The sequence below is a fragment of the Podarcis bocagei genome (genome assembly GCF_964188305.1).
Source record: "Podarcis bocagei genome assembly, chromosome: 2".
Lineage (NCBI taxonomy): Eukaryota > Metazoa > Chordata > Lepidosauria > Squamata > Lacertidae > Podarcis > Podarcis bocagei.
In genome coordinates, this window is record NC_138126.1 from 110216485 (window position 1) to 110504842 (window position 288358).

General features: G+C 42.6%; 5 protein-coding genes and 1 long non-coding RNA gene across 20 annotated transcripts in view; 5 read left to right on the plus strand and 1 right to left on the minus strand.

The window, feature by feature from the left end:
- The first annotated feature begins 904 nt into the window (after positions 1–904).
- Positions 905–136046, plus strand: PITPNC1 (phosphatidylinositol transfer protein cytoplasmic 1). Of its 3 annotated transcripts, none has more exons than XM_081181531.1 (10): positions 905–1036; positions 5855–5963; positions 67222–67370; positions 79164–79252; positions 82680–82687; positions 94343–94414; positions 105642–105737; positions 113664–113819; positions 125802–125865; positions 135125–136046. In XM_081181531.1, exons 2-10 carry the CDS (start codon positions 5916–5918, stop codon positions 135382–135384), a joined length of 942 nt encoding a protein of 313 aa, XP_081037657.1. In that variant the 5' UTR covers positions 905–1036; positions 5855–5915; the 3' UTR covers positions 135385–136046. The 3 variants fall into 3 exon arrangements, with proteins under 3 accessions (XP_081037657.1, XP_081037658.1, XP_081037656.1); XM_081181532.1 differs by lacking the exon at positions 905–1036 and adding an exon at positions 129687–129805 and having other exon boundaries at positions 5082–5963; positions 135125–135265; XM_081181530.1 differs by lacking the exon at positions 905–1036 and having other exon boundaries at positions 5095–5963.
- Positions 136047–148526: 12480 nt separating this feature from the next.
- NOL11 (nucleolar protein 11) lies at positions 148527–167785 on the plus strand. The gene is made up of 18 exons (XM_081181339.1): positions 148527–148730; positions 149946–150059; positions 150664–150720; positions 152253–152398; positions 153178–153235; positions 154459–154600; positions 155625–155822; positions 156596–156672; positions 157679–157802; positions 158247–158344; positions 160144–160221; positions 162393–162577; positions 163155–163280; positions 164511–164738; positions 165183–165261; positions 165948–166040; positions 167297–167404; positions 167635–167785. Exons 1-18 carry the CDS (start codon positions 148593–148595, stop codon positions 167746–167748), a joined length of 2163 nt encoding a protein of 720 aa, XP_081037465.1. The 5' UTR covers positions 148527–148592; the 3' UTR covers positions 167749–167785.
- An 8958-nt stretch (positions 167786–176743) lies between these two features.
- On the plus strand, positions 176744–251488 carry BPTF (bromodomain PHD finger transcription factor). 11 transcript variants are annotated; one of them, XM_081181206.1, is made up of 32 exons: positions 176745–177646; positions 192466–193288; positions 199481–199704; positions 201728–201937; positions 202215–202403; positions 204581–204754; positions 205001–205203; positions 205616–205971; positions 206883–207014; positions 207329–207458; positions 208261–208396; positions 208767–209018; positions 209341–211717; positions 213979–214103; positions 215209–215337; positions 215446–215596; positions 217179–217302; positions 219189–219441; positions 220328–220489; positions 222435–222586; positions 223555–223678; positions 224572–224792; positions 226086–226314; positions 226521–227446; positions 228397–228479; positions 229408–229633; positions 235563–235927; positions 241114–241287; positions 242240–242432; positions 242998–243082; positions 248799–248985; positions 249911–251488. In XM_081181206.1, exons 1-32 carry the CDS (start codon positions 176965–176967, stop codon positions 249915–249917), a joined length of 9804 nt encoding a protein of 3267 aa, XP_081037332.1. In that variant the 5' UTR covers positions 176745–176964; the 3' UTR covers positions 249918–251488. The 11 variants fall into 11 exon arrangements, with proteins under 11 accessions (XP_081037328.1, XP_081037329.1, XP_081037332.1 ...); XM_081181201.1 differs by having other exon boundaries at positions 250568–251488; XM_081181204.1 differs by having other exon boundaries at positions 223555–223663; positions 250568–251488.
- Positions 251405–270635, minus strand: LOC308580155 (UPF0450 protein C17orf58 homolog). Of its 2 annotated transcripts, none has more exons than XM_081181474.1 (6): positions 270476–270635; positions 263566–264174; positions 259472–259552; positions 258323–258514; positions 257294–257480; positions 251405–255200 (listed from the first exon to the last, which is right to left on the minus strand). In XM_081181474.1, the coding sequence occupies exons 1-6, from the start codon at positions 270537–270539 to the stop codon at positions 255143–255145; spliced, it is 1191 nt and encodes a 396-aa protein (XP_081037600.1). In that variant the 5' UTR covers positions 270540–270635; the 3' UTR covers positions 251405–255142. The 2 variants fall into 2 exon arrangements, with proteins under 2 accessions (XP_081037600.1, XP_081037601.1); XM_081181475.1 differs by having other exon boundaries at positions 251405–256312; positions 270476–270634.
- Positions 259639–272085, plus strand: LOC308580281. Its single transcript, XR_014004780.1, has 2 exons — positions 259639–260348; positions 271089–272085. It is a non-coding gene; the product is annotated as an uncharacterized lncRNA (long non-coding RNA).
- Positions 272086–277411: 5326 nt separating this feature from the next.
- KPNA2 (karyopherin subunit alpha 2) overlaps positions 277412–288358 on the plus strand; it is a 14770-nt gene continuing 3823 nt past the window's right edge. Inside the window, exons 1-8 of one of the 2 annotated variants that reach the window (XM_081181424.1) lie at positions 277412–277571; positions 279934–280026; positions 280116–280256; positions 281020–281108; positions 282316–282584; positions 285514–285608; positions 285706–285969; positions 288199–288358. The exon at positions 288199–288358 is cut by the window's right edge and continues 74 nt beyond it. In XM_081181424.1, coding sequence (XP_081037550.1) covers positions 279964–280026; positions 280116–280256; positions 281020–281108; positions 282316–282584; positions 285514–285608; positions 285706–285969; positions 288199–288358 — 1081 coding nt within the window. In that variant the 5' untranslated portion in view covers positions 277412–277571; positions 279934–279963. Of the gene's footprint in view, positions 277572–279049; positions 279069–279933; positions 280027–280115; positions 280257–281019; positions 281109–282315; positions 282585–285513; positions 285609–285705; positions 285970–288198 lie in introns of those variants that run through there. The other variant, XM_081181425.1, reaches the window with a different exon arrangement.

The following is a 288358-nucleotide window of genomic DNA, read 5'->3' on the forward strand; positions in this document are numbered from 1 at the left end:
CGTGTGCATGCACACTTCTTCAGATACGTATCTGAAGAAGTGTGCATGCACACGAAAGCTCATACCAAGAACTAACTTAGTTGGTCTTTAAGGTGCTACTGGAAGGAATTTTTTTTATTTTGACTATGGCAGACCAACACGGCTACCTATCTACTACTGGAGTAAGTTTGTAATGGAATGAAACAATAAGCGAAAGGTCTGCATGTTGTGCTACTAATTATAAAAATGTAAATTGTGTATATATGTGTATTTATGCATTATATGAAAATAAAAATTGAACTAGACAATTCAGTTATAAGATTCGGGTCTTACAGGAAGAGGGCCTTCTCGGTAGTGGCACCCGCCCTATGGAACACCCTCCCACCAGATGTCAAAGGACTTTTAGAAGACACCTGGAGGCAGCCCTGTTTAGGGAAGCTTTTAATATCTGAAGGACTATTGTATTTTAATATTTTGTTGTAAGCCACCCAGAGTGGCTGGGAAAACCCAGCCATATGGGTGGGGTATAAATAAATTATTATTATTATTATTATTATTATTATTATTATTATTAGTGCGAATACATTGTAATAAGTGCAAATCCTTCCTTATGTAAAATCATTTTTCTAATAAGGACCTAAGTTGAGCTTGCTATATCGGGCCACTGGCCCATGTAGCCCAGCTTCCTCTTCTCACAGTGGCCAACCAGATGCTTATGGGAAACCGAAAAGCAGGACCTGAGCGCAACAGCACCCTGCCCACTTGTGATTCCCAGCAACTGGGCATTCAGAGGCATACTGCTTCCAGTAGTGGAGGTAGAACATCTTGTCTCATCACAAAAGAGAGCTGTGATGTCATGGTCTTCTGTCCCTCTGATGTTATACCACCACTGAACTGAGTAAGCCATTTTCATGTGTATTTCAAAAGCACAAACTGGTACTAAGAGACTGAGCCAATGCTATGCTGCATGGAGCATTGTGTGGGTGTTGGAGCTATTGTTTGATTTTGGGAGCAGACCCACCCTTATCGTCCTTCAGCAATGAAGGAACTCATTCAAGTAATTCAATAGGATTTTTCATCAGGAAGGGCTTTGGCAGCGTCCTGTGCAAGACCCAAATTTGGCATACACCCTGCCTCTCGCCTTCCGTTCTGCTCAATTTACTATGTCATAGTTGCAACGCCCTGCTGTACCCCATAGGCTGTACCCCATAGTCCACTGTGGCAGAACCAGTCGCGCTGCCCCGAATCCACCTCTGTTTTCATGGTTCTTGCATCCCACCCTACAGCCTGCAGAGAACCTCTGCAGCTCCACATTCTGATGCAGTTTTATATAGGAACTGAGCAGAGGGGGCAGGTTTCCCCTTGCTTTCAATATGCAAAGTTTGTGAGTGTTAACCAAGCCCTGTTTACTTCATGTAAGACACTATGATAGTAGCTGCAGTGCAAGCTTTTGCTTGCACCACAGGCGCATGTAGAGCAAGAAGCCCATTCAGTAAAAAATGTGAGAATATGGTCAAACATAGTAATTTGAGAGTAGCCTTTATTCTATTTTTTGTGGTTCAGTGGCCAAATCTATAGCTGCATTAAAAGTCAACATAATATAAAATTATAATGTACTGCAGCCATAAAAGAACCTGACTTCTAAATATAGCTATTTCCTCTGGGTAACAGTAGAGCAGAAATTTTTTTGTTAGATGTGTTTAGGCAAGCCACCAGTGGGCCTTCTAGTTGAGTGTGCATTGGAGTGCAGAAGAGCTAAGCAAGAGTTGAAGTGGCTTATATTACCACTAGATGGCAGTGTTTGTCTCTGGACTAAGGCTTACAGATCCTAAGGTTGCATATAGGCAAATCTGAATTTCAAAATTTGTTTGATACTGTATTTGTAAGGAAATTTAACTTTGATAGTTGCAGCTTGTAAATTCAAGTTTTGGGAACTGATTTCAGGCACTGTATTCTTTAGTAGAAAGTACTGCCTTCATCTATTTTTTGGACAGAAAAAAAGACAGCTGGCATTCTAACAAAAGTCTTCATGTACTAAAAGGAGGTTCAATGCCAATTGTGGTGATGTTTCAGTGCAAAAGTGTTAAAGAAATAGAAATAACTTTGGCTGCAATCCTAACCCATTTTCCTGGGAGAAAGCACCACTGAATTCAATAGCACTTGCTTTTGAGTAGACGTGGTTAGGACTGCACTGTTAGTCTCTCGTGCTTATTTTTAGTACTTGATGTGTTTTTATATAAAATGTTTGGGTTGCTGGTTCTTCAAGATCACGGTTACATTTTGGGAAGCGCACACATAATTTACATGACGTAACTTTCAGGGGCAATTTGAGAATATAAGTTATTATGCATGTTAATGAATGAGCTTTAAATGTTGACATTCAAACATAATTAAAATGTATCAGCTTTTTATCTTTTGCGCATTGCTTGCTTCAAAAGTGGAAAAGGATTATGCCTGCTAAAGGAAGATAATAATGGCAATGTGTTTTCATTGAGGCATTTCTAACTGATATGAGAAGCTGTGGCTGCTTTACAGAGTTGAGGGCTGTTAATGAAATGCTGCTCAAAAAGGAAATGGGTGAGGTTGTTATATCCTGTTTTTGTATGTCCTGTGCTGTCCTTTTATATTTATAAAGGACTTGCACATTTCTTTTTAAGAATACAAGCTTAATATTGCAATAGCTGCATCATCATCATCATTATTATTTTCAGTTTGTTGCAAAATGCTGTCATGGATCAGAACAAAAGCCTACTAGTTCAGGATTCCTAACTCAAAGATTGAGGAAGTAGAAAAGAAAAGTGACCAGTTTTTACATAATCCATATTTCATCACTTGCTTTTAGTTTCTTTCAGATGTTATTTCAGCATGGCAGTAAGATTTATTTATCTAGAACACCTTTCCTCTGCTTTTTTCAGAACGACTTACAAAAAAATAATAGTTCGAATAGAAGTCATTTTCTACTCATGCAAGGGCTGTTTTCTCCTACAACATTCTAGCAAGAGATATAACAGTGAAAACAAATGTAGAGGTGTTGTTCTGCTTCTGCCGAAGTTGCACAATTAAAAGCAGAAGAGCTACTGTAGAATCTGTGCTGCTGTTACTGTGCTGCTTCCAAGCCATTGCAGACCAGTGCAGTTGCTGTTTCTGAAATCAGATCAGCATAGAATGCAAATAAGGCATATTAATGGCATTATCGATATGGTCATTTACAAAGAAGAAGTTTGGCTGTTCCCTATCTCATTTGGCTTTCAATCTAACAACAGCTATATAGGGTATGATCCAATAACCCTTCAGCCTTTCATAAGTCACAACCTTACTTGTCCCCAATTTCTCTGGAAGATTCCTCCGGAGTGTGTGTGTATGTGTGTGCAGAGGGAAGGAGTGGAAGTCCTGTTTGTTGTGAGAAGAAGCTCTTTGTGCAATCAGGCTGTCACAACTGGATGTCACCCATAGGAAACTGCCAAAGAAAGGGGATGGAAAATAGAAGCTGGCACAGACAGCTGAAGGCAGAGCTGTAGCTATGGGGAACTAGCTGGGCTGTGTGTGTGTGTGTGTGTGTGTGTGTGTGTGCGCGCGCGCGTGCGTCCAAATGCCCATGGTGGGGTGCCAAATTGGGTCTTTGACCTGGGTGAAATAAAGCCTAGCTTTGCCCCTGGTGAAGGGATATGTGATTATTTCAATTACACATACTTTGGCTTCATTACAATATGGTATTGGGACTATGGGGTTGTTCCAAAGGCTTCTAAGAAAGTATGAATTTGGAAGTGGGATTTGTAGGAAACAAAGGAAGTGGTTGCACTGAGGCATTCTGGGAGGCAGCTCCAAGCAATTAGAGGAGTCAAGGAAGAAAGGGTGCAATTGTTTCAAGGAGCAGGAGACCTTCCATGAGGTTGGTGGAGCTGGACAAGTAAAACAGGAAGAGATCTGTTGGGATGTAAGAGCAGAGATGTTTCAGATGGAGGGCAGGCAATCATGGAGGGTTTTGAAGGTATTTCTTTGGCGTGTATATTGATGCTTTAAAACTCTTCAGGTGCTTTGGGTGATTGTCCTCTTAAGGGATTCTTTTTTTTCCATGAGTCACTTGTTTTTGTTTGAGCGTCTCTAGAGGTTTGTCAGGAATCACAAAGGCCACAAGACACTCCTTTGCTACTATTAAACACTCCAGCAAAATTGGAGCTGTTGTGTGAAATGCATCATGATCCAAGGCTCCGCAGATAGCAGGCAATAAAGTAAAGGGACCCCTGACTATTAGGTCCAGTTGTGGCCGACTCTGGGGTTGTGGCGCTCATCTCGCTTTATTGGCCGAGGGAGCCGGCATACAGCTTCCGGGTCATGTGGCCAGCATGACTAACCTGCTTCTGGCGAACCAGAGCAGCGCACGGAAATGCCGTTTACCTTCCCGCCGGAGTGGCACCTATTTATCTGCTTGCACTTTGACGTGCTTTTGAACAGCTAGGTTGGCAAGAGCAGGGACCAAGCAACGGGAGCTCACCCCATTGCGGGGATTCGAACCGCCGACCTTCTGATCGGCAAGTCCTAGGCTCTGTGATTTAACCCACAGCTCCATCCGCGTCCCATAGCAGGCAATAGAGCACCATAAAATGACTGGTGGAAGTGTGAGTAGAGGTGGGACCACCACCACCATAACCGTTCCTGGTTTATTACAACAGAAATAGTTTTTAAAATGCCATGCATAAAAGATTTTGCAGGTGTTGTTGCCTCCAGTGAAGAAGAGTTTTCTTCTTGCATGTATTTCATGCTTAGTTTTATTTCTAAACACATCCAGCAAAGGTTCCCCCCAGATCTCTAGGAACAGCTTAGTAGCTATCACTGTCTGGAATTGCCTCTAAATTAGTCATATACCATATGTCAGTTTCACCCAACTGCTGCTCCTTGCATTTTTCTAAATGGCCTGAAATCAATCTGCAAGAACCAAAAGGAGAGGGGAGATAAGCGTAGAGAGTGGGGAGAAAGCAATTATCCCTTTGGATTTTATTTGAATTCAGTTGCAGCTTGCTTTCCTTGTGCTGGCTGACACTTCAGCAGAGACATGCTGTTTTGTTTAAAACGTTTGCGTTTTTTTTTCCTATGCCATTTCCCTATTGGCCGGATGGGGCCATCCTTCCTGCTGTGGCTGCTGATGTCAGACACACACTCACACCCTTTCTAAGGCTGCTGCTGCAGAGACTTCTCAGCAAGACCAGATAGGACCCGACCAGTACGTACACACAGCTCTGGTGGGGGAAACCCAGCCCTCAAGAACGATCAAAGGTGGAAGGAAAAGCCAAGACACATCCTGTCTCTCCCTCAGGGTGCAGTAATGCTGAAAGGCATAACATCAGCTTTAGTACAGTGAGGCGGGGAGAGAGAGCCTTGTTTACCAGCCTGGGAAGGAAACGTTATAAACCCTTTGTCTTGGAAATAAGCTTTGCATCTTTGCTGCCGCTGATCTCGTGTGCTGCTGCTGCCGCTGCTGGTGACATTAACATCTGTGGACTATTTCATTTATTTTTACTTCCTCCCCCACCTCGGCTGCTCTAGGAATGTCTTGATGCAACTGGAAAGAAATTGTAGATTTTAATGCATTTCCAGTGGATGTCTCTCCATTCACTATGACAGCATTATTTTATGTTTGAGACTCCTTTGTGTATGTGTGAGTGAAAAATCACATGATCTCAGTTTGAAGCAGGAAAACTGGAAGAGAGAAGAAATTCTGTTTTTTCCCTTTTTTTGCTAGATCAGCTTTCTAGATGGTGGCAGTGGCAATTTCTACATACATTGTCAAGCACACATACTACAGTGTGCAGTAGACCTTGCTGATTTTTTCAAAAAGATATAAAAAAAGATTCCCCCCCCCTTTTTGTTGTTGCTGCAGTTGGGGTGCACTGTGATTACATTTCTCCTAAATTGCTGATTTGCATTTAATGTGAAGGAATATGCTCATGAAGGAGTATCGGATCTGTATGCCTTTGACAGTTGAAGAGGTAAGTGCAGTAGATGGTAATGCTTAGTGCTTTGTTTTAACAATTGTTCCCGAATGTGACTGGAGTGGAGAAGAGTTAATAAATGACCGTGGTGTTTTATTGGGTTCTTTCTACTATTATGAAATGATTTTTCCCTCCACTCTAGTTCATGGAGTCGTATTTCTGTTGCGATGGAAGGAAAGTGCATGCAAGCAAAAAGTAAATATACCAATTTACTGTGTCATCAGAGTTCTGATTGGCTACTAAGCTTTGCTAAGAACACACATGCAAACATAAGCAGGTACACACACTTTGAGCAGGACTGATTTGGAATGGAATCCATGTGGCAAGAATTAATCCAGTGATATTTCTAAAAAATAAAAAATAAAAATGTTTGGTTAAGTCATCCTGTTCTCAAAACGTGCTCCTTGCATACTTCAAATTTAGATGTGTGATGATTTTTCAAAGTTTCTCCTATGTAAAGTAGCATTTGTAAGTGAGCTTCAATTCTTCTAGTGAAACTTTTAATGTAGCCATTCCGTTGTTGATATATTTTACTAAAGCACAGTGTATTTTAGGTACTGAGTGTAGCACACACATATTTAAATAGAAGCACACATATTGAGAGCAAATGGCAGACAAAGGCAAAACAACATTAAGTATGTTGATCATGGTAGTTTTATACTCGGAAGGCAACAAGACTTCAGTACATAAGCTACAGCTTTGATGAATGTTTATATTTATTGGAGTAAAGTTGTGATGTTGTACATGCAGTGAACATCTAAGTTCCCCTTTGTTTTCAGATTCATATTAAAATGTTATGCTTGTTGTTTTAATTGCTATTCAGTCCTTCTCATGGAAGTTTATTTTCCGTTTCATCTTTTGGCAATGCGCAAATACATTCATTTTATTTTTGTTAAAAAAAACATACCTGACAGTACTGTAGTCCACAAGGGGGAGCTTTGAACATATTCTTCCATAGAACTTTGTTCCCATCTTTTGATGCAGAAATTTATACAATAGTGGTAAGAATATCACTAGTAGATTGTTGCAGGTATCTTTTTTTCTGTAAAAAATAAACATAGCACTTGCACTCTATGTGTTTCGGAAGCCTGCTTGGACTATCTGGCATGAAACATTTCGGTTGTTGCACTAGAAGCAGTGAAATGTATCAAAAGTACCACATTTCTGCCTGCCTTGTGTAAAACGACTACAGTAAAGAGAAATACAGTTTTGAGGTTTCCTGTGCAATCTACTTTGTACCTGTATGTATTTGCTGGCTACATAGTATTTAGTACATCTGCAGAGAGTGAACCGGTTGGGAACTAGCAAGCTCATACTGTGTTTGCTGGAGGTACATATAATTGGTTGTTGTGTTGGTTTTTCCTTCAGTAGTTTCTTATCTTTTCCAGCCTTCCCAGCAAAGCCAACATTCTAGTGTTTAAAACAGGTTTGCAAATAATTCCAAATGAATTATTAGTCCATAGAAACCCCCACTGTGTATCTGGGTTAGCCATTTGTGGACATTTACAACCTTAAAGCGACCCCTGCTCACCCCCCCATTCCCATTTTCAAAAGTTTCTATGCCTAGTAGTTTGAAGAGAATAGTTTTGCATGAGTCAGAATTAAAACCCCAGGTGTTGTGTAAATATCTGAAAACCTTTGATGCCTCTTCAAGGGCAGCTTATGTAGACCTTTTAAGTAAGTATTTCTGTAGTGCCATCAAAGTATGTCAAATGCAAAACCATCTTTTAACAAAGATTTGTGGATGTGCATTGGTACAATTTGCTGCTACTTTATACTGTGAATAAAATTGCAATCCGGTGGACACTAACTTGGGAATGAGTCCTATTGAACTTAATGGACATTACTTCTACGTATGTATGTTAGTCTATATTTGTGCATGCACACGAAAGCTCATACCAAGAACAAACTTAGTTGGTTTCTAAGGTGCTACTGGACAATTTTTTTATTTTTTAAATATATTTCACTCTTATGCAGTATCTGTGCTGAGCTCCCTGTCCCAAACAATTAAAATGAATTAGTAATTGTTGGCTATCTGCAACAAGTTATGGACAACTTCGCATATAGGCATTGAAATTATACATACAGATCCAAACAGGATGCCACCCTGAATGAGGAAAAACTTAACTTCAATAACAGTTAATTTTAATTATATTACTTGGAAGTTTGTGATAGTGTTTCTAGAAAATAACCTAGTTTAAAATGATATCTGAATGTAATACAAACAAAGCCTACATTCTAACCACTTAAAACTGACTATCAAACACACTGCGGTGATTCAGATGTGACATCAAACAGTTTGACATTATGCATAGCTGGATTATTGGGTTTCATTACTGCCTCTCCCTCCCTTTGTTCCTTGTTCTTGCACTTCCTGCCTCCTTTCCTGGTTTGAGATAAAACTTAGTTTGAAGTTTTGGTTGGCAAACTATGGTTTGTGCTTTCTCTGCAAAACAGAATTGGAAATTTGGTTTCTAGTTCTGTTTTGCAAGGCAAACCCAGTAAAGTTTTCCAGTTTGGATAAAACTGGCAAGCTGGCTGCCTGAAACCAAGGTATTGGGCAGGGAAGCCCTATGCATGAAGGGCAAACGGAAGCACACAAACCTGGGCCTCACCTTTGGCTTGTGCATATAAAATCAAATCATGGCTTGATGAACCAAGATGCATTTTAAGATAGGCTTATGATAGAGCTCATGTATCTGAGCTTGCTTAGTGTCCTTACGTGTGTGTGTGTGTGTGTGTGTGTGTGTGTGTGTGTAAATATATATATATATATATATATATATATATAACGGGCCAATTGCTTCATCTCTACATTGTGTAGTAGAAAATACATGTTAGTTGCATGAGAAGCAATTTTGGATTATGCCCTGGTATAATAGAAGTTAATTAGTTTCAAAAGCAACCAATTTGTATGCATTTTTTGTTCAGTAAACATTTGATAGAAAACTTGAAAATTGATTTAAATTAGCCTGCCTTGGAGTGTGTTTCTTGAGGCCTCTGAAATATGTTCCTCTTCTGAGACTGTAGCCTAAGTAATCTTGGTAATGTTCTTTTTAACTATTGCCATTTTGTGCAGAAAGCAGTGGTAAATGTACAAGAACATTGTGTGATTAAGATGTTAGCAACTAACTGTTGCTTCCCTTGGCTTCATTGCTATCCTGTTACTTTCCTTTAGTTTTTTAAAAAGGCTATGAGCATATGACCTTTAAACATTCATCATCAAAGGGGACTTTTTCATTGAACAGTTAATATATTTGTTCAAAGTCTCATGTGACTTGAGTGAGTTGAGTAAAATGTCAGAATCCCATCTTCAGTAGTTTTGTGGTAAAAATTTCCGTTATGATTACAGTTTTTTTCCAATGCATGCAGAACTCTGATAAATCATATCTATTATTCAAGTCTTCTGAGTGCCTATGCTCATGTAACCACAATGATGCCATTTGTGTGCAAGAGACAGAGATCAGCAGGCTCAGGATAACCCTGAGATCTGTGGAAGTACAATAAAAAATAAATAACTGGGGGGGGGGAGTTACAAAACCTAATGAAAACTGAGTGTGCTCTGGGGCCATGGAATGCTAGCTGACTGTTGTGGAATAAGAAATGGGGGAAGTGGAATGGAATACGGTGAACAGGAGGCTCCCACACGGCAACATTTTGTTGTAGGTCCCATTGCCTATAGGGCTAGGCAATATATCGTCCAAAACTGGTTTGAAGTCCATATCGAGATACCGGTTTCATAATTTTTGACCTGGCAATATATCGCAAATCGTGGTGTGTGTGTGTGTGTGTGTGTGCTATGCAAAAATCACAATTTGGGGGAAAACCATGAAGCCAGCCAGTGCCTCTACATAGCTCCATCCTTCTTTCAGACATTGTGATATGTTGTGATGTTGAAAACCAGGTATCGCCCAGCCCTATCTTAGCTACTTACACATCAGCAAAAAACTTAATTGGTCTGTTCACAGGCCCACTAAGCCAAACCAAGACACAAATGAGCAAACATGCAGACCCCTGGAAAGAATGACTTTGCTCTTCACTGGTCATTATGCTGCTGTGCTGAACCAAACCAAACCACAGTTTGACTTCATATGTCAGCTAATGCTTGGCTCATGGTTTAGCTGTTTACCAGGCAAATCACGGGCTGTAATCAAGGTGTGCCCTGTGGTTTGTCCTCTTGAGCAGCCCATGTTTGGTCATTTGCACCAGGCCATGATTTGGCTTGGCTTGGTATTACCTGAGAACGAAGGCAGATCTTGCAAAACATTTTTTTGGGGCAATCTTGCCAAGTGGATGACATATCTCATTTAATTAGTTCACTCATCGCTATTTCAGCTGAACGAGATTGCCCACCTAAGGCTGAAGACACTCCAGTTTGTAAGCCTGAGGCCAGTTTCTTTTTCAAAAAATACAACCATAATGAATGTTGCTGCTATCTAGCTAGTAAAAAGAACTAACAATTGTTTACAATATAAACATTCCCTGTGGTATAATTTAGTATTGATTTTATGGCCCTTGCTGAAACATCTGAGTATATATTTGCCCTAAGGAGTTGATCGTTCCTGGTTCTTAAGCAAGAGCATGAAATGTAGGAAAATATATTCTGCTTAGCATATTCGTTATCTTGAAGTACAATAGTATTTATTGTTGTTTTTTAAAAAAAATATTTTATCCCACATTTTCTGTTCAATAACACCTTCAAGATGGTTTAACAGCATCAATCCAAACAGTTCGATTTCAGTAAAACAACACAATAAAACATCCAATATTAAGGAACATAATTCAGTAGTGCAGGAAGATAGCCAATATCATAACAGTGAGCAAAATATTCAGTTATATAAGTTGAGAGTCCAGTAAGTCTTTTCTGTGAACCGTCCTGAGACTTCCAGGTAAAGGGCGGTATATGAATCCAACCAATCAATATAATAATAATAATAATAATAGTAATAATAGTAATAATAGTAATAGTAATAATAATATTAATATTAATAATAATAATAATAATAATAATAATAATAATACAGTGGTACCTCGGTTTTCGAACAGCTTTAGTTCATGAACAACTTGGAACCCAAACACTGTAAAACCGGAAGTAGGTGTTCCGGTTTTCGAACTTTTTCCGGGAAGCCAAACATGCTCTGTTTTGAGTCCTGAGCTTCCGTTTTTACTGTTGCGCAGCTAATTTGCATCCCCCCATTGTAATTCAAGCCTTCTGTTTCCGATTGCAGTTTTCTGAGGTGATATGTGGAGCTTACGGTATAGTTGGTGCTTTTGTTTTTGCTATTTATTTTGCGTTTTTTGTTTTTGAGGCTTTTTCGGTTAATTTGTTTTTGGGACTGTGTTTGATTGATTGATTGATTGATTGTGTGACTGCGGAAATGGATAAAAGCCCCCCTCCCCATCCAAACAATAACTATCATCAGTACAGGTAAGAAATTTTTTAAATTTTAATTTTTATCATCTACAATACCGCTTTATTTGTTTTATAGTACAGTACATTGTTTATTGCTTTCATTTTATGGATCAATGGTGTCGTTAGATAGTAAAATTCATGTTAAATTGCTGTTTTAGGGGTTGTTTTTAAAAGTATGGAACGGTTTAATCCATTTTGCATTACTTTCTATGGGAAAGTGCGCCTTGGTTTTGGAATGCTTTGGTTTTGGAACAGACTTCCGGAATGGATTAAGTTTGAGAACCAAGGTACCATTTTAGTAGTAGTAGTAGTAGTAACAACAACAACATGAAGAAGAAGTTTATAATCAGCTGACAGTCCATTCTCTTAGGATCTTCTATCTGGGCTTTTCAGGTAAAGGAGTTCCCTGGCCACACCTTTCTCAAAGTGTGCTATTAGAATACTAATTGAGAAATAATGTTCTACATACTGTAGTTCTTAAAGGAGAACAGTGGCATCACCAGCAAGATGACCATGTACAACTTGTCCTTAAACTGTTACTCATAGAATCTACTGGTTAGCTACTGTCCGCAGCTATCTCAAATTAGTTCTTGAATTTCCCTCCAGTTAGCTTGCTTCAATGAGCTGGTGGTGGTAATCAGAAAGGGACCAGTTAAATCAAAAATAAGATAAATTGGAAATATATATTTAAATCAAAGCACAGAAATGTTAAAAAGAGATAAACTCGGCAATCCTGGATGAAATGTAACAGGGCATTGTATTATGGAAAAGAATATTACACGGACAAATAAAAATAAAGAAAGACACGGCTACTAATAAAGCATGTATCATTGCATCCTCATGAAACTTTCACCAGTTCAAGCTAGTTAAAAGCTTACTGAATCCCTAAACTTGCATCCACCTTCAAAGGCAACAAGCCACAGGATCTTATTGCCACATACTGCAAAATTTTCCAAGGCTAAAGACTCACAGCACTTCTAACTAAAGTGAAACGTGAAAGTCAAGAAGATCAAATCTGTTCAGAATGCCTTAGGGTTAGTCAAAACCACAATAATAGAAGTTCAGTTAGAAAGTGTGTTGACTATCAGGAAAACTACTCCAGGGCCAAGGTTTCCTTCAGACAATTGAAGTCTTGTCCAAACGGAAATAACAAAAAGGAACATAAACTTTGGCAAAGTAAATGCAAGTCAACGAAAAGTATTTGGGGAACACTTTGCTAAACACATTAAAACCACCACCAGCAAAATATTTAAATTTGTTAGAAGTAAGAAGCCATCTAGCGAGGTGGGGTAGCAAAAGGAGTCAAAGGTGTGCTTAAAAGGTGGGAGGGACTGCAGAGCAGCTGAATTCATTGCATTGTTTTCCACAGTGAAAGATGTAGAGCAGCTGCCTGCCCTTGAACTAACTTTCTTAGGAAGGCAAATAAACAATGAGATGAAGTTATAGGCCTTATTGACAGATTTAAAACAGACAAATCACTGTTTTAAATCACAGATGGCATCCATCCAAGAGTTCTTAAATAGCTCAGATGAACTTGTCCCTAAGATCAGCCTCCATGCGTAAGCACTGGAAATAGACAGGATCCAGGGGAGTTCTGGGAAATTACAGGCTGCTCCAGGAAAACTGGTAGAAAGCACCATTAAAGATAGAGTACCAAGAATATAGACAAACAGGCCTTGCGGAAGCAGGACCAGTATGGCTTATCTAAGTTTAACTAACCTTTGAGAGCTCTTTTAAAATACCAGTAAACATATAGACGGTGATCCAGTCAACACTGTGTGCTTAGATTTTCAAAGAGCTTTTGATTAAGCATACCCCCCAACATTTTGGGAGGGCAAATCGGGGCACCACCCACAACTCCATCACTCACCTGCTTGCCTGCTCCCTGCCACCGCCCCCTTGCTTGCCCGTCTGCTTGTCCCCCTCCTACCTGTGCCAGAGCACAGGAGCTAAAACAGGACATCCCAAATTGGGATAAGAAGCTGGGGTGGCTTCTGTCACTCCAGGATGTCCCGCTTAAAACAGGACACTTGGAGGTTATGCATAAAGTCCCTCACCAAAGACTCTTGAGTAAGTTTAGTAGTCATGGAATAATAGGAGACGTCCTCTTATAGATCAGCAACTGGTTAAGCAACAGAAGCTGAGAATAGGAATAAGCAGATCTCCAAAAGGACCTCTATTTTAATTTGCATTAAAATAGCAAATGATGTTCAATATAAGCAAGTGTAAAGTGATGCATATTGAGGCAATGAAAAGGCACAAATGAAGTCTGAACTGGCAGTGACTGATCAGAAATGAGACTTTGGGATTGTACTGGATAGCTCAATGAAGTTTTCAAGTTGGTACACAGCAGTTGTAAAACAGGTTGGACTAAAATGCGAGCCAGCTTCTTTTTTGGCTGAGAAGTCTCAAACCCCCTCCCCATATGCGGCCTTATGCAAACTCATGGCGCTTCTCTCTTTTCCCACATTACAAGAGTATGAGCCTTCCTTTTCCTTCATGCAAACTCTAATGCATGTCCAGCCTAGTTATTTCTAACACTGATTACTGCAGTTTTCTCTCTGGTCTTTCATTGTCTCACTTTCTTCTGTTCACATGGACTCTGCTGCCATAGTTATTCGCCTCTTCCTCTCTTTCTGGTCATGCTTCCTGTGACTATATATATAGTGCACACATGCATATGTGCAGTATATAGTTAAATGTTTAAAAATACACATACAAGCCGACAAACAAATATAGTCTAAATATAATCAGCAGATATAGTATGAATAACAATATTTATTTCAGTTCAGTAACTCCTAAATGCATACTTAAACCTCCATTCTATAAATCCATAAAATATTTAAATTGAACATCACAAGCATTAAGGAATCAATCATTGTAGCTCCCCTAAGAAGCATTCAAAAGGATCTGAAATCTTACTATTTTCTTGGTGAACTGCCCAGTGTTTGAAACTCCCATTGTTCCAGGCGCATTTTGCAACAGGGAATTTCATTAGTGCAAGCTGTTTTTGTGCTCTGGGCACAGTACTGCGCCTAAGATTTCAGATTAAAACTGCAGAGTGGAAGGAAAGGAGGACCTTTTTCTGCCTCCCCACTTCCAGCTACTCTCCGAAGACTGGAGAAGAGACCCTCTTAAGGATATTGGGGGGCGGCGACAGGTGAAGAACTAGACCATGTGAAAACTGAACACAATACTTTAGCTGCAGTTCATTCAGCTTTGTATTCCTGTTATTTAAAAAATGTGCCTAGACATAGTTGTGCACATAACCTCGGTTTAAGGTGCCATTTAGCTCCTAGCTTTCATATCTCAGTTTCTAACACTGAAACTGCCCCTTGGAAAATAAAGATATTCCCTCCCCTAACATTGGTTCTTTTAATAATATTAGTTATTCCACTATTCCAGGGGCTAGCAACCTTTTTAGGCCTGTGAGCACATTGGGATTTTTGAGTGTTCCGTAGGCAGCATCGTCTCTGGTCACTTGTCTTAAGAGAAAGTGAAGAATATTTTGTAAAGAATGATAAAAGCAGTTTAGGCCTCTCTAATGGATCATTATTCCATGTGTGCTTAATTTAAATATTTGCTGTCATGGTGTAATACCACTGAGAACTGCCAATGATTAGATAGATACATGCATACAATCAGATGTATTATTCTGCATTTGAAAAACAGACCGGCCCAAGAAGATCAGGAGGTCAACTTGTGTTTCACCTTGATGATATTGGGACTCCAGGAGGAAACAAAACTAGCCTCTGGATTCTCACTCTCAGCATGCCTAGATTTTAATTCTGACTTCTCTTGAAAAAAGTATTGTTTCAAAGAATAGCAATTGGCGGATATAAATAAAGCATTAGTTTATTCAATTTGTTCATCTTACCGAACATAAAGGTAAAGGGACCCCTGACCATTAGGTCTAGTCGTGACCGACTCTGGGGTTGAGGCACTCATCTCACTTTACTGGCTGAGAGAGCAGGTGTACAGCTTCCGGGTCATGTGGCCATCATGACTAAGCCGCTACTGGCGAACCAGAGCAGCGCACAGAAACGCCATTTACCTTCCTGCCAGAGTGGTACCTATTTATCTACTTGCACTTTGACGTGCTTTCGAACTGCTAGGTTGGCAGGAGCAGGGACCGAGCAATGGGAGCTCACTCCGTCGCGGGGATTTGAACCGCCGACTTTCTGATCGGCAAGCCCTATGCTCTGTGGTTTAACCCACAGCGCCACCCGTGTCCTTTACAGAACATAGAAAGTTGCTTTACACTTGAGCCCAAACCATTAACCCATCTAGCGCAGAACTGTCTGCAGTGACTGGCAGTCTCTGTCCAGGCTTTCAGTCTACTTATAGATGCCAACAGATGCTCTACCGCTATGGCCTTTCCCCTCATCGCAGTTTTACTCTTTAAAAAAAAAAAAGTGTAAATTTTCCTTTCATGTTCAGTTTCCAGCCAGCTAACTTTCAGAACTGATAAAGAAGCGGATCCAAATCTCTTCTAATTTTGCTGTTGCTTTGTGTGTATTTACCTTCCCGGCCCACAAGTATGCAAAAAGACTTGCTTGAACAAAGAGATCTGATCTCTCTTGAGCACTCGTATCTGCTTACATCACAAGGCCTTCCTGAGTGCATGACTTTAAACTGACCTTGAGGTTTACAAGCTGGTAAGTAACTATACAACAGCTCAAGAACACAAGCCTACCAGTGCTGCTTTTAGGGAGCGGGAGTGGAAGGGGTGGGGGGAGAGGGGAATCCCAAGCATGGGATCCAAAGACATTTCAAAGAACATGTAATTTAACCCTTCGGCAATACATACGATTACTTATTGCTGTTATATAGGCTCTCAAGCCTATATTTGAAAATAGTCAAATGGGCGTAATATATTAAAACAAAACTTTTAAATGTTGAAGGTACAGGAGACACAATGACAAAGTCACAGTAAAAATATATATGTAGAAGTGCAATTATAATAAAACTCATTTCCAGAGAAGCAGCCTTGTCAGTCTGTACTGCAGCAAAAACAGAGGTTTGTAGTACCTTTAAAGACTAGCACATGTATTATTCCAGTCTACTTAATTCGATGCACAAAATGTAAGATATACACGGGTGGTGGCAAAACAATAATTCGGTTAATTTTTTTTAGATGAAACATTCCATCCTCACTTCACACATTAATAGACAGTGCATATTGCACAAGGCATCATTGTAAAAAAAGTGATTTTTCAAAACTTATTTTAATCATGTGCAAATATATGCCAATTTAATAAGTTAAAACTAATTGATCAGTGTATTGTAACTTTATAGGCTAGTGTTTACATATACATACTGGCTCTAGGGTTGCCATATTTCAAAAATGAAAATCCAGATACAAAAGTTGTTGAGCTCCCCCCCCCACCGCTATTTTTTTTAGGAAATTTGCCAAAAAACAACACTTCTGACATGAGTTGCCATACGCCCGGGTTTTACCAATTTTTGGAAATTCCACCTGGATGCTATTTCTGATGGACGAATTCCGGATATGTCTGGGAAATTCCGGACGTATGGCAGCCCTAACTGACTCTGATATTTGAACACAATCCAGTTAAACAATAGATTTAAGGTATGCTTAACTTTGTTGCTGTTTGCCAAGCCTCCTTGTTTATCCTCTTGAAAATGGCCTTTCCAGGGTGTGAGTTGTAGAACCAATCAAACTCATTGGAGATCTTTCACGGTCTGTTCTGTTGCTTTTTATTTCACCACCTCTTCCCCTGCTCACTCTTCCAATACCAGGCTCTGTTTCTCTGTACTGCCTTCGTTCCTCTACTTTTGTCAAATTCAAAGCTTGTAACTTTTATACCTCCCAATTTTGGTGCCTGTTCTCATGATTCAGAAGAAGATTGTTGTTATCCTAGTCATTTCAGCCTGCTGCTTGTAGTGTTCCGAGGCTAATTCTTCAATCTGATGGATGTTTTTGCATTGTTTGGGATGAGATCCTGCCAGCCGCTTTCTGACAAAGTGCTTTGGGTTCTTTTTACAAAAGGTATCAAGGCTATACAAGATTAAATGTATCTTGCTTGAAGCAGCAAATTATTTGGATCCCACGATAAAAAAATTTGGAAGCTTTTTTCAGTTTGCAAACTACTGTAGCGTTCTGCAAACATCATTTTCTTAGCTTCATAAACAGGAAGAATGCTTCCCTTTATGACTGCTCTAAACAATGAAGCTAGACTTGTATGTTAAGAGCAACTGCTCTCGTTCATTTGCTGCTAGGCTATCGTAGCAGTTGTTTTGAACAAAAAAAGAACTTGACTATAATAATGGATTGCCTCTCCCATCGCATCTGTGCCACACTCTACTTAATATTTTTCTGTCCCTCTATTTTCCGCAGACTTGTTCCACATTTCATTGATCTTGGAATAAGGCAAAACATCTTGTAGTGGAAGTGTTATGTCATAAGAACAGGTGTCTATAGGTTGGTTACTTTTAGACTATACTTTACTATTTATAGCGTAACCTCTTCATACAGACACCTCTGTTATTTGTTACCATGGTATTGTATGTCATGCTTGGTGGTAAAGACAAATAAAAATAGATGCAATGGCACCAAAATAACAGCATAACAGGTGGTTACATATTTATGAAGTTGTAATTTTGGGTAGTGAAGAGACTGGTACGTTCTAGGCCCCAGAGTGTTGAAAATCAACCCCTGATAACTCACTGACAGTTGTGGAAAACACTTTGCTGATAAATATGCACTTGTTCTACCTTTGATGACATACATGAAATAGGCACGCATTTAGAACTCCCACAACTCCACTTAGATGTGAAACTTGCTCTTTCGTACTTGTAGTATTCTTCAATTATGGAAAATGTTGTACTCCTATCTAGTTGCACTTTGTGAATAAAGGCAAAATATACTGCATTTTCAAGTACTGTTAAAGCAGAAGATTAACACAATTATGTATCGATCGTTCCTAAACGCTATTTGTAGGATCGCTTTTGCCTTTGCAAAACCTGTTTTAATTCTTAACTACCAAGGTTAGCATTGGTCTCTGATGAAGCTGAAAAATAATGCATAGTATACGTAGATGGCATATAATATTAAAATGAGTGTTAAGTGTGATTATTATTTTTTGTTTGTTTAGTCGTTTAGTCGTGTCCGACTCTTCGTGACCCCATGGACCAGAGCACGCCTGTTGTCTTTGTCCATGGAGTTTTCTTGGCAGGGATACTGGAGTGGCTTGCCGGTTCCTACTCCAGTGATTATTATAGACTTTCTTAATTAGCCAGTTAAAAATGTAATATGTTAGCATGATTCTTAATCCAGAATTTTGTATCTGAGCAAGTTTGGTTATGTTTCTGTACTTGAAAACTGATAGTAGTGTAATAGGAGTTAGAGGCAATGACAGGGGAATAACTTTTAAATGAAGGATTTCAATTTGCTTCTTGTATTTTTTTCACATATAGGAACACCTGCCAAGACTCCTTAGTCTTAACTGAAGACAAGTGCTCAGAACTTTTCAGAACCAAGGGCTGGTAGTGACTAGGATGAACATTGTTCCTTCATGACATGGAAATTATATAGCCATGTTGACAGTGCGCATATTGATAATTTGCACAATAATTAATACAGAATGTGGCTATTAACATCAGACTATCTGGTTTATCAAGAGTTATCAGGACAGAGAGGCATGTTGATGCATGGTGCCAGTTGTTCCCCACTTTGCCCCTTCTTGGCCTGAGTAGAATAAACAAACGAGGAAACTTTTACTTCTATTTACACCAGAACAAGGTATCGTGTTTGTTGCTTCCCAACAAGCAATAATCAGAAAGTCCGCAACAAACCATGGCTTCAGGGTGGCTGAATAACAGCAACACACCACAAAGATTGCAAAAATAATGTGTCAGTACCAGGCTGCTTGATATTTTAAAGATATAAAATAAAACCTTCTTAAGAATTGTCTTACCAAGACAACAAAATTTGTTGGTTTACCAACACCTGGCTGATAGCACAATCCTATGTATATCTCCTGAGAGGTCAGTCCTGTTGAATTTAATAGGTCTTTCTTCCAGGTAAATGAATACAGTATAGGGTTGTAACCTAAGACCAGTTAGGGTGGAATTCAAAATAGTGCTAAGGATATTGTTCCATCAGCACAAGCATTCCTGCTTGCCTAACAGAATGACCTCTCCTCCATGTGCTGCTCTGGGGGGAACTCCTGACCCTCTAGAGTGGATTTGGGGATGGCACATGGGGGAAACCCTGTTGTGCTAGCTAGCAGGATCACCATGCTGGTTTCTGCTAGTACAGGCAGCAACTGTTTTAGGTGTGTCCGATATGTGCGTGACTGCACACGTGTCCATTGCACCAGACCCAGAAGTGACCCAAAATGTCAGAGCTACCAAATGTCATTGGTATTTGAACTGTATTTTTGTTACTGTAGATGTCCAAAATACATAGACTGTAGACCAGAGATGGAGGAACTGTGGTCTTCCAGTTATTGGTAGACTACAATTCCCATCCACTCTGACCATTGGGCATGCTGGCTTGTACTGATGAGAGTGAGAATCAAACATCAGGCTGTTAACAGTCTCTGCTTTTTTGAGGTGTGTGTGCATGTGTTTTGGAGTTATTCCTTCTCTCTTAGTTTATAGGGAAAATAATATATAGGATATCAAATGCATAATAGAAGCTTCTGTTAGGTTTATTATATTCTAGATATTAAAAACATTTTTCCTGAACATCATTATTGGGGAATGGCCCTGAAAGATATGTGCTACAAAACAAAAGACCAAATGGTTTACTTTAAATGTAGTTGTTGGGTAAGAGACATATTTTTTCCTGTTTTATAACAGAGAAAGCTCTCTTCTTTTTTTTGATAATTAGATTTGAGGAACAACAAATCACTTCTACTTTATAATATAACAATTTGTCCATAATGCTTTGTGAAATATTTGAATCCCTTATTTTTAAACCATGAATAAAAAGATTTCTCTTTGCTCCTGACTTAGATATTTTGATAATGAATATAAATTAGTGAATCAGTGTTCTTTGCAATAAAAGTCTCCTAACAACCATAAGCTATTTTAAATAGGCCCCTCTATCCTGTGTATGGCTTGCAACTTTATATAAATTGGTCTGTTCTAAATTTATAGAGGAAAAATGTTCTTTCCTGAGGCATCATTACTGTGTCTATCAAATGTTTCTGTTTGAATATACCTAGTAATTTTGAACTTTTCTCTTAAAGTGAGGGTCCATTTTGAAGTACTAAGTGGGCTGAGACTCAATTGTGAAAGACACAAGCACGTGATCCCCAAATGTCTTGTGTCTTTCTTTAGCTTTCCTTGAACAGAAGTGTTCTATGCACTGTAAAATAGGCAGGCATGTACAAGATATGTGCTTTTCCAAATTTGGGTGAGCACCATTTATAAAATTACTGTGCTTAAAATGAATGTGTGGACCTCTCTTCCATATTTCTCCCTTATATGCCACCTTCCTCTTTATAACTACCGGTACATCAAAGAGGTGCAGAGAACTAATATATGGAAATGAAAATTTTATCCTTCCTGTGTCATGCAGCTCCTGCATAGAACTATTATCTTCTGGAGATATTATGGTGCTATGCCCAGGCCTGGTGAACTTGCAGTATTTTTTCAGATTACTTTACAACTGAGAAAATGACCTCTGCTCCCTCGTGTGACTGGGGACCAGCCATCATGTTTAATCTATGAGGAATTTGAAAGTGCCAAGAAAGATAGGGAAACTCTTGGGGACCCAGTTTCCATGGAGCTTTAATGCCTTGTCTTCAAAATATAGATGGTTGCTATTAGCCCCAAATCTATAGAGACATAACTCAGAGGCAGGCTGCACTGAATTCTGTCCTTATGATTGTATGTGAAGGGAGATAAAATGTTTATGGGAACTGGATGTTACTTTTTCCACTTTCAACAGCTGTATTAGTAATAGAATTAGATATTAAGAACAGTTTGCAAAATGTTCTTCCTCATGAAAGCTACACAACTCTATGTTCAGTTTATTACCTGCAGTGTAGTCTCTGATGTGTGATTCGCATTCCTGCATCTAGACCATTATTGTGGGAGGTGAATTACGGGAATTAATTTTCCATGCTTACTGAATTTAACAATTCCTTTCTGCTTTGTAGATTCATTGTTGCTTCATCTCTTTGTTTATAGTCATAACTTGATTGAAGAACATTGGATCATAAAATGTTCGTTTATACTGCCATAGTCCCGCTGGTGTCAAGCATCTATGCTGGTACTTAATGAATAGCAAGAAAAGAAAATGGTAAAAAATGATGTATTTAAAAAGAAAGATATGAAAAAATTTACTACTGTAAAGCCAATGTTTAGCTTCTTCTCATGAAATAGCTATTTGAAACAAATATACAGAAGGGATGAGCTGGTACATAGCATGCATGTAACATCTGGTGTTGTCACTGGCCGTCTTCCCCACCCTTCCCCCAGACTACATGCCTATTAATTTGTGTCTTAAGCCCATCTTTTGTGGGGACAGCACATGATATTACAGATTACTTTAAAAATCAACTTGTTTCTTCCCGCAAATCAAATAATACAAATGGCTCCTTCCAGAGGTTCAAAACAGAGCACAAACAATAAGACAGCTGCAAATGTTATCTGCATAGACGTGTTACAAAAATTTGAGTTACTTCAGTGGTTGACATCCTGTCAATTCTTACCGCAGAGTAAAGTATATGGAACACAGTGGGACTTACTGCAGAGTAAATATGCCTAGGATCACTCTGCATTTTGTTGCTGCATGTACCACACATATAGCAATACACACATATACCTAAATGATGCGTATTGTGACATTTTTTAGCACAGTTCACCACAGCGGAAATAGTAATGAGAAAATAAACCAGAGCAATTGATTTATACAGTTTATTAAAGACAGTTTATGTATATAGACAGCATTCAGATTGGGCCAAGCAATTACTGGATTAAATCTATAATCGGGGAAGTAGAGAGCATCAATTAGGAAGGAGCAGTGTGTAAACCATATGGGAAGGTTGAGGAAGAGGCTGATGTCAAATAAAGAAAGGTACATGGCAGGGTCTTTTTATTTTATTTTTAATATACCATACCTTTATCCACAAATAGATTTATAGGACATGTGCATTAAAAATTACAACAAGAAATTAAAAACAACACAAACAATTAAACAAAAATAAAAACTATACAGGCAGCTCAAATGCATCTACTTAGAACATCTGGTTAAATAAAAAAGTTTTGACCTGGTACCAAAAATAATACAGTGTTGATGCCAGGCATACCTTCTTCAGGGGATTATTCCAGAGTCAGGACACCCATCACAAATTTGCTCCCCTCTTTAGCATATACATAGTGTACTTTTCTTATAAGTGTATCATGGAAAAGGGAGAATGTAAATAACACTTCTCCTGAAGTGGTATACATTACAAAGGTAAAGGTAAAGGAACCCTGGATGGTTAAGTCCAGTCAAAGGTGACTATGGGGTGTGGCGCTCATCTTGCTTTTCAGACCAAGGGAGCTGCCGTTTGTCTGGGGTCATGTGGCCAGCATGACTAAACTGCTACTGGTGCACAGAGGACCGTGTTGAGTGCCAGAGCAAACAGAAACAACCTCAGCTGTAAAAAGGTCAGCTGGTCATCAGGTGTAGGCTGCTGGCAAGTTGCAGAGGTGAGCTAGGATGAGTGGCTCGTTTCATTTGATACCCTGTGTTGTGTTAGCAAAGTGCTCTTGAATGGGGCTCTAGCAGGAACGGAGGTAGATAACCTGAGGCCCTCCAGACATTGTTGGACTTCACAGCTCCCATCAGCCCCAGACTACATGACCCATGGTCAGGGATGATGGGAGCTGTAATCCAGCAATATCTGTAAAACCACAGGTTCCCTCCTCTCTGAGCTACAGAGTCAGATGAGGCTACATCCCATTTCCCATTGCAGTGGTACCTCGGGTTAAGAACTTAATTCGTTCTGGAGGTCTGTTCTTAACCTGAAACTGTTCTTAACCTGAAGCACCACTTTAGCTAATGGGGCCTGCCGTGCTGCCGGAGCATGATTTCTGTTCTCATCCTGAAGCAAGTTCTTAACCCGAGGTACTATTTCTGGGTTAGCGGAGTCTGTAACCTGAAGTGTCAGTAACCCGAGGTACCACTGTATAAGTTTCCCTTTTGTCCTCCATGTGCACATGCACCTGGAACAACTCATGATTCAAGCACTAGAATATGTGAAGTCAAGTTTAAAACAGGGTTGTCTTCTCATTAATCACTTAGTGCTTTAGCATGATCATACTAATGATGATAATTGCAGGGATGGAGCATGCTGAACTTTTTTATTATTATTACAAAACCTATTCATTCTGTAATGGCTGCTGACAGCACTGCAGTTCATAAGCCTTAGACGCATGTCACAAGCGTTAAGAACTCTTCAGGCCATGAGATTTGCTGCTGGCTGATGCAGTTTAATAATATGCAATTTGTAGTGCTCTAGGGCACAAAGGAATCAGTTTTCAGTGGCAACCATCTGTCTTCCTGTCAAAGATGACAGACGTGGCTCTTTGACTCAGGCATAAAATTATTATGCTTCCACCCCCTCACAAATATATAGCCCCTGCTCTAGGTTACTTTTACTACATGCAATGTGTTGCTGCTACTTATCGTTCGTAGAGAGTCAAAAGCTTAGCCACCTTTTATCATTTTCAGGCCACAGCAGCTTGGCAATTTCCCAAGTAAAAAACAGCGGCTGGTTAAAGTGGCTGGTTGATGTCAACCGCCAATTCACTATTCATCTTTGGCAATCTATGGCCTACTCTACTATAACCATGAATTTGTCCTTATTTATTTCTATAACACTTAGCTGTAGTTTACATGTTTACAACAGTTGAAAAAACAACAAATGCAGCAATATATACATAGATATATAATGCAATCTGAAAGCAACAGTACAGCAATCAAAATAGAACAGGACAGAAAAGCTGTTAGGATTTCCCTAGGAAGGAAGTGGTGTTAACTTTAGGACTTACAGAACAGGTCCTGCTCTGGGTGGAGGTGTTTTTAGAATAATATACAGTTGTTCTCACACATAAGGAAGAGAATGCTCCAATTACAAATTTGGAAAACAGTGCATAATATAGGTCTCGAAAGCACATACTTATGCAGATCTGGAATTTACCAATGATGGACTGCTAAAAAGTTATTTGGACCACAGCCATTTATTTGTTCACCATTGGACAGAACCATCTGCATGTTTCATATCTTAGAATAACCTTTAATACCACCATTTTGTTTCCCACAGACTTATGATGATATTCCCCTCCAGCCTAACATAAGTACTGTATACGTGTTTCTGATTTTCCCTTTCAAAAATCTCCAATTGTAAATTCCAAAATTATTTATAATAGTTTTCCTTTAATGGGTCACAGGCTTTGTGGCGGTGTGACTGCTCCACAAAGCTTAGTCTGAGTTCTTTTAAAAGTACATTTACAGTAAACTTTTGTTTTGCTTTTCTATTCATATGGTTAAAGCTGAATGCCACCGTGATTTCTGCAGCAATTTGTAAATGTAATTGGGAAAGCTGCTGCTACTTACATGCACACAACTGTGCCGGTACTTAATTAAATAATGGATGTTAACACAAACTTTTTCCTCTTGCTTGTAATGAATGACCTATTAGTGCAGCAACAATGCTGTAAAGTATATAGACAATACAGCTATTAAAATACGCAGAACGTTTACTAATATAATTTCACTGGGCTCATTTCTAGAAGAGTAATGTGGTTAAGTGTAATTTTGGAGCTGAATTAGGGGAACCAGCTGCATTTCATGGCATATTGAGCTTGGCCAAGCAAGGAAGATATCTAACGTCCTATAGGATTAGACCTCTTGCATAGACGTAACTCCATTTCCAGCTGAGTTACGGAGTTCCAGCTGAGATCTGGCACCAGCTGCATTTTCCTTAGTTCCAGATGTCAACATATCACATTGAACAGGAGTCCATGAGAGGGTAGCAGGAACTCAATATTTAACACTTTACCATTCTAAAAATCACAATAGTGCTAGCAATTGTGGTAGATACTTACAAATGCAAGCTAGTTACTGCAGACTACTGTCATAAATTAATAATGCATCAATTCTTTTAAAGTCATGCATGAATCAAGTTACTTTCCACTAGCAACTGAGCCTATAGAGAGTGCTGGACGTCAGGACAGAAGGGTGAGATTTAGACAGCTGTACTGCCTCCAATTCTGCTAATTTAGCTTTGTAATATAACAGTTGTGCCTTTTTACCCATTTAATTGTGGTGCCGACTCCTCAACTCTGGATGATGCAGATTATTTAATATAATAAATCTACTATATGTTTTAGAAAGCTGTTTCCCTGGCTGTTGGCTATGCATTTTGGATACCACTTAAGATTTCGTAACCAGATTTTGCATGACAGTTCGTGAGATCAAAGAGTAGTGTTTTGTCTGTGTTTTTATACAATTAGATGCCATTTTGAATCAAGATGGTGGACTTAACCTTTCAAAACTGCACTGATTTCAAGACTGCATTGGGGTTTCGTTTGTTTCTTGGAATTCCCAAACTATGTGATGTATGAGATGGCTAGTAAATAAATAAACATGAGGTTGTAAACATTTTTGAAATTTGAATAACGGAACCATTCTGGTGCTATGACTGCTAATTTGGATCTAAAGGTACCAAGTACAGTGGTACCTCAGGTTGCATACGCTTCAGGTTACATACGCTTCAGGTTACAGACTCCGCTAACCCAGAAATAGTGCTTCAGGTTAAGAACTTTGCTTCAGGATGAGAACAGAAATCGTGCTCTGGCGCCACAGCAGCAGCAGGAGGCCCCATTAGCTAAAGTGGTGCTTCAGGTTAAGAACAGTTTCAGGTTAAGAAAAGACCTCCAGAACGAATTAAGTTATTAACCCAAGGTACCACTGTATGCCCCCTTCATGGATCACTGCCTTGCCGTGGCGAAGGGGCTTGAAGAACTCAGAGAAGCTATGAGCTATGCCATGCAGGGCCACCCAAGATGAACAGATCATAGTGGAGAGTTTTGACCAAACGTGATCCACCTGGAGGAGGAACCGGCAAGCCACTCCAGTATCCCTGCCAAGAAAACTCCATGGACAAATACAACAGGAATATAAAAGTTATGACGCTGGAAGATGAGCCCCTCAGGTCAGAAGGCGTCCAACATGCTACTGGGGAAGAGCAGAGGACAAGTACAAGTAGATTCAGAGCTGATGAAGCGGCTGGGCTAAAGCCGAAAGGACGCTCAGTTGCGGATATGCCTGGAAGCGAAAGGAAAGTCCAATGCTGTAAAGAAAAATATTGCATAGGAACCTGGAATGTAAGAACCATGAACCTGGGTAAGTTGGATGTGGTCAAAAATGAGATGGCAAGAATAAATATTGACATCCTGGGCACCAGTGAACTAAAATGGACGGGAATGGGCGAATTCAGTTCGGATAACCATCATATCTACTACTGTGGGCAAGAAACACGCAAAAGAAATGGAGTGGCCCTCATAGTCAACAAAAGAGTGGCAAAAGCTGTACTGGGATGCAATCTCAAAAATGATAGAATGATCACGATATGAATCCAAGGCAGACCTTTTAACATACAGTGGTGCCTTGCAAGACGAAATTAATTCGTTCCGCGAGTTTTTTCGTCTAGCGAATGTTTCGTCTTGCGAAGCACGAAATCCCATAGGAATGCATTGAAATTCAATTAATGCGTTCCTATGGTCAAAAAAAGTCCAAACAAAGCCAAATTTGGTACAACAAGAGTTTATTAAGTGCTCTTTAAAGTCACACATACTGTAAAGAGCATTTCAAAAATTGAAGGAACAATAAATTAAGTTTCTAAACATGACAGAAAAACATTTAAAAATCAACAAAGTGTACAGTATATTTTCTAGGACTCTGGGGGACAACTCGAAGAAGGTTTCTCTTCCACTCTTTGCTTCTTGCTGAAGAACCCCCTCCTCAACTGTTCCTCCAGCCACCCACCACACAGAAATTCAAACCCAGAATTTTTTTAAAAAAACAGCAGAGTAGCCCAATGGTCACAGAAAATCATAAAAATGCAGAAAAAAACACACAAGCTTCCAGATTCTTGCAAACCCCTCCTCAACTGTTCCCCCAGCCACCCACCACACAGAAATTCAAATCCAGATTTTTTTTAAAAAAAACAGCAGAGTGGCCCAATGGTCACAGAAAATCAGAAAAATGCAGAAAAACACACACACAAGCTTCCAGATTCTTGCAAACCCCTCCCCAACACCAAGTCCTTGAATTCCAAACACCCCAACCCAAAATCCAACCCCCCTCAAAAAAAGTTTTAAAAGTTTAAAAGAAGTTTTGGAAAAGCTTCAAAAATCACCAAAGTCTTCAAAAACCTCAAAAAAGGCTGCCACACCGCGTTCTATGAGTTGCTCCTCGAAGTCAAGTCGCAACTGTATTAATGGTGTTAAGAAAAAGGAAACAAACTTGCAAGACGTTTTCGTTTTTTGTCTTGGGAAGCAAGCCCATAGGGAAATTTGTCTTGTGAAGCAGCTCAAAAAATGGAAAACCCTTTCATCTAGCGAGTTTTCCGTCTTGCGAGGCATTCGTCTTGTGGGGCACCACTGTAACAGTAATCCAAGTTTATGCACCAACTACTGGTGCTGAAGAAACTTAAATTGACCAATTCTATGAAGACTTACAACACCTTATTGAAGTGACACCAAAGAAGGATGTTCTTCTCATTATAGGGGATTGGAATGCTAAAGTAGGGAGTCAAGAGATAAAAGGAACAACTGGCAAGTTTGGCCTTGGAGTTCAAAACGAAGCAGGGCAAAGGCTAATAGAGTTCTGTCAAGAGAACAAGCTGGCCATCACAAACATGCTTTTCCAACAACACAAGAGACGACTCTACACGTGGACATCACCAGATGGGCAGCATCGAAATCAGATTGATTATATTCTCTGCAGCCAAAGATGGAGAAGCTCTATACAGTCAGCGAAAACAAGACCTGGAGCTGACTGTGGCTCAGATCATCAGCTTCTTATAGCAAAATTCAAGCTTAAACTGAAGAAAGTAGGAAAAACCACTGGGCCAGTAAGATACAATCTAAATCAAATCGCTTATGAATACACAGTGGAAGTGAGGAAAAGGTTTAAGGATTTAGATTTGCTGGACAGAGTGCTTGAAGAACTATGGATGGTGGCTCGCAACATTATACAGGAGGCAGCAACAAAAACCATCCCAATGAAAAGGAAATGCAAGAAAGCAAAGTGGCTGTCCAATGAGGCCTTACAAATAGCGGGGGAAAGAAGGCAAGCAAAATGCGAGGGAGATAGAGAAAGATACAGGAAATTGAATGCAGATTTCCAAAAAATAGCAAGGAGAGACAAGAAGGCCTTCTTAAACGAGCGATGCAAAGAAATAGAGGAAAACAACAGAATGGGAAGAACCAGAGATCTGTTCAAGAAAATTGGAGATATGAAAGGAACATTTCGTTCAAAGATTACCATAATAAAGGACAAAAGTGGTAAGGACCTAACAGAAGCAGAAGACATCAAGAAGAGGTGGCAAGAATACACAGAGGAATTATACCAGAAAGATATGGATGTCTCGTACACCCCAGGTAGTGTGGTTGCTGACTTTGAGCCAGACATCCTGGAGAGTGAAGTCAAATGGGCCTTAGAAAGCACTACTAATAACAAGGCCAGTGGAAGTGATGGTATTCCAGCTGAACTATTTAAAATTTTAAAAGATGATGCTGTTAAGGTGCTCCACTCAATATGCCAGCAAGTTTGGAAAACTCAGCAGTGGCCAGAGGATTGGAGAAGATCAGTCTACATCCCAATCCCAAAGAAGGGAAGTGCTAAAGAATGCTCCAACTACCGCACAATTGCACTCATTTCACACGCTAGCAAGGTTATGCTTAAAATTCTACAAGGAAGGCTCAAGCAGTATGTGGACTGAGAACTCCCAGAAGTGCAAGCTGGATTTAGAAGAGGCAGAGGAACCAGAGACCAAATTGCAAACATGCGCTGGATTATGGAGAAAGCTAGAGAGTTCCAGAAAGACATCTACTTCTGCTTCATTGACTATGCAAAAGCCTTTGACTGTGTCAACCACAGCAAACTATGGCAAGTTCTTAAAGAAATGGGAGTGCCTGATCACCTCATCTGTCTCCTGAGAAATCTCTATGTGGGACAAGAAGCTACAGTTAGAACTGGATATGGAACAACTGATTGGTTCAAAATTGGGAAAGGAGTAAAACAAGGCTGTATTTTGTCTCCCTCTTTATTTAACCTATATGCAGAATTCATCATGCGAAAGGCTGGGCTGGATGAATCCCTAGCCAGAATTAAGATTGCTGGAAGAAATATCAACAACCTCAGATATGCAGATGACACAACCTTGATGGCAGAAAGTGAGGAGGAATTAAAGAACCTTTTATTGAGGGTGAAAGAGGAGAGCGCAAAATATGGTCTGAAGCTCAACATCAAAAAAAACGAAGATCATGGGCACTGGTCCCATCACCTCCCGTCAAATAGAAGGGGAAGAAATGGAGGCAGTGAGAGATTTTACTTTCTTGGGCTCCAAGATCACTGCAGATGGTGACAGCAGCCACGAAATTAAGAGACGCCTGCTTCTTGGGAAGAAAACAATGACAAACCTAGACAGCATCTTAAAAAGTAGAGACATCACCTTGCCAACAAAGGTCCGTATAGTAAAAGCTATGGTTTTCCCAGTAGTGATGTATGGAAGTGAGAGCTGGACCATAAAGAAGGCTGATCGCCGAATAATTGCTTTTGAATTATGGTGCTGGAGGAGACTTTTTAGAGTCCCATGGACTGCAAGAAGATCAAACCTATCCATTCTTAAGGAAATCAGCCCTGAGTGCTCACTGGAAGGACAGATCCTGAAGCTGAGGCTCCAATACTTTGGCCACCTCATGAGAAGAGAAGACTCCCTGGAAAAGACCCTGATGTTGGGAAAGATGGAGGGCACAAGGAGAAGGGGACGACAGGGGATGAGATGGTTGGATAGTGTCTTTGAAGCTACAAACATGAGTCTGACCAAACTACGGGAGGCAGTGGAAGACAGAAGTGCCTGGCGTGCTCTGGTCCATGGGGTCACGAAGAGTCGGACATGACTAAACGACTAAACAACAACGACAACACCACCACCACTGTATGCTGTTAGGCTTGCTTAGTTATGCCCATTGATAAATATTGTAATAATAAGTGTTTGATTATACTTTAATGATTAAAAAAATAACCAGCTTGTTCTATTTTATCTGTGTTGAGCCCACTTGAGTCCCCTACTGGGAAAAATATGTAATATGATGATGATGATGATGATGATGAATAGCTGGCTAGATACACCTAACTGCATTGGACAGGAGCGGCTGAATCACCCATTTCAACCCTGAGAAATATTTTTGGTGAATGGCCAAATCCTGCTTGAAGCATTCAACCAGTCCTAGCATGGTAGATAGAATCCAGAAGCACTGAGCTATTCCGCACCTCCTTGTTCTTAAGGGAAGGTGCAACTGCAGCTTACTTGTCCAAGACCCTTTTTGTATCATGTTGTATTGCAAGAGCAGTCTGTTGGTTGGAAGAAGAAAAGAAAGCAGCCGCTTTGCATCTAACAAGATTTCAGCTTGCTTGGCTGGAGAAATATTGCTTAGGAGGCAAATTGCCCAGTGCAGCCAACATACTCCGAAATGAAATGAGCTAAGGGTTAATTTTGAAATGATAATGGAAATGAGTTGAGAAAATTGCCTGCTTCAAGCAAGAGCTCAGAGGAGGTGTGAAAGTTATGAGTTCCATGCACACAGAAAGATCGTATTACTGTCTCCATTATTTTAGACGGTCCAAGACCTAGCCTTCTGAGTCACTGCAAGTGGGTGGATTGCTACATCCATCTTAAATTGTGCTTCAGTCTGCCAGAAAAAACACCAATGGAAGTGATACAAAATTCAAACAATGTGTAGCAGAGCAGGGCGGTGAGAGGGTTGTCACATATTTCATTTGTATTCCTTAAACGGTCTGTTTCCATTTCTGCTGGCCAAAGTCGCCTTCGTAAACCTTTCGTTTCAAAAACCTCCAAATATGCAATCATTTTTGTGTAGTTACTTAAGTGATGTGCTGTGTATATCCCTCTTGATTACAACGCTTCATATTTCAGTGAATGCCTGAAAGGAATCAACATATTTTCCTTTGATTATGATTTGGCTGGTTTTTCCCTCCTAAGAGAGTTACCGGTAATATGCAAGTATAAGTTTAAGAATGCTACAAAGTCTTTCAGGGAGTTAATCAGAAGAGCAGCAAAATTAAGGATAGAGAGCATTGATCTCTTGAAAGGAAAAGGGCAGTGGAGGGGGGAAGAAAAGCTAGGGGCAATTTATATTTAGGCCTTGGTAGACATTTTAGAATAAATACAAGATGTTGTTTGCTATACCATACATCTCAAGAAAAACAGTTATTTCCCCTAATCATCTTAACTTGGCAGACTCAGAATATTAGCCATGAGCAAGAGCACTTGCTTCCACCCACTCCTCTGCATTTGGGACATGTCATAAATTAATTGAAACAGATCTGCCTGTGCTGCGCAAGAGGGAAAAGAAAAACGACTCCTCTGTTATGGCACAAACCCTGGAACTTGAAAGGTTCTGTTCTGCTTCCAGTGGTAAGGCATGGCGTGGCAGTGATGTGTTGAAAATGAACAGCTATATAATAAGAACCTTCTTATATACTGTGCATTTCAGAGCAGGGTGTTTTGGCTTGTCAGCTGTTTTATTAACGATGCACAAGTTGCTTTGTTTCAATTGTCATTTGGCGTGTTCTCACTCATTAATCCTTTTGGATAGTCTGTGCCTTTGGATGGGATAGCCCACACCCTTACTGTAGGTTTTATTCAGTTTAATCTTTGTTCCCTTACTTAGCAGTACGTTTTGTCTCTTTAAAAAACGCTCGTGGTTTAATTGAATGGTTGTGTGAGTGAAACACAGTTTGTGCAACAGACCTTACTCTTCTTCACCATTCTTCTATAATCTCCTTTAAGCCCGCCTCCCCCCCAAAGCAAACCTATTTAGAGTGTTGTAGGCTACCCTGAAGGAACGCGGGTGGCTCTGTGGGTTAAACCACAGACTTGCCGATCAGAAGGTCGGCGGTTCGAATCCCCACGACAGGGTGAGCTCCCGTTGCTCAGTCCCTGCTCCTGCCAACCTAGCAGTTCGAAAGCACATCAAAGTGCAAGTAGATAAATAGGTACCGCTCCAGTGGGAAGGTAAACGGCGTTTCCGTGCGCTGCTCTGGTTTGCTGTACGCCGGCTCCCTCGGCCAATAAAGCGAGATGAGCACTGCAACTCCAGAGTCGGTCACGACTGGACCTAATGGTCAGGGGTCCCTTTACCTTTACCTAGGCTCACCTGAACAGTGGGGGCTGTATGGGGTTGCAGTGCTTGAGGGGACTCACCCAAGATCAGGCAGAGGGATCTTGCTCCAGCTGGTCATTGCTCGAAGAAAAGAAGTTTTAATATTGTACAGCCTAATACTTAGAAGGGCTCTCTGGCTGGATTTCATCACACAAACAGCTCTGTGAACATTCCACAGGCATTTGCAACAAGCAATCTTCTTTTAGGCTCTTTTTGGCTTCAATCCCGTGGTCCCTGGGATGGTGTCCATGGGGCCACAGGATCCATCTGATCTTCCATTCAGGGGGCAGAAAGAAAACAGTCTCTCCTCACAGGAGGAGAGATGTTGGGTGCCTCTTCCATAGCATAGTAGAAGAGTCCATGGCCAGCTCCCAAGGGCAAAAAGGAAGTGTTTTCTGAAGGCGCATCCAGGAACGGTGGGGTGGGAAGGAAACCTGCATCATAGTTTGAGTTGGCATTGTTTCCCTCCAGCTGAAATAAATGAGAGGGAAACTTGTGCCAAAACCCAAAACTCCTACTCCAAAAACCAAGGATTGGAAAAGAGTGAAGCTGGTAGGGCTTGGAATGGCTCTTCTTTCGATTTTGGTTCTCCTGCAGCATCCTACCATTCCAGCTCTCGCACCTTGAGATGCAGAAATTTGGGCGAATCTCTTCAATGATCCTTGGGGTTGCTGTTTATATCGTGTTGTTCGTACAGACTGCAAAGCTTAGGGGATCGAAGGAACTCCCTGCCCTCTGTCAACATCAGCTTGCCAGAGCATATGGATCATGCCGTCTGTTCTGCAGGCCATAACCTCTTTTGCCAGTTCATCTAGCTGTGTACCAGTTTCTTTCCTTTGGGAGTTCTAGGATAAAGGAGACATTGCCCTGTGACACTGCTGATTGGAACAGAGAGGCGAAATATGCCAACTACTGGGAATAATGAATCTGCAATGAAAATTACTTTTTGGTAGTGTTCCACACTGTTCAAATAGCCCAAAACCTGCTTCAGGAAATATTTATCCACAGCCAGTTTCTATGCAGGGCTTGAGCGATCCTTATACTTCGTAGGCGGGTGTATGTTTCATGCTGAAAAGTCCTGCATGCTGCCCAATGCTAGCAAAAATAGCCATGAAAAGCACAGATTTTTAGCAAAGCTGAAAGCTGTCTCTTAATGAAGATTTATTTAGATAGATTAGGCAAATGGTATTTATGCATTTTAAAGAAATATATATTTTGGTATTGCTCCGAGGAGCTTCTGGTGGTATATATGGTTCTCCCCTACCCCCTTCATCCTCGCTGTAACTGTCAGATACGTTAGACTAAGAGATGGCGACTGGCCAAAGGCCTGTCAGAAAGCTTCATGGCTGAGTGGAGATTTGAGCTGAGGTTTCACCTCTTCTAGTACAAAACTCAAAGTACTATAGCACACTGGTGTTCACTGCTTCTAGTCAGTTCTTCTAGCTTTCTAGGTTATGTACTGAACTGTTGCAGAATCTCCCAGAAAATCGACAGGATTTTCATGCCTACCTATTGTAGATGTAAAATTTGAGTCCTTGTTTATTGTGAATTATGTTTCAGAACTACTGAATTAGGGCTATTCGTTCTGCATAGGGCCAAAAATTGCAACTTTTGGCCTTTTATCTGTTTATATATTTTAATTATTGACTTGTTAATCTTAGCGATCCAGTCTTTTTGCCTCCTAGTTCTTGTAAGATAACCTCTGTACAGTGGTACTTCTGGATGCGAAAGGGATCCGTTCCGGAACCCCGTTCGTATCCTGAAGTGAACGCAACCCGTGTCCGTCGCTTCTGCACATGCGCATGACGTCATTTTGAGCACATGCGCAAGTGGCGAAACCCGAGGTATGACTGTATTCGTGCATGATCAGAACAGAGAATCTGTTCTAGAATTAAATCTTACCCCATATGCTGCTTCCACCCAGTTCCATTGAAATGTTGTACTTTTCGCTGCTGCCATCAAGCCACTAGCTTTAGCATTAAGGGAAAGAACAGGTATTCATGGGGTGCAATATGGATCTTTACTTAACAAAATAATATAATACTGGTAATCTCTCTAAAAAATATAAAGAAGTCATAAAGATACTAACATGTTATAGTGAAGCATCAGGCTACAAAAGAAATTGTGGTAAATCAGAACAGTTTACCATTCATGTCACAGGTGAGGCTAAAAAGATTCTGGTACAAATAGCACACATACTTTTGAGAAATGAACAAAAAATGAAATAATTTAGGATATGGATCACAAATGATGTAGATGAAATAAAGATTAACCATCCAAAACTATAGAGAGGTAGAGAAGGAATTAGATTCTCGGTATCCGCTTCATATGTGATGGTATGGGAGAATGAATGTTCCACCTGAATTATTATTTATACCTATAAATATCCCATTAACTGTCCCATCTGGGATGCTGACAGAATGTCAAAGGTTAATACAGTGTTCTATATGGAACAAAAAAACTCCAAGGATAGCAATATTTTATTTGATAACACAGGTCACTGGAGACTTGTGGCATCATTATTAAATGTTTTCAAGTGAAATACTGTAATGTTTCCTCTTTTTTTGTCCAGCAGAGCTAGATATCCAGCATTCGATATTATTTTCTTTCCTTCTCCTCCCCCAACACCATCCCACGTAAACACATGTTTTGACTACCTTCTGCAATGAATTTGATTTTTGTGGCCTAAGCATTTAGTTGGCTGCAGCTATAATATTCCACAAGTCAATCGAAGGTAATAGATTTCCACCCACTGTAGTTCTTGGGTTTATTAAAGCCCTGATATATTTCCAGCAGCCTATGTTATCAAGTAAATTCTCTATGGTCCTGGCAAGACTGGTGGTTATTTGTTTGAATCACTTGCTTTCTTTACTATAGCCCCTTCTCATGATGCTTTAGTTGAGATTCCTGCATTCATAAAATCATAGAATTGTAAAGTTGGATGAGATCCTGAGGGTTATCTAGTCCAAACCTCTGCAATTCAGGTATCTTTTGCCCAACATGGGGCTCGAACACACAACCCTAAGATTAAGAGTTTTATGCTGAACCAACTGAGCTATCCCAGCAATCATGCATTGCAAGTGGTTAGACTAGATGACTTTTGGGGTTCCTTCTAACTCTACGATTCTGTGATACCAACTGAGTATTGGTTTGCTGAATTATCTTTTAGAGTTGAGATTAATGTTTTAATTGTCCTCATTTTCTACAGTCTTCTCAATAAGTTCAAGTATTCTACAGCATTTTCCCGCATAGTAGCGTAAAATAGTTCCAGTAAATAGTGCCAGTAAATATGTGCTCAAAAATTGCTGTCATCTGTGGATCCGCAGGGGTAGAACCAGAGATCAGCCAGCATATTTTTTCTTCAAAAAACAGACTCTTGGTCTGTTTCATTTTATTAGATTAGTTAGCAGCACATATTAAGTGTCCGGGCTATAATCTGATTTTTACCGAACATACAAATATATTTGTTTTCATTGCTTTATTTGTAATCTTAGTCCTCCAGTGGAATTTGAGAGCAGTAAAAGAAATCCTCATTATTTTGTCCCTTGGATTAATCGAAAAGTTAAAAGTCAGGTTGGATTAACTTGAGTTTTCAGCATGTGGATAAATGAAAGATGGGGGCTCAAATCCAAGAATATCTTTTCAGAATGTGTGTAACTTTTTGAAAATTATTATTCTGAGCTCTCAATTTCTTATGTGGAATCTGCTTTATAATTGCAACAAAAGTACTGATTCAAGAAGGTGACAGCCTTGATAGAGATTATATAAGGCCATATGGTATGTGTCATGCTGATTTAAAAATAGGTTGAAGCAAATCAGAGCTTGTGGATGTCCACCTAACTTTCATTAATCATAAAGCTTAGGAAAGTCATCCCTTTCAAATGCTAATGAAAAGCATTTGTGTCTCTGCGTTCTAGAAATATACTCAAAATTGGGCTTCTCAGTGGGAGTTACATCAGAAATTGTATAAACAGAAGCTGTGGATGCAGTGATTTGCCTATTTGAAAAGGATTGCCAGGTCTCAGGTTATTTAGTTTTCAAGGTTATAGCTTGGGTCTCATTTCCCTGTGATTGGAATTTGTCCAAAGCAGGCTTCAGTTGGCTTGCAGCCAGTAAGTATCCAAAAGTGTTCCAAATGTAGGTTTTTAAGTCATATCTAGTTGTTGCTTTGGTAGGGTCACATAAGCTTACTTATATTAGTCATAAAGAAGGTAAACAACTGCCTTACGGACTCTGAAAAAGATGAAGCTAATAAAACCCTTAGGTAGTTAATTACCGAGTTTTGTGGTGGTTCAACTTAATCATCAGTGCTAAAATGAGAGTTGCTGGCAGGAATCTAAGCTACTAAGAACTGGATTCCAGGGGCTGTTGAGACTCTTTAAGTGCGCTGATGTGGGAGAGCTGTCTGCAAATGTTACTTTTCAGGAAAAGAATATGTTGCTGTCTCAAAGTTAGAAAATGGTTTAGCATACTTTCCCAGTTGTGCTTTTCCACAATAGGGGGTCCCCAGTAATTAGCTAATTGGGAACCACTGCCCTAAATCTTTCACCAAACCACCTTCTTCCCTCTCTGTCCAGCAGAGCTCTGTTGCATGGAGGCAGCAGCAGAATAAGGGTAGTGGGCAAGACAATTGGCCCTGATGTTGTTCTGTGTTGACATTGATACTAGCTCAGAATCCAGTGGATCCCAGGCTGGTTCAACTCTTCCTTGCCATCACAACACCTCATTTCAGAGCTTTCTACGCACTCCCACCAGTGGGAGACCAGCTGATCTGAAAGAGCTGGGCAGAGGGACACCTGCCTAATCCAGCCCCACCATAGCCTGGTTTATGGAGAGTTTGGATGATTCTTTTGGTCCTCTGAAATGATGATTCTCTTTTAAATTATTTACAAAATTCTGTATACATTCAGAAAGGTAGAAACTTCCTTCTTTTGACAAAAGAGCTTGAGACCTTATGTGTTTTCTGGAGATGAACTATTTTTCTGATAAAACACAACTCGAAGACAATTGTTCATATTACTTAAGTATCACTTAGAATTCATTAAAAAGCAACATAAAATGAAAACAGTGGTGGGTAGGGGGGCAAAGAGAAAGTTTATATGTAATTAATGTTGCAGGGATTCAACCACAGCATGTCTCCTTTAGAATCTATAATTAGTTTTAAATCAGAGTGGCAGAAAATGTGCTTCTGCCTATTCTTTCTTGGAATTAGTCAATCTCCTATGTTGTTTACATAAGATGAACAAACATTTGGACACATATACTTTGGATGTGGTAGCCTCCATCTTTGCTGGTGTCAGTCTCTTTCCTAGAGACTTCCTCTAAAATCTATGCTAGCAGTTCCACACTTTTTGTTAGATTCCTGCTGAACAGCAGTCTAAAATATGGAACAGTTATTCCCTTGAAAGGTGGCATGTTGCGCACAATGTTTGCAAAATTTAGTGTTGGGGAACAGATGGATTTGAAAATGGACATACCGTTTCTTATGATGCGGCTCTGAGAGTCCTGATTTCCACCTGTTAAAAGTGTCCTTATCCAAAGTTTTAAGGGTTCACAGATTCTGGTGGGCTTTGGTAGGTAGCAATGTCTGAGAATTCCAACAAAAACTGAAATGTGTGCTGAACTGGTTGACGCTCACTGATTCATTCCCATGCCAGGAATGGAAATCAAGCCAGCGAATGCAGTCAGTGTTCACTGTAGTTGTTATTTTCAGTCCACAAATGATAAAAGTAATTGATATCTTTTTTTGCATTTTGTTTCCTTTGCATTTCAATGAGTGGTGTGTAACTACGTGATAATAATGTAATTAATTCTGTCACAGTAGACAGCAAGCTGATGTACTGTAGTTTTTGTCAGAAGGTGTTGTGCAGCAGAATGGAAACAGGGCTGCCTGCGACACACGCAGGTTGGAATGAAAATTTGTAGGCAAATAGGAATTGTGTTTACCCCTTTAAGGGGGAAGGGGTCATCACACGGAGCTTCAAAACTGCTCCAGGTCCCCTACCTGATACCACCCACAGCTCCAGGTCAGAGGCTCCTCCTGAACCCGGTTGTGCTGCAAGATATTTTGCAGGCTTAGTGCAGCAAGTCACTTTCTGAAAACAAACTTTCTGATGAGTCAGAACACATGCAGTATTGCCAGTACTTTTAAAACCGAATTAAACTGACGTTTAATCCAGACAAGATGGAAGTGTTGATGGTAGTTCAAGTTAGAGATGGTGGCACAGTAGAGTGGTTGGGTGGATTGAAAGGGGTTACACTCGCAATGTTTACAGCCTGAGGGTTGCAAACAACTTGTTCTTTTGATTCCAGTGTGGCAGGGCTGTCTTTAAGTGCCTTTTTATCAGCTTAGGCTGGTCAGCCAGCTGCAGCTGCTTCTCTGAGATAGAGTTCAGCTCTCAGCCACTAAAGCGGCAGTCATCTTTGTGAAGCACTGCAATTTGCTCCGTATTGTGCTGCCTCTGAATATGGGTTTGAAGCCTCAGCTAATACAGAAAATTCTAGCTTATTTCCCTCCTAGGCTATATGGTCTAGAGAAGTCATTTACGGAGCCTCTCTTCCCCTGTGTACTCTCCTTCTATAAAGGTGTGGAGGTTCATGAGGGTACATGGACAGACTCTCCTTGTCATGGCATCTGCACTGTGGAAAGCTCTCTCACTGGTGAGCTGTTGGGCTCCCTCACTGCTGGTTTTTCCTTGTTCTTTCAGAAAGCTTTTTTTTTGCAGGCGGACTTTTATGGGGCTGTGTTGTTTTAAATTATCTATTTTCTTTAAAAATCTGATTGTTTACAATGCAGAGTTGTTACAGCTTTATTGTGATTTGTATTTTTTATTTCTGTTTTATTATAATCAGCTTCAGGTGCAATGTGAATGAAAGAAAACATGGATTAGAAACATTTAAATAAGTGATTAGCATTCACATGTAATTAAGTCCATTTATTCTTTTAAAGCTAAGTCTGACTGGATGACAGTAGCATGCATTTTGTATTCTGACAAGAGCAACCACCGGTATGAAATTTGGAGAACAGTAGTGCCTCTTGTTTGCTTGTTGACTTCTTGTTGATTTTCAAGATGCTTTGACAGCAGTAAGACATCACAATGCCATTTTAAGTGAACAGAGGTGTGTTTCCTATTGCCATCACCAGCCCCATTCAGCTTATGATCTTAACAATGGTTAAAGCTTATGTCTCCATGGTTAGCACTAATCAAATTTCAAACCACTTTTTCAAACCACTTTCAAACCTTGATTAAAAGGATAATACAGGACCTTAAAGGTAAAGGTACCCCTGCCCGTACGGGCCAGTCGTGTCCAACTCTAGGGTTGCGCGCTCATCTCGCTCAAGAGGCCGGGAGCCAGCGCTGTCCGGAGACACTTCTGGGTCACGTGGCCAGCATGACTAAGCGGCATCTGGTGAGCCAGCACCAGCGCAGCACACGGAAACGCCGTTTACCTTCCCGCTAGAAAGCGGTACCTATTTATCTACTTGCACTTAGGGGTGCTTTTGAACTGCTAGGTGGGCAGGAGCTGGGACCAAACGACGGGAGCTCACCCCGCCGCGGGGATTCGAACCGCCGACCTTGCGATCAGCAAGTCCTAGGCACTGAGGTTTTACCCACAGCGCCACCCGCGTCCCTAATACAGGACCTTAGCCATGATTAAAATATGGGGGAAAGATTAGTCTCTTATTTGGTCTCCAATAGCAAACCCCAGGGGACTTTCCAAAAATTCTTGGGTTTGGGGACATTTAAGTCTTCTTGAGTTCTGGAACACCCAAGTAACACTGACTTCTCTGCTTAGATTCACTTGGATATGCTGCTTCTAAATTGGTGTCTACAGCAAACTAAGCCCCATGGTCTCACAGCAAACTATTGGATTGTAGGCTGCCTAAACAGACTAACTGGTTGGCACCTGTATCTTCCCCACTCAGATATAGACTTCATACCTAGGGGAAGGGCATAATTCAGTGGTTCCCAACCCCCAACCCCCCATAGACCCCCTTGAAAATTGCTGAGCATCTTGGCTGATTTTTCTGTCTTCTGTAGCAATTGTAATTTCATAGAATTCAAACTCTAATATGGTAAGATACAATCAAAGAAGCAATAAAAATACAATTAAAAACCAATTTGAATATTCAGTGCAATGGATGTGCCATCCATCGCCATCATTATCATCATCTCCCATCCTCAGTCAAAAATCCAGAGAGATGCTGGGGAACACCTGAGTGAACCTCATGGACCCCTGGTGGGTTAACAGGTCACCATTTTCTCCTATGCTGGTTCCGGCCCTTAGCAGGTACTATTCGAAAAAACAACACAAATGATCAGTCATGTACTTATGGTTTGCAGGGGGGCATGTTTCACATGAGGAGAGACTGGGAGCTTTTTTTTTCTGCACCAGGCCATTGCTTCTTTTTCAGCAGACCTCGTAAGTCTGTGAATACTTGTCTTAAATAATCAACACTTTGCCTGTCCTAAAACCATTTTAGGAATATTAATTACAACAGTCAGTCAGCTGTCTTAACTTCTGATTTTCTTAGATAGAAAATGAGCCCAAACAGTTTCCTACTTTATATAGTATTTCCCATTACACAGATAACAGGCATAGTAATTAGGTGAGTTGTGTATTTGGGTGCAAACTGCAAAAGTGGAGTACATTTCTTGATAACTCTGCCTGTTAGTACATGATGAATGCTAGCGTGAGGAGTCTCTACTTATAGAGCAGAAGGGATTATAATATTGATGACCTTGATGATGTAAGAAACAGTAATAGCCTGCATTTTCAGTTGGGTGCAACAACCAAATCCTCGCCCACTAAGCTTGCTTAAGTTTCAATTGAAAGTAACAAATTTTGCATAAAGGTTCAAGATTGTGTAGAAAGTGGAACGGAAAACTACTGGAATTCTTACAGTCCCATTCTGCAATTTTAATATGTTATAAAAATCTTTCCGCTTCTGTTCATTATGACTTATTATGGTTAATGAGTGGAAAAGCCTTGTATGTAAACTAAACTAATTTTCATTTGCGAGCTGCTGTTTCATTTTTCATAAATGTTTTCTGAAGGCATCACAGGGCACAAATTAATAGTGAATCTAATGTTTAACCCCAAATTATAACATAACAAACATCAGATGAAGAGTTCTTATAAATATTGTTCAACTTGTAGGTTGTAGAAGGAAATGGCTAAAAAAAATCTTTGTAGGCCCTACCAGGTCCCAGACCTAGAGAACAGCTGGGCAGTCGGTCATCTGCACCTGGGGAAACAGGACAGCTGCTCAGTTGTGTAAAAAGAAAAATCAGTTTTTCTGAACTCCTGAGAAACTGAAGTTATTGGTCCTTAAAATTATGTGGAGTACAATTTTCCATACAGGAAGGTTTTAGAGATTAAGTTCTGCTACATGGAAATCTTGAGAACCTCTGTTCGTGCCAAGTGTGAATTTGACCTTGAAGAAGCACTGATTACTATTTTTGGTAACATCTGGAAAATTTTTACAATGCATCGTTCTACATATGGGGAAAATTTTTCAGAATAAAAAACAACAACACTTGGATTTTCATGCATTATTTCTTCCAGATTGCTTTCAAAGAGCATTCATGACAAGAAAATAGTAATTTCCCACATCAAACCAAATAAATTGTTCTTATGGAAATTTGTGACAAGAAAACACTAGCTAAATAAGTTGCTATCACGTAATCCAGCATCACTTTTTAAGGTTGTAAAGCGCAGAGAAAAGTAATAACAAAAATAATTGGAAATCACGAGGAGAAATTATAGTCAGTGGCGTAGCGTGGGGGGTGCAGGGGGGGCCGGCCGCACCGGGCGCAACATCTGGGGGTTAGGGTTAGGGGGCACAAGTCCACGGGTTAGGGGGTGTAAATTACTTGCCTTGCCCCGGGTGCTGATAACCCACGCTACGCCACTGATTATAGTAGTGCACCAAGACCAGTACCAAGGGCTTTTTTTCAACTGGAAGTCATCGGCACCTCTGTTGCGTTCCGGCACCTCTGTAGTGTTGAGTTGCCATTCCCCTACCACTTATCTGGAAGTGACAATCAGGTGACTGGGAGAATGTTTGAAAAGATACGAACATGGGTGAGGTGGAACTGTATAAATCTTACCTACAGAAATGGTGCCAAGATATCCCACATCTTACCAGTTTGACGCAACGGGACGTTCCCTTCTTCTCCTCACCACGGAACCCTCCCCATATCTGCTCTGGAGGGCCCTGTTACACAAGTGAAAGTCAGTTCTACAACTGGACTGACAGCAGTGGACATCACTGAGCCCATCATGTATGCTTAGATTATTTAAGTACCTATGCAGTTTTGAAGGAACTTCTTTCGGATAGGTGAGCCTCGAGTCGCATGAGAACATCTAAACAGCTTCATAATCTTATCGGCTGCCAATCTTTCTAAACTTTAGACTTTACCATTATGGAAGGCTCGGAGAGAGAAGCTGGCTTGGTTAAAAGGGATTTATAGGGTACAATGCGTCCTGATGTAAAGGCAGTGGTAGAGAAACAGTTCAGCTCTCTTCAGGCTAGAACTGTAGCATTCTCGACATAGGGTCTAGTTTGACAGGTGTTCTGGGAGTGTTGGTTGTGCTGGAGGTGGGTTGATGGAGGCCCTGATTAGAGGCCCAGGGTGGCATCATTGAGAAACCATTGTATCCAAGGCTTATATAAAATACAAAGTGGGGAGAAGAGCTCTGGTAAAAGGACAGGCAGCATACTTTATTTCAGTTATGAGCAAGAAACACTTGTGTTTCGCGTAAATAAATCCCTTGGTAGCATTAAGTTGCACAACCAGCACTTAATGAAGGAATCTCATTAACTTTGGAAGGTCAAGTCACATGAATGCACCTGTCAGTTTCTCCATTGCTGTATTTTTCAGCAGATCTTAGCACAGCTACGCCCTGTCTCTCCATTTCCTCTTTTACGTTGAAGCGGACAAATTTTAGGAGCAAATTCTTGAGGATTATTAAAGCTACAAGAATCCTAATTGAAATCCACTGGTTCTTTTCATGCAGTGCAAGCTAAAACACACGTGCTAAAGTGATTTCCCCCCAGCTCTTAGCCCTGTGAAATTTCCCCTTTCCCTGGTAACAACTACCTTGCATTTTTGAAGATGTTTGCGATTTCAAAGATAAAAGACACTAACTGCAGCATCATATCAGTTTGGACACATGCCAAGTGTGTGTTTGAGTGAAAGCTGTTTGGATTCCAAGTAATTGTCTTTACTCTTTAAAGTTGCTCTAGAAAGTTGTGTAAACTTGGATGTATGCATGCTGAATTATTTATGTGATAAATTTGTACTTTTTGCATCCATAGATTTTTATATATTTTGTTGGGCGTGATTGTCCTTTTCACTGCACTTCTTGTATGCGTCATTATGAAAACATGAAAAGAGGCACCGTGATAATAGGGGATGCTACTTTGATCTATAGAGCACCACTCAGTGGTGGTTTGGAAATTGTCTGACATACTGGTGACGGTAATGGCTGACCCTGTTTTTGGGCTGCTGATGTTGGAATTTTAACATAAAAACTTCAGAAAGATCAGGAAGGCTGAAGAAAACGGCACATGTTGCATATCTCATTGCAGGCAACAGACAAACCTTATTCGTTTCTCAAGCTATATAATAAAGTTTTAAATTATTGTTCTGTGGGAGCAAATGCTTCACACCATTAAAATCACGAGTACTGTATTCTCAAAGTTCAAAGTTCCAGATTTATAAGATCAACTTAGTGGTGCTCATTAATGGTTCCTCGTCATCCTGGCAAAAAGTGACAAGTGGGGTGCCGCAGGCTTCTGTCCTGGGTCTGTTGTTGTTCAACATCTTTATAAATGACCTGGAAGAAGGAATTAAGGGGATGCTCATCAGATTTACAGATGACACCAAACTGGGAGGGTTGGCTAATGCCGCAGAAGACGGAATCAAAATTCAAAATGACCTTAACAGATTAGAGAACTGGGTGCAAGCTAACAAAATGAATTTCAATAGGGATAAATGTAAGGTTCTGCAATTAGGCAGGAAGAACCAGATGTACAAATATAGGATGGGGGGACACCTGGCTTACTAGCAGTACATGTGAAAAGATACAGGGGTTTTGGTGGACCCCAAGCTTAACATGAGTCAACAGGGTGATGCAGCAGCAAAAAAAGCTAATGCTATTCTAGGTTGCATCAACAGAAGTATAGTGTCCAGATCAAGGGAAGTAACAGTACCGTACCAACAGTACTATTAAGGGAAGTAACAGTACCAACAGTACTATTCTGCCTTGGTGAGACCACATTTTGAATACTGTGTCCAATTCTGGGCAACTCAGTTTAAGAAGGATGTTGACAAGCTGGAACGTGTGTCAAGGAGGGCAGCCAAGATGATCAAGGGTCTGGAAACTAAGCCTTATGAGGAATGCTTGAAGGAGCTGGGTATGTTTAGTCTGGAAAAGAGGAGACTGAGAGGAAACAGGATAGCCATCTTCAGATGTCTTAAGGACTGTCACATGGAGAAGGGAGCAGACTTGTTTTGTCTTGCTTTGGAGGGTAGGACTCAAAGCAATGGCTTCAAGTTACAAGAAAGGAGAGTTCCACTAAACATTTGGGGGAAAACTTTCTGACAGTAAGAGCTGTTTGGCTGTGTAACAGATTCCCATGAGAGGTGATTGACTCTCCTTCCTTGGAGGTTTTGAAGCAGAGGTTGGATGGTCATCTGCCACGGACGCTTTAGCTGAGATCCCTGCATTGCAGGGGGCTGGACTAGATGGCCTTCGGGTCCCTTCCAACTCTGAGATTCTATGATTCTATGAAATTTATTTTCATGAAGTAGGAGGAATGAGGCGCCTCTAACTACCATGCTGTTTCCCTGTATAAAATTGTACAAGCTTGAAAAGCTCATTTTTACAAAGTCTGCCCCTTTATTTTAAACTCATTAGTTATTTAGCCTGCAGAGTTCTTCCCCACAAGGACATGTCCTTTTTGGAGAAATCTTATTAGGCCCCAAGCTTTTGAGCCTATGATGTGGCTCACTGTTTGCTGTGGCAATGCTGTTGTACATCTTGTTGATATATTTTTCACTGAATGATTCATTCTTTTCATTTTGTTTTATGTTGTAATACCATGCAATGTAAACAGCAATTCTAACTGCAGGAACCTAAGAGGGATTTTAAAGGTCAGGCTGTCGTTAAATCTCTCCATTTAGATGTTCTGAGATCAAGATATTACATTTCAGTCATATGTGATAATCTGAGTCTAAATCAGAAAGTTCTCTTCTTCAAGGAGACATTTGTGATTAGATTGATGATTTGTAGCATGCTAATGCTTAATGAAGTTGCTTTAGAGGCAAGATAACATGGGACAGAGAGAAGCAAGTGTTTTGAGCCCTACATATGCTTTGAGCATTATAGATCTCCCAACTGCATTTTAAAAAAACCATTTTAACGGAATTCTATGAGTTGTTCCCAATCCATTCATAGAATGAAGACTTCCATGGATGAGAGGCAGGCAATTGTAGCAATTTCTCTCTTTTTCTTGAAGCCTCTACTCTACCTCCCATGGTGCTTTGGAGGGTTCCACTACACTTTGGAGCAGATTTGGGTATTTGTAGAGGGGAAGGGAATAAGCAAAATTCATCTCCCTCTCCCTTCTGTTCATGGAATCTTTTGCTGACTTAAAGAGCCATCCTTGATCAAAAGGCCAGCCTAGGGCACAACTCGGCATGCTCTTGTTTAATAATTGAACCCCATATTTTACATATTTTGTATTTAGTTCTTCCGTATATTTTTAAAATAATGAGGGTCATTGCTTAGGTCTATACCTCTCTTCTGTCTCAGGCAGATGTCTGTATGGTATTTTGTTGTTGTTAATAATGCTTATTTTCTCTTTAAGTTTTCTACATCTATAATAAAAAGAATTAAATCTGAAAAGGAAGACAACTTCCCACTATCTGCCTGTAGTAGAGTGCAAAATCTGCTTCTGCATTGGGAGCTTGCTCATTTTGCCACAGGGGAAGATGCAAAAGTTCATTTTTCAGCCATTATGGAGAAATTCACCTGGATTTTGAGATATAGTCACTCTACAAGTGAGTCTGTATGCAGACAGCTTCCCTGTTTTCCCTGAAAGCTTTATCACATAGCCTGAGTCACAGCAGTAGTATTTCTCAAGAAAGGTATAAATAAAGGTCTCACATCAGTTCCCTACTCCCATCGACCTTGCTTTCCCGCACATGTTGACAGTGTACCTTCTTTGCAATTGTTTTCAAAATACACTTTATGGTCAGAATATCTTGTGTAGAAATCCTGGGCAGGCAGCTGGTGAGCATGTGTTGCCTCTGGATTTAGTGTGTGTGTTTATACACAAAAGGTAAAGGTAAAGGGACCCCTGACCATTAGGTCCAGTCGTGACCGACTCTGGGGTTGCGGCGCTCATCTCACTTTATTGGCCGAGGGAGCCGGCGTATAGCTTCCGGGGCTTGTGGCCAGCATGACTAAGCCGCTTCTGGTGAACCAGAGCAGCGCCCGGAAACGCCATTTACCTTCCTGCTGGAGCAGTACCTATTTATCTACTTGCACTTTGACGTGCTTTCGAACTGCTAGGTTGGCAGGAGCAGGGACCGAGCAACGGGAGCGCACCCCTTCGCGGGGATTCGAACTGCCGACCTTCTGATCGGCAAGTCCTGGGCTCTGTGGTTTAACCCACAGCACCACCCGCATCCCATTTATACACAAAGAACATGCCTAATACCCAAAAAGTCTCCATATGGAGCTGTTCTGAATAAGAAGGAACATGGCTTGGCTAAAAGGGATTTATAGGTATCGTGCGTCCTGGTGTGTTGCTTAACAAGAAATTTCTTAAGTTTTTAGTAGACGTACAATATCTGAAGGGCCACCTCTTTTCCTAGAGGTTGTTAAGAGTGCCGGCCAGCAGCAGGCATTCTGTGTAACAGGCCAAACCACGAAATTCCTTCTCCACGGAGGTATGCCTCTCACCTTTGTTGCATAGCTTCCTTCATATGCTGAAGATGCACCCATTTATCTTGGCTTTTGACACCTGAGATTTATATATTTTAGGACCCACCCTATGTAAATTGTTTAAACTGATTTTAAAATTGTAGTTTAATATTGTTGCAGCCTTCCCTTGGACCTTATTGTGAAGTGCCAGTAAATACTACTGCTGCTGCTGCTACTACTACTACTAACAATAATAATACATGGAAATATAATTTCTATGAAGTCTTAGTGGATGTTAGGACAGCATAATTATGAGGGTCATTAAAGATTTCCCCCGACCCACCTCCAGTTATTGTAGGAGGATAAAATTGCACATGTGTAATGATACATCTCTCCATAGGTAACATGTTAATTTGTAGCTCTGAACTCCTAGCGGTTTCTCTGTTATGGGTGCTAATGTGGAGTAACTTCTGATAATGGAACCAGTTGAATTCGGAGTGGTTATCAGGTTCCTGTGCTTGAAAGGGTACACACAACGGGAGACGTTCGATGAGATGAAAGGGACTTATGAGGAGGATGCCCCATAGTATGACATAGTCAAGCACTGGCATCATCAGTTCAAGTGTGGTCAGACTTTGGTGGAATAGCTCCCATTCCTGGGCGACCACAGTCTGCCATTGATGAAGACACCAGACACCATCTGGCAAATGTAGGCTGCCATTTTGGAGGATCGCTGCATAACCATTCGCCAATTAGCTGCAGATGTCAAGATCAGTGTGGGCTATATAGAAAAAATCATCCGTGACCATTTGCACATGGGAAAGGTGTCTGCACCGTGGGTTCCCAGCTTCTGCTGCCTTTCCAGAAGCAGGCATGAGTCACATGCTCACGGGCTCTTTTGGCCATGTGTCACAAAAACCATGATGACTTCTTCGCCAGACTAATTACTCAGGACAAAACATGGGCCCATCATTATGACCCAGAGACTAAATCCCAGTCCAAACAATGGAAGCACTCTTGCCTCACCATCTCCAAAGTAGGTACGTGTCCAACTGTCAGTGGGCAAGGTCATGCTCATGGTCTTTTGGGACCAGTGTGGAGTAGTGATGATGGATTTCCTGGCAAAGGGTACCACAATTACCAGGACATACTATGCTTCACTGCTGCAGAAATTGTAGAAGGCCATCAAAATTGAGATGCATGGTATGCTGACCTAAGGTGTCTGCCTCCTGCAGGATAACACACCGGGTGTTCACAGCTCGCATGTTGCTCAGACGGAAGCATGGTCCTGACACTATGAAATCCTCTCTCACCCTCCTTATTCTCCCGACCTCACACCATCTGACTTCCACTTCTTTCCAATCATGAAGTTATTTTTGACGGGCAAGCTTTTTCCAGACGATGAAATGCTGATTTCTGACGTCAAGTCGTGGCTTCTGGCGCAACCTTCCGACATCCACAGACGAGGTTTCCATAGCTGCATAAAGCGATGGGAGAAGTGTTTGGCTCTTGTTGGTAGCTATGTAGAGAAGGACTAATAACTGTTCCCAGTTTTGTTTGCCTCAGTCCACGGCAAGTACGTGAGGGGAAATCTTTAATGAATGCCCCTCGTATGTTTATTGTTGGACTATTCACTTCTTTCAAGGACTGCAATGATTTACACCAGTGTGGTGGATTCGGACATACGTAAATGAGTGAATATGATTTATTCTCATGTTGAGGACAGTGCGTTTCTAGATTAAATATTCATGCAGTTGGACAGTAAACCATTTTATCCTTTCCTCTTAACTGACTCCCCAGCCTCACTGAGCTGTGGATTATTATAAACTAGAAGCCTGCAGAGAATACAGGGACAGATGGATTTTAATCTGCCACTAATTTATATTTGCCACATAGCAGAGCTGATGTTGAGACAATAAAATAACGAGAGCTTTGACTTCTTAAACTCTTAGGTAAAGCTGGCATTGAGTTGTTTGCTAGTTTAAGTATTTTCCACCAAAGACATTAACAACCCAAAATAATGTATTTCAGCCAGAGCTAGTAAATTTGAGAAATAGGAATTTGAGCTATGGGTCAAGAGTTACTTATTTGGATCAGTCTTCATACAGAAAGTAAGAGAACTGTATATTAACTTGTGGGAAATTATAAAGAAAATAAGCCAGCTTAATTATGAAAATCAATCTATTAATTAGTCAGTACATATGTAAATATTCTCCCCAAACAGGAATATTTTCAATTATATTTCTTCATTCACAGTCACCTATTGCACCTTGTACAGGCACCAGAACTCATTAGAATACTAATATCTGCCTTATTATGCCTGATTTGCATAAGAACTGAGATCCCATGTGTTCACGTTTAGTTCAGTGTTTCTATTTATACAAAACAGGATTTTTCCACTTCATCTTTCTGTGTCTGGGCAATTAGGCTGAAAAGGACACTGTCATTCTAGTTGAGGACCAGATTTATGATTGGTTAAAAATAGTTATTAAAAAAGCTAAACCAATAGAAATAAAATGAGACAGATGCACCAAGCTCATCTATCTTAGGTTCTTGTCATAGGATCAATCACTGCCGTACCCATCTCTCATGCAGATCTTATTGCAAGCTTATTTCTCTGACACTGCTCAACTGTCCATACATTCCTTTTGTCCCAGATTTAATTGGACATAAAAGCTGAAGGAATGAACTGTGTGTAGCTTTCATGCCACTTCTGAGGCTAGTGCCCTTTCTTGTAAGAACAACTGTATTCTATCTGAAAGAATCAAATGCAATTAATGAGTGCTTTCAAAAAAGATAATAAGGGATGCAAAAATATATAAACAATCCTGAATTGACCATCTGTAACTCAAATGCAAACAAATCAAAATTATCAAACCTAGACAACATCTAAAAATGCAGAGACATCACCTTGCCAACAAAGGTCCATATAGTTAAAGCTATGGTTTTCCCAGTAGTGATGTATGGAAGTGAGAGCTGGACCATAAAGAAAGCTGATCGCTGAAGAATTGATGCTTTTGAATTATGGTGCTGGAGGAGACTTTTGAGAGTCCCATGGACTGCAAGAAGATCAAACCTATCCATTCTGAAAGAAATCAGCCCTGTGTGCTAACTGGAAGGACAGATCCTGAAGCTGAGGCTCCAATACTTTGGCCACCTCATGAGAAGAGAAGACTCCCTGGAAAAGACCCTGATGTTGGGAAAGATTGAGGGCACAAGGAGAAGGGGACGACAGAGGATGAGATGGTTGGACAGTGTTCTCGAAGCTACCAGCATGAGTTTGACCAAACTGTGGGAGGCAGTGAAAGACAGGAGTGCCTGGCGTGCTCTGGTCCATGGGGTCACAAAGAGTCGGACACGACTAAACAACATCCCCAGACAATACCAGTAGTGACAGTAGTGTCCCAGAATTTGTAAAACTAGTAAAGAAAGTTACATCAATATGTTGCTTTATCTACACCTACATGAGAAATCCTAAGAGGGTACCAGACTTCTTGTTGTACTACAACATTCTTCATTTGAGAAATAGCCACCTTTCAATTGAAAGCTTTGTAGCAACGTGTGATTATTTACTGAAGAGAGATACACAGAGGGCTTATGTTGAAAGACAGCAGTTGGATAAAGCATAACATCCAACTTTGGGATAAATCCTTTTGCATTAAAGGTTTGGGCTAAGTGGAGAAAGATTTTGGCCACTGACATTTCCCCTGTGTCTAGTTTCCCCAAGCAGGATTTTTTAAACAAGGTAATCTGCGTAAGTGCTGCAGTTTTGCCCAAAATAAATGACGGTTGGTGATTGCAAAGTCACTGCAGCATTTTCTCGGCAGTGGCACCCAGATTGTAGAGCAGCTTGCCTAGGGAGGTGTGTGTTTGGGCCTTGACAGCTTGCCTTTCAACAGGCGTCGAAGATGACAATATTTTAGCAAGCCTTCCAATTCTGCCTCTGATGTCTTAACTGCTGCTTCTTTCTCTTCTTTTGTTGCTACATCTCTTATTTTGTGTTGTATGATCTGTAAGTTTGCAGTACACTTTGGTCAAAACTGTATAGAAAGTATTTATATAAATCAAAGATTGTGTCTAAAAGGTATACAAAGTATACATACAGTAGCTAATTGTAAAGTTAATATTTGGCAGCTCTGGCTACATAAAAGCATCTGCTGCCTTTTCCTCTCATCATGCAGTCAGTCCAGCATTAGCATTCCATGCTTCTAGTAAAGGTAAAGGGACCCCTGACCGTTAGGTCCAGTCGTGGCCGACTCTGGGGTTGCAGCGCTCATCTCACCTTATTGGCCGAGGCGAACCAGAGCAGCACACAGAAACGCTGTTTACCTTCCCGCCGGAGCGGTCCCTATTTATCTACTTGCACTTTGACATGCTTTCGAAGTGCTAGGTTGGCAGGAGCAGGGACCGAGCAACGGGAGCTCACCCCGTCGCGGGGATTCGAACCGCCAACCTTCTGATCGGCAAGCCCTAGGCTCTGTGGTTTAGACCACAGCGCCACCCGCTAATTAGTCATCACATCCCAGCATCCCTAGACAACTGCCTCTCCATGTGTGTAGTAGTAATCACATAGGACATGTTTTAAGTTGCTGCTGCGTGTTTGCATTGGGGGCCTGTTTTCAATGACTGGGGAGCATCTGTTCATGTTCATCTTCCAACAGAGCAGCCAAAGCAGTTTCTCTGCCAAAACCAGGCCAACATGCTGACTGAAATGGATCTAGAAAACCAGTTTTCTCCAAGAGCGCTTGGATTGGGTCCACGGCCACCCGCTTAAAAGTCTTGCCCAAGAAGGGAAGATTACCAACAGGACAGTAGTTTCTTAGATTTTCAGAATCCAGGCGGGTTTCTTGAGGTGTGAATTTACCACTGCCTTGTTCAAGCAGGTAGGGACCACCCCTCCCATTAATCACCTCCCTGGCCCAGCCACCTCTCCCATCCCTGCTAGTTTTTATCAGCCAAGAGGGGCAAGGGTCCACAGTGCAAGTGGTTGCCCTGTCAGATCCAAACACCTTGCCCATAAACTCATCCGACACAACAGGACCAGATATCCCTTGAGATTCATTTGCTTGTAACAGCAGAGTCAAGATCAGGCATAGGCAGACTGGGCCCTCCAGATATTTTTTGGCCTACAACTCCAATGATCCCTAGCTAACAAAACAGGAGGTCAGGGATGATGGGAGTTGTAGTTTCAAAACATCTGGAGGGCCGAATTTGCCTAGCCTTGTGGATGCAAGCGATTTTATCCTCAAAATATTTTGCAAACTAGTCACAGCGAGCTACCATTGGTTCTGCAACGCTCTTCAGGCCAGCCTGTAAGAGACTCCACACTATCCAGAAAAGCTCGTGAGGATGCAATGGAGGCAGCCTTCTTTGCTGCCTTCATTGCGGGTAGGTAGGCTCGATGATTAGCCCTAACCAACGTTAACAGTCCCTTTCTTTCATTGCTTTTTTCTGCTCAATGCCAACCCATGGCTTGTATATTAACTTTGCTTTAGAACTCAGATCATGATTTGAGCGTCCAGACATTTAGACAATCAATAGTACAGAGCAGCCTGTGGGATCACCAAACCACAATGTGTAAAGCTGTTTGTCTGCTTTAGTTTTCCATTTGCACTGCAAATCATTACTTAGAACAGTCTGTCTGCTTTGAAAGCAACAAAGGGTCTTGTTGCACCTTAAAGATTAACAGATTTATTGTGCCATAAGCTTTTCACATTTTGTGCATGGAGGCTTATGCCGTCAAAAACTTGTTAGGGCACTTCCAGACTGTCAACTGGTTTTGGGTGGGATTCAATCACATAATGGCAAAATCAGGTTGTGTAATTAAAGTTGATTCGGTGCTCTTGCGCAATAAACTCCTAAGTTCCAAAACTGGACTTTTTGTCATAAGGAAAGTGAGGATTAACAATTGCTTGAGACACAATGAACGCTCACGACATATGGGACATCTTATAACTTCTTTGAAAACTGTGCAAACAAATTCTTAATAAACAGGTCATCTGGAAGGGAGCTGTAGATCTTTCTACCTTTTGCCTTAATTCCTCACATCTTACTACTGTTATTAATGCAGTAATACTTTGCCCAGCTCTGTTGCAATCCTACATCTGCTAACTTCAATCATGTGCCCTCAGCATAAAAATAGTTAAACCAGAGCTAAATTTGAACTATTCAAACAGTTTATTGTAAAAATATGATATTTTGGTTAGGGAATATGACATACAACAATAGTTCGTGTTAGCCCTTGGCTTTTTCTCCCCATTTATGGAGGTTAAATTTGGTTTGACTAACATTATGAGAAAGCTCCTGAATTGTCTTCTGCACAGGGCTGCCAACCTGAATAAAAAATGGGGGGGGGCAGGTAACCCCACACAATCAATTTCCCACATGGTCTAGTCCTCCCCCTGCCTATCCCCTTAATATCCTTAAGAGGGTCTCATCTCCAGTCTTCCCACTCCTGGAAGTAGGAAGACAGAAAAGGTCCTCCTTTCCTTCTACTCTGCAGTTTTAATCTGAAAATCTTAGGTGCAGTACTGCGCCCAAAGCTCAGAAACTGCTCGCGCTGAAGAATTCCCTGTCACAAAATGCGCCTAGAACACTGGGAGTTTCAAACACTGAGAGCGACATAACCTCACCCTGGAACAAAGGACCAAGGGATTCTGATTCCAAAAGGGAAGCCCTCCAATCTGTCTGACACATAATGCACTGCCTGTTGCTGAGTGTGTTTTAGTGATACACAACATAATATTTAATAACAGCACTCTTCTTTTGGAGCCAGGCTATTAGAAGACCACAAGTGCTCCTTGTAAATAGAGCCTTGGTTTGTCTCAGGCGATAATGCAGAAGATGGATAATTCCCACTCTAATATATATGTTTTGGCCTATTGTGTTGATGTCAAATGAAGCCAGACTCTGGATGGACACTCTAAAGCGTTTTTATCTCTTGGCGCTAAGTAAAATAAGCTGTGAGAGGCACATAATGGAGAAAGTGGATTTAGCATCCTTTGGAGCCTTTTAGGGGATATGACTTCTAATTGTGCATTCTCTTTGTGTCACCGGGAAACACAAGGCTAGCAAATGTAACCTTTAAGCAGCAGGGATAGAACAGCTGCATAAATTGTTAAATGTCACATAAAGCATTGTCAAAGCAAAGCACAGCCAGTTCTTTTCTTTAATCTGGATTTATTTATAACATAAAAAACGACGATAAAACAAGATTCTATTCCCAATTACAAGCAGCAGGGAGAGGTAGAATCACTGGGTAATTCATCCAAGTGCATCAGAATTCAGCTGCCTCTCCCACCCCTACCCGGCCACCATTACCCGTGTAGGAAGGAGAGACCTAGTTCACAGCTAATAGCAGAGGAAAATCCAGAGGGTGAGCACACTTTAATGCATATCTGTCAGGACATGTAAGTGTTAGAGAACTGTGGAAAGGACTGGGGAGTCCCACCACACATAAACCAGCAACTTGGCACATCAGAAGTTCTCTGGCATCTGGTCTGGCGATTTAGGACAAGTTGTGGCAAGAAGAGATGTGATAGCAGTGGCAGTAGCGGCAGGATTAACATGTTGAAGGGATATAGGTTATGGATTACAAACCTGCCCCATCCACCTTTAATGTCCCTTGATTCTCATTCCTGGATACTGCTGTGAGGGAGAAGATGCTTGGAGAAGGGGTCATGGTGTATGGGCCCAGTATTGGTTGCAAGTACAGCTTAGTGGTCTGCCAGTTCCATAGTATCTAAGATAGTCTAATGAGGCTTGGTGGCAGCTAGGCATGGCTTCAAACAGTTTTCTCTGGTGGTGTCCTGTGGTTCACCAGAATATGAAGAAAAGCACTCAAGTCAGCATGTGGATCAACCTTTTAAGTAAGTAGGAAATGTATGGAGTGCAAAGGAGAAAGTTGGCAGATTGTTAATTTCCCATCCCCAACTTAAATGGTCTTTGCCTTATGCATAGACCTGTATAACTGAAGGAACGTCACCACCTCCATGGCACTGAGGGCCAGTTCCGAGGGCCATCTGGCAGTTCCCTCACTGCGAGAAGTGAAGCTACAGGGAACCAGGAAGAGGCCTTCTCTGTAGTGGCACCTTCCCATCAGATGTCAAACAGATAAACGACTGCACAGCTTTCTGAAGACTTCAGAACTCAGCCCTGTATCGGGATGTTTTAATGTTTGATGTTTTGCTGTGTTTTTATTATATTGGAAGCCACCCAGAGAGGTTGGGGCAAACCAGTCAGATGGGTGGGGTATAAGTATTACTATTACTATTACTATTAGTAGCAGCAGTAGTAGTAGTATTAACACCATATATTTATCAAGGTGGGTTGTCTTCTGTGTGTGTATTCCCACACTTTTTATGCCATTGGCTAGCAGCTCTTGTCCTTCCTTCAAATATGACTGGTCAGCAGGGAAGGAGTGCAGTTGACTCACAGCTTAAAATTAAAATGTTTAAATTACGCGATGTCAGCTTTACATGGTTGGCAACCAGCTGGTTGGAATCACACAACTGATTGCGCAGAAGGCTGAGAGCGTAAAAGCTCTTTTGGTGCAGGGTTTTCCCAACACAGAAAGAGCTTTTGAGCTCTCAGAGTTGCTTATCAAGCTCTGTTGAGATCTTGCAGGAACTCGGCACTCCCCCTGGGACTCTCAGGGTAGTATATGAACAAATACGTTTTTACATATTTGAATATAGGAGGAGGTTATATGTAAATCAATGATTATCTAATTGTCCCTTTCTGTCGAAATTGCTTCCCTCCCTCCTACAGCCTCTTGTGTACATTCACTACACCCAGGAGATGGACTAGATTGCTCTCCAAGCTTAAAACCTATTCCGAAATCTATGCCTACCAATTGCTGTATAACATTTTTCCTTTACAGAGTGCCTATGAAGCATTTTCTAGTCATAAAGGCTAGAATAGGCATAAAACCAGAGTTTCTCTAGGAATGCTGTTGCTATGCTCAAACAGCTTATGCAAATAGACTCCCTGTAACCTCTGGAAAACAGCTCATGAGAGCTGGGGAGGGCCTCCTGGAATGATATATGGAGTTTTTGGGGGGACCATAGTAGGACGGGAAAATCAGCAGGTATTGGGTGGAGACACCTTCTACCAGCAAGAACTTTTAAAGCCTTGTGTGGTAGATTTAACAGAGAATGAGCCCTGCTCATGTAACATATCTCAATGAGTAGACAGCAAGGGTGTGGGATTGTGACTGGCGACCTCCCTCTCCTACCATCCACACGTTCTTCCAAAGTTCTGCGCAAGCTCTGGATTCTTGATTGGAGACACTGCAAGATGCTGTACCTAATTGTGCCCCAATTACGGGTACAGTGCCTAGGGCTATGCAGATTATAAACAGGGTTCAGAAAAAGTTATACTCCCTCTGAAAGAGTGGGTACGTTGCTTGGGGGGTACTCCTGTATCCTTTGCTATATCTTGAAGCTCTAGTGGCCTCGGTGACACAGAGTGCTTTCTATCGGCTTCGGCTGGTGGCCCAGTTGCGCCTCTTTTTGGATAGGGATAACCCAGCTTCTGTTGTCTGTGCTCTGATAACCTGTAGCTAGGATTACTGGAAGGCATTATATATAGGGCTGCCTCTTTAGATGGTTTAGAAACTTCAGCTGGTGCTGAATTTGGCAGCTGATGAGACTTGCCACCTCACGACACTCACAGAAACATTGAAATCAATTCATATGATTCTACTTTTTTGTCTAATTAGCATTCCACTCAAAATGAGACCTTGAATTGACTTTGAGCTACTCTGTGTTTCTCATGCTCACGAATAACCACTTTGTTGTTTGCTCAGATGGTAACTGAACTCCAATCAACGGGTTTTTTAAAATAATTGAAATTGATTACCCGAAGCACGATTTAGAACAATAGGCTTTGCAAAAATTGCCTTGTTGAAAGCTAGAGCAAAGTAAAACATTACTTTTATCTCTTAGACTATATCTGTAAAAAAAAAAGCTTTGTTCTTTTTCAAAGCAGATGGCTCTTCTTTCTTTAACAGAAAAGAAAAAGATTACACACAGTTCACAGTATAGGTCCACAAATACAGTTGCCCCTGGCAACCATAAATTTAATTCTTGTAACCAGCAAAGAAAACTTTCAGTATATTTCACTATAGGAGTAAAAGGTAAAGGGAACCCCTGACCCTTAGGTCCAGTCGTGGCCAACTCTGGGGTTGCGGTGCTCATCTCGCTTTACTGGACAAGGGAGCCGGCGTACAGCCCTCCCTCCAGATGTCAAAGAGAACAACAACTACCAGACTTTTAGAAGACATCTGAAACAGGCAGCCCTGTTTAGGGAAGCTTTTAATGTTTGATATACCACAGTATTTTAATATTTTTTTGGAAGCCGCCCAGAGTGGCTGGGGAAGCCCAGCCAGATGGGCGGGGTATAAATAATAAATTATTATTATTATTATTATTATTATTATTATTATTGATATGACTAAGCCACTTCTGGCGAACCAGAGCAGCGCACGGAAACACTATTTACCTTCCCGCCAGAGCGGTACCTGTTTATCTACTTGCACTTTGACATGCTTTCGAACTGCTAAGTTGGCAGGAGCAGGGACCAAGCAACGGGAGCTCACCCCTTCGCAGGGATTTGAACCGCCGACCTTCTGGTCGGCAAGTCCTAGGCTCTGTGGTTTAACCCACAGCACCACCCGCGTCCCTCACTATAGGAGTAATATGGTTTTAAAAGTTGGCAGTACCAGTGGGAGGTAGAGGTTGCCTCTTACCAGCTGGCACCTGGCTTTCAGTCATGGGTTGGTGGGAGAATACTGCTGTTGTTTGCATCCATCTGTCTCAAGAGACAAGGCAGTGTGCCTCTCGAGGTGAAGTGGAACCACTGCGTTAGCAGCACCAAAGTGAGCTCCACAGGGTGCAAGCCTGGAGGTCCTGAGCTTCCCAGATAACAAGACACACACCCACACCCACACCCTGGCCTTGTTTATGTGGTCCACAGGGATAGCAGAGCAATACGTTTGGCACTAGCTTGGTTGCAGAAGTTGCCGGGAGGAAGGGCATACAAAGCGCCATCCAACTGTCTTAGGGACTCCACTTTGGATTTGTATAGGGTTTACCCCTTAGCCTTTTCTTCTCCCAAAAATGTCCCTCAAGGCAGTTGAGGTACAGTGGTACCTCGGGTTACATACGCTTCAGGTTACATACGCTTCAGGTTACAGACTCCACTAACCCAGAAATAGTACCTCGGGTTAAGAATTTTGCTTCAGGATGAGGACAGAAATCGTGCTCCAGTGGTGTGGCGGCAGCAGGAGGCCCCATTAGCTAAAGTGGTGCTTCAGGTTAAGAACAGTTTCAGGTTAAGAATGGACCTCCGGAATGAATTAAGCACTTAACCCGAGGTACCACTGTATAGGATAAGAGTTATCCTTCTCCTAGATGGGCTGCCTTCCCAGGGTTGAGGAACCCCATCTTCCCCTGACTTCCCTCTACAGCAGGCTTCCTCAACCTCGGCTCTCCAGATGACTACAATTCCCATCATCCCTGACCACTTGTCCTGCTAGCTAGGGATCATGGAAGTTGTAGGCCAAAAACATCTGGAGAGCCGAGGTTGAGGAAGCCTGCTCTACAGCATGTGCAGAAGCCTCCTTCTTGACCATTCGACCTGCTGTTGGTCTCATCTGCTCAATCCACTGGAACTTGTCTTCTTATGCAGGTGTACGTCGTCTCTGTGTCCCCAAAGGACTCCGGAGTTCAGATTTTCTTTTTATATTTTGCTTTGAGGGGTTATGTTTTTTGTTTTGTTTTTGGAAGTCGGTGAATAATGAACTTTGCAAATTTGTGAGTGTTTGTTGTTGTTGTTTAGTCGTTTAGTCGTGTCCGACTCTTTGTGACCCCATGGACCAGAGCACGCCAGGCACTCCTGTCTTCCACTGCCTCCCGCAGTTTGGTCAGACTCATGCTGCTAGCTTCGAGAACACTGTCCAACCATCCATCTCGTTCTCTGTTGTCCCTTTCTTCTTGTGCCCTCCATCTTTCCCAACATCAGGGTCTTTTCCAGGGAGTCTTCTCTTCTCATGAGGTGGCCAAAGTATTGGAGCCTCAGCTTCAGGATCTGTCCTTCCAGTGAGCACCCAGGGCTGATTTCCTTAAGTATGGAGAGGTTTGTTCTTCTTGCAGTTCATTGTGAGTGTTTAGCTTTAACCTATTTTGACTAATGTTGGATATTATCCTGTAGATTATTATTTTTTCTACAAAGCCCTGTCTGTGCAGTTTTGTGGGAAATATGTAAATGTCCAAGTATTCTTTTAACTGTAAAAACAATTTTACATTTTTTAAAGTTTTTTATAAGCTTGTAATTTTTAAACAGTTGAAATATCTTCAGTTTAAAGGGGTAAAACATTTCTTGCGTTCATATGAACTTTGAATTCACCTGACACATGTCTCCTTAGCAGATTCCTGTCATTCTTCCTTTTTTATTTCTTGAATTTTGGCTACAAATGGAATGCAATTAGAGATGCATTATTCACCAGTGGCATGACCAGGCACTCTTGCAGTACTTAAATTTGAGAAATATTTTTCAGCTTCAGAGAAGAAGAAGAAGAAGTAGAAGAAGAAGAAAGAATTAAGGCCCATATTAGGCATGTTATTGGCGATCTTTTTTGTTTCAAACCAGGTCTGCTTCAATTACTTATAAAGTAGAGGGCTGGGACATTTTTAGAGCAAAAGTAGATAAGGATGATTAACTCTTCCCCCCTTTATCTTGGTCTTCTCTCTTCATATATTTCTTTCCTCAGCCAATCTGTTTCATCTGGGTGGAAAAGTATTTGAGGGAAGACCTAACAAGGAAGTGATAGATGTAGGAGGGCTCTTCTCTTCTCATTTGTTTGTGCCCCCTTTGCTCTAAAAATATAATTTATTTATTTCATAAAATTTGTACACTGTTTGATTGTAAAACAATAACAACATGAAAGCGAGTTACAAAATGATAAAACAAGAAAATCAAGAAAACATGGTTTAAAATATATGAAAAGTTAAAATACTAAAATACATGTGTACACAGAGAGAGAGAGAGAGAGAGAGAGAGAGAGAGAGACTTTCCTGGAAAGGGAACAAAAGTGAAATAAGTCTGATTCTTCCATCTCTCTAAAAATTATAGAACAATAATGCGTATAGTACAGTTTCTGATTTTTCAGTACCATACAGATATACACAATTTGCGTATGGAAGGCCATTAAATAATCCTTCCAAGGAAGCTGATACAATGACATCTAAGTCAATTAATGTACAGTTATATAGTCTGGGACAAATAACAATCTCCAGTAATTAGCACATCCCTCTTGCGGTTATTGATGTTTCATCCTCGGGAGTGAATAGTTGCTCTCTTGATGAAGGGAGCTCTCCATGTTTCTCAGTGTAATTTCTACCATGGCTTAAAGGATGGAAGGGAGCAGATGTTGCAAGTACATGAGAAATTGGCAAGTACGTGCCAATTTGGAAGAGAAGTGGGCTAGCTTCAGGCCAGAGCCTTGTAGCTCTACCCATTAATTGCTTTTCCATTTTTTTGCTGCTTGCTAGCACTATGCTGGTGTGTTTGTTTTTTAACCACAATTCACATGGGAAAGGGGTGACAAGAAGTTTTCCCCAAATTGGAAAAGTAATTCTGCAGAAATTGTCAAGGGGAAAGCCCTTCTTCATGCAGCACATAGTTAAACTATGGAACTCACTCCCACAGGAGGCCACCAACTTCAGTGGTTTTTTAAAAGGATTTGACAAATTAATGGAGGAGAAATGTAAAAAAAGGTAAAGGACCCCTGGACAGTGAAGTCCAGTCGGAGGTGACTACATTAATACCTCTGGTTACTCCTTGCGTCTTCCTTCTGAATGCGTTGGGTAACGAGCTCTGCTAACCTGGAAGTAGGTAATCCTGGAAGCAAACTTTGTCCCAGGATGTGAGCGGAAGTCGAGCGTTGGAGCCAGGCCCCATTAGCAAAAGTGCGCCTCAGGTTAAGCATGGTTTCATGTTAAGAACAGGCCTCCGGAGCGAATTAAGTTCATAACTGGAGGTACCACTGTATAGGGTTGTGGCGGTCATCTCGATTTCAGGCCGAGGGAGCTGGTGTTTGTCCACAGACAGCTTATGGGGTCATGGGGCCTTCATGGCGCAACAGAACACCGTGACAGAAACCAGATCCCATGGAAACACCGTTTACCTTCGCGCCACAGCAGTACCTATTTATCTACTTGCACTGGCATGTTTTGAGCTGCTGGGTTGGCAGAAGCTGGGACAGAGTAACGGGAGCTCACCCCGTTGCGGGGATTCAAACCACCGACCTTCCAATTGGCAAGCCCAAGAGGCTCAGTGGTTTTAGACCTCAGCGCCACCCGCATCCAATGGAGAAGAATAAGGTTATAAATGACTACTAGCCATGATGGCTAGCTACGCTCTGCCTTCACAGTTGGAGGCAGTAATACTTCTAGATACCAGAAGCCACCGGAAGAGGGAGTGCTCTTGTGTTCAGGTCTTCATTGCAGGTTTCCCCACAGGTGTCTAAGCTGTCACTGTGAGAACAGGATGCTGGACGAGATGGGGCCTGATCCAGCAAGCTTTACGTGTATTATTGTGATGGAAATTTGGCGTGGTTCTTACCTCATCAGTGTTACAAGGTGGCTGAAGTTTATATGTTTGTATTCTTCATTTAAACATTTTTTTTTTTAAAAAAAGTTTGTAACCTTTGTGTTGTTCTCCACAGCCTCATTCGCTGCCCATATTTCACTTTGGGGCTGCTGAGGATGATGTGATTAAAACAAAAACAAAAACTTGACTTGGAATAACTTGGAACAGATTTTTACATTGCCCTAAGTAGGCTATTCCCAGTCCTGTTATACCTCACAGCACCCCCTCCACCTTTTGAAGAACACTCAGGGGGTGTTAAATAGTTCTTTAAAAGGCTGCAGTGGAAGTGATACTATATATCTCCCCTCCAAGCCAGATGCTGGGGGGGGGGCAGGGCAGTGCTTAGCTTTTCCTCCCTCCTCCCTAAACCCATCTTCTAGGGTGGTTTTTTTTTTGTGTGGGAGGAACCTTCCGGAACATGAAGTTCCCTTCCCTGCCATCCTGAAGCTGCCTCCGGAGCAGGGAAGGTTCCCGGTTTAAAAATTATTCTAATTGTAGGCTTTGTCACAAAACCACAAGGATGTCTTGCAGAAAACGCTGGTGCTTCACTCGGTGCTGACACTAAATACACACGGGCTCAGTTAAAGGCATATCCAGGCATGCTGATCGGCAGCTATGTGCTGTAGCCTTGAGCCTCCTCCTCTGAGCTGGCTAAATAAGAGTTACAGAGTGCTTTTTTTAAAAAAAAAAAAGAGCAAGAATGCATTTACAGACAGGCTCAGGTGAACAACCTATAAATCTTCCTTGTAGATGTTTTCAGTAAATCATTCTGAGAACCAAAGGGTACATTGAACCCCCTGAACTGAATGTCACGCCTCCCTTTGCTGCAGATGCAGCTTGGACTTTTTCTCCCTCGCGTCTCCGTGTCTCTCCCTTCCACAGATCTCTTTTTACTGTGGAAGGTACCCATGCTCAGGAACGCCTTTGCTCTCACCCGTGAAAGGTTGCAGGGCATGCAGATATCTCGCGTGCTGCCCGGCCTCTTCCACATTTCCATTCCTGTGGCAATGTCTGGGACCAGTATGTAGCATTGGCTGCAGAAAGGAGCACTGTTTTTGGGGGGGAGGCAGTACACCCTGTGGCAGAAAGCACTGAAAAATGGCGAGGCGCCAGCAGAGTCCCCCAAGGGGCCCAGTTGCCAGTCAGGAGCTGGCGTAGCGAGAAAATGGACACGCATATCCTTCTGCCCTCGATGGCACGAGTGCTGGGGCTTTGGATGCAATGGCGGGTCTGCCCCTCTTCTTGCTGGGTTATGCTGCTCCCCAGCCAGGCTTTGGATTGCTCTGCCCAGTACAATGGTACCTCAGGTTAAGAACTTAATTCGTTCCGGAGGTCCGTTCTTAACCTGAAACTGTTCTTAACCTGAAGCACCACTTTAGCTAATGGGGCCTCCCACTGCTGCTGCTCGATTTCTGTTCTCATCTCATCCTGAAGCAAAGTTCTTAACCCGAGGTAATATTTCTGGGTCAGCAGAGTCTGTAACCTGAAGCGTCTTTAACCTGAAGCGTATGTAACCTGAGGTACCACTGTACGCTTGAAAGTAATATAACCCGTGCTCTAGAAAAAGAGGTGCCGGAACTCACCATGAACCCTATGTGACTCTTGTTATCTTAGAATGGCGACAGTGTTCACCTGAGAGGTGCCAGAACTGAGTTCCAGAGAGCAGGGGTGTAGGAAGGGGGGGCGGTGGGAGCTGACTGCCCTGGGTGCCCTCACTGAGGCGGGTGACATTCAGCGCACTGCCTGCCCATGACTCCCAAGCCTACCCCAAGCCGTCGGGGTAAGGGGGGGAGCTGGTCCGCTGTAGGAATGATTGCTGGGTGCGGAGCACACTCCCCACCTGCAGGCAGCCTCACCTGCCTACACGCGTGACCTTGAGGTGCAGGGCACACTCCCCCTCACAGATAAAGCTGTCTGGACATCTTGCCCTCTGTCTAACCTTTTGCGGTCTCAGTAGTCTGCGGTGTCCTGTCTGTGACCTTTGTCTCTTTCGTCATACACTGTGCAAGGGGAAAATGACGTGGTGGAAACAGGTGCCGAAATAACTTTGTACCACCCCACGATCTCGGGACTGGAAGATGTGTGAAGGTCACAGCCCAAAATGTATCTGCCTGGGTTTGCATATTGTGTCAATAAAAGGAGCCTCCATAGAGCTGGCCGGCAACTTGCTTGCAGCTCATAGCTCACCTGCATTATCAACTCCTGCCTCATGTCCTTCATTTCACGCTGCTTTGCCGGCAGCATTCCCCCCTTCCTCCTTTGTTTTGACAGCTTGGGGGAAGCTTGAGAGTCGTGGGTGGTCAGCACGGCGAAGGTCCACCATGGGTGGCTCACTCTGCCCCTGGCGGCAGAGCATGTGTGCCGCTCTGGCACCCGAGCAGCTATCCCATGCCTGAGAGGGCACCCTCCACGCGTGCCCCTCGGAAGCGCGCCCGTCCTGGGCAGCGCGGGCATATGCTCCACCGCTGCTGGAGAGTTCCGGCTGAAGGGAAAAAAGCCCCGAATACTGTATAATTTAAAAGTGCCTAGATACTGCTGGATTGTGCTACATATTTACACTTTTTTCAGCCCTAAAAAATATGTGCGTATATAATCCATTCTTGCTGTCATTTCAAACACCTGAAATACGAGCCCATTCAGACCCTGAGCGGTTGGAATGGGATTGCAGACCAAAGATACACAAGTGCTCCACTTATATCCCTGGAACATTTGAACATATTCTGATGCTGTGCTGGGACACTTTGGACCTTGCTGTTCTCCATGGGACCAATATGTGTCCCAGCAAATGACTGAATTTTCCCATCTCTGCTTGGCAGCATCCGTTGTTCACATTTTAATTTATAATTTTATGGCTAGGACAGCTTCTACCTGGGAACTCTCTGTTGACAGTAAAGCTTATAATCCATCCCCCTTTCTTGCCTTTCCTGTTGTTCAGATGAATTCTATGCTAGTTCTATATGCTACAATATATTAATGTAATCTGTATGGCGATCAGTTGCAAAATCGTCCTTGGCTTCCACAGAGGTGAGATTGAGTATAAAGATCCATCTGCTATTGTGCAATTTTTTACACAGAAAACATCTCCGTAGGTTAAATGAGCCACAAGCTTTTAAGCAGACGTTAGTAGCTGAGTTCTAATTATGAATACATTAAATGTATAACAAAAATCCACTTGTGCTATGGTAGGCACAGTTTGTAATAACTGTGGGTTATTGCCACAATATAAGCATCAGCTTTTTAAATACCCAAGGCACAAGGGCCATTCTGTAACTCTTTGTTATCTGTAATTGGATTATCTCGGTTTTAACTCAACACAGTACTTTCAGAAATGTGCATTTTAAAAGATCGAGTACAATGTGTACTTCATTTTTTGTTTTGTTTTTTACTTTACTTGGTTTTCACTAAAATGTTTTAATGTTGAAATGTACCCACTAAATAGAGACTTGACTTTTGCAAATATCTTGCGTGGAATTCAACTAAGTTGTTGCATGCACACAAAGAGGTCTGCTCACACAATAACACTTCTCCCCCTCAGCTCTTCCTCATGCCCCCCCCCATTTCTGTTCCAGAGTGATGGTGAAAAGCCCAGAACTGGTGGGGGGGTTGGGGGGGGGGAGAATAGGAGGGAAAGCCTTTTTACATGAGCAGAGCCATTCTATGCACACATAACCCCATTTAACACTACCCTGAATCCCCCCCTTGGTTTATGTTTAATTTTAAAAATCTCAGCTGCTACTGAATTTAGCTAGGTTTAACTGTAGTCAAAGTCTATTCTGAAAGTTGTTAAACACTTGCACTTCTGCACTTATTTAATATTTTTGTGGACAGTTTACAACTAATGTCCTTTAAGTTTTACATTACCGGTATATACATTTTGCAGTATATGCATTCTGTTAACTGAAATAAGTGTATTTTACTCCTAATTATAGTTATTTTAAAATGTTTTTAATTGTTTTTATTGATAATATTAACATTTTCTGTCAACTGCTTTAGAGGTTTTACTACAATCAATTGGCATATAATTTTTGTTAATTAAATGAAGCAGGTAATTGAATAATAAATTGTTGCCAAAAGAAAAAGAGGAAGAAGTTAGTTTTGTTTTGCATCATACTGTCCCTGCCATCCTGAGGATGAATCTCTTGGGGATTTAGGCTACTATTTACAAATCAGTTCAAAGAAATCTTCAAGGTCTTTTGAAAAATAATGCATTCATGTTACTTTAGATATTTCATTCCTTCTCTGCCCACTTCTGGAACAAATCCATTCAGGTTCTCCTATAATCAAAAACTATTTTTAATAGTCTCAGGTGGGCTGAGATGCTGTATGTAGAATGGCCCAAATAGAGGCAGCTATGGGAAGAAAGAAATGTTTGAACTGGCCCATCTAAGCTGACACATCAAGGAGCAATTTGTGTGATTGTGAGGCCACGTTTTCCTGTCAATGAACTTGCTGTGAATTGCTGTTAAGATCCAGGGGCTGCCTATGTGTGTGAGAGAGTTCGGTTACATGCTCCTCACAGCTTTGTCTTTAAGAACCATTCCATGTAGAGCGATTTACAACTGTCTGAAGCAGCCCTATGATGCTGTAATGTTAAATTGATAGCTAGAAACACTTTGGAAAGGCCCTTTGTATAAAAGTTCTACAGACGCATCTCGATTATTTATCCCCATCAGCCATTCTCAGGGTAGTTAGCAGATTTCTTCAAGAAATACTTTTCATTATGCTGATTACTAGGGTGAGGTTCACTTCTTTCCCCGATGATTTTGCGGCAGACCTAAATGTTTTGCTTCTCCCTTTGCTCTGCAGTACAGAATTGGACAGCTGTACATGATCAGTAAACACAGCCACGAACAAAGTGATCGTGGAGAAGGGGTAGAAGTGGTGCAGAACGAACCCTATGAAGATCCGAATTATGGGAATGGTCAATTGACTGAAAAACGGGTTTATCTGAACAGGTAAACATTTCTGCCATTGCATTGTCCTGGAATGTCTATGCAGATTTGGGAGGTAAAGTCTTCTTGTGCAGTTAGTTCTGTTTCAGGCACGGGGTGTGTGGTGGAAAACCACTGATTTATAGAATTTATGAGAGGAACCATGGGGGTGAAGGTTATTTCCAAATGTGCAGCCTTTGCCATTGAAAAGGAGTGTGGCATGGGGGCGGAGTAGTAGCTTTGGAAATGACATACCATATTTTTCCGTGTATAAGGCTAGGTTTCCCCCCTAAAAAATAATGTCCAAAATTTAAGGGTGTCTTATACACAGGGGCCATCTCCCCCCATTTTCTTAAATATGAGTCCCCCAAAATAAGGGGTGTCATAAACATGGAGGCATCTTATAGACAGAAAAATACAGTACTTTCCTCCTCTCCATTTCTTCTTAAGACATTTTTGTTTAGGTTTTATGCCCAGTATATATGTGTTACAGTTGCACTTGCACAACTCTCTGTCTCAGTGCTTCCCAAACTTCCCCCCTCCATGGCTCACTTGGAAATTGCTGAGGGTCTTGGCCAATCTTAATGATTTTTCTGCCTGCTATAGCAATTTTAATGCGCTAGATTCTGCATATGATTTTTAATTCTGTTTTTATTGCTTCTTTTACTTCATATATTCCAATTTGAATCGAAATTGTAAGCGCTCATCACAGACATCCCACAGACCACCTGAATGACGCGCGCAGACCACTGGTCACTGTTTAGCAACTGGCATGTGAGACAAAAGTCAGCACAGCTTCCCCTTTCTGTATAGATTAGTCTAAGACAGTGTTTCCCAAACGTTTTTGGGCAACGGCACACCTGCTTACCGGAAAAAAATCTCGCGGCACACCACCATTAAAGCCCCGCCCCGTGACGTCAGCGCGCAGCGTCACGCCGGGAGGGACGCACAAAAGTGAACGTTTTTTCCCTTCCCCTTGCCGTGGTGGGAGGAGGCAGCAGAGCGAGGGCAGCTGAGGCGGCGGCGGCAGCTGAGGCGGCGGCGGCTGCGATAGCGGGCGGAGGAGGAGCCGTCGCCGGGAGTTGCTGCTGCTGCTGTTGCTGCTGCTGCCCGGACATGCCGGCCTCCTCCTCCTCCGCTGTCTCGCGCTCCTCCCTTTTGCGCGCGCTGCCCCGCCGCTCGGCACCACCACCGCGGAGCCGCCCCGGCTCGACGCGGATCCTCGCCGCCGCCGCCTCTCGCCGCCGCCTCTCGCCCGCCTCCCTCCCACGGCACACCAGCCGGTGTCTCACGGCACACTAGTGTGCCGCGGAACACCGGTTGGGAAACACTGGTCTAAGAATTATGCCTGAGAGAAAACAAACTATAAGGCAGGACTCCAGATACAATGATGCTTAAAGTGCACTGAAGATAAGGATTTGTGCAAGCAATTCCCCATAAATCCAGTCACCAGGGGAACTGCCTCTGGTGACAGCCTATGTCCTAGTCAGGACGTGCAGCAACATACAAATCCTCTCCCCTCCCTGGAGCTCCCAGTGAATTTAAAGGAATTGCTGTTCCAATGCTCAGTGTGACATCAGGCCTCCCCAGAGTCCAGTGTGGAAGAGTTGGTCAGGTGGGTGGATGATCTCTCCAGCTCTGGGATTTGGAACGGGCAGTGCAAGAGACTTGCCTTGGTTCTGCCTTCTCAGTGCAATATGTGAGACAACTCCCTGCCGCAAGTGTCTTATACATATCAGAGGACTTCGAGGAGGAGAAGGATGGGGGATGACCAAGAATAATGCCTGGTTTCTGACCCAAGCCAACATTTTTGAACACTGTATAGAGGTGTTGGCCAAACTTGGGTCTCCAACTGTTTTGGTACAGTGGAACCTCTACTCACGACCACAGTCCATTCTGGAGGCCCATCCTTATGGCAAAACGGGTCGCTAGGAGAGGCGCCGTTGCGCGCAGGCATGGGCAATGATATTGCCACTTCTGCGCAAGCACAAACGGTGATTGCCACTCCTGCGCAGGCGCGAACGGCAGCAAACCCGCCACTCACTTCTGGGTTTGCCGTGGTCGCAACTTGGAATATCTGTGAGTGGAGGCTGTTGTAAGTAGAGGTTCTACTGTACTACAGTTCCCATCATCCCTGACCACTTGTCCTGTTAGCTAGGGATGATGGGAGTTGTAGTCCAAAAACAGCTGGAGACCAAAGTTTGACCAACACTGCTGTAGAGAATCACGAGAGCTAGAAATGTTTGGAGTGCATAGAAGAGAATTCCACTCATGGATCATTTATAAGCTGAACAACCCTAGGGAAAGTTCACTGATGTTGTGAAAATGTCTATTTTACACACTAGATTTGTCCACATTAATGTATCTCTGGGACAATAAGGATTTCCTGCATGGAGAAAAGTTGGCTATCAAAAGTTCAAGTCAGGATTGCACTTTCATTGAACTCCCAATGAGCAGATGCTGTAGGATAGCTTCAGGGTCCAGTCCTTCTTGAGGTTTATGTCCCACCAAAGCTGATGATAATAATTCTTGGCTTTTAAGCTCAAAAGGATCGAGAGGACTAATTAATTCATGTTTGTCATGGTCTCTCAGATTCTCTAATGTGTAAAGTATATTAGAAGATAGAAGGTGTCATCTTTCCAGTTGAAGCCAAGTTTTTTCTTTTCAAAAAAGCATTTTTGCCTGAAACACTCAAATCAGTAGCTGCAGTGTTGGGAAAAGGTGCTTTAAAATTAAATCCTGTCTGACACGATGGTTCCACTTGTCTACATCAGCAGTGTGCATAAAGTCAGTCTGGCTCACAATGCACAGAGAATTGCTTGTGGAAGTATAAGCAAACATAACTCTACAAGAGCAATGACTCATGGGGGGGGCAACAGGTTTATGTCAGCAAAGCAAGGTGACATTATGGATATATATATATATATATATATTTGCTTTCGTAGATTTTCACGGGTACAGGAATGCAGGTTTTGGTGTCTTCGGGTGTCTTCCCGTGTAAGAGTTGGGGTGTCTAGGCGACGTTTCGACGAGGTCTCACTCGTCATCTTCAGGCTGGTGCTTTCGGCTTCTTGTTACTGGAACAGAGCAGGATCTCAGTGTTTGAGTTCCTATAAATACTGTTGAGGGGGTGTGGTGTATAGCCTCCAACGTTCTGGGCAGAGAGGAAGTTCGTAAGAGTTGGGGTGTCTAGGCGACGTTTCGACGAGGTCTCACTCGTCATCTTCAGGCTGGTGCTTTCGGCTTCTTGTTACTGGAACAGAGCAGGATCTCAGTGTTTGAGTTCCTATAAATACTGTTGAGGGGGTGGACAAAGATACAAACAGATAGAAGGAGCACCTATGGGATCACCCCTCTCACCGGTCATCGCAAATCTGTACATGGAACACTTTGAAACCAATGCTTTAGACAAGTCAGAACACAAACCCAAACTTTGGCTCAGATATGTTGACGACACCTTTGTAATTTGGCCACACGGGAAGGAAAAACTAGATAGCTTCCTCACACATCTCAACAGCCTACACCCCAAAATACAATTCACTATGGAAATAGAAGCCAACAACCAACTTCCCTTCCTTGACGTCCTAATCTACAAAAAACCTGATGGCTCCCTAGGACACACTATCTACCGGAAAAAAACACACACCAACCGCTACTTACATGCACAATCACACCACCACCCTGCACAAATAAACTCCGTAGCCAAGACTCTCATCTCCAGAACCAAACGCCTGGCTGACAAAGACCACTTGACAACTGAGTTACAGAATCTCTCAAATGTGTTAATCGCCAACGGATACCAGCAAAACAGGGTTACGAAACTAATCCAAAAAGAAACACCCCCCAAAAACCAAGACACAGAAGAAAACAATGGCATGGCCCTCCTTCCTTATATCAAGGGCACTACAGATAAAATTAGCAAAATCCTCCATAAACACAATATCAAAACAGCCTTTTGCACCAACCAAAAAATAGCCAATATCCTCAGAAACCCCAAAGATAAAATCCAGTTAGAAAACCAAGGGGTCTATGAAATACCCTGCAAAGTCTGCCCAGCCACGTACATTGGACAAACAAACAGACGAATAAATGCACGTATCGCAGAACACAAGAATGCCGTCAAAAAAGAAGAAAAAACTTCCTCTCTTTACCAACACATGAAAGAAACAGGACACGAAATTAATTTTGCAGATTCCAAATTGCTCTTTAACATGGAACATCACCACAAGAGAATAATCATGGAAGCCATCGAGATAGAGAAACACCCTCACAACATGAACAAGCGTGACGACACGTCCCGCCTGCCAGACATCTGGAAATTAGCCCTCCCCACAAAAACCGACACCAGAACCAGAGGCACACAGAACGCCATCTCCAATCAACCACACCAGACCCAAACCCAGACCCTCTCCACAGATAAATTACAGACACCATCCAGTAGCCAAACCATAGTGGCACCTCCGGATGCTGCACCCCCCTGCAATCCCTACACAGATCTGGCTGGCACAGGGCACAAAACCACAGCTCGCCCCTATGCACGAAGCCAAGCCAGAGCACAACTAAGTGCAGTACAGCCATCTTCTCAGAAAAACTCTTCACAAGCTCAAGAGGTCAAGACACGAAAGCTTTAGCAACTAATCCACACCTAATGACCCTCCTAAGTGGTACTCAGAATATCACTCAAGAAATCACTCAAGATATCCCTCAAGTAATTAATGAACAAAAGAAGAAAAGGCACACTAACCTGGGAACTTCCTCTCTGCCCAGAACGTTGGAGGCTATACACCACACCCCCTCAACAGTATTTATAGGAACTCAAACACTGAGATCCTGCTCTGTTCCAGTAACAAGAAGCCGAAAGCACCAGCCTGAAGATGACGAGTGAGACCTCGTCGAAACGTCGCCTAGACACCCCAACTCTTACACGGGAAGACACCCGAAGACACCAAAACCTGCATATATATATATATATATATATATATATATATATATATATATATATAGCCTTGAGCGTCAGTAACCTATAACAATAAAGTGAAGGACATACATGATTGGGGGATATCTTATTTTCCTCTTTGTGCTCTGCAATTTCTTTAAGCAAAATATATTAATATCCCGAGGTTACATGATAATATTGAAGGGTTGGTGCTTCTGCTCAGATTGAAGACTGGTTCTAAATGAAAGATTTATATTGCTCTTTTTCAAAATGTGTTGTTTAATCTATTTCAATTGCTTTCCTACTGGCATCCTAACCAAACTTTGCTGCTTTGCACATTCACTTTTGTTCCCTTAGGTCCATTTACTTTTATTGAGCTTCTTTGTGACAGCAATATTCTGTCCGTTGTATCACTGCAGTGCTACCCCAGAATTCTGTCAGCTCTGTCCTTTTCACAGCCTAGCAACAAGATTACCAACCACAGTCCACTTGCAAATTACGTTATGCCAGCATGCTTCAGACCCAAATTTAGGGTTAAAAAGGTAAAGGTAAAGGGACCCCTGACCATTAGGTCCAGTCATGACAGACTCTGGGGTTATGGTGCTCATCTCGCTTTATCGGCTGAGGGAGCCGGCGTAGAGCTTCTGGGTCATGTGGCCAGCATGACTAAGCCGCTTCTAGCGAACCAGAGCAGCGCACAGAAACGCCGTTTACCTTCCCCCGGAGCTGTACCTATTTATCTACTTGCACTTTGACGTGCTTTCGAACTGCTAGGTTGGCAGGAGCAGGGACTGAGCAACAGGAGCTCACCCCGTTGCGGGGATTCGAACCGCTGACCTTCTGATCGGCAAGTCCTAGGCTCTGTAGTTTAACCCACAGCGCCACCCGCGTCCCTAACTTAGGGTTAACTTCTAACAAATAAGAACCAGAACAGGTTATCCAGCTTTCACAGTGGTGCTTCTTAGGACAATGCTTCACAACTACACACATATGAATATAAAAACATGGACAGGTAATGCAGGGGTAGGCAACCTGCGGCCCACGGGGGTCATTTAACCGGCCCGCAAGTCTCCCCTGAACCGAGCCACCTGCTCATCGAGTCCCCGCGTGCTGTGCTAAACTGGCACAGTGTGGCTCAGGGACTCGCTTCCGCAATGCCAGAAATCGCATCTGCACAGACGCCGGAAATCGCAGGTGCGCACACTCACACACACACACAATCTGGCCCACAGAGGGATCTCCACTGGAGTGAACCGACCCAGGTGAGGCAAACCTTGCTGACCCCTGGGTTAGTGTGTGTGACGTTAACATAAGAGAGTGTGCTGGAGGTGAAATAGTTAAACAGGTTGCCCAGTCAGGATCCAGGAGGGTGGAGTCAGTGGGACTATAAAACCAGCTCTGGGAGGAGCAAAGGGAGAGTTCATTGGAGGGGTTCATGGAGGAGTTTGTTGGGAGTTGGGTGGTTGGTTGGAGTGGGCATGAATTGGGATAGAGTTTGTGGGTAGGTTGAGTTAGTGTAGCAAAGCAGGCTGAGTCAGGAACAGTTAGGGGCTAGGAAGACAAGAAAATATCGGAGAGGTGGTTTAGTGAGTGAGAGCAGGTAGCTGAATTTATAGGTCTGGATAGGCACCCCATGATTGTAATGGACTAATACCGTTTATGAAACCACACACTTGTAAAACTGCAATAAATAAACAAAAGTTTATGTTTCAATTTAACCCTGACTGGACTCAGTATTGTCCCAGGTAGGGCCTGGGTGGTGGCAGCGAGAAATAAAGTGGTGGCACAGGGATCAATAGACAGTGAAACGTCCGGGGGCCCTGTGTGATCGCCACAGTGTGTTCATTCAGTTTTTTAAAGGAGAATCTCTACTGGCAAGAGGCATGAATAGGCAAAATTCCAAAGATCTGTTCAGAATGTTTTGGGCTGGAAATTTGTGCAAAACCAAAAGTAGCCCCCCTTTGTGATGGAGAAATACCTAACTTGGTTAATATTTTTCACAAAACAGCTGTATTTTTAGTACTCAACCTTAAGTTAATGGCAGGTCTTAGTAAACATGTTCAGTCCATGTTCATGGAATGCATTAACTCTTCTGGGTGTGCACAAAATGACCTTGGAGTACATACGTAAAACCTATGAAATCCAATGTACGTGTCCCAGCTGGAGTAAGAATTCAGACTGGAATGCTTTATCTTAATCCTGTTCAAGGAAAGAATGTTGGACGTTTCCTTAACTCTGTAAAGGAGAAATGGTCAGATCGAAACATGGTATGTGCATGCAGAGTCTCATCCTAGTTGGTGTCTGATCCAACCTTTCGTCTTATCTTTTGCGCCTAGGGCACATATACCAAAGAGGGGAGTGATCTCTTTTGTGTTTTCTCTTTCTCCCTTGCAATGTTCAACTTCATAGCAACCAAACTGTTTTGCTCTCATGGTTCTCTTCTTTCTGTAGCACATTGCCCTTAGGCAAGTGTGAGCTCCTTACCTACTGATTTTTGCCTAAGGCAAATGCACTAGCAAAGTAACACAGCTTTCTGTCTTCTTTTTTATGGTTCTCGAAGTGGAAAATTTCCACTATTTTTTAATATACATTTTTGCCATATATTCTAGTAGAAAAACCTCTGTCCATAATTTTAATATTTTCTACCATGCAAGCTACCTGTACAGTATTTAATGAGCAGTTTCTAATATGATGCATCCTTTCAGGCAGCCTATTTCAAGGCTCTCTTGGTTTGACTCTATATTAATTTAGAAGTGACACTTTTGCTAGAAATGACAAGTATATAATATTGCGTGTGAGTGAGATTGCTCTTGCTCATACAGCAGCGTCAAGAATTAATTAGTTTTTTAAAAATGAATATGGGAATTATATTGGTCAGAAATGACACATCCAGATGATTCACTATGATGGATGACGCGTTGGACCATTATTAGTAAATTCAAGCAGTTTTAAGCTCTCTCTTACAGAAACCACTGACTGTCTGCCCTCTGAGCCATCCTTTTTTCTTTTTCTTTTTCCCCTCTGCTCCATCCTTTCAAATGCCTTAGGAGTGCTAATTATATTTCACTGCTCAGCACAGTTTCAGTTGCAGGCTGGTATTGGAAAGCTTTGTGTTAAATGCATTGTTCCCTTCAAATCAATGAAATTGCTTAGGGTGTGAGTTATCACTAAATGCATCCCATTGTGCTCTGCAGATGGAACCTACCTATTAATTTTACATCTAAAAACTTGCAGGTCTGTTCACTGTATCAAGAAATAGGGAATCTTTCCCTAAGGTTTCATTCTACCTTGTAGTGAACTCCAAAACCTTACACATTTCATTATTTTTGTATCGCTTCAACCCAAATTGAATTTGAGTTTGTACCACTTTCTGAGAAACTTGATACAAGGCCTTTATTAAGCTATATTGTTTGTAAGCTACAAGCCAATCTAGTTCCAACAGGTTTATTGAAGTTCAGTTTGTTCTTAGGTCTAGCCAAAAGTTTTCGATCGGCAATTTTCAAACTAAGTTCTAGGGAACTCTTACAAGATAAGGTTTTCCTCAATAGGAAGATCACTAATGGTGGGCCAAGTTTCCTGAAAGATAGCCGTCCATCACTACTGCCACGGATGAGTCCAAATCTGACTGGTTATACGTCATTGTGACAACATCACATTTGCAGTGTGATCCCTGATTGGCTACATTCCCTGGAAGAGGAAAAGTTTTTAAAGTGCTGTCTTAGATGCAACAATTTCTTGAAGAAGCAGAAGATCATAACTCTCTACCAGGGAGATTTCCATTAATATTACTGTATTAAATCAATATACTGTAGATAATGTAAGTAGATAATGTACTCTTAATGTCTGTGCTTTCAGTCAACCACCACAGCAGTATTTTAAAGGGAATTATTATTAGGTAATTATAAGATGTCAGCCTTTGATGAGAGCAAAATAACAAAAGGTCAAAATAATACTATTTGTCAAATAAAACTGAAGAGCGAAAGGAAAGCATTGCACAAAACATATGTCTTTCAATTTTATTAGCTAAAATAATTCATATTTATTTAAGCAGAGTACTTGAGGACAGTACACAGGCTCTGTCAAACAGTTGTTCAGCAGATGCACTTACATTCATACCACACAAAGCTTTAAAAGTAGTAGCTAATTTTCCCTAGGTTGTAAACCATAGTCAAATCAAAGTTCTCACTTTGCTCCCAGGGTCATGCTACCCTGGGAGCAAGCCTTGGTTTGTCTTATCACCTGAACACAGGCTAGTGGTTTGTTTTTCCCAAACAACCCACGAGCAGAAAGCCAGGCCTGAGCTACTACTTATGGCTTCTTTGAAAGGAAACAAGTCATGAACCTGAGTTGAGACAGCACCATAAGCCCAATGCTTGTGGTTTCTTGCAATATGGTCAGCAAAAAGTCAAGTGGGGACTTTTGAGCAGCGTGCACCAGCATGCTGTTTGTTTCCATTAAACCTATAGTTAAGCATAGTTGCACCCCAGGCCATTGTGTGCAAACTGCCGCAAAGCAGTTCTGCATGTACAAGTCTCCAGTTCCAAGAAAAGACACTGTTTACTTCTCTCTCCCTACCCCGAAATCACCTGTGGACGAGGACATGCTTTGCACTTGTCATAGGTCTATCCCTGGTGTATACATAAGAGCCAGATGGGCCAGGATATGGGAGAATAAGGAGGTGAGCTGGGAGGTGGAGCCAACACTTAGCGCTCCAGTGACATGCACAGGAATAAAATATGAAGCCAACTGAGAGAAGCTTGCCTGTGAGCTTGACGCCTTGGAGAAAACATTTGAATCTGTATTTCCTCAGGAGGATTACTCAAACACCTGGAATTAGGTTTTAGATTTTCTGTTTTTCCAGCTGCTAGAAGAAGAAATAACTATATTAAAACCCTAAGGAGATTCCTTCTTGTGGAGCATGGTGTGTTGCAGAACTACCAGGAACAGCTCTGCTAGTTTCTTCTACCCCTGGTTTCACCTAAATTTACCTTCCTACCATTCAAAAGCATCCCTTTTTCTAATCTCAGTGAGCAAATAACACCTCATTTTCAGTCTTTGAAAACTACCAGTATGTTTCCCATACGCTGATGTGGAAAGTATTCCCTGAAGGTAGAAAGTTTCAGATGGAACAAAAACTGCTGGTGATATGTGAGCTCTTGAACCATCCCCGGCTGCCACTTGTAGACTCCAGACTCTTGGCTTGATTATGATTATTCCAGAATTCACTGCAGTACCCCAGCATAAATCAGGTTACAGGTTCAGATGTCACAGCAAAGCTCTAGGATAGATGGCTAGGCATAAGCTAAGAAGTCCCAACACCTGGCATGACCCCTGAGCTCCCCTTTGGAACAGTCATTTCCACTGTTTTCCCAAGCCATGGGACTGAGCATGCAAGTGAGCACTCCTAAAAGTAGTTTGAGTCTCCTGGGTCTGTTGCTTATACCATCACAGCATGCTTAGAAGTGGAGTCAACACAACCAGCTCACTCCAGTCTAGCCTCATTTGCTTCCCTGGGAGCGGGGAACAGTTCAATGACAGGAGGCAGTGCTGGGGTCAAGTCAGGTGGCTCCACTATAACAGTCAGGGCATCTGATGTCACTGGGGTGGGCCACACCCCTGAGAACCTGCTTGGCCCCTATGTAAACACTCCAGACAAATAAAACACAGGCTAAAAAGCAGGCACCCCCAACTCCCCACCCCCGGCAACTCCTTATGTTGAATATTTTTCTTTTTAAGCCAACAAAAGTCAATAAAAATAGAATTGGGGAGGTGCAGAAGGAACAGCTAGTCAAATATTAACTGGCTTAGTATTCTTATATCAGAAATGGGTATCTTTTGACAAAAATCAAGATACAGTGGTACCTCAGGTTAAGAACTTAATTCGTTCTGGAGGTTTGTTCTTAACCTGAAACTGTTCTTAACCTGAAGCAGCACTTTAGCTAATGGGGCCTCCTGCTGCTGCCGTGCCGCTGCTGCACGATTTCTGTTCTCATCCTGAAGCAAAGTTCTTAACCCGAGGTAATATTTCTGGGTTAGCGGAGTCTGTAACCTGAAGCGTATGTAAACTGAGGTACCACTGTACTGCATTCAGTTTGGGAGGTCATTCTCTTGCACAAGAGGAGCCTTCACCAACGTAGTACCCTCCAGATGTTTTGGGCTACAATTCCCATCAGTCTCGGCACCAGGTTGACAAAGCCTGCACTAGTGAATAGGACTTCAGCTGGTGGGCTGGGACCCACAACTGGGTTGCAGCATGATCCATGGTGGGTTGCAAACAGAGGCACTGCCCACTGCCACCATGCAGATAGATATATGAGAAGGAGGATGGAGGGGCTCCTAAATTCATGTTTTGGTTAAAGATGAGTCCTGAGTCTGAAAAAGTATGAAGACTATTGCATTAGACTGTGCAATTGAAGAGAGAAGGAAAAAAGGAGAATAGTATTACTCAGACTAATGCCACTTAGTGGCTTAGAGTTATATAAAATATTCAGTGTGTGTTATTGCTCATTCTGTTATATGACCAATATGTGAATTCCCAGGTCCATGTTTTGGCACTTTGCACTACAGTGGTACCTCGGGTTAAGTACTTAATTCGTTCCGGAGGTCCGTTCTTAACCTGAAACTGTTCTTAACCTGAAGCACCACTTTAGCTAATGGGGCCTCCTGCTGTTGCCGTGCCACCGGAGCATGATTTCTGTTCTCATCCTGAAGCAAAGTTATTAACCTGAAGCACTATTTCTGGGTTAGCGGAGTCTGTAACCTGAAGCATATGTAACCCGAAGTACCACTGTGATATGTTTTCTTCCCTGAACATATCCTCATGCTAAGTCAGTATTAAGGTTCTTTATACTTGTGATCTAAATTTTTGTTTCTCTTTGCAGCAAACTCCCAAGTTGGGCAAGAGCTGTTGTCCCCAAAATATTTTATGTTACAGAGAAGGCATGGAATTACTACCCATACACAATTACAGGTACGGAGGGGAAGTGTTGTTTTAAGGTGAAGGTCATGTTTGCCCTTTGGTGCATTTGCAGAGGTCAGCAAACTTTTTCAGCCGGGGGGGGGCGGTCCACTGTCCCTCAGACCTTGTGGGGGGGCAGACTATATTTGGGGGGGATGAACAAATTCCTATGCCCTACAAATAACCCAGAGATGCATTTTAAATAAAAGGACACATTCTACTGATTAAATAAAAGGACAAACACACTGATTCCTGGACCATCCGTGGGCCAGATTTAGAAGGCGATTGGGCCAGATCCGGCCCCCGGGCCTTAGTTTGCCTTTCCATGGGATAGACCTACATTGGCTCCAGGTATGCTTCTGAGCACAATTCGAAGTGTTGGTGCTTTAAAGCCCTAAACGGCCTCAGCCCAATATACCTGAAGGAGCATCTCCACCTGAATCGTTCAGCCCAGACACTGAGGTCCAGCTCCGAGGGCCTTCTGGTGGTTCTCTCACTGTGAGAAGTGAGGTTACAGGGAACCAGACAGAGGGCCTTCTCGGTAGTGGCGCCCGCCCTATGGAACGCCCTCCCATCAAATGTCAACGAAATAAACAACTATCTGACTTTTAGAAGGCATCTGAAGGCAGCCCTGTTTAGGGAGGTTTTTAATGTTTGATGTTGTCCCTTTTTATTATTAATATTCTGTTAGGAGCCTCCCAGAGTGGCTAGGGAAACCCAGCCAGATGCACGGGGTATTCATCATCATCATCATCATTATTGACAAGATAAGCAAATAGGCAGACCCTGGTATAAGGCAGCTTCCTTATGTTTCTCTCTATCTCTGTTGGTTCCTTAGAGCCGTCAGGGAGGATAGTTCTCGGGAGGTTTCTGTTGTGTCCCAAGAGCTGTTGAGTCTTCATGCCCATACAAAGTCTGACCCCTGCTATTACTGCCAAAGGAAGTGCCAAGTGTGAGGGGGAAATAGGATTCAGAGACAGTGCACCCTTCCCCCAACAATTGCTTTGGCATATTTTTGCTGAAGCGAGCCAATTTCTCCTCCCACAGTTATTGCTTGGGGGACAAACTTTCCTTCACCTCCGCAGTATCTGCTGAGAGTAGTAGGTGGGGGCGTGAACTGAGGGTGAGAGCTCAGCGTGCTGACTTGCAGGAAATGCATTTATTTTCAAAAGGTTTATCTGCACAAAACCAAATCATTTGCCAGATACAAATGTAATTCCGGTAATTAAATGCGGGTATGGAATGGTGACTTCAGTCCTCTGAGGAGTGTGCCTAACCTACCGTATTTTTCGCTCCATAGGACGCACTTTTTCCCTCCCAAAAAGTAAGGGAAAAAGTCTGTGCGTCTTATGGAGCGAATGTGTGTTCCCTGGAGCCAAATCGCTGTTGTCTTGTGCTCCTGGGCTGCTCTTTGGGGGTGGGGGGAGGAGCCACGGTGCTGTGCCGGCAGCCTCTGCTTTCCCCTGAAGTCCCTGCAAGGTTTGCAAGCAGCGGGAAGGCTGTGCGCTCCCGGGCTGCTCCCCCCCCCGTGGGGGGAGGAGCCACACGGCTCTGCCTACAGCCTTTGCTTTCCCCTGAAGTCCCGACAAGGTTTGCAAGGTTTGGAAGCAGAGGGAAGATTGTGTGCTGCTGGGGTGCTTTTTGGGGGTGGGGGGAGGAGCCACACTGCTCTGCCTACAGCCTTTGCTTTCCCCTGAAGTCCCTGCAAGGTTTGCAAGCAGAGGGAAGGCTGTGTGCTCCTGGGGTGGAGGGTGGAGGGTGGGGAGCAGCAAATTGCTGTCTCTCAGTGCCTCCTAATTCAGCTGCAAAGGATTGCCTAACTGGATTCTGAGCTCCATTTGAAGTTTAAAAATAGTAAGTTTGGGGATTTCTTCAAGTAGCAGTTTTGGGGAAATAGTCATAAATACATGCAAAGGATCTCCACAAACCAGTAATAGTAATTTCAGCTAAAACTGAGCAGGTATCTGGCTCAGGAACAGTTTAAACTGCACAGCTATAACCAGACATCCTGTGTGTGTGTGGACCATGTTCCTAGTAGCTAATCTTTACTGCTGAAACGAGGCTCTGATATTCCACTGCAACTCTATAATTCATTATACAAGTTCTTACAAGTACAGTCCACCTATACTAAACCAAAAACATTGTGTTCTCTTGGTATTGAATGGAAGCTATTTATCTGCCCTCTTTTCCTCCTCTGTTCTTTGCTCAGTCACTCCATTTTGAATCTTCCTTTCAAAACAACCATGCCTGTTTTGAGAAAACTTCAGAGATTTAGGAACTGGAGCACAATCATTTGATCTTTAGCTTCACAGTATTTTAATATTCTTTTGGAAGCCGCCCAGAGTGGCTGGGGAGGCCCAGCCAGATGGGCGGGGTATAAATAAATTGTTGTTGTTGTTGTTGTTGTTGTTGTTGTTGTTGTTGTTGTTGTTATTATTATTATTATTATTATTATTATTATTATTATTATTATTATTTTGCTGTTCCTCCATACTCCCAAGCACTTCTCATTTGCACAGCCCTGGTTTCTCTCCCTGACTATTAATATTCTTGATTAGTAACAGTAAAATGCTCAAATTTTAGTTTTTGTGACTGCTGCCAATACTGACTTCCCAGTGATAATGAAAACAGCTACATTATAATGGAATGTGTCCTTTTTCCATTCTCCTCATTATATACCATGGCTCGCTTTAAAGCAGCAAAGTGGACAGGAGCCACACACTTTGTTGTTTTAAATAGTTTAGTACAAAATTTGAGTCAGATTTTTTTCCTTGTTTTCCTGCTCTAAAAACTTGGTGCGTCTTTTGGTCAGGAGCGTCCTATGGAGCGAAAAATACGGTAAATTGTATTCCTCTGTAAGGACAGTATTTGACCTTATAGGAATATGTTATGAAATCAGCATCTAATCTGTCAGGGCAGCTTCAATCTGTTTTGTGGTTTTTTTCCTGAAATTGACCTCACTGGAGTCCTATTTATAAACTGAATCAGAAACTGGAATATCCCGGTAGTATTGAGAAAGAGCTAGGATATCTAAGACAAAATAAAAGCAAGGCATTCCCCTGACTTCCGCTACAAACAGGCTGTAGAATGCTTTTCCGTTTTCTATTCATGTATGCAGGTGATGAGTTTACCACCTGTCTCCTTGGGGTGCCTTAACAGCTCTTGGATGGGATGATAGGGAGAGCAAAATTATGCAAAAATATCTGCTGCCCTGGTGCTCCAGGAATCAAACTTCCACGTTCACCAGCGATGAAACAATTAGAAATACAGTCTTTCTGCACTGTTCCTTGCCATATAATCCACAGGAAATGCAATATGCATGTCAGCACAATGATTAATGTATTTTTACATTTTAATAAAGCAACATGAACAATAAAATAATTATGGCATTATTCTTTCCCCCCCTTTCTCCTCTTCCTGTTGGGCAAATTTGGATCAGAATACACGGTAAGTTTTGCTTACTTTTTGTCATGTTAATTAAGTCTCGGAAAGGTTTTAGTAAAGCATAGTAATGGGGTTTTTCATAGTGGTAATATTGCTCAATAGAAGATGGATCCTCTTTTATATAACTAGGGAAGGATATTGCAGCTAATATTAGGAGGGCCTCATCAATTATTTAACTTAATATTATGTTAATTTCAGAAGCTTGATATATTTTGCTACCCAGTAGTTCTAATTGAAATGAAACCTCTATAAAAATAAGAAAAGGACAAGGCCTTTAAAGTGCCGGTTATTGCTGGTAGTCGAGAGACAGATTTTATTTTATCTTTTATTAACTCATAAAATGGTCATCTATCTGGATACAGTGTCTGGGAAAACTCTTCATTCTGCAAGCAAAATTAAACAGATCTGGGCTCAGTGCCCAGAAAGGAGAAAAGGAACTGAATAAAAGAATGAGAGACACAAAAGGCACCAATACACCTACAGCTGCACTGGTTCTATGATTCAATTTGGAACAGAAGAACCTTCTAATCTTTCCTCTTTCGACCGCAATGCAAAAATTGTAGAGGTGTTATTCTGCAATCCAGTTCCTTGCCCTATAGCTGTTTGAAGAATAAGCAAAGCAAAGGATAAGAACAAGCAATAGTTTGATGAAATGAGAAAGGGCTGGGATGGGCCTTTGCTAAATTAATCAAGTGATCAAACGGAGGCAGAACCCAGCTGTTTCTGGACTACATAGGCTATGCCTCACTGCCCACTCCTTGAGATTATTTGGTGGATGGAGAGGTAGCTTTACATAGTTTAGTTACCACGTGGCATAATATATAGTTGCACCTTGGTGGAGTCAGTCACTAGGCAGACTGTATTTAGTTATTTCTGGGTAGAGTCAGGAGCTTTCTGTTACTGTTTCTGTCCGTGTTTAAGAGAGACAATAAATTCTTGTCTAGCTTGCTGTCTCCTGCATCGTCTAAGCCTTCCATGATAAGTTGGCAGGCACAGAAGACACCAGAAGAAGTCTCAGCCTCACTGGGTAGTCTCAGCCTCTTTATTTGTAGTATTTATTGCCAGGGAGAGCTCCATAAACCCTCACTCTCGGTAACCTTGGCAACTGTTTGAAGGCTGTTGCAGAACACTGGAGCTCATGTCATAAGGCGTGAGGAGCACATTGTCCAGCCAACTCCAAGGATCTGTACCTTCAGATTACACACCGAAGTCTTGCCCAGCAGCCTTCAGATGATTCCATTTACTTTAGAAAATGTGCCTCTGAACAACTGCAGTGGTGCCCCGCAAGACGAATGCCTCGCAAGACGAAAAACTTGCTAGACGAAAGGGTTTTGCCTTTTTTGAGCTGCTTCGCAAGACGAATTTCCTTATGGGCTTGCTTCGCAAGACGAAAATGTCTTGCAAGTTTGTTTCCTTTTTCTTAACACTGTTAATACAGTTGCGACTTGACTTCGAGGAGCAACTCATAGAACGCGGTGTGGTAGCCTTTTTTGAGGTTTTTGAAGACTTTGGTGATTTTTGAAGCTTTTCCAAAACTTTTCCGACACTGTGCTTCGCAAGACGAAAAATTCGCTAGACGAAAAAACTTGTGGAATGAATTAATTTCATCTTGTGAGGCACCACTGTACTAGGATCAAAGAGAGACTTTTTAAAATTAGTACCACCTGTATAACATGCAGGCACTACTGGGTTCAAATTCCAAGGGCGAACAAAGAGGCTGTGTTGGTGCTTATTCTACAGTTATCCAGCTTCCTTTCTCACAAAAAAAAGCAGGCCTGGAAATGTCCTAAAGGTAAAGGTAAAGGGACCCCTGACAATTAGGTCCAGTCGTGACCAACTCTGGGGTTGCGGCGCTCATCTCGCTTTCTTGGCCAAGGGAGCCAGCGTACAGCTTCCGGGTCATGTGGCCAGCATGACTAAGCCGCTTCTGATGAACTAGAGCAGTGCATGGAAACGCCGTTTACCTTCCCGCCGGAGTGGTACCTATTTATCTACTTGCACTTTGACATGCTTTCGAACTGCTAGGTTGGCAGGAACTGGGACCAAGCAATGGAAGCTCACCCCATTGTGGGGATTCGAACCGCCGACCTTCTGATTGGCAAGTCCTCAGCTCTGTGGTTTAACCCACAGCGCCACCCACGTCCTGGAAATGTCCTAGTAGTTGTATAACTCCCCAGCCTACTCGCTTGTGGACTCTCTTAGCTGACTATACATTGCTGTTTTTATTTTATACATAAAGGGCTTTGAGATCTTAATCGTTATTTTAGATTGACTCTTAACCTAATGCTATGTAATATATTATAACGGGGAACGAGTCCGAAGATAGCAGGGCAGAGAGAGAGATGGTGCTATAGATAATACCATATATCCTGAAATCCAATTGCCTTTCTGGAGAAGGGAAAACGTGTTACAATGGAGCCGTGAAATATCTTGACAACTTGCCTCATTTCGAGAGAAACTGATAGCAAATCTAAGGTGTTGAAAGGAGATAGTGTTGAACCTGCTCGTCTACGCTTCAAAACTACATCTCTGAATTATTACAGAGTTTGACTCCGCAGCTCATAACAGGTAGCTGAGTAACTTGATTCTGTAGGCAGTGTTCATAAAATGCATCAGTGGGCAAAAGGCTTGGAAAAAGGTGTACCAGTTGAAATCATGATTGTGTTTTGCCTGCCAATTAGAAGGTAAAAATGATAAGGAAAACCTTAGCGTCTCAGGACTGAGTGTCTCATACTGAGGCTGCATTAATAAGAATGGGATTATTCCGATGGATGGTGCCTTCCCACCAAATTCCCTCAACTTCAGATGTTGAACAGTGGGACATATTTGTGCCATTCCTATTCTAGCCTTTTATTTACGATTTTGTTGTGGAATTGGGATGTGACAAATTTGTTCACCTGCTAAAGGAAGGATACAACTTTCTGTTCTGCAGGCAGCATTGCTCTCTTTCCCACTCTTGTTTCAAGTTAGCTCACAATGCTCCCGTATGTGGAACTACGGGGGGGGGGGAAACAAAGAGGAAAAACAGGTTACTTACCTGTAACTATGACTCTGTGAGGGGTCATTTGAAGGTGAGGCCTTGGTGGTGGTGCCGCAACTGGGGACTTCCTGGTCGGCACTGGCTCATGAGGGGGTCTTTTTTGGTGGTGGTTCCCCATTTGTGGAATGTCCTCCCTGATGAGATGCACCAGTCTCCCGTTACTGACTTTTCCAGAGGAAGTTGAAAACATTCCTGTTTACTCAGGCATTTGATGCTGAAAGATGCTGTTTCTGGCTGAATAATGTTTTAAACTGTTTTAGAATGCTTTAAATATATACATAATTGCTGTATCAGCTGGCCTGGGTTCCTTCACATGAAAGGGTGGGATCTAAATTGTAGAAATAAACCAGTGACACAAGCCACCCACCTTCTCTGCTGCTGGATGGAATCTAGACACATATTTTAAAAAGCTGTGGAAATGCTTTTTTAAAAAAAAAGTTTTGAAAAAAATATATTGAATTTGCCATAGCTCACCTTCGCCATCTAGTGTCACATTTGTGTAATGCACTTTATAACACACTTGAAACGTTTTATTTGCAGCTGTATAGCTCACTCCATGGTGTCCTTACAAGCTGCAGGTGTCCTCGCTCTTATTTTTTCCTTATTTATCTGCTGTGGCAGACCTTCCGGGAACAAGTGGAAAGACAGCAACCACAGTCCTTTGAGAGTGCACCTTGAGAGCTGCATAGTTGTGTCATTATGAAAGTTTCCAAACTTTGCTCTGGACAGAAGGGAGAGCAGGCCTTCTGCCACCTTGTTACAATAGTAAGCCACACCCCACCTGAGAAGTATGCCATTTTGGCACAGCCCCCAAAACATTGCCCACTTGTGCGGTGGAAGGAAGGAATGTCGCCTTGGGGCTTCGCCCATTTTTATTTTCCTTTGGAGTGTCTTGATGTATATGTGCTGGCGACTATAGAAATAATTGTGCCTTCAACCCCAGAGGTACCGTATTTTTCGCTCTATAAGACGCACTTTTCCCCTCCTAAAAAGTAAGGGGAAATGTGTGTGTCTTATGGAGCAAATGCAGGCTGCGCAACTATCGCTGAAGCCAGAAGAGCAAGAGGGATCACTGCACACCGATCCCTCTTGCTCTTCTGGCTTCAAGGATAGCCACGCAAAGCCTCTTGAGTGCAGCGGGAGCGCTCCTGCCTCTTTGCTCAAGAGGCTTTGCGTTGCTTTTGCGAAGCCTCTTCAGGGCAACGGGAGGAACGCTCCCCCTGCCCTGAAGAGGCTTGACGCAGTTGTCCCAAAAGCCAGAACAGCAAGAGGGATCGTTTCGCAGCGATCCCTCTTGCTGTTCTTACTTTGCTTCTCTGGAGAGGCGCTGTGAAGAGAGGGAAAGCTGCGCAGCACCCCTTCAGCGAAGCAGGAGGAGAAATGGAGCCCCTTCCGTTTCTCCTCCCGCTTTGCTGGAGAGGCACTACGCAGATTCAGAATATTTTTTTTCTTGTTTTCCTCCTCTAAAACTAAGTGCGTCTTATGGTCAGGTGTGTCTTATAGAGCGAAAAATACAGTATTTTATGGTGATTTTCCTTCTAAATAATAATATAGTTAGCTTTGAGACAAGGGACACCTCTGATTGATCAGAAACTGTTCAGGGGACAGGAGCAGAAGGAGCAGCAAAAGTGTTCCATGTCCAAAAGAATATTAGACTACTTTCAGTGTACCTAACTTCTTTATAGTGACTCAGGCTATTGGTCCGTCTATCTCAGCATTGGCTACACTTAACATTGTTCTCCAATCTTGCTACCTGAGATGGTGTAATTGGAAATCATAGAATCATAGAGTTGGAAGTGACTACAAGGGCCATCGAGTCCAACCCCCTGCCAAGCAGGAAACACCATCAGAGCACTCCTGACATATGGTTGTCAAGCCTCTGCTTAAAGACCTCCAAAGAAGGAGACTCCACCACACTCCTTGGCAGCAAATTCCACCGTTGAACAGCTCTTACTGTCAGGAAGTTCTTCCTAATGTTTAGGTGGAATCTTCTTTCTTGTAGTTTGGATCCATTGCTCCGTGTCCGCTTCTCTGGAGCAGCAGAAAACAACCTTTCTCCCTCCTCTATGTGACATCCTTTTATATATTTGAACACGGCTATCATATCACCCCTTAACCTCCTCTTCTCCAGGCTAAACATGCCCAGCTCCAGGGCATGTCAGGGATTCAAATGGAAACCATGAAACAAGTTTCCCTTGGCCCGAATAACTCTCCCCTCCCCAAGACTCCAGTCTGCTTTCTGATTCTTGTTGGGTTTGTAAGCCTATTCCTACTGTCTTTTAAATCGGGGGGGGGGGGTGAGTACAGCTGCCTGCCCATATGGTTCACCCCAGGATTGAGGACAGTGCACTGTGTTATCTTGTATATTAACCATCTGCAATTGATTGGATTTTGGCAGTAATCAGAATATATTTTCTGCACAGTGACTTGCTTTCACTCAGCATGAATAATGATAGGGATGAAAAAGAAAGGTTTAAAAGGAATTGGGTTAGCTAGTTTCGGCTATTGTTTAGTTTGCAGGCTAAAGACCTCTCTTTTGGCTTCGTCGTTTGTGCAACGGACGGTAACTTCAAAACTTTTATTTAGGGTACTTCAGTAATGCTAGGAAGAGGCCTACCATGTGACATCATTAATCCTTTGCCGTAAGAGCCACAGAAATGTGAGAAATTTTTCATTCGGCGCACACAATGTTGAGTGGGTAGTTAATTGGTGAATTCTATCCAGAGGCTCAGAACGTCATGGAAAAATGCCTGTCTATTACATCTGCCTTTGATTGTGAAACATCTGGAGTGGCTGTATCATAAATTCCACACTCCATCAGTCACCAACCAGAGGCTTGCAAGCTTAGTTTAAAGTGCAGTGTTGAAAAGACTGAGATATATGCAATGACAAATATCAAACTCAGCATCTCTTGGCTGGCCGTCTCTCAGTAAATGGTATACGTTAGCTTGCTTTCCTGAGGGCTAAAGCTTACTCATTTCTTACTTTGCTGTTAAAGAAACCAGCCACTTCATTGCCTTCCTCAGAAACAGCGCTTCCTGATAAACTAGGTTACTGTGCCACATTTCAGGATTACCCAAGTTGCATTTTAATTATTTACTTACACCTGTTGTAACTATTCAGCCAACATTAATGGCAGCAACAAGGGTTGGGATGCTCTCAATTTCCAGAAACTTGCAATTTTAAATTAGGAAGACCCTTTGGAGACTATTATTCACTTGCTGTCCTGGTCCCGTGGATTACCCGAGAGGCAAGGTCCAAGTCCGGCCCATGGTCAAAGACGCAACGTCGAGGTTTGACATCCTAATGAGATTGTCAGGGGAGGTCTGGAGTTAGGCATTATCAACCTGAACATAGATATCAGTCTTTTCTTCTAATGCCAAGGAAGCTCTGGGGGCTCCTGAACTGTTGTCTGGATGCAATGATGGGATGGATGTGGGCTTATGAGGCAAGGCTTCATCTAGACAAAACAGGAGTGATTTTGATCAGTAGGAGAGTGGCTGAGGGCAGTATTGGATGGGGTGGCATTCCCCATGAAGGATCCAGTCTGCAGCTTGGAAGCACTCCTGGGACACCACTTTACTCCTAGAGGACAAGGTGATAGTTGTGGCCAAGCATGCCTTTTCTCAGCTTGAGCTTGTGCAGAAGGTGTGCCCTTTCCTAGACCATGCAGATATGGCCACTGTCATTTGCACCCTGACTGCATCCAGACTGGACTACTGCTGTACACTCCAAATAGGGTTGTTGTTGTTGTTAGTTTTATTTCTATACCACTTTTTATTTTAAAGAAAAAAAATCTCACAGCTGTTTACAGCACATTAAACCATCAGATAAAACAACTGAGAACAAAACAAATTCAAGGTTCAAGGAAAATATTTCAGATCCTTCTCTAAGTGACAATTTGCTTTCTCCCTATTCATTTACCTACTTAATTTAAATAGATGCCCTACAGCAGAAGTACTCCAGGTGGTGTAGTGTTTCGAGTGTCCGACTAGGACCCGGGAGATCAGGGTTCAAATCCCCCACTCAGTCACGAAGCTCACTGGGTGACCTTAGGCCAGTCACAGCCTCTTAACCTACCCCACAGAGTCATTGTAGGGTGAACCATCGAATCTGAAGAGTTGGAAGGAACCCAAGGTTCATCTAGTCCACCCCCCTGCAAAGCAGGAATCTCAACTAAAGCATCCATGATCATGTACCCCTAAGAGAAAAAGTTGGGATATAAAGGTGATAAATAAGCTTTTGGAGAGGGTTTGGAACTCCACTTGGTGCAAAATAGACCAGCCAGATTAGCTTCTCGTTTTCAGTTCTCAGAACATATCACATCAGAACTTTTTCATTTGCACCAGCCTCCTATTTGTTTCAGGACACCTATAAAACCCTAAATGGCTTGGCACCAAGTTGTCCAAAGAACCATTTCCTCTCTCGTGAACCTGTTTGTTCACCTCTTTCAACACCTGGCCTCTACTTCACATCCTGCCACCTTTGGAGGTGTGTGTGCAGTAGCTGCACTTCCAAGGAGAAGCTCTCTCCTGAGATAACCTTAGCCAGCCCTTCTTCTCATTAAGGAAGGCAGTAAAGATTTCTTCTTTTCTCCTGCGCCTTTAGCCTCCTTCAATGGTGATGTATTTTTAAACTGACCCACTTGCTTTATGTGCTTTTCGTGCTGCTGTTTTAGCAATTTAATGGATACATTTGCTTCCCACGCACCCAGACGTATTTCATTATTGCTGTGTTTAGTCCGGAGGCCGCTTTGGGTGCCATTTTGGAGGCCGAAATATGTGGGTAGAAATTTTCTGAATCCATAAATATGAGGCCCTGACAGCATGCTTGCATGCAGTCGCGGCAAACGATGCAGGAATGGCAGCAGCAGCAACCGGCACCATCTGCAGCCTCCTTCTCCTGTCAGTGGTTTCAAGGACTCAGCTCTGTCTTACATTGAGCTAAAGGTGTTTTGGTGCCATTGTCAACGAAAGTACTTGAAGTGCATTCCAGAAGTGTGTGAGTTGGCAGAACGCTAGGCAGATTTTTATTTAACTTAATTAAAATGCATATCGTGTTGAACAGTTATTTTGGATGACACAACTCTTAAGGTCAGCCATAAAGCCTTGAATATTTTACCATAGTTGAGATCAAATTATCCATCACTGCTGGCAAGATTAGGTTCTAATGACTATTATTATTATGTATTCCAAATTGCAACTCAATCTAGGTTTTCCATTAAAAAAGGAGTCAATTAATTATGTCAATTATGGAGAAAACAGCTAGTACGAAATCAATCTTGACCACTCTATTTTTATACGAATGTTCCTTTCCTGCCCTGGAAAAGAGCTGGATTCAGTTTTGAACAGGCCTGAAATAGTTTCCAGTGATTCAGAATTAATGTTTCTAATGACAAAGCAATGAGAATTTTTTGTTTGAAGTTTCTGCAAAAGGTTCCCATTGGAAGATTGTTTTCCTTGGTTGTGAACCACAAGTTCTGGTTAGATGAAAAAAGGAGAGAAGCGTCAATATCTTGTTTAATCCCCAATATTTTTATTTCAGGACATTGTAATCCCTTCATCCACTTCACATGCAATTTCAGTGGAAAGATTGCTATTATAGCAGCAACCCATAGGCTGGCTGAAAAATGCCATGTGTTTTGTATTCTGTTCCCTTAATTCTTTGGCACTTGTCTTGGCTTACTTATATTATACTGTGTTCTTGCAGTTGCTTCTCATTGCTATGACAACACTAATCAATCATCACACTAAAAATAGACTCTATTCTTTATTTTATTTTTTAAAGAAGGTGCCTGTGGTGAATTGAAAAATACAACTGTGGCTCTGCCTTTTCAATATTCTGTTTTCTCCTCTCCTTCCACTCAGGGAATACTGCTATGTTTTGGCAATTAAACCAGTTCTCTTCTGCAGTAATACCCTCCTTTGTGGCACAGATGAAAATATGGACACTTGTCTTCTTGTGACACCTCTGTCCTCATGTCAGAGATTGCTGCCTGAATGCCTGTTCTCTCTTATGCATTGCTGAAAGGTCTTCTCTACTAGCTTTGTGTGGATAGGCAACTATGGGATGGGCAGGGTGGGAATGTCAGAATGCTGCTACTGGCTATTTCTGTGCTGGTCCCGGGGGGAAGGTTACCGTTGGCGTGGTCCTGGGTCACGAGTCTGGAAACAGTTCACAAAGAGCGAGGCGGGGTCTGAAGCAGGAAGCCGGGCGGGGATGGGAACTCTGGAAGGACAGGTCTGGGTCCGGGCAGAAGCAGGTATTCAAGATGTTGCTCCCGCAACCTGGGACTGGGCTGACTGGCCTTTATCTTCTCTGAGGCCAGGGGCGGTCCCGGCCCCCAGGAGACCCGCCTCTCCTGGCCTTAAGGCGAGCACTCCTCCTGGGAGAAACCAGTTCCCTCCGCCTCTCTGCCCTGAGCCTCTGCAGCTCAGGAGAGGCTGGAGGGTTACTGGACCCAGGGGGAGACGCACCTGTAGGCACTGTGTCCTCAATCACCTCCGGAGCCAGAGTGGAATCACCTGGTGCCTGCTCCTGCACAGGTGCAGGCGCTTCAGATCCAAGGCCCTTCCCCAGCTCAGCCGGCCCTGGAGGCGGGGACTCCTGTGCAGGCTGGGGTTCCTCCGGTTCAGCCTCTGAATCGGATTCCCAGGCCATCACAATTTCCCAGGAAAGTATAAAAACAAGAGAAGATTTCTTACCATCCTTTTTTTTTATTCAGTATTTACAGAGGGAGACTATAAAACTCAACCTCTTGGATAATGGTGTTGTCCCAAGTGAATCTCCACCCCCCTTCTATCCCACTTCCTCATTCGTCACTTCTATGGGTGCTGCTATGTGCCCTCTGTCTTTGAGCTCTTTGCTCTCCTACTTTCAAGACTCGTCGGGTTCTGGGAGATGGAGGGTCTAGAATGCTTTCTAATGACAACGTGTCAGCTGGGTGTTGCTCTGGCTCTCCCATGATTTCCCAACTTTCCCATCTGCCTCTGAGGTGTGACCTCCCTCAAACCCCTGTTGTAAATCTATACTGTCTTCCTTTTCCTCCTCCCTAGTAGGGTCAGGCTGGGGAGGCGGTCTCCACCATTCCTCCTTTGCCCAGTCCCTGATAGGGAGGGAAGCAAGGCACTGACATTTGCTGGCCAGGTGTAGTATACTTTTGCCTTCATGTGCCACTAGAGTTGAAGTATATTTGCTCTCACGGCACTTGGAGATTTAACATGAGACCTGTAACTTCAGGGAACATGTATACACTGCCATACATTTTTTTAAACTCAAGAAGCAAATTTTAAAAAGGACAAAAATCAAGTGGCTCGAATCCTAACTAGCCTTCCATGAACAGAAGGCCTCTTTCCATTTTAAGAGAATGCTAGGGATTCATCCATACTGTTGCTTATCGTGGGCTGTAAGCTTCCTGTGCCTCCATTAATTCTCTGTTATTCATATTGCGTTCTCCAAATCACAGATCCACACGTGCAAAAGCCAGATACTGCACACAACTGGAGGTCCCAAGTCGCAAGGTGGTTAGATTGGTCTCAACTAGGGCTAGGGCCTTTTCAGTACTGGCCCGGACTTGGTGGAACGCTCTGTCACAAGAGACTAGGGCCCTGTGGGACTTGACATCTTTCCGCAGGCCCTCCAAGACAGAGCTGTTCCTCCTGGCCTTTGGTTTGGACTCAGTCTGACCCTTATATTTCCCTCCCCTTATGGTTTTGATCCATGGGCTACTTTTAAAATGAGGCTGCATTTTAAATTGTATTTTTAACCTGTATTTTAAATTGCCCCCCCCCTTTTGTTTTTATTGTAATTTTACTGGTGTTAGCTGCCCTGAGCCTGGCTCTGGCCAGGGAGGGTGGGGTATAAATAAAATTTATTATTCTTATTATTCTTATCATCATCATCATCTCGCATCTAATTTTAATTCTCTCATAAATGAATATGCTTTCACTTAAAAGGAAAAAAATGTACTTTGTCTGTAATGAATGGACCTCTCTGCATGTTGCATAAACAGTTCCCTGGCTCTGCTGAAGCACAATGTCAATTATTGAGGGTTGAATCTCAAAACATATTCTGTGACTTGTAGTGCAATCTAGATTCAGACCAGTGCTGTTGAAAGCTGATGAGGCTCAGTCAGTAAAGATTGTGGAGAAAGGAGGGTGACCATCAGTGATTAAAAAGGGAAAATGTGAGGTGTTAGAAAGGCTTTTCAGAGTGTGACATTCTGAATAGATGTTCCCTGAGACCTTCTGATCTTAAATAAGCTGAGATCAGAAGCTTAAGTATTTTCAGACTGATTCATGATCCTAAAAGGTGGCTTAATCTGACAAGAGTTCCAATTTTTTCCATTGCTAGTTATTGTTTTTAGCAAGAATTGCTAGCTTTATTTTTCAAAATGGACTGTTTCAAATTTTCTCTTTCTTCCTGCCTTTTTTTTTAAAAAAAACATCTTTTTCAAAGGATTCTGAACAGGTTGGTCCAAAAGCCCTTGATGCACAAGATGGAAACTAGTGAATTCATTTCTGGTATTCGCAAAATAAAACTGCTAGGTTGTAATGTACATATGAACTGGTGAGTTATAAATGGCTGCAGTTCTGATTCTGATTTTCTTTTCTCTGCAGTGTTCATTTTTACCTAAATTCTCCATTCACATAGAGACAAAATATGAGGACAACAAAGGAAGCAATGATAACGTAAGTGATACCTCTTCTTAAAGATCCAGCGTGTACTATCTGTAAAGGCTTTCATTAGCACGCTCAGCAAGGTTCTCCCTTAGGATCTTCAGAGCTTTTCTGTATCTAACTTGACTCCAAAAAAGCAGACTTTCTGTTTTGTATGCAGAGATTCTCAACTCCTTTCCTTCCACCCCCTACTTATTTTTAGTTTGGTGGAAGGTAATATGAACAGAGAGCATTCATTGTTCACGGCGCACAGTGCCATTGTTGGGCTATTGATGTGCATTTTCTAAGGAAACTCGTACCTGTTACTGACATGTACCGTAATTTGACTGCTAGCCTTCGGACTTGTGGAAACCTTGAGTGTCCAGGGAAGTGACAGGATCTTAAAAGGGAAGGGATTCTCTTAAGGAAAAACAGCAAGGAGAGTTAATCAAATAGAATGCAACCAGCAGCCACTGTTGATGAATTGACCTATCGTAGTTAAACAAGATGATAAATGCTTTTCTACAGCACTCAACTGAAATATTGTGTAGATAAATGGATTGTATTGAATTTTATATTCAATATAAAGAATCCAACATAAAGGAACACTGCTCTGCCTTGAATCTTCTGGGTTTGGCACTGTTGAATAGTCTCAAAGTGTGCCTTTTTGCTGAGTACCCTGCAGAGGACTAGCTATAGATGATGTGGGTCCCCTCTCAAACTCTCAGAGGCATGACCTTCAGAGTCTGGTGGTTATTTGTGCTCTACTTCAGACTCTTAGGTCTGGTGGGTTTGGGGGCTGTGAAGCTAAATGGACCAACTGAGCTAAATGGACCAGTACAAAGCAGCTTGGGGGGTTGTATTGCTTTTGTTGGTGTATTGTGACAAAAACGAGTCTAATGGCATCTTGAAGACTAACATGTTTATTGTGGCATTGGCTTTTGTGGACATCCGATGAAGTGCGCTCTGTCGCTCTCTCTCTGAAATATTTTTAATTGATTTTTACAGATCCATTCACACAAATAGTATTTTCACAAATATTAAACTTTACCCAAGATTCTTCCAAATTTCGAGACTTCCCTCCTCCCCTCCGTGGATTCTTCAACTAATTTTTTTTAAACTGTGTATTATAAATCTGTCTAGTTTATCATCCAAAGTATCCAAAGTCTATGTGTCATTGCAAGAGTTATTTAAAGCCTGCCAAAGAGTTCAAGTGTTTACAGTGGTCTTTCAAGTGTGTTATTTATTTATCCCATTCCTTGTTGAAGTTTTGATCCTCCTGATTTCCGATTTCCCCGGTTAATCTTGCCATCTCTGCATAGTCCAATAATTTCATCTGCCAGTCCAACCTAGTAGGTACCATATTTTTCCGTGTATAAAACTGGGGTTTTCCCCCTAAAAAATAATGTCAAAAATCAGGGGGTGTCTTATACACAGATACATCTCCCCCCCCCATTTTCTTAAATATGAATCCCAAAAAATAGGGGACATCTTATACACGGGGGCGTCTTATAGACGGAAAAATACGGTGTCTTGTTGTCTATCAATCTTTGGGAAAGGAGCATCCTTGCAGCAGAGTCCACGCCACAATAGCCAATAAAGTACAGCAATACTCTTCGCTGCTTCTATGAATATCAGATAATTGGTGAACTAGATTACTACATGAGTAGGTGCTGCCATGAAAACCATCTTGTTAAGAGAGATTTAGCTTTGTCATCAGTAAAGCTAAACAATATTCTTAAAAGCCATTCTTTTTAGAAGCAATTAGTGAAAGCCGTTTCCATCTTTAAAATGGCAGATTATTTTCTTCTACACACAGAATTTAGATACATAACTCAGAATGCTGATCCATTAGGAGCTACATATAAAACCTCTACGGATAATGAAAATAATATATGTTAATGTACTCTTTGGCCTCATCATAGGAGAGATTTTTAAAATGAGTGTTTCAGAACTGACCATTAATCAAATGGAAACCGAGAGGCAATTTTCTAGTGTACATATTCTTGGTACAGATGAATAACGACAATGGCATTTGACAAATTAACAGCCGGAGCATACTAAAGCCAGCTGTATTATAGCAGATGGATTTTGTCTTTGCATATTAAGCTGCACTAAATTGGGGAATTCACCTAAAATAAAGAAACCCTTTTTCACTTATGAACTTGTATTGTCTAAATATGATATTACTGTGTAAGCATACCCTTTGTCAGCAATGGGTTAGCTGTGGTCACTCCAGATGTTGCCAGACTCCAGCTCCCATCAGCCCTAGGCAGCATAATTTATGGCAACTTTGGTCCAACATCTGGAGGGCCAAAGGCTACCCATCCTGGCCATTGTTCAAAACTTCAAAACTTTTATTGATACCATAGCAAACAGAAATGGAAAAATCCTTCTAATTTCAGATTATACTCACAGTTTCTGAGTATAAATGCAGCCAAATTAGGGAAGCATTTGTCAAGCATAACAGCAGAGAAATGTATAATCCTTTGCAATGAGGAGAAAGGGTTTAGGTACGGTTCCAAGGAAAACATACCAGAGTCACCCCACAGTTTCTTTCCAAAGAACTGATTATTGCTAATAAGATAAAGTTCTTGTGCTTATTAACAAAGGAAATACACTGTAACTAATTTTCCTTTTAAAACCTCTTTTACGAGTCTTTTAGCCAGCTTTGCTGCATGAACTCAGCCAGCACTGTTTGGAACACTATCATACTAGTCATTTACAGTACATTTTAAAGCTGTTTTCCAGTGAGGCATCATGGGCAACAACTCACATTGCCTCTGACCACTGGCCATGCTGGTTAGTGCTGATGAGAAAAGTCCATTGACACCTGAAGGTCGTTATGTTGGGTACCCTAAGATACAGTATCTTATCCCCATCAGACAGAGCTAACTTGGGGTCTGGGCTTCCCTTCATAATTACTGACCATAATTAATAGCCATCTTACATAGGGAACCCTTCCCCCAATTCCAATTTAGTACTGTGATGAAAGGTGGATTTGCTAACACCTCAGGGAAAGCCTTCTTAAACAAAACTGTATTCCATAGCCACCTGAAGTGTGAAAATAAAATACATACTGCTTTTGCTCTTTGTCTTATCAGGTATTTAGTTAATGGTTTTTTCGCTGCAAATGTACCTTCTGAGCATACATGTGCCCTGTTTCAGGGAAAGTTTTCTTTTTTACTGCCTGTCCTGAACTGCAGCTCCCTGTGCTATGTTGTGAGTTGTTTCCATTCATGTATATGCATGTATGAAATGGGGCTCAGTTGCTGTATATCAGGGGTTTCCAAACGGTGGTCTGAGGACCACTTCATACAGGTGGTCTGCAGCACATCTGTGAAGAACCTTTACAATCTGACTTCAGTGACTTTCAAGTTGTAGTACAATAAAATAAAATATAAGAAATCAAAGAAGCAATAGAAATACATTTAAAAGTCATACAGCGTCTAGCCCCAGCACATTACAATTGCTACAACAGGCAGAAAAATGGTTGATCCACCAAAGTCCTCAGCAATGTCAATAATAATAATAATAATTTGGCTGGGTTTCCCCATGTTCATGTAGTTCATGTGGGGGAAATTTGGGAACTGCTGAAGAATATTATAAGATGGTACAGTGGTGCCTCGCAAGACGAAATTAATCCGTTCCGCGAGTCTCTTCGTCTAGCGGTTTTTTCGTCTTGCGAAGCAACCCTATTAGCAGCTTAGCGGCTTAGAAAAAGGGGGGGAGCGAAAAAAAATCGCAACACTCGCAAGACATTTTTGTCTTGTGAAGCAAGCCCATAGGGAAATTTGTCTTGCGAAGCAGCTCAAAAACGGAAAACCCTTTCGTCTAGCGGGTTTTCCGTCTTGCGAGGCATTCGTCTTGCGGGGCACCACTGTACTATGCAAACTAAATTGAGCATCTTTATTATTGGAAAAGTAAGTGAACAAAAATGTAGAAGACATCTCTAGTTATGTCTGCCCATGTTGAAAGTATTTTTATATTGATACATACAGTATTAGAGACTAGAGTCTGTTTTGTTTCGGGACAGATTGCAGAATGATAGTTCCCCACTTACTTGCTTTTGCCAAAAATTCAGCAAGGCGTGCAGGGAATTTAGGCTGTTGTCAGTTTAGGAAATTCAGGTACTGTATCATTTTAAGCAGCACTGTCTGAAGCATGCGCCAGTCTTTATGATAGACAAGTTTGGGCTCACTGTAAAAACAGCCATTAAGCAGATAGAATAACTGAGATTCCACTTTAAATGAAGCCCCATGGCATCCTAACAGAACACTATTTCCAGTGGAGCTTCATATAAATATAAGAAAATTCAATGAATAGACCATGTTGTAATTAGACGGAAGCAAAATGTATATTTGATTTTGAGGGTAATGATATGCAGTGAGGTGTATTCATAAGCAAGCTAAGTAAATTCATTGCTGCAGAAAACAGGTGCAGTGGGGTTCTAAATCCATAAAGTATTAATGGCTAATTTAGTGTGATTACACAAATTATAATGGTTGGTTAGACTCCTATCAGAAGGCATTGCTTTCTCGCATATGAAATAACTTGTTCCCACAAAATAACCCAAATTCCTAAACCTGCTATATTTGCATAAATCAGCATGTTTTTCAGGCATTTTCCCAGGGATGGGATAACTGCTTTTAAGCTGATTTATCCCTGTTGTTTTGTCTGCCAGGGTGAGATAGTTATGACATTAAGTTGTTGTTTTATATTGTTTTGTTTTCACTTTTTGTACGCCTTGAATCTTTTCTAGAAACAGGCATTTAAGAAATTAGGTGGTGGTGTTTTTTAAAAAGCAAAATTTGCATTTAGTTGGCCAAGTTAGAAACATCAGAAAGCTGAAGCTTTGCAGTGGAAATGCTGACACAAGGGATTGTCAGCTGCTTCTATATTGCTGAATGCAAGCCAACAATAGTTCAGGGTTAATGCCCGTTCGCAAAGATTGGAATCACAAGTTGGAGCTTACTGGCCTCTTGCCATAATATTTCTCTAGTTCTTGTTTCTTGCAAAGCAGAGGGGAAAGCATTAGCACCGCATGCATTGCACAGAGGATACAGTAACCTGCCTCAAAAAAGACTTAGGTTTTAGTTTTAAAGCTTATGTAAACATTACTGCCTTCCTGATGTTCTCCTACTAAGCATGGTTGGTTGCCCAGTAGCAAGGCCCTTGTGAATTTCCATGGCTGCATTCTGCATTTCAGAGAAGATCACAGCCAGTTAACCAGCAACTGCGAAGAGACCAGTGCTTAGACTTGCAACCTCTCCTGTATACATTTGCTTGGAAATGAGTTCTGCTGGTTTCAGTTAGACTAGCTCCTAAATAAGTGTGCTTAGGGTTGCCTTAGAAGCTAAAATAATATTTCTTTGGAAAATATAGAATTTTAAACAATATTTTTACTTCTAAAGACTCTAGTTCGATGCACAGTTTATAGTTGCCTTTAGTGTTGATCTTTAAGCATTGTATTAGTAGTGATATGCCTGGGTTAGCTAGCGAAAAGGTTACTTTGTAGTTTAGTACATACTTTTTTAAAAAAGAAAATTGTTATGTAAATTATTTGTTTGTTATGTAAATTATTCATGCTTATGCCTGAATCACTTGTAAATCCCACTTTGTCAAAGGCAAAAAGTTTTTCACATTGCTATTAATTGCTGGGTTTTTGTCCCCTCCCCCCCACTTTTTCCCACTGTTTAGTATGTTGTTGCACTACGGTGATAATTCAGTGCTGAACAACAAGGATTGTGACAAAGTCTGTGGTTAAGATGCCTTGTTATGAGCTTTGCTATTTTATCATGTTTCCAATTGCCTACTTTTGAGTGCAACAATCCTGGATTGTGATCCCCACAGATGTAAGGGAAAAAGCATGGATAAATATCAGTATACGTCAAGGCGGGATTTGGGAGGACAGGAATAACACAAGTTATCAGCAAAGTTAACTCTTTATTCAAAGAAACAAAACAGCCCTGGCCTAGTGAGCACAGCAACTCTTCCCAGCTAGTCTTGTCCCAAGGAGGACGGAAGTTCCCTGCCTTCCCACAGCTCCCCAAGTCTCCTCCTCCCTGGGTTCTTCCCAAGCAACCTGAGATTTCTTTACCTCATCTGTCTTTGCTGCGCCCTCTTCCCACCTCTGCAGCTTCTGGGAGACCAGAGGGGAGAGGAGCTGGTCACAGCAGGAAGGAGAGACTCCATGGCTTCTTCAGCAGCCTGCCTCATCTCTGTCCCTTGATTCCTCCCCCCCTCCTCTCCAACCTCCGCGGCTGCCTCTGGTTCTGGACTGCTCTCTGTTGCAATTTCTTCCCGCTCACTAAACCCTGTTTCCTCTTCTGACACCTCCTTCTCCCAGTCTTCTCCCTCTGACCACTCATCATCATCCCACCACCAATCCCCTGGCTCTGAGCCTTCTTCCCCAGCTGGTGCCTCCCAACACTCCTTTTACATCCAGCATGATAGTATATCTACTAATAGTGTTTAAAATTCATGTAATTGATGTAATGCTAAGCTATAATTTGGCATTACTAGAATGAGCCACTGTGATCCTCCCTCCTCCTTCTTTCTCTTCCAGTGTAGCATGAGAAGGGGCTTAGAAGCTTTGGCTTCTGTTCTGCAGCCTAGCATGTTGTCCAAGTTCAGACAAATTGTATACAGTGGTACCTCGTGTTACGAACTTAATTCGTTCCGGAGGTCCATTCTTAACCTGAAACCGTTCTTAACCAGACTGGTGACTGGGAGTGGCCGCCAAGACCATATAACACCAGTCTTCATTGGCTCCCAGTACGTTTCCGAGCACAATTCAAAGTTGGTGCTGACCTTTAAAGCCCTAAACGGCCTCGGTCCTGTATACCTGAAGGAGCGTCTCTACCCCCATTGTTCAGCCTGGACACTGAGGTCCAGCGCCGAGGGCCTTTCGGCAGTTCCCTCGCTGCGAGAAGTGAGGTTACAGGGAACCAGGCAGAGGGCCTTCTCGGTAGTGGCGCCTGCCTTGTGGAACGCCCTCCCAGCAGATGTCAAGGCAATAAACAACTATTTTACTTTTAAAAGACAACTGAAGGCGGCCCTGTTTAGGGAAGTTTTTAATGTCTGATGCTGTATTGTTTTTAATATTCAGTTGGAAGCCGCCCAGAGTGGCTGGGGAAACCCAGCCAGATGGGCGGGGTATAAAAAATAAATTATTATTATTATATTATATAACCTGAGGCACACTTTCGCTAACGGGGCCTGCTGCTGCTGCTGTGCCACCGGCGCACGATTTCCATTCTCATCCTGGGGCAAAGTTCTCAACCCGAGGTACTACTTCCGGGTTAGCAGAGTTTGTAACCCAAAGTGTTTGTAACCCGAAATGTTTATAACCTGGGGTACCACTGTATAGTGTAATCCCGTTCGCACATAACACCATGTAAACATGCAGGTTCCTAGAACAAAAGTCATGGCTGCAGTGCCTGGTGGAGCTGCGCTGCCCATGGTTTGGCTTAGCATTACATGCAAACTGGGTCACCGTAAGTTTGGATGAAAATTTTAATTCAACACAGATTTTGCATCGCTGGTGTGGTGTGACATGTGAAAGTAGCCCTTGAAAAGATGTTTCCCAGTTCCCGTTGACAAATATAGAGTACTTTTAAGGTATTCCATTTGAAGAAGCAGCATAGCAGCCTTCACAGGATTCTGCCTCTGAGGGAGAGTTCTTCCATTATAGCCTTCAAAATACGTTTGCTTTTAGTACTGTACCTATCGATCAGTAAAGTACTTTGAATCCATCTGTCAAGCTAATATGGCACAAAGTGTAAAAGAGCACTCATCTTGCATTATGTTATCAGAGCTATTAAAAAAATATATCTTCTTTTAGAAGCACTGCTGTCCTGTTTACTGAATTTTGCTAGAGGTACAGTGGTACCTCGGGTTACATACACTTCAGGTTACATACGCTTCAGGTTACAGACTCCGCTAACCCAGAAATAGTACCTCAGGTTAAGAACTTTGCTTCAGGATGAGAACAGAAATCGTGCAGCAGCGACGCAGCGGCAGCAGGAGGCCCCATTAGCTAAAATAGTGCTTCAGGTTAAGAACAGTTTCAGGTTAAGAACGGACCTCCAGAACGAATTAAGTACTTAACCTGAGGTACCACTGTATTTGCAATTGGCTGGGTGTTTAGATCTGGTGCTAGTTCTCCTTGTCAGCTGTGACCTATGGAAGCAAAATTCAGGCACCCTATCATCTTAAATAGCACTGTCTGAAGCAGGCACTAGTGTTTATGATAGACAAGTTTGGGCTCATTGTAGAATTAAGCAGATAAAATAATTAAGATTCCACTTTAAACGAAATTCCCATAGGTTCTTATCAAAACAGGATTTTGTGGAGCTGTGTCTCTAACTGAACCACACCTGACATCACATGATATTGAGGTGGGGCAAATGGGCATGGTTTCGGAAAAATGGTCTCTCAGGCCAGATGCAGAGGCCTGGTGTGCCCTGTTTATATAATTATAATTATTATTTATTTATATCCCGCCCATCTGGCTGGGCTTCCCCAGCCCTCTGGGTGGCTTCCAAAAAAATATTAAAATACTGTAATACATCAAACATTGAAAGCTTCCCTAAACAGGGCTGCCTTCAGATGTCTTCTAAAAGTCTGGTAGTTGTTGTTCTCTTTGACATCTGGTGGGAGGGCGTTCCACAGGGTGGTTGCCATTACCGAGAAGGCCCTCTGCCTGGTTCCCTGCAACCTCAGTTCTTGCAGTGAGGGAACTGCCAGAAGGCCCTCGGTGCTGGACCTCAGTGTCCAGGTAGAACGATGGGGGTGGAGACACTCCTTTAGCATGAAAGCAGGAGAATCCCACTCTTAATTTAAACCATAGTTTAAACTTTCAATGAGAATTTTGGTGTGAAATGACAATCCTTGGTTTGGTCATAATATATTGCTTCCAAAACCTGAAACCTCCCTAATTTCTTCTTGATATCATAATATTTATTAGGCCTTTCTACAATCCCTGCATTGTTAGGAACACAAAATGTTCTTGCCATTTGCTTCCTGCTCCTTGCCAATATAGAGACACAGATTGAGAGCCTTATGTTTCTTTCCATCGGCTTTAATCACTTAAAAAAACACCAACTTAAATATCCACAGCCTGATTGCAAAACCAATCAAATTATCTCCCTTGCAGGCTTCAAGAGAATTCTAGGGTATTTGGCTAGAGGAAGTACCAGGAGAATTAGCCCTAAAAAGAAATAAATCTTGTACACTAATGGCTCCTTATTTTTGAACTAATGAGAAATTTAGAGGGATTAAACTTCCATCTGTGATACAGTGCAAGAACGAAGTATGGATGAATTAAGGTTCAGGCACTCAAATAATGAGTCATTCTGATTTTAGGTTCTAGTTGAAAGAGGTTGGGGGGGATGGAAAATAACCTCTTAATTTAACAATGGATAGGAGAGTAGGGGCAACCTAGTGGCTGAAACATTGACCTGCAAGTCAACAAAACCTTGGTTCATATCTAGGTCCTTTGCAGCCTGGCTATTGTTATGTGCAACGGGGAAATCAGGCCTGTGCAAAGTGCATGTTACTCTTCTAGTATAACAGGGATGTCCAGCTTACAAGAGACTGTGATCTACTCCCACTGGCAGTGATCTACCCATTGGATTGACAAAAAGTTGTTGAGCTTTTTTTAGGAAGCCAGGACACCCCATGACCCATGACCGACCGACCAGTACATCGTGATTGAACATCCCTGTAGTATAACATCTGTGTGACTTTTTGAATCTAATAGTTTGAGGGAGGTGGTGTCACCGCCCTTTGCTAAGGGGAGTGTGTGTGTGTGTGTGTGTGTGTGTGTGTGTGTGTGTGTGTGGCCTGGTTCACATATCACACAAAATCATTGTTTTAAAACCAACTATGGTTTAATGTGAATGAGCACTGTGCTGGTGCATGCTGCTCCAAAAGTTTTTGGAGTGCTCCTCCCCTGCTCCTGCTGCACCGCAGAAAATGCAAGCCAGAGTCTGGCTGGGCATGTCATCCAAAAGCAGGCTCATGGTTTGTTTCCTCCAAACAAACAACAAGTGGTAACGGAGGTTTGTTCTTGACTTACCATTTATGGAAACAAACCACAACCAGACTTCATCCACAGCATTACAGTAAATTTTGACCAGTGTGCACCATCACAAGTGTGATGGAGAAAGCAAGAGGTGAGCTGACTAAAAACACCTTGGTGGCACAAGACGTCTCTCTGATGATGTGATATTATTATTATTATTATTATTATTATTATTATTATTATTATTAAGACATCTGAAGGCAGCCCTGTTTAGGGAAGCTTTAAATCTTAGATGAATCATTGTATTTTAATATTCTGCTGGAAGCTGCCCAGAGTGGCTGGGGATACCCAGCTAGATGGGCGGGGTATATATATATATATATATATATATATATATATATATATATATATATATATAAAATTATTATTATAAACAGTGAGTCTGCTGGCCTTGTAGGAATGCTTTAAGCGAGACTCTACCCATAAATTTATACATACAACAAATTCACAAATGAGCCATATTACGACAGGTCAAGTCTCCAGCTTTCCCTCCTCCAAAGGAAGCCAAACCCAGCAGCACTGCCCCTAGAACTTCTTAATAACTTATTAATAAAGCGCTGAGCAAAGAACAGTATGTTTTAAAAATCGGGATTTCTATGTATTTTTGCAACAACTGAGATCATAGAATCATAGAGTTGGAAGAGACCACAAGGGCCATCGAGTCCAACCCCCTGCCAAGCAGGAAACACCATCAGAGCACTCCTGACAGATGTTAGGAGCAAGGTACCAAAGGAGACACAGGGAGCTACTGTGGGCAGCGGGCCTGTCACCAGTGGGAAAGAGCTGTTGTGTCTCCGAGCAGTTAGGCCACACTGCTCGTATGATGTTTCCAAACTATCAATTGCAAGAAGAACTGGAAGAATTATTATAATTTTTTTTGGTAACATATTGCTCATTTCTATCATTATTACAATAAAAACTGAAGAACTGGAAAGCCTTCTGATGTTGTGAAAAGAAATGTCTCAGAGTTTTGTTCCATATTTTGAGAATATTGCTTGTAGTTGGTGCCAGCCTGTAACTATGAGATATTGCCAAGAACATCCTCTTCTGTTTTTGGAACCAGCGCCTTTGTTCCTTAAGACAAGCTGTTGCCGGTTCATAACATTCATGATTAAGTTTAGACTACATGCCCATCAGAACACTGAAGCGTGTTTGTTTTACATCTTGCAGATATTTGATAATGAAGCCAAAGATCTTGAGAGAGAAGTCTGCTTTATTGATATTGCCTGCGACGAAATTCCTGAGCGCTATTACAAAGAATCAGAGGTAGGTAAAGGACTTAATGCTCTTGAGCAGTGTAGATTTGCATTGTGCAGAAAGCCCATTCAAACATCCATACTGCTCTGGGATAAATAGTCTCCACCAAGTATAGCTTGGTTATCTCTTCTGATCCTACCAAGTGATAAGAAGAATTTTTCCACCCACCAAGTGCTGATTAACTGTATTTCACTTTCTTTTCCTCCTCCCTTTTCACACCTTTTTCCTTATGTTTGTCATGACTTTTATAATATAAGTCTGCAAGCAGGGATTGTCTTAAATATTAAGCTTAAGCTGCTGTAAGGGCCTTTTTGGCTAAGGCAGTGTTTCCCAACCGGTGTTCCGCGGCACACTAGTGTGCCGTGAGACGTCGGCTGGTGTGCCGTGGGAGGGAGGCGGGCGAGTCGGGCGGTGAGAGGCGGCGGCGGCGAGGATCCACGTCGAGCCGGGGGCGGCTCCGCGGTGGTGGTGCCGAGCGGCGGGGCAGCGCGTGCAAAAGGGAGGAGCGCGAGACAGCGGAGGAGGAGGAGGCCGGCATGTCCGGGCAGCAGCAGCAACAACAACAGCAGCAGCAACTCCCGCCGCCGCCCCCTCCTCCGCCCGCTATTGCCGCCACCACCACAACAGCCGCCGCCGCCTCAGCTGCCGCCGTCCCTCAGTCCCTCGCTCTGCTGCCTCCTCCCCCCCCACCCCAAAGCTTGGAGGTTCCCCGGCAAGGGGGAGGGAAAAAAAATAAAAACTTTCACTTTCGTGCGTCCCTCCTGGCGTGACGCTGCGCGCTGACGTCACGGGGCTGTAATGGTGGTGTGCCGCGAGATTTTTTTCATTAAACAGGTGTGCCGTTGCCCAAAAAAGGTTGGGAAACACTGGGCTAAGGAGCTGAGTTAAAATGCTTTGCGTAAACATGTGCTGGAATGACTTAGCTGCATACAGTGGTACCTCTGGTTACGTACTTAATTCGTTCCAGAGGTTCGTTCTTAACCTGAAACTGTTCTTAACCTGAAGCACCACTTTAGCTAATGGGGCTTCTCGCTGCTGCCGCGCCGTTGTCGTGCGATTTCTGTTCTCATCCTGAAGCAAAGTTCTTAATCTGAGGTACTACTTCTGGGTTAGCGGAGTCTGTAACCTGAAGCGTATGTAACCTGAAGCGTATGTAACCCAAGGTACCACTGTATTGTTTTGACTTTACTCAATACTTTTCTTGTTGCATGGCAATGACACCTCCAGGGAATTTGCATAGAATTAATATGCCTTCATATTTCTAATAAAACACTATTAAATTGAGTGACAAGATACGATTTTGCAGCATACAAAATCCAATATATCTTGGCAGCAAATAGGCCCTATTTGTCATAGCTCATGGGCAAAGTTATTCAATTATCTACATGAGAATTTACAACATCAATAACATTTATTACACTGCAGCAACACATCTTATGACTAACTGCTATTATCATTATGGAGTTGACAAAAGGCTAAATCTAAACATTTTATGTTGACTTTCTATATGTTAACACAATGATATAATGCTAAAACCATATATGATACTAAATGCTGAAGGCAACAGTTGTGACCTGTTTTAAGGGCTGTAGACCAGAAACAACATGGGCGATGAGCTGAAAAGGGTGCCCTCATCCTCCATCTTTGGCAAAAAGTTTGGAGGGCAATTATTATCATTCCCAGTTGGACTGGGTGATAAGCTACATGAAGACCAAAGACCCTAGCCTTTATTCTGATTTGAAGAATACACCTTTATGAAGTGTTTTGAAACAGTCCCTAAAATGTTAACAGTTGGGTAGCTAGTATTGGCATACTTTTTGAATATTGAAGCTCTGAAACAGAATCAGAAGCCCTCCCATTTTCCCAGAGGTTGCCTCTCCCGCAGTGGAAGGGGTGAAAAAAACTCTCCATTCTTTTTTGAGAGTCCCAGTTGGAGTTTGGTCTGAAAGAAGACACCATGCAACTGTGTCTCTTTGGAAATCACTGGGCCTAAGAGTAAGGAGTGCAACAGTGCATCCACAGGGCATTGGGGGGGGGGGGCGGATCACCTACAGTGGCAAAATATATTGTGTTGGCCCTGTAAAGCACAGATATTGAATTGGAACCAACTAGAGGGCTGGATACAGAGCTGACCTATCCTTGAAGGACCATTTTGACCTGTGTGGGACCATCCACCTGACATCATGACATCAGGTGACTCAAGCTATGACTGCAAATGAAGAATATTGCTTTTCCATCCTTCCTTGAACTCAAGCTAGAGTTGCAAACAAGAAATCTTGAGGGTGGATAAAATGCTCCCATTTACTGCCAAAGAACTGTTGCAGCACTAAAGTCAGAAACAACCCTGTACCTGCTGCCTTTTAAAGATCAGCCAGAGGCTTATCTTGGATCATAGTTATTGTTAGGAGAGCTTGCAGCTTTGGTGAGTTAAATCAAAAATATCATTTTGGAGTTCAAAGGCTTTATTCATGCAAGCTTTCTGTTGGCAGGATGAAAGAGAATAGCAAACATCTTGTCTCAACATGTTGGGAGAGAAGAAACAAAATGGCTCAGCTTTTAAGGGTAGAGTTAACTTAGACAAAACAGTGCCCTCATGTGATTTAAACATGCATTAACTATACAAATTTAATAAATAAAAATATTAATAACTAGAAGCTCAAAGTAAGTAAATGTATTTGCTTTTCTCCAATAGTACTTTGGGTGCTTAGCACTAACACCCCTTATCTCTTATCTTAGCACTTAAAGCAGAGGGGTCAGATCAGTACTCCAAGCCTCTCTATTTGGCCCTCAGAACTCCTCCTCTGTAGCACATGCTCCTCAGCCACATAACCTCTCCCCAGGCCACATCCCTACCTTACCCTACTATGTACCCTCCTTGAGTATTTTTGCATTGTGGGACCTCAGCACCAAAATCAAAGAGACCAGAGAGGAGTAGGCATTCATCTCTGCTGTAGAGCTAAGCACCACAGCACTAATATTAACTTAGCCTATTACTATGAAGGAAAACTTAGTGAATTTTATTTCTATATTCTCTACAAATGGACAGTCCACAAAACATCTGCCCCTTAAGTTCAAGGGCACACATAATTTGCAGGCACAGGTCCAGGGGGGGGGGAGACCTCCTTCACTTACTTTCTGGACTATGAACCTTTGAAATTATTGTTGTTGTTGTTGTTTAGTCGTTTAGTCGTGTCCGACTCTTCGTGACCCCATGGACCAGAGCACGCCAGGCACTCCTGTCTTCCACTGCCTGCTGCAGTTTGGTCAGACTCATGTTTGTAGCTTCGAGAACACTGTCCAACCATCTCGTCCTCTGTCTTCCCCTTCTTCTTGTGCCCTCCATCTTTCCCAACATCAGGGTCTTTTCCAGGGAGTCTTCTCTTCTCATGAGGTGGCCAAAGTATTGGAGCCTCAGCTTCACCTTTGAAATAGTAATATATAAAATACCAATGTTCATGAAATAACAATAGTAGATAGATAGATAGATAGATAGATAGATAGATAGATAGATAGATATAGATAAACACACACAAAGAGAGAGAGAGAGAAGAAAGGGCATTCTTCCCCCACCCCCCAGGAAAGTCTTAAGAGACTGATGGTCCAATATTTCATTCTTGAATAAGCCATAAATCAGGCTGTAAAAAAGAAATACCTTTTTAGGATGTGTCAAAATCAGTGTGTATCTCATTTAATCTAGATTATAAGATATCAGCTAAGCGTGCTTGGCACATGCATGACAAAAGATATTGTCTCATTGCTGCTAATTAGAAGAAGTCTGCTGGAACTCACAGAGGCAGGTTCTTTTTAGATGCCTGCTGTTTTATTTGCTTTAGTCTTCAGAGCAAATGTAAATTCGCTTTTTAATAAGAGAATCTTTTTTTTAATTAAAGAAAGTTTTGTGCTCTTTCCGCCCCAGCACAGATGCCTGTTCAGAGCAATGGAGCTCACTCATGCTTAACTGTCACAGGGATGCAGCCAGCATCTGTCTGGTTCAGGAAATAATGGTTCCACTTGCACCATAAAAAGACCTCTTTTATCAGCTTGCTTTAGAATATCCCTCTCCTCCCCTCAGTGCTTCTGTCAGCTCTAATTTATGAGGCAACCTCATTTTGACAGAATAATTTTGCTAGCAAATGGCATAAATTGCTCCATGTTTTCAGTACATTGTAACGCCAAGTGCAGAATGCTTTAAAAATAGCACGTTCGGTATTGAGGGTTAACAAGGCAGAAGTACTGCTGCCCATGCTTGATTTTCTGTTGGGTCCAAAGAAAAATAGGAAGCCAAATGTAATTATTGTCTTCTTCTTTTTTAAGGGGCAGGAGAGATTGTGCCAATTTTCAATCATATTTTCAAAAAGATATGTCCTGAAAACACCGAAGAAAATGTTTTGGATTGGCATAATTGTGAATGCAATGAGCACTTATTTGGAAAATATAAAAGTGTAAATATCTATCTGGTACCATCATTGCAGAAGTACCTGCAACATCAAAAGCAAAGATCTGCAATTCCCTATAATAGTCCTGGTAGTCTATATTTTAGGAGGTTGCTTTATGAAAGGCTGACGCCCATTAAAACCATATTTCTAACTTTGCTCTGAACCCAGTGCATATTATCCATATTTAAAATAGACATTACATACTTTAGACAACTTGTGCTTACACTTAACCTATATTTCAGGTTGTAAATAGAGATGAATTTAAATATATGCTATTTTCTAAACCGGAGTCACAATATTATAGGAAATAAAGCTAAAATTTTCCTCCTAAACTAATTCTCCTTCACTGTATGATTATATATCCCTTCAATTCAGAATCCATACAAGCTCATTTCAATTTAACAACCAAGTTGGTCTTAATAACATTTCTATTCATTAGATTAAGCTCTAGTTGGTTTTTGCTGGGAATGGGGGAATTGTGTGAAGAGCTCTTGTTTTTATTGCCATCTAGAAAATGAATATAGTTCTTCACAGCCCTGTGGTGCTAACGTCACAGTCTCTGAGTCTTGCCAAACTTAACAGGTTTGAGCACTAACTGGAATTTGTTGGTCACTCAGGTGAACAAATTAATTTTAAAATGATTATCAGTAATGGCCATGACTTTAAAAAGTATATGAAGCTTGCTATTAATAGCAGTAGTAGTTGTTACAGCATTGGCCCAAATATAAGCCGTACCCAAATATAAACCACTCCCTTAAAATTCTGCAGGCACTCACACCCGTTCTGTTTTACCATATGTCTGTTTCAGCAGCGATATTATACAGTGGTACCTCGGGTTACATACGCTTCAGGTTACAGCCTCCGCTAACCCAGATATTGTGCTTCAGGTTAAGAACTTTGCTTCAGGATGAGAACAGAAATCGTGCTCTGGTGGCACAGCAGCAGCAGGAGGCCCCATTAGCTAAAGTGGTGCTTCAGGTTAAGAACAGTTTCAGGTTAAGAACGGACCTCCGGAACGAATTAAGTGCTTAACCCGAGGTACCACTGTAAAAGCCAATTTTTGTAAGGTCGCGAATTTAAGCCGCACTATAACTTTTCACGGTCAGAATTTGGGGGGGAAAGTGAGGCTTATATTCAGGCCAATATGGTATTTATATTTAGTATAACTCCTTACAAGCTAGTTTTAAAAAAATAAAAAGCAATAAAAACATTTATATGATGAATAAAAACCATAAAACCATCACATTGCAAAATAACATAGAGCAGCATGGCTAAAGCGTCCTCTTAAAATCATGCCAACACATCCAGTTTAATAACAATTATTAATAATAATCTGGTCCTACACAAAGCTAAAAACTATTATGTGATGGGAACTAAACACTAAACATGTAGATTTTGGTATATGTTCAATATATGAAGAATAACATAACCTCGATCTCATTTCTGGGGTTGCATTGAAACCACAGCAGTGTGGGAAACGGACATTTAACATCATTTTCCCCCTCTCTGGGTGGATCTGTTTTCTGCTTGCCAACTTCCTCTTTCCGTGCCCCTTACTTCTATTTTCTTTCTTGTTTCTTTTGTGGCAGTTGGCTGTACTTCTGGCAATGGAGCAGCTCTGGTTTGTTTGTTTTTTTACTGTTAAACTCTCTGCTTTCTGCATAAACTGAAATCTGAGGCATAACAGCAATACATAGTCAATAAATCACACATCCTGGGTGGGACATGATGATGATGATGATGATTAGCTTCACACATAAGTACTACATTACCTGCACAGATGCACAGTCTAATGGACTCCTTTGGAAGGTGGTGGACTCTCCTTCATTGGAGGTTTTTAAGCAGAGGTTGCATGGCCATGTAAGATGGGTGCTTTACTTGAGATTCCTGCATTCTATGGTTCTGTGAAATGAAGGGAGTAGCAGGGGAGAGGAATTGGCTAATAAGTGTGACATTCCTAGTAGAATGAAAAAGGATTCGACTTCAAAGGCACACAGATGTGGACTGCTGAGATCAAATTCAAACTGGGGGGGGGAACCAGGTTTTCAGTGAGATCAAGCCGCTACAAGGACAAGCCCTTTATTAAATACATTTAAACGATTAAGGTGTTGCCATGTGCACCAGGTTACAGAAGAGTATGGAACTAGGAGAAGTGCTGCAATCAGGAAAGGTCTTAATAATTCTTTTCTCCATAAATGGGTCTCCCACTTTATCCTGTCTATTATTTGTAATGTCCCAGCTCCTGAATGCTAGATTTAATCCCAACATAGGATTAAAGTTGGAAGTCATTCCCACAGACCTCCAGAATAAAACACTGTGCTTTTCTGATTGTTCCGTCAGTGCAAATATTTCACCTTACCAGGTAGAACAAGTCCCCCTTCTTCTCCCCCCATGTGCTGTTCTGGGGGATCTTCTCACTTCCCCTAGAGCCAATTTTGCAGGGAGGAGACTGGGAGAAGCCCTGCTGGGTAAGTGGAAGTCATTGTGCAGGGCTTCTGCTGATGGGACTTGTTGGGTGTCTATACAGTGGTACCTCGGGTTACATACGCTTCAGGTTACAGACTTCACTAACCCATAAATAGTGCCTTGGGTTAAGAACTTTGCTTCAGGATGAGAACAGAAATCGTGCTCTGGCAGCGCGGTGGCAGCAGGAGACCCCATTAGCTAATGAGGTGCTTCAGGTTAAGAACAGTTTGAGATTAAGAATGCACCTCTAGAATGAATTAAGTACTTAACTCGAGGTACCACTGTACACAGCCCAATTATGAATTGGGAGCAAAGCCAAAACTTACTCAAAGCAAAATTAAATCCAATCTGTTGTTTATTGAGCCCAACCTGTTGTGAATGTGGATGGGGTTCCTACTGTACAGTGGTACCTTGGTTCTCGAACAGCTTTGTTGTCGAACAAATTGGCTCCCAAACAGCACAAACCTGGAAATAAGTGTTCCGGTTTGCGAATATTTTTTGGAAGCCGAACATCTGCTTCCGCTTGAGTGCAAGAAGCTTCTGCAGCCAATTGGAAGCCGCGCCTTGGCTTTCGAATGGTTTCAGGAGTCGAACGGACTCCCGGAATTAAAATTAAGTTTGAGAACCAAGGGACCACTGTACTTAAGGGCACATATTCAGCAAAGAGCTTCAAGAACTTAATTCACTTCTGTGGAAAGAAATGTAGAAACCTTAAGTGGTCTTGCACCAGTTAGCAGCTGAGTTGCATATTGGGACATGATAAGAGGAGGTCAGAGTGTGACCAGAGGTGGCACTGGGCACTTCTTGTATATCTCAGGTCACAGGAAACTAGTGCAACTTATTTCCTGGTGCATCGGCTTGGCTTACATTACTGCAGCTGAAACTGGTTACTTGTGACTAGCAGGACAAAGCCCTTTTGAAGTGTGTTACTCTTCTATCCCATTTATCAATAATCTTGTATAATATCCCAGCACAGATACTTTTCCAGCATGGATTCATTACCTCCTAGAGTTCTTTCCTTTCCATTTTGCAGGACCCTAAACACTTCAAATCAGAGAAGACTGGGAGAGGCCTATTAAAAGAAGGCTGGAGAGACACTCAAGAGCCCATCATGTGTTCCTACAAACTGGTGACTGTGAAATTTGAAGTATGGGGACTTCAGACTCGAGTGGAGCAGTTCGTTCACAAGGTGAGTGAAAGACAGTGTCCCAGTCTCTCTTGCCATCCTGTTCTGTACGTGAATATGAACAGAAACAGCAGTGTGTATAAGCTAGGAAGTTGATGTACAGATCTGGTTTCAGTGTTTCCAATTACGAACTCTGTCCATATATTTAGCCAGGGATTTAATGTGTAAAGCATCGCAGATTTTGAAATAGTTTGCATGTCATCAGTTGAAACCAATTTAGTTGCTACAAGATCCTCAAACACCTTCAAAGGAGAACTCTTTTTTTAAAAAAAGCAGTGCAAACAATTACAAGGCATGAAATAATTTGTCAGTTTATTCTAAAGAAAGATAGAACGCTTCTGTTGCAATGAGGACAATTCCCATGCAAATCTGCACTCTTCTTAATTGTATTACAATCCCATTTATCTCAGTGAGACATGTGTGGCTATATCTTGATCTACATGACTACACATAATATGACGTCTATGCATGAGAATCCATTTATAAATCTACCTGTGTATGATGTCCAGAAAAAAGAATGCCAGGAGTCAAAAGGAAATAAGGAGAAAAAAGCAACAACCAGAAGTCAGTGTTAACTATGGGTGTGTTTTGTGTGTGTTTGCTACTATCAATAAACTATAATCTGAAGCCATGGTTTTTTGTTGGCCTATTAACCTTGGTTTGTTTTAACATTGGCTTGATATGTGAACCCACCCAGCATCCTCCCTTAACCATGGTTTGTTTGGCCAGCATAGTCTACACGTTCACCAGGCTATGAAAGCATGAGACAAGGGGGACTTGTAAACATGCAGAGCTTTGGAGAAACAAGCCATCATCTCTATGACAGCTTGTGGTTAACCTGTGGTTTGTTGGACAATCAGTTGTCGTCACCATGATGCTGTGATCATACAGCATTGTGATGGATACAGCCAGCAAGGTGAAATGAGCAGAACGTTAGGCCGGGATCAGGGAGATCCAAGTGCAAATTCCTATTCAGCCGTTAAATTTACTAAATGGCCTTGGGCAAGCCATTATCTCTTTGCATGCTGTCGTGAACATGAACTAGGATAACCCCACTGTCAGAGCTGCTTCAAGATCCTAGCTCACAGAGGATCACGCTAGCCAGCGGTCATTAAGTAAAAGTCTTTATTGAATTACAGTTTCCATTCTCACGCTGCTGTCTGCAACTCTACGTCTACTAGCTAGATCGGCGAGGCTCCGTCTGAGTCTCCGCCCCGTGCGCACCAACTTAATATCCTAGCCTTGCTCCACCTTTTCCTCCTGACTGTCCTCCTCTGGGTCCCTCTACCCCCCGGGGCTTCTTCCTTCCGGGATTCTTCTGACGCTGACCCGGACCCTTCTGCCTCCTTGCGCCGGGCTTTAGGACCTGGTTCCCTTTCGGGGCTGCTCACTGCGCCGCCTTCCTCTGCATTTGAACTTGGCGCGCGCGCCCAACCTTCCACTTTCCTCTTAACCGTTTCTTCGCTCCCCGATGGAGGTGTGGCCACTCCTGACTCCTGCCCTCCCTCCTGTGGTGAGCTGCCAGCGCTTCCCCCCTGGCTCCTTTCCTCTTCCCTGCTTCCTGGCGGTGACGCTGGTCCCGATTTCCAGCTGCTCCCCCCTGAGTCTCCTCTGGCTCTATCTTCCTGGGGTGCCTCCCTAGACTCCCCCCTTGCCCTGGCCACTGGTGCTCCTTTCTGTGAATCCTCTGATTCACTGGAAAGACTGGGAGATCTCGGGTCGTCGTCATCACTCATCCTTTCCTCTGTCTCCTCCCCTTCGCTCTCTGTTTCCTCCCTTGCCCGTGCCTCTGCACCTAAACCCCTGACATCCATCCCCCCCTCGAAGCCCCCCATTCCCCCCTCCCCTCCTTCCGGTGCTGGAGCTGGGGGCTGCTGTTGCAAAGGGACGAACGTCGGATATCGGTCGCTTCCCGTGGCAGGCCTCCATCGGAACTCTTCCGGGTCTTCCTCTCTGCTCTCGTTGACGACAGTCACCTCCTCTTCCATCTCTGTGCCGCCGTGCTCGAAACCAGGGTCGTCCCCGAAAATGTCCATGTCCGTCTCTCCCGCACTTCCTCCAGGCGGCGTTGCTCGGCCGGAACAGTCCAGCCACTTCCTGCGGAACTGCTCCTCCGGCCTATCGTCCCACCAATACGAGGGTTCTGAGACAGATCCCGAGGGTGACCCCTCCGGGGAACGGACGTCTCGTGTTGGTTCCTCGTCCGAGTCGAACCCCCTGAACGTGCTGTCCGAAAGCGTGGGCGTGAAAAGCCAGTCGTCGAAAAAGTCTGCTGGCATAGGTCTATGTGGGAAGAGGGCATGAAACTCGTCTTTGAGCAGAGGTTCGTCTAAAGCGTAGCCCGGCACCCAGCTGTTCGCACTGGCCGGGGTGCCCTCCCTGGCGAGAAAGTATTCTACTCCCTCTTCCCCCCATCTGGAGTCCAAAATCTCCGTGACTTCGTTGATGCGCTCCTCCTGTGCCACTCCCGCGTGCCCCGTTCCTTCTCTGAGCGGACTCGGCGCCGTTCCGGGTTCCTGGAACCTGTGCGGTGCCTTGTAGGGAGTGAGCACCGATCTGTGGAACACTGGATGCATTCTGGAACCCTCCGGAAGCGCCAGCCTGAAAGCCACCGGGTTGACCTGCTCTTCGACTTGGTATGGCCCCAGTTGTTTATGCCCTAGTTTCTTCTTGGCCAACGACCTGGCCGGCACTGCGTGGGCTGCTAACCAGACCCAGTCTCCCACGTGGAGCTCTTCGCCAACCCTTCTGTGTTTGTCCGCTTGTACCTTGTATGCGTGTTTAGCCAGCTCCAGGTGGCGCCGCAGCTGATCGTGGACTTCCTGCAGCTCCGACGCGAACGCATCTGCTGACTGCGGCTCCCCTTCTCCCCTGCATTCCAGTCCCGGGAAGGTTCTAGGGTGCCGCCCGTTGTTGGCGAAGAACGGCGTGACGCCCGTGGATACGTGCTTCGTGTTGTTGTAGGCAAACTCTGCAAGCGGCAGGTAATCCACCCACGTCGCAGGCTGTTGGTTTGCATAACATCTCAGGTACTGCTGCATGATGGCATTGGCTCGCTCCGCTTGCCCGTTGGTCTGCGGGTGTCTCGCCGACGCCAGATTGATCTTGACGTTTAGGAAGCCCATCAGCTTCTGCCAGAAGTTCGAGATGAACTGCCGCCCGCGGTCGGACAGAATAGACCGTGGCAGACCGTGAACCTTGAACACGTGGTCTATGAACAGTTTGGCGGTTTGCTCTGCCGTGGCCACCTTAGCACACGGAATGAAATGCGCCATCTTGGAGAACAGGTCCACAACCACCAACACTGCCGTCTTGCCCCTTGAGCTGGGCAGATCCGTGACAAAGTCCAGAGCCACCCTTTCCCAAGGTTCGACCGGAGTTTGCAGCGGCTCCAACAGTCCAGCCGGCGGTTTGTGCACCGGCTTTGCCCTCTGGCAGGTGTCACACCTCGCCACGTAGTCTGCGACCTCCCCTCTCATTCCAGGCCACCAGAAATCCCTGGCTACTAATTCCACCGTCTTCTCCTTGCCAAAGTGCCCGGCCGTGGGTGCGTCGTGCAGCTGCTGTAGCACCTTGGCTCGAAGTTCGTCACCCGGCACGTAGATGGCCCCTTTACGGATGAGCAATCCATCTCGTAGCTGGAAACCGTCGGCCGCTGCCTTGCCCCCTCGCACCTCTGCCATCTTCGTTTGTGCGAAGGAGTCCCCCTGCAACGCTCGCCGCACCGCCTCTAGGTCCACGGTCGCCGCGGCGCACGCCCACACTGTCGGTGCAAAGATGTGCATGGCGGCCGCTGGTGTTGCGTCCTCCAGATACTGTGGCTTGCGGGAGAGAGCGTCTGCCATGATGTTGGTGTCCCCCGGGACATACTCTATTCGGAAGTCGAAGTCCGCAAAGAACTCAGCCCAACGTATCTGCCTCTGGTTCAGGAACTGTGCCGTGCGCCAGTGCTCTAGATTCTTGTGGTCCGTGCAAACCTGCACCGTGTGCTTGGCGCCGATCAGAAAGTGCCTCCACGCCTTGAACGCTGCATGAATGGCCAGCAACTCCCTGTCCCATATGGTGTAGTTCTGCTCGGACTTGCTGAGCTTCCTGGAGTAAAACGCTCCCGGCCGCCACACGCCCTGCGGGTCCTTCTGCAGCAGGACCGCCCCCACTGCTCTGTCCGAAGCGTCTGTCTCCACCCTCATCGGCCTGCTGGGGTTGACATGAAGCAACTGCTCTTCCGACGCGAAGAGACGCTTGAGGGCCTGAAAGGACTGCTCCGCCTGCTCAGTCCAGATGAACTTCTTCTTCTTGGAGCTAAGGGTGTCAGTGATGGCCGCCGTCTGCATCGCGAAGCCCTTGATAAACTTGCGATAGAAGTTCGCAAAGCCGACAAACCGTTGGACCTCCTTCCGGTTGCGTGGGCTCTTCCAATCCAACACTGCTCGAACCTTGGCGCTGTCCATGGCGAGCCCCTTGTCAGACAGCTTGTAGCCCAGAAAATCCACCTCCGGCACGTCAAATTGGCACTTCTCCAGCTTGGCGTAGAGCCTGTGTTGCTTTAGCCTGCCCAGCACTTCCTTGACGTGCTTGTCATGTTCTTGCTGCGACTCCGAAAAGATCAGGATGTCATCCAAGAAACAGACGCACGTCTTGTAGAGAAGTCCCGCCAACACGTGATGCATAAATGCTTGAAAAACGTGAGCGCCATTTTGCAGTCCAAAAGGCATAACTCTGTATTCGTAGGTACCCAGTGGCGTGAACATGGCTGTCTTCCACTCATCACCTTCCCGCATGCGAATGAGGTTGTACGCCCCCCGCAGGTCCAACTTGGTGAACACCTTTCCCTTCCGTACCTTCGCCAGGAGGTCGTCGATGCGGGGCATGGGGAAGTCCGACGGCTTGGTCACACTGTTCAAAATCCTGTAATCCACTACGAGTCTTTTTTGGGGCGTGTCTCGCTTCTTAACAAAGAATACAGGACTGCCCCCCGCTGCCTTAGACTCCCGGATGAAACCGCGCTCCAAATTATGATCGATGAAGTCTTTGAGTTCCTGCAGTTCGTCCTCAGACATGGAATACAGCTTCCCTTTAGGCAGCGCCGCCCCCGGCAGCAGGTCAATTTTGCAGTCATATGGTCTGTGAGGGGGTAGCCTGTCCGCCTCCTTCTCGCAGAAAACTTCCAGAAATTCTGCGTACTTGTGGGGAATCGCTTGCAGCGTGCCTAGCAGCAGCTGTGACTCCTCTTCCTCTCCTTCCTGCCTGGGTACGATGCAGTGTTCAGCACAAAAGGAAGAGCCGAAGACCAGCTGCCTCTGGAACCAAGCCATCGTTGGGCTGTGCTTGTCCAGCCAACTCATGCCCAATACAATGGGCGTGTCAGACAGTTGAGTGACGTTGAAGCTGATGACTTCCCTGTGATTCCCAAGTCGCATCACCATTGGTGGCGTCTGCTTCACCACTTGCCCCCCGAGCAGCTCCCTGCCATCCACCGTGACAACCTGCAGGGGCAGTGTGGCCGGCAGCAACTGCACAGCGTGCCTGTCGACAAATTCCTGCCCTACAAAGTCCGCGTTGCTGCCGGAGTCGATGGTGATTGGCACGTCCATGGTGATTCCATTGGGCAGCTGGAGAGATGCTGTGAGCCTCACTACTGGTTTGGGCGGGAGGGGGTTCACTGGCTGTAAAATTTCTGGGGACTGCGTCACTAACACGTCTGGCTGGGCCCCAGTGCCTCTTCCTCCAGCCAGACATCGTCGTTTCCCTGCTGTGGTCCTCCCTGCTGCGTTGCTGCAGTCACCATTGCTGAGGCTGCAGTAAGCTTGTGGGGCCTCTGGGGACACTCTTTCGCCATATGCCCTGGCTGCTCACAGACGTAACACTTCCTGGTCCCTCTAGGAGGCTTCGCCTTCACTGCTGCCGGTGCCAGGGCTCTGGTTGCTGACTGAGCCCTTGCACCTCCAACCTCCATAGGTTCGGCTCCTCCTCCTGGCGGAAGCGTGGATTGCGCCCGCGCTGCTTCTCTGGGAAAGAAGGAGGGGCCCCCGGCTGGTTCGCGCCCTCCACGTCCTTCGTCCTTGCTCCACGGACGTCCTTCCAGCCTCACCCCCACAGCCAGTGCCCTCTGAACGACCTCCTGGGTGGTTCGGGGCCTCTCCCCCCTCGCTATCTCATCTTTAATCGAGTTGTGCAGTCCCTCCCAAAAGAGGTCTCTTACAGGAGCCGAATCTCTGTCCCATTCCAGGGCGCTGACCAAGGCGAAAAAGCGGGCATGATACTGTCTGACGCTGGCCCTCCCTTGTCTCAGCCCATGCACCTCCTTCCGTGCAAGATCAATGTCAATACTTGATAAGAAACACCCATCCATCGCTTTAATAAAGGCATCCGCATTCTGGAGCGCCGGATCGTTATCTCTCCATAAATTGCGCAACCATGCTTTCGCCTCCCCATGCAGATGGGACATGATGAACCCCACTCTCTCCTGTTCATCTCTAAAGTCTTTATGCAACAGTTGCAGTGCGCACAGTACGTCGGCTCTAAAGTTGGGATACTGTTGCAGGTTCCCATCGAAGTGAGAGAGCAGCCCGCCTGTCCGTCTCGCCAACCCAATTCCCTCCTGCCGGGGTGTTTGCTTTGCCAGTACGTCTAACCTGACCTGGAGATCCCTGCAGGCGGCAGCTGCCTCGTCCTCTCTCTTCCTGGATGCGAGAACCTCGGCGTTCAGTTGTGCCACTGCTTTTCTGAGGTCCTCTATCTGCTGCTCAGCCGTCATGTCTCCTGCCGTTCGTGAGCTCGCTAGTGGGCGCCTGTTTCTCTCCCCTCCTCGAGGCTGCAGATGCCCACAATGTAGGGACGGAGCCTACTGTCAGAGCTGCTTCAAGATCCTAGCTCACAGAGGATCACGCTAGCCAGCGGTCATTAAGTAAAAGTCTTTATTGAATTACAGTTTCCATTCTCACGCTGCTGTCTGCAACTCTACGTCTACTAGCTAGATCGGCGAGGCTCCGTCTGAGTCTCCGCCCCGTGCGCACCAACTTAATATCCTAGCCTTGCTCCACCTTTTCCTCCTGACTGTCCTCCTCTGGGTCCCTCTACCCCCCGGGGCTTCTTCCTTCCGGGATTCTTCTGACGCTGACCCGGACCCTTCTGCCTCCTTGCGCCGGGCTTTAGGACCTGGTTCCCTTTCGGGGCTGCTCACTGCGCCGCCTTCCTCTGCATTTGAACTTGGCGCGCGCGCCCAACCTTCCACTTTCCTCTTAACCGTTTCTTCGCTCCCCGATGGAGGTGTGGCCACTCCTGACTCCTGCCCTCCCTCCTGTGGTGAGCTGCCAGCGCTTCCCCCCTGGCTCCTTTCCTCTTCCCTGCTTCCTGGCGGTGACGCTGGTCCCGATTTCCAGCTGCTCCCCCCTGAGTCTCCTCTGGCTCTATCTTCCTGGGGTGCCTCCCTAGACTCCCCCCTTGCCCTGGCCACTGGTGCTCCTTTCTGTGAATCCTCTGATTCACTGGAAAGACTGGGAGATCTCGGGTCGTCGTCATCACTCATCCTTTCCTCTGTCTCCTCCCCTTCGCTCTCTGTTTCCTCCCTTGCCCGTGCCTCTGCACCTAAACCCCTGACACCCACCCTGAGTTCCTCGGGGAAAGCAGGATACAAATGCAGTTGCTATTCCCCCCCCCCCATGTTAATATTGTGAAGCATGAATATAAATAATTCTCAGGCTTCTTTTTATCCACTGCGATCGGGAGCTCTAGTTCCTAGCATCTGGATTCCTATGTAATAATATTCAGACTGCATGTGCCGGGAGTGCAGACAGGCAGAAAGTCCCTGCCAAGCCAGACGCTGTATGCTCTGCAGTTCCACAGCTGAGATGGGCATAGTGAGCACAATGCGAGTGGGAAGTCAGTCCCAGTCCAGCCCAGTTGCCAGTGGCATCAGCATGCTCTGATGCGGGGCATGCAGCTAGGAACTGCTCATTCAACATCTGGGGTGGCAGCCCCAACACCGCATAGTCACCACTGACAGCTGCATGCTCAGCAGGGATGCAGCTGATAGTGTTTCAGTCAGCTTACAAGGGAAAGGCAAGCGGCAGATAGATGGGCTACTGGATTGTAATGGTTCAACTTACAAAGGCAGCCTAACACATGCAACAGGCGCTGTTTCAGAGAAACCTACCTTGGAGGGCCCGGGTTTCAGATTCCTACTTTGTACCTACATTTGCTTCCAGGACCACATTTCTCCCTGTCTCTGGTGCCACTGTGCATCAGTCCTGTCTGCTCTTCCCAAGAACTATCAACCAGCCTGTCGAAGAAGCTTACGCATCAAGAATGTAACTACCCTACATTCTTCTTTTTGTGTCTGAGAGAAACAAACCCTTGAACTTTGTATATACTTGCTCATGCGAGGCTACTTGTAACTTATGTACTCAAAATTCTGCACATTTTTGTTTATCTTCGGTTCAAGGTCTAAAACAGGCAAAGAAGAACAAAGTAGGAAAGGAACCATTGCAGATTATAAATGGGATGTGGAATCTGTAAGAGTAATATTAGAAAGTGAATGTTCCTCATTTTCATTGAATGCATACTTCCTCTTTGGATGCTTGGCATCCTAGGGCATGCTCAAAGTGTCCAGATAATAAATTGACAGTTGTAATGAATAGTTCTTCCTCATTTAAAAGACCTTGGAATTTGCTCCCGTCAGCTTTGAACTTATCCTGTATTCCTTATAAAGTCTCTGACCTGCTTTTTGAAGAGGGTGTTCTGCAGTGAGTTGTGGCTAGACTAGAAGTTTTACACTTCCCCACAACAATAAATAAATAAAAGCAGAAATAACGCTAAAGAAATTGGCACATTCCAGGTCACCATGCGCATTAGCAGAGCATGCATAAGTCCGCCCCATTCCTCCCTCTTCCAGGTCGAAAAATGGCTCATGCATGCAGTCCTGTGTGCTTTGAACACACACACAATGGTCATTCCCTGTATGTAGTTTTTATTTTTAAGCAGAAATATGTATTGTTTGAAAAAAGGAGAACCTTTAGCACAGTGCTGCATGTAGCCAACTGATTTGGCTAAAAGCTTATCTTTCCCATGGAGATTTGATCCAAGCATACTGGGCGATGGTGGGAGATGCTGACTATTTCAGACTTCAGGATGTTCCTGGAATTCAAAAAGACAGAAAGTTGTGCATGTTGTAGGTTTATGAGTCATGTAGCAAGAAATGGCATCGTGCCATATCCTCAATTCCATTCTACTTTCATGCAAGGTCAGGAATAATCTCCCCACCCCCAACCTAGCAGCACAGAGTTGATCTTCACTTTCAAATTGCACATGATATGCAAGCTTTGCATGTTGTATCTCCCTTAGGTTATAATCAACGAGAGCTACCAAAGTAGGCTGGCACAGCTCATTGGGGAAAGTTCTAGCTGCAAGCCACATCTTTAGCAATCCTTTACAAATTCAAGATCCCAAATCCCATCCATGCTCAGAAAAAGGGTCAGTTATTGGGCTTAGAATCAAGGTAGTGAGTTGTCTTCCAAACTTTAGTAGAAGTAGCAATATCTCCTCTGTGAAGTGGGTTAGGTAGAGAAATACTGACAGGCCCAAGGTCTGTGAGCTTTATGGCTGGGTAGAAATTTGATCCTGAATTCCCCCTGAATTAAACCTTTCTAACCCAGGTTTAGCCAACATGGTGGCCTCCAGATTTTATTGGACTCCAACTTCCAGAATCCTTAGCCAGCATTACCAATGGTCAGTGATGATGGGAATGTAATCTGACACCGTCTGGAAGGCACCACATTCTAACCACTGAACCACACTGGGTTGATTTCTGCCTCAAGCTTTATATCCTTGATGCTAGTCTGTAATCTTTTTGCCCTTCAGGCCCAGAATTCAGAACTGAGTCTGAATGTTTTTCAGTGTCCTCACTACTCTCTGCATGGATCAAAACTGCAGAATACAACATAGAAATAGGTGAAGAAGTTATACATTTCAGTGTCCTTTATTTTGTAAATTTGTTGTAGTATTTAAAACAGTTTGTGTGAAACTTAAATAAAATAAGTAGATAGTGTATCAGGAGTTTAACTGCAGAGTCTCTCCTATCTGTGCATGACAAAAGGGGAAAATAACTCCCCAATAGGTATTCTCTCTGTGCTGTTTCTCCTTTGTACTTGCTTGGTGGGATCATTTTGCTACAGATAGAAAAGTTTAGTAAATCATCTCTTTATGGTGCACACTGTAATTCTGTTTCCCTAAGGTACAAGTTGTTCTACTTTTCTTTCCCCTGGGAAATGCTTGGGATAGGATATATTTTTTGAAGGGCACTGGCCTTTCATATATGGAATGGACATAATCGGTTTTAAAATGAAAGCCATGTGCATATCATTAGCCCAGCTGCTGAAAATCTGGGTATTTGTTGCACCTCTTCCTACTTGTGTCATCACAAATCTGTCTGACTGGTGTTTCTGCTGCCTGGCACAGTTTTTGTTGCACTGTTTGTATGTGCACCAAATGGGCATTACAGAATTGTTGTTTAGTCGTTTAGTCGTGTCCGACTCTTCGTGACCCCATGTACCAGAGCACGCCAGGCACTCCTGTCTTCCACTGCCTCCCGCAGTTTGGTCAAAGTCATGCTGGTAGCTTCGAGAACACTGTCCAACCATCTCGTCCTCTGTCTTCCCCTTCTCCTTGTGCCCTCCATCTTTCCCAACATCAGGGTCTTTTCCAGGGAGTCTTCTCTTCTCATGAGGTGGCCAAAGTCTTGGAGCCTCAGCTTCAGGATCTGTCCTTCCAGTGAGCACTCAGGGCTGATTTCCTTAAGAATGGAGAGATTTGATCTTCTTGCAGTCCATGGGACTCTCAAGAGTCTCCTCCAACACCATAATTCAAAAGCATCAATTCTTCGGCGATCAGCCTTCTTTATGGTCCAGCTCTCACTTTCATACATCACTACTGGGAAAACCATAGCTTTAACGATACGGACCTTTGTTGGCAAGGTGGTATTACAAAATTAGCAGTGACTTTTCTGCTTATATTTGGGAAACAGGGAAACCATATTTTTTTTATGTGTCATTATGTTTAGATTGGCATGGAGGCTCCATTTGGATGGTGTTAGATCTATTTTATGCATTAAGTTATCAATTTATAACATCACTTCCCATAAAATATATTGAAGTGATTTTACAGTAAAATAATTATTTTTAGCATAATATTGTTTTGATATGTGGAAATGTTTGCATATATGGGTGGTGACCATTTTACATGGGGGTTCCGCTCCCGGCCACCATTCTGCCCTCTTCCAGGTCCAAAAGGACCCGTGTGTCAGTGGCTGTGCGCCAGTTGGACACACACTAGGTGGTCATTGCCTATATGTAATCCCCTTTAATTGTTTTGATTGTTAACTTCATTCCAAGATAGATAAAGACTGGGATAACAGATTCTCATTTTAAAAGGCTTGTTGAAAAAGGAAGGTCTTCAGTAGGCATCAGTAAGGCAAAGGAGAGGAGACTATCTGATGTGTAATGGGAGGGAGTTTCAAAAGGTAGGCGCTGCCACGCTGAAAGGCAAATTCCTATATTGTACAGAACAGATCTAACAAGATGATATATGCAGGTGTTCCTCTCCTGCAGAGCACAGTGATCAATGGGTGTACAAGGGGTGGTCGGTTCTTTTACTTAGCCTGGTCCCAAACTGTATTCACCAGAAACAGTAACTTGAATTTAGTTCGGGAGGTCATCAAACCCAGTGCAGTTCTTTCAGCAGCAGCATAACATGTTGGGGGGGGTACCTGCGGCCCTCCAGATGTTGTTGGACTCCAACTCACATCAGCTCCGCCATCAATGTCAATGTTCAGGGGTGAAGTGGGTAGCAGGCCAGCAATATCTAGAGAGCCAAATGTTCCCCACCTCCAATCTAGTGCATACCTCTGGTATGATGCAATTCCTGTTTGTTTGTTTGTTTGTTTGTTTGTTTTTTGTCAGAGATGTCTTTAACCCTTGTTCTGATTTTCAGGTGGTCAGAGATATATTGCTGATTGGCCACCGACAGGCTTTTACATGGGTGGATGAGTGGTATGGTAAGTCATGTTTTCAAAAACAAACTCACATGGGCAAACGGATTATCTAAGGCCTTATTAACTGCATGCAATGCTTTTTTTCTGCTCTGGTAGTCTTGTTAAGGCAGCCATCACAAAGGACAGATTTTGCATTTCTTTCGGTGCAATCTTATACACGTCTAGTGAGATGTAAATTTCACTGAGTTCAGTGGGGCTTATTCCCAGGTAGATGTGTATGGGATTGCAGCCTTATACAGAGCTCACACAGAATGTATCCTTCATAGCCAATGTGTTTAAGGGACCAGGGCATGCTCTTTAAAATTTAAAGAGTGTGGTTCTAATCCAGCCACTTTTTGTTACTTGGAATGTATACAGAATTGACAGTTGTGGTTACAATTTTGCAGCAATGTGTGTTCCGTATTATTTAAAAGTATTCATACATAAGGAAATAGAGATACGTTGGCATTATGTGAATAGGCTTAAAAGTTACTTAAGTCCATTAATTTTAAGGAATCTACCCCAAATGCAACTAATATTGGATATCACTCATGATATGCATTTGTCACCTGCTAATGTGTATATACATTATGTGTATATTCATTTTGGGTGATAGTCTTGTGTAAAGCTGTCCTAAGACCTTCATTTTCAGGTTTACCCAGTGAAATGCAAGTAAGCCTACAGAGTTTTGGTTAAAAATAAAAAATGGCAAGTAAGCTACAGAAAAATAAGTATACAACTGAATCACCCCCCAACCTACTGCAAATATCTAGAAGGGGCTTGGACGACAATAGAGCTTAACAAGTTCAATCTTCAAAGCACAGTTCACACGTTAATCACCCTAGCAGTCTGTGAAATAAGGATTATTATCTGCATTTTACAGATGGAAAAGTGAACAGGAATGATTAGGTGACTTGATCAAAGGAAAAGTAAGTGTCAGAAGGAGGATTAGTGCTGTCAGCCTTCTTCGGGTAATTAACACAAAGATAGAAAGGTGAAGGGTTATTAGAACTAGTCCAACCCTAGCTGTCCATCCTATGCCTTGAGAACATTTCCTCTATGAAGAAAAAAACAACAAATCAAGTTAATTCTGCAGCTCCCTGTTTCTAAACAATTATTTTAAACCATGTTGTCCCACCGTTCCATCTGAGCTATGTAAAACTTTTTCCCAACGTAAGCAATTTCAGGTATTTCAGCTTGCTTCATTTTCCATATGTCACTATGTTATTAATACAATAATAATGTTTTCATTATGAATATAATGCTAATGTTTTCAGAAAGGAAAACAGAATTATTCTACAGGTTTAGGTGAAGCATTCATTGGTACAGTTCTACAAGTTAGCATCTGCACAGGCATTCAATGTGAGAGTAACACTGCGAGAAGGAACTGCTATGCAGGATCAATTCTTAGGAAAATGGGTTGAGGAATGGTGCAGTTAACCTGAATTCAGGCACTCTCTTGGCCCTGCACCTAATATTAGATTGGCACTGTAAGGGGATTTTGTCAACCCTTTCTCACAGCTTTGTGCACATCTGACAGATTTTTAGGCACGTGGGACAGTGTTGTAGTCATCACCCACAGTAGATAAACTCAGTTTCTAAGTTTTTATAGTGCTTCATGCAGATGAAACCAGACCCCCAGAAAAAATCCCAGAGCCACTGCGATAGATGTGGCTTGCCTGTCTGCATCTATTGAATAACGCTCAGGAAGGTCTAGAACAGCTTTCATGGACGAAAACATAACTTTAATTCACGAATAAGTTCTTATCCACAGAAGCACTGTGATATGTAGTGCAAAGCCACCCACTTCCTGCAGCAACATCATGCCACTTTATGTCCATTTTATTGCACAGTCACTCTCAAAGCATGCCCCCAAACATTTATTTTTCATAGGTTTCCCTTCTCTTCATAAACTTTGTACAGCATGCTGCTGAAGCAGAATAGGATGCTAGTGGCATCCTGGCATAAGGGGAACGTTGCCCCTCCAAAATAAAATAAAATATACACATCCTTTTCGAACCAGGAGCACAGCAGTGAGTGAATAGCCTTCTGTTGTATTCATTTTGTATTTTTATGTTGTGTGATCTTCAGATGAAGGGCAGTATACAAATTTTAATAATAATAACTTCTCCAGCAAACCTGTGCCCAAACTGTTGGTGCAGGATAATGGCAAATTATTCTAAATAATTGGCATGTTTTAAATGCTTGGGGCTTTTTAAAATTTTGCTGCAGAAGTAAAATAAAGGAAAGCTTCCTTTCAAGTAATGATTAATTGGTCACCATAGCTCAATATTTCTTATATGTTTAAAGCTAGATATTTATAAGGTGTATATCAGTCGATGGTATCAAGCATTCAGTGGGCCAATGCATTGGGATTTTGCTTATTCTAAAAATGTGGATTTTGTTGTTGCACTGCCCTCTAAACCTCAATCCTAAACTTGTTCATTTGGAAGTATTTTCATTATTTCAATGGTTTTTACTTCCAGATAAATAAGCTTAGGGTTTCATCTTAATATGCAATTAACATTGCTATAAGACAACAGTATTTCATTATTAACTGAAGTGCTGCTAATGAAGAGCATGTACTTTGCCCGGCTAAAGTGCTTTTGATCGTGCCATTTTCATTGCTTATAAGCTTCTTTGATCAATGCTTTAATGCTCCTTCATTCTAAGTACACTAATATTAAAATATGATAATCCATGACTCATGCCAGTGGTGATACAACGTATTGTTAGGACTACATTCTACACTGTAGATCTCTGATTAATTGGCACTACATCAGCAATGGTTTCTTATACCCATTTTTTTTATTTTAAAAAAAATAGAAACACCAAAATGAATTTTGTCACCTGAAGTAGGCCACTGAAATGAACAAAGCTAATCAGGAGTATTTGTATGAAAGGACTGTGAGTTCAGTTCATTTCTGGTACTGAAATCCAATTCCAGGGCTCAGAGTGTGCTCACAATCACCCCCTTCAAAAAATCTAACTGTGAGTCCTTCGCTGCTGGGTGTCATTGGCAGATATTTTGTTGGGGGGGGGGGTATCTAATAAAATTACAAAGTAGATCCAACAAGGCTGAAGTCTGCCTACCCCTATAGTATAATGTAAAATCTGTGAAGGTAGCCACTTCACAGTGGAGCTCCTGCAAAACTTTGAAATGCCTGAAGTATACACACGTCCTAGTGGATCCGGTTTGCGTATCACTTTCTTGGGTAGCTCTACAAAGCAAATGTTTATTTGGATTTACCTTTCAAAGTGTTTGAATCCTTTCACTATTCATAGGTACTTTCTGCAGTCCTTCACTACACTGTGTAGGGTTGGCTATGATTAGGCACTATACAAATTGTCGAAATCCAAAAACACATAATCTCTCAAAGCTGAGCTGTGTAGTGTTAAAACAATGAAGCTACTTTTTTTTTTTTTGTAAATCGTGTGTCATTATACATAATGTAGAGTTTTCCTGGCATGTCTCTGACAAGGTAAGTAAACTCTCGTGCTATTCCTTAATCCTTCCTCTTTTTTCCAGGAAATCTTCTAAATTTATTTTAGAAGATGTTTGCCTCTAGCAAAGCCTGCACCCCACACCTTCCTGCCAACCTCACTTGACAGAAACATCCCAGCTTCCAAGCACCCCCATTCTGCCATTATCCCTTAACTCAACCTTCTTATACCTTCCTTGGCTGGTTTAACTTAACAATCTTTATTATGAATCCTCATAAAGCTAGCCGGCTTCTGCTTTTTGGCTTTTGCTAGAAAGATAATTCTCCCTAGAATCTTCCCTTTCATTCAAGCCTGGATTGAATTAATAGAGAAAACAACCCAACATCTTGAACTTTTTTCAGATATGACTATGGAGGATGTTCGAGAATATGAGAAAAATATGCATGAAAAAACCAACATTAAAGTTTGCGATCAACATTCATCTCCTGTGGGTGAAATAGAGAGCCATGCCAAAGGAAGTGTATGTAGCCTCTTTAAAAATATTGCCCACCCTCTGCTAGAGCAAAAAAGAAAGAACACAAGTGGTCAGATTTTGTATGACAATGATTTCTGTGGAAGCAGAATTCATCAGTGCAAAGGCTCACCTTGATTTCCTTCTTTGCGCCATTTTCCCAGTGGAGAATTAGAAGGGTCAGCATAAGGCTCAGATAAAATCTGAGTGGTGAGCCTGCTGTAAAAATATCCTCAGCACATTTGCCCACCCCCAAATGTACAACCTTATCTTAAAAATCGAGTTCTGAGACAGCTATGCACAGCCCTGGCTGTTTAACTGCCTATGATGCCACAAGACCACTTCTCGCTCCCTCTTCGAAGCATCTTTCCCCCCATGTTTTCAAAAAATGGACTGTTGCATGTGTGTGTTTTAATGTAGGCAACAAACCAATGTTCACCTGAACAAATACTGCACTCTTTTGAAAAGGCGCACATGGCCGTGAACTGACTCAGCGTTTGCTTTGTTTGTTACATCTGTCCCTGGTATTGTGAACACAGTGTGAAGCCAGGCTTACAGTCTGGGGAGATCTGTGTTGCAACTCCTGTTTTGGGGTATGCCTGTTTTAACTTCAGATGTCGATATCTACTTCCAGTGGAAAATGAAATTGTCAGGTTAGAGTCAATTGGGCGCAGCAGGTGGCAGATTTACATCCAAGTTCCCTGTGCCAATAATTGGAGCTGTGCTTTCCACCAAAGTTGGTGGTCTGTTAGATCAGAACCAGGCAACGCAGAGCCAGCACTTTCCTCCAGAACAGACTGGCTATGTTTTTGTGCGCAAGGATGGTCTCCATCCACTGAAATTATTGGGGAAGTTTGGGCACGAGAGATCTCCTGAGCGGAGTGCTGAGCTTCGGTTTGATTGATTCAAAGCCACGTGAATGCTCATGAATCAAACAGCAAATGGAAGAGAGCAGAGCTGGGGCAATTATCTCGAGTGAGTAAAATACTTTCTTTGAGAAACAGGCAAACGAATGCCTACTCCCATCAGTGACCCAATTGACAGTGTGAATTATAGCACGGTGTAGCTGCTCAGCACCGCTCTCAACTGTTACGATCTTCAGTTCCCACTCTGCTGCCTTTTGCGGATCGTGTGTTTGGGTGTCAGTTTCGCCATTAATATCAAGTGATTCTAGCAGCCTCATAATATTGATACCAGTGCAATCTGCACTCTCCTAGTCTTTTACCAATATCTTTCCCATAGAAGTGATGAGTAGCTAAAGTTAATTAGAAGGTTGTCTAGCCTGCTGATAGGCCTTGAGGCATTTGACTATAAACAGGTCTTTTCAAAAGAGCTTTTGCTTGGGAACAGTGGTACGTATAATTAATTGGGGGGGGGGGTTGTACCCTGTTTCAGCTTCTCTTCGGGCTTGTCCACACTGGAGTTTATTGTGTGCTTGCATTCCCATTTAAATTTCCATAATCTACATGCCATTACCCTCAAACAACACCAGTCTCAATGCTTTTCTCCTGTAAAAGTGTGCGCTGAGAATTTAGAATTGCTTTTGTTTCTTTTCCAGCATGCTAATAACTAACATGTCTAGCATGCTCCTGGACAGAGGAGTGTAGCTTTGTTTATTCCTTTTGATCCCTCAGATTTGCACTAAATAAAGGTATGTGCTGAGCATTTACAATTGCCTTTGTGCTTATGCACATTTCCTGGGTGGGGGGAATTAAAAAGAGAGAGGTGTGCATGCAGCTATCTGTGCCCTGGTACTTAATTGACATAATATAATCAATAGAATAAAATTAGAAGGTGAGGGCAAACACAAAAGGGAGTGATTACTGGTATGAATAAAAAGAATGAATTGCTCCTCATATTCAAATTCAGATATGTGTGGATATGGCCTAGTCTTGTCTAATTTTAGTGGATTGACCGCTGCACAATGCTCAAATGTGGGCAAGCTCTGAGTTTCCTTCATGTGAGTCCCATTTCATTGAAGAAAAGCTGAAACTGAAACCAAGCTGGGTTTTGCATTGAATAAACAAACCCTTTGCTAGTATTCAAAACAGCAACCTGGATTTGAGGCATGCAAATCTCAGATGACCTTTTGCTGAACCCATCTTGAATTTTGTATCGGTAGAGGGGAAATAACCAGAAAGAATTGTGCTTTGGAATTTTCTAGGAGGGAAAACTTTATTTACAGTGAAGTAATTCTGCCCTCTGGTGGAACTGTGCAGCAGTGCCTAACTGATATTTGATTAATTTGTGAATGAAAACCCAAAGCCTTTCACTGTGAAAAGAAGGACATGTTCCATGGCCTGGTTGCACGTGCTTTGCATCAGCCATTTTTTTCAGCAGCGTAATTCCTTCAGGTTTGAACTCACCAGCTGGATTCTTAACAGGTTCATCACTGGAATGAAAACAAGACTGGAATGTTTTCTCAAACACAGATTCTTCTAACTTAGGGTGTTTCCAGACAAGGGTTTATTGTGGAATTGGTGCTGCTCATGTGCATGTTTGGGTTTTCCCCAGTGCCCTTATGACATCATCAAAATTCCAGCTCATACTTTTTTCCCTTTTCCTTTTTTATATTTAATCTGGCTTCCACTTTAGTGTGGAATATCCAACAAGTAAATATATATGCAGTGGTACCTCAGGTTACATACGCTTCAGGTTACAGACTCCGTTAACCCAGAAATAGCGCTTCAGGTTAAGAACTTTGCTTCAGGACGAGAACAGAAATTGTGTTCCAGCAGCGTGGCGGCACCGGGAAGCCCCATTAGCTAAAGTGGTGCTTCAGGTTAAGAACAGTTTCAGGTTAAGAACGGACCTCTGGAACGAATTAAGTACTTAACCCGAGGTACCACTGTATGCAAATACTGCTGGTGTAGAAGCTCATTAGTACATTTGGTCTGGTGGTTGGTTTGTCATAGGTGTGGTGATGTTTCAGTGGATACCGTTTAGCACTGCACTTCTCCTTCCTAGCCTAGCCATTTTGTTTATAAAGGTAAAGGACCCCTGACAGTTAAGTCCAGTTGCAGACGACTATGGGGTTGCAGCGCTCGTCTCGCGTTACAGGCTGAGAGAGCTGGTGTTTGTCCACAGACAGTTTTTCCAGGTCATGTGGCTAGCATGACTAAAGAAGAAGAAGAAGAGTTTGGATTTGATATCCTGCTTTATCACTACCCTAAAGAGTCTCAAAGCGGCTAACAAACTCCTTCCCCTTCCTCCACCACAGCAAAGCAGAGCAGTTCACGGAAATGCCATTTACCTTCCCGCTGGAGCGATACCTATTTATCTACTTGCACTTGTGTGCTTTCGAACTGCTAGGTTGGCAGGAGCTGGGACTGAGCAACGGGAGCTCACCCCACTGTGGGGATTCAAACTGCCGACCTTCTGATCGGCAAGCCCAAGAGGCTCAGTGGTTTAGACCGCAGTGCCACCCGCGTCCCTAGCCATTTTATTTACAGCATCCCAAATGATATGAGCCTGTGTGTTAAAAAATAAACATAACCAAATAGAAATGGATACACCTCCTTCCTTGGAGGTTTTTAAGCAGAGGTTGGAGGGTCACCTGTCATCAATTCTTTAGCTGAGATTCCTGCGTTGCCGGGGTTTGGACTAGATGACTCTTGGGGTCCTTCCAACTCTACAAGTCTATGATTCTACACACATAACTCTCCATGTTGTCCATTGTGAAACATGCTAACTAAAGCTGGTAACATTTGCTCTTGTGCTGTTCCTGGGATTTTAATTTCCTGGATGTCCATGGGCAGATATGCTGGTGAATGGGGCAGTGAAAACCTCCAGACAGTGTTCCATCAAAATCTGTCCGCTGGTGCGGATTGCAAGTGGTAGAATAGCAAGGAATAGTCACTAATAAAAAAAGGGAACTTGTGAAAACTCATTTGCCAATTGCGCACATGGGAAAATCAAACCTGAACAATCCACTGGCAGTATATCGCCCCTCTCTGGAAGCACCCTTAAAGCAGGTCTCAAATGAATCATCTGTTGTCACTGAGATTATTTACCATGTAACTGGCTAGACCAGATGGACTTCCAAGTTTCCTTTGAACTCTGTATTCCCTTGGTTTGAGTGTTTTTTAACAATCCATTAAGGAACAAACTTAAACAGAGATGGAAGAGGATTCTCATTGTTTCATTGATAATAATCTCAGCTTCTTTTTGGTGGTCGTGATCTAATTAATTTTTTGTATGAATATGCTGTGTACAGGGCAATGTATAGAGAGACACTTTCATGCCCTTTAGAAAAGGAAGGTAACAACAACAACAACAACAACAACAACAACAACAACGTTACCTAAGCCTAGTGCTTATGAGATAGTTGAGATACTGAAAATGGGCCCAAGCTGGTGGGGACTCACCTGATAAACTACTTCAGTGTGAAGATTAACATGATCTGCTAAAATTGTTCTCCTTGGAATCTATGGCATTTTGTGGAGGCCAGTTTTATATGATTTTTTTTTTAATCTCGTGAGCTTCCACCTCCAGTTTGAAGTGGTACAATCCGTATACAGCTGGAGCAAGAAATGAAGTGATTTATATTCTCCTTTTAAAACCACCAGCTTTCCAACTGACTTTAATGAAGTCTGCACCTATTAAGTAAAAAATAATTGATAAAATATTGTGTTCTATGTATCGTAAATGACATGTTCTTTGGAAATAATCTAATAGATACAGTGTGTCACGCAAATAAAAATGGTTCAGTGACAAAGCTTAGCTGATAATATAGAAAATTAGAGTTGTCTGACCATCTGATCTTAAACAGCTACACCAGAGTTGAAGATAGCATGCTATTCAGTGTAGTGTATCTATGATGTTCACATGATCAGTTGTTTTTATAAAGTAACCATCAAGGCCTATCTTGAGCCTCTATTTGCAAAAATAACATTTTAACATCAGTTCACTAGAGGGAAATAGCTATTAAAGAAGCAATGGTTTGCTTGCGCTGGGCTAGAATTCGAAGCCTGCTGCATCTTCCATTTATATGTGAATTCTGCCCATGTTGGAGCAAGGACAGACAAGAATATAAACAATGGAATTGCCCAAAATTCATAGAAACATACGTCTAAATTTTGGTATCAATGTGAGAAATTACTTTTCAGTGTTGGCAGCTCCAAGAATGATACCTGTGCCTGAAATGTGCCTCCTGAAATTTCAGTGGCCAGTTGTGAAATTCCCTGGCAATAGCTTCCCTTCCCTTTCAAGTTCTAATGCACTGGAATAACAATGGTCATGCAGACTAGCATCTTTAAAAAGCCTGGAACAAACATGTGCAGTGGTTCTAACATTAATTTGTCTTTCTTCCTTTTCTTCTCATTGAAGACATGACTATGGATGAAGTTCGGGAATTTGAACGAGCAACTCAGGAAGCCACCAACAAGAAAATTGGGATCTTCCCTCCTGCAATATCGATCTCTAATGTCTCCCTCCCTTCTTCAATCCGCAGTGCTCCTTCTAGTGCTCCGTCTACACCTCTCTCTACAGAGGCGCCTGAATTTCTATCAGTTCCCAAAGACCGGCAACGGAAAAAATCTGCCCCAGAAACTCTCACCCTCCCAGATCCAGACAAAAAAGCTCTCTAAACCCAGCATGTTTTCATGACAAGCCATGACTGAAAGAATAGCATTTGCAAAGCTCATGGTAGTTGTTTTGTGTAAACAAAATTTACTGATCTGGAAGTATGACCTTTCCCCCCTCCCCATCAGGCTTGTCCCTTAAACTAGTTAGCTAAGTGCATGCGAGAACATAGTTCATATGCTCCGATTCCTAGACTGCAGCTCTAAGCCATATGACAGATGTTGCTATCAACACAAAACGAAACAAGCTTGCAAAAGCAAAAGTCAGTCTCTACATAACAACCGTAGTAAACAAAAGATATTCTCATATATAGCATAACAGTATTTATGACTGGAGATGTTATAGGGATTTAATAAAGGTGGCAAGGACATCTTGAGAGAATGAGGGACTATTGAGGGACAGTTTCAAGTGACATTTCTCATTTCAAGCCATTATATCTCAATTTCTAAAATCCTTTTTACTCTCAGGCCAAGTGCACCTTAAAGTAAACCTTTGAACTGCTATTCACTGAGAAACACTTGAATACCAACAGTAATTATTCAGATGCTTGTTTTACTGAATACAACTCAGGATTTGGAGCGCAGCTAATGCACACTTTAAGCTCTTCAAAACTAAAGAACCAGTGAGCTGGTTGTAATTCATTATACTTATTTTTAGACCCTTGGAACTATCTGTATCTTGCACAAAATTTGTGACTCCTTTATATGGTGTGCTGTTGTATAGCTGTTCTGTGTTGGTATTTGGGAGTGTCGTTGCAGAGAGCAAGATGGGAACACAAGCAATTGAATAGTTCAGTGATTTATTTCAAGCCCTCAGAATTCCTATGAAACCAGAGAAAACACCCGATGTAAAATCCTTTTAAAAATGAAAGATAACAGTCAGTTTTCTGCTACACTGTGAGCAGGTGTTAAGCTATTCTAGGCTATAAAGCTTCCCATTCTGCCAATGACCGACAAGAGTGGTCAATAACTGATGTGCTTTTGAACTGCTAGGTTGGCAGGAGCAGGGACCGAGCAACGGGAGCTCACCCCATTGCGGGGATTCGAACCGCCGACCTTCTGATCAGCAAGTCCTAGGCTTTGTGGTTTAACCCACAGCGCCACCCACGTCCACAAACACAGGTAGACCACACCTATTCTACTCAATGTGAGAAGTTTGGGAATAGTGTGGCAGGATGAGTACATGCAGGGGCAGAGCTAGTGCATGTGCCCCCCCAGTATACATGTTGACATTTCCTGTACAGAAATAATGCCTGAATAAGGCTACATTATTTTAGGGAACAACCTTGAAAGAGAGAGAGATGTGGAAAACAGCAGGGAAGCAAAGAGAAGAGGCAATCTCTTCAGCTTACTAGCTTCCCTCCCTCCCTCTTTTATATTGTGTGGCAATCCAGTCTGCTTTTTAAAAAGGCTATTTCCAGCCTACCCACGGCCTTGCTTGTCTGTAGCTCCCAACACTTGCCGGAAGAAACAGCAGGGAGGAGGAGAAAGAGTATATGTTAGGGAGAAGGTAAGCTGCTGACTGGTGAAAAGTCTGAAAGCAGGTCACTGTAAGGAGACAGTGGGAGGTGGCAGGCCAAATTCTCCTTACCTTAAGGGTAAGATGCCAAAGCTAACATCTGACTGGGGATTTAAGGTAGTATATAGTTGGTTTACTACCATATTGATTGGTGATCACTGTATCATTGTGCCGCCATTGGTTTCTTTAATCAGACTGGAGCTGCCTTTGCCAACAAGGTGCCCTCCAGATGTTTCGTACTAAAAGTTGCATCAGCCCAAGCCAGTATAACTATGCTGACTGGAACGAATGGGAATTGTAGTCCAAAACATCTGGAGGGTCACCAGCTTGGCAAAGGCTGGTTAAAGGTAAGCAGTTTAGACAAGGGTTCTTAAGCGTTGTGACGGTGGGCCTCCTCAAGTCTAGACGAAAACAACTGATTATTTTAAGTGGTAGTATGTGGCCTGTTTCATTCCGGCACCAAACTATGGGTAACAATAGCTGGGGATGTGAACAAGGCCATGTAGATTCATTATATTTTTAAGATTCCCCCAAAATGGGATCCTGGGAAGTAAAAACTCCGTAGGAAGCTCTTCCACCAGAGATAGGGAAGAACACCACCCATGCAGCTCTCTTGAGCTGAAAGTAATTAGCAGACAGGAGTATAGGGGACAGATCTACAACAAGGAAGGCTGCCCTGCCTAAGTCCGACTGTTGGTCCATCTAGTTTGTCTACAGTAATAGACAATATTGTTTATTACTAATATTGTCTACTGTAACTGCTTTCCAAGGTTTCAGACAGAGGACATTATCCACCCTACCTGCAGGTGCTGGAGATTTAACTGGGATATCGCAAAGCATGTACTCTGCCCCTGAATCTACCACTGCATGCAAAGCAAGTAGATCATGTCTAGTTCGGAGAGGATCTCCCATGCTCAAAATACTGTAACAAGACAATAATATATTGCAATGTAACTGAAATTCTGAAAAGGGAGGGAAAATTCTCTAAATAACTATATATCTTCACCGAAAGCTAGGAGCAGCCTATAAGCCTTTGGCCTACTCAAGGGTGTAAGAGGCCCAGTTTCAGCTTTCAATATGTGGACCAACTGGAGATAATGCCTATGACTGCAGCATATTGACTTCAGAGAGGAAAGTGAAATCTCGTATAATTTAGTTAACCTAAACAAGCTAACGGAGATGTCTCCACCCAGTCAGTTTTGGAGCACACAACAGCACACAAAAGTAATGTGATGATGCAACGTAGAGATCTTACGATGCTTCTTAGAGAAGCAAAAAAAAAAAAAAAAAAGTCTGTCAGTTCCTGAGTTGCTTCTTTCATGCTAAATTTCTTTCAGGGAAAAGTAGAATTTACAGGTTCACTCAACAGGGCCTTCCTGGCACCTCTTTCCTACTACAGCCCCTTATGCTCCCCCAAAACTCAACTCCTAAGGGTTGAGGGACCCTGCAGAACAGTGTAGGAGGAGACACGGGACTGCGGCAGGACTGGGAAATCAGCAGGGAGGCCCTTGTGCAAATGGAAGTGCCTTTCTGCTTGCACAACAAACTTTTTGATCCACTCTTAAGAGTATGTCCTTTTTAATACAATAACCATGGAGAATTACAGTACCAGTTGCACATTGCCATACAGCTGGGAAAGAGATGAATTCTTTCTGGCCTGTTAGTAGCATCACCCTCAATCTCAGGAATTAAAGTTGCTTCCCCATATCACAACTTAAATTAGGAGTCCTTTTATTTCCTGACATAATTGTCCCATAATTGTCCTGAGGGCTAAGGATATAATTAATTCCAAAATTGCAATTAATCCTTCACCCTTTTCTTTAGCCGTGTTCTTAGTAACTCACTGTCCAAGCTATACCAGGCCTTGTGAAGTGGTGAATGTGTCATAAACTTGTAGTGAGATTATGCGCGTTCTGTCGGAAACAAATAGAAATATAGATCCAGACCTCAGGGTGTTGCTTCTCTTTTAAGTCATTGGAAAAATTAAAATAGCGGATATATTTCTATCGAGCATGGTAGCATGATGTTGCGTGTGGAAAAAGTAGCTGACTTAAATCCCCCCTCCAACTTCTAAGTGGCTTGTTTAAGTAGTAGATAGTAAGGTGATTTTAGAAGAGTAGTTTCAGTCGTAGAAAAGTGGGGTGGGAGGACAGAATGCAGCTCGTAGGTTTGACAGCTTCAAGAACCTAAGGCCAACGCCACCTACTAGTTCTGAATACACCTAACACTTAGCTTTATGCCTTCTCTCAATTATTGTCCGTTGTTTTTTTCATTCTTTCTCAACATCCTGCTGTTCTGTTTGGCTGTTGTGATATCTCCCACCCTCCCTTAATATCAGAAACCTTTTGTATATAAATCTACCCTGAATCAGCATGCGGCTGTAGCTAACAAACAGGTGGCGTTACTGCCAATTGAATTGTGACAAGTTCCGTAGGCCCACAAATAAATGTTGCTATCCTTCTATCTCCTTTTTTTAATGTTCCGCACAAATCAATAGGGCAAGACCATACCCTGCACTGTTGTGTTTGTTTTAACTGTCTCACTTCTCCTGTTGTGTTACTTTGACCTGGGGGGTGCGGAGATGAGGCATTTGTGTAAATGAATTAACATCTCCCAAGAAGATGTTACTTAACAGACCGCATAGTGCATATCTGAAATGGAGAAAGGCAATATTGCATGCAACGGAAAAATACTAATGGAATCTTCTGCTTTACCACCCCACTCTTCAATACTGTATCTATAAGCGTTCGTTCAGCTTAGATATGCTATTTAAATTTGGTGCTTAATGAAGAAGACACAAGTTTAATTCTGCTGCATGTCTCAATGATGGGCTAGCCCATTCCATTCCTGCCTCCTACTTTCTGTCTTTGTACCGGTGGGGGAGAACAGATACAAATCTGTTCTGGAGAACTGACATCATCCTTACATCTATGCTTTTCATGGGTCATGGCAGACTCCTCAATCATTTTCTGTTTTCCCTCACTGCTTTTGCCTTGATCAGGCTATCAAATATTAAACAACTTTTCATTTTCTCCTTCCATTCCCCCCCCCCAATGCTATGACAACTGCTTTAAAAAAATATTTCCAGCACAAGAATAATAACTAAATTAAATTTCTAACATATTTTTGTTGCACTAATATGTCTTTTATACAAAAAGAACTTTTCACTGCTAAATTGTCTGAATTACTTTGTACAAATTTGTATATTTTTTAGGTTTGATTGTGAGGAACAGACAGAGCTGTGGGTGTTTATATTATTTGTTTTGTGGAACAATGTGGTTTTAGTTGGCACTTTTAAAAGTGTGGTGCAGCACAGCAAAACTAAAGTGCTATGGCATTGCAATGGTGTCGTTGACCCTGCCTTTTTTGTGACAGGCAAATTGTATACATTGAAGCACTGCTAGGGAGGAAATAAAAAGGAGGTGTGCGTTGCCGCTTTTTCCAAATCAACCTCTCCTACCTGTGATACAGACTCCCAAAACTGTTGACTTAAAAGTTCCAATCTTGACATTGTACTCAGGCAAAATATTAACTGAAGTATGCTTTTTTAAAAGCTACACCTTAAAAGTTCAAGTAAGAGCGGCTCCACTCTTGGTACAAAAAAATCTAGCATTCCTGCAACAACATGTGGAGAATATACACATTCATCTTTAAAACCTCCCATATTTGTATCAAGAAACCTTCACTGGGCCCTTGTCAAAGTAACTTAAAGGCTATGTTGTTGACACTACCTGTTTGCTGGGAGAAACAATACATGCATATGTTAAATTTGCCAAGTAACAGGTTGAGCTGCCATAAAAGACAATGGCGCCCTTTTGATGAGCAGGCATCGTTCCTGTTAGTTGTACCATTATGCTTGCCTATTTGAGTAAATCTGCAGAAATAAGCAATTTAATCATCTCCAAGGCTGTAATCCTGAGATAATTCACTGCACAACTCCCCGCTGGAGTGGTGCTCCTCCAGAATAGATGTCTCCAATGTGTTTCTCTTAACCAGATTTCTGTCTAGTGGACATTTCATTGAGTAACAGAATATTTAAGAGGTTTGTTAATATGAGAATGTACAAAAAGTGTTCTGTGGTTTTAATCTGAGCAGTCATAAGCAGAGCAAAAGCTTTTCGCTGATTCCCTCCTCCCAATGCAAACCCCACATCCGGTATCCTGGAGCCTCAGAACAGTACTTTCAGACAGTGCCAGAGGCTGGAGAGGAGAAGGTAGGAAGGCCCCATTGAGAATTTTGAATTCTGCTCACACTTCTTTGGATGGTTTGCTGCACCAAAACTTTAAAACATGCTGTCATATAGAATAAATCAAACATATGCACTTTGTAACAGCTACAGCTAGTAAATGCAATAGGGGAGGATAAATGAACTTGTCAATAGGAACTTGCTGTTATTCAGCCTTAATTTAGATGTCTTATGTGTCAATAAAGGCTTGAAGCTACAACTATTCTTAACTGTTGTCCCCCCCCCCAAAAAAAACCCTCCTAGTTTGTGTGGCCAGCATGGTCTTTTAATTACAGCCTCTGATTTTTAAATGTTACTTATGGAAATAAGTTTTTACTTCTGTGGCAATCCTTGTGACTTTGAATGTTGTGTATATTATTGTTTTTTGCTGATAGGTTTAGTGTTACCGTACATTGTTTAGATAAGCTCGTTCCATGAAAGGAGGACCAAGCGGCCCGAGTTAAAACAATACAAGGTTTAGAAGGATCCGAGTATCATAGTTTCCATACACACCACTTAATTGTTGCTTTTCAGTTATTTATTATCGTTTTACACGTTTTTCTTACATTCTGTTGTAAATAAACTACCAAGCAATCTTCTTTCCAAGACTGCCTGTTTTCTTTCTGTGAATTCGTGCAACGAGATCCAGATCTTATAAGAAAGTTAATTTACTGTATTTTTTGCTCTGTAAGACTCACTTTTTTCCTCCTAAAAAGTAAGGGGAAATGTGTGTGCGTCTTATGGAGCGAATGCAGGCTGCGCAGCTATCCCAGAAGCCAGAACAGCAAGAGGGATTGCTGCTTTCACTGCGCAGCGATCCCTCTTGCTGTTCTGGCTTCTGAGATTCAGAATATTTTTTTCTTGTTTTCCTCCTCCAAAAACTCGGTGCGTCTTGTGATCTGGTGAGTCTTATAGAGCGAAAAATATGGTATATACTTTATATTAATGTTTTCCTCTTCAAATCCAGCCTGCAGAAGCTTGAAATACGTGGCGCAACACAAACTTTACTGAACGTTGCAAAATAAATGAACATTTTCCCTTAGCTGTCTCTCAGTTCTGGCTAAGATGTTGCTACGAGTGATGACAATTACTATACCACTCTGGTTGCAAACTGATCCCTAAGATGCCTTGTTACTGCTCACTACAAGGCCTGGGACAACTTAAGCCTTCCTATAATATTATATATGTATCATCAGTGGAATATGAGGAGTCCTTTGGGGTGGAAATGAGTTCAGTTCTGCTGTCATCAAAATATAAGTCACAATTTTTTTTACACAATAAAGGGTAAGAATTTTTCAACTTAGTTTAGAATGTTGAAGTGTATGGTGAAGCTTTCTTATACAGTTGGTTTAACTAGCCCATTATCTAATCTGACCAGACTCTCTAGGTCTTTCCCATCATCTGCTACCTGGCTTTATAAAAACTAGAGATGCTAGGGTCTGAAGCTGGGATTTTCTGTATGTAAATCACCAACTTTATCACTCACCACTATTGTTTCTCCTGGGAAAACCTTTTCATTTAGAGCTTCTCCCCTATGGTTGCTTGCTTGTGTGAGCAAAATATGTTGTTTTTACATCGAGAACCGGAACCCTTTGTGCCAACCTGCAACAGAAAAATGATGGTAAATGGAGACACATTTTAATAATAATAATAATAATAATAATAATAATAATAATAATAATAATAATAATAATAATAATAATAATAATTTATTTATACCCCGCCCATCTGGCTGGGCTTCCCCAGCCACTCTGGGCGGCTTCCAACTAAATATTAAAATACATCAAACATTAAAATCTTCCCAAAACAGGGCTGCCTTCAGATGTCTTCTAAAAGTCTGGTAGTTGTTGTTCTCTTTGACATCTGGTGGGAGGGCGTTCCACTACCGAGAAGGCCCTTTGCCTGGTTCCCTGTAGCTTGGCTTCTTGCAGTGAGGGAACCGCCAGAAGGCCCTCAGCGCTGGACCTCAGTGTGCGGGTAGAATGATGGGGGTGGAGGATTTTAAATCATCGGGTTCACTACCACTACTGGGGCTCACATTTATATGCTGCTTGGGGGGGCAGAAGGCACAAAAAATGGACTCGCAATCATTAAGCTCAACATACTCTCGATTCAGTACAGCAGACTCTAGAAAAATAGCAGGAGCCAGCATTAACAGTTAATTCCAGACTACACCTGCGTGCAACTGTTTCTGCTCCTCCCATTTCAGTCCTCTTCTGGTCCTGGGAGACAGTGGAGCAGGAGAGGTAGGGGCAGGAGGAGGAGGTGTGAAAGCCCTTTACTCTCTCCACTAGCCTGACCTGTCCCTCCTGTTCTTCACTTTCCAATCCTGCAGCTTCTGTCTCTCCCTCTCTTCTCCTGGCTGTTACAGGTTCCCCCAGGTCACTGGTTCCTTCCTCTAAATCAGTCTCCAACCCCACTTCTCCCGATGCCCACTCCTTAAGCGTCTATCCAGTCCCTGAAAAACATTCCCTACAAGTTGTAGATTCCAAACACTCCGCAAAGACAAACCCGTGTAGAACATGTTGCAACGGTCTAACTTCAATGTGAATATACGTGTGACAGTGGCTTGATCTACCTTCTCCAGGAGAAGTCGCAGCAGAAAAGCAGAGCTTCCTGGCGATAGAGATGCATGATACGAAGTATTGATTCGTATTTTGTGGTGTAGGGTCAAATAAACTATTTGAGCCATTCACACAGTTCTTTGTCGTATAAGAAACAGGGAACAAACTTCAGCGTCAACCCCCCCCCCCAATATAAAACAGTGGTAACTGCAAGGACACCACTAATTTTCCAACTGGAGTCTAATCTTACAACAACAACAAAATCACTCAGCTGTATTCAGTACACTAAGTACCCATTCCAGTTCTCACTTGTGTACTACAGGTACTATTAAAACGATTGCCACTGGGTTACGAAACAATAGCCAGCCAAACTGCCTGCTACATTAGTTTGAAAGGGAAATGCCTATTCCATATTTAAAAGTACAGTCCTAAGAACTTTTACATTTTACAGAATTATTCAGGCAGCTATTCTAAGCGCCACACTGTGAGGTATGCAAGCAGATGTCTCTGATGTGGTTGCGGAAAGAAGGGCCGTCTTTAGCATATGCCCCAGCGAGTTGCAAAGATCTGCCCAGCACCCCCTTTTTTGGGGGGGAGGACTCAAAGTTGTTGAGCTTTTTTGCACCCCCAGGTAAAGACAGCCCTGGCAGAAAGCTCTGCCACCATGGCTATACCATCAGTGGTGTTTCGTGGGTGGTGGATATGGGCTGTTATAGAATTGGAAGTTGGAAGGGACCCTTGCGATGGAAGAATCTCGACTAGATCATACACGAGAGATGGCCATCCAACGTCTGCTTAAGAACCTCCAAGGAAGGAGAGTCCACAACCTCCCGACGGAGACCGTTCCACTGTTGAACAGCTCTTACCGTCAGAAAATTCTTCCTGATGTTTAGTCAGAATCTCCTGTCTTGTGACCTGAAGCCGTTGGTTCAGGGAAAACCTTGGGTCAGTTGCTTCTGCCCTGGTATCTCCACCCCAGAATCTGTACCACCATTTTAGGACTTGTCTGCCTGAATCTTTGGTGGTTCCTTCGAAACTAAAGCTGTTGTGTTCTTGCAAATAACAAGTGACAATACATTTTTAACGCAACTCCCCCTACAGCCAGTTTTATCTGGCAAAGAAGCAATGTGTAAAACATTTATGAAATAACCACAATGCATGCTTTTGTGTGGGCTGTTCATTTCTGAATCATTTTCTTTCATCAGATGCGGTAGAACTCATCTACATTTAAATGAAACCTCACTGGTATGATCAACCATCCATATGACTGCTTGAAGGGCTGTGAGGAAGGCCTCATTAATACACATAGGGGTATACATAATGGATACCATCACGAAAGAACATTTGAAGTCTCAACATACCTACCTTGGGAAGTATGCAGAACTAGCCCCACCATGTGGAAAAATTAAGCAGCCACCCTGGGTGGCAGCTTTTGATCTCAACTGAAGGGTGAAAAAGTGTTACTCTCCTTTTTTGTATTATTTTGTATATGAAAATAGTATTTTCAGTTCAAAATCTATATGTAGATAGAATGCAAATCTCTGCCCCATCACTTCAGACTAATAGCTTCTGAAAACATTTTTACAGACCGGCTCAGTGTTGTATTTGTTTTTTGATTTTTCTATGCAGCTTATTACTGGTGCTCAAGGCACTGCAGAGCAACAAAATCTGCGCTCATTGCTGTAAATAATAATTCTAAAACAACATTATTAAAAATAGCAATAGCAGGTTTTTAAAAAACAGAATTATAGCTTGTAATTTAGAAAGGTTAGTCGCAAACCTATTCAGAGCTTAATCTGAGCCAGGGCTTATCCCTACACCTGTTGCTAAAGCCAGAGCTCAGTGCGCAAGATACGATGCAGTAAAGGCAAACATGCCTTTGGGCATGTACCAGTGTTGTGTCATCTTGCTGCTAAGGAACCATAACCATAGTGCTGTAGCTTGGCTTAAGAAGAGCATGCATGAGATAGGGTGTGACTTCCTGGAAAGCTGGAAGTCCAGAAATTTTGTCGTTTTACACATGGCACACTGAAAGCAATTCTATTAAGGCTGACATTCTATGTACGCTTACTTGAATGCGATCCTTTACAGTGAAATTCATAAGCAAACTTGCCCAAGTAGAAGTTGTAAAGCTGCAGTTCTCAAAACTGTTCCGTTACAACCACTCCCATCTATTCAACTAAATCTCAATAACACTCTTTAGGGACTGGGTTGCAAAGCAATATACTTTGCCCTGCATTCCTTTACCCTTTTTTATTGACATGCAAGTCCTGGTGAGCCGCAGTCACTGAACGGCTACCTACAAATCGAGGTTCACAGTTTGAATCCTACCGTTGCCCCGCTCTCCAGATGGCACCAGGTCTCTCAGTCCCCCATCTACAATATGGTGGCGATCCTGACCTAATTTGCAAAGCTGCCGTAAGGATTATAAGATGACATACGTGAAACTTGTGAACGCTCAAAACTCTGCTGTACAAATCCGAAGTGTCACCGCTCCTTCAAACATCTTCCGACAGGAGTATTGCAGAAACAGAACTGAGCAGCAGCAGGTATCGGGATGTTTAAGGGAGGTTTGTAGGAGAAAAACTTAAAGGAGGGTAAAACTCCTCCCCTCCCCACAGAGAATACAAAAGACATCGGGAAAAGAAAATTGGAAGAGTGGTATAATTATCATTATAAAATTCCCCTAATCAGAGCAGGGAAGGGTTTGCTGCAACCCTTAGGAAGGAGGATACAATGAACAGGAATCACAGGTGGTTGACTACCTATCAGCTTCCAAGAGAAATGGCACCAACCCAAAAGGTAGCTGCTTCCACATACCCAGGGGGTGCCCTAGGTTTGCAGAAGTCCTTAAGTTTGTGAAGTAAAATGACATTAACACAATGCGCCTTGCCTGCTAGGAAGCCTCAAAGTGCCAACAAGAGGAAGGAGATCAAAAGAAACCAGGAGTGAGTCTTTTTTGCTCTTCATAATATGGCAACATTTATTTATTTATTTAAAAGTCTTTAAAAATTTATCATGGGATAAACTTTCACTTATACAGTGGTACCTCGGGTTACAGACACTTCAGGTTACGGATGCTTCAGGTTACAGACTCTGCTAACCCAGAAATAGTACCTCGGGTTAAGAATTTTGCTTCAGGATGAGAACAGAAATCACACGGCAGTGGCGGGAGGCCACATTAGCTAAAGTGGTACCTCAGGTTAAGAACAGTTTCAGGTTAAGAACGGACCTCTGGAACGAATTAAGTTCTTAACCCGAGGTACCACTGTATACCATCAGAGCATGTCATTCTGATGAAAGTTAATTTTTGCAGAATGGCCAGAATTTCTGCAGAATTATCCACAGAAAAATCTCCCTAACCCTGAATCTCAGTGGGCCACAATCACTCATCCCCTGGCCTAACAGATTATAGTGTTGCTGCAAGGATACCAAAAAAAAAGTCAGGTAACTCTTATCAGTGAGCCAATGTTGTACTTTTCCTGAGCTCCTGCCACTTCCTGGCGTGTATCGCCTGTGGGGTCTCAGCACCGTGAACACAGCCGCCAGTCCATTTGGATTTTTTACAAATAACGGGAGTTTGGTGAGGGCGCCAACTCACCCTTTTCTCTATTATTGTTATTATTATTATTAAACTTTATATTGTGATAGGAATTTTGAGGTCTTAGATATATGGTAATGTTCATAACCGCACGTACACAGATCAGCACAGGAAGACCGACCTGAAGCCATTTTGATTCCTAAACTGAGCAAATGTTTTCTCTGCAAGGTCCAAGTGGGAAACCTCCCATTGTCTCTTTCCTCACAAATCCTGTCTTAAGGGCACATTTAAGATATGAATAGGGTGTGAGCCTGTGACCTGGCCCAGGAACTAAGTATTTATCACTACAAAAGAATGGCCAGACTCCCCAGGCAATCCAATCAAGTAACCTGCCAGACAGCAGATAAACAAGGACAGGAGAAAAACAACATTCAAATTTCTGTTTAGACCGCCTTTTCTGTGATGTAGGTATGATGTATCTGAGGGGTGGTCTTAGGTTACACCCCTTCTGTGATGTATGTATGATGTTTCTGGGGGTGGTCTTGATCTACAGGGTGGCAATTTCAAAAGTCTTTATTAGGCCTTGTGGGCCATTGTTCTGGGTTCCTCCTCCTCTCCTGCGGGTGCAACAGATCAATAAAGATCAAGCTTACTAGCTGCTTTGCTTCTCAATATTCTCTGGTTGGCCTCTGTTATTCTCTCCTACCAATAGGGAACCTATGTATGCACTCTATATGGGCTCTTGGATACCCCATAAGGGGAAAAGGTAATTTTTGTTTACAACAATATACCGCCCTATACCTGGAGGTCTCAGGGTGGTTCACGGAACACAATCAAAAATATAAAAACCACAAAATATATAATCAAAATAAAAACAACCCAAGAAGCCATATTTTTAAAGGGCATAGAAGGCAAGTGCTTCATGGCAGGGCCCGGTTAGGGTGCTGTTAAAATGACTGCCTCTGGGTGTAAGTGTTACCATATTTGAAACAGTGAGAATCTAGACAGAGAAGTTATTTTGTTTTGTTAGCAAAGTTGTCGCGTTTTTCATGGGAAAGCTGTCATGCGTCCGGATTTTCGTGGCGCACGCAGTTCCGGGGAATCCCGGACGAATGGCAACCCCCATCTGACCGGCGTTCGCCCAGCTGGCCCCAATTCCTCGCCGTCTTCTCTTTCCCCAACAGATGGCGCTTTGCACTGTTCCCGCTGCGGAAGCTCACTGCGCCTGCGCGCCGAGCCCGGTTGGTTGGCCCCAGTCGATTTCATTCCCGCCCCTTCCTTTTAAAACGAGCTGGAGGCCGCCGCCGCCGCCGTCCTGTGGGCGCAGGCGCACTCGCAACCTTCTCGTCTCGCGTGGCCCTCAAGATGGCGGCCTTCTGTGAGGAGTTTGCGCTGTGCCCTTTGGCGGGAGCCGGGGTCCCCTCTCAGGGACCGCTGGGCCTGGAGCAGGATGCGGACCGGGTGCTGCTCACGGACCGAGGCCGGACGGTGACGCTGTATAAGGTAAAGACTCCTTGAGAGGAGAAACGGGGGGCGGTCGGGGGTGAAGCGAGCCCTTTGCCGCTTTTCCCATGTCTTGTTTCAAGTCCCTCAGGCACGATCCCTAGGAATAGTCTCAAAAGAGGGGGGGCCCTAGTGGTGACGACCCCTGCGGACCCGCTCAATCCTTTTTGCGCGCAGAAGGTCCCGGGTTCGAGTCCCCAGCGTCCCCCGCAGTATTGGATGGCAGGAACGATGGCAAAAGCGAGGACAACCTTCCTGCAGTTTCGCCTTCACCCCCAAAGGCGCCCTCCTCCCTTGTTCCCCAGGACAGACGGATATTAACAACAACAAGATGACAGAGGAAAAGACTTGGGTCTCTTTCTGCAATCCGTAGAATTCTCCCTCAAGAAAATCTCAATTTGCGATGGCTCCTGTGTATTTAAAAGACCTCAACCCCCACAAGCACAACATGCCCTACAGCAGGCATAGGCAAACTCGGCCCTTCAGATGTTTTGGGACTACCACTCCCATCATCCCTGACCACTGGTCCTGTTAGCTAGGGGTGATGGGTGTTGTAGTCCCAAAACATCTGGAGGGCCAAGTTTGCCTATGCCTGACCTACAGTTTTATAAACAATTACAGTATAGGAAAAGATCCATCCTTATACAGTGGTACCTCGGGTTAAGTACTTAATTTGTTCCGGAGGTCCGTTCTTAACCTGAAAGTGTTCTTAACCTGAAGCACAACTTTAGCTAATGGGGCCTCCTGCTGCCGCCATGCCGCCGGAGCACGATTTCTGTTCTCATCCTGAAGCAAAGTTCTTAACCTGAAGCACTATTTCTGGGTTAATGGAGTCTGTAACCTGAAGCGTATCACTGTACAGCAGGGTTCTTGCAACTATGATTTATAGTGGTTCTCCCAAGCTGGTGTGCGCACTCCTCCTCATGTTTGTATGCACTTTCTTGCAATTTGAGAAAGTGCATACAAGCATATGTGCACACCAGATTGGAAGAACTCCCATAAATCATAGTTGCAAAAAGCACCCTGCTGTATAGTTCTGTAGAAGGATTTATCTTTTTCTATAATTGTTTATAAAACTATAGGGCATGTGTTTGTGGGGTTTCAGCTCTTTTAAATACACAGTGCAATAGCAAATTGAGTTTTTCTTGTGTACATCTTAGTAACTTATGCTAATGATTTAGTGTCTTAACAGTTGATAAGTTGGACTTTTTTTAGGTTTCAGATCAAAAACCACTGGGTTGCTGGTCAGTCAAACAAGGTCAAACAATCACATGTCCTGCTGTGTGCAATGCTGAAACAGGAGAGTTCATTATTGTCCATGATGATAAGGTATGATTTCTTATTAAGGCAAGCATTTGACTATAGTTACTTGGGAAACTCTTGCATTTGGTATAGTTTTATTGAAGCCATGGTGGTCTTTTAAAAACTTCCTTTATAGAAGTTGTAGTAGGCAAAACAATTCATGTTTAATCAGTCTGTTTGGAAACTGCATGCTAGTGTGGATGAAAACTTGTTCATATTTTTAGAGTGTGCAATAACTGATTTCTGATAGGGAACTGAGCCTCACAAAGACTGCTGTCCTAAAAATACTTCAGTCAAAATCAGTAGGATTTATTTCCATAGAAACAAAAATGCATTAAATGTACATTGCAGAAGCCAATGGGATTTTGTAGGTTTACATTTGAAAATTCTGCACATATCAAGAGACTGTTGGCATGGGTCTGTCATAGTTGTCCTCTGTGCAGCATTCACACACATACCTGAGTGCACAACTCATCTATTTTGGAAATCCTGGCTGTGTGTATATCACAGACCATAAAAACTAGTGTATCTTAAATATCCTAACCTGAATTGCTTGTGTCTAGTCGAGCTTTGAGGTAATACTTTGCAAATAGATATTACGCCTTTTTAAAATGATGGTTTTTTTCAAAAGGTTTTACAGATATGGAAGGAAGATGACAGTAACTTGGATAAAGCCTTTAAAGCAACGGTAAGTGCTGATAACTTGTAATAAAGTTGTTTTAGAGCATGGCAATTACCTTGTGCAATCAGTTGATGGCATGAGTTCTCTATATGTTAAATTCAGCCTTGCAAATTATGGGTTGGCTCCAGAAAGGTTATTCTGTAAACCAAAGTGTTCCTTCACTATCTGTGATCTAGCAGGGGTACTAAGTGGAGCAGGGAAGGAGATTTTCACTGATAAGCATCTCTGGACAAGCTGTTCCGCAGGTTCAGGAGAGAACCTGGAACGGCATGGCAGATGATGTTGGGGCTGCAGGTGAATATTGTCGCCTCTTATTGTAGGAAAATGCCCTGTGAGCAGAACTATGCCCATCTGAAGTCTGGATTGCACTGAAAAATAAAATAATTGTGTCTTTCTAGAACACTATATTTCACCTGTCCTTTCTCCTTCCCGCCTTAGTAAGATAGAGGACCTTTTGCAAATTGTTGAAACAGTCCTTCCACCTAGGGCTAATAACTACTATTGCACAGTAAAAGCTATGCGGTAACTTTAGTTAGTATCTGTGCTTTCAGTGTCTAGACTTGGATTTTTGTGAATCATCAAAATACTCAACTGAGTAATGACATTTTGGGGTATTCTTTTCTCTTTGGGCATAACCAATTTTGCTTTGCTGAAAGAGTTATATTTCAGTGTCAGTCAGAATAGTAATACAGATGCTGTCACTGAGTTGCTGCAGAATTTTCCAGCTGTTACAATTGTTTTTACTGTACCGTACCCTTCTTCAAAGGTGTAAATAGCAAATGACAAGAGCCCAGATTCAACGAACTCAGCACCCTTGTGGAAGCTAGCACAAGAGTTTCTGCTAGCACAGTGGACCTACCCTGCTCCAATTCTTCTCCCATCTCTGCTGTGAATTGTCAGGAAAACCCCAGACAAGCATACCTAGTAATATTTAGATCTGTAATTCAGTTGCAACTCATTCCATTGCTCATACCAGTACCTGGAGCAATCAACTTTTTAAGGCCAGCCAGAGTGAATGTAATTTTTTGCTGAACATTGCAATATTTATTAACATTTACCATACTTTACTGTGCATAAGACTAGCTTTCCCCCCTTAAAAATCATGCTAAAAAGTGGGTGTCATCTTATACATGGGTAGTGCATAGGGTGGATGTTCGATTGGTTGCTGCCGCGGCTGTCAGCAACTATTGTGCATGTTATTGGTTGCTGTGTCAGTGGGTGGTGTTGATTGGCTGCTGCTGCAATTGGGTGGGCGATTGGCAGCTTCAGCTGGTGAGGGGACAGACGGGAGGCGGAATATTCCATGCGTGTGGGTGAGAATTTTTCGGCATTTCCCCAAAAACAACCCTGGGCAATCCTCCGCAAAAAAGCTCAACTGCTTTTTGCCATCTCCCCCCATTTTCTGTAATTTCAGTCCCCAAAAATAGGGGGGTGTCTTATAGACTGAAAAGTATGGTATTACAAAGATACCTGCACTTTTGTTACCGTTTATATTGCACATTTATATTCAAGACTAAAGTTAAGAGTTTATTTTGCAGTTGTCAGCAGATGTGTATCGGATACATTCTCTGCCTAATACCGAACCCCTGGTCCTGTTCAAAGGTGGTGCTGTCAAGAGTTTAGATGCTTTACTCACAGCCCCTCAGCAAGAAATTGAAAGTGTTGTTTCAGACGAAGTTATTAGGTGAGTGCCACAGTTAATGTAAGCTTTCCAATTCAAAAATTAGGCTATAGATTTGGTGCTGGGTCTCTCTAGATCCCTTAACCTCACTCTGGTACCAGAGCTACCCATCACCTTGTTTCTTTGTAATGCCTTATTCAGTTCATTCTTCCTGCAGGTGAACAATTAAAGTTTTTTAAGTAGGCTTGGAAACTAAGGAATATGGTGAATAAAGGCGCTCTATTTACTCCCCAAAAAGGGGATAGTGTGAAGCATGACGGATAACTTCATACATTCAAATTTGCATGATACTTTACACTCATAGTTGTGTTGTATTGGCTGTGAACCTTATTTCAAATAATAACCATGTTAGCATGCAATGCTAGACCAAACCATGGCTTAGCATGAATGTATGGACTGCGAGGGAGATGTTCACACCTGCTTTGCTCCTCCCTGGTTCTTATAAGCTCTCTATGGTGCAGAAGCTATGCTTGGGTTAGTGTGCAGTCTGAACCCAGGATTGTGGTTAAGATCTCTCTCTGATAACAAGCGGTAGCCAATTTTTGATCTTGGCTACAGATGGTGATTTAAGGAGAAGAGAGCTCAACCACAATCCTTGGTTTCGCTTAGATGCCACATGAGACCTAAAGAAGCCAGAGAGAAGCAGAAGCATATCTGCATGGTCCTAGTAAGCCATAGTTTGTCTTACCGTAGTGTGCAAAGTAGGCCATTGTATTAAGTATTCTTTGTGGCCATGTTTTTAGTTTTGATTGCCCTGCAATAATAATATAACTTATTTTTAGATGGAGTGATGCTTTCTTGGACGTTGGACATCCTGTTCTTATATTTATTACTGAGCAGGTAAGTGATAAATATTATAAGGTTTTAAAGTAGTGATGCAATATTTCCGTGTTTAAGTCACAGGTGTGGCATTTTGTTTACTATCTTATTTGTTGATGCAGAATCGGTCTTAACACTTGAATAAGAATCCTCTACTGCAGGGGGCTACTTACATGCTTTAATTTGGGTACCTCTGTCTCCCCAATAAAGGTGCTCTAACAGATATTTCCAGCCTTGGGAACTGAAATGTAAATATTTAGATTTATTTTCCATGATAAGCATTTTAAAGTTATTTAAGTTGAACGAGCTTGTAGTAGCAATGGTCACATATAACTGAATTCTGAAATATGTGCATTGTGCATATGTACTCCACAGAAATAATAATAATAAAATCATACAGTGACTAATGGAAGGATTGCTCAGGCCTACTGAGAGCCAGTGTGGTGTAGTGGTTAAGAGCGATAGACTCATAATCTGGGGGAACCAGGTTCACGTCTCCGCTCCTGCACATGCAGCTGCTGTGTGACCTTGGGCTGGTCACACTTCTCTGAAGTCTCTCAGCCCCACTCACATCACAGAGTGTTTGTTGTGGGGGAGGAAGGGAAAAGGAGAATGTTAGCCGCTTTGAGACTCCTTCGGGTAGTGATAAAGTGGGACATCAAATCCAAATTCTTCTCTACTACTACTACTACTACTACTACTAAGAATTAAGTCTCTTCATATGATCCACTGTGGAAATGTTACTATGCAGTAGAAGATTAATACAGATGCAACACTTCTGTGGTGCTGTTTTTATTTGCAGTTCTTGGGATGGTTTGGACAGGATGAGCAATGAATCATTCTCAAACTCAGAAAAAACCCTTATTTTAATTTCAATATTGTAGTACAATAGGTTGTCCAGAATGAACAACAAGAAACTCCTATTTCATTGTGCTTTAGAAAGTCCTGCTTTGTAGGGAATGGGGAATACTTTCTTATAAGAGGAATCCTCCAACTTAATGGTGCAAGCATACTATTGGACAGGCATTTGTTCACTGTAACCTGCTGGTATTACACAATCTTTGCTTTTTCGCTTAAATCATAGCTACATAATGATTTGTGGGGAATTACCATTGCAAATGTTTTTTGGGGGCCCAAATATCTCTTAAGTATATGATATAGTTAATTTCTTCTGTCTAGCTGCAATGTCTTTTTAATGAACCTGGTTGTCTGGGAAATGAAAGAAGGCCACTTTTTTTCTTCAGGATGGGAATTGCTTCATATATGTTCAGCAGTGTAATCCGTGCATCCTTCAGAAGTTTAAACTGGAACAAGGTGGCGAGTCAGCCACACCGCTGGGTTTTGCAGCATACTTGAAAAACAAAGTTGTCACGTTGCTTTGCTTGTGTAAGTATTAAGGTATATTCTAATTGTACAGGAGGGGAACCCTGCCTTGATAAAGCGCAGAAGAGCAAGCATCATGTTATTTCCAATCAGTCTTTTGCAATTAAATGTTGAATAAACAGACATAGTTCTTAACAGTGTAATTGTATACTTCTGTGAGGAGCATAGACATCTATGCATATTTACAAATTCAGTACACTGAGTTTGTACATTCAGATGTAATGTACAAACATGAACTCGGGGCCAAATGCTGCCTCTAAATAGGAGGGGGTTATAAGGTTACAGTTTTTCTGTACAGTGGTACCTCGGGTTAAGTACTTAATTCGTTCCAGAGGTCCATACTTAACCTGAAACTGTTCTTAACCTGAAGCACCACTTTAGCTAATGGGGCCTCCCGCTGCCGCCGCGCCGCCAGAGCACGATTTCTGTTCTCATCCTGAAGCAAAGTTCTTAACCTGAAGCACTGTTTCTGTGTTAGCGGAGTCTGTAACCTGAAGCGTATGTAACCTGAGGTACCACTGTATTTATGATAACATTATTTGCTGTTTTAACCACCTGCCAGAATTGCTAAGCCTTTGCACACTTGTAATTGTCAAACCATATTATGCTGTTGTATCCGAATGGGATTGCTGTATTAAAGGTCAAAAACCTAAGACTGTTTCTTAGTTTGGGGTACCTATGCAATCGTAAACTCTTTAGCTGAGGATGGTATGTAGAAACTGGACAGACAGTAGTCTATTGATAACAGAGTATGTAGCTGTGAACAGAAGTCGCAGGGAAGGAGGCTTCCCCAACCCATTAAAATTATCTGACAGGCAATGTGCACACATTAACTCCTTGGGGGATTTTTGGCAATTGTGGCTGGTATGCATGAGCTACACAGGACCTCCATGGAAGCAGCTGACAAATGGAACCATTCCGAACCATGCCTCCTCTTAAGTGATGCCCTGTCTTTTACAGTGATGATTTGTGTATGTCAACTAGTATTTATTCTTAACTATTACGTAACTGAATTCTATTCTTACAGATTCCAACGGATGTGTGTATAAGGTTCTGGTGCCCCTGCAACAGAGTGGCTCTGAAGAAGAGCAATTTTTACAAAAGTCTCTTCTGATCAGACTTCTCGTATCTGGCAGTATTTTAAAAAGCACTTCAATTGCTATTCTCGATAAAGATCATATTGCCATAACAGGATGTTTGGATTCCCCAGATGGACGCGTTAAAGGTAACGTAAATCGCTTCAAAATGCAGCAGCTGGACTAAATCTATTCTGCTTAATTTGTTGACTGTAAACAGGAAGGAAACATCCAAGAAGCACTCTTAAATAAACATTAAACAAATATTGAGCACCTAAAGTCAAGATGCTGTACAACAGCCTGGTGCCTGCCAGATACTTACTGACTGCAACTCCCGTTGGTTGTGCTGCCTGGGATTAATAGGAGTTGGAATCCAACAACATCTGGAGGACTATCGTGCAATATAAAATGTAGAATAAAAAGCAACAAGTGTCTGGTCTGCAGGCAGCTAATCTAAATATGCAGATGCATAAGAAAGAAGAGCAAGGAAAGACAGCAGAGAAAGCTATACAGGCAACTCCCAATTTGCATGGGGGTTGCGTTCTGGGTCATCATGTGCATAAGCCCACCCGGTTATGCCCTCTTCTGGGTCTGAAAATGGTGCAAATATTCATGGAACACGAGCAAAATGGGAGTTGCCTGTACAGTTGATTGTTATTGATCTGTTAAACCATACATGGTAGAGTGATTAATTACAGAACTGAAGCTTCACTTTATCAAAAATAGATTTGTTGAACTGCTTTTGTAAGAGAATAGTAATGACTCTGATTATGAATTGAGACTTCAGCAATGTTTGACTGGAAAGTTTTGGGTATGTTAATTACTTTGTAGGGCACATTGCCAAAGTTACCTTACTCAATTTGCAGGCAGCATTCATAACTGAAAGCTTTACAAGTGGTACTCTTGTTTTTCCTATTTGTAGATTGCTTTTCCATATGGAATATAAAATTTCAAACATTACAGGCTTTAAAGGAATTACCACGGGGAACCACTGGACAAGTAAGTTGTGATCAATGTGATCTATCCATTTTCATTTTAATACACTTGTAGCTAGTTTACAATGGAAAACCTTGAACAGAACATATGAAATATGAAAAAAAGAATGCTGAAAAAAGGTATTAGTCAGATTTTAAAACATTCCCTGTTTTTCAGTGCACATATTAGATGTCCTGCAGAGTGCACTGATCGATTGGGTGCATAAGGGGTGCAACAATCTTTGAAGAGGATATATGTGAGTGCAGTGCAAGCACAGCTGCTTCAGTGCGTGTGCAAAACTCCTTCAAGAGCCATTGTCACTTTTTGAATTGGAGACTGACTGATCCAGATCACTGGATATTTCTAAGCTCATCACAGATCTCTTTGAAGGGTGTTGGTTGTGTAAATTGATCAGTAAAGGTAAAGCACCACTGACAGTTAAGTCCAGTCGCAGACAACTCTGGGGTTGCGGTGCTCATCTCGCTTTACTGGCCGAGGGAGCCGGCGTTTGTCCACAGACAATTTTTTCTGGGTCACGTGGCCAGCATGACTAAGCTGCTTCTGGCGCAACGGAGCACCGAAACCGGAGCAGCGCATGGAAATGCCGTTTACCTTCCCGCCAGAGCGGTACCTATTTATCTACTTGCACTTTTTGGCATGTTTTTGAACTGCTAGGTTGGCAGGAGCTGGGACTGAGCAACGGTTGTTGGGATTCGAACTGCCAACCTTCTGATCAGCAAGCCCAAGAGGCTCAGTGGTTTAGACCACAGTGCTACCCACGTCCCTAAATTGATCAGTAGTCTGCAATTAATCTTCTACAGATCTAGCAATAATTGAAAATCTTTGTAAGTGTGCCCCATTGCTCAGTTATTGCAGGGCTTCAGGTATATATAGATGACAAAACTGTTACCTTTCAAAAGAAACTAGAAAGCTCAAAAGATCTGTAGCATTTAAGGGAGTGTTTGTGTTGTGAGTATACTGTGTTAATTCACTTTTTACTTGCTAATTATTTGTATTTGATGTTTTCTAGTGTTGGTGTTACGGAGACAAACTCTTCATAACACATGGTAACGAATTAACAGTAATATTGTATAAGTGTGAAACATCTTCCTTGGCTGCTGCTGTTGGGAAAGTTAAGGATACACAAACATCAGGTAGGGCTTAATTATAAAGCTTATATTTACATTCACATAATCCTCTTTTGGAAATGCCTTTAGAAAACTACATGTAAAAAATGCCCATCTTAAGCTGCTTATCCTATTAGAAGGCAGTGTACTAAGATTTTTCAGTTTACAAATTGGATTTTAATATTCACGAATATTCTCATTTGTATTGTCCAATTCTCTGTGGATTTTAGATGGTATGTTGAAAAGTATATTTAGTGTTTTTGCTTTACCTTAATTTATTATGATTAAATTCAGTTAGACATTCAATATGGTAAACTCATAACAATAGCTTATTTTGACATCCAAACCCACGCATTACAAAAGCCAAGTTCTTGTCTGGTATAATTTTTATAGAAATCTTTTTTTGGTCATTTGTGCATAACAATAATAGGTTTCACTCTCTAATGTGATAGTCTATATTACTTTTTCCAGAAATGAAGATTATACCTGCAGATTGGAACATGCTTCAAGAAGATGATCTGATAGGTGTAAAGCCAGATCAGCCTGCTAAGTGTGAATCTAATAGGCTGGTATGTTGGTTTCATAGTCACCATTCAATCTTCCTTTTGCTATATCCATTTCAATATTTATTAAACTCTTTAGATAGATGGATAAAATAGCATTTTCAACAAAAAGGCATACCATTTTAAGGAATCTGTACAAGATACCAAAATTCCTTAAGTATCCTTGGTTTCTGTGCAATACAGCCAGAATGTTAATAGGCAATGCAAAGCAGGGAGTTCCAATCATTACAAAAAGAAACTCAGCTGTTGAATTTAAGGGAATTGTAGTCCAGCTTTTAATGATGTTTAACCTCTCTGATCTGCATAATGGTTACAGTTGAAATTGGGAAATGTCAGCCCACTCTTTTGCTTTGGTTTTTGGAAGATTTTCACTTGAATACTTGGGGTGTAATCCAGATTAAGCTTTTGCAGTTTGATCTTATAGTCATGAATAACTTTTCACATCACTTGATTACAAATTGATCTTCTTAAATGGTTACCTTGTTTCGGGGGGGGGGGGAGAGGAGCACAAAATATTAGTCCTGAAAGCATTTGCTAAATTGTACTGGGGGGATCAAGCTCTAGCAGGGTTCACCTATTTCCCCCTTCCCTCGATGCCATAGAATCATAGAATGTAGAGTTGCAAGAGACCATGAGGGTCATCTAGTCCAAACCCCTTCAATGCAGGAATATTTTGCCCAACGTTCCTCTAAACTCACTACACTATTCCAGAGCATCCTCCAACCCTGTGGAACAGCTTTTCAGGCAGCTCCATAGGGCTCCACAGGAAGAATCAGCAAAAAAATTCCTCTTCCACTTCCTTCCTCCCCCCTCCCCATTTTACAAACATGGTGGTTTGACAGTGGGTCATCAAGTTGCATACCCATCCCTATTTATTTTGATAGAAAATATTTTATTAAAAACATCTGTGGATTTATGACTTGAGAAAAAATATTCCTAGCTGCCAGCAAACAAATTGGTAGGCATGTATATCATACTAAAGTAAAAAAGGAATTACTTGTACATGCTTTCCAGAAAATTAGTTGTATTGGACCATTGTACTAAAAAAAAAAAATCTTTCTTACTCAAGTTTGGGTGAACTTCAAGGCAGACTTGCATAGTATTGGGAAATCTAATTCACTACTGAAACAGGGTGCTCTTTATTCTGGATTAGTTAATCCAGAACATTTTTTTTATCTCTACCTCCACCCACTGCTAGAAGGTGACCTTAGGCAAATTGTCCTTTAGAAATTGCGGCTCTCGGTAGGAACAAAGATCATGTGCTAAAATCTGCATAATGAAATACCGTATTTTTTGCTCTATAAGGCTCACTTTTTCCCTCCTAAAAAGTAAGGGGAAATGTGTGTGCGCCTTATGGAGCGAATGCAGGCTGTGCAGCTATCCCAGAAGCCAGAACAGCAAGAGGGATTGCTGCTTTCACTGCGCAGAAGCTAGGATTCAGAATATTTTTTTTCTTGTTTTCCTCCTCCAAAAACTAGGTGCGTCTTGTGGTCTTATAGAGCGAAAAATACGGTATTTTTCATAATCTTGGATTTCTCTCTCTACCTCTTCTAAAAACATCAGAACTGATGCTTGCATATCTCTTTTCCTTTATTAAATTATTAACCTATTTTGTTCTTAAAACATTTTTGTTTTGATGATCAAAAGAGAATATAACTACTGGTGAATTGAATCTGCTGGCAGAATTTCTAAAACTAGTTGTAATTGGTCCAGGATACGTGTTACCATTGGCTGTTCTTTTTCTTTAACTGTCATGGAACTTTAATTCTCAAAGACTCTTATTATGCATGTTTAAATACTTGCAGTTGAGGTCAAGAAAGAGCATGGATGCAAAAACTCAACTGGAGACTCTGACAATGGAACAGCTGCTTTTAATTATCAAGGTAAATATAATAATTTTTTATTTATACCACACCCATAAGAAAAACACTTAGGAAAGTTGGAGTGGTTGGGTAGAGAACAAGATAACATTTATGCTTTAACCAGAAAAAATGGTATCAGGAAATATGGTATACAGATACACAATATTAAAAAATATGTATACTAACTTCTTAAAAAAGAATTGGCAAATTTCTTTTTTCCATCAGACTTTTAAATTGAACTCTGACTTTTAGTTTGAACTTGTTTTAAGTCCTGGGTCTCTTGTACACAGCTCAGATCACTGTGATTAAGCACTGTGATGAAACCAAATTTAAAATATTAGTCCTTCAAGTTTTATGGTAACTGTTGATTGATATTGTGAGAGCAATTGGACACTTTGTGGGGTTTTATCAGTCAAGAAATTACTTGGCTAAGCTAGAATCCCACTGAAATATAGAGCTGTGTTTACAAAGTAGAATGGGAGATTTTACATAAAATTTATTCTAACAGAGCTTGCATTCAGGGGCGGAGGGAAGGGGTGCCCCAGGTGTCAACACTGAGGGGGGTGACAAAATGCCGGGCGACACTCATCTTGGGGCCTGCAGCGCGCCCAAGCCATGTGTCTCCTGGGAGTGACGTGGTGGCTTGGGCACCCACAGGCTCCGCGCTTCCCCAAACGGTCCACCTGCCACCTCCCCCTTAGCTGTAGGGTAGCTGAGTGGCAGGAGGCAGGCAGACTCCTTGGAGGCCCTGCGGAGCATCCTGCCCCGGCTGGTCCCGCCCCGTGGGCAGCTGGTCCTTCTCCGCAGGCGCAGGACATGCACGCCATCCCAGGCGCCCGGTTGGCTTGCTCCACCGCTGCTTGCTTATAACTTCATTTATGTAGGACAGGAATGCAGCAGCAGGAATGGGAGAAGAGGGAGGCAGCTACTATTGTTTGCTCCAAGTACCCACATGGCTGCTCATTCACATTAAGCCATATGTCGGTGTAACATGTACAGACCAAACCAATGAATCGTCTCACCGCTGATCAAACAAACAATAGTTTGTTTTCCAGCTCCTCTTCCCTCATGCCTTTTGTAACTTGATGAGCATCAGGGCTGGGGTGCCAAACAAATCATATAACTCCATGTCGCAGTTGAAACAAACCAGAGTTCATAAACCAGCAGCAAACCATACCTTCAGAGCATGGTTTGTTGGCAGTAAACAAACTATAGTTAAGCTGTTGGGCAGGGTTTCAATAACCAGACAGTGATTTAATAAACCATGGTTTATACTCCCATCTTTCAACTTTAGCAAAACTAAACCTGGTTTGCTCTGCTTGTTAGCAATGTAAATATGTGATTGAATTAGATCAGCAATGATTCATTCCTCTCTGCTAAACTGAAATAACAACTGAAACCTTGACCCAACATGGTACCCTCCAGAAGTTCCTGGTCAGGGGTGCCAACTTGAATAAATTTTGTGGGGGCCCAGGTAAGCCCCGTCCTGCATAATTGATCACACGATGCAGAGCACACATACCATTTGAAAGGAAATGCTCATCAACTTTGTTGAGGCCCAGCCCCCACGGCCCCTAGGAGTTGGCTCCTATGTTCCTGGTAGTTCTCACAACCAGCACAGTTGTGCTGGGTGACAGATTTTTTTGCAAGTAATAAGCAACTGTTCTAAATCACCTTTCTACCTAGGGGGCAATGCTTATCAAAAAGTTTCCATTTAAAAATTAAACCAGATGCAAATGTTTGCTATAGAATCCAATGTTCTAGTAGTGTTTTCATTCATGTTAAGACAGTATTGCTGAAAAATCTTATGATTTAGAGCCTGAGTACTGTAAGGGCAGGGGAAGGCTCATGTAGGGAGGTTTTCCCATCCCCTCCTCCACCCATATACCACGGCGTTCCTTGCCACCATCACCAGAAAGAACTCTCTGAAATGCCTTTTGTAATATGGTGGCAGCTGTGACACATCCAGGCATCTAAAGACAGTGTTTTTGTTTCTTACAAAACATTCTCATGCAGATTTCGGCTGCAGTCTTATGCATTCACATGAGAGTAAGACTCCTTGAACTTAACGGGTTCGACTTCTGAGTAGTTATGTGTAGGATTGCACAGTTAATGGATTAAAACTCATAGGGCAACCAAGATTACTTTTAATTACTTTGGCTAGTTAAAGCTGGTTTTCTGGGATCTTTCAGGATTCTTCACAGAATGTAATTGAAGAAAAGCTGAAGACATTTTTCTCCAGTACTCAGATACCAGACTTTCAAGCATCAGTTGGATGCGTACTCTCTGCTCTTGTGAACAGGTGTAAAAGAGAGTCCTCATTTTACCCTCAGAGTTGCCTGGTGCAAATTATCCAGACACAAGGCCTCTCTTACAGGTGAGCTAGTATTTATTTTATAATAAGGTAAAAAGGTAAAGGAACCCTGGATGGTTAAGTCCAGTCAAAGGCGACTATGGGGTGCAGCACTCATCTTGCTTCAGGCCAAGGGAGCCGGCGTTTGTCTGCAGACAGCTTTCTGGGTCATGTGGCCAGCATGACTAAACTGCTTCTGGTGCAACAGAACACCATGACGGAAGCCAGAGCACACAGAAACACCATTTACCTTTCCGCCACAGTGGTACCTATTTATCTACTTGCACTGGCATGCTTTCAAACTGCTAGGTTGGCAGAAGCTGGGACAGAGCGATGGAGGCTCACCCCATTGTGGGGATTTGAACCACCAAACCAGGCTCGGTGGTTTGGACCACAGTTCCACCCGCATCTCTCTTATTTTATAATGAAATTTAAGGAACTGGAATCCTTCAGGAACTTTGAGAATAGTGGCTTATCAGAAACTGATTTCTTGTGAACCTGTGGTGCTCCCAGAAACCTGAAATATTTTTGTGGATAAAAGTTAATATTTAACTAATTGCAATTATATCCGGAGATGTAACTGTTGGCCCTTTTGTTCAAGTATGTGCCCAGATCTAATGGCAGTTGCCTTGGAGAAAACAGATGTACACTTGTTACAACTATGTCTCCAGCAGTTTCCTGACATCCCTGAAGCAATTACCTGTGCTTGCCTGAGGACTTTCCTAAGGTCAGTATCAAGCAATTTATCCTACATTTTTATTAATAATGCTTGCAATTGTTTGCTTTGAAGTACTATTTTTTTCTCATCAAATTACTTTGTGGGTAATAAAGGAACTTCAGAGACACTGTGGTGTATGGACACTAGCTTACCACTTTGGCAAGAAGTAGAAATGACATGTATTTTACCCTATTTAATTCCCTTGTGTATGAGAGCTGTTCATAATGAACTCCACTGCAGTTATCAGATGATATTTCCATTGTTCTAGAGACATTTTCATTTAGAAAATTCTGAATCTTCTTCTTCTTCTTCAATTGACTGCAGTCAGAAAAGGTTAGTATATGAAATCAGGGGGAGTAAATTAACTACCTGATGACTTTAGGCATTCTCCAAATGCGCAGTCATCTCTAAAATGCAATTTTGTGTGTTATGGGATGTTGTGTTATGGGAGGCTGAAGGCAGCCCTGTTTAGGGAAGCTTTTAATGTTTAACAGACCACTGTATTTTAATACTTTGTTGGAAGCCACCCAGAGTGGCTGGGGAAGCCCAGCCAGATGGGTGGTGTATGTATGTATGTATGTATGTATGTATGTATAAATAAATTATTTATTTGTTTGTTTGTTTGTTTGTTTATCGATCGATCGACGCAAATTGAATGTAATAATAATAATAATTTTTATTTATACCCCGCCCTCCCCAGCCAAGGCCTGGCTCAGGGCATCTAACAAGCATTAATAAAAACAAGTTGAATGAATACAACTTAAAAACAAGATTAAAATACAACATTAAAATATTGAAACATTAAAATATTAAAATGCAGCCTCATCACAGGAGGAGAAAGGAAAATGAAAAAAGAAAGAGGGAGAGGGAATCAAACTGGCTCCAAGCCAAAGGCCAGGTGGAACAACTCTGTCTTACAGGCCCTGCGGAAAGAAATCAGATCCTGCAGGGCCCTGGTCTCATGAGGCAGAGCGTTCCACCAGGCCGGAGCCAGTGTTGAAAAGACCCTGGCTCTGGTTGAAGCTAATCTAACTTCCTTAAGGCCCGGGACCACTAGGGTGTTGCTATTTATGTAGAGACTTCTCTAGACCTGCATGGAAAGGCATGTTCTTCTGTCCATCTTAATCCCAGATAGTAGTTATTGATGTTGTTGTTATGAAATGTCAATTTCAGAAATTTCTTATAAAATGCCTTTTTAAACTAACATCAGCATCTGGGGACTTTTCTTTTTCTTCCTAGCATTGGTGATGACCGCCTTGAAGAAATGAATGTGTATTTAGATTCTGTAGCCAGTTGTGTTGATACTGCGCACAACAACAGAATGGGAACGCAGTCTAAAGTTATACAGAATGGCTTCAATTCTGAGCTCCCAGAAGAAGGCATCTGCGACACACCGTTAACTCAGAAATCTCACATGACATACACAAGAGAAATATGCCCTGTTGGACCACAGAAGGCAACGTTGCTGTATCCTTTGCACATTAAATAAAGTTGCTCTTACAGATGTGGAACGGTTATGTGGCACCTGTGGCATATTGTTCCACCATTTTGGAACCTCATTTCTTGGGAGATTTAACAATCATGAAGGAATGGGAAGGTGGTATTTTGCTGCACCACCCCCAGTGCACCCTGAAGAACTGCTCTAGAGAGTAAGGTGAGGTGGAGTTTCCTGCCTCCCCCACTTCTTCCTTCACTGAGAGCTTCTGTTAAACCTTGGTCCCTTCCTTGGCAGAAGGATCCCTTCAACTTGCAGAAAGAAGACTGCAGTTCTAACCTATTTTGTTAGCCTTTTAAAAAATGCTTTCTTTTTCAAAGATGTTACTCTTAAAGAATTTGGGTGGGTAGGCTGGGATACAATAAAAAATCTTAATGCACATTGGTCCTTGACCCTATTACCTGAATCTTACGCAGAAACACCATTCTTCGTTCAGCATACAGTGAGACATTTCTTTTGCCTCATCTGAAAGATCTCTCAGCTGAGCAAGTCATTGTAAGTAGCGACTCCTCTCTTGACTGTTTCTAGATATTATTGTTGATTACATATTTGTTCTTTGAGCATCTTGTGGCTTTTAGAGAAATTATCAATGAACTTTTTCAGTTATGAAATCCATATCTAAATATCACATATCTAAATCCATGTTGATTATTACTGTGATAAATAGATAAGTATCCACTGAATGATATTTCATCCCACACTGGTTCTGTAGAACCTCCTCGACCTCTGGTAGTGATAGTTTTAAACTTCAGGTATAACGTTAGCGTAAGCTTCAGGATGTGTTCACAATTAAATTTGCTGCACTTATGCAGATTATTATATATTATATAAATTAGAAAGGGAGGGTAGAATTACTGTATGACATTGGCCAGATTAGACTGAGGACCTTCAGAAGTTTCACTTCTATGCAAGTTGCTACAGGCCTGATGTAGATTTGTTATGTCTGAATCTGAAATCAATATAGGAAGGCAGGCTTGCTTTGCGGTTTCTATTTGTTTCTGCATGGAAAAAGTCAGCATAGATTGGTAATATAGTGAGATCCCTGAATTCAGTTGTAGAAAGAAAATTGAGACAAGTATTTTTTTTTTAATGAATACTCGTTTGCAAGTATATTAAAAATTCTGTACTGTATATACTTAAATTTGAACTACAACTTTTAAATGATATATTTTTCTTCCTAGTTATTTCTCCGGTATCTGCAGTATCTGTACATGAAGTGCAATGAAGAAGCTGCCACAGACCTCTCTGGAATATTTTGTCTGTCCATAAACCAGGTAAGGGGCAGGTGGGAATTAAATTCATCATTGTTCTTGTGAGTTATCAGCATCTATGTGTTAACTCAAGATTTCTGCTTCATTGAAAGGACTTGATCTGTATGTGCACTCCTCTGTGTATTCAGAGTCTGTTTCAGCCCAATGGTAAACATAACTGTCTTCAATTAATGTTTATTCTAAAAGTGAGACTTGGGCTCTTATGGCAGAAATTGTTTTATAGGATCCTTGGTTCCCTTTTTCATGGTTAAAGAAAAATATGCTTCCCTCCTCCAGTTGCTCATGGTGCAGTGACAGAAGGATTGTTAACACACACGATGTGGTATTGATCTGTGTCCCAATTTTGAATGATGTTACTGCCCTAGCTAACTTGGTTTGGGAAACAGATCTGAAAATTTACAAGATAGCATTGATAGGATCCCTTACAATGGGATAGAATCATACAGTGAGACAGGGAAATACTTGCTGGTCCGTGACTTTCATGATTGCCTTGGAGATTCTGCTCCTAGAAGTAGTTGCTTAGCTATGCTTGCATTACACACTGTTATTTGCAGAATCATTGTTGAAATATGACAGTTTCAGCTCCCTCCCACTCGGCAGCCAAGATTGTTTTAAATTTAAATGTGCTACATGTACATTTCTTGCCAAAAGTGTGGCAAGGGAATTATAAAGAAATTATTTCCTGAGTGTTAGTCTCTTGCATAAAAGCTAAGCAAGTCTTGTGGTACTGTTAAAACATTGGGTTGTGCTCAGCTAAGTCCTACCCATTAGCTCTATTGAAATTAATTTTGGGTAGGACCATCACTGAATCCAATTTCAAGAAATCCATAATGGCATAAGCTTTTGTAGACTACAACCCACTTCATCATATGCATGATTGTACAGAAATGACTATCTTCTGTGGAATATTGTTATTTTCCATTTCAGTGCAGAGAGTTGCATCTGAAGGCTGCATGAACAGAATTTCCCTGCTTCTCTTCCCACCAACTTCCGTACTCCCTAAATGTGTAGGAGTTTTAGAGGGTCCCCCAAATCTTCTTAGAAAACTTGAGGGGGGGTAGGAATGGAGGGCTAAATTAAAATCAGAAGCCCCATTGCACAAAAGGAAATTGGTTCTGCTCACGGATGGGCACATGCCACTCAATAAAATTATAAGGCAGTGGAATTCTGTCTAATAATTGGTGCTGACTTTCTCATGCATGTGCTGAAGGTTAAGGTATCACTAGCTTACGCTTATCTATCACTGGTTTAATTTTCAGATCATGGACTGGATATGCCTTCTCCTAGATGCTCACTTTACAGTTATTGTGATGTTGCCAGAAGCAAGAGAATTACTTTCTAAGCTGCACAAGTTTGTTAGAGCCCAAGTAAGTTTCCTTTTGAAATTGCAGCACCAGAAGCACAGGTTGAACGTTGTAGGTGGTGATACCAAACCAAGCTTCCTTTTGAAAACCACAAATGTTATCCTTTGTTTGCTATCACGCTCTGCCCTTTTGCATGAAGGCAACAGTAGTGTCACTTGTGGGAATAAAAGCAATGTTTATAAAGGGCTGGCAGGAAATACGAACAAGTCTTATTTGTTTCCCCCCTCTTTTAGGTACGTTTTTACTCAGAACTCAACAAGATTGAAGGAAGCCTGAGGCATTTGCAAAGGATACAGAACCCAGATGATGTGGGCTTATATTCCATTGAAGTTCTGAAACTTGTATGAATAAGGCACATGTTTCTCATAAAATTATTGTTACAAATCTACTGTGGACATTTTTCTCCCTCTTTGCATTCCGACTCATCTGTTCTACCTTGTAAAAGCTTATTAATACCAGAATTCACATTGGTGAACTGTACTGATACCCCTTCAAGGCCGTCTTTTCTAACTTGGTGCCTTCCAGATGTTTTGGACTGGGGCAGATGGGATTTGAAGCCTTTGACATCTGAAGGGCACCAGGATGGCAGAGGCTGCTGTAAGTTACATTACGACTACAACATCCAACCTGAATACATGTATATATGTATAAACTATAGCTCAGATCCACTTTAAGATACACTAAAGACAAGAGGGTGTCATTAGGAAAGCAACATGCATTTCTTAAAAGAGGTCTTAGCTTGTTTACACTTAATCTTGTAGACTTGTTTGCAAGCTATCTAACACGGGAAAAGTAAATTACAACAGCAAAGTTCAGACCTAGTATAAATGTTGTAGGTCAATGGTGTCAGTAGCTTGAATGTACAGTGGTACCTTGGGTTAAGAACTTAATTCGTTCTGGAGGTCTGTTCTTAACCTGAAACTGTTCTTAACCTGAAGCACCAGTTTAGCTAATGGGGCCTCCTCCTGCTGCTGCACGATTTCTGTTCTCATCCTGAAGCAAAGTTCGTAACCCGAGGTAATATTTCTGGGTTAGCGGAGTATGTAACCTGAAGCATATGTAACCTGAGGTATCACTGTACTGCATGCATAATACATAATACACACAATACAGTTTAGAGATAACTCTAGCTCCTAAAACCTGCTAAAGAAAGTCTTGTAAACCGTAAAACTTCATACTTTAGGTAGAGTCTCCCACAAGGAAAACTCAATTGAAAGAAGTATTACAAAAAAAGTTTCAGTCCATGCCTTAATTGGTCAAGTTTCCATGCTGATAACATTGTTCAATAGGGCATGGCTAACAAACTAGGAAAGAGCTTTGGGCATCTCAGGGGAAAGATGCTCCTGAAAACATAATTTTCAGCTCTGTACACCAGAACTGGTATTGTGAATTACTTGGGAACAAAAAGCACACAAGCTAAGCGTCTAGATATGGTGTTATTTTTCTGCCTGCACGAGGGAATAGAAGATGATACAGAAGCCACATGCAGCACTAGGTCAAAACGCTGTAATTTTAGTAAATTATCAAGTTCCAATAGTTTGCTGCGTTAAGACAGCTTTGACTTAAGTCTTCGGCATTCCATCAACTGGGTCAACCCAACGGGAACACCATATGCCAGTAGACAACCACTGGTCCTTTTGCTTATAAACCTGCTGCAGAAGCATTGGATTGGCTCTTGCCATCTTTCACACACCCATCCTTTGTCCTTCCCCCTCAGTGGCATTGACATTGGGAAGCCAGGTGTACCCTGCCTGCAACTCCCTGCCACTCGCTGCTGATGAAGGTTCTGTGGTGCTCTGTGCCTTTTTGTTATCTTCAGGCATTATGGTAACCATTCTCTAGGGTTAGGAGAGCTGTAATGTTGGAAAACAGAAGTGCCTGGCGTGCTCTGGTCCATGGGGTCATGAAGAGTCGGACACGACTAAACAACAACAACAATGTTCTGTTTATGATGTGGTAAAGCCTAGAGGCAATGGTTCATCGCAGCAAACCTAAGCGACTTTAAAAATGCATTTATCGACAAATGAGAGTTAAAATGTGGTGCCACAAAGAAAAACAGATTTGTGGCCTCTTGTTTACTCATGAATTAGTCGCTTCATAATTAAAATGGAAATCAGATGAGCTTTGTCATTTGCAGCTTGCAATAGAAGATATGGCTGTAGTTAGAAAAAGCACTGTTTGTACCTTAACAGAGCTATCGGGAAATGTCAGTCTTACAAAAGCAAGTCTGATAGGCTGCAGAAGCCTTGTACAGCTGTCAGATAATCATCATAAAACTTACAGCCTGCTTTTAATGCTGCAAAATTTGCAGATTGTATTCTGCTGGAGGCCGTATTCTGCATTTCAAGTGTCCCTGATTTTCCACCTGATAAGCTTTGATTGCTGCATAAATTACCAAAGGAGGTTGAGTGTGAAGATCTTGGTGATTCATATATCATTTAGAACACCTATGTTCCATACAGACACCACCTCAGATCTCTGAAGAGCTGCTTAAACTTTCCTTTGAGTAGTAGATAGGTAGCCGTGTTGGTCTGCCATAGTCAAAATAAAAAAATTCCTTCCAGTAGCACCTTAAAGACCAACTAAGTTAGTTCTTGGTATGAGCTTTCGTGTGCATGCACATGCACACGAAAGCTCATACCAAGAACTAACTTAGTTGGTCTTTAAGGTGCTACTGGAAGGAATTTTTTTATTTTTCCTTTGAGTGGTGGCTATCTTCTAGTAGTGAGGATCTGAGCTTAACAGCAGACTGGAACATGGAAAGTCCTTTAGCTTAGCCATTTCCCCAGGCATTGCATCAAGTTGAAGCACTTAAAAAAGATAGCACCACCAGAATGAATTTGGTGATAGGTAGAACAGAAGGATTGGCCTCAATATTATACTAAAACGCTATGCCTTTTCCTGAAAGGAGTGGATAACAAAGATTTGGTTCATATACTTCACGCAAACCAATACTCTGGCATCCAGACAGAATGACAAATTGTCATTCTTGACCGTCCACACAAAAGAAAGTGGCTATAAACATTAAAGCTGTATAGCTTTACTCAACCATCAACAATTTGTTGTAATCACATTGGGTTGGATCCAAAAATGTCCTATCATTCACTTAGGGAGTCGATTTACAAATGCACAGGCTTTCACTCTGGTGAATGCTTCAACAAGTGGAAGGCTGCGAGATGACTTTTGCCAGTATTTTTTCCACCAGGCCACTTGTACTATTCTTGAACTATTCTGAGGAGCCCCTCATCCCTCCCAAGCAGATTTTTCAGGGAAGGGAGGGGAAAAGGTGTAATGGTTTCTAAGGGGTTGCTCGTGTGTAAGCAAGTACCTATCTCCCTGGCTGGATGCAAACACCTTGCTGGTCTGCCAAAGTGAACCTCATCTGTCCGGACCACCACTCGCCCGTGGCTGACTCAGTCGCTGGCAGACTCCGTGAGTGGGTGTTTCTTAAACTTCTTCCAGCAAAGAAGCTCTTTGACGCCTAGTCTCCGCCTACCCTCTCTGCGCGAAAGCCTTCTGCGCAGGGAGGGCATGGGCAACGGAGGACCCCTACTCTCCCCACTGGTCCCAGGCAAGGAGTCATGGGACCGCCTCGCCACTTCCGCCACCTGCCCCCCTTCTCCACTGGTGCTACTCTGATTCTCTTCCCCAGAAGATGGGCTGCTTCTCCCGATCCCTGGACGCTCTCTGGAATCCCTCTGGCTTTTGCGCTCTCCCTCCAGTACTGATGGCAGTTCCCTGACAAAAGGGAAATACTATTTTCTGACATTTGAGTATATTGAAAATGACTTGCCTGCCTTAAGTTTGTGGGAGGTCTCTTGTCAGATCACACACCCTTCTAAAACCATAAGGGTACCTGTGGATCTTTCTAACCCATTGTAGCTGAACCCTGATGCTATTGTTAAATGTCAAACTCCCTTGGAGTGGGTTGTATCATTGTGAGGTTTACCCAGTAGCCCAGAGCTTGGCTGCAGTGTGTAGGTGTGTCATACAAATGCTCCCCAAGTTCTTCCCGGGGCTGGAAAGGGGTTTGTTTAACCTTTGGTTTGCTAGTAAAACTGAATTGCCATGTTGCGAAATTATACATGTCTAAAGAGTGCATCACCAACACGAAAAGTTTGGAAAGCTCTGCGGTAGCCTTTACCAACAAAGCTATAAAGGACAGCATCTGCAGGTAATCAGTTGCTATATTAATAACTGGAATTCAACTTTTGTACACCTTTGCAGGAAGACCAGGGGAAAGTGCAACTCAGGAGCAGGTAACATGCAAGGTTTGTGCATCTTGTCTCCCTAATAATAATGATAATAATTTATTATTTATATCCCATCCATCTGGCTGGGCTTCCCCAGCCACTCTGGGTGGCTTCCAACAAAATATTAAAATACAGTAATACATCAAACATTAAAAGCCTCCCTAAACAGGGCTGCCTTCAGATGTCTTCTAAAAGTCTGGTGTTGCTCTATTTTACATCTGGTGGGAGGGCGTTCCACAGGGCGGGTGCCACCACCGAGAAGGCCCTCTACCTGGTTCCCTGTAACTTGTCTTCTCGCAGTGAGGGAACCGTCAGAAGGCCCTTGGCGCTGGACCTCAGTGTCCGGGGAGAACGATGCGGGTGGAGCTGCTCCTTGAAAATTTGTTAACTGAATCACCTTTAATAATACCCTTCCCATGTGGTGGCCATGTTGTGGTAGAACTGCAAGTTAACCAGAATAGTGGTCTACGACAGAATATAGGAATTCCTGATCTTCACAAGGCTGCAAGTGTAGAGCAAGCAGACAGCAGGCCTCAAGAAGATACTTGCAGAATAAACTATGATGACTTGCACAGGTGAGTCTAATGATAATGTTCTATGAAATGGAAACCTAATCTCACATAGTTTAAGCTATTCAGGGGGCAAAATATTCCTGCCTCCAAAAATGATTAACAATCTGATCTGTGTGATCAAAAGATCTACAGTTAACCCTGAAGACGATTTAACATGTCTCTTTTCCAGATCTAATGTCCTGTCATTGATTATGGCAGTTCTGGAATTGAAGGGTGCAGATGGGATCCAAGGCCATATAGGGTGTGGCAGGCAGAGGGGGATAACCATTCAAAATCTGACCTGTTTTCAAAGACTGCTGTATTTTGAAAATGTGCTGTGTTTTGCTCTGAGTAGACCCATTTAAATTCATGAATATGACCAGGCTAGGGTCATTGGGTGGAATTCAGCTAAGTTCTTGTGTGCTTGAGGTCTGCTCATGTGAAAGGTCTTTCCCAGCTTCTCCCTGCCTTGCTGTGCCACATAAAATTGCTCTGGAGGGTTAGGAGCTAGTTTTATTGGTTTAACAGTTAACCTCACTTAGCACTACATTGAATGCCACCCATTAATGTCAGTAGGTCTACCCTGAGTAAAACTTAGTGGAATACCACCACTAAATGTATTTACTGTTCCAACACTTGAACGAGAGAGGCAAATTATTTGTGCTATACAGTGGTACCTCAGGTTAAGAACTTAATTCGTTCCGGAGGTCCGTTCTTAACCTGAAACTGTTCTTAACCTGAAGCACCACTTTAGCTAATGGGACCTGCCACTAACACTGTGCGATGTCTGTTCTTATCCTGAAGCAAAGTTCTTAACCTGAAGCACTATTTCTGGGTTAGCGGAGTCTGTAACCTGAAGCGTCTGTAACCCGAGGTACCACTGTATAGTGCAAGCTACACATCTAGATGCAATTGACTGAAAAGGGAGGTCCAACATTTTATTTTGTGTTTGTTTTTATTCTAACCTGCTGATTTATGGATAAGGGCTATCCGCAAAGACTTTGCATGGCTAATGAGCTTCTAGTCCGCTTTTGGTTTTCAGATAGCAATTCTGACTGAGAAGCCTGTATGGGTTACTATAAAAATGAACATAATCTGTGGAAGGGATGGATTCGAGCCAGTCTCTATATTTACTTTTTAATAGCATTGGTTGAAATCACCTAAATTCTCCCACATCCACCTAATGTAGGAGTACTGCACCGAGAGAGAAAGCTAGGGGACAAATTGCTACCAACTCCCTTACATAAAAGATGTTGGTAGTAAAGTGGACAGCGAAAAGCAGAGGGTAGCAGGGGGACATTTTTAAAAGTAACAAGCAGAATCATTTTAAAACCGAAACGGGTGGAAATATAAAGCATTAATGACCTAAATACATCAAGGTAGCAGACCTCTGAGAGAGCTTTAGAAACGTCGCTGGCTGAGCCCAAGGGAGTCTGTAGGGTACCATCTCTCTGCCTTCAGTGGCAGCGCTAGATGAAAAAGAGCACATCCCTGAAGATTTGGGGAAGATTTGGGTCTGCAGGGTCCCAAGCCATTCAGTTCCCTGCACATGCCCCCAACCCGGCTACGAAACTGCCAATCCTGGAGAGGGCACACTCAATGGGAAGGAAGCTCACAAAAGGGGAGCGGGGTGGAGAATAAGCTGCTCCTCCCAGACAAATGGGAGAGCAGTGTCTGATCTGGTCAGAACAAGCCTAACAGTGCAGGTCATCCCCATAGAGTCTTCCTCACCGCCTCCTCCATAGGACTGCTCTGCCCAGAAGATTTTATAACCAACGTTCATTAAATTGCATATATAAAAAGGCAAAACGCCTGTGAAATACCGAAGACACAGTGGTTTATCCGCCCTTTAACTCAACTGGAGTCAATTATAGATTTAAAAGGCTCGCTCGTCATCACACATCTGTTCGCCAGTTTGTATAAGCAATATGTTAAGCGGAATAAGCTGTTGATCATTTTGCTGATTTATCCTATCATTATTTTGTTTATGTTAGGGGTAGTGCGAGTTCTCCAACGCGCCTTGGGGAATGCGCATATGTAGGCATGCTTTTGTGCATTTATTGGAGATGATGCAAAACGGCAGAGATGGTGCAAAATCTCGCAGAGACACACACATTCTCAAAGGCTTGTTGGAGAGGACTCTCAAATTTCAGCAGCACCCTGTGCAATGCCAAAATTCAGTCCCCCTGACCTCTCGTGCTCCGTTCTACAGCATTGTTTTGGCACCCCCTGCTTGCAGCATGGTACCCAGTGCAACCACTGTATCGTGACTAGGAAAGGTGTTCAGTTCCCTGGACTGATGATGCACACATTATCCATCAGGACTACCAACTTGAATGAAAGGGGGGGGGAGGCACAGACACCATTTGAATGGCAACGCCCAGTAACTTTGGTGGTGGGCAGCCACCTCAAATATTTTAATGGGAGGGGGCAAGGGGCCTTGGTCCCGATGTTCTCCATGAGATGTGGTGAGTGTGTCCAGTGGCTTGTTGCTATACACATTAGCCATTTGACTCAAATTAGCTCTTTTCTTCTGCTAAGGTCCCAACTAGATGTGTGTTGGCTGGAGGGGACAGGGAAACAGCCCCTCTGAATTTCCTATTTGCATTGGAAAGACATTCTCTATTGGTGCCAAATATTACAAACTAAATATTATGAGGGTACATTCAGAGTGTAATTCTAGGGCCTATTGGAGGGAGTCCAGTGAGCCATAAGATAGATTCGATCTACTCTCTCAATGTTACTCTGAGGTCCGAGTGGGAGATCCAAGCTTCCCTCTCTAAAGGTATCACCTCCCTTAGCATCCTTGTTCAGCAAACGTAGCTCTGATGTCAGTGTGCCAGGCTGATCTCTGGCATCCTCCCAGAGTGGTGTAGTGGATAAGAGTGGTAGATTCGTAATCTGGGGAACTGGGTTTGCGTCTCCGCTCCTCCACATGCAGCTGCTGGGTGACCTTGGGCTAGTCACACTTCTCTGAAGTCTCTCAGCCCCACTCACCTCACACAGTTGTTTGTTGTGTGGGAGGAAGGGAAAGGAGAATGTTAGACACATTTCTGAGTGTATCTAAACCTATCCTTTCCCTTTCCTTCCCATTGTTTCCAACATCCTTTGCCAACATGGTCAGGGACAATAGACGCCGAATTCCACAATATCTGGAGGGCACCACATTGGCCCACCAACATCTAGAGAGCCACGGGTTCCTCGTTCCTGGACTGTGAGGCTATAGGACGGGAATGAGGAGCCTGTGGCTCTCTAGATGTTGGTGGGCCAAAGTGGTGCCCTCCAGCTCCCATCTGCCCCAATCAGCATGGCCAGGGATGACAGGCGTTGGAATAGAAGAACTTCTGGAGGGCTACAGGTTCCCCATCCGCAATAAGGGCAATAGTTGGAAAGAAAATGGGACACACCATGCCATACCTGGACTTAAGAGAGTCACTTCTAAAGCTCAATATAGTTTCTTAGATGAACTAAGAAAGAGATGCCCACTGAGGAGCAGATCAGGCTCAACAAGGGTGGAATCTACACACATGTACAAACCATTCTGAAAATGCTTTTTTGTTTTGTTTTTAAAAATACATGTACAGTACATTAAATGTTCCATAAGGTTTGCCATCGCCATCAAGTGTCACATTGCATATTGCACTTAAAACACACTTCAAATGTTTTATTTGCAGCCCTATGGCTGAGTCCAAGGATGTAGGAAAGCTCTGCCATGTACAAGATGAATATTATAGGGCAGCCATGCGTCCGGGCATTTTCCCGGACATCAACAGGATTTCAAAGGTGGAATTGATGTCCGGGGGTGGGGATTTCCGAAAGGGTGGCGCTTTGTCCTGGCTCTGAGTCAAGTCAATTGAAAACTTGCAGGATTTTGGGGGGCTCAAAAAAATAAAAACAAAAAGCTGAACAACTTGGGTGAGGCGTTGTCTAAAAAAATTGCTCAAGAATGTTCTTTTCAAAAAAATAGCTCAATAATTTTGGCATCTTCCTTAAAAAAAAAGTCAAGTCAATCGAAAAATCATGGGATTCTTTTGACTTGGGGGGTTGCCTTTTAAAAAAAGCTTGCGTAGCAAGGTATTGAACTTGGTTTTTTTTTTAAAAAAAAAGCTCAGCAATTTCCTTTAACAATAACTTTCGGGGTGCCCTGGTGAAACAATCTGGCAACCCCGGTAACCATCTGACTGTTTCAGACACACGCGGCCTCTTTCGGACACACAAGCGAAGGGGACCGTTTGCAATGCGTGCTGCATTTAAATCGCGTGTACAAATGATCAGCCGCGGCTTAACTCTTATCTGTGAAAGCGATCGCGCCCCGTGTGTTTTCTGGACGCGGCTTTTCGCGGGTGCAAAGACCTAGCTCAGGCGGCAGCATCCGCAGCATCAGCATCATCCCCGAACGAGCTCCCCTCTCGCGCGCCCCCTTCCGCCTCTCCCGGAGAAGCGCAGGCAAGGCCCGGCCACGTGACCCGCTCCGGCCCTGCCGCCGCTTCCCTCCCTCCCTCCCCCCTGTCGGAGCGGAGCGATCCGAGGCAAGCAGGCGAAGAAACAAGATGGCGGCCGGCGGCGATCCCGAGCGGGACGCCGGCCCTTCGCATTGAAGCCCCTCGGCCCGAGCGGCTCGCCGGAGGCCCTCCTTCCCCGGCGAGGGAGGGGGGGCGGGGGAGAAAGAGCGCAACCGCCCGCTCGGAAAAGCCACCCGAAGGCCCTCGCGCGCGCACACACCACCTCCCCCCTCAGCGCTCTCGGCCAGCGCCCAGCGATGCGGGGCCGGCGAGGCAGGCCGCCCAAGCACCAGCAGCCTGCGGCGGCCCCGGCTCGGGCGAGCACCCCGGCTCCAGCAGCCCCGCCGCCGGGCCCTATCGGGGGACTCCGCTCCCGCCTGAGGGGCAGCAGCCGGGGCAGGTGGGCGGCCTCGGCCCAGGCTGCCGGGGCTGCAGGGCCCAAGCCGAGGGGCGCCGCTGCCCAGGCCTCCCCCTCAGTCAGGGGAGGCGGCAGGAGGAAGGGCGGCAGCGGCAGCAGCAGCACCCCTGGCGGGGGAGGCAATAGCGGCCGGGGCAGGGGCAGGTCTGCTACTGCTGGAGCGGCGGCGGGAGGAGGAGGAGGAGGAGGCAGCCAAAGCAGGGCGCCCGCCGCCGCCGCCTCAGGTGGTGGTGCTTCTTCCTCCGCTCCCAAGAGGAGCGGCCGCAGCAGCAGCAGCCAAGTGGTTTACGACGACCATGAGAGCGACGAGGACGAGAGCGCCGTGTCCGACGACGAGGAAGGCGAGTCCGGGGAGAAGCCCGACTCCGGGGAAGACGAGGCCGTGGCGGAAGAAGAAGAGGAGGAGAACGACGACGACGACTCGGATTACCCCGAAGAGATGGAGGAGGACGAGGACGACGACGCCAGCTACTGCACGGAGAGCAGCTTCAAGAGCCACAGCACCTACAGCAGCACCCCGGGTACGGCGAGCGGGGGGGGGGTCTAGGGCCCGGGGTGGGGGGTCGCCCCCCACTTGTTCCACCCCGGAGCCCATCGCCTTAGGGAAGGGGTGGTGGACGGGTTTTTGTTTTAGGGGGATGGGGGTTAATGGGGTGGTGCTGAACGGTGGTGTCACGGAGATGCGCGCGGCAAGGGGGGCAGATGTGGGGAGAAGGGAAGCGAGGGGCTCCTGCAGGAAGAAGGCAAGGTGAGGGAAGCCACAGTGGCAGAACTTGAGAGAGAGAAAAAATAAATAGCAATCCTGGGCTACTTGTTCGCAGGAAGAGATGGCAAACATGGTCTGAGAACAGGGGTTCCCAGTTAGGGGCCCCATTCGTTGCCTCCCTTGTCTCTAATTTTTTTGGTCATTTTTGTGCATGGTAATATCACACATTTTATGGCCTGCTGTTGTTGTTTGTTGCTGTTTTTAGTGCATACCAAAACTCCTTTGCTTCTTAGGGACTACCCTACATTTTGTGCAGGGAATTGTTTTGCAGAGGCAGCCACCATGGAGTTATCAACATGTTCCAAAGCGGGGAGGGGGGTGTCCGTGGCTCTTGAAAAATAGACGGTCATTACAATGGGGGTCCACGGGATCCACCGCCCCATCCCTTGCCCTACCCCCCAACTATTTTTTCGTTTTTTTTGCATGGTAATATCACATATTTTATGGCCTGTTGTTGTTTTCTTAGTATACCTAAAGTCTTTTGCTTATTAGGGGCTGCCCCACATTTTGTGCACGGAATTGCTTTGCAAAGGCATCTACCATGCAGTTATCAACATGTTGCAAAGCGAGGGTGGGCTGGGGTGTTCGTGGCTCTTGAAAAATAGGGGGTCCTCAGTAATCAGCTAATTGGGAACCACTGTCTTGGAAGAATCAATTGGGGCTGAGCGAAATAGCAGGGGAAAGGGAGCATGCATGTGATGCTTGGGGAAGGTGGGGGAGTATCTTGCAGACTCTTGACTTTGTGCAAAACTAGGGGGTGGTGTTTTTGTTTACAAAGGAAAGTAGTGCGTTGGGAATAGAGATCAAATTATTGGCGGAAGCGCAGTATGGTTTAAATCATAGCGTGCAAGCCCATCACATGTATTTGTAGTACAGTAATTGAAAACATTCAAATGAATATCTCTCTATCTCTCTCTCTCTCTCTCTCTTTCTTTTTTTCTTTTTTTCTTTCTTTATTCATTTTCATTTACCAATTTTTGTTATGCAGCAGTGTTTGCTTCCAGCTTGTTTTAAAGAGAGCTTGTGGTTTTTAATTTTACGGTGACCTTGCCAGTTCAACCATTGGAAGAAATTATATTCAACTTTTTATAACAAGTTTTAAGAGTTTGATTGTGGTATGGATCATGCTGAACTTCTGGCATTTTAAGAATGTTTGGGGGTTTTATTAAAAAAGGTAGATTTAATCCAGCAAAATATTATTGCATAAAATCTTACACGCTTAACTTTCCTTACTTGGTGGCAACTATTTTTATATACTTGCATGTGTTTTATCAAGTACGTAAACAATCAGGATTGGGACAGATATTGGTAGATGTGATTGATATGACAGTTCTGTGCTTTTACAGTTTGACAAGGACAACCCTAGTGTGGAATATTGAAATAGCTTACATTTTACTAAATATGCCTGTATAGTACAGTGGCTGTGTGAAAGTTATGGGGGAAAATTGGACCCATTTTTCATCTGTATCACAACCTCAAAAGACGCAGTTCTCTATATTAAAATGGATTTTGAGTTTTCCAAGAGGCGGTTAATTTTGTTTCTTGTTAAGGTGCTTTTATAAAGGCAAGCTTTCCTAATTCACAATATGAGAGTGAACACTGCATGAACAAGTTTAAAGTTTTGTTTAGTTGTAATGGTTCCTAGCTGTGGTTTTTCCCTTCACTGTTGCTTTTCAATGGCAAGGGATTATTTCATAGTACTAATAATATTTTTCTATATCGACAACATAGGAACTGAATTTTGATCCAAGGAGACCTTAATAATTGTTCACCTGTAGAAAAGCAAATGTTAGTGCTGTTTAGTGTGCTTCTAAAGTGTATATTTTAATTTGGATATGATTCAGTTTCTGAATGGATTTGAATAAATTCTTAACACAGTTCTAAAATGTTAAGTGTTAATGTTAATCAGATCAGTTCAGAAACTGAATCATACCCAAATTAAAATATGTACTGTTTTGTATCTAATTTGTGTTGTATGCTAACATTGTGCCATTGATAGATATTTGATGTCTTGCAATGGAGATGACTTTTTCACACACACACAGTGATTATTCTAACTTTTTTTAAAAGAGTTAAGAGTTGGTGTTAAGGGTCATTCCATATCAGGTGATCCAATCACATTTACCTTACCATTTTATATTGCTTCCACTTTCAGTTTCCTAAAAGTAGTATAAGAGAGGGTCCCAGATTTCAGTTTTAAATTTTTTATCCCATCCTGTTTTTGAGTTATGAGGGTTTGAAATTTCAAAAAATTGGCAGTTTTGGTCTACACAAAAACCTTACAGTCTCAACCTAGAACTGAGATATGTCAAGACTAAAAATACCAATCTCTTCAGAACATCATTGGCTTTAATATGATATGTCACATGATCACGTTACTTTACATTTTAAAGTTAAGTTGCAAAATTTTAAAAAGTGATTAAAAATATGTTCAAAAAAAATCCCAAAAATGTATTGATTATTTAATATTTCTAAGTGCTACCTGCAAAATTTCATCTTGGGATCTCAATGAGATCAATATATATATATAGAGAGAGAGTACATACATGTCTGCCTTACTGGGTTCTATTTAGCATAAATGGGTCTTCTTGGAGTAAGATATAAAAGAATAAACTAGGCTTCAAAATATAATATTAGTTATTTTTCAGGCATCTGAAAAGCTAGTCAGGCTTTTCATTTAAAAATGTGTTCTAAAAGCAGAGTGATAGCTTGCTATTGCTTGATAGAATTAATGCTTTGAAAGAATTCTTGTTTGTACTTCATTTCATGAGCTATCTCAATTCTGAGCTGAGTTCTTAGTTTTTTGCCCAGCAAGACCAAAATTTTCAATTTATTATTATTTTTAATTTCCAACCCTCATAACTCAAAAACGGGATGAGATAAAAAATTAAAATTTTAGATTTAAACTTAGTTTTGATCATTCAACAAGTACAAAATATTAAGGAAATTGGATGACATAAGGTAATATATATATATAAAAAATTTGATCACTTCACACGGAATGACCCTTAAAACAAAACAGCCAGATTTACTTTACAGGTATTTCTTGCGGCTGCTGCTTCTTTCTGACAGTTGGTGTCAGGCTTTCCTTGTTTTTACAATGGCCAGTGATGGTCCATCAATCGGGTGCAGTAGCTACTTATGTTTTTGTTGTCCTGGTTCATCAGCAGCGAGGTGGTATACACTTGTCAAATCATGCCTGCCCTGCTGCTCCCCTCTTTGCTGAACAAGGAGGAACCAAACCAGAGCACTGGCCTAGAGATAACAAGAAGCAACATAATGATAATCTACTGCTGTAGTTTGTTTCCTCCTCATGGGGAACAACTGAAGAGTAGGGTAGGTGAACTTGAACAGTGTGCACCTGCAATCTGCTGGCTTCTGGTATGACATGGTTTGTTTGGCCCTACCATAATCTTTTGGTTGTGATGGTGTACTGGATGGCAAATACTGCATCTACCTGTTGACTACTTGGTTCTCACACACCCACATACAGTGGTGCCTCGCAAGATGAAATTAATCCGTTCCGCGAGTCTCTTCGTCTTGCGAAGCACGGCTATTAGCGGCTTAGCAGCTATTAACGGCTTAGCGGCTTTAAGAAAAAGGAAACAAACTCGCAAGAACTCGCAAGACATTTCGTCTTGCGAAGCAAGCCCATAGGGAAATTTGTCTTGCGGAACGACTCAAAAAACGGAAAACTCTTTCGTCTAGCAAGTTTTTCGTCTTGCGAGGCATTCGTCTTGCGGGGCACCACTGTACACAAACACACCCTAGAATGTGTGTTGTTAAAGTGCTATAGATATTAGTGTTAGAAACTTAGGTGTATAAGCTAGGCGCCAAATGGCTCCTTAAACCAAGGTTGCAGTTGCTAAAATGGAATTTCTAGTTGCCATTTTGGGGCAAGACAGCTCTAAAGTCTTGTTTTTCAAATGATGGACTGACTGATTGATTCTCAGTTAAACACATGGCTAGTTCAAGAAGACAACCTTGAGCTAGGTTAAGAGCTTTGAGACCTTAAAGAAGAAAAGACTGTCAGAGACAGTCCATGTATATTTTGGCCTATTCTGATGTCTTAATGGTGACCGCTCCTGCTCAGGCTGCACAGAAAAGGCAATTTGGTTCCAGAAATGCATTCCAGTTGTTCAGATAAAATATAATGGGTAGAGTTCTACAGGATGGGGTATTAGTGTGTGAAAACAGTCCAGATCCAGTAATCCTCAGATGGTGGAGATGTCAGGCGCCATCCCAGGCATCTTCACTTGGTCACAAGTGGTCGAAAGCTAATTTCGAACACTACTGAGAATGTGAAGGGACGCGGGTGGTGCTGTGGGTTAAACCACAGAGCCTAGGGCTTGCCGATCAGAAGGTTGGCGGTTTGAATCCCTGCAACAGGGTGAGCTCCCGTTGCTTGGTCCCTGCTCCTGCCGACCTAGCAATTCGAAAGCACGTCAAAGTGCAAGTAGATAAATAGGTACCGCTCTGGCGGGAAGGTAAATAGCGTTTCCTTGTGCTGCTCTGGTTCGCCAGAAGCAGCTTAGTCATGCTGGCCACATGACCTGGAAGCTGTACGCCGGCTCCCTCGGCCAGCAAAGCGAGATGAGCACCGCAACCCTAGAGTCGTTCACAACTGGACCTAACAGTCAGTGGTTCCTTTACCTTTACTGAGAATTTGATGTTTCTGGAAAATAATTCTGAGTAAATGTAAAATTTACAACAGGCATAGGCAAACTCCGGCCCTCCAGATGTTTGGGACTACAATTCCCACCATCCCTGACCTGTCTTGTTAGCTAGGGATGATGGGAGTTGTAGTCCCAAACATCTGGAAGGCCGGAGTTTGCCTATGCCTGATTTACATTATGCCAAGTGAGCACTGTACAACAGTGGCCCAGTGTTGTGGTAATATGTGCCTTATATACTTGCAAGCTCTTTCCTTCCCCGCTTTGCATACAAGTTCTCCCTCCGTTTGCTTTTCACAGGCAGTGTTAAGACTCCTTCAAACTAGAGTTTGTTAGAAGGCAGCTTTTCAAAGTGCTATTCAAGCTAACCATGGTAAGTGTAAATGTCAATGGAGAAATAGCACATCTTGGTAAGCAGAGCAGGGGATTAATGTGCAAGCTTGTATTTTTGCAACATTACAAAGCTTTAGTAATCCATTCCGTGGCCTCAACAATGCACTCCTTGGAAAATGGTGTAAAGGCTGGGGGTGGAAGAAGAGAGCTGTTTAAAAGTTACACTTTATCAACTGGTGCTCTGTTCACACTGATATGTCGCAGTTGTCATTCAGGATCACAGTGGGCATGGTTATGCCTATTGTTGATTAAACTTCACTCACTTTGACTGAAAAACTCCACCAATGGTTGCACGTCCTATGGTCACATCACACAGAATTAGTAGGGCTTCTGCCAGAAGTGGGCAGGGATGCCTTCCAGTATTTGATTACCTTTTGCACAAGTGGCATGTCAATTGCAATATATATCACTCTGCGCTGAGCTAAGGTTAGGGGTGCTGCTCTGTTACGTTGTATGCACTCTTCTGAGGTCCATTGAACCTCCCCGAGAATTTTCATTGCGGAAGTGAAAACGCTCTTCACAATCCATGAGAACACCCAACTTAACTGTCACATGACATAAATCGGTAGGCATGTAATTAAAGCTTTCATTCAAAAAAGGCTTGGATTAAATAACAGTTTATTTGAATAGGACGCTAGCCCATTTTGGCCTTGATTGCACTCCCTTACAAAATCAAATTCATAGTTTCAAAGTACTGCTGTACTTGGCCTTGTTTTAAGATGCCACCAAAAGTGCTTTCACCCAGCTTTGGCTGGTGCATCAGCTTTTCCATTCCTCTTACAGTCACTGTCACACCTGGCCACATCCCTTTCTGCATTAGTTATATGCTTATTCGGGCATTCTCTGTGACAATACCTTAGATGTGGAACTCCCTGCTCTAAGAGGTTAGCTTATCTTCCTCCCTCTTCAGACGTTTCTTTTTATATATATATATATAAAATTTTTATTAGTTTTACAAAAAAATTTAACACAATACAAACATATAAAAAAGACATACAAACACGTATAATTTTCATAACCTTTTTTTCATAAACCTTGTTTCTCGGACTCCCCCATACCCCCCCTTTCTGCATCCCAATGTCCAAAGTTTTTCAGCAACTTTTAAATAGATCTATCAGAAATATGTCTTCCTAGTCTTTCCTTGAATCTAATCTTATATCGCTGTAACCCTTTCGTTCTCAAAGCCTCGACATTTTAAAATTCATCAAGTTTATAATAGTCCTTAAGATAAATTTTAAATTTCTTCCAATCTTCCACCGTCTCCTTCCCCCGATCACGGATTCTGCCGGTCATCTCAGCCAGTGTCATGTAGTCCATCACTTTCATCTGCCTCGGACGTTTCTTTTTAAACAAGCCTTTGTGTCTGCTGTTGCTTTATGTAAGTTGTTTGTTGCAAGCTCCAGCTCTTCCTCCTTTTTTTTCTTCGATGTTGCTTTTAGTAATGGTTTGTGCAAGTGAGTTTTTTTTAAAAGGTGGATTATTATTTTATTTTTGTGCTTTTTAAATACTTTTGTCAGCCGCTTTGAGCAACTTCTTTTGGAAAGGAAAAACAGAGTATAAATTTTAGTATTTTGGTATGAATGAATTAAAATAAACCGCACCTCAGATGGTGGCAGGAGATGAAGCAAGGCCTCATTCGGTAGTTACATTAATGCAGGAGAAGGCAGCCCATAAGGTACCATTGATCCATGCAAATCTTGCATGGCTTGTGGTTTGTAAATACCTTAAGAGTTTCTTCACAAGAGCACTAGAAAGTTTATTTTTAAATGTAGGTTGGCTATCTAAGAATACTTGTAACGTGGGTAACTTGTGAAAGGCGACTGAAAAGACGGTACAGATCAGAATATCAGCACCTTTTCTGAACGTGTGGGGGGAGGGGTGCATAATCAATGTCTTAAACTAACAGTAGTTAATGTTACTCACAGTTCGTTGTTCTAGACATCTTGACAAACCACATTTTTCCACACTGAAAGCTTCACAATTTCTTAATGACAACCCAGGAGGTGGATGTGCGTTTGTAAACCTTAGGTTCACTGTGGCTTGTTCATGTCATGCTAAACTAGGCATAGGCAAACTCTGGCCCTCCAGATGTTTGGGACTACAATTCCAACCATCCCTAGGTAACAGGACCAGTGGTCAGGCATGATGGGAATTGTAGTCCCAAACATCTGGAGGGCCAGAGTTTGCCTATGCCTGTGCTAAACCATGGTTTAGCATGGTTTCTTTACAAAGAATGCATGTATATTTTTAGCATTTGTGAGCTTTCATTCCTCGTGTGTGTTCCGTTAAAGAGATTTTAAGATTACCTTTCTTTGTTGATGACCAGAAATCTTAGTCTGCTAATCATTCTAGGACTGATCCTCAAACTATGAGTGGCTTGGTATTCTGATGTGCACATGAGGCTTTGAAATAACATGTCTTCAGTGTAAATTAAGATAACATTTTTTTTAAAACCTGCTGCTAATCCTATCCAAAGACTGAAAGTGGATAACTGGTAGTGTACCAAAAGTAAATAAAAGCATGTAAAACAAGCTGAAGTGCACAGAATGAAATCTCATTCATTCATTGCAGACTTAACCCTAGCTGTCAAAATGCAGAAGTTTTAAACTTCTTTAAGAATTTCTGGACTTCCGGGTTGGCGCCATCGCCGAATGGCGGACTCCCTCCGAGCTCCGGAGGGAGCCTGCTCGGCAGGGGTTGGGTCCTACCGCGCCGGCGATGCGGGGACCCTCAAAAACCACGGGCACGGAGCCCATGGACATGGTTGACTCAGCGGGCACCGTTATCGCCCCCCCAACCCGCGAAGGAGCCTTTTTAAAGGCTACGGAGCGGGGGATGGGGGTGGCGTGGTGCTATGAGTCCTCTGCTTTCCCTGCCGAGCGAAGCCGCATGCCATTCGACGGAAAGCGCTGACTTCTTCTATTGAAAATTTGGACTATAAACAACAACCCGTGAGTAATTTGGAAATCGGACTTAAAAGGAGAAAAAAAAAATTTTTTCGGATTCAGCACGAGCGGGGGAGATCCAAAAAGGAAGTCAGTCTCCCCCCTATTGTAGACATTTTAAAACAAGGATTCGGCAACTAAGGTCGAGAAAGGAGCTTTGCTTCTGTTTATTGATAAAAATTATTAATTCCACGATGGGAAATTATAAGAACTGTGCTGGAGGAGAAGAGTGGATGGTGAGAGTGAAAGTGCAACCCCCCCAGGAACCGGGGCGATCCGCGAGAGAGCCTGGCGAAGAGAGACAGAGACTTTGACAGCTGTCAAAGTAGCTGTCAAAGTTGGAGAATATAAAGAGGACTTTGCTATGAGGACTTTGCTGGTTAGTTTGGTTACAATTTGGATATAAATGGTCGAAAATAAGGAATAACAATTTGACTTTTGGATTTGAGGAAACAAAGTTACTATAATCCCCCTAGAGGGGTTTTGGGACATTACAAGAACGGTCGTAAGTGGAAAAATATTCTTGGAATCGCACAGGACTTGTTATCTTCTGGGAAAGCTGCAAAAACGAAACAGTATTTTGTCTACAGAGGTGTTTATATTAAAGGAGACAATAGAATCATCTATTGAAGAATGGAAGGGACTGGACGCAAGTTTTTGTTCCTGAACTAACAACAACCCCTGTAGAGGTATCAAATTTTTGAATTAGAATGTTTTTGCAGCGGAACAGGAAAAGAAACCTGAGAAACTGAGAAAAAAGAACAAAGGACTGATGACGACTTGGAAAGAACAAGGGAGGAGCCATATTATTGTGAAAGACCAAGGAAAACTAAAGGCCTGTCAGGGGCCTCTTTAAGACTGGGCGTTTGAAGTTAAACATTATTTTTTTTAAAAAAACGGCAAGGTGGAACTGGAAAAAAAAAACCAGCTATGAACGTGAGATCACCAGGCTGACAGTAGATAGATTGATGGACATGGGGAATCGAAACCGGGGAAGGGTGGGGGAGATCTGGAATCCAAAGGGTGTACATCTATTTTTTGAATCTTTTTATATTTTTTACCTTGTTTGGACGTGTTTACCAAAAAAAGGGAATTCGTGGAAGGAAATTGGGGTGGGCCTTGGGGGAAAAACTTTCTTTTAATGATGAGGGATGGTGGAATGTAAAGGGAAAGTGGTTATATTACTAAATTGAATAGTGGGTTAAACAAAATAAGTTTTAAATTGGGAGTAAGAACTTGTGGAACTAAATTAATGAAAGGGGAATACAATAGGGAGGGGGAGGGGGGAGTCCTGGAAAGATGTTAATGAAAGTAAGGCTTTAATTGTTAAGGTTTATTTTTTTTTTGTTTTTTCTTTTTTGAGTTTTGGAAATTTCAATAAATATGATTTTAAAAAAAATAAACTTCTTGAAGAATTTCTGAAAGATGTCTAAAATGCAGATTTGATGATTCGCCAGGAAAGAGGAGTGCAGAGTTATGGGAAAACCAATAGGCATTCCCCTTTGTATATATATTGCACTTGATGTGCTGTTTGTGATGATAAAGATTACAGAAGGTCATACAAGAGGAGGCAGAACTTAAAAGTGCAAGAAGCAAATACATATTTATATAAGTTCACATTTATATTGCCTAAACTTGGCATTAGATCTGAAGTTTAATTGCTCAAATCCTAAAAGGAAATTTTGCATGCAGTACTCATGCAGGTGTGTGCCTGGGTACACATTTCCCTTTGAACATCTTCATCTTGTTAAACTGGCTGGGTATATCTCTGTATATCAGGGAATGTGCATTCACATTCAGGACTTTTGTGTAACTAAAAGCTCATCAAATCAAGTATCCCAGTTAATTGAAAGATTTTTACAGTCTTTAGCCTCCCATCAAACTTAAGAAATTGGCCATGATTATATTGTTTTTATTAAGCTTTATATGGCAGACAACCCTGTTGCTAATAGTTCTCAAATCTGGAACCCTGATAACCCTGTCATGTCCTGAAGTCTATTACACTAAAGACCCACAACCAAACTAGCCTCATAGTGAATTAAATAATAACTTGGAGTTCTTTTTTTCAGAGCTTTGTTTTGTGAACCAGTAGGGCAGCTGTTGGCTCTGCCCTAATTTCTATAGTCAGCTGTAGCAGAATTTAAAGTGCAGAGTCATAGCTATGTTGAGTGTACGTTATGCTAAGTATCTGTGCTTCCCCCCCCCCAACAAGATATATTATCAGGTTTAAATCAGGATGCATCCTGTTTCCAGGTTAACTGTAGAATTCCCTCTGCACAGAATTGCATCTGGCAACTTCACTGTATAGCTTTTGGCAAATGCTGAAGATGCACCTCTTTATCCTGGTCTAAGATGTGTGTTTTCAGGATCCACCCTATTCTTGTGACTGACGTTTGTTTTAATGGTTGTTAGTTATGAATTTTAAATTGTTGTAACCTGCCCAGGGACCTGCTAGCAAAGGGCATGTGATAGTACTAGCAACAATAATAACAGTGATAAAAATACTTGTTGGGGTTTTTTGCTTATAAATTGTTAAATCTGTTCTGTTCTGTTACCATGTATGTGTAGTATAAAGCACATGGTATGTGAACTCTCAAAAGACCTGGTTCACACACTTAGCTGTCGATGATTTTTAAATTATTGAATATTTCATGGGTGACAGCTGAATGTATGAACTGAGTTGAGTCTATTAAAAATCATTGTGTCTGAGGCAATGAGACACAAAATATAAACTCTGTAGGGTTGTTTTTGCTGGGCCACTCACACTTGTAAACTTGGCAGTTGCTAAGTTCTGAACAGGCACCAGCTCTAAGTTTGACCTCTTGATTTCTAACTGTGCAAACGTTCCAGTACTACAGAACGTGCACATGTGAATAGGACATCACTGACCAATTAAGAGCTATTATAGCTTTCTCACGTGATAGTCCTCACGTGATAAGCCCAGGGAGCTTTATTTTTGTGTGGGATTGATAGAATTGAAACACAAGATTCCCCACTGTAGTCTGTCCCAAATTTTGCAGTAATTTATTGACAAATCAATACCTTGAATAACTCACAGGCACATTACAAGTGCAAAATGAATGTAGTTGCCTCCTCATGAAAAAGTTCATTATCACTTCAAGAACGTGGTGGTTTTTAAAGAATTATTGTGTTGGAGTTATTTGGAATCGTCTTCCCCCACCGACCAAAAGCTAAGAAGGTCAGAATATTAACTTTGGAAAAGTATATGGCGCCATAGACTTGGTGTGCCCTCCTAAACAAGGGCTGTGATGGATACTAAGGTTTAGGAAAATGGTGAAAGCCACCAGGCTTATTATGTCTCTTCGGCCAGCATTTGATATCTTAACCAGACTTTATTTAAAATGGAAAACTACTAAATATCATTTGAGGCAGTTGAACTGGATGATGATGATTTGCTTTTCTCACAAAAGTGAACTAAAGCAACTTACAAACACATCATAAACACTAAAACCACATTTAAAAAGCACAACCAATGAAAACCTAAACAACGCATCTCTACAAATAAAGGACTGGTCTTACAGATCCTGCTGCACAAAAATAGGCCACAATTACTTGAAGCCCTTCAAATTAAAGACCAAAAGCCCTGGTAAAAAAAATGTTGTTTTTTTTACTTGGCTCCAGTGTTTGAAATTCCCCAGGTGCCAGGCACGTTTTGCTACTGGTGCGGGTCCAGTTGAGACTATGGAGATTTTTGGGTGCCAGGTTGGCAACCACTGTTTAAAAAACCTCTGCCTTAGTTCATAGTTAATACTATTTCCGTTTCCCCTGTGTGTTACTTCCTCTTGCATACTGGGGACCAGTGGATTGTTGTAAGAGCAAGCTACAATCAAGCAATCATAGAATCATATAATTGTAGTGTTGGAAGGGATGCTGAGGGCCATCTAGTCAAACCTTCTGGCGAATAGATACTCCGTTGTGGCAACTGTAACCTAGAGCCCAGGTGCCATTTGGCACCTAACTTATATATCTGAGTTTCTAACACTGCTTGGCTCCTAAGGATCAATAAAAATGGCACCAGGGGAGCCTCCTTGGGGAGAGCATTCCACAGCCAGGAAGCCACCACTGAAACAGCCCATTTTTGTGTTGCCCCCTCATGGGAAGCATGGACTATGCCTGATGCTCCAGAATAAGCTTTGAATAATCTGAAGTAATTGTTGAGTGAACCTTGAACCATCTAAATAAATAATATGGGTAGTTTCCATAACAGCACCACCAGTGGCATTTCCCCCTTCCTGTGCACTTTTAATAGACACATACATTATATGGATTTCAAGAGTTCTTTAAGAAATCAGTAGCCTTTTTTACCAGTTAAATTTTGTCCTCGTAGGGACCTTGACATGACAACCATTTGTTATTGACAGGAGTCCAGTGAAAGATTGGAAATAAATCTGGGCCAAGTGATTCACTCAGCAAGTCATTCATTCATTTTATTTGTATGCTGCTTTCCCACATAAAATTCATTCTCAAAGTGGTTTACAACAAAGGAAACAGGAAAACATTTCAAAACCAAACAGTGCAAAAATAATTTCATAATAGCCCAGCAAAACGACACAGTAGCAAATATAACTACATACAAAAAATAACATTTTGGTACTATAAATATAACAAAATTACATAAACAACGACCAGCATCCAATAGCAAAAATAAAAAGGGAGCCTCTCAGGTTTATTGTGTCACGATGTGCTTGCTTTATATAAAGACATTTTGTAGAGTAAATCTGATGCTTAAGTGCTTCTATCTAGTGATAACAGGTTGCAACTAGAGGAGAGGAAGAGTCTGTGGGAATTGGTCGTGAGAGATTTTAAAAGGAAAAAATAACTTCTGTACCTAGAAAACTTGGTTTGTGTCAAATTGTCCAAAACTTTTGAGTTTAAAAACAAAAATAAATAAATAAATAAATAAATAAATAAATAAATAAGGTTTCTATTCACTTTTAATTTTCTTTAGAAAGGCTTTGGATCCCACAGCATTTGCAACTAGGTAAAAGTAAAGGACCCCCGGACGGTTAAGTCCAGTCAAAGGCATCTATGAGTTGTGGCACTCATCTTGCTTTCAGACCAAGGGAGCTGTCCGCAGACAGCTTTTCCGGGTCATGTGGTCAGCATGACTAAATGGCTTCTGGCACAACAGAACACCATGGCAAGTACCAGAGCACACGGAAACTCTGTTTACATTACCTTTTTACCTTTACCTATTTACCACTACAGTACCTTGAATATGTTTAAGTGTTTCGCATCTCTAGTTGTTACGCTACTGCTGTGAAGTCTAAAGAAGAATTCAGAACCACTCTGAATTAGACAGCTTATTGCTTTTTTTGTGATCAGAGAAACATTGTATAAAATATGGATGAGTAGCTTCAGCAAAAGAGAGATATAATTTAAATGGAAACCATAATCCAGGGTAAACTGTTTTCTAGATTTGAGTGTATCAGAATGCAAACTGCTGCAATTATTATTTAGTAAAGTGTTCCTAGAGTGCTGTGATTTCTCCCATTTGTAGTTAGTAATATGTTTTTGTTCATCACTGAAGAGAAAACGGAACATTTCCAGCTTTTGCAACTGAATTACAGAGTTAGGAAGAAAGAAGTGTTTTGAATTTGTAGACAAATAAAGGGAAATTCATTTCAGATTTTACTGCAGCTGTTCACATTGCCTCTTCACTTTAAAGAGCAGGTTGATTTGTAGGCAGTGAGGAATGTGCAGTGAAAACCAGAAAGTACAGCTCAAGCTGCCATGCAGTCATGGCATATATGCATGTCATACCTCCTGGACTGAAACCCTACAACATCTGGGAAAGCAATATATTTATGTAATGTTTTCGTTGAACTGTTGAAAGCCCACAGATTCAGCAAACTTAAACAGGCGGCACAATGGCTCTGTAGAGCTCTTTCACTCGTACCAATATCTTAAACAAGAAAAATAAACTTGTCTCTCACGTAATTGAAATTTAGGAGAGGAAACAAGATTTTGGCTTGGATTGTGCTCAGCTAAGTTCTGCTTGAGGTAGAGAAAAGGAGGTGGAAAGGCACTTTTGGCTGATTCCTCTTTTCCCCTGAAAAGTTGAGGATTAGTGGTGTTGGAGACTACATGGGGAAGAGAGAATCAGATAAAATGGTTACCTTGTGGTGGTGATGGTTCTTAATTAAATATCTATATTGCCCTTCATCTGAGGATCACAGGGCAGTTTACAATATAAAATGGTTGCTTTGAGAAATGGAAAGAGCCCTTCCATTTGCGGAGGGGAAAGTTTTGTTCTAACCCTTGTAAATGTCAGGTGTTTTCATCAAAGGAAAGTCATTGGTAAAAGTGCAACACGCATGGTATGTTAGTTTCAATTTAACGTAGAAGAATAACTTCCTATGTTGAAGTGCAAGTTCAAGACTTTAAGGGGAGAATTTTAAAATACAACTGTGTAAGACCATTGGAGTATGCGAGAAACTTCTAACATGGTTCTTTTTTCACATCACATTCATTGTATGATAAGTGAACTTATATCTACTTCTGTTTCCTGTTAATCTTTTATTGTTCCTTTCTACTTACAGGTAGGAGGAGACAAAGAGTACATCGTCCACGTTCTCCAATACTGGAAGAAAAAGATGTCCCTTCTCTTGACTTGCCTAAATCCTCAGAGGACTTAATGGTGCCTAATGAGCATATAATGAATGTTATTGCCATCTATGAGGTACTGCGGAACTTTGGCACTGTCTTGCGATTGTCCCCTTTTCGTTTTGAGGACTTCTGTGCTGCTCTGGTAAGCCAGGAGCAGTGTACACTTATGGCAGAGATGCATATAGTGCTTTTAAAAGCTGTTTTACGTGAAGAAGACACTTCAAATACTACCTTTGGACCTGCTGACCTCAAAGATAGCGTTAATTCCACATTGTATTTCATAGACGGGATGACGTGGCCCGAGGTTCTGCGGGTTTATTGTGAGAGTGACAAGGAATATCATCATGTTCTTCCTTTCCAAGAGGCAGATGACTACCCGTATGGACCCGTTGAGAATAAAATTGAAGTCCTGCAGTTTTTAGTGGATCAGTTTCTTACAACAAACATTGCACGTGAGGAATTAATGTCAGAAGGTGTGATACAATACGATGACCATTGTAGAGTTTGTCACAAACTGGGGGATTTGCTTTGCTGTGAAACTTGCTCAGCTGTGTACCACTTGGAGTGTGTGAAACCACCTCTTGAAGAGGTACCTGAGGATGAATGGCAGTGTGAAGTTTGTGTAGCGCATAAGGTGCCTGGTGTAACGGACTGTATTGCTGAAATCCAAAAAAATAAACCATACATTCGACATGAACCTATTGGATACGACAGAAACAGGCGGAAATACTGGTTCCTGAACAGGAGGCTTGTTATGTAAGTAAATGTTCTAAGCACAGCAACAATATTGGTGCATGGTGGATTTTCAAGAAGATGGGATTTTCTTTTATATTGGGCCAAAAATGTGTTTTATATCTCCATGCAATATTAAAGAAATTGCACTGCGGGGGGGGGGGGGTGAGTGGCCAATGGCGAATTGAAGTGGCGTCACTGAAAAATACCAGGCTCCTGGTATCAAAACAAAAGTTAGGGTTTAGAAACATAAGATCTGGTCTGGTAACAGAAAACTTGTGTTATTTTGTTAGTGTTTGTATTTAATGTTTTTTGAATGAACAAGCTTAACAGCAGTATTACTTTCTTTTTCTCCAAAGTGACAATTTTTCTAACCCTGAGAGTACTGCTGAATTTTTAGTGTTTTGTGAATCCATTCTTTCCTTCTTATCTTGCTCATAACTTACAAATTCAAGCCTAGGCAGTGACTTCATTTAAATCCATATGCAACATAGCTGCTATGTTGTGATGACCCAAGTACTGGTAGCAGACCTTAGTGTGCAAAGTCATTTTTTGTAGAGACATGATTGCAGAACCCTGAGATTCAGAAGGCATCAGAAAAGATTACAAATTGCTGAATATCAGCAAAAGCCCAAGGGCCAGATCACTGATTCTTCTAAGAATAAAATTTTAAATACCGTTTATTTTAAGAATATCAGTTGGAAAAAGAAATTGCAACTCTGCTGACACCATTATCAGGCAACTAAGCAGCTTTTGGAGCAATGCAATTCTCACACCTCACACCTGATCTCATAAAACAGCAATTTGAAGTACATAGAAGTCAAATAAAATGAGTAAGAAACCCTGCCTGCCACCTGTGTTTCTTTCTGCAAATGGTGTCAGGCTACCATGGGTGGTGATTCCATCCTGTCTGTAGAGTCATTAATATATTTTTCTGAGGTGATGGTAGGCACTTCAAGGCATTGTAAAAATGCTTTGTCGAGTGCGGGTTTTTTCCCTCATTACCACATGAACTGACCCATGAACTGGAGGTCCCCATCCCTGTGCTATATCACAGTTTAGTGTAATGTGAATGAACCCAGGCTCTGGGGCTCTCTTGCTCCTCTTCCTCTTTCCCTCCCTCCGGTGTGGCTATGAGGAAATGTTTTTGCTTCCTAATATAGCAGTAAGTTTTATGTACTCCATGGCTGCACAAAACTAAATTCTGCGCAGGCCATCCAAATTATTCTCCCAAGAAAAGCTAGATTCTGTAAAATGTATATATTATGCAAATGGACTGAGTTTGTATGATTTCCTTTTAGGTTAAATTAATTTATACTTCATTGGCTTGCTATTTTATAAAATCTATGCTGATTTTGCCAGTTGTGGATGGGTAAGGACTCTGAAATCCCCGTCCCCCCCCCCCCCGCAATCTTTGCAAATCTTACTCTGCCTTTTCTGGCTTCTGCGATTTCAGCACCATTGCTTTTATACTTTCAAGAAAGTCTTATACATGTGGAAACAGCACTTTAAAAAAGAAAGAAAGCAGAAGCTTCCTTCTCAGGAAGGTGAATTTTGTGCCCACTATCAAATTCAGTATTTCTTCAGTGGAATGTAGTCCTGAATTTAACTGACTGGTATTTATAATTTTCCAAAACACAAAAAGTTATTTTAGTTTATTATATAAATTGTATTTAATGCAGTAGTAAATTCTCATCATTTTAAAAGAGCTATATGACACTCTGTACTAGATGGCAGCTTTCTCAATGCATCTTCATGTAGTAAAAACTCATATATGAGATCATCAGGCATGAAATCTCAGCCTGTATGAGGATTTCATACTACAGTGGTACCTTGGTTCTTGAACTTAATCCATTCCAGGAGTCCGTTCGACTCCCAAAACGGTTTGAAAACCAAGGCACGGCTTTCAATTGGCTGCAGGAGCTTCCTGCACTCAATTGGCAGCCGTGTTGGACATTCGGCTTCTGAAAAGCGTTTGCAAACCAGAACACTCACTTCCGGGTTTGCGGCATCCGGGTGCCAATTTGTTCAGGAGCCAAGCCATTCGGCAACCAAGGTACCACTGTACTTCATATTTTGAAGAGTCTTGTATGAATCAACCATTGGACCTTTTTTCAGTGCAAAGTTGCTGTCTTTCTCTGTAAACCCACATCCATTTGTAGGCATGTGATCTTACCACTAATGAGTACAGTAAATATCTGTAGAAAGAAAAGATGGCACTCTGGATAAAGCCCTTGTATTTTGATCATTTGAGAGGACGTATCTGCTTCTCAAGGAGTTTCCTTTACCGTGAAGATAAAAAACTCCCATTGATTCCTACCAGATTCATTGTTGGCTTGCAAACAACCAGTGTTCTATTCACCTATGATGAGCAAAAATTGCCTCTAGGCAACAGGGCAGAGAATTTTTTATGAAACTGAAAAACTTTTCTTTTTTTATTCAAACATCTTACACTGGTACTTGAGAAAAGGCACACCATTAAAAAAATTGTAAGCAGCATAGCAGAATGGGCTGGTCTTCGATATGGCTCATTATTGCTTGTTTATAAGTCTGCTATAGCAGTATTTGGGACGCGGGTGGCGCTCTGGGACGCGGCTGGCGCTGTGGGTAAAACCTCAGTGACTAGGACTTGCCGATCGCATGGTCGGCGGTTCGAATCCCTGTGGCGGGGTGCGCTCCCGTTGCTCGGTCCCAGCACCTGCCAACCTAGCAGTTCGAAAGCACCCCCGGGTGCAAGTAGATAAATAGGGACCGCTTACTAGCAGGAAGGTAAACGGCGTTTCCGTGTGCTGCGCTGGCTTGCCAGAGCAGCTTCGTCACGCTGGCCATGTGACCCCGAAGTGTCTTCGGACAGCGCTGGCTCCCGGCCTCTAGAGTGAGATGAGCGCACAACCCTAGAGTCTGTCAAGACTGGCCCGTACTGACAGGGGTACCTTTACCTTTATAGCAGTATAGTGTTGAATGTAGATAATAAAATTTTAGAGAACAACTCTTTACTTTGTTTCCTACAAGCATATGGCTATCATTGATGTCCAAACACAAACTGCATTTAGTCTTAAGAATATGATAGCAAGTAAATTTCAATCCCTGATTTACAAAGCTGGCTTATTTTCAATTACTATAGTTAAAGATGAAGTGCAGTTTAGAGTTCATGTGTAATGCTGAACACTGGCTAATCAAGAATGGAAAAGAAAGCTTCTGATTGCCTCCTCGCATCTGTGCCAGTGGAGAATCATACGAATCTGAGGTAGACCCAGGGTGGATCTAAACACGGGGGGAAATGCTATAAATAAGTCAGAAATTAGATCATTTTAGCAAAAGAAAAAAATCACTATGGAAAACTATGTTTTAAAATTTCCTGCTATCTGACGCCATCTGGCATTGCATGTTTGTAGCGCATTTAATTCGCTGCATCTTTAGTAATGTAGCTGAGTCCCCTTTCTATGTAAAGCCTCAATATCTAAAGAAACTGCCTTAAGCCATGTAAGAGGGGCTTGTTGAAAAAATTGTTGTTGTTTTTTACTGAAACATAGTAACAGTTCAGTGACCTAGTGGTAAAACTCAAGTGCCTCATCTTCAAATTTAGGCCAGACTCTTCGGGTGCTCCTGATACTTCTCTTGTTAGAATTCTTTGATATTTTGATTAACACTGCAGTATAAATCTTTAAAGAGATAATTACACATAATAAATTTGCAGTGCATGCTAGGGAAATGAACTGGGGGGTCTCCCATATCAAAGTATGAATGGAAAATGCATGTCATCAAACTATTTACTTACTACTGTATATTTTTCTATATGTACTGTATTCCACTTTTCAGACAAATGCCCCCCCCCCCAAGCTGCTCACATCAGTTAAAAGGGATGGCATTGCCATCAGGCTTGCAGGAACACACAAGGAAAGGGAAATGGGAAAGGTAGGAGAGGGAGGTCAGTTGTCTAATACCAGAACACAGTGGTGAGCTATAAGTGGGTGTAAGAGGGGGGAGCGCAGGCTGAGTTTCCTTTGCTGGTATTCTTTATTGAGTACTAATGGGCATTTCTTTTTCCTTTGTCTGATAGATAGGGCCAGAGTGTTCTTTTCCTTTACTTCTGCAGTCCCTGGGCAACTGGCAGTTGTTGCTGTGTTTCTCTGGCAGGTAGTGTGTGGGGAGTAAGCTTCTGAAGCCGCTTCTTTTCTGGCCAATGAATGAGGTCAACCTGGTCTTTACCATGCCGTGATGTAGATGAATCAACCTCTCAGGAGCCTTGGTCCCTTGTGCTGGTTTCAGCTCTCCAGTCCCTGGATTGACTCCATACTTGCTACAGGGATGCAGGTGGCGCTGTGGTCTAAACCACTGAGCCTCTTGGGCTTGCCGATCAGAGGTCAGCAGTTCGAATCTGCATGACAGGGTGAGCTCCTGTTGATCTGTCCCAGCTCCTGACAACCTTGCAGTTTGAAAGCACACCAGTGCAAGTAGATAAATAGGTACCACTGTGGCGGGAAGGTAAACGGCGTTTCTGTGCACTCTGGCTTCCCATCACGGTGCTCCGTTGTGCCAGAAGCGATGTAGTCATCCTGACCACATGACCCGGGAAGCTGTCTGTAGACAAACACTGGCTCCCTCGATCTGAAAAGCGAGATGAGTGCAGTACCCCATAGTCGACTTAACCGTCCAGGGGTCCTTTGTCTTTACCTTTACCTTTACCTTTACCATACTTGATATCACAACTGATTCAGCAAAAACTACTTTTTTGTGTAGAACATATGCTGCCACCTTGCACCAAATCAGAGCATTAGTCCATCTTGTCCCCAGCATTGTCTGTTTTGAGGGGCAGTGGGTCTCCAGAGTCTCAGGCAGATGGCTTTCCCATCTAAACCTGCTGCCTGATCATTTTTAACATTCAGTTGAGCCTGAGACCCTCTGCATGTGAAGCATGCACTCTGCCACTGAACCCCTGGGCTCCATACCAATTGCACCAGGCAGTCATGCAGACATCTAGATACATGACAAAGAAGTAGACACTTCAATTCATATGACTTCATTGTTTGCAGTAAGACATATTGTAGACTGAGGTGTGCAACAACTTAAACACTATTTTGTATGCAACATTAGGATTAAGGCCATTGCATATGGTATTTCACAGCTTGTTCTTCCAAGTTTCAGACAGGGTGGAGCAAAGCAGGAGTGATTGAGCCATGTGCAGTAACATATTGGTCATTCATAGTAAAGTGGGGTTTGTTGCTTATCATGATGTGTGAACAGAGCCTATGTGCAGCCACATTGGATGTGGTATATTTTCTCCTGGGCCTTCTCCATCCACTTTCCCACCTTAAGGGCTTTTTAAAATATTCTTTCATCTTTACTCTCATTTCGTTGTACGTACATTTGCTACTTGCTTCTTGGATTTATAAAAAGAAGCAAAGGTCATATAATACTTTTAAATTTTAAAAGTGAATTATTTCCGCAATGCATAGTGTGGATTTCTTAAAGTGGCAGAGCATTATTTTTTCAGACCATATCTTTTAATTCTTGCTTTGGAGCACCCCCAAAGCTCAGCATGATATCGAAAATAATAGAATGGGTGGGGTCAGTCATGACAGCAGATTTCTTCTGGCTGCCAAGATTGGCTAAATGTGATGTAAAGTAATCGTGCCTGTACCCAGAGTGCTTGCCCTCCACTTAATGATTCTGATTTGTGTGAAATAGACAGTCACCATATTTTTGCTATACAGTTTCAAGTCATCAATAATTGGACCAGATTAACTGGTTGTACAGAACTTCATGGTGAATAAAACCTATGTTGAGATTTTTCTTAGGTGAGAAGCCACAGAACATCCTGGAAGAAATAATCATTTCTTCGAATGATTCGGTGTCTAACTTTTGAAATTATTATTGAAAATTCCTTTTGTAATGTCATAATACTTTATAGTATTGTACGGTATGGTAAAGAAGCATATTATTTGTGTATTGGAAAGGGAAGAAAAGGTTTGTGTTTTGTGATAATACAATTTTTAAATGTGACAACTCATGCAGCTGAATTATGGAAGAACTGAATTATGTTATAACATTTTTTAGAGTTTGGTAATAGCTGTTTGTGGTAAACTAAAAATACATGCTCAACAGTGAACTTATGATATGAACTCAGTTATTCTTTTCATTCCTGTTTCTTTCCCAGTATATACATATGTTTCATTGCCATTTGTCTCATAAACAATTATTCTAATACTGTCACAGAGAGGAAGATTCAGAGTGTGAGAAAGATAAGAAAATCTGGTACTATAGCACAAAAGTCCAGCTGGCAGAATTAATTGAATGCCTTGACAAAGATTACTGGGAAGCTGATATCTGCAAAACTCTGGAAGAAATGCGTGAAGAAATACATCGGCATATGGATATAACAGAGGACCTTACCAATAAAGCACGGGGTAGCAACAAATCTTTTCTTGCTGCAGCAAATGGTAAGAATCTACAAAACTAATCCTCAATTGCTAACAGCACACAATGGATTATCGAGCGCATTTTGAATTTCTACCTCAATGACGTGTATTCTAGTGAAGAAAGGTTTATGAGGAAAAGGGCATGTCTGTTAAAATTGGGAAGGCCAAGTTCCATGGACTCCATTTACAGTGGTGCCTCGCAAGATGAAATTAATTCGTTCCGCAAGTCTTTTCATCTTGCGATGTTTTTCGTCTTGCGAAGCACGGTCCGTCGCAACTGCGCCTCTTCAAGCGGCTTTAAGAAAAAAGCGAACAAACTCGCAAGACGTTTTCGTCTTGCGAAGCAAGCCCATAGGGAAATTCGTCTAGCGAAGCAACGCAAAAACCGAAAAACCCTTTTGTCTAGCGAGTTTTTCATCTTGCGGGGCACCACTGTATAGTGCCACCGGAATACATATAGCCTTTAGGTACATTTGAGAAGGTTCGATTAAACCTGTTAGGCCTTATAGATTTTTTCAGGGAAATGGGCAAGCATTGGTCCAGGGCTACCCTTGTTGCTGCCCCAGAAAAAGCGCTAACCTATGCAGACTTTGTTTAATAGTGCAAAAAACCTGAGAAACTGCAGGGGATCTATATACAGAAGGATGTGAGCGGAAGGTGACTTCCCTGCTCTTTTCAGGAGGAAACAAATTGAATGGTGTTGGCTGTGGAACTCTGTGGGGCGGGTGTATTTAAAGATAAAATGGTATATTTTTGCTCTTAAAGCAAAAGATAAAATGTGATTCTTCCTCTAACACCTGTAGTCTACAGAGCTCTTCCTGATGACTTTAAGCTTGTCTTTTTCACTCCTAAATAGTCACCAGTATAGTGTTTGTCTGTTATCAGTTTCCTTAGTTGATCATAATACCTAGTGGCATTTACAAAACCTCCACTGCTTTATATAAGAAATAACACTTCAGTCTTAAGTGGGTCAGTATGGGTAAGACCACCTGCTCCATACTTTTTATTCACAACCATCCCTTCTTGGCAGTGTTCTGTTTTGTAACAGCCGTAGCAAATTTTTGTTTCTTTGCAAACGGTTGGATTACTGGCTACATCTAGGCTGGGTGCCTTAAAACAGGGCAACAACTGGAGACATAAACTGAGGACCCTGTTTTGCAGTGAGCATCCTTTTGCTTTTGGAGAAACCTGCCTTTTGGAAGAGCGCAGCTTTCTTCTCAAGTCTGCACTTGTTTCAAACCAAATGGATTTCTTGGTGGCACTAGGATCCGAGTCTAGTTCTAGAGCACTGAAAATATTGCAGCGGATAAATAAATGAGGGCAGGAGCAGGTCAGATTGATTATCATCCTTGTTGGAAGAGTCACTAACTTGAGGTTTCCATAATCCCACAGCTCAGCCTTATTTTTCAGTCTTTGCATGTTTGGAGCCAGATTAATGTCCAGGAGCCACAGATTTGTAGATCTGTTAGGTTGCTATATATGCATGTTATCAAAACTTCAATTAATCTGCAGAATCAATAGCAATTAATGCATGTTCTCTGACATCGCTTGTAGAGTTGTAGATTATCCATATTGACTGAGTGATGTACACAAAATTCCATGTTTATGTTGTCAATTTGCAATCCCTTCCATTTTTGAGACTATGTATACAGGTAACTTGCAATTTACGTGCATTTAACTTGTGCGTATTCAACTTTACACACTTGGCAAAAAAAATAAAAGGGGTCTGAGGGTCCAGGGAAGAAAAACTTTGGCAATCCCGTCCGCTATTGCACCCAGTGTGTTTTGACTGTACAAGATTTTGGTGTTCCATATTATCCCTGGAGCATAACCCTGATGTAAATTGAGAGTCGCCTGTATCAACTTGTAATCCACCTGTTAAATGACTTTTTAAAAATTACATGTGCAAACAGTACTTCACAAATGTCAGTCGCACTGTGGACCATGTATCCAATTGTTAGATGGGTCTGTCAGGGGTTAAAATGGATACTTCTGGAGCCCCTAGTCTTTGAACTAGGTGTCTATTGTCCATTTTTTGCTTTAGAAGAGATTCTGGAAGCAATCAGAGCCAGAAAGGGGGAAATACCAGAAGATAAAAGCTCAATAGCTGATGAAACGGAAAAGGAAAAGGCTAGTGTTGAAAATAAAGACAGTACAGATACTGATAATGGCAAAGAGGAACTTTCGAACCAACTGCTGGATGTAAACAAAGAAACGCCACCAGATGAAAGTTCTGAAAAAGGAAGAAAGGAAGGTAAAGACGATACTTGCGAAATTAACATATTTTCTGCAGTAGTGTTTACTCCCGTGTATTTCTTTTTAATAGCATTTATTATTGTATCTTTTGGTCTGTCAACAATTTCAGATTTAGACAGACATTCTTCTCATCACAGAATCAGCTCTCATTCCCCAGTGACATAGTCCAAGCAGTTTTCACAAACTTTCATTTCAGTGTAGGTAAAACTTGGCATCTTTGTATAACCAAGTTTTTAAAACACCTGTTGCACTTTGTTACTCATTTGTTACTGTAGAGCAAACAGATACTATAGATAAAAGCAACTCCGTGACATCAGCTGTTGGAGGCAACAGCGTAGATCCTCCTGCTGGAGAGTCTAGTGCTTCTGAAGGAAAAAGTGCAGTCGGAAATGAGTCAGAAATCCTGGATGATAATGAGGTGAACAAGAAGCTGGTGACATCAGAGGCCCTCAAGAATGTCTCAGGTACAGAAAATACCTCTGTAATTTAGAGGAGCATAACAGTTATGTAAATGGAAATTGCCTAAAACCACTTACAGTGTATGCTATTTGTGCTGCTTGTTTTCACTGCCATCCCTGACACTCTGTTTGTCTTCGACTGAATTAATAGTATCCCAGATTTAATGCAGATAGACTTGTGTTGCTGCATCCTTCAAATATTTGGGATCACTACTATTTATTTGGGATGCGGGTGACGCTGTGGGTTAAACCACAGAGCCTAGGACTTGCCGATCAGAAGGTCGGCGGCTCAAATCCCCACGATGGGGTGAGCTCCCGTTGCTCGGTCCCTGCTCCTGCCAACCTAGCAGTTCGAAAGCACACCAGTGCAAGTAGATAAATAGGTACTGCTCCAGTGGGAAGGTAAACAGCATTTCCGTGTGCTGCTCTGGTTCGCCAGAAGCGGCTTAGTCATGCTGGCCACATGACCCAGAAGCTGTACGCCGGCTCCCTCGGCCAAAAAATCGAGATGAGTGCCACAACCCCAGAGTTGGCCATGACTGGACCTAATGGTCAGGGGTGCCTTTATCTTTACTATTTATTTATTTATTTATTTATTTTGTCCAGCCAAAGCCGTTACGAAAGTTAAAATACATAAGACAGAATGAAAGCAGAATAAAATGCATGACATGGTTAAAATAATTATTAAAATCAGGCATCCTGCCCGATAAGAGTTTGATTCCCCCAAATAATTTAACTTATCCCCACAAACTTTTCTCCTTAAAATTGACGCTCTAAAGGCAAAACAGGACACTTTTTGTGAGGTGTAAGGGGACTTGTTCCCTAATAAAAAGTTTTATCACATACTCAATCTCCCAACTGGGAGATTTAAATCTTTGCTCTTGAGTCCTCATAGATTGGGCATACCAGTTAGTAGTAGAGTAAGTCTTCAGGCACATTACCTCCACATGGGCAAACTCTTTCTTCATAGGGGAATTTGAAATTACGTTTCACATGGATTTGCACTGTGTTTATTTTTAGAACTCCCAGAATGCATTGGCTCATATTGTAGTATGGTATGCAAAGGAGTGAGAGCCTCTTGGGCGACAGAGCATGATCCCATGGATGCCATGTTGGGGACATCCAACAGTAAAAATACTTGGTGTAATGGCCGAGATTGTAGAGTATGCGCACAGAAATGAATGTGAATAGATCAGAATCAGAGTCATCGATCTCATGCATGTGAACCTCTTTTGGAAAGATTTGGAGAATGTGTAAATAGGGGGGAAGTATCATTGTATAGAAATGACGGCAATATATTATTTTTATATGATAGATATAAAGACCAGTTGGGAAACTATGTCTCTAGGGTGCTGTTCCACGACTGCAGAAGTTGTGAATACCACAGCAATGTGTACAGGCTTATTTGCATGGATGTTTCTTGCCCAACTAGCAGCCTCAGCAGCTTGTTGTGAACCTGTTAGGAGTTGTTTTGTTGCCCAGGGATCTGAGAATTTACTGCCTTGAATAATGTGGTATCATCTTCAGTGCTGGCCATCTTGATATTTCATCCTTGATTTCAGGTGACTCATGATAAGATTGATAGCAACGATTCAAAAATAATTGCCCCTCTTTTAGTTCTGTTCATAATTAAAATACTTTTGTTTATTCTTCCCTATCCTCTTACTCATGTCTCCTACGTATTCCTTTTGTGCACTGGAGACTGTCTTCAGTAATCCTCTCTGTAAGCTCTCCCACCTAACCAAAATATACAGCTCCCTTTATGTAAAACATGTATCTGGGAAAAGTTGTGGTCCAACCCTCTTCCCTTTTAATCGTTTCAGTGTTCTTAGGTTGTGTTTTTTTTATGTGGGTGTGCATACAAATTCAACCTTTCCTCTTCTCCCACTCCCCAATGTGATTTTTCAGAATGTGTAATTTGCTTATTAATCATGTTTGCTAAATGCAGGGATAACAATGTGCTTAACTGTTGAGCTAAAATAAGAAATATAGTGGCTTTTTTATAGAAGAAGGTGCACGTAATTAAAATATATACAATACCTGACTTAAATTCAGAAATAAATTATCATTTATATTCTCATACTATTATGTTTCAGCACCTTTTGATTTCAAGATGTTCATCTTGCATTTTAAAGTGCCCTTCAGGTAATACTACATACATAAATCGTTCCTATCTTTCACAGATGAAACAGCTAAGATGGTTCCCAGCCTGAACGTTGGTTCTTCCACTGAAGCACTTTTGTCTGATCCAGAAAACAGCTGTAGCAATGTACTAAATTCCATGCAGGATGAATCAATGAAGGCTTCTGATGAAGTGGAAAATATTGAAGGAGGATCCCAGAGCTCAGAGGAGCTAGGTAAAAATAAAGCAGTCTGTCTTTAGAGTAGCTCAGGCATAGGCAAACTCGACCCTCCAGATGTTTTGAGACTACAATTCCCATCATCCCTGACCACTGGTCCTGTTAGCTAAGGATGATGGGGTTGTAGTCCCAAAACATCTGGAGGGCCGAGTTTGCCTATGCCTGGAGTAGCTGATTGCTGCTCCTAAAATGACACGTTTCAGCAATACCTGTACTAATTGGCCTTTCTGTCTCCTGTTTAAGTGGGTGGTTTGTTTTGGTTTTTGACAGGGGATAGATCTAACAGTGAACGAAGTGAATCTCCAAACACTGGAAGAGGCACGCCGGGTTCAACACGAATGGTCACCAGGTTACGAAATCCGGATAGCAAACTCAGCCAGCTGAAAAGTCAGCAAGTTGCTGCTGCTGCACATGAAGCAAATAAGCTATTTAAAGAAGGCAAAGAGGTTTGTGTTAATTTTGCAGACTTTTTACTGCAGAAATACTCCTGTTCACAGAAAGCAAAATGAAGGTGGTCACCTGGTGGCTTCTACTGGGTGGCGAAAACTAACAGCACAATCTTATTCATGGCTATTCAAAAGTCAGCTTTATTGATTTTAACAGAACCTACTCCTGGGTATAGCTAGAGTTTGTTTCTTTAGGAAAATCAACTTTGAAGACAAGTTTATCTTTAGCCTAAGTTCTTACACTCAGAGCCTATTTCATCCTGTGCATGTATTTATAGATTAAGAGCTGCATTTTCTAATCCTCGACATTACATTCCCTAAAGATAACAGGGATTGGGCTAACACTAAAATCTAAGACCAAAGATTGTAATTTTTAAAAATTTGTGTGCATTTTGTTTTTTATTTCAATAAGGTCCTTGTGGTTAATTCCCAAGGAGAAATCTCCCGACTGAACACGAAGAAAGAAATAGTGATGAAAGGAAACATCAGCAATTATTTCAAACTCGGCCAAGAAGGGAAGTACCGTGTGTACCACAATCAATATGCCACCAATTCTTTTGCTTTGAACAAGCATCAACACCGGGAAGATCATGACAAGAGGCGACACCTCTCTCACAAATTTTGTCTGAGTCCTGCTGGAGAGTTCAAATGGAATGGCTCTGTCCACGGGTCAAAGGTTCTCACGATATCCACCCTGAGATTAACAATAATTCAGCTAGAGAACAACATCCCATCCTCATTCCTTCACCCCAACTGGGCTTCACACAGGTGAATATAGTTGTGATTTTCATCATTTTTTATGCAGTGGTTTTTAAAATTATATAGGTTGGATCCAGACTTGCTCGTGTATGAACCATTTGTGCAGGAACCTGCAGAAGAGCTTCCCTGCTGGTGGGGGGAGTGGCACAATAGTTTTTACCTATTGCTCGTTTCCCTCAGGAACACTTTCCATGCTGTCTGCAGGCTTTTCAGGGGCACAGGTTGCTACATGAGAAGCTGGAATTTGCAAAATAAATAAATGCCCTGCTCCCTTTTTCTGAGCATAAGTTAGTATACAGCTTGTAAGTTAGTATAAGTTAAGCACCATCAACCTGCAGGGTAGCTGAAGAAGATGAGTTTACAGTAAAAGTTGACAGGGTGGAAATGGAAAAAAAGAAGGGAAATTGATGTAGTTGTCTCAGTTGCATGCGCATAGGCTTTGTTGCAGGCTGAATTACAGTGGTACCTCGGGTTACATATGCTTCAGGTTACATACGCTTCTGGTTACAGACTCCGCTAACCCAGAAATAGTGCTTCAGGTTAAGAACTTTGCTTCAGGATGAGAACAGAAATCGGGCTCCAGCAGCGCGGCAGCAGCAGGAGGCCCCATTAGCTAAAGTGGTGCTTTAGGTTAAGATCAGTTTCAGGTAAAGAACGGACCTCCAGAACGAACTAAGTACTTAACCCGAGTTACCACTGTAGTGTGTTGTGCCATACGTTCCATAGAAACACTTTGAGGAGGGATTTTAATGAAGAGAGGTAGTGTTTTATAATATATAATATATAATTTATACCTCGCCCATCTGGCTGGGTTTCCCTTGCCACTCTGGGCAGTTTTGTTTTAAAGTATGCTATTGACGTAGCATTTATCCTACTGTATGCAGCGAATGCATTGCTGATAATATTTTTGTCACCTGTAGGTCTAATTGGATCAAGGCTGTGCAGATGTGTAGTAAACCTAGAGAATTTGCATTGGCTTTAGCTATATTGGAATGTGCAATCAAGCCAGTTGTCATGCTGCCTATCTGGAGGGAGTCCTTGGGACACACCAGGTAAGATGTCTGAATGAGTGAAAAACATAAGTCTACATTAAAATATGTTCAAGTACTGTACTGGAGAATTTAACACCATTATAAAAAAAACTCTGTCAGGAGCTCTGAAAATTCACGGGCGCAGTTTTTGCAATATGTTTGCCACCTGGAAGTTGCCTCATGTCATTTAATCTCAGCAATGGAAAAACTACTTTGAAAGTTCAACAACAGTGTAAATTCTCTTGACTCAACTGCATTCGCTGTTTGTACAGCAGCGTGCAGTTGTTTGTGTGTCTAGTATAACTGGCCCAAAAGAATGTGTATCTTGCGATTAGGTTGCGCAGAATGACAGCTATTGAAAGAGAAGAAAAGGAAAAAGTGAAAAAGAAGGAAAGAAAACAAGAGGAAGAAGAAACCATGCAGCAAGCAACATGGGTGAAATACACATTTCCTATCAAACATCAGGTACAGTTTCTGCATAGTAATCTTAAGTAAATGTTTTTAGCAGATTTCTGCTCTTCCTTTATTAAATTTAAAAGGCTGTATGGGGTGGGGGTGTTGTTGTTTTTTAACATGGTGAGTAATAGGATCAATGAAAAGAGAGAACTTGAGATTGATTTGTGTCTTGGCCATTGTTTAATTGGATAATAATCCATGATGGATTGTAATCTTACTCTGGTGATAGAAGAGAGATTTCACCAAACATCTTTGATACTGTATGTGCATAGGATGTGATTTACATATCCCAATTCCAAGTGTAAGAGAAATTTGAGACAGGTCAAGATCCCATGTACTCCATCTATTCAATGAAGATGATTTCCTTTTCCTTCTAGCCCCATGACAAAAAAAACTAAAAACAAAATATAGTAGCATTTATCTATTAAGAGTTATCCATTACAATCACTAAGAAGTCTATGTGGAACCCTTTGATAAGCCCTTCAAAAAAAAAAGGCCTGAGTAGCTGCATAGATGCACCCCTAGTATTCTTTGTGTGGAAATTGGGGTTCTAGGAACCCAACTGGTCATGGCAAATCTGCATCCCTAAAATGTTGTTGCTTTTCTATGTGCATTACTGTTGGGAGCAGAGGCTATTTCTAGTAGTGTGCTCAGTCCTTTTTCATGCATTTATGTTGCAGATCTGTGTTGTAGCCACAGTTTAAGCACTTTCCTGCAGCATTTGTTGAAAAGCCATCTTTTATTTTTGTAATTGTATCTAAGTTTTTAAAGTAAATTTATTATTTTAAAATGTGTCTGTAATGCTTTACAGGTTTGGAAACAAAAAGGAGAAGAATATAGAGTAACAGGGTATGGTGGATGGATCTGGATTAGTAAAACTCATGTTCATAGATTTGTACCAAGATTACCAGGAAATACTAATGTCAATTACAGGAAATTACTACCAGGTGAGTGTAAAATATCTTTGCTTTGAAATAATTTTTACTGTTAGTTACTGCATCATAAACAGGCCTTCTCAGCACTATAGTCAAACCTCAGTTCTTGAACAGCTCTGTTTTTTAACGTTTTGGGATACTCAAATGCATTCATGTATTGCTTCATTCTAAGTTTTGAGTATTTTATTGTAAGAATTTTGCCTTTTTAATTACAGTTATATTTCTGAGTTCAAAATTCTGTGTTTTGGTGCAAGAATCAATACATTTGAATACTTTTGTTATACACCGTAACTTAATGCTCTCTTTAATGCATGCACCCTGAGAGTTTGAAAAGGTGGCATAGAAATCTTATAAGTAAATATACGTGTCCTTTTTTAATCAGCAAAAAGTGAAACTACTACCATCCCAGAAAAACAGCGTGAACTGGATAAAAGGAAAACTCCAGCAAAAGTGAAGGTCGAGCATGGTTCTTCGAAAGAAAAGATAAAATACTTCCGTGAGCCACACAAGAAGGACCAAAAAGAAACTGAAAATTCCGAGACCACAAAGAGAGCTCAAACCAAGGAAGAAAATGAACCGCATGAAGAAAAATCTGAAATCAAACATTTTGAAAAATTAGTTCATGCAAATGAAGGTATTAAGCATTTAAGGCATATGGGTGGGTGGGTGAGTATTTAGGTTTACACGGATTAATTCTGTTTAGCAGAATGTATGCGTGCTTATGTAAATCTGAGAACAATCGGGGGGGGCGCATTAAAAAAAATTGAAACTGTGAATGTCAGACACTAAAGACCCATTGACACATTCACCTGCACACATATGGAAGCCACTTCCCGTTGCTGTGGTCACACACAGTTGTGATATGTATGAATGGAACCATGTGGGTTAGGTGAAACAGGTCGGAAAGACCTAGTAATTACCAAAATGTCTTACTGAATTTAAATTGTTCTTCACAGAGAAGAAAGAAATTGGTGAAGGTGATAAAGACATCAAGGAAGAATCTATGGAGGTTGATGAAGTGAAAGTGGATACCTCCACAAAATATGAGGAAGCCCCAGTCAGTGTGGATTTAATCAACGTCAGCGAGAGTTTCCACTTAAGGACATTTTACAAAAGGAAAGTAAAATCATCAAAACTAGATGGACTGCTTGAAAGGAGAGTAAAACAGTTTACACTTGAGGAAAAGCAGCGACTAGAAAGAATAAAGCTCAAATCTGGTTCTAACTCTTCAGGTTGTAAATTGTTGAGGCAACAGGAGAGTGAGGATGACCTACAGTTACCTAAAGCAGGAGATGAGAAGCAAGTAGATTTGACATCCCAAAGCAGAATTGATACTTCAGAGACAAATCAAACGGAAGATCCTGTTAAAGACCACTTGTCACCTAGCAATCGCCACTTTACCAAAACCAGTGAATCAGTCCAATCTTTGCCTTGCTTAAATAGGCTTTTAGAGGGAGAAGCAGATGCAACTTCAGTTCAGTGTCCAGATACTCAAAGTTTGAAAGCAAAAGATAGTAATGAAAGTGTTTCTGAATCCATGGATACGGATAACCCTCAAGTGCAGAGTAAGGAGAAAAGCACTGACTGTTTGAAAACAGAAGACTCTAAACCAGTAGAAAACAAAGAAACAACAACATGTGGTATCTTAGAGGACAACGCAAAATGTTTGGAGCAAGCAAATACTGAGTTTCAGTGCGGAAATGTTATTCGGCCAATGGTAACTGAAAGCAGCTGTGAAGGAGACACTTCATCTTCAACTGAGATAGGAAATGAAGCGTTAACATCTGAAAAACACGACTGTGATTCTGCAGAAGCTCGTAGGTTAGAAAATCACCCCAGCATGGTATCTCTGCAAGCAAAAGAGAGTCTTGTGAAAAACATTGCAGATGCGTCTGAACCCAAAATTGCATTAAATCCAAAGCAGACTCTCGGGGGCCTAAAATCGCTGCATACTGAGCTAATTTCAGAAAAGGCATTTGAAGCCCAAATTCCTGACGTGATTGGAGAAAATATTATTGATGAGGTGGTGAAGACTAAAATCACTGAAACAAATGGTGAAAAGCAAGACCAGGAGAAGTGTGTCCCACCGAGTTCCATAAACAAGTGTTTTGATCAGATTAAGAGTATTGCTGACAAAAATAATAATAAAAACGGGGAATTGAATACACAAACGGAAAAGGGGAAGCCAGCAGCATTTCAGATTAATGGAAAAGACACTGATTTTAAAGTATTACCTAATGAAGAGTGCTTAAAGAGAGAGACACTTGCACAAACCGAGAGTGGCGTTGACTCAAAAATCAATAATATTAGCAAAAGCAACCCTCTGGTCAAATCATTTTCTTCTAACGAAACTCTAAAACCATTTATGAATGGTGATATTGCAGTGGAAGATGCAAATGATAATTTGGTCAGTAAGTTGGGTGTACAGAGTTCTGTGGGTGGTGATTCTAGAGAGAATGATTTGCCTCAAGATAATATGTCTCAGTCTAATCAAAGTACTGGAAGAAAGCAGTGTTCTCCTGAAAGGTCTAGTCTTGTTGATGACACATCCATCACATCTCTCCATTCCTCCAGTGAAAACAATATATATAATGAAACAGAATGCATGGAGATTGAACCACCTTGTGTTACGAAAACCGCACCATCACCTGTAATTTCCTGTGAGGAATCTAGCTTGAGTAATGACTTTGCTGATCAGAATGGATTACCGATAAGCAACAAAACCGAAAGTGTCAACGGAGAAAGTGTAGTAAAAGCCGTTGTTACGGAAGTGACCACCACGTCAACTGTTTCTACAGAATCCAAAACTACTTATAAAGTATCGGGATTGTCAGCCATCAAGGAAGATAGAGAAAGTGGGGTATCATCCATGGAAAACTGTTCTGTATCCACTGTAACCACCACCACGACCACGACGACCACTGTAAGAAAACTTACCGCTCCCACTACAGATAGCAATACTGATGTCATTTCTGTAAAGGAGCACAGCAAAACTGTGGTAACAGCAACAGTGACTGATTCCTTGACTACTGCAGCAGGAACCTTGGTGACTTCTATGACAGTCAGCAAGGAATATTCCACAAGGGACAAAGTGAAGCTCATGAAATTTTCAAGGCCGAAAAAAACTCGTTCTGGAACAGCCTTGCCATCTTACCGGAAGTTTGTTACCAAAAGCAGTAAAAAGAGCATATTTGTTCTGCCCAATGATGACTTGAAGAAGCTAGCAAGAAGAGGAGGGATCAGAGAGGTTCCCTGTTTCAACTATACTGCGAAGCCTGCTTTGGATATTTGGCCATATCCATCCCCAAGACCAACGTTTGGTATCACTTGGAGGTACAGTGCTAACAGCTCTTTAAAATCATTTGGGTGGGAGAACATGTCTTCGTACAAATGGTAGGCATGTTATAATCCAGCATGAAAATTTGGCACTTCAGGTGTTATCCCTTTTAAATATTAACCCAACATTTTTTTGGTCCTCCATATTTGAGGATATTTGAGCTGAATTTACCTAACAGGGATGTTCGTTTCCCAGGTGTGCTCAATTTGAAAGATTACCCTGCTTCCAGGCTTAAAGTTCTGTGTACTGTCAAAGAATAGGATCAGTATTGAAGGAGGGAAACACATACTTCTGCAGCCAGTGTACATATGGCAGCTTGGCATCTACCATCCAGAGGGGTGAAGGGTTAGGGCAGATGATACACAGTTGGCATATACATTCCTAGTCTTATGCACGTTGAATAAACTCTCCTTAAGACACAAGAACCTATATGGAGGTGTCTTGAAAGCCTGACCTGATCATTGCGATTTGAAGTACAGTGGTGCCTCGCAAGACGGAATTAATTTGTTCCACGAGTTTTTTCGTCTAGCGAATTTTTCGTCTTGCGAAGCACGGTGTCGGAAAAGTTTTGGAAAAGCTTCAAAAATCGCCAAAAACCTCAAAAAAGGCTACCACACCGCGTTCTCCTCGAAGTCAAGTCGCAACTGTATTAAGGGTGTTAAGAAAAAGGAAACAAACTTGCAAAAAACACAAGACGTTTTCGTCTTGCGAAGCAAGCCCATAGGGAAATTCGTCTTGCGAAGCAGCTCAAAAACCGCAAAACCCTTTCGTCTAGCAAGTTTTTCGTCTTGCGAGGCATTCGTCTTGCGGGGCACCACTGTAGTTAAAATGGGTCTAGCAAAAATGATTTGATATTCTGTAAAAACAGATTGTTTAGTTATCTGCTAGACAAAATATTTTATGTTACAAAGTTGCCTTGATCTAGATTATTAAATAGGGGAGGGACACAGGTGGCGCTGTGGTCTAAACCACTGAGCCTCTTGAGCTTGCTGATCTGAAGCTTGGCGATTCAAATCAGCACGATGGAGTGAGCTCCCATTGCTTTGCCCCAGCTTCTGCCAACCTAGCAGTTTGAAAGCACACCAGTGCAAGCAGGTAAATAGGTACCACTGCAATGGGAAGGTGAACAGCATTTCTGTGTGCTCTGGTTTCCATCATGGTGTCCCATTGCGCCCGAAGTGGTTTAGTCATGCTGGACACATGACCCGCAAAGCTGTCTGCGGACAGACACCAGCTCCCTCGGCCTGAAAAGTGAGATGAGCACCGCACCCCATAGTCACCTTTGACTGGACTTCACCATCCAGGGGTCCTTTACCTTTATTAAATAGGCTTTTGTTTAACCCTCATTTTGTCAGTATTTAGTGATGGGATTTTCAAAAAGAACAACCATGGTTCATACCATAGCAATATGCCACTGGCCTAGTCTGGAGCTTGATGATACCTTGGTGATTTTCAGAATGGCAGTTTTAAAATAGAAAACGCTAACTAACAAAATAAAATAAAATAATAAAATAAAATATCAAGGCATCCAAGATTATTCAGCCTGCTTTACTTGAGTAAGGATTTTTTAATTGCAAACCCTTGCTTTCATGTAAAGTTTTTTTCAGTTGGTTAAGAGCACTTGAAACAAGTATCTAGTAGTTTATCATACTTGGTTTGAAATTGTCAGCTAGTGTCCTCTACACATTTTGTATGTTACCTTCCTTTGTAATATCGATGCGGGTGTAGGAAAACATTTGGGTAAGATCCAGTGGTATCCATCTGCCAACAAATATTATTATTATTTAGTTATGTATTTTGCAGCATTTCTATACTGCTTGACTATAATAAAACCTCAAAGCAGTTAAATGCATTTCTGTTTGGTGCAGTAGAACTTTCCCTCCCTTCCCTCGCACGGGGCCCCCAAGTTGGGGTGTTGGGAGGGACTACAGCAAAGTCCAGTGGCATGAAGTTGGATGTCACCCAGTACCTACATATTTGTAGGGGAAAGTCAGCTATTATGTGGACCTCTGTTCCAGAAATATTTTGGACCTGTTTGGTTCATTCTAAAAACTTGCATGGAGCAAGATTCAATATATGATAGCACGGGCCTGTATAACGAGTACCACAGATTTTTGTAATTTATATGAAAATACACTCCACTTTTAGCTGTAAAATAAGAAGCTTTGCCTTATCTCTGAGAACTATGGCATGTAGACCAGCTGCTTTGTGAAATTAGAAGTGATTTACATGACTTCCTTTATTATTATTTTTCTAGATACCGACTGCAAACCGTAAAATCTTTGGCAGGGGTTAGCCTTATGTTGAGGTTACTCTGGGCATGTCTGAAATGGGATGACATGGCTGCTAAACCCCCACCTGGTGGAGGAACTACACGTACAGGTAGATATTTTAGGAATACTTAATTTTGCTAATTTATAAAAAACATTGCTGGTTAAATATTATTTCAGAACTTGTAATATGCATTACAAACTAGAGTCTTTTGAAGCAAAAGGGGTTTGTTTTTTTATTTGCTTTTTTCCTAAGAAAGTTTATCACGGATGGATCCATGATAACCTCTGTCATATTCACTAGACCCTTCTCAGTCTGGTTTCCAGTTTGGCACTGAAATTTCCTTCCTCCTAAGCAATCTTCATCAGGAGATTTGGGGAGGGTGAGGTCTGGCTATGCTGATTATCCCCTTGGAATCATTTGAGATGAGAACTGGAGTTATTGTATTTCACTGGTTCCATTCCTTCCTGGCAATATTCCCTTCCAACTCTACAATTCCATGATTCTGTGATTCCACGTGGTATGGGTGTCTTTAAGTGGAACAAGGAATGTAAGGCCCATTGAGCCCAGATTCAGGTGTAACATTCCCAGTCGACCAAACTATGGGTTGTATCCAGTGAAGTCATCCTGTTAGTGCAAGGACTTCCACCTTTGCAACAGTACTTCCTCTCCCCCCCCCCCCCCAGTTTGCTCTGAAGGGTTGGAGGAAACCCAAAACTGATTTTGGGGGGCACAGCTGGTGTGCAACGAGAGGTAAAAAATGTTGCATTGTGCAGGTGGCAGTCCTTGCACTGTCAGGACAACATCATTGGATACATTGGACACAAGCTCAAATGCTCCTTCTATCTGTACCTGATTACAGGGGAGACTTCCCGCTTTATTAAACCACAGTTACTTTGAGGTCTAAACCAGGAAACTGTGTTTTAGCATTCTCTACAAACAAATATCAAAATGTGTTTTGCAGTCCTGATTTACAAAGAGTCTTAAACCAGCTACCTGTGTCAGACATCATGGGGACACTGTAGTTTAGCAAACTGGAAAGTTTTCTCTTTCTAATTATAGAATAATAAGTTATAACTGAAAATAAATCTGGACTGTTTTTTAACAAAATGCCAATATTTCCATCATGTTATTTGAGAATAAGTTGTTCCAGAATTTGTGGAGAAACATTTCTTACTAGACTTGCAATTGAAACTTTTGAAATGAATGTTTGTAGACACATCGGAAACGGAAATAACAACAACTGAAATAATCAAGCGAAGAGATGTTGGACCATATGGAATTCGATCGGAGTACTGTGTACGGAAAATTATTTGTCCGATTGGTGTTCCAGAGGCCCCCAAAGGTAAGCATGAATATAAAATTCCCAAGTTACTTATAGAGGAGTATGTGAATTTAGGGGGACGCTATCAGATACTTAAACTGAATATTAATTTGCCTTCTGTTCCTGCAGAAACTCCTACGCCTCAGAGGAAAGGGCTTCGGTCAAGTGCATTGCGACCCAAAAGGCCAGAAACTCCAAAACAAACAGGCCCTGTTATAATTGAAACCTGGGTAGCGGAGGAGGAATTAGAACTATGGGAAATAAAAGCATTTTCTGAAAGGTAATCTAATAGCTTAAAATCAAGTTCTTTGACTTGCTTTTTGAACATATTTAGATGTGTAAATATCCTGTTGGATGTGGATTTTATATCTAAAATAGCAAGTTTAAAGCTGCAAAATTATTTTGAACTATGTGTGCCCTCTAGTAAGTAGAAACAAAAGTACACTTGACACCATCAAATAGATATACGTTCCGTTGGCATGCCCTGCTGTCAGTTAATGGAAAACTGGGAAACCAGAGATATGAAGCCAAATATTTGGTTGGCTAATTGCAATCAGTATGTGAATTTGAAACACTTAAGGGTGGTATCTATTGTTGAGCAAGCGGAAGACCACTCCTCCTCCACGACTTTCTACCCAAAAAGCCTCTCTAGGAGATTGGGAGAACCTGACATTTTGGGTGATGCGGTGCGGGCAGAGGAAAAGGGAGAAATGTGCTGCACAAACTTGCCTTCTGTTTGTGCAACATCGGATACGACTCCCAACACTTTAAACTGTGCAGTCCTCTTTTTGTTCCCCAGCCCCAAAAGCATTGAAACTGGACAGAGATGTCACAAAGCTGACGAAAGCAGGGGTAAAAGCAAAAGGAGTAGAGAGACCAGGGAGGGAATGAGTAGGAAACAGTATGCAAAACAGCTAGAGAAACTGTTTCCTACTCATTCCCTCCCTGGTCTCTCTATTCCTTTTGCTTTTACCCCTGCTTTCGTCAGCTTCATGACATCTCTGTCCAGCTTCAATATTCTTAGCTTTCTACATAATCAGTACACCTACTTTCTGATTTCTCTTTAAACTCAACTTCTTAAACTTCAACCTTTCTTGTCTCATTATGGCAACAGTGCTGTGTGTGCTTACCTTATATGTTTTTCCTGGTTTCTGTTGCAACTTGGGTTCCAGTTTTCTTCACATCAGGCCTCTTGATTAACATTTATCCCTGCCAGCCACCCGGTGCATGCTCCGTATATTCCATCTGGGCTTCCCCTCCCCCAGCACACACAAACTCTCTTTTTGGACCATGCCCCCACCCCTTTGCCTTTTTTGCTTATCCACAAGTTCTAACTATGTCTCCTTTCAGATTTAAGCTCAGTCAGTTTTCACTGAAGCTCCTTGGGATGCTCCACAGGAGAAAGAGGAGGGAGGTGATTTTTGCCAGTTCAGGAGACCCTCTAGAAAACATTGTGGAAGGTCTGGTGACTGCAGGGAAAGGGGGAAATAAAATGAAAATCACCCTCTTCTCCCCTTCAGTGCAAGCCTTTGCTGATTCTCAGTCTCTTCTGCAAACAGAAGTACAACTCTGGATCCAACCCATAGAGTTTCTCTTGTAAAAGTGCATAAACTGTGAGAATGTTCATGGGAGCTGCTTGTCATTAAACTGACAGAAGGTGACAGCCAGATTTAAGAAAGTTCACACATAAGCAGGCCTATTTGCAACAGGGTGGCACTAGAAAATTTCTGGAAATTAGATGTAGCATTTCAGTAACACTGAGAATTGGTTCCTAGCACATAAAAAGGGCTCTTGGTATAAAATGCATGTTTTGTAGTAATTTGCAATGCCCAGTAGTGATTTTCTGTTCATCTCTTTGACAGAGTGGAGAAGGAAAAGGCACAAGCAGTTGAGCAACAGGCTAAGGTTAGTGAACAGAAGAAGGCTGAGGAATTCAAGGCCCAAATGGAGGCTCAACTAAAACAACAGCGATTGGCTGCCCAGCAGGTGGGGTAGCTCTTGGTAGTCCCGCCTGTTGAAGTTTGCATTGCTTGCATTTGTGCATCCTAAAATAAACATGGAAGTGTCTCTTTCTTATATAGAATTGTTCAAATATTTTCATTTGAGTAAATATTTCCATATTCCTATCGGAAGAACTACATTGCGATACTAAAATTAATCATTTGATGTGCTCTTAATATTACACATACAGTGGGAATTTGATTCTCTCCTTCAGGGTTGTGTTTCAGTCTTACAAAAGTGTCAGGGTAGATGTTGCTAAGATACCTAAATAACCTAGAACTCGTGGAAGTAAGGTTTGACATCCTGCCAAGTACAGAATCGGAGATGCTTCCATGTTGGAATGAAAACTAAATTATTAATTTGTATAAATCAGTATTTTTAAAAGTGGATGCACCTTCAGTCTCCTAATTCTGACACATGCATGCAGTCATAAAAATCTGTAACTTTTCCTGTTTGCCCAGTAAAGAATGGTGTCACCACTGCAAAGTTCTTTCAATACTTATTCTTCTTTCTAAACATGTCATTCATTATTATTTTTTGGAAAACTTATGTCTATCTCAACAAAATGTCCACTCAGGGTAGCTAATGATGAATTAAGATGCAACCCTGTTTATTTATTAATTTGGCTTTCTTGCTTGATATATTTTGACTTTCTAAACAAAAGACGTTATAATAAAAACTAAACCCACCTTAATACAAAAATAAGACAAATGAAAAGGGTAGCACCCACGGAGGGAAGGCAACTGAAAAATGTCTACCAAAATAATACTTTCTTCAGTGACTGCTTAAAATTTCTTAATGACAAAGCCATTCTTTCTGTTTTAGATAGCTGATACAATGCCGCTCCAGTTAAAAAGGAAAAAAGCCCCAACCAATTCCCCTTTTCTCTAAAAATGTGCTATTTTTATAGCAAATCACTGTGTATATGAGGGGCATGTAACAAAATAGAAATACAACCAAGCACTGTAGTGATTACAGCTATTCAGACTGTTAAAAACCACTTAATAATGAGAATGAAGATAATATTTCTTTCAAATATTTAGTCTTCCTTAAATTGATTTGGTTAATGTTTAGTTATGAACCACCTTTCTATACATTATTAAACATTAAATAATGTAATCAGAAAAGGCTATTTACTTGAAGTTAAGTTTTGAAAGCATTGCTTTATTTGGGTTGGTTTTCTGTTAATATAACCACCCCCAAAAAAAATTAAACACAAACCCTGTACAACACATTTTAAAATAAGGTGGAATTCAGCATCATTCTAAGGCAAACAGTGTCTGTACAAGCATATCAGCTTCACATACGAAACAATCTTCCCCTGCATGCTGTTCTGGGGTGCTCTCCCAACCCAAGCCCAATTTTGAGGGTGCAGGATTTCTTACATGAAATCCTAAAGCAGATCAGTATTATTACCACCTACAGGTTACAAATGACAAGAGCGGAACACCCCCTAGCGGTCGTAGCAAGAGGAGAGATTCAAAGCAAAGGCATCCTGCTTTGTAGCTCCGTCTCATAGCTGCTGCGGTACACCAGATCCAGTCTAGTCAGACTTTCAGCAGATAATAGCTTGGCACTTGTGAACACTTGTTCTTTGGAAGCCTTCCTATTGCTAGCTCTGTCTGCACATACGGTGGCATCTCACTTTTGAAAATTCTCGCATTTGAAATGACTTTCATGCGAAGCACATGGTACAGACATACACCTACTTGCAAGTCCGGCTGTGTTTAACGTGGCGTGCTTTCCAATGAGCATTCGTAAGATCACAGCAGCCTTAGTGTGCTATTTTAACATAGGGTGAGGGGGCTGCTATTGTAGAGCGGACTAGTGGTAGCTTTTCTTCATTTTACCCCTCTGCTTAACTCCTTTAGAAGCGACTGGAGCAACAGAAGCAGTTGCCTGCCGTGTGTGGCGCCGCTACAGCTACGACTACCAGCGGTACGGCAACCACCGTCTCCACTCCTCAGAAAGTTATGGTTGGCCCATTACCACGCTCTATTCCCAGTGGAACCAAAGTGGTGCTTGCTACTAAAGTGGGATCTCCAGCTACAGTAACATTCCAGCAGAACAAGAACTTTCACCAGACTTTTGCTACCTGGGTTAAACAAGGCCAGTCTTCATCAGGTAAATGAGTGAGTTAGTTTAAAAAAAAAAAAAAGTGGGAGAATCTTCACCCTTTAAAAACAAAACACGTATAACCAAATTTTTACTTGTACTATTAGAGGTCGTTCATATGCCCAGGCATCTCTTAGCCATGATCTCCAGTGGGATAGGGGACTGCCGATAAGCTCACAGCTGGGAAGCAGTCACACAAAGTATTTAAAACCTAATTGATGCTCTCTTCAGCTACATCCTTGAACTGGGAAGAAAGACATTTTTTTTTTCTGTTAAAAGCTGTAGTTGTGAGTTAATACATTTGTCAATATGGGGTGTGCCTCAACTGCTTTATAAGGGCATAAACTGGTTTAGGCCAAGGCTCATTCACTGAGCCTAGCACTCATGTCTCCTCAAGAGAACAGTCACATTTCCCAGCGAAGCTCAAAGCAATGCATGGTGGTGATGGGGAAAGCTTACCCCTGTATTCTGATACTCAGAAATGTATGTTGCCTCTGTCATAAAGGTTTGAAATAGCTGTCATGGCTAGCAGCAGTTAATAGATTTAATTCATGTAAGGATGCCACCATTCCTTGTGGTAATGAATTCCTTTGCATGAAGCAGCCCTTCTGTTTCATCTGTCCTGAAAATTTTCACTGGATGAACTGAAGTACTGTAAAGATGGGGCTTGTTTTTTTAAAGAAGCATTTCTTTATCCACTGTTGCGACCATTCAAGATTTTATAATCTTCATAAGAAAGTGCCAGCTCTTAAGACTTTTCCTTGTCGACATTATTTAGAGCACACAGCATTTTAAAGGCAACCATGCCATAGGTTTCTGCAGTGCTGCGATGATACTTGCTGTTAGTGGCCTGTCTCGAGAAAACAGAAACTGACCGCCATTCCTGTTTTGTTAGCCACAAGCACAACTGCTACATCAGCAACAACCATTTCCAGCAGTGGTCAGACTTTCCAGATTGCAAGCAGCCCAGTGACTATGGCAGGCAAAGTGATAACAAAGCTGCCTCTACCAGCAAATAGCAAGATAGTTGCTGTTAACGTCCCAGCCACTCAAGGAGGTAGGAGAACGCCGTTGCAGTTTGAACTCTTTCTTTCTTGCTCATTCCATTTATGAATCGCTTTTTCATAAAGCATCACAAAGCGATTTCAACAATGAAAACATCAAAACATGCATGCAAATGCAAACTGGAATTATAAATAAATAAATACCCGCTTAAAATACTTTTTAGAAAAAGGAAGTCTTCAGCAGGGGCCAAAAAGACAATAGAGACAGTGCCTATCTGGTATGTAATGCAAGAGGGTTCCAAAGACATATTTTCCTAGGAAAATCGAGTGATCACATATTTTTTGAAAAACGATTTCTAGCTTTTTAAAGTTTCTCCAGTGGGAATTTGTTACTGTTTAAAATTATCTATCTTTGATATCCCTTTGCTGACCTACATAATGTTCCACATTATCAGCTTTTGAAGACTTTAGTGAAAAAAAATACTCTCAGGCTTAATAGAAGGGCTGCATATGCCTTTCAGTATGTTAGAGAGTTCCCAGGCTTTTACTTTTATTACCATTGACCATGGAAAGGCTTTGCTGGTTGAGTGCACTGTGTTGCAGCAGTTCCACGCCTACTTTCAGGACTATCTTTGACGGCATGCTAGTTAATATCAATACGAAACTGAACAGAGGTGTTAGCTGGGGATTTGGAGCACAGCGTGCCAAATATGCAGTTGACACCCAGGTAGCCAACAGGCTCAATTGCTTGCTCTTTCTCTCCCCCCTCCCCCCAAAAATTCATCTGAATTGGGAGAAAAAGTGAAAGTGCTGGACCAGTACCTGGAGACATGATTGGCTGAATGCTGGCTGACCAACTGAATCCTGATAAGATGGAGTTGCTATGGGAAGTTGCCTCCCAAGTTCAGGAATTTGGAAGACAAGACAGTTCTGGGTGATATAGCACCCTGAAGGGACGGGTTCTTCTCATTTCTAAGATAACACTCAGAGCACAGGTAGCTTCAGTGGCCGATCCAACCAGATACTGCACTATACCTGTATGCTAGTGGGCTCAATTCAAGTGGTTCTACTGGTGTACAAAGCCCTAAAAGGCTTTAGGCCCAATTACTTACAGGAATGCCTTTTGCACAGGTAATGCCTTGTGCTTTCATATCTGCAGGGGAGGCCCTGCTAGTGGTCCCATCAGCTGGGATATGTGGGTCGGTCACATGATATAGGAGATACAGGATTTTCTTTGCATTGAGGCTCCCTTTGTAGCATTCTCCCCCAAGGGAACTCAGTTTCCCCCCTCTTCTACAGTTTCAGACACCATTTAAAGACTTAGCTATGCATTTGAGTTTTGTCTTTGCTATCTGGAGAGATACAGATGTAACATGTAGGCCTTGTTTATGGTAGTTAAAGCGATTAAGAGAGAACCATGGGGTCATTCACTGCCTTTCCCCTCCACCGAATGAATTTCTTTCTTCTGTCTTAACCATGATAAAGGAATACATTTAGCAAGGAATCTGGTTAGCCAAACTACTGGTTGCCAAAATACCATTTCTCTGTAGGGAAGATCGAAAGATGTCTGTGCCAGATTAGAATTGATATGTGTGATCCTTTGTGCCGTTCCCGATTTCTCAGTTGAAGAAGGAGCTGTCATTATGCTCGCAGGTTTTCTACAAGATGTGTCTGTTAAATCATTTTTAAACCCAAACTAAGACCTGCTCTTCTGCTTTAACTCCCTTGTAAACTTTCAAATTTTAGAACTATTCTCAGCGACTAAGATTGCTTATTTTCTTTAGCGGTGTACAAGTTTGAGGCATAGTGTGGTTCTTATTTAAGTGAACATGTGTCAATTCTTCCTACTGCACACCAGTATAAACCCTCCTGAATGTGGGTTCATTCTTTAGAGACCTGTATAAATATTCTGCAGAGTGAGTCAATCACCTAAAACAAGAGGGTGTTAATCTTTTACTTAGTAATGTTTTTAAATTGATGAATACTTTCCCCAAATAGGTGTAGTTCAAGTGCAGCAGAAAGTGTTGGGTATCATTCCATCAACTACTGGATCAAACCAACAAACATTTACTTCATTCCAGCCAAGGACAGCAACTGTAACTATTAGGCCAAATAACACAGGGACTGTGTGTACAACGAGTGCTTCACAAGTAAGATTATTTATTTATTTATTTATTTAGGATGAATGATCTTGTAGTTTTGTAATAAGGTTGCTCTTGGACTCCATTTGAGATGGCGTTTAATCTAGAAACTATTTACAGTGCCAAAACGTGGACCTAAAAATCTGAAACCTAAACCTAGGGTTTCATACAATTGTTGATTTTCTTAAGAGACACTCATTGGCCCAGTTTGCGCATAACACTAAGCCAGCATCCTGGACCAAAGCTTGCATCCACTGCACTTTTCTACTCCTCCGGCACTACCTGGGGCTAAGCCATGGTTGCTGTAGGAACCTGCATGTTTCTGCTAAGTCATGGCCTGCCTGAGCATTATGCACGAACTAGAACATTGTCTACTTTTGTCACTTATCTCTCAATAGATCTTTACCATGGGGACTTATGGGGACTTGCTTTAAATCAGCTGGCTTCTGGGCTGGTTCAGGTCTCCTTGCTACCCATCTTTTATGGGTCCTCTTGCGTGTTTTTCTTGGTCAGTCTGTCATTTCTTCCAGTTTTTTCTTAATACATACGCGATTTAATTTTTCATAGCGCTGGAGTTTTATTATTGTTGCAAATGTTCGGGTTGCATTACATAAATAAAACTTCATGAAAAGAAATATGAATGGAGATGTTTGAAGAGCGGTGGATTAACCAGAGAAAAAGTAATGTTGTTTGCACCTTAAAAAGGCTTTTGAAAAGTGTTTTGGATAAATAAGAAGCTTGGGTTGGGGGCGGAACCCAAAGTAAAAATTTAACAGTATATTATTGTATATTGTTACATTTTATATTTAACTTTGGGGGATGTTTTGCTTTTTTCAACTTTTAGCTTACCTGAAAAACCGTTTTTTAAAAAAATGGTTTCTTAAAAGTTGTGTTTTTTTCCATATACAAGTCACAATATGTATAGAAATAAGTTTAGTTGAAGAAAAAGTTGACTGTTTTCCTTGTAACTTGTGTAGGTAATGGCTGGGACACCTCTCCGGCCTGGGATGACAGTCATAAGGACACCACTTCAGCAATCAGCATTAGGAAAGACCATCATTCGAACACCTGTCGTGGTACAGCAAGGTATTCTTCCAACTAGTAGGTTAATTTTGATTTTTAAACCTCCAGTATGTGAAATCCATGATTTTTTTTTTCTTCATTTAAAAAAGAAAAAGAAGTATCATCAACACAAATTCAGGCATGTCTGTGTTAGGGTTTTTGCTTTAAATTACCGATAAAACTTAAACATTTCGGGCCAGTCAGCTGAATAATACTAAAAAGAAAGCACTATGCCTTTTGCTACTTTTTTTTGTTTCTGAACCATAAATACGATAAATGCTCTGGCTGGTATTCAGATTGTTCTTAGGTTCAGACAAGGTGCTTCTACTAGACGATAGGAATCTTATTTTTCTGAATCATAAATATGATAAATACTCTGGCTGGTCTTCAGATTGTTCTTAGGTTCAGACAAGGTGCTTCTGCTAGAAAATAGGAATCTTTGCCTTCTTTTTTGTGGATTGAAAAGCTGAGATCCACTGCAGACTGCACTGAAGGCTTCTTTTTCAGAAACACGAGTCCAAACCCATCTTGGACTTCCATAACTAGTTACGTGTTCCTGTACATCCTGGCTTCTATCAAGAGTGGCTAAGCTTCGGCCCTTCAGATACAGTTGGGCTACAACTCCTATTATCCCTGGCCATTGGCTATGCTGTTGGAAATTGAAGCCCAGCAACATCCAGAGGACCAAAGCTTAGCCACGTTGGCATATATTATAACTAAGCTGCAGAATGAGGAAAAGGTAATACTAGGCTGCATTTTTTTCATGGCTTTGAAGAGACATAGAGGCACATGACTGGTCAATGGACCCAGTGATTTTACTGGTCAATGGAACTTGGTAGATGGGAGGGAGAAGCAGCCCTGGAATTCTTTTTCGCAGAGGCTTCTTGTCTTGGGAACAGCTTCTTAATGATACAAATGATATGTCCATGCAGGCCAGACCCAGCAAGTAGTGACCCAGATAATCAGAGGTCAGCCTGTTTCCACAGCAGTGTCTAGTGCTACCACCGTTTCTGCAAATCCAAAGGTAGTGACAACTCCAGGAGCCCCTTTGCAGCACATGCAGCCGCAAGCTGCATCACCACACCCACCTCGTCCTCAACAGGGTCAGGTGAAACTTACAATGGCGCAGCTCACGCAGCTCACACAAGGACAGGTAAGCTTTTGTGATGTTTGTTGTGTGGCGATGATTTGCCTTTCCTTGCACGTGCAATGTCAATTTAAAGCAGGCATCTTCTGAGTTAATAACTCCATCTACTACATTTTTGTAAGAAGTTTGGGAAAAGATTCATCATAAGCTAAAGTTCCTCTACCACGTGAGGTAAATGGGTTGCTCTCAAATGATATGTTTAGTTTCTGTTGCATTATTGTTGAAAAACTTTTCTTTCTTTTTTGTTTTTTTAATGATTTCCAATTTTACAGTCATTTTAACATTTCAAAGCTCAGAAAGAGGAGGAAGTCTAATTTTGAAATGTTAAAATGACTGTAAAACTATTGAAATGTATATGAAAATCTCTCTCTCTCTCTCTCTCTCTCTCTCTCTCTCTCTCTCTCTCTCTCTCTCACACACACACACACACACACACAAAACATTTCAAAACCTTGCTTCCTTCCACCTCTTTCTGCGGTTCCTTAAATTTATTTTTATCATTTCCTGCATATTCTAAATTAACTTAACTTATTCTTTTATTCATCTGCTTTAATTATTTACTCTTATGAAACTGCAGGTTATTACAATAACGCTGCCAGTGTCTTTATCTGTTTACAAATTATTTGTACATATTCAATAAACCAGTTCCATCCATTTATAAAAAGTTTGTTATCTTGATTTCTTATTTTTCTAGTAAATTTCACCATCTCTGCATAATCCATAAGTTTTTGTATCCATTCTTCTTTTGTCGGGCCTTCTTCTTTCCATTTTGGAGCAAATAACATCATTGCCGCTGTAGTCGCATATATGAATAAATTTCTATACTGTTTTGGTAGTTCTACCCCTATAATTCCCAGGCTTCTGTGTGGGGTTTGTTTTTTTAAAACAATTTTTTTTAAAACATCTTTTTCAATTCAATATATATTCATTTCCCAGTAAGCTTTGTTGTTGAAAAATTTGCAACAACTTATAGGTGTGGTAAATGATTTTTCAGAAAAGACTGCTCTTTTTAATAACCAAATGCCAGAGCTTGTGGGTGAAATCTTATCCACTAGCGGTGGAAGGGATTCTCTCTCCTCCCTGCAGCTCCTGTGTATTCGATCAAGATTTTCTCTGAAAGGTTGGGGGGCCTCCGGGAGCAAGTTGTGGGTGGGTGATTGCAGGGAGGAGAAGGGGACGCACCAACATTGGGTGTCACCAACCATTCCAGCTGGAAAGTTCATTACACGGTGCAAGCCCTTGATATACTCCATTGGGATCTTTTGTGGGTATTGACTTTTACATTTCCCCCAATTTTAGGGTGGCAGTCAAGGTTTGACTGTGGTGATTCAGGGGCAAGGTCAAACTACTGGGCAGTTGCAGTTGATCCCGCAGGGTGTCACGGTAATACCAGGACCAGGACAACAACTAATGCAAGCAGCTATGCCAAATGGTACCATCCAGCGGTTTCTTTTCACCCCACTTCCACCAGCAGCAGCAGCTACTGCAGCTAGTACTATGACAACTACAGTTTCCACCTCAACACCAGGTAGGGTTGTTTTTTAAAATATATATATATATATTAAATAGAAACAAATGCATTTCAGCTTTGAAAGAAAAGTAGTTTTTCTTAGGGAATGCTTTTCAGGCTTAGAAATGCTGAAGCCTTGTGGTGGCTTCTTAGAGAAGGAAAGCTGCTCCTCAGATTGTTGTTAGTGTGGCTCTGAAGGTAAGTCCTGCTTTTTATCTTCCCAGCTGCAGGAGAACAGAAGCAAGCTTCTCAAGCACAGACCCAAACACAGCCAGCTCCAGAGCTTCCTCCTCCTCCTCCTCCTCCTCCTCCTGAACCCCAGCCACCTCAGAGTCAGCTCCAAGGCCAGTCTCAGGGGCAACCCCAGAGTATTCAGCCTCAGCCTCCAGCTCAGACGCAGCCTACTCAATCTCCGCCTCGGGCTGAAGCCCAGGCAGCCGCCGAAGCTCAGCCTCCAGCTTCACTTCCATGCCCAGTCATCTCCGAAGCACAGCCTCCAGTATCGCAACCAACCGTAACTCCAGCCACTGCTCAGACTCCACCCCAGAGCCTTCCGCAAGGGCAGCCTTTAGCTCAAGTTCAAAGCCAGGCCCTGTCAGGGGTACACCCACAGACCCCGCCCAAGGTTCAAATGATTCAGCCAGCTCAGGTCCAGACTCCAGCACCACAGCACGTCCCCATGCAGCCGCATCCTTCGATCCAAATCCAGACTTCGCAGCCCCAGGTTCCAACTTCGGTTCAAACTCTGCCACCCACGCCAAACGTAAATCAAGTTACCGTGCAATCTCCACGTCCTCAGCTGCAAATCCAGCCACCACAGACTAAGGTGATCACAGTCCCGCAGCTTCAGCAGCAAGTCCAGGTGTTCTCTCAGCTCCAGTCCCATGTTGTGGCTCAGCTACAGGCCCAGCAAGGTGGTCTGCCTCAGCAAATTAAACTTCAGTTGCCTATTCAGATTCAGCAAGCCGGCCCGGTGCAAGCTCATCAGATCCAGAACGTGGTAACTGTTCAAGCGGCCAGCGTTCAAGAGCAACTGCAAAGGGTTCAGCAGCTCAGAGAGCAGCAGCAGAAGAAAAAACAGCAGCATATTGAAATTAAACGTGAGCACTCCCTCCAGGCTTCTAATCAGAGTGACATTATCCAGAAACAGGTACACTTATCCAAAGACATTATCACTCCTGTTCTTGGCCATCAAGCTATATGCGTGTGAATCCTTTGGCCTGTGCATTTGGTTTAAATCTTAGGGGTCTTTCCTTATTAAACTACATTGCATATCCCTTTTTTGTAAATGTAACAGATGTTCTGTATCTAATGGTGTTTTTTTTAAAGTACTTGGTGGCATCTGGGTCATGATTTACTACTTCAAAGTTTGCTGCCAGGGCGTCTTCAGTTCAGGGGAGAAGAGACTTGGATCTGATTGCTCAGTCTTCCACACTATTTCCGCACTACATTTTTTCTGTAGAAGAGAAGACTTGACATGATAGCAGCCTAGTGTTGTAAACTACTAGTGATGGATCTGGGGAAGAAAATTCATACACAGTCAATTCTGTTGCCATACTACAGTGTTAGAGTAGGTGACGTCCCTGTCCTCCCACTTGTTAAACTTCAACTCCCATCATCCTTCACCATTGGTAATTCTGCCTGGTGCTGATGGAAGCTGGCATCCAATAACATCTGGAGGGCAACATGTTGGCTATTCCTGCTATAGTGCCATACATCTAAAATACTTTGAAGGCTTCTGTACAGAATTGAAGGAGAGCTTCAAAAGCATTTTGTAGTCCTCTTTAATTGAAACTCGGAGAATGCTTCACTCTGAGCTCACGTACTTCTCCATCAAATCTTCCTCTGCAGCTAATATCCCACCCCACCCCTCCTGATCTGCTTCTTCCTCAGCTTTAGAAGGAGTCGAGGGCTCCTATTTCCCTTCACCAGAATTGCACAGGCAACTGCTGAGCAAATGAAGGTCACTTTTACTTTACTGGCCATGGGTTTAATCTCTGTGACACTCAGGTTTAAAATTACCTGCAGCTTTAAAAGTGTGTTTCATTTTGTCGCTTCTTGCCATCAAAGGTTTTGATTTCCCACCCCCTTTTCTTGAAGGTGGTAATGAAGCACAACGCTGTGATCGAGCATCTAAAACAGAAAAAGACGTTGACCCCTGCTGAACGGGAAGAGAATCAGCGGTAAGGCAGATGGACAGACATTAAGCAAGGCGTATGGTTCCTTTCAGTATTTTCCGGTGTAGAAGAATATGTGCTAATGTAAACGTTTACTACCAACTTACTCATAGAAATGATTGCTCATGTTTGTTTGAGCCATTGTGTCATGAACTGGCTGGGTGCAAAGAAGTGGTGGGAGTCAACAGCCGGGGAACCCCCAAGGGAGAAGATCTGGAGCCAGGTGGTGGGATGACAGTGAGTGGTCAGAGGGAGAAGAGGGAGCAGACTAGGGGGAGAAGGTGTTGGAAGGTGAAGAGGTAACAGGGTTTAGTGAGCAGGAAGTGTCTGGTGGAGAGCAGAATTGGAGGCTGGAGAGGAGGAGGGGGGATAAGAGGCAGAGAAGAAGCCCGGGGGTCTCTTTTCTCCTGCTGCGACCATACTACTCAATATTGCGATCTCTTTTAAGTAACTTCTTCCAACCTCTGATCCTACACAGAAACCACAAAATGCACAATGCTACAAAATTGGATAACAGTATGTTTTTGTAAGCATCCCTTTACCTAAACCGCTCCATGTTTTTTCTGCATGCTTACAATATGACCTGACATTGTCCCATGTCTGCTGGTATTTTTACTATTCTACAAAATTTGAACGGTGGAAAAGAAAGGAAAGCTGTGAATACAGAATATTATTTAGAGGGTTGGGGTGCCTGTTTATACACCTTGTAGCTTCACATAATGTGTACTAATATCTAATATAGAGGCTGTGGTACTATAAAAAGATTTGGTTTCTGATTTATATTTTTTTCTTCTCCCTAAAAATGCTCTTCAGCTTTAGTCATTATCTTAAAACTATTCTTATTTTTATTTGATTACTAAATGCAATCTTTGTGGTTCTCCATCGCCCCCTCATTAGTCTCTTCATAATAGTATTTTTTCTATTTCTTCTCCAGAATGATAGTGTGCAACCAAGTAATGAAGTATATTCTGGATAAGATAGATAAAGAAGAAAAACAGGCTGCTAAGAAACGAAAGCGAGAAGAGAGTGTGGAACAAAAGCGCAGTAAACAGAATGCAACTAAACTCTCGGCTCTGCTCTTCAAACATAAGGAACAACTTAAAGCGGAAATACTAAAGAAAAGGGCACTTCTGGACAAAGACTTACAAATTGAAGTGCAGGTAAAATGAATTTTTCTCCTTAATGAATTGTTGGGCTTATTTATTTGACAATGTAAGAGAATGTTCAGAGCTAGACTTTTTGTACTCATGGATATTCCCACCCAATATATGCATTTTAACTTAAGTGCATTCTGTCTCAGTGCAGTTTGCCACATTTTAGCACTTTCTCTCCCATTATATTCCCTTGGCCTTCACTCTTGACTGATGATCCAGAACCCCTGTTAGCTGAAATCTTAATTGGTCCGTTCCAGACAGATTTAGCACTGTGGGAATTCCATGCTGTCTTACCACAAAACAGAACAATATTTAGGTAAAATATTTAGTTTCCACCTACTTGCAGAGTAATTTGTGACTCCTTTGGTCATCTTGGATTAAGTTGCCGCTTCACATACATTTCTAATTTTTGTCTCTCATAGAACTGCTTATTAGTGCCCAAGTCAGATCCTTAAAAACACCTCGTATGGGTGTTGTCAGGGGTTTAGGTGCAGAGGCACGGGCAAGGGAGGAAACAGAGAGCGAAGGGGAGGAGACAGAGGAAAGGATGAGTGATGACGACGACCCGAGATCTCCCAGTCTTTCCAGTGAATCAGAGGATTCACAGAAAGGAGCACCAGTGGCCAGGGCAAGGGGGGAATCTAGAGAGGCACCCCAGGAAGATAGAGCCAGAGGAGACTCAGGGGGGAGCAGCTGGAAATCGGGACCAGCGTCACCGCCAGGAAGCAGGGAAGAGGAAAGGAGCCAGGGGGGAAGCGCTGGCAGCTCACCACAGGAGGGAGGGCAGGAGTCAGGAGTGGCCACACCTCCATCGGGGAGCGAAGAAACGGTTAAGAGGAAAGTGGAAGGTTGGGCGCGCGCGCCAAGTTCAAATGCAGAGGAAGGCGGCGCAGTGAGCAGCCCCGAAAGGGAACCAGGTCCTAAAGCCCGGCGCAAGGAGGCAGAAGGGTCCGGGTCAGCGTCAGAAGAATCCCGGAAGGAAGAAGCCCCGGGGGGTAGAGGGACCCAGAGGAGGACAGTCAGGAGGAAAAGGTGGAGCAAGGCTAGGATATTAAGTTGGTGCGCACGGGGCGGAGACTCAGACGGAGCCTCGCCGATCTAGCTAGTAGACGTAGAGTTGCAGACAGCAGCGTGAGAATGGAAACTGTAATTCAATAAAGACTTTTACTTAATGACCGCTGGCTAGCGTGATCCTCTGTGAGCTAGGATCTTGAAGCAGCTCTGACAGTAGGCTCCGTCTCCACATTGTGGGCATCTGCAGCCTCGAGGAGGGGAGAGAAACAGGCGCCCACTAGCGAGCTCACGAACGGCAGGAGACATGACGGCTGAGCAGCAGATAGAGGACCTCAGAAAAGCAGTGGCACAACTGAACGCCGAGGTTCTCGCATCCAGGAAGAGAGAGGACGAGGCAGCTGCCGCCTGCAGGGATCTCCAGGTCAGGTTAGACGTACTGGCAAAGCAAACACCCCGGCAGGAGGGAATTGGGTTGGCGAGACGGACAGGCGGACTGCTCTCTCACTTCGATGGGAACCTGCAACAGTATCCCAACTTTAGAGCCGACGTACTGTGCGCACTGCAACTGTTGCATAAAGACTTTAGAGATGAACAGGAGAGAGTGGGGTTCATCATGTCCCATCTGCATGGGGAGGCGAAAGCATGGTTGCGCAATTTATGGAGAGATAACGATCCGGCGCTCCAGAATGCGGATGCTTTTATTAAAGCGATGGATGGGTGTTTCTTATCAAGTATTGACATTGATCTTGCACGGAAGGAGGTGCATGGGCTGAGACAAGGGAGGGCCAGCGTCAGACAGAGCAGTGGGGGCGGTCCTGCTGCAGAAGGACCAGCAGGGCGTGTGGCGGCCGGGAGCGTTTTACTCCAGGAAGCTCAGCAAGTCCGAGCAGAACTACACCATATGGGACAGGGAGTTGCTGGCCATTCATGCAGCGTTCAAGGCGTGGAGGCACTTTCTGATCGGCGCCAAGCACACGGTGCAGGTTTGCACGGACCACAAGAATCTGGAACACTGGCGCACGGCACAGTTCCTGAACCAGAGGCAGATACGTTGGGCTGAGTTCTTTGCGGACTTCGACTTCCGAATAGAGTATGTCCCGGGGGACACCAACATCATGGCAGACGCTCTCTCCCGCAAGCCACAGTATCTGGAGGACGCAACACCAGCGGCCGCCATGCACATCTTTGCACCGACAGTGTGGGCGTGCGCCGCGGCGACCGTGGACCTAGAGGCGGTGCGGCGAGCGTTGCAGGGGGACTCCTTCGCACAAACGAAGATGGCAGAGGTGCGAGGGGGCAAGGCAGCGGCCGACGGTTTCCAGCTACGAGATGGATTGCTCATCCGTAAAGGGGCCATCTACGTGCCGGGTGACGAACTTCGAGCCAAGGTGCTACAGCAGCTGCACGACGCACCCACGGCCGGGCACTTTGGCAAGGAGAAGACGGTGGAATTAGTAGCCAGGGATTTCTGGTGGCCTGGAATGAGAGGGGAGGTCGCAGACTACGTGGCGAGGTGTGACACTTGCCAGAGGGCAAAGACGGTGCACAAACCGCCGGCTGGACTGTTGGAGCCGCTGCAAACTCCGGTCGAACCTTGGGAAAGGGTGGCTCTGGACTTTGTCACGGATCTGCCCAGCTCAAGGGGCAAGACGGCAGTGTTGGTGGTGGTGGACCTGTTCTCCAAGATGGCGCATTTCATTCCGTGTGCTAAGGTGGCCACGGCAGAGCAAACCGCCAAACTGTTCATGGACCACGTGTTCAAGGTTCACGGTCTGCCACGGTCTATTCTGTCCGACCGCGGGCGGCAGTTCATCTCGAACTTCTGGCAGAAGCTGATGGGCTTCCTAAACGTCAAGATCAATCTGGCGTCGGCGAGACACCCGCAGACCAACGGGCAAGCGGAGCGAGCCAATGCCATCATGCAGCAGTACCTGAGATGTTATGCGAACCAACAGCCTGCGACGTGGGTGGATTACCTGCCGCTTGCAGAGTTTGCCTACAACAACACGAAGCACGTATCCACGGGCGTCACGCCGTTCTTCGCCAACAACGGGCGGCACCCTAGAACCTTCCCGGGACTGGAATGCAGGGGAGAAGGGGAGCCGCAGTCAGCAGATGCGTTCGCGTCGGAGCTGCAGGAAGTCCACGATCAGCTGCGGCGCCACCTGGAACTGGCTAAACACGCATACAAGGTACAAGCGGACAAACACCGAAGGGTTGGCGAAGAGCTCCACGTGGGAGACTGGGTCTGGTTAGCAGCCCACGCAGTGCCGGCCAGGTCGTTGGCCAAGAAGAAACTAGGGCATAAACAACTGGGGCCCTACCAAGTCGAAGAGCAGGTCAACCCGGTGGCTTTCAGGCTGGCGCTTCCGGAGGGTTCCAGAATGCATCCGGTGTTCCACAGATCGGTGCTCACTCCCTACAAGGCACCGCACAGGTTCCAGGAACCCGGAACGGCGCCGAGTCCGCTCAGAGAAGGAACGGGGCACGCGGGAGTGGCACAGGAGGAGCGCATCAACGAAGTCACGGAGATTTTGGACTCCAGATGGGGGGAAGAGGGAGTAGAATACTTTCTCGCCAGGGAGGGCACCCCGGCCAGTGCGAACAGCTGGGTGCCGGGCTACGCTTTAGACGAACCTCTGCTCAAAGACGAGTTTCATGCTCTCTTCCCACATAGACCTATGCCAGCGGACTTTTTCGACGACTGGCTTTTCACGCCCACGCTTTCGGACAGCACGTTCAGGGGGTTCGACTCGGACGAGGAACCGACACGAGACGTCCGTTCCCCGGAGGGGTCACCCTCGGGATCTGTCTCAGAACCCTCGTATTGGTGGGACGATAGGCCGGAGGAGCAGTTCCGCAGGAAGTGGCTGGACTGTTCCGGCCGAGCAACGCCGCCTGGAGGAAGTGCGGGAGAGACGGACATGGACATTTTCGGGGACGACCCTGGTTTCGAGCACGGCGGCACAGAGATGGAAGAGGAGGTGACTGTCGTCAACGAGAGCAGGGAGGAAGACCCGGAAGAGTTCCGATGGAGGCCTGCCACGGGAAGCGACCGATATCCGACGTTCGTCCCTTTGCAACAGCAGCCCCCAGCTCCAGCACCGGAAGGAGGGGAGGGGGGACTGGGGGGCTTCGAGGGGGGGATGGATGTCAGGGGTTTAGGTGCAGAGGCACGGGCAAGGGAGGAAACAGAGAGCGAAGGGGAGGAGACAGAGGAAAGGATGAGTGATGACGACGACCCGAGATCTCCCAGTCTTTCCAGTGAATCAGAGGATTCACAGAAAGGAGCACCAGTGGCCAGGGCAAGGGGGGAATCTAGAGAGGCACCCCAGGAAGATAGAGCCAGAGGAGACTCAGGGGGGAGCAGCTGGAAATCGGGACCAGCGTCACCGCCAGGAAGCAGGGAAGAGGAAAGGAGCCAGGGGGGGAGCGCTGGCAGCTCACCACAGGAGGGAGGGCAGGAGTCAGGAGTGGCCACACCTCCATCGGGGAGCGAAGAAACGGTTAAGAGGAAAGTGGAAGGTTGGGCGCGCGCGCCAAGTTCAAATGCAGAGGAAGGCGGCGCAGTGAGCAGCCCCGAAAGGGAACCAGGTCCTAAAGCCCGGCGCAAGGAGGCAGAAGGGTCCGGGTCAGCGTCAGAAGAATCCCGGAAGGAAGAAGCCCCGGGGGGTAGAGGGACCCAGAGGAGGACAGTCAGGAGGAAAAGGTGGAGCAAGGCTAGGATATTAAGTTGGTGCGCACGGGGCGGAGACTCAGACGGAGCCTCGCCGATCTAGCTAGTAGACGTAGAGTTGCAGACAGCAGCGTGAGAATGGAAACTGTAATTCAATAAAGACTTTTACTTAATGACCGCTGGCTAGCGTGATCCTCTGTGAGCTAGGATCTTGAAGCAGCTCTGACAGGTGTTTTCTTACTTTTTTAGTAGTAATAGTAAAAATAAATTTGTATGTTTACTGAAGATTAGCGATAGCAATCAGCAAAGGGCTAATCATTCACATTTCTAGGTATAGCTCATCATAGTCTTAAATCTTTCCTTTGGGTTTTGGTGAGATTTGCTTCCTTAGGCCTCCAAAACAAAGGCTAAGTTGATATAAAGTTATACACATGAATATGCCTATGCAGAGCTATTTATTATTAAGGAAATATTGGTGTATTGATAAATTAGGCACAGATACTACATTAAGATAATTCCATTTAAATGTTTTCCTGTTGGTTTGCATCTCATAAAACTAGATCTGTGTGCCTTGTTCTCTTCTTTGGTAGCAAACTGATTTCTGATTTCTTGACAGAGCTTTGGCATCCCCCCTAATCATTAATTAATTTACCTCTTAATGCCAGAACAGACTTCTAAGCCGTTTACAAAGTATAAATACCCATTAAACAACATTATGGAAATGCACAAGTCCACAAATGCTGTGGTCCAATAAATTCTATGCAGGGCAGCTCACAGTATCATAGTATATGTGGCGACTATTTTAGGCACATCCAATTGATGTGCAGGTCTTTTTGGACCTGGAAGAAGGCAGAAGGGGGTGGAGTACGCTTATATGTGCTCCACTGACGCTCACAGGGGCCAGGACCAGAACCCCCGTGCGAAATCTTCACCACCCATACAAAAAACCATAGCTGTCAACCTTCCCCTTTTTTGCGGGAAATTCCCTTATTCTAGTGCCATTTCCTGCTGCTATCCCAGATTGTTACATATCCCGTAGACTGTCCCCGGGACAGGTGAGGCTTCTGATCCCTTATTTTCGAGGCTGCTGATCCCTTATTTTCAAATCTGAAAGTTGACAGCTATGCAGAAAACTTGCATACACAGCAGGAGCGACTAGCTCCGTGTGTTTAATGGCGTATATCTAAATTGACCTTGTAATTAACTGTCCATGTTTGCTGTTTCTTTGCTTTTAATTTCACTTAGGAAGAGCTAAAGAAAGACCTGGCAAAAATTAAGAGAGAGAAAGAAAAGGCGCAGGCAGCTGCCGCTGCTGCCGCCGCTGCAGCAGCAGCAGTACCACCACCACCTCCTCCACCACCACCTCCTCCTCCTCCTCCTCCACCACCTCCACCACCACCTCCTCCTCCACCACCACCTCACAGTACCAATGTTGCATCGACAACCACGGTCACGACACCCGTTTCATCCCACAAGAGAAAACGAGAGGAAGAGAAAGAGTCCTCGTCTTCTAAATCGAAGAAAAAGAAAATGATATCTACTACCTCAAAGGAATCCAAGAAGGACACCAAGCTTTACTGCATCTGCAAGACGCCTTATGATGAATCTAAGTGAGTAGTGGATCTTAATGGTGTTTGTGTTATACTTAGTTTAGTTTTAGCATTTAGTTAGTAGTTGTGGGAGATTACCAGAAATGGGGTTGTATATATGTATATATCAGTTGTCTATACGGTCACTGGGAAGGTACTGAAGATGTAAGCACTCAGGATTGTATTTCTAAATACCAGTCTGTTAGTTTTTGTGATTCATATTTTATCTATTTGCATGTTTCCATTATATGATGTCTCACATTGCACATCCTTTATTTTGCTTTTATTCTTTCCTTTGTCTTTATGCCTCTGCTTTGGAAGCAAGGGATTATAGGCCAGTCTTCTTCTCTTCAACAGGCTCTGGACATCCCACAAAGAGATTTTTGGATTGTATTTCTGCACAGGGGAGAAGCATTTCTTCTGTAGTTTACATAGAGTCCAAGTTACTGTGCTGCAGTACATTTTTTTAAGTGTTTATTTCTTCTTAGATTATTTAATACCTTTTTTCAGACTTTTAAGATTTGGTATTTTAGAAGCTGAAGGCACTTAACAAAATGGAAGCTGCAGTTCTATGTAAAATATGTTCAACTTAATAATAATACTAAACAAGGAAAGGGAGAGTTCTACACAGTCGTACCTTGGTTCTCAAACCCTTGGTACTCGTACATTTTGGCTCCCAAATGCCGAAAACCCGGAAGTAATTGTTCTGGCTTTCCAAAGTTTTTTGAAAGCTGAACATCCGACGCGGCTTCTGTTTGAGTGCAGGAAGCTCCTGCAGCCCATCAGAAGCCACGCCTTGGTTTTCGAATGCTTCAGAAGTCAAACAGACTTCCGGAACGGATTACCTTTGAGAACCAAGGTACGACTTTAATGGAGAAAACATTTGGGTGGGATGGACAGAAATAGCTTTGACTTGTAGCTCATTAGAGTTTGAGAACCAGTAAAAGTCAGTACCACTTAAAAGGTCCTTTTAGTGAAACTGTGCTCTGTTCACAGAATTCACTTTTACTAAATAGATCAAAATCGGCAATTCATCTCTGGTTATGGTACCAAAGTGAAGCATTCATTTCTGAGTCTTGTCCTGCTCCAGTCTCTGGTATTCATTGCCAGGCCAACTTTAGACTTTTTACTAAGCTGCTGTAGCTGTGCTAAATTTGTGGGAGTCACAAGTCCCCAGTCTGCCATTTCTTGTTCCCATCTTTAGAGCAAAGCTTTATGAATGATCATCATATTAAGGTAGAGTCTTGTTCCGTTTTATCCAGTTGTGTCCCTCCGCTCACAAGAAAGGCTCTTCAGTCCTGCAGACGGTTCCTTGAACTTGGGGTACAGAGTGTCTTGCTGATTTCTCCTTCCCTCTGCTGCCTAAATGCTGCCTCCCCCGCCCTGTCCCCCAACATACTGCAGAGGAACCCTCAAGAACAATATGGGAAGTGGTACCAGGGGCTGCAAAAGAAAGGAGGGATTTGCAAAAATTAGTTTAAAAATCACTTCTCCCGCTTTAGTTCATCGAAAGATCTGCTGGAGCAAAGAGCCTTCTCTGAGCAGAGGGACACAATGCAGTGCAGTACTGCATTTTAACACAGGCTGGAATTTCAGCCATATGGTTTTTTGTTTGTTTTTTCTTCCTCTGGACTACAGTGAGCAAAAGGAATTAAACAATTGCAGGTGCTTTATAGCAGAATGAGCAAATGAGCCTTTTATTGCGATTTAAGAGTTAACAGCTTCACAAATCAGTTTAGTTAGAACTGCTGGCAGTGGCACAACAACATGATGCAGCCTAATGTTTCTTTAGTAGAACTTATTACTGTATTTTTTCATGTATTAGATGAGGTTTTTTGACTCAAAAATTGTGTCAAAAAACTGGAGTTGCCCACTACACGGATAGTGGCATGGGGGAGAGAAGCAGCGTGGACGCAACTTCCCCCAATGCCGCTGCGCATGGGAAACAATCTAGGGGGGGTTTCCCGTGTGCAGCTGTGCGTGGGGAGAAGCTCAACAACTTTGGGCCATCTCCCCTCATTTTCTTAAAATTGAGTCCCCCAAAATAGGGGGTTCCTATACATGGGGGCATCTTATAGACGGAAAAGTACGGTATTGTAAAATGCAGCATAGTGAAACCATGTGGCTGAGGTGGCATATTTGAAATTAATTCCACCATGTGTGTGAAAAAGCATTTGTTTTGTTAAGACTGAGCATGATCCACCAAACTGACACTATTTCTAATGGGGCTTGTCTTAGGAGTAGATCTCAGATTTTAATTTATGGGTTCAGCATTTTTAATGCATTTCTACAAATAAGGTAGTTTCTCCCTTACAGTTCAAAACAATTAGAAGGGTGTTTCATTCTCTACTCAAACTCTGAACTTATTCCGTTTGTGAGTAGATCAGCTAGGGCTGGATCCAGCACTGCGTGAACAGAGTTCGTCGTGCAACGTGACTTCCCTTTCTCTTCTCTTCCCTCGTGCCCCAAAAACCTGCTCCAGAGGCCACCTCCCAACCTTATGGAACAGGTTTTGGGAGTGTGCAGGGGACACCAGGGGAGAGAGGTGGCGCGTCTTGTTGCTCAAGCAGAATCCTTCTGCACAAATGGAACAGCAGCACTGGTCTTTACAAATTGCAGGTTATTAAAATTTTAGTCAAGCCGTTTTGTTACTTTGGATTATTTTTTTAAAAAATTAAGTTTCAGTGATTGCATGGAAGAGAGCTGACGATTCATACCACATTCTGTATGGTTTTATCCTAGAATTATGCTAAGCGTAGGAATGAGGCTTCTTGCAGTTCAAGCCCATAGCCTTAACGTGCTCAGTCTTCTCAGAGGTTGACAGAACGTGAGAGAAGCAAATCTATCAGGAGCCATAGGCTTGCATACAGAGCAGGGTGAGCAGAATTCTGCTCTTGTGATGGGGCGTTCCTTCTACTGCTGCCTCTGCTGCTCCTGATGGGGAGGGGACTTATCCAGAATTGAGTGGGGGGGTGCTCAGAGGAGGAGAAGGTAGAGAAGCCCCACTGTGTGAACAGAGTTCCACTCATGCTGCCTGGATCCAAGCCATAGTGTATTGGTATTAGCAGTCCTTGTGATGTGTATGCCTGGCCATCCTGTAGCAAAACTGTTTCTTTAGGCTCAGTAGATGTTGTGTTGTGGCAGCAGTGGAAGGCAAGCCAGGAGTAAAGGTGGTGAACTGAGATAGCGCTTTAAAAATTACTGGATTATTGTAACTCACTCGCTCTGCGTGGGGCTGCCCTTGAGACTGACCCAGAAACTCCAGCGGGTGCAGAATGCCGCGGCGAGACTCCTTACAAGGTCTTCACCGCGGGATCACATTCATCCAGTGCTATACCAGCTGCGCTGGCTCCCAGTGGAGTACAGGATCAGGTTTAAGGTGCTGGTTTTAACCTTTAAAGCCCTATATAGCCTAGGACCCTCGTACCTACAGGACTGCCGCTCCTGGTATGTCCCATGGAGGACCTTACGGTCTTCAAACAAAAACATCTTGGAGGTCCCGGGCCACAGGGAGGTTAGGTTGGCCTCAACCAGAGCCAGGTTTTTTTTGGCTGTGTCTCTGATTTGGTGGAACGCTCTGTCACAAGAGACTAGGGCCCTGCGGGACTTGACATCTTTCCGCAGGGCCTGCAAGGCAGAGATGTTCCACCAGGCCTTTGGCCAGGGCACAGCCTGACCCCCTCCTTTGGTAATTCTTCACAGAACTCTAGCCCAATGGTTGCCATCAATTTGATTTGAACTGATTTTATAATGAATTGATTTTAGAATGCTGTATTATTTTACTGTTGTTAGCCACTCTGAGCCCGGCTTCAGCTGGGGAGGGTGGGGTATAAATAAATAATAATAATAATAATAATAATAATAATAATAATAATAATAATAATAATAATTATTATTATTATTATTATTATTATTATTATTATTATTAATATTAATATTATTGAGAAGTTCCTCAACAATGCTACAAAGAGAGCATTGAAGCCGTAGTAAATAAATTCCAAGCTATTTTTTTTGGGGGGGGTAACCTTTTTATGAGCTGGGGATAGGGAACAGAATATATACTAAGCATTGCTGTGCAGCAATGTTTTGTGTTGGAGCCAATCAGTCTGCAGGAATTCAGCCCATAACGTTACTAAAAATGTTAACATGGTGCACAAGGAGAGGGCGCCCTGAAGGCGTACTCAAATTAGCTTCGAGATAGAAGCTCATTCAAGATGTAACACCAAACCAGCTTTGGTGGCACATGAACGAGCTTAGAATCGCCCTTAAGAATCAACATGCTCCTTCTTCCCGTACTGGCTGCATTTTCCTTCCTTCCCTCCCTTCTTGTTTCGGGGCACACAGTACCTCTCCACCCCTCCAACCTAGTTTTGGATATATGGTTTGCCCCCAACCAGGACGAATGGGAAAGAATTGGAGCGTCAGACTGTGGTTTGACACGATATGCCACAGATGTGGCTCTTTTTCCTCCATAACTTTGGTAGTCGCATTTGAGTTTAGATGCAGTCAAATGATATTGACTTGCAAAATTGCCAGTGTGAGAGAGATACTTGGAGAATTGTGTGGTGTTTTTTTTACTTCATGCCTTAACCATACCATACTTGATCTGTCACACAGTGTTGTCTTGAGAATTTACATTATTGAAGGAATAGCCTTTCAGTTTTAAAGAGTCAAGTTCCACCGATTTCAGGCTGTTTCTTAGAAATTTTAAAACTTACATCCACTTGTCCCATTTTCCTTCATGTCATGTTATACCAATATGTATTTTACACATGGCTGGTATGCATGCTCTTTTTAGTGTACCTGTTAACTTCCAGTTGTGTCTGTGCTTTGTTTTTTTAAAATGGAGATAAACATTTTCAAATCTTACAAAATTTGCCTCTGTTTAAGTGGCTTCTTAGCTGCACAGTTTTGAAAATGTTTATCTTTTTCCTTGGCCTTGTCTTTGTGCATTCACAGTTGAGACATTCGCATATTTCAGAATTCAGTGCATATCAACCAACCTGTTTATCTAAGAAATACAACTGTTTATTGAACCAGGCCCTAAAGAATTATGTCCACCGCATTAGCTTCAGAGGTTAGCTTTGGAAGGGTAGGTTGATGTAGTTAGGAAAATGAAATCAGAACGTTTCAGGGAATCAGGTTAGCAAGTGCCATGCCATTTGAAATGACAATTACATTGTCATTTTCATTGTAAATACTTTTAGGTTCTATATTGGCTGTGATCTTTGTACTAACTGGTATCATGGAGAATGTGTTGGCATCACAGAAAAGGAGGCTAAGAAAATGGATGTGTACATCTGTAATGAGTGTAAACGGGCACAAGAGGGCAGCAGTGAGGAATTATACTGTATCTGCAGAACACCTTATGATGAGTCACAGTGAGTTCTGACAAGAACCTCTTATTTAATATATAGGTAGCAAACTGCTCTGAGTTTGGTAATGTGTTTCTTGAACAAAAAAGAAATATTGTTCCACATATGTTGTATCTAATGATGTGACTTTTTTAAAAAAAATATGAAATGTTGCTCAAAATGATGAATGTTTGACTTTCAGGAAAAGTGGGGTTTACAGTATTTCTAATAAAACAAGTTAATATTCTAAAGCAGGCAAATTTTACTGATTTGTTACAACACATTTCCTACAAAATACAATAGCTAGTAGGAGTTCCTAACTTACTGCAATTAAAGTTATGCTTTGTTTAAACTGAATATGGTACAGGTATCTGAGTGGTATTAAGTCTGTTATGAGTACCCCTTTAATGTGTTGCAGGACTTTGAATTACCATTTTTAAATGAATATAGATATATTAAAAAATAGTTGGGCAAACTATTACTTTTGGTAACACCTCTGTTTGCAAATGCAAAATGTATGATTTCTGGCTTCACTTTTGTTTCTTTCAGCTTTGCAAGTTGTTATGGTCTGTAGATAATTCAATTGCTTGAGATTAAATGTTGTTGATGCTGGTAATTTTTCTTCGAAACTCCTTTTGAGAAATTATATACTGCTTCTTTTAATGGTATTATAAGAAACTGTATCTAATTTTTGAAAAGTAGTTTTGAGTAAATAGCTTTGCAATTGTTACTATACGGCCTATTACGTTTACGTGTTTTTTCAATTGGATTTGCGTAATATAGGCATTCTGGTGGTTTTTGGTAATTTTTCTTCACAATTGAATGCTGTTACAATTATTTCAGTAAATATGTGGCTTGATTAGCATTTATAGCATGTTTCATTTCAAATTCGAGAGGCAAAAGTTCTTACTCGGTTTAGATTTCTGACCAGTGGAATATTTTCATGAAAAGGTTAACTGGTTTTTTTGGGATCTTGCAGATTTTACATTGGCTGTGACCGGTGTCAGAACTGGTATCATGGGCGTTGCGTTGGCATTTTGCAAAGTGAGGCAGACCTCATTGATGAGTATGTCTGTCCGCAGTGTCAGTCAACTGAAGATGCCATGACAGTACTCAGTCCCTTGACTGATAAAGATTATGAGGGGCTGAAGAGAGTGCTACGGTCATTGCAGGTAAGGACCAGATTTGGTTCATTTTAATTTAGTCCCCCAGCATATTTAAATTCGGTTCTAATACATCTTTTGGCAAAGGAATTTCATTAAATGCATGGAATTGAAAAGCACTCTTGAGGACATAAAACTCCCTCTGAAGTCAGGGCAGGCCACTTAGTAGGTAGCAGTTGCCCAAAATTATAAATATCTCCTTATACATCCCTTCCCAACGCCATGCAGTTCAGACACACAGAGTTGGATCCTGGTTTCTGCTTAGTGATGCTCCACTGTAGGAAGGGGAAGACAATTATTGCAGATTCTTGCATCTCCCTTTGCTCCCAAGAAGCTGCTCAGAAACAGCATGTGAGATGGTGTGGGATAAAGGGAATCAGCAAAGGTAATCTCTCCTCCCCCTTCTTCTTTAGCTGGAGCCTCTGCTGGTTCTGAGTAGCATCTGTGAATGGAAGGAGACTATTTGTTTGTGGAACAGCCAACAGTCAATCCAGCCCACTAGACTTGGGCTGAGATGGGGTTCATACTAATGAATGAAGTGAATTTTGAACTGAATATCTCCTTTTCCTAATAGGCTCACAAGATGGCATGGCCATTCCTAGAACCGGTAGATCCCAATGATGCTCCAGATTATTATGGTGTTATCAAAGAACCGATGGGTAAGTGTATTCCCACGTGATTTGATTACATACGCTGCCTTTCATTGACAGATCTGTTATCTGGGATATGCTCATCACACAGAAGAGTAAATCCAAAAAAACAATCCTGTTCATGTATACCTGGAAGTATGTGCCATTGCATTCAGTGCCTAGTCACTGCAAAAAATGGCAGCCAAAGAAATTTTCATACGGCTCTGTAGTTTATGACGGAACAAAATGATGTATTTATTTAGATCATGGGTAGGCAAACTAAGGCTCGGGGGCCGGATCCAGCCCAATCACCTTCTAAATCTGGCCCGCAGACGGTCTGGGAATTGGCGTATTTTTACATGAGTAGAATGTGAGCTTTATTTAAAATGCATCTCTGGGTTATTTGTGGGGCATAGGAATTCATTCATTCCCCCCCCCCCCGAAAAATATAGTCTGGCCCCCCACAAGGTCTGAAAAAGTTTGCTGACGCCTGATTTAGATTCCTTAAAGAGATTTTGTAAAAATAACATCTGGGATATAGCAATTTCTGAGTGTCTCACCAGACACAGGAGAGCAGTTAAAGGCACAACAAAGAGAGACACCTTCCAGGAAATGTGGACCCCTTTCTTTAACTACTGTATTTTTCGCTCTATAGGACGCACTTTTCCCCCTCCAAAAATTAAGGGGAAATGTGTGTGCGCCCTATGGAGCGAATGCAGGCTCCTTGGCTTCAGCGATAGCAACGCGAAGCCTCCGAAGTGCAGAGGGAGAGCTCCCCTGCACTCCAAAGGTTTCGCGTTGCTTTCGCTGAAGTCCCCTGAGCGCAGCGCGAGCTCCCACTGCGCTCCGGGGGCTTCGGGCAGCTATCTGCAAGCCTTTGGAGCGCAGCAGGAGTTCCCGCCGCGCTCCAAAGGCTTGCGGATAGCCACCTGAAGCCTGGAGAGCGAGAGGGGTCTGTGCACACCGATCCCTCTTGCTCTCCAGGCTTTGTTTCGCTGGAGAGGTGCTGCACAGTTTTCCCTCTCTGCGCAGCGCCCCTTCAGCGAAGCGGGAGGAGAAATGGAAGGGGCTCCGTTTCTCCTGCCGCTTCGCTGAGGGGGCACTAAGCCGAGAGGGGGAGAATTTTTTCCTCCCTGTTCTCCCCCTCCTATGATCTGGTGCGTCCTATAGAGCAAAAAATACGATATGTTAATGAACAAAATCAAGACTTTCTTATACCAGCCGTTCAATATTCTCAGTGGAGCGGTTATATTAAGTGATTATGTTTGAGTGTTGAATGTGTAAGTGCATGTCTAGAGACAATGGATAAAACATGCACCCTTCGATGTACTGCTGGATAAGTGTTTAATGGTTATTGTTTTTGTATTTGTTTAAAAACCAATTAAAAATTGTTTAAAAAAGAGAGTTGTATCCCACTTCTCTACTACAAGGGTCACCATGGTTGCTCACCATATGGTTTGAAAACAAATACAAATATATATATACATATACATATACATATATATATATATATATATATATATATATATATATATATATATATATATATGCTTTCGTAGATTTTCACGGGTACAGGAATGCAGGTTTTGGTGTCTTCGGGTGTCTTCCCGTGTAAGAGTTGGGGTGTCTAGGCGACGTTTCGACGAGGTCTCACTCGTCATCTTCAGGCTGGTGCTTTCGGCTTCTTGTTACTAGAACAGAGCAGGATCTCAGTGTTTGAGTTCCTATAAATACTGTTGAGGGGGTGTGGTGTATAGCCTCCAACGTTCTGGGCAGAGAGGGAGTTCCCAGGTTAGTGTGCCTTTTCTTCTTTTGTTCCTTAATTACTTGAGGGATATCTTGAGTGATTTCTTGAGTGATATTCTGAGTACCACTTAGGAGGGTCATTAGGTGTGGATTAGTTGCTAAAGCTTTCGTGTCTTGACCTCTTGAGCTTGTGAAGAGTTTTTCTGAGAAGATGGCTGTACTGCACTTAGTTGTGCTCTGGCTTGGCTTCGTGTATAGGGGCGAGCTGTGGTTTTGTGCCCTGTGCCAGCCAGATCTGTGTAGGGATTGCAGGGGGGTGCAGCATCCGGAGGTGCCACTATGGTTTGGTTACTGGATGGTGTCTGTACTTTATCTGTGGAGAGGGTCTGGGTTTGGGTCTGGTGTGGTTGATTGGAGATGGCGTTCTGTGTGTCTCTGGTTCTGGTGTCGGTTTTTGTGGGGAGGGCTAATTTCCAGATGTCTGGCAGGCGGGACGTGTCGTCACGCTTGTTCATGTTGTGAGGGTGTTTCTCTATCTCGATGGCTTCCATGATTATTCTCTTGTGGTGATGTTCCATGTTAAAGAGCAATTTGGAATCTGCAAAATTAATTTCGTGTCCTGTTTCTTTCATGTGTTGGTAAAGAGAGGAAGTTTTTTCTTCTTTTTTGACGGCATTCTTGTGTTCTGCGATACGTGCATTTATTCGTCTGTTTGTTTGTCCAATGTACGTGGCTGGGCAGACTTTGCAGGGTATTTCATAGACCCCTTGGTTTTCTAACTGGATTTTATCTTTTGGGTTTCTGAGGATATTGGCTATTTTTTGGTTGGTGCAAAAGGCTGTTTTGATATTGTGTTTATGGAGGATTTTGCTAATTTTATCTGTAGTGCCCTTGATATAAGGAAGGAGGGCCATGCCATTGTTTTCTTCTGTGTCTTGGTTTTTGGGGGGTGTTTCTTTTTGGATTAGCTTCGTAACCCTGTTTTGTTGGTATCCGTTGGCGATTAACACATTGGAGAGATTCTGTAACTCAGTTGTCAAGTGGTCTTTGTCAGCCAGGCGTTTGGTTCTGGAGATGAGAGTCTTGGCTACGGAGTTTATTTGTGCAGGGTGGTGGTGTGATTGTGCATGTAAGTAGCGGTTGGTGTGTGTTTTTTTCCGGTAGATAGTGTGTCCTAGGGAGCCATCAGGTTTTTTGTAGATTAGGACGTACCAACACGTACTTCATCCACAATGGACAAAGATATAAACAGATAGAAGGAGCACCTATGGGATCACCCCTCTCTCCGGTCATCGCAAATCTGTACATGGAACACTTTGAAACCAATGCTTTAGACAAGTCAGAACACAAACCCAAACTTTGGCTCAGATATGTTGACGACACCTTTGTAATTTGGCCACACGGGAAGGAAAAACTAGATAGCTTCCTCACACATCTCAACAGCCTACACCCCAAAATACAATTCACTATGGAAATAGAAGCCAACAACCAACTTCCCTTCCTTGACGTCCTAATCCTCCATAAACACAATATCAAAACAGCCTTTTGCACCAACCAAAAAATAGCCAATATCCTCAGAAACCCAAAAGATAAAATCCAGTTAGAAAACCAAGGGGTCTATGAAATACCCTGCAAAGTCTGCCCAGCCACGTACATTGGACAAACAAACAGACGAATAAATGCACGTATCGCAGAACACAAGAATGCCGTCAAAAAAGAAGAAAAAACTTCCTCTCTTTACCAACACATGAAAGAAACAGGACACGAAATTAATTTTGCAGATTCCAAATTGCTCTTTAACATGGAACATCACCACAAGAGAATAATCATGGAAGCCATCGAGATAGAGAAACACCCTCACAACATGAACAAGCGTGACGACACGTCCCGCCTGCCAGACATCTGGAAATTAGCCCTCCCCACAAAAACCGACACCAGAACCAGAGACACACAGAACGCCATCTCCAATCAACCACACCAGACCCAAACCCAGACCCTCTCCACAGATAAAGTACAGACACCATCCAGTAACCAAACCATAGTGGCACCTCCGGATGCTGCACCCCCCTGCAATCCCTACACAGATCTGGCTGGCACAGGGCACAAAACCACAGCTCGCCCCTATACACGAAGCCAAGCCAGAGCACAACTAAGTGCAGTACAGCCATCTTCTCAGAAAAACTCTTCACAAGCTCAAGAGGTCAAGACACGAAAGCTTTAGCAACTAATCCACACCTAATGACCCTCCTAAGTGGTACTCAGAATATCACTCAAGAAATCACTCAAGATATCCCTCAAGTAATTAAGGAACAAAAGAAGAAAAGGCACACTAACCTGGGAACTCCCTCTCTGCCCAGAACGTTGGAGGCTATACACCACACCCCCTCAACAGTATTTATAGGAACTCAAACACTGAGATCCTGCTCTGTTCTAGTAACAAGAAGCCGAAAGCACCAGCCTGAAGATGACGAGTGAGACCTCGTCGAAACGTCGCCTAGACACCCCAACTCTTACACGGGAAGACACCCGAAGACACCAAAACCTGCATATATATATATATATATACACACATACATACACACACACACACACACACACACACACACACACACACACACAAAATAAATTTTCAACGACATTGTAATAAAGCATAACTAAGAATTAGAGAACAGTGCAACATGAAAGCCATTTGTAAGGGTAGGGTACAAAGTTAGAATAACCCAAAATCCTGACAAAATGAGGATGTCTGGAGTATTTGCTATAAAACACGGAGCCAACCAAACTTTGAGTGGAAGGGATGTCCTCGTCCCTGATGCCACCACCAAATCAGGCCCTCTTCTGTGTCCCAGTCAGTGGTGCCTGTGAAGGCAGAAGAGCAAAGGTGACAGACAGTGTGAGAGAACATGGTCTTTCAAATAACCTGTCCCCAGTGCCTTAAAGTCTTTCTAACAGAGATCCTGACGTTAAGAACAAAAGAAGAGTCGTGCTGGGTCTGGCCAAAGGCCAGCAACATGGTCTCACGGTGGCCAACCAGAAGCTTATTGAAAGACCACTAGCAGGACATCTGTGAGACAGCACCGTTAACTTAAAGAGTAAAGCAGTCTTAGTTACATAGATAAATCTACATCTTTGCTTGGCCTAGCTCTAATGTCTGGCAGGTTGTGCCTTAAATAAGTTAAAGTTCATGTGCTAATTCTATATTCTGAATTAGGAATAAATTTGGTCCTACATAAGCATATTTTAATCTGATTTCCTACTCAAACTGCAGGATTCAACTAACGAGTCCCACTAGCAGAAGCCTGTGCAAGGACTTCCACTAGAGCAAGTTTTTAATAATAATAAAAAAGCTTTGCATAGTTTGTGATAGAAAGTGTATGTTGAGGAAATACTGTTCACGTAGAATTTGAGTAATGTTTCTATTTCCTGACTATTATTTATCACTATTTTCTTGTGACAAGAAGGTACCCTCTTTCTCCTTTTCGCCGCTTTCATTTCGTCCTCAGTTGTTACTATGGCAGTTACAGAACTGGGTCCTTCATCACAGTCTGCTCTTTGTGTGATTGCATGTGCATTTCAGTGACAACTAATTGAAGCAGTCAACCAAGGTTATTAATTGAAATAGGGAGCAGTCAGCAGGAGTAGATGAGCTGCAAATTAAGCATGTTTATGTGCACTAATTGCTTTGAGTGATAAAAAAATGAGGAAAGCCAAAGCTGAAAATTAAGGGTATAAAAACCAAGTGATCTCCATTAGGAATGTCAGCGAGCTTATTAAATTCTCCACAGTGACTTCATGGATTTCTTTAAAATCTGCATATTTGTAGCTAATGATAATACATTCCCATCCCCTTCTCCATCCTGTTCTCTACTTCCTATTACTAACTGTTATAAAGTGTTGCTTTTCTTACTTGTTTTCAATGTATGAGATGAATTCTATAGGTTACTGACATTTTGTTTTGTTTTGTTTTTTAATTAAAAAAACACCTTTGTTTACTTTGAAGACCTTTCCACCATGGAAGAAAGAATACTGAAACGTTACTACAAGAAGGTGACCGAGTTTGTGGCTGACATGACCAAAATTTTTGATAACTGTCGTTACTACAATCCAAGTGATTCCCCTTTTTATCAGTGTGCAGAGGTTCTCGAATCATTCTTTGTACAGAAACTAAAAGGATTCAAAGCAAGCAGGTAAGTAGACATTTCCCCCTTAGCACACTTTTCTGTTAAGTGTGCATGGCATACATGTTTATTGCTAACAGTTTATATGCTCAACTTTTAAAATGTCTGGTTCTCCCCGCACATTTTGCCGTGAAAGTAAGCCTTCAGCAGTGAACGTAGAACGAGTGCACGACTAGCTTAAGGTTTTGTCATACCAATTGTGCAATCCTCGTGAAATGGCAGAGCAGTTTTGTTTAAATCAGAAATGGTGTACGGCATAATGAGGAGGGTGTAAAATTTGCATAGCGCCTTTGAATATTGGGAGTGGCAGGCAAAAACCCTTTTTGGCTATCTAGGCAGATTGTGCCCCCAAAGGTCTATCAGTCTCAGGGTGTGTGCTCAGGAATCGGTGGGATTTGCTTCCTGTCGAAAGTGCTAAAGATTTTTCATTTTATATTACAAATACAGCAGAAGAAAGTACCTGCTGATGAACTCTTCGGTTATAAACCAAGGAGATCTAAGGGCCCAACGTTGACTTAATTGTACGCTTGGTTTCCCTCTAGTGAAGAAATTTGTGGAGAGTGCCTGGTTCCAGGAGAATGAGAGTCACTTTTAGTGGGGAATGAGGGTGATTCTCAGTGATGTTGTCTGTGTCTGCTCCAGCTCTTCCCCTGTTGCTTTAAAGATCAGTAGTGCAAAGGTTGAGAAGGTTGACTTCTGCCGCAGCACCGTTGCTCCCTGATGCTCACTGTATCTGTAGGTGCTCTTGCATTTCATTTGCGGAAGTTTTCCAGCAAGGCCAAAATAAGGCAATAGTAACATGAGCGGAAAGCAGCAGCTGAGTTGACATTCATTCAGATTGTCATTAGTTTGTCTCATCCTTTATTTTATTACCAGCACTTACTGTGACTCTCATTGCTGCTTCATTTACACCACCCATGTTCTTTTTTTGCAGATTGTGATAACTTTAGTCTGACCTTTCTAACTGGAATCAGAACTGGATGTTTGGCTTACTTTTTCATTGTACCCCATGTCATTAAATCACTTTTTTAAAACAAAAACAAATCCATACTTGCTGTTCGCTTTTAAACTGCGCTTTAATGTGGAAGCTGCCGTTGGCTAGCAGCTATGTCAGAAAATAAAATGATCCGTTCTTTGAATACTGTGTCAAAATGAAGTCCAGTAATAGCAGTGGAAGCTATGTAATAATCAGTTTTAATTAAAAAAAAAACCTCCCAAAAGAGGTTTTGATGAATTCTAACCAAAATGTGATATTTTAAATTCATGTTCTGCCAATAAATATACTTTTATCTAAACATCTCCCAAAGCAATGTAAATTGGCTACATATAATTAATATGTACATCACTCTGAGTATCATGTGTCATTTCTGGATTATTATTTTTATATTTCCATTGAACATCATGTGCTTTTATACACAACTGAAAGTGGCTATGTAGATGGTGTATATGGTGTTTGCCTACGAAAGATGAACGGGAACAGCAGCAAGGCTGCATTTCCAGCTGAGTGACAGGCCCTTGGCATCCACTTGAAACAACTGAGATCTCTTTAAATGAAGGGTGCTTAATTGTTCCCCTTTTCTGCATTCTGCAGGTCTCATAACAACAAACTGCAGTCTACAACTTCTTAAGGTTCCACGTGTTACCCTAACACAAAGAGCAAGAATCTGGTTGTCTGAATTTTATTTTTATTTTTATTTTTTAATTGGAAAAGCCAGAGGTTTTTAAGTCAGGGCGTCCTGACAAGTCTTGATGTAAACTGCATTTTTATCAGTCGCATCAGATTATATTCTTGGCTTGATTTTGTCTAAAGGACAAAAGAATGAAATTCAGCAGCATCGTTTTCTTGTCAAGATCAAATTGTGACAGAAACAGGAAAACGTTTTTATTAAAGGACGAGAGAGGAAAACAAGCGAGAGAAAACAAGATACAGTAAAATGGGGTCAAGTCCTAACCCCATAGAAATGCCACATCTGTTCTTCAGTGAAGAAGCTGGTTTAAAGTCCACACAGAGAAGTTTTGACTGTATTTATTTATTGTTGCAAAAGGACGCTTTTTTATTGCTGCCCTCATTTGTCAGCTTTTTCTTTCTTTCTTATACGCCCCAGCTCTGGTTAAATGTAACCCATTCTGTATCTTACCATGGTTCCTGTAGCTAAAAGTACAAGATGACCTCTAAATGTCTTTTCTTTCTATGAAAGGAGCTGCTATGTACACATGTGCACAAACAAACTGGGAATCAACAATGAGTTTATCGTTCATGGTAGAAGAAAACAATTAAGCTTGCATAAAAGTTGGGCTAAGTGGTCATGTACTACAGACTTTGTTGCCTTGAATATAACAGTACAATTTGTCATTTACTCTGCACCGGACTGATACGAGTAAAATCTATTCGAAGGTATCTTGTTTGTAAACATTTGTCAGATTTTAATTTTTCCCCCCTTCTCCTTTTTGTATTAAAAATTCAAAATATGGATGTATATGAAACAAAATAAATGGAGATCATTGTTCTCTCCACAGATGTAGGTGTCTTTTGAATGTTCGCTAACCTGTTCGTGAGGTTTCGGAGGTTTGTTCTGAACTGTAACAATCCTGAGATAGTATGGAAGGGAAAAGTAGGAAGGTGGACTACCCCCTCAGCGTGGTTTTCCTTATGTTTAATCAAATGTAATAAAATTCTACTGTGGTGCCACAACTTTTGCCTTGATGATGAAGGAGTTGTGTAAGAGTTGTCATTGTCAATTGCTAAGTGAGATAACATGGAGCAAATGATCATGTCAGGATAAATAACGGTCTCAAAACTGTGTTTCATTTTTGTGGCTTCTTTACTAGGAAAGGTGTGTAAAAAGATGAAAGCCAACAGAAAGAGAGGCTTTGCAGATTTTTAAAAAATTGCTTTCCCAACCAATCACACCTGCTGTTGATGACAGTTTAAATATGTATATTATAAACCAGCAGCAGTTGGTTTTGGTAGCTCTACACCTGTGTTAACTAGATTTTGCACTAATTCACAATTTTGCCCTTCTGTGATCTGGAATTTATCTGATTGTGGATAAGCTTTCCTTGGGTTTAACTTCACCCTGCTATGCAAGAACCTTTTCTGTTACTTTCTTAGACATTGCGATCAACCACAATTTTCTTACTAAGTACAGGCTCAGGTGTACAAATACTTTGGGGTTAATTTTCTCTACGAAAGCCTTCGCTTTTGTATATAGATGCTGTCATTTTAACCAATGTGAAATCAAAAGGAAGTTAATTGTTCATTGTGAAAAGAGCATCCATTTATGCTTCTTAGAAGATAGGGAAAAAAGAGTATTTGTGTTTTAGGCTATGTTGTCTTAGGACTTTTTACAAAAAAATATGCTACATATTGTATGCATTATGTTTATAAAAACAGGAGAATTTTCATCCTTAATCCTACAGATATTGTCTCTTCACAATATTTCTGTATTATTCGTACATATGGCTGACACTGAAGAAAAAAACATGTTGAGAAATGAACTTTCTTACCCGTAGGCAATAGAGCACTGTTTTTAACAAATTGTGACAAACTGAAGAATAACTTTTTTGTACATAATAGGGCATTTCATCTTAGACAAATAAAGGAATGTTGTTGGACATCAGATTTGGTGGAATTCCTAATGAAACATCAGTTGTTTAAAATAACATATGTAGCACTTGGCATTGCCATACTGTGCGGTAATTCTTGGGGGAATTTTTCATATATATAATTATGAAATGAGGAAAATGCTACTTTCATACACTTTTTACCAAGCCTCATCATTTTTCCTACTGCTTTGTAATATATGAAGACAATTCTTAGCTGTAACTACTATGGTAATTTTTAGTTTTTGGGGGTTTTTTTGAAAAAAGTTTTATTTATGAGCCAGTGTAATGTGTGTACATTTTAAATACCACTTCTGTAAAAGGAATAAAGAAAATTATACTTTACTCAGTTTTTTTTAATGAAACAATGTGCAGAATATTTGATTTGTTTCCGAACATCTCAGTGCATTATTAAAACTCCAGAATGTATGTTCACTTACTGAGACATCTCTCTTTAACATGGGTATTATGTAAAATGATCCAGCTGAGGTCCCTTTTTAATCGCAGCTCCTCAGTCAAATTGAAGGATTTGGTGTTCCATGTCTAAATGGAGTTCAAAAGCTTCTCATTAGGTGAATTGTTTTGTGACGGGTTAGGGCCTATTTATGGAGTCTCAAGTTGGAATGGTTTGGCTTTGAACAGCTGCAGAACATTTCTACCACTGTGGCAAAACACAACATTTAGTGGACTTTAATGAATGATCACTGTAAGCAATGACCATATGCAACTGGTCTCTTAAACATTTTTTAAAACAAAAATACATGTTTTAAGTTGCATAGTCAACCATTTTATTTTACCAATCTCAAAGGTTGACTGCATTCAGACATAACACTAAATCATGTTTTAGAGCTTTGGGAATAAGCCTAGCCTCCTGGGCTACCACATACCCTTCCACATGGCTGAGAGCAGAAGTTTGGAAGCTTTTGCTTCTGCTTATAGTTAACTCTGGATCACAGTTAACCTGAGGGTCATGATTTAACACAAACTATGGCGGGCCCTGCTCCTGCCAACCTAGCAGTTCAAAAGCACGTCAAAGTGCAAGTAGATAAATAGGTAGCGCTCCGGCGGGAAGGCAAACGGCATTTCCGTGCACTGCTCTGGTTCGCCAAAAGCGGCTTAGTCATGCTGGCCACATGACCCGGAAGCTGTACACCGGCTCCCTCGGCCAGTAAAGCGAGATGAGCGCCGCAACCCCAGAGCCATGACTGGACCTAATGGTCAGGGGTCCCTTTACCTTTATGGTTAAACAGGCCCACTTCGTAACCCACGGTATGCAGTTCTTAGTTTTGAAGGTAAGCATAATTGGTGTTAAACCATGATCCTTGGTTTGGACAACACATGAAGCCTTGTTTAATTTAAAACCTTAGCTGCATGGCAGGAGAGCCCAGGAGGAGGCTAGGCTTGTCCTTTTAGTGCTAAATCACGGTTTAGCATTACATCCAAAGCCAGCCATTGTTCTGTTACATTTAGTGGAGTACGACTTACTTTTGATTTCACATCAACAGCACTTCTAAATTTTATTTTACTTTGAAGTAATTCTCTTCTTAGTAATTGGCATGTAAATCCGCAGGAACATTTTCCAGAGTTTTGTTAATGACATTTGGTGGGTTTTTACTCATAATAAATATAACTACTGTGTCGTGGATAGTATGCTAGCTCCTTTTCTTAGTGCACAGTCCCGAAGCAGGTAGAAGTGGTTACATCTTGGAAGAACATACTGTGTAAACACACCCAAAGTGAACTAGTTACTGTGGGGACAAGAATCCAATCTAGATACCGCTGGGAGGAAAAAGGTAAGTGCAAGTACAACCAGAGTTGTCTTTTTCACAGAAAGAGAACAAACCTAAGCTGAAATGCAGCCAGTGTTTTCAAGTATTTATCTTGTGACAATATGCTGAAAGCAAGGAAGAGAAGCAACTGTATTTCACCATAGTTTTTGATGACGTGTACCGTTAGACATATTAGTCTGACTACGTAGGAAATTAGCTAATACTGTTAAAGGGGGGATAGTACTCCAAAGAAATTTACATAGGCAGATATGGACAGAGATGTCACTCCTTTCGTTTTCCAACTCATAACAGGAATCGAGAGGCAGAAATGAGGGGAGTTTACCTGTTCTTACCACATCATGCAAAACAGCATTTTCAAAACTGCTGGTGAGAAGTATGTTTGGAGTTTCAGATGCTTTTACAAGTTTACACTGTAAACAAGGAATCTGTTGAGTTGCATTTCCGAAGAAAATAAACACACACAAAAGCCAAACATTTCAGATAAAGCAAGGGGTTGAGTTCACCAGCTATTGATGCATTTTAATGTTACTCTCTTCACCTCCAAGTCTGCTTTCATCAAACTTCAGTATATGTAGCACTAATCCTTATCGGAGTGTTTGAATGTTAGGAAAAGATAGACACATCTTAAACACGTTTACTCAGAAGTCTGTACTAGAGGATTTACTAAGTGTTTTAGTGTATAGGATTGCACCCAGCGCTTGCATTACAGGAAATTCCCAGTTCAAATCTCACCTCTGTCATGAAGTCATGAGGCTTTAGAAAAGACCTCTCTCTCACACACAAGAACAAAATGCCATGGAAGTAGAACTAAGCTCTCCAAAGCAGCAAGCTCTGCAAAGCAATTAAGAGGGTCTCTGAACATCGTTTTTATAATTAGTTTAATACAGGTACATTAATAGCTACCTCATACTGATATAATCAAAATAGGTATTCGTCTTTTCTAGGAAGCAAGTTTTAAAACTACACTGGTCCTATCCTTTCCGCTGGTAATGGAAGACTGGCATCGTAGGCATTTAGATTTGAGTTAATTATAGAAAATAGTCTAATGGAATAAATGTAGGGAATAGTTGTATGCAGGCTGCCCCCTGTCCTCCCACTGGTCTGGGCTGCTGCCAGGAAGTCTCCTTTTGACAAAATAAAATGCCTTCATTCAAGATGTCTTGGAAAAAATTCAATTCTGACATCTTGATTGTAAGTGTGCCATTTCCCCACACAATCTGAACCAACTCCTTTCCTTCCATTAATAAAATGTATTAACCTGTTATGAAATCATGACAGATCTAACGAGGAGACATTTCTGAATTGTTTTGCTGGTATAAGGTTGCAGCTCTCCTAGGTAATTCCAGTCAGAGCTTTTTTAAAAAAACAAAAACCCTACAATGGCAGAGAGTGCTTATGAAGCCTTCCATTCCCTTTCCATCTCTCATCAAGCAAAGTTTTTTTTTCCTTCTGAAACTTGAGCCGAAGAGCTGCATTTTTTCCCATTGCATACATATGCCCTGTTACTAAATTGGACCATTCTGATAACAATATTGCTTTCTCTTAATAGTAACTACATCTTGGAGACATTGCTGTTGTAGAGAACATAGGCCTAGTTTTCTCCAAACATTCAGTTATCAACTCTCAATGTTTCCTCAAAATGTTTGAATGCATTGTTTTCTACATAAGGCAGTTGCCTTTCTGAGATCAGTCATGAAACTGCCCCAAAAGCAGTTAACTCTTTGCATTTTTGCTTATGATTTATATGTGCCTAATTTCTTTGTACAATTGCCAGGGGGGAAATATTTATTAACAGAAGACACTTACCTTCTGGCCTGAGAGCTACAACATTCACCCAATGTTCTGCTTAGTTCATGGCTATTAAATTTGAACTTGAGGATGAATATGACTGCATAAGCTTTGTGTACTCTCAGGTCAGCAGAAACTCCCACCATAAATTACTTCTGTTAACAAGCAAAAAGGAAGGTAAATAATGGCATAGCTTGTGCTAAAAACCCACTCTCCAAAGTACTATAGTGGGGATGTGGAATTGGGAAAGCCCAATTCCATAAGCAGGTTTACTTGTAGCTAAAATTCTACACGTTGTTTATTTTTAATCACATGCATTTCTGATCGTGCCAAAGAATGTATCATATTTTAAAATGTGAACTCCCCAATATTAATGACAAAAACTGTTGGTTTCTCATGGAAGCATGCATATTGCTGGCAATTTCGGCCATCATTTGATTTTCCGTTCGAGCGGTTTTTGTAGACTGCTTGCATTTCCTATGCTGCAATAGAGTTTGGATAATAACAAACCGTAGTTTTGATCAAGCAAAGTACATAACAGGCGAGCTACGGTAATTGGAATAGCTAGATGCCTAAACTTGATTTAATTTTAAGAATTGAGAATGAAATTATTCAGGACCACAACCTGGAAGATGCCTGGTAAGAAGCAAGTGTGCCTATAGTATCACGCTTCATCATTTTCAGCTTAGAACTGTTCTTGTCATGTTGATTTGCACCTGTAGAAACTTGCCCAGGAGATGAAAATAATCAGTTTTGATGAAATATGTAATCCACTGCAGGACTATGGTTAGAGACAGGTAGAAATACTGCTGTGAAAGTACATTATAAACAGGAAAGGGAGTAAGAAACTCAAAGCATGCGTTGACCATGAACAGTAGTAAATTCCAGAATCGCAGCTCAATCTTGAGATGCAAACAGGTTTGTTGTGGATTTTGTGTTGGCTGGTAGATTACTGAAGCCAATGAAAGCTCGTGTATCAATAACCTGGTTAGTCATTAGGGTGCCACAGCAAAAGAAACAAAAAAACCTCCCACCATTTAGGCAGGACCTTTTTCCAGAGAAGCTGGAAAAGCCGTAGCTGCTTTTAATAACAGCTGCAAACCTGCTTCAGTCCCAGAGGAGCTGTCCATCCTCACCCACATTTGGTGTGAGCTGCCTGTTGAACTTTCTGATGCCGCCTTCTGTTGAACCTTTTCATGTAGCTGTTGCCCCTCCAAAGCAGCCCGTCTCCTGGCCTCAGGTGCCCTCTGACATGCTCTTGAAGAACTGCCGGCAGCTGTCTTCTCCTGTGGTAGATCTGACCCATCGTTATGTATCTGCTTCCTGCAAAACAACAAGCATCATGGGTGCCTTCGGATGTTCGGCAGTGAATGTGGTGCAGGGCACATTTTGAGGTTCTGCATTTTACAGTTAACTTGATTATAAGGCTAATTAATGCCTGAGAGGTTGGCATCGCCAACCAAGTCTTCAGCAGTACTCCATCTTCCTGTTTAAAGCCCGAGCTGAGGGACCCCATATTAATAGCACTTGTGTTTAACTTGCCAAAATGGCATTAGCTGAGGCCAGGGGACCATAACTGCAAGGAACATTTGTCGTTCATTACCTAATCCCATATGCAACAAGCTCAGTTTGATTAACTCAAGAAGCTTTGGGGAAATAGAAACCTTACGCTTTTTAAAAACAACAACAACAACCTATTGGTGTAATTAAAATCTAAAATACTGTATACACAACTTGAGTGGCTTTTGAATGTTGTGGCGGGAATGTTAAGTAGCTTGGTGCAAGAACATCTGCATTGCATGCAGAAGGTTGCAGGTATCTATTTCCAGGTAGATCAAGGAGAGAAATATGTCTGAAACCCTGGAGAGTTAGAATAAGGCAGCTTCCTGTCTTTCTGGCAAGGTTTCCCAAACTTGGGTCTCCAGCTGTTTTGGGACTACAACTCCCATCATCCCTAGCTAACAGGAATGATGGTCAGGGATGATGGGAATTGTAGTCTGAAAACAGCTAGAGATCCAAGTTCAGAAAACACTGTTGTAAAAGAACTAGGGAAGTTTCTTTAGCAAAAATTAACACATTGTGTCTGCATTTTATTCTTTTCTCTCTCCTTGCCTGGCCCTGCTAACTTGGGCTGAGTTAGAAGAGAAAAGGCTGTGGTACATTACCAAGTTTAAAGTCCGGACAGGGTTTACTGCAGTTCAAGGTATCCACAACCATCATATGAACTCGTAAGAAGAAGCCATCAGGGGTGAAGTACAGGCGATTTATCTTGTACAGTCCATTGCTGCTCACCAAGAGTGTCACCAAACTCGTTCCTTTATGAACCATGATGACATCATGAACAATCCCATTCACAACTTTAAAAAAAAGAGAGGAGCACGTAATTGATAGCTAGCCGGTACTAATTTTTCAATTGTTTGAAGCTGCTTGTAACACTCTATAAACTATTTTTCAATATAAGTTCGCTGCACAGTGCTCACCACAATAAAAAACAGCACAAAAACTAATTAAAATGTCAAAGTTATAACTAATAAAAATAGTAAAAAATTACAATTGGTGAGTTTAATTCAACAACTGAATACGTTATTCATAGTAAAATATGAGGCCGACCTGGGGGGGAAAGTATTTTGAATATGTGGGTATTCAAAAATACAGCCTGATAAATTGCACCCTCTGCAAACCACAAATACAACAGATTTCTGTCTCGATGTGACCTTCCCATCTGCTGAAGAAATGAAGCCATTTTACAGTACCCACGCTGGATAAAGATCCAAGCAGCACTAACGTTGCAAAATTGTGGGGTAGCCCCTAACAAGCAAAGGATTTTAGGTATGCTAAAAACCAGACCATGATATTTGTGATATTTCCATGCAAAAATGACAAAAAAATTAGTTGGGGAAGGCAAAGAGATGGGGCCCCTGACCCCCTGGGGGCATTTCACGGAAACCCCAGGGTTCCCGTGGTATCTTGGGTGGTCAAAAGTAAAAGCGTGTCAAGGAGCACTTTGTAAGAACATACACAGAGAAAAAAAACTACTACTGAGTACTTTGAAATGTGTTTCTATATTTCTACTCTGCCTTTTGGGGGTTGACAATAATGTTATCAATGGCAATGATAAAACTAGAACGTTAACATTTGCCGTGGCCAAGTAAGTTGGAGGCTTGTGCTAGCCCTGACTATGGAAAGAGGGACAACAACTCTCTTGGGTGGAAAGAAAACTTTTTTGGGAGTACTAGAAAACAGTTGCTGAAATTGCCCCAAGACTTGTATGTAACCAAAGTATGACCGATTTAGTTGGAGCTGGGTGATCTTACCGAATTCGCTGCTGCAGAACGCATCCACCTCTTCATGTTCCCTCCTGCAGTCTGTCAGGCACACCTCTGTATTGTCAGCATCTAGAGCAAGAACAAGAGTCCCATGGATATACAGAAAGTTAACGCTGAGCAGCTCCGTAGCAGGAAGGAAGGGAAGCCTGTCTTACCTGAGCGACTAAGCAGTGGAACAGACCAGTTTGTTAATGGCTCTAAAGACACTCGTTTTCCTAGGCTGTTCTAGCAGCCACCAAGCTTCCAGTAACTCCTGTTGTGATATCAGAATGCTGACCTGATCCACTAATTGGATTTTTTTCTCTCTCAAAAAAAAATATTGGAACAAAACAAATCTCTCTTGTGTGCAGATGCATTCAGAAGACCCAAACGCAACAGATCTCACACAGCAGAGAAACTTGAGTTGAAAAGCGAACTTTAAAGGTTTCTAGCCAGGGTTTCTACCCAGGCTGAAGCCAGCAGAGGAGAATAATTGAGGCTCCCAGCATGTCTGGTCTTTACCCGGAGAGAAAGATGAAAAAGTGAGTGGCAGCTGCGAGCTTCGTCCTTCCCCTTTCCCCATGAAGCCAAAGAAGGCTCATTTACAGGGAGAGGGGAGTTGGAGAATCTGGAGAGGCTGCAGTGGCTTTCCCCAGTGGAGCAAAAGATAAGATCCCCTGTGGGTGTGAGTAAGAAATTCTGTAGGGATGGAGGGAGGGCTGGGAAGCTGAGGAAGAGAATCCGTTGGACTAGATGATATCTGGGGTCCCTTACAGCTCTACAATTCTATGATTCCACAATCCCTTCAGAACTTTGAATGTGTTTAAATAGCTACAGTTGAGTCATTTCACAGACTACAAACGAACTACACACAGAAAATTAAGGGGTATGTGAGCATTTTCAAAGTGATACAATGGTACCTTGGGTTACAAACGCTTTAGGTTACAAACACTTCAGGTTACAGACTCCGCTAACCCAGAAGTAGTACCTGTACTAAGATTTTCAGCTGCTTTTCCGGCTTAAAAAAACATATTAAGAAATCACTGCAGTAATTTGTTCAGCTTCAGCTTTTCCAGAACAGGGGCCGTGGCTATTCAGTGCTTATAATACTGTACCCTTTATCACTGAATGAATTGTATAAATTCAATGAATTGGATAAATTGGATAAGAAAAATGGTTTTGCTTTTGAAAAATTTAAGTTGGAGATGGAGTTGTTGGATACTAAAGGTAAAAATTTATCTAAAATGTACAAGTTATTGTTGGAGTGGCATACAAAAGATGAACAAGTTAAATCTGTGATGATAGATTGGGCAAGAGATGTAGGATATAATATAATGTTTGAGGATTGGGAAAGATTGTGGAAGAAAGGGGTCAAGTTCACCGCATGTACTTTGTTAAAGGAAAATATAATGAAAATGATGTATAGATGGTATTTGACTCCTGTAAAATTAGCAAAGATATATCATAATTGTGACAATATATGTTGGAAATGTAAAGAAAAGGAAGGAACCTTTTATTATATGTGGTGGACCTGTCCCAAGGTGAAAGACTTCCAGGAAAAGATTTATAACGAATTGAAAAAAATGTTGAAATATACATTTATAAAGAAACCTGATGCCTTTCTTCTTGGAATAACAGGTTTGGAATTGCCCAAGAAAGATGTTAAATTATTTTTGTATGCCACAACTGCTGCTCGTATTTTGTTAGCTAAAAAGTGGAAAACCCAAGAATTACCAACAATAGAAGAATGGCAGATGAAGATGATGGATTTTTCAGAGCTAGCCGACCTAACAGGAAGAGTCCGCGACCAGGAGGAGGAGTATCAGGAAGAGTGGAATAAATTTAATGATTATTTAGTTAAATTTGCTAAGTTAAACTAACTGAAAACAGCTTGCAGATACTTAATGGGCTTAGGATTTTATTTATGTTAAGTGATGAATTAATATGTTTAATTCCATCTAAGGATGTTAATGTTTAAGTTAAATTTCATAAAAATTGGGATTTGGAAAACGTTAAAAGGACATGCAATGAAATTCAACCAAGGGGAAGCGAGGAAGTCACTTAAGAAAGTTAATAACTGTAATTTTCAATAAGGCTATGATTTTTGTTTGTTTGTTTTGTGTGTTTGTTTGTTTGTTTATAATACTGTGAAAACTAATAAAAAATTTGGAAAATAAATATATATATATAATACTGTACCCTTGCAATACTTTCAAATGCCTAACAGAACACTTATCAAAAGGCTGAAACCAAGCATAGACTTTGTTCCTAAACCTTGAGGCCATATTAATTGCCAAATCCATATGTTTAATTTGCATATGAACTAAACAATTGCAGCATGATTCTGGTTGGTTTCCCTCCCTTCCCCAATGAAGTTTGTTTTCGACTTCTTAATTATCCATTGAATTTCACATAAATGTAAGTTGTTCCTCCATTCGCACAGGAGGGAAGCGATTTCCACCACCTACAGAACTTTGTGGAACATCTTGCTCCAATCTCAATAGTTGCCCGGTCCCTGGGACCAGATATACAAACAGTGCAGGGGGCTGTAGAGGGTAGAAATGTATTATGTACCACGAGCTCTGTTCCATTAACAGAAAAAACATCAGGATTCAAGCCAGAGTTCATTTCTCCTGGTAATATATGTTTTAGAAAACAAGATGAATTTTCAATTGTCTGTTGTAATTGTAAAGCTTGTTGCGTGCCAAGACACCCGTGTCATCATGTATTTAACAACTAGTTGTTGTTTTTTTCATTCATTTGCTCCATTGTCAGCCTTGCCAATTTCATTCTTTCTCAGACCTTTCAAAGCCATTAGCTTAGTTGGCTGTGTTCAAGCCTTGCATTGTCTGGCAGAAAGCTAACAGCAAACAAGCACAGCTGCATATAGGTAGATTCTCTGTTTTGTTTTCCTGATGGTTTACCTGTGCAATAGTATAAAGGTAAAAGGTAAAGTACCCCTGGATGCTTAAGTCCACTCAGAGGCGACTCTGGGGTTGTGGCACTCATCTCGCTCTTCAGGCCGAGGGAGAAGGCATTTGTCCAGACAGCTTTCCAGGTCATGTGGCCAGCATGACTAAACTGCTTCTAGCACAATGGGACACCATGACAGAAACCAGAGTGCACAGAAATTGCCATCTAGTGACACATTGTATATTGCACTTAAGGCACACTTAAAATGTTTTACTTGCAGCTGGATAGCTGAGTCCTAGACAAATAGACAGCTCCTGCTATGCTCTGAAGGCCTGCAAAAATAAATGGGCCTTAAGCTGACAAATGCATAAGTATGTGGGGAACGATCGGATCTGTACTGGGTTCACGCAGCTATTTTGAAATGAAAAGCGGGAAGCGAGCAGCTTGTATACTTACTACTCTGGCTATTTTAAAGCATTAATTTGATCAGCGTTTACTACAGCATTTGCTACTGGGAGTGGCGGATGCTACCATGATACGTACTACTTGCAGTGGGATATATTGTGCATGGTATTTAAATGCTAGGGAAAACGAAGCCGCTATTATCCAATAGAATAAACTGAAAATGAATGAGCTGTTTTACATGGGAGGTCTGATTAAGGCTCACAACCTTCTGAGCTTAAAAACCTGATCGTACATATGCTTATTTGGAAGTAAAAAAGGTAAAGGGACCCCTGACCATTAGGTCCAGTCGTGGCCGACTCTGGGGTTGCGGTGCTCATCTCGCTTTATTGGCCAAGGGAGCCGGCGTACAGCTTCCGGGTCATGTGGCCAGCATGACTAAGCCGCTTCTGGCGAACCAGGGCAGCACACGGAAAAGCCGTTTACCTTCCCGCTAGAGCAGTACCTATTGATCTACTTGCACTTTGACGTGCTTTCTAAGTGCTAGGTTGGCAGGAGCAGGGGTCGAGCAACGGAAGCTCACCCCGTCATGGGGATTTGAACTACCGACCTTCTGATCGGCAAGTCCTAGGGTCTGTGGTTTAACCCACAGTGCCACCCACGTCCCTTATTTGGAAGTAGGCGCCAGTAAAATCAGTGGGACTCCCAAGCTAGTGCGGGCGGGTTTAGGATTGCCGCCTAAAGCTGTAAATGGACTTAAGGTGAGCAGCAAAGCCCTGCTTCCTTACCGTTCTTTGAGACACTGTGGTGATACGGCAAGCTTGATGCCTGTCGGTTTGTGAGCCAGGAGGGATCGGTGCCATTTCTGAGCGAACGGCTGGGCTTGTCATAGGGATTGATCTTGCCAGGCCGATGGAGGCGATCCAAACTTCCAGAACGTTGCCTGGGGCTTGACCCTGCGTTCTTGAAAGGGTGAGCTTCTGCCAGCAATCTACCCTGGCGATGGGAATAGGCAGGGGGCCGGAAGTAGGCAGAGATGCTGTTGGCTGCTTTCAGTTGCAGCCTATCCGTGTGCATTCGGTTTGTTTGACTGAAGTTAATGGCGGGGAGAATGCTCTCCTGGCGGCTCTCGGAAGGGAAGCCCTTGGCATCCTGAATGGGCTCCTTCCTTAAACCTGTGTGGTTCTCTACTGAATATTTGACCTTTTTCTTCTTGTCCCGGGACAGCAGGTGCGTCTCTTCGGCTTTCCCTTTCCCCAGGTCTTCTGGAGGCAGTGTCTGGTCCTCAGTGCTGCCGCCTCCTAGTGGAGACTTACTCTGGCTTGGTGTGGAGCCAATGGACCCATACATGTCTTTGCTGAACGGCTGGACAGACTTTCCAGCATATGACAGGGGCCCTGCATTTGAGAGAGAGAGAGAGAGAGAGAGAGAGAGAGAGAGAGAGAGAGAGAGGAGGGAGGGAGGGAGGGAGGGAGGGGTTAAAATGCAACTCAAGCAACGATCCAAATTCCATGGGTGCAGCAATCACTCTTCCCTTCTATGGCAAGGCCTTAACGTACTATGGGAGAAGAGCACAACTGTGTTTATTTAAGTTTCCTAGTGGAAGTCAAAGTTGGTGACCAATGGGATGTTAAGGGGGATTCATGGATGTTTGTGGGATTACCCTGCTCCTTTGCATTTGCCTTTAAGCATTTTACATGCAGTACGTTTGTACAGTGGTACCTCGGGTTACAGACGCTTCAGGTTACAGACTCCGCTAACCCAGAAATAGTACCTCGGGTTAAGAACTTTGCTTCAGGATGAGAACAGAAATTGCAGCGCGGCAGCAGCGGGAGGCCCCATTAGCTAAAGTGGAGCTTCAGGTTAAGAACAGTTTCAGGTTAAGAACGGACCTCCGGAACGAATTAAGTACGTAACCAGAGGTACCACTGTACACCGCTGAAATGGTCCTGCTACCTCTGAAGGATCTGGTAAACCTCCGGGTATAGGGCGGTATATAAATTCAATAAATAATAACAATAATAATAAATGCAAATCATACAATCAAATCATAAGGAGACCAGCCACTTCTTAGCCGGCCTTTTCCTCCTCCTCTTTCTCCTTGTATGGCGTATTTTGGTCAGGGACCTCATTGGAAGAACAGGACTGAGTGGCAGCTGCTACATCAGGGCAGCTGTCCTCAGGTCTCAGCAGCCACATTTGATTTTGTGCCAGCTTCTAGTTCCTAAAACACTACCCTATCCATGAATGCCACTGAAGAAACTCAGTGGCATTTGTCTATTTTCTCCCGCCCTAGAGCAATCTTCTCTAATCTGGGGTCTCCAGATCAACAACTCCCATCATCCGCAGGCAGCAGTACCAATGCTCAAGGGCCCTGGAGTTGGACAACAGTGGAGCACAAGACTGGGGGAGCCTGTTTAGAGCCTCCATATAACTTTTAATTTCTACTGTGGTGAAACTGTTAGGCTAGCCGAGCATCTTTCCAGTTCAGGCCTCAGCGCTGCAGAACAATGTATTGCGTTGTGTGCTTTAAAAAAAGAAAACCCAGCTGTGGACAAGCGGAAGCATGGAAACCTAGAATTATTCCCCCCCCCCCTGTTTTCGTTACAAATTAAAAGCACGATTTATAAACAAACTCCTCTCTAAAAAAAGAATGCTGAATGTCCAGGGAGCATCCGGGGAGCAGGGTTCACATTGCATCCTGGTCCGATTGTTTAAAAGTCCCTGACAAACATGGCTATTTGATTTTCCCATCCACAGGAAGCTCTGTTGACAATGTCGTCTGCTCTGCTTAAGCCCTGTCACCAGCTCTGCATATTGATGAATAATTCTTCTGCCTAAGATTTAGATCCCCAAGATGCAAAGGCAGTTGTCTGAGAACCCTAAAAACCGAACTATAATGTCCCATCTGCCGTTTGTTACAAATTACAATCTGATCCTAACTGTGTTTATTCAGAAGCCCCATTCATTGCTTGGATCGATTTCCGAGAAGGAACGCTTAACACCTCACCTTCAGTTCTGGCATTCTCAGTCTCCAAAACCAACTTTTATGTATTCCCCTTTCAGCTTGCAAATAACAGCGCAGTTTAAGCTTTGAAACTGGCTTATCCACAGTCAAGTTAACTCTCTGACAACCTTGAATTCAAAATACTTCATACAAGTAATTTAACTCAACCTTCCCACGTAGAGAAGCAACTGTGTTTTTTTAAAAAATATGCTCAATTATAATAGCAGGTGGCCTATTTCTTAGCAGCTGAATAGGAGGAAAGTTTATTAGGGAGGTTTGACCTTTTTACTAATGGAAGCTAAAAAAAACTAACGATGGTGAGCTCTCAGTTGTATTTTGTTACTGCCACAGGCTGGCGATAGAAAACGGGCAACTTCCCAGACCTGGTTTTATGCCGGTTCCATGAAGAATGAGCTTTCCCACCCCTCACCCCGGCAGGATTGTTTGTGGGTTTGTGGGTGGGTGATTGCATTATTCCAACCCTTCTTTCCCACATTTAGGTTGTCAATATAGAGAATATATATATATATATATATATATATATATATATATATATATATATATATATATATATAATCACATAAGATACTCAAACAAATATTCGCAACTCCCACTGTTGATTCTGTCTGCTGATTTAACTCCAGTTCTGAAGTCTCTTGCCAGTTGACATCGTCATTGACATGCTCTTTCCCATGACCACAGCTGGTGAGAGTAAAGATTGCCCTGATACCGCCAGCGAAGGCAGAACATTGCCATGAAGGGAGAGGAAAATCCCTTGCAGGCCAAATGGTGGCTTTTCCATCTAACCATGCCCATTTCTCCCCACCCTGCACTCCTTTGATTAAATAGACCCACCATTTCTGTTTTTTAGTCCATCACATGTGATTCCAAGGGGTAGGTTGTCATGTAATGGGTTGCACTTTTATCAGATGGCGCTTACATTAAAATTTTCCTGTCCGTATATTCTCGGGTTCCCCATTTACCGTAGAGGAGTAATGTGTTCATATGCACAAAGGAAAGTTCAGGGTTGCACAGGACTCAGCTATGCAGCTGCAAATAAAGCGTTTTAAATGGGCTGCAAAGCACAATATACAAATGTGACACGAGATGGCGACGGTGAGCTATGCAAAATTCAATGTATTTTTCAAAACAGCTTTTTTAAAAGCATTTTCATGGCTTTTTAAAAAAATATGTGTTTAGATTTCACCGCAGTCTCACCCCAGGGTGTACGATGTGTCGTCGTCGTCCTCATTCTAGAACCACACATTTTATTTTATATAAAAGCATTTTTAAACTACAGAATATTAAAATAGTCACTAAGCTATGTATATTAGGAGGAGGAGGAGGGATCTGTGTGTGAGAATAATTTTAATACATTAATTTTAAATAAAATACACATGGGTGACTTGGAGCACAGCCGTCTGCTTTGCATTGTTTGCTCCCTGCATTGCTTATACAGTGGTACCTCGGGTTAAGTACTTAATTCGTTCCGGAGGTCTGTTCTTAAGCTGAAACTGTTCTTAACCTGAAGCACCACTTTAGCTAATGGGGCCTCCTGCTGCTGCTGCGCTGCCGGAGCACAATTTCTGTTCTCATCCTGAAGCAAAGTTCTTAACCCGAGGTACTATTTCTGGGTTAGTGGAGTCTGTAACCTGAAGCGTATGTAACCTGAAGCGTATGTAACCCGAGGTACCACTATATAGAGTTCAATGAGGCTCACTCCCCAGTAAGAATGCATAAGACTGCAAGTTTAGCCAAGTACAAGGGAGGCAAAAATTTAACCGGGATGAAGCAGGTTTCAGATTTGTTTGACTCCTCTTTCACTCAAAGCGAAAACCTTAATGGGTTGTTTTTGTCACACTGCTTATCAGTGGAAATGCAGGATGTAGAATTCCGAATGGTGGGAGGCTGAAAAGCTTAAATTAACCAGCCTGGGAAAGGGCCCTCTCTCATTGCCAGAGTGTGCTTTGCACACAGAAGGCGCTAGATTTAAACCCTGGCATCTCCAGGAAGGCTGGGAATGTCCTTCACCCAAAACGCTGGAATCATAGAGTTGGAAGGGACCCTGACAGTCATCTAGTCTAACCCCCTTAAAAAGCAAAAATATGCAGCTGCCCCATACAGGGATAGAACCTGCAACCTTGGCATCATCAGCACCACGTTCTATATTATGTTTTTATGTGTGTTGGAAGCTGCCCAGAGCGACTGGGACAACCCAGTCAGATGGGTGGGGGTACAAATAATAGGATGATAATGATGATGATTATGATGATTTATTATTAACCGAGCTATTCAGTCAGTGCAGATAACACTGGGCTAGATGGACCAGTGGTCTCACTCGGTTGAAGGCTGTGTTGCTAGGGAAGGCGTCAAGCAGCTCCTTTGCAAATTTTCTCTCTCTCTCTCTCTTATCTATCTCTTCTTCTTTTCCCCCTTCCTCTCCTATCTCTGGAGGCTTAAGGATTCGCTGCACTATCTCACCAGCCTGAGGAACAAATGGTCATAGTCCCTCGAAGGCTTATCCCGTAGGCCACTGTTGCGCTAGGTTGCCATATGTCTGTTTTCCCCCTGAAGATGTCTGGGGTCCCAAGGATTTTCATTTTAAATTGGCAAATTGTCTGGGTTTTCGCAAACAGAACCGAGAAGTATGTGTGTCCAAAAAAAGCTCAACAACTCTTTGTGTCTGGATTTCTACTTCTTGAAATATGGCAACCCTACAGTGTTGCCTCACCACCTCACCAATTGCCATAATTTAGATGTCTCTATGCCGCTAGTCCAGAAAAACACACACACACACACACACAAATATATATATACAGTGGTGCCCCGCAAGACGAATGCCTCGCAAGACGGAAAACTCCCTAGACGAAAGAGCTTTCCGTTTTGGAGGTGCTTCGCAAAACGAATCTCCTATGGGCTTGCTTCGCAAGACGACAATGTCTTGCGAGTTCCTGCGGGTTTTTTTTCCTTCCCCCCCTTTTTCTGAGCCGCTAAGCCGCTTATCAGCTGATAAGCTGATAAGCCGCTAAAAGCTGCTAAAAGCCGCTAATAGCGCAAATCCTCTAATCCGTCAATGGGCTTGCTTCGCAAGACGAAAAAACCGCTAGATGAAGAGAATCACGGAACGGATTCTTTTCGTCTTGCGAGGCACCACTGTATATATATATATATATATATATATATATATATATATATATATATATACACACACACACACAGAATTAACCTCCCAAACAGGCCAGATGCTGGTGCACAGGTTTTTCTCCCTCAGGCGCAAAGGTTCCTTCCCAAGGCTCGGGGGGGGGGGTTGAGGGTTGCCACAAGTCCGGAATCTTCTGGAAGCAGCCGGAATACTGCAGTCGGCAGTAGTGTCTGGCTGGAAATCGGGGGTATGTCCGTGAAAATCTGGACATACAGCAACCTGTGTTGGCATTTTTGCTGATTTTCCATGAACATATCTCAAAAACGTCATTCTCAACAACTTTGGCTAATAATAATAATAATAATAATACAGTGGTACCTCTGGTTACGTACTTAATTTGTTCCGGAGGTCCGTACTTAACCTGAAACTGTTCTTAACCTGAAGCACCACTTTAGCTAATGGGGCCTCCTGCTGCCGCCGTGTCGCCGGAGCACGATTTCTGTTCTCATCCTGAAGCAAAGTTCTTAACCTGAAGCACTATTTCTGGGTTAGCAGAGTCTCTAACCTGAAGCGTATGTAACTTGAAGTGTATTTAACACGAGGTACCACTGTAATAATAAAACTCAACAACTTTGGGCAATAATAAGAATAAGAATAATAACAGCTCAACAACTTTGGGCAATGATAAAATAATAATAGCTCAACAACTTTGGCCAATAAGAATAACAATAATAAATCTCAACAACCTTGGGCAAGAATATTATTATTATTATTATTAGCTCAACAACTATGAGCAATAATAATAATTTAAATAACACAACTTTGGGCAATAATAATCAGTCCTTTTTTTCTGAGGGGACGCAGTGGTACGCATACCCCTAAATATTTTGTGAATCTTTGTACTTTTTTCCATTTACTGTATTTATTTCCCCCGATTTGAACTACAAAATGGTATTTTCTTGAGTCAAAATGAGAGTACCCCTAAACATTTTTTTTAATAGAAAAAAGCATTGGTGACAATAATACTGCAATAATAAAGCTCAATAATTTTGGGGGGAAATAAGAATAATAAAAGCTCAACAACTTTGGCCATTAATAATAATAATAATAATAATAATAATAATAATAATAATAATAATAAAGCTAAATAACTGTGGATCATAATAATAATAATAGCTCATCAACTTTGGCCAGTAATAATAATAATAAAGCTCAATAACTGTGGATAATAATAATAGTAATAATAATAGCTCATCAACTTTGGCCAATAATAATAATAATAAAGCTAAATAACTGTGGATCATAATAGTAAGAATAGCTCATCAACTTTGGCTAATAATAATAATAATAATAATAATAATAATAATAATAATAATAATATCCACAACTTTGCTCAGAAAAGCTGCACGACTTTTCTGTGAGGCGAATTCCCTCCGCGTCTGTGGGAAGGGCTGCAGCTGGTGCAGGCGAAAGTTGGGCAGCAGGCAGGGAAGCGCGTGAGTGCGTGTCTGTCCCCGCGGGGCCTCCTCGGCTGCTGGCAACACCTTACCTGCCCCAGAGCTGAAGGGGAAGCCCAACGCGAAGCCCAGGAGCCAAAGACCTGGGGATGTCATTGTGAAGGAAATCTTTTTCCAAACTCCAAGGGAGCCAGAGTGTCTCTCTCTCTCTCTCTCTCTCTTCCTTTCTCTCTCTTTTGGCCCTTCCCCCTGTTCATGCTAATGAGAGGCATCCTTAGGGGAAACGGGAATCAGTCACTCCCTGGAGCAAGACCCAGCTTTTTTATTATTATCATCATCGTTTGTTTTATTTACTTATATTTTATTGAAGTGATTTCCATTAAAAGAAATACAGAGGAAAAGAAAAGTAAAGGGGAGGGGGAAAGAACAACAAAGACACATATTAAAAAAAAAATATCGCAAAAATGCACTATGCAACATTCCCACACGTTCTTCTTGGTACAGTTTTGTTATCTTGATACTTATGTGAAGGTTAATGGCCTAGTGTATTTGTATAAAATCCTTCCGGATATTAACATATTTATCTAAGTGTGTGCCCTGTAGCAGTCCATTCAGAGGTTGCGAGAGATGCCAAACAGTCAATTAACGGGTATCGTATCTTTTATTTTTCCAATTAATCAGTATCAGTCTCTTGGCCACCTTTAGGGCACAGTTCCTGGTAGCAGCCTGGCTCTGCAATCCTGTCAAGGGGCATCTTCCTCCAACTAACCCTGGTCCTCCGATGGCAGCAAGGGCCTGAAATAATTCAGGGAGGGGTGGACAGGAAAAAAAGGGACTAAAAGAATCAAGAAAACTTCCAAAGCATTCAAAAAATTTAAACAGAAGCCAAACTGGAATGAATATTGCAATTAACCATAATAATTAATGATTGGCAGAGAAGAAGGAAGACAATCAGAGCCAATATTCAAACTTGGAAAGAAAATTGGAAATACAGACAGGGGGTGATTAATGGCTGCTGCTGAAGAAATATTGAAAGGAGATAAGAGATCAAATGTGATTCACCGGGAGAGGAAGAAAAATAAGATATTGAAAAAGAACCATTACCACTTTGGACTAGAATCACGGGGCGTATACAAAAAAAAAAAGGAAAGTGTTATCCCACTTCCTCTGAGTGCTATGGGAGATCATTTATGGAGATGAAAGGATTTATTAACAGACCAGTGACAGTTTAACAGCCTGCCAGAGAAGAATGGAGCCATATAGGAGTAGAAACATGATTTTGGAGGATGGGAAGAATGGCAAGAGGAACATTGGGGCTGTGGGATGTACCTCCAGCTGCCAATAACAGAATAAAGAGGAAGACGAGAGAAAATGGAGATATAAGAGCTCTCTTGGCAAACAGAGGGAAAACAAAAAGCAATTTAATTGAACTGAGGTTTAGTCGAAAGAAGGAGGAGAATGAAATACTGGCACCATGCAGAAAGGAGCAAGGGAACGCCACAGGAACTCTCCCCAAACAGACCAGGTGCAGAGACATTGCTGAACTACAACTCCCATCATCCCTGGCCATTGACCATGCTGGCTGGTGCTGAGGAGAGTGGTTCTTCAGCACCATCTGGAGAGTCAAAGATTCCCCACACCCATAGGAGGCAACTCCTAAGGGCCGAGGTCCCTTCAGGACCCCCCAATAAAATCCAGCCCCCAAGTCAATAGGCATTGCCATTCAAATGGGGTTTGTGTATGTGCTGCATCTTGTGACTGTGTTGAGCGGTCCTAAGATAGGCAGAGGACTACTTACTTATGGGACATGATGAAATTGACTTGAGAAGTGTTGGGGCCATGGAAACCTCTGGCCTTTTGTACAGCCAGAATGGAGCCCACAGTACCAAGATAAAGAGTTGTTGCTCCATTTCCCTGGGCCTCTGACCCTGCCCAACACTGGCCTATGGCCCCTGGAAGGATCCCTCCAAAAAAATGTAGTTTTATGATGTTTCCGCGCTCTCTTTCTCTCTCTATATATATATATATAAATAAATTGTGTGTGTGACTCTCTGTGTGTCCTGTGTGCATATAACACTTGAAATCACTAGAGGTATACCCACAATTGTGGTAGGTTTGAATGGATTAGACCAGTTCCTTTAAAGCGGTGTCTCCAAAATGTGGGTCCACCTGTTTTTGGACTACAACTCCCATCATCTCGGACCACTGGTCTTGCTTGTTTAGGGATGATGGGAGTTGTAGTCCAAAAACAGCTGGAGACCCAAATTTGGGAAACACTGGTTTAGGATGATGCCTCCCCAGCTGTCGCCATTGGCTGCAGACTGCTCGTGATGTCGCAAAAGCACTTGGTAGCTGAGTGGATACAAGGGCAGGCCAAGGAGAAAACCCTTTTCTACTGCCCAGCAGAACACAGCTGGCAACAGCTGTGATATTCAGCAGTGTCTGGTCCCCCCCCTTTTTTCCCCTTTGGAGTAGGTGAACTGGCAAATGGAAGGTGATCATCCAGCAGCAGTATGTGAAGATGTGACAATAAAGCAAGTTTGCTTGCTGAATGGGATGGCAGCTTGAAGGCTGCTGATATCATGGAATCTTAAGAGTTAGAAGGGACCCAAGGGTCATCTAGTCTAACCCCCTGCAATGCAGGAATCTCAGCTAGAGCATCCATGACAGATAACCAACCTTAGTTTAAAGACCTCCAAGGAAGGAGAGTCCATAATATAAATAGTATTCTAGAATGGGACGTCCTTATTTCCACTGGAGAAATGTTGGAAGCTATGACCTCCTAGGGGCTGGGGTCCTTTTGTCCCTCCCCCCAATTAAAAAAAACAAACACATTTTATTCAAGTTGGCAGCTCTGGTTCTAGGTCTTGTTAAAGGAAGCAGCTCTGCATATCCATGGTCCCAAGAGAAGTCGGCAAGGCAAATACGCGAGCAGGTTGCGAAGAAACAAAAAACACTAATATTTGATTGCACAATAGCTTTCTAGATTCCCATTCACAATACTATGCACTTTATTTAATGGGGCGTCTGCAGCTGCAGCCTCCAGCCCCACATTCTCCGGGCACAAGATCGCGTTGTGTTTAGGATGCGCGCGATCACCACCCGGCCTGATCAGACTTCTCCCTCGTTTTCGTGCAAATGAGAGCTTTCAAGCCCTTGCTGTACGTTCCGCAGCCTGGGTCCACAGACTTCTGCGCCCGCGTCCAGCAGGGAACGGCGCGACTGCTTGCAAAAGCGTGCAGCAACAGCGGCTCAGAAAGCCATCGCCGAGCTGCTTGGAAGCGCTTGGTGAATTTTGAAAGCCTTGCCGCAAAAACAAGGAACGACCCAGATGGGACTCGAACCCACAATCCCCAGCTCCGGAGGCTGATGCCTTATCCATTAGGCCACTGGGTCACCTGGCAAGAATGGCTGAGCGCCGCATTCTAAGGGCCCCGCCCGGACACGCGTGGCTCCGCCCACTCCGCGTCCATCCTCCCTCTCCTGACTTCGTCTTCCGCCCCTGAGACAATAAGCCACACCCACCCTGCGTACTGCTCGCTTCGCGCTTCGGACTGGCTTTAACTCCACCCCCGGATCCGCAGGCTCTACTGCGCATGTCAGGCTACCGTGGGGACGGCTTTGACTCACTTGAGGGACCTGTCGACACGTGGAAGGTCTTCCGCTTCACCCCGCGGTCCTCGGGACTAGATATTTTGGGATGATTTTCACAAGCGACGTGTGTAACCTGGCTTTGCACTATCCAAGTCTGCAGACAGATCGCCATACGTCCGGGATTCCCCGGACATACAGCTGCAGCGAACGCCGTCCACGCGAGTGATGCCCTATTGTCCGGTGAAATCCGGGTGTATGGTAGCTCTTGCCGGCAGAGTCGTTGATTATTGTTTTATTTTTGTTGCTACCCTGCCCATCAGGCTGAGTTTCCCCAGCTACTCTGGGTGCCTTCCAGCAAAATATAAAAAATAATAAAATATCAGACATTAGAAACTTCCCTGAACAGGGCTGCTTTCATATGTTTCTTGAAAGTTGTGTAATTCTTTATCTGCCTGTTGTCTGATGGAAGGGCATTCCATGGGGAGGGCGCCACTGCCAAGAAGGCCCTCTGCCTGGTTCCCTGTAACGTTTTGCCAAAATAGCCAAATTTGTTTTGCGATTTTGCAAAAAAAAAAAAAACAACAACAACAACACAAGAAAACCAACCCAAGACCTTTGGCCAAAACTACAAAAAAAAGCAACAGGGAGAAAAAAGCTCAACAACTGTGGATTTTCACTTCTACTTTCTGAAATTTGGCAACCTTGCAACAGTCCAAAAGTGATGACACTTTGGTGAAAGGGGGTTGTAAGCTTCCCCTATGAGGAAAGGTTAATGGGGTAGCCAGAATAGGGATAGGAGGGGGCAGCTGCCCCCACCTCCATAAATCAAGCATATAAAAAAACAACTTTCTTTATCCTCAGTGTAGAGGTTACACTAAGTGATATGTTTGAATGCTGAATGTGTATATGCCTAGAGACAATGGATAAAAGAAACATCATTCCTTGTACTGCTGTTTAATGGTTATTGTGTTTGTTTAAAAATGTGTCCATATATATGTGTGTATATATATATATATGTGTGTGTATATATATGCATATATATATATATATATATATATATATATATATATACACATATATATATATAAATACTTAACTCAAAGTAGAGATTGTAGAAAGATTTTCTGAACGCTTGGGGTCAAAATAAAGTACAGTGGTACCTCGCAAGACGAACGCCTCGCAAGACGGAAAACCCGCTAGACGAAAGGGTTTTCCGTTTTGGAGGCACTTCGCAAGACGAATTTCCCTATGGGCTTGCTTCGCAAGACGACAGCCCATAGGGAAATATCCGGGACAGCGGGGAAGCGCAGCGCGTCTTCCCCACTGTCCTCGGACCTCCTCCGAAGCTGGGCGGTGGGGCGGGAACGCCTCCTCCTGCCGCCGCCGGGCTTCGGAACGATGCTCCGAAGCCGGGCGGCGGGGAGGGAACACCTGCCCCCGCCGCCCGGCTTCGGAGCATTGTTCCGAAGCCGGGCAGCGGGGAGGGAACACCTTCTGAAGGCGGGCGGGGGGGCGAAAGTCTTTGTTCCCCCCTGCCTGCCTTCCCGGGAGAGCGGAGAAACACAGCGCGTTTCTCCGCTGTCCCGGGGGGCTTTTGAAGGCAGGCGGGGGGGAGCAAAGACTTTCGCTCCCCGCCCGCCTTCAGAAGAGGTCCAGGACCTCTTCTGAAGGCTGGTGGGGGGCAAAAGTCTTTGTCCCCCCTGCCTGCCTTCCCAGGGGCTTTTAAATCACCCCGGACAGCGGAGAAGTCCTCCGCTGTCCCGGGGCGATTTTAAAATGCTGCCCGCCAGCATTTTAAGATCGCCCAGACAGCGGAGAAGTCCTCCGCTGTCCCGGGGTTTTTTAAAATGCTGGGGGTGGGAAGAAAAGCCCTTGTCCCCCCCCCCAGCCTTCAGACGAGGTCCGGGGACAGACTGTCCCCGGACCTGGTCTGAAGGCGGTTTCCCTAGGAACGCATTAATTGATTTTCAATGCATTCCTATGGGAAACCGTGCATCGCAAGACGAAAAACTCGCAAGACGAAGAGACTTGCGGAACGAATTAATTTCGTCTTGCAAGGCACCACTGTAATTTAAAATGACTGTTGTGGATACATTTCATTCTGAATCTGCTAGACAGAAGATGTTGACAGGTGGGTGTCCTGCCCCCCCCAACATAAATCCTGTCTATGCTCACGGAAAGGTCACAGCATTTAGGACTTTTTAGTACAGTACGGTATAGAAAAAAAGCAAGCAAGGCATGATTTAATAAAACATTTATAAAATTAGGCGTGCCATGCGTGGAGAAAGTGGATCGAGAAACGTTTTCTCTCCCTTCTAACATCCAGTAAAGCTAATTTATGTTAAACTTGCTCCCAACAAAGCGAAGTAGGGGCCACCAACTTGGATGGCTTTTCAAAGAGGATTAGACAAATTAATGTAGGATAAGACTTTCAATGACTACTAGCTGCAGCTTCTATGTCTACCTCCACTTTCAGAGACACTATGCATCTGTATACCGGTTTCTGGGAATCACAGGTGGACAGAGTGCTCCTGCTGCACTTTTTTTGCAGGCCTTTTAACTGCTTGGCCACTGCGAGAACTGTTGCAGTGTGTGTGTACAGTATGATTTTTTCTTTTTCTCCATTTCAAATCAAAACGTTTTACAAACTTTAAAGCACCCGAGGACTTCCCTTCTTCTCCTTCCACGGTTCATATGACGCATCATACTTTCCTACATTAGTGATGTATGGAAGTGAGAGCTGGACCATAAAGAAGGCTGATCCCTGAAGAATTGATGCTTTTGAATTATGGTGCTGGAGGAGACTCAGCCCTGAGTGCTCACTGGAAGAGAAGACTCCCTGGAAAAGACCCTGATGTTGGGAAAGATGGAGGGCATAAGGAGAAGGGGACGACAGAGGACCAGATGGTTGGACAGTGTTCTCGAAGCTACCAGCATGAATTTGACCAAACTGCGGGAGGCAGTGGAAGACAGGAGTGCCTGGCGTGCTCTGGTCCATGGGGTCACGAAGAGTCAACTAAACAAACAACAACAACTTTCCTACGTATTTTACTATCACCATTCACATCAACTTTCCACTTTGACATCCATCAAATATTGTCTGCTCGGCTGAATTTATCTTAATGCTGCCAGCCTCCTTCCTCTATTCTTGTCTTGTCTTCACCAGTTGCCCTGGGAGCGGCTAACGATTCCGCAATCCCGCCCTCCATTCCCGATCCGAATCCAGCTCGGATTCATTCAAATAAAGCACTAAGCAGCCGCGCTGAATGCTGGGGCTTGTAGTCCCGCGAGCCGGTTTTCTTAACAGCTCTCGCGAGGTCTTGGCACCGGCGGGGACGTTCCCTTCCCTCCCCTCCCCCCCTCCTCCTCCTCCTTTCAGGAGCGAGCGCGAGCTCGGAGCGCGTCCTTATTTTCAAACGGACCAATGAGCGCTCCGACTTGACTCGAACGCACCAATGAGAGAGTGAAAGCGCAGGGAAGTTCAAATCGCGCACCGCGGTGGGCGGAGTATTAATAGTCGTGGAGCGAGAGGCCGTGTCGGGTGCTGCTTGCTGCTGCTGCTGCGACGCGACGAAGCCGGGGCTCCCTTTTCGGGTAGGGGGATACCCACGACGGTGCCCTGAAGGGACCCAAATTGGGGAAAATGCGTGCGGGACCGCGCTGGGCCCCCCTTTTATAGTACAAGAGGGGGACATTTGGGGAAGAGGGAGACGCTTCTTGAAGGTTTCTAGGGGGCAGGGGACGGGAGTGGATTCTTTGCTTTTTCTCCTCTCCAGCTTCTTTTCCTGTTCACTAGCTCGCTTATCCGAACTGGGTTTTTGCCCTTTCCTCCTCACTCCGCGGTCCTCTTTCCTTTTGTGCCGCGTCTCTGGAATCTCGAGGGCAACGTGGGGGGTGGGTGGGAGGGATGCCTTGTGGGTGGTCCCCCATAAGCCGCTCTGGCTCGGCTCAAGAGAAGGTTTTCTTTTTACTTCTTCTGTTGATGAGGCTGCTTTTTAATGTTTTAATGTTGTATCTTAATCTTTTTTTAAATTGTATTCATTCAACTTGTTTTTATTAGTTTGTTAGCCGTCCTGAGCCCGGCCTTGGCTGGGGAGGGAGGGGTAATAATAATAATAATAATAATAATAGTTAGAGACGCTCGGCGAGTGAAAGTGACTCGAGCCTGAGCCGTTTAGGCAGCTGAGTCCGTCCTTTCCTGGTGGAGAAAAGGGCAGGATACCTTCTCTTTCTCTCTCGCACGTGTTCGCTTAAAGGGGAGCTGGGGCAGGAGAGGTTTAAGAAAGGGTGTAACGAGTGTTAGCAACTGAGGTGGGATCTACACATGTGGAAAAATAATCTGAAAATGCTTTTTTTAAAGCGCTTTTTAAAAAACGCATTGAATTTTCCATAAGGCTAGCCATCGCCATCTAGCGTCGCGTTGTATGTTGCCCTTGAATCACGCTTAAAACGGTTGCAGCATGGATATGAAAGCTAGGAGCTAAAGAGCACCTTAAACCGAGGCTATGGGCGCAACAACATAATGTCTAGGCACACTTTTTTAATAACAAGAATACAAAGCTGAAAATGAATGAACTGCAGTGTTCGTTTTCCATATGGTCTAGTCCTTCCCACCCCCTAATATTCTAGACAGCTACTAGTCTTCAGAGAGTAGCTGGAAGTGGGGAGGCAGAAAAAAGGTCCTCATTTTCTTCCATTCGGCAGTTTTAATCTGAAATCTTAGGTTCAGTACTGCGCCCAGAGCTCAGAAACTCGCTAATTAAATTCCCCGTCGTAAAATGTGCCTAGAACAATGGGAGTTTTGAACAGTGTGCATAAGAAAAGGAGGGGCAAGTAGCACCAGTCCGGGACTTTCCTATTAATAAGTAACAACCAATAGGATTGCAGCTCAGGGAAATGTGAAAGTGATCCTGAAAATATGAGGTCCTTAAGGACTTAAGGAAGCTTGGCTTTCAAATCCTGAACTGGAGTGTTGAGGTCCCAACTGTAGCAAAGCTGTCCATTCTATTGTTAAAGCCCCAAGGGATAATTCTTACCTGTCACTTTGTCATTCCTTCCTTTTTCCTCCAAGGAAGGAGAATTTGAAACTGAGTGAGTACCCATTCTTGTTTACTCGGAAGTAAGCACCACTGAGTTTAGTGGAACTTGCTCCCAGTAAACTGTTCCTAAGATTGCAGCCGTAATAACTGACACAGCGTCACAGGAATGCTGTAGATTTTCTAGTTAGTGGTACCTCGGGTTACATATGCTTCAGGTTACAGACTCCGCTAACTCAGAAATAATACCTCGGGTTAAGAACTTTGCTTCAGGATGAGAACAGAAATCGTGCTTGGCGGCGTGGCAGCAGCAGGAGGCCCCATTAGCTAAGAACAGTTAAGAACAGTTTTAGGTTAAGAACAGACCTTAACCTGAGGTACCACTGTATTTCAAATGTTGAGGGTGCCTGAATGAAAGAGGGGGAGCAAACTTGTACGGGGGAGTTAACTGAAGCTTAATAAAACAGAATATACCTTATTCTAGGGTTGCCATATTTTGAAGAGCAAAAAAAAGAGACAGATCTCATTTTAAATACCCATGAAAAAAGAGGGCGTGTCCTGGAAAAAGAGGACATATGGCAACCCAACTTTATTCTCTTTCTGGCATTAAGTGTTTTGCAGGCTCCCAAGGCTGTAATCTGAAGGACACTGTCTTGGAGTTGAGAGCCACTGAGCTCAGTAGGACTAGCTCCTGGTCATATTTGATTCTATCCTCTCTAAGTAGACTAGTCTTATTTGAGTTGGGTGAAGAGTAGTTCATGTTCTTGAACAGGCGGCGATACCTTAACAACTCCACAGGGTCAGCTTTACAATTTTGAAATAACAGATAAATGACATAAACCATAAACTGCCTTGGGTTCCTTGCCGGAAAGGCAATATATCAATGCCATAAACAAATAAACTCAAAAATCTCTTTGCAGATTTGAAATCTTGCCTATATTGAGATCGAGATGTCTGCCAATGAGAATGCTGCCCGTCTCAACAGGTTCAAGAATAAGGGAAAGGATTCTAATGTGAGTAAACCTGACTGTCATTAGTTTTTTGTTTTGCTTGTGTGCCCAAAAATGCAGTTCAGTTTTTTAAAAGGTTGCGCTTTCACCAGGAAATGAGGAGGCGGCGGGTGGAAGTCAACGTGGAGCTGAGGAAAGCCAAAAAAGATGATCAGATGCTTAAAAGAAGAAATGTTAGCACTTTTCCTGATGATGCCACATCCCCTCTACAGGAGAACAACCGGAACAATCAAGTAAGCAATGAGTCGAGGCCCCTCTGGCTCCCTTTCTCACTATACGGATGTCTTGTTTTTCCAAAAAAAATATCTTGAGAACATAGGTAGTACCAGTGGAGACAGCCTGCTAATGGAAGGGAATCCCTCAGCTGATTCTTCACTGCATTGTCCACCTTAAATCTGTTCCAGTGGGTTGGGGAGAACCTCTGGGCCAGATCTAGAAGATATTTGGGTAGTTGCAAGGCAAGTGGGGATTGCTGATTATCTTCCTCCCGCCCTAAGCAATTTCATTTCAGCAGCAACCTGCCATCACTGGATATTACCCATCAGGAGCTTCTTTCTACTGAGTCCACCTACCTCTGTATTTTCTGTCTTGACCAGCAGCAACTCTTCAGATTTTCAGGCAGGATTCTTTCCCTGATTCCAAGGATTAAAACTCCGAACTCTACATTCCTTTGCTATTTATGCAGCATAAAGAAAATAATTGGTTCTAGTATTTGAATAAAGAGTAACCAGCACTTGTGACTTACATCTTCCTTTTCTTTTAGGGACAAAATTAATTTGAGTTTTGTCTATATTGGAAAACCATCTGGAGTGTTGGAAGGAATTCTGACTTTTTCTTTTTTTGTCATGAAAGAATAGAAATCAGAAATCCAGAAGGCATACATACAACAGCTTTCACATGTAATTTGTATGTTGCCAATGTCTTTGCTCTGGGTTGTTGGTAATTGGCCAAGAGGCTTAATGCGTAGGTGTGTATAACTTGAATTTTCTTTTGCAGGCCACTGTCCACTGGTCTGTTGAAGAAATAGTTAAAGGCATCAACAGCAATAATGTGGAATGCCAGCTGCAGGCAACACAGGCTGCCAGGTAAACATACAGAGACATCCATGTTCTTTGCACCTTGACTATGGCAAGCCAAGGACTTGCAATAAGAGCTGTGACTTTGATTATAATTTGAGGTTCTGAAACTAATATTTACAGTGAATTGCTGGCATTTTACAGTTCTCAGCACTGAAGAGAGTGGGCAAGCTTTCTATAACATAATGTTCTTGTTTTACCTAAACATCTTACCATCTAGCCACCCAGAGTGGCTGGGAAAACCCAGCCAGATGGGCGGGGTATAAATAAATAAAAATTATTTGCCACATCTTCTCCTAAACGTGGTGCCTCGCAAGACGAAAAGAATTCGTTACGCGCGTCTTTTTGTCTTGCGATGTTTTTTGTCTTGCGAAGCACGGTCCGTCGCAACTGTGCCTCTTCAAGCGGCTTAAAAAAAAAAGTGCAAGACGTTTTCGTCTTGCAAAGCAAGCCCATAGGGAAATTCGTCTAGCGAAGCAACGCAAAACCGAAAAACCCTTCCGTCTAGCGAGTTTTTCGTCTTGCGAGGCATTCGTCTTGCAGGGCACCACTGTAAATAGTTAAGTGCCTTGTTGGAGGATGAGCCTAACTAAAGCTAAACGGCACAAGTCTGAATGTGAATGCACGTCGGAGGCTGACTCAGCTCCTTGTAGCTAGCAATAAAGTGATAAAGATAATTTAACTGCTAAAATGTTATGGTGCAGATCCCCATCTGGGGTGCTTTGGGCAAGCATCTGTCACTGTGATGCCTATTAAGTCTTCTCCGGTCTAGGCTAATACATTCACATAGCTATGAACTAGGATAATGGTACAATGTGATTATGAGAAGGTGTCTACAAAAGCATTAATTGTGAGTCATTGGGAGCTAGGGGATCAGTTCTGGAACTGTGCGTTCAGTCACATCGCCTATTGCTTGAAAATGTCAGTTCTCATGTAAGAATTCCACCCCCCCCCCAAAAAAAATAAAAAACCTGGTGCCAAAACAATCTGCCTATTTTGTCATTGAAGTTGGGGTATTTTAAGCCCATGTGCAGGAGTTGACAGAAAATGGCAAGTTATTTCATGAAACCGCACTAGACTAATGGGCACCATTTCTAGGTGGGGTGCTAGTTGTGCATAGCACACATCCGGGGCTGACTATCGGCTTATAATGGATTTGAGGACTGTCTGTAAAATGTTGATGAGCGAAACCAACTTGCTTTCTTCTTCCTCGCAGGAAGCTCCTATCCCGAGAAAAGCAGCCCCCTATAGACCAGATAATCAGAGCTGGCTTGATCTCAAAGCTTGTGACCTTCTTGGGAAGAGTAGATTGCAGCCCTATTCAGTTTGAATCTGCTTGGGCCTTGACCAACATTGCCTCCGGCACATCAGAGCAGACAAAAGCTGTCGTAGATGGTGGAGCAATACCTGCCTTTATTTCCTTGCTGGCTTCCCCCCATATGCACATCAGTGAGCAAGCTGTGTGGGCTTTAGGAAATATTGCAGGTAGGCCAATACTACTGAGCTATATATATATTCTGTGGGTTACTTTGTCTATGTGTACTTTAAACGTGTATGCAAAATGTAGAAATGGATGATACACTTGAAATCGTGCACTTGAAACTGGATATGGTACCATTAGGACACAACGTCATCAAAGCTAGAAATTAGGTCATTTGTTAATCAGATCTAAAAATCCCCCACATTGCTTACTCGGGCATGCACTCTTAAACAATATTTAAATGTTAAACAATATTTACTATTGTTTTATTGGTTTCTATTTGTTGCTAGTATAGGATATTTTGCTTTTTAACGTTTGATGCTTTGTTGTGTTTTTATATACAGTGGAGCCTTGGTTTTCGAACTTAATAATAATTATAATTATTATTTATTATTTATACCCCGCCCATCTGGCTGGGTTTCCCCAGCCACTCTGGGCGGCTTCCAAAAGAATATTAAAATACTATGATACATCAAACATTAAAAGCGTCCCGAAACAGGGCTGCCTTCAGATGTCTTCTAAAAGTCTGGTAGTTGTTGTTCTCTTTGACATCTGGTGGGAGGGTGTTCCACAGGGAGGGCGCCACTACCGAGAAGGCCCTCTGCCTGGTTCCCTGTAGCTTGGCTTCTCGCAGTGAGGGAACCGCCAGAAGGCCCTCGGTGCTGGACCGAGGCCGTTTAGAGCTTTAAAGGTCAGCACCAACACTTTGAATTGTGCTCAGAAACGTACTGGGAGCCAATGTAGGTCTTTCAAGACCGGTGTTATATGGTCTCGGTAGCCGTTCCCAGTCACCAGTCTGGCTGCTGCATTCTGGATTAGTTGTAGTTTCCGGGTCACCTTCAAAGGTAGCCCCACGTAGAGAACATTGCAGTAGTCCAAGCGGGAGATAACCAGAGCATGCACCACTCTGGCGAGGCAGTCCGCGGGCAGATAGGGTCTCAGCCTACGTACCAGATGGAGCTGGTACACAGCTGCCCTGGACACGGATTTAACCTGTGCCTCCATGGACAGCTGTGAGTCCAAAATGACTCCCAGGCTGCGCACCTGGTCCTTCAGGGGCACGGTTACCCCATTCAGACCAGGGAATCCCCCACACCTGCCCGCCTCCTGTCCCCCAGAAACAGTACTTCTGTCTTGTCAGGCTTCAATCTCAATCTGTTTGCCGCCATCCATCCTCCAACCGCCTCCAGACACTCACACAGGACTGTCACCACCTTCACTGGTTCTGATTTGAAAGAAAGGTAGAGCTGGGTATCATCTGCATACTGATGAACACCCAGCCCAAACCCCCTGATGATCTCTCCCAGCGGCTGCATGTAGATGTTGAAAAGCATGGGGGAGAGGACAGAACCCTGAGGCACCCCACAAGTGAGAGCCCAGGGGTCTGAACACTCATCCCCCACCACTACTTTCTGAACACGGCCCAGGAGGAAGGAGCGGAACCACTGTATGACAGTGCCCCCAGCTCCCAGCCCCTCAAGACGGTCCAGAAGGATGTTATGGTCAATGGTATCAAACGGCGCTGAGAGATCCAGCAGAACTAGGAAACAGCTCTCACCTTTGTCCCTAGCCCGCCGGAGATCATCAACCAGTGCGACCAAGGCAGTTTCAGTCCATGATGAGGCCTGAACCCCGATTGGAAGGGATCCAAATGGTCCGCTTCTTCCAGGCGTGCCTGGAGTTGTTCAGCAACCACTCGCTCAATCACCTTGCCCAAGAATGGAAGATTTGAGACTGGGCGATAGTTGGCCATTGTGGCCGCATCTAAAGATGGTTTTTTAAGAAGCGGTTTAATAACCGCCTCTTTCAGCGGGTCTGGGAAGGCTCCCTCACGGAGGGAAGCATTCACCACCCCACGAAGCCCATCGCCCAGCCCTTCCCGGCTAGCTTTTATTAGCCAGGATGGGCAAGGATCAAGGAGACAGGTGGTTGGTTTCGGGAGTCCGTTTGACTCCCAAAACAGTTTGAAAACCAAGGCGTGGCTTCCAATTTGCTGCAGGAGCTTCCTGCACTCAAATCGGAAGCCGCATCGGACATTTTGCTTCCAAAAAACGTTCGCAAACCAGAACACTTACTTCTGGGTTTGTGGCGTTCGGGAGCTGATTGGTTTGATAAGTAAGCCATTCAGGAACCAAGGTACCACTGTACTGTATGTTGTAAGCTGCCCAGAGTGGCTGGGGAAACCCAGCAAGATGGGTGGGATATGAATTTAATTTTTTATTATTATTATTATTATTATTATTATTATTATTATTATTATTATTATGTGATCATTTTCCTATGACATTGATTAAAGCGCGTCACTTTATGGTCAAAGCTGATATTTTGACCATAAAAAAATTCTACTCCAACGGCCTTAACTTTGAGATCTGAAAGCTGTTCAGTTAGTAACCAAGGAAACTTTTGCGTAGTTGAATAGGTAATTCTGTTAAAGTCTCTCAAGAAATCCAGTGTTTATTGATAGGAATTGAGGTGTAGTGGGGAAGGATGAGTGTGGAAAGCACTTGAAGGGACAGGTGGAGAAAACACGGTCTTTTTGGTCACACATGATGCTCCATAAGCTCAGGCTACAGTTGTTTAGTATGTCTTTGATCTGGGCACTCTTCAGCATGGGGGTGATGCAGGGATTCTGCAGACTGAATTGCAGCAACCTGAAGATAAACTCTCTGCTGATGTATAGGGCCTTATCCAGTTGTGCCGCTTTTGATGTTGAGAAACTCCTATATGGTGGCATCCGATGGCCAGCATCTGTTGCATTGTGGGTTTAATGCTTTAACTGCGCCCAGGTTGTCCTATGCCAACGCTTCCCTGTGGGTTTCTTCTGTCAATGTTTTATTTACAAAGTGCGGGCTCAAAAGAAAATTCATGGCTGTGTACAATTTAAATATCGTGGCGGTGTGTATCTTAACAGTCAATCTCAATCTCTACCTTCAGGTGATGGTTCTGCCTACAGAGACCTGGTCATTAAATATGGCGCCCTCGAACCGCTTTTGGCTCTGCTTGCTGTTCCCGATCTCTCCTCTATCGCTGTAAGTGTATGAGCGTTGCGGCAGCAATTTGGGTGCCAGGCACTTCTGTGTTAAAGCAACAGCAGCGCTAACAAATCAACTTCGTGATTGCTTTCAGCTTGGCTACCTGCGCAACGTAACCTGGACTCTGTCAAACCTCTGCCGTAACAAGAACCCCGCGCCGCCCATAGAAGCTATTGAACAGATCCTTCCCACTTTGGTTCGCCTGCTGCACCACCATGACCATGAAGTCTTGGCAGATACGTGCTGGGCTATTTCTTACTTGACGGATGGCTCGAATGACAGGATTGAAGTGGTTGTGAAAACGGGGCTCGTGCCGCAGCTGGTGAAGCTCCTGGGCTGTGGAGAAATTCCCATAATGGTAAGCTGGATACAACAAGAACATATTAATGAAGGTTTGGTAGGGTTAAGAAACCCTGCTTTATTGGGCTGATCTGACTAGATCGTTGCTTTTAATCACAAACAGCTATCTTCAGCACAAACAACACATTGTTCCCTTGGAATGCGTCCTCCAATATTCTGTGACCTGGAATCTTTTCAGGTAGTACAACTGCAGTCCAAAGCCCACTTAGGTAAAGGGACCCCTGACCATTAGGTCCAGTCGTGGCCAACTCTGGGGTTGCGGTGCTCATCTCGCTTTATTGGCCGAGGGGGCTGGCGTACAGCTTCCGGGTCATGTGCCCAGCATGACTAAGCCGCTTTTGGTGAACCAGAACAGCGGACGGAAACACTGTTTACCTTCCCGCCGGAGCGGTACCTATTTATCTACTTGCACTGGCTTGCTTTCGAACTGCTAGGTTGGCAGGGACCGAGCAACGGGAGCTCACCCCGTCGCAGGGATTCAAACCGCCAGCCTTGTGATTGGCAAGCTCTGCCAATCTGGTTTAACCCACAGCAGCACCCGCGTCCCTAAAGCCCACTTACCTAGGAGTAAAAAAAAAGTTACTTCCCTGGGAGTAAGCCCCATTGAATGCAGCAGGATTTACGTCCAACTAGACTTGGCTAGGTTGCACTTCTAATGCACCTCAAACTACAGGGACTGTTAAGTACAGCTACACTAACTGCCAGGGCAGGGAGTGGCAATAACACATAATTTAATTTCCTCTGGCTAGCACCCAGTAGGACTAGTTTTTTTTCTGTGCTTATAAGCATCAGCGATAGACCGTGCTTTGTTCAACGCTTATAAAGTGCCTAGCATTTTCTGTGTGCTGTTAAAATCTTGAACGATCCCTGCCCCCCCCCAGCAAACAATCTTAATAAACACAGCAGAAAAACACAAGGAATGGGGAGTTGAAGAACATGTGTTCCTTCTGTGACTGATGGATGGAGCCAGGTTGTCTTCTCTCTTCTGGAGTTGCAGGGAGTGCTGCCTTAAGTCTCACGACTGGTGGCAGAGGCCAAAATGTACCTCCCTTTCGGCTCTGCCAAACGTGGTGGCTGACACTCTTTAGTTCTCCTGAGTGGCGTTTGTACTAGATACTGGGAAAGTAGCCTACAAGTCAACAGCATGCTTTCCTCGAATCATGAGGAAACAATCTGGAGAAAAGGGAAAAATCTGTAATAAAGGGCAGTTGTCCAAGCCACACAACTTGTATCAGTGGATACCTCGTTCATTCATGGTGCAGGCACATCGAAGAAGGCTCTGCGAAAAGTTTGGGTCCCTTTCCTCACAATTTGATAGCCATGACGAAAGGACTCCTTTGATTTTTTCCTCTGGGCACACCTAGGCCACTTTACAGTATATAATTGGGCCCTTAGAATTTGTATGGCATGGGATCAGCCACGATGCCCATTCCATGCAAGCAATTCATACTTTTAAAATAATATATGAAATAATAAAATAATATACTTTAGAAATATTTCAGGTCACACAACCCTTCCCCAATAATGGATGACTAAAATTCCAGGCTGCCCAGCCATCCGTACAGGTGAACGTGCTCTGGGTTGATGCCCATTTTAAACAATTTGGGGCCCAGTTCGAAGAATTCCTGGTCCTCCCTTTGCATTTTCACAGAATGCTGCCTCGAAATGCGTCCAAAGAATGAGCCTCATCAGAAGCAGTGCATAAATGTAGCAGGAGCAAGGCGCTTTTTAAAAAAATGTGTTGTCTCGTTTCTTAAGTGCTTTGCATGATACCACATCAGAAATGTACGACTTGTTTGTGTTTTTAGGCACTGAAATAAAGAGCTGTAATACCTATTATTATTATTATTATTATTATTATTATTATTATTATTATTACTACTACTACTACTATTACTATTATTACTATTATTACTATTATTACTATTATTAATTAATTAATAGGACCCTTAATATAATAGCCAAGGGTCTGCTAAAAGCTAGATCCATGTACTGCACACAACCATTTAGGTTGTCTCCATCGTGTGTTGATCTGATGCTGGTGCCAATTGGATGCTTGTCATGTGAATGGGTCCCTAGCTAGCTGGAGACTGACCTCTATCAGTGAACCCTGGATTAGGCAGCGTCACCCTTTGATTCCTCTCTTTAATAGTATGATATAGCTAGCTTAATATGTGTGGTTTATGAATAAGCTTCTCAAATGTCTTTAAATCTTTTTCCCACCCAGACGCCTTCATTAAGAGCCATAGGGAACATTGTCACTGGGACTGATGAACAGACACAGATTGTAATAGATTCGGGAGCACTCGCTGTCTTCCCCAGCCTGCTTACTCACCACAAAAACAACATCCAGAAAGAAGCAGCCTGGACCATGTCTAACATCACTG

What these genes read in the sequence shown, in the direction of transcription:
- PITPNC1 (XM_081181531.1), top strand. Translation starts at nt 5,916, where the DNA reads ATGCTCATGAAGGAGTATCGGATCTGTATGCCTTTGACAGTTGAAGAG. An exon ending in GCTATTACAAAGAATCAGAG is followed by an intron (nt 105,738 to 113,663) that starts GTAGGTAAAGGA and finishes TCCATTTTGCAG; the next exon opens with GACCCTAAACACTTCAAATC. An exon ending in TGGAGCAGTTCGTTCACAAG is followed by an intron (nt 113,820 to 125,801) that starts GTGAGTGAAAGA and finishes TCTGATTTTCAG; the next exon opens with GTGGTCAGAGATATATTGCT.
- LOC308580155 (XM_081181474.1), bottom strand. Translation starts at nt 270,539, where the DNA reads ATGACATCCCCAGGTCTTTGGCTCCTGGGCTTCGCGTTGGGCTTCCCC. An exon ending in CCCCTTCAGCTCTGGGGCAG is followed by an intron (nt 264,175 to 270,475) that starts GTAAGGTGTTGC and finishes TCTCAAATGCAG; the next exon opens with GGCCCCTGTCATATGCTGGA. An exon ending in CCACAGTGTCTCAAAGAACG is followed by an intron (nt 259,553 to 263,565) that starts GTAAGGAAGCAG and finishes TTCTTGCTCTAG; the next exon opens with ATGCTGACAATACAGAGGTG.
- BPTF (XM_081181201.1), top strand. Translation starts at nt 176,965, where the DNA reads ATGCGGGGCCGGCGAGGCAGGCCGCCCAAGCACCAGCAGCCTGCGGCG. An exon ending in TTACAGGAAATTACTACCAG is followed by an intron (nt 208,397 to 208,766) that starts GTGAGTGTAAAA and finishes TTTTTTAATCAG; the next exon opens with CAAAAAGTGAAACTACTACC. An exon ending in GTGACATTATCCAGAAACAG is followed by an intron (nt 227,447 to 228,396) that starts GTACACTTATCC and finishes CTTTTCTTGAAG; the next exon opens with GTGGTAATGAAGCACAACGC.
- NOL11 (XM_081181339.1), top strand. Translation starts at nt 148,593, where the DNA reads ATGGCGGCCTTCTGTGAGGAGTTTGCGCTGTGCCCTTTGGCGGGAGCC. An exon ending in TTATATTTATTACTGAGCAG is followed by an intron (nt 153,236 to 154,458) that starts GTAAGTGATAAA and finishes TTTTTTCTTCAG; the next exon opens with GATGGGAATTGCTTCATATA. An exon ending in CCACAGAAGGCAACGTTGCT is followed by an intron (nt 164,739 to 165,182) that starts GTATCCTTTGCA and finishes AATCTTACGCAG; the next exon opens with AAACACCATTCTTCGTTCAG.